Raw genomic sequence first — 282,131 nt, 5'->3', positions numbered from 1 at the left:
ACACGAGATCCACGCGCGACATAAAGACTTAGAAATTCTACGCTTCAACAAATTGTTAAAAGATATTTATTTTATTCTGTGCAGGAGTCTGAACTGTTGGATAAAAATACCGACTGGATCTACGAATGGAGTTCGCGTCCAGACCAAGTGCCGCCAAAGTACGCAAGATATTCTAATTTTAAATATTTAACCAGTCCTTCAGATTTCCAAGACTATCGTATCCTACGAGCTGTAACGTACGTTGTATGCTAGCTTCATTTTTGCATTTCAGAGATTGGAAATTCAAGCATCCTTTAGGAATGAACAAAAGGAAATCGTACAGCATTCGTACCACGAAAGTTGGCAAGATTGGATTGTTCTCCAAAGAGGTCCTCTACACTCTTTTCATTACAAACATTCTGTCCGTTTTGGTTGGAGCTGGCCTAGGGTAAGACTTTATTTAACGCATTATTTATCGCTCGTCTCCCAAATGAGAATCGTTTCTTAAACGTCCTATAACGAACGGTGCTCTTAAATCGTAAAAACGTATCCGGTTCACAGAGTCTGGCTAACCAGGCGGGGATCGATAACGTCCAGCGTAACCATTGAGTGAAGAAACACAGCCAGGAACGCGAATACGAGGATTGCTGGCCTTGAAATTGCAAAAAGGATGGAGTAAAGGATTGTTCCATATCGAGCTGCAAGAAAGACTGAAGAGCCAAGAGGGTCGATTGAGCCTAAAAAAAAAAGAAGGAAACACGCATCACATTATTTCGATTACCTTCGATTCTTAATATTAGCACTATTCGTCTTAACCTTTCCCTGCCCTCAAAACTTATCGGTGTACTTATCGAACGCCGTATTATCGTGTAAGTCGTATTCAATTATATGCTTAGGGAGAAATGCTAAAAAAGAAAAAACAAAGGAAAACACAAAAAAATATAATAAGAATAATATGATTTATTATTATAGTCTAGCGTTGTTGAGAAAACAAAACATGTCCAATTTTATACCGTTTCTAATGCGTTTCTATCTGCGATAGTTTATAGGTATATAGCTTGGATAGTATTTATCGATAATTAATTATTACTTGTTACTTGAAGCTGAAACAGAGTTGAGCAAAGATACAGAATGTTTATGTAGGAAGTGGATATATGAGAGAATTTGCATTGTTCGGACATGTATGGAATACTACAAAGAGAGTACACGGCATAATAACGAGAAAGAACGAATAATAAGGGGTCACGATAAGAAAGGAGTTGTATGAAAATTCTGCTGCATTGAAATTAAAGTTCAATGTTGATATGAATATGCAATCGTGTTCTAACACAATCAACATTCGATTAACGAAATTCGTGGTTTCCTCGTTTCGACAGAATAATAATTGAAATCTTTTCATAACGTACAGTGTATAACGTTGAACAAGAATAAATCGATCCGTAAGATTTTTTGTTCCGTTCTCGTGTTTTTGAGTTCGCAAAGTTTGCGACGGTCGAAAGTATACGCGTGCTAAAAGATCATACGTTTAGTCATTCATATTTCATTTCATAATAAATTAAACCGAGGACTGATAGTTGGAACACAAATATTTACTTTAAATTATTCGGCACATATCTATTCTTATGTATTTATTATGTAGATAATACCGAAAATGCACAATTCTACAAAATTGTGTTTCGATAACAGATAAAACACAAATAATCGTATGTAATCCTTGTTTAATCTTAAAAATTGACCGAATTATCAGTTTCGTGGAGTTAAAAGTCGTGTTTCTTTCGATAGCACAACGTGTGACTTTGATTAAATTATGTCGAAATAAACTACTTGATAGCGTTCACATTATTTTGTCAGCTTTTTAAGGTTCATCGTGTTCTTTCACAAATAATAAATATACATATATACCTGTACCGCGTATTCAGTGTAAGATGCTCTGTATATTATGAAATAGTGCGTACTCGATGTAAGTAGGAATTAGCCACGCAGGTTTTTTGTATTTTCAATATAATTCTGTATATTATATACCAACGTTTTATCTTCTTCTCGTTTAAAAGGACACGAACAACGTAACAAAACTAAAGTTTCACGTTTCAGCGTTTAACATGAAGTATCCGCAAACACGGATTCTTGATTATTTTCCGTTCGAATAGCATCTTGGTCGATAATCTCATTTCAACAAAAATGGCGCACAAACCGAAAAACCCGGAACTAATTTATCCAAAAAAACGAACGTTCAAGTAAGTCTCGTCAATCTCTCGTAACATTTCGCGTCATAAACTGGAAACTAACGTTACACGTTTCACGGACAAAAAAATAATTTTCATCAAACCGCGCTTTCTTCGAGCAATGACAAATTACGATGACGCGGATGGTTGCGAGAGAAACGTCAGAATCTTTGTCAGAATCCTTCCGCTCGAGAGTCCTTGCGCATCGTGCATAAGAATCGATACGGCACGCAAGGTAATTGAAATTTTGCGCTCGTGCCCGACACGGTACGTAACGTTTATAAAACATCCTTTCACCATTGCGTGTTTCATTCAGAAAATCTATGTACGATGTTTGCAAGAAATGCAACCGAACAGAATTGCTATATCGAGAGAGCCGTCTTACTGGTGCTTCCAAACGGACGGAATTTTCTTGGACTCGTCGCAGGAAGAGGTTTACCGTGTTTCGAGCGAGGACCTCGTGACTAAGTAAACGAGAGTCTGACATTTGTTGTTTCAGACAACTCGTGACTTAACTAAACGACAACGATTTAAGAATTTTAGATGGGGTGAGTTGTGTTTTAATCGGCCATGGACAAACGGGCTCCGGGAAGAGTTTCACGATCGGTGGACTTCGGAACAATTGGGAAGTATGCGACCCTTGGCATTGTTTCGCGTCATCTCGCAGACGTACACGTAGCGATTACGTTCTGTTTCGCAGCACAGAGGTCTGGTCGCGCGGCTCTTTTCCGACATGTTCGCGGAGAGGACAAATAGGAAGAAAATCAGCAAGATACGGTATCGCTTGAGCTTCATCGAGTTGCGCGGAAAAGAAGCAAGAGACTTGCTGCTTTCCGAAGCTGAGAATAGGGTCTGGATTAACGACCGAGATCCGTTCAAGGTGTTGCGTTCTACCTTTGCGATACAATGCTAGACAAATTTTTAACCGTATCCAATCTAGGATATCTCAATGGTTGGCATCGATACCGAGGAAGAGGCTCTGAAAATGATTTTCGAAGGGGAGGTCAGAAGATCGTTCGTAAAAGGATCGACGTATCTAGCGTCTCACTTGGCCACGGCAGTGATCACTATTCACGCGACCAACATTGGCCTAATTACATCATGGGGCGTCGTAACCACAGCCAAAGTAACATCTAGTATCAAAGTTTCGATTCCACTTTCCTAATCGATTATGAGTTTTTACGAAATTTTCATTCAGCGATCCATTCGATCGTTTCGCGTTCCCAGATTCACATCGTCGAGATGGCTGGTATAGGATCAGCGGGCAAAAATAATTGTTGGAAGACGCCGTTGGATATTGGTGCGGCGAATTTGACAAAGAGTCAACTGGAACAATTTTTCTCGTATTTCTCAGGCACGAAACCAGTCGCTCAGGGCGTGATACGATCCAATAATTTGTTGAAAATTTTGGGGGATGCTTTCTCAGTTTCATCCGTGATCCGGTAATTATAAGAAAAATTGGCATCGATCGGTGCCACGAATTTGCTCGTTTCGGTACATCGCGAGTTTCCTATCGATAGTTTCGTATCCCACATTCGAATCACGAAGGAGGATATCAATGTCACGTTATCAACTTTGCGATTCACCGCAAACATCGTCAGGCTAAAGCCGGTTAAGCTGAAGGAAGACGTTAGCCATCGATCGGATCGTATAACGCTGAGGCTTCGGGACGAGGTTGACTTTTTGAAGAAGAAGCTGATGTTAAATGATCTATTTCTACGGCATGAAGCTTCGACGAATGTCTCCAAGTCGCGAACAGAACAGATTAATCGGAGCATTCTGCTATTTCTCGATGGGACGATTTCCAATTTTACGTTGTTTGGTGTTTCTCAAGTCGAGGTGCTGCTGAAAAATATCAAGGATTTATACAACAGGTTATATCATTCTTGTTAGTTGTAACATAATTTTGAGGTCAATGTTCTGACGAATGGGTATACCAGATTAATCGCTAAAGAGGTCGAAGTTGAGAAGCTGAGAGAAACCTACGAGAATATCACGAAAAATATGGTGCGCTTGAATGCGTCGGCACGATCGTCGAAGGTACATAAGTCCCGTCGCGTTACTCATCGTATCAATGATCCATCGATCAGTTGGTTGATTGGTTCTTTTAAAGTAAAATTACACAAAATCGATGTAGGATGTTGTATCGTCGACCGATGTTCGGTCCGATAGTCGAAAAAGAAGGAGTTCGCTGGGAACCTTACTCGAGTTTACACAAATTTCGAACGAAACGAGCAGAGAGGAGGTTGGAAGTTTAGACAAAACGGGTAGCTCCATTTTTCTATCTCACGTTGATACTTTTAACGCTTTAAAGAAGAATTTACGAAATAAATAATTTGAAACATCGAGCAGCGTTAGGAGTAACTTTGGGACCGCATCAAGAGAAAGAAGGAAAAGAAGTATCGAAAAACGATCAACATCCAATAGTACCCAATCAAGTCGTTAAAATTGATAGTCAGAGTGCCTCGATGGTTTGGATTGTTATCTCTATTACGTATACGATATGTTTAATTAAGGCATGATCTCATCGATCGTCACGGTTTAATTAAACATACTATATTAGAATAAAGTATTTTGTTGGTCGCTAACTTGTCTGTATCAAAGGTTCGACGACTGTTCGAGCGTTTCCTAAAAGAAGAGAAAAAGTACGAGAGAATTAAAGAGAAATTGGATAGAATTGAAAAATCTCTCGTTATCGTTCGTCGCAGATTCTTGAACTCGATCGACAACTATTTCCAGGTAACGAGCATTCGCGTATACATTTTCGAACAGCACAACGCTGAATTATTCCCCAAATGCATAATTAAGAACGTAACATATACATATTATACATTAGGCGAAAAGAAATCTGGAGAATGCGCGCGATAAGCTTAGAAAACAGCGACAAATTCGATTCGCCAACGACGCAGAAATCAATGTCCCAGAAGTTGAAAGAGTCATTGGTCGCGACATCGCGTGTTACGAAAAAGTCCTAACAAACTTGGAGGAAGAGCTTACTCGAGCAGAAAATGAAATCCGTGATTCTTCGCAGGAACAACTCGAGCTGCGTTTCAAACTGAAATCCGGCTTCCGAGAGTATTGTATAAAAATGGATCTCTTACCGGTTTATAACGAGAACTCGATGGAAATGTTGTTAGAACCTGTCGATAAGGAATCGTTAAGAGTAATTAGACGTAGGTTTAATCAGTTTCAACGAACAATGGTGCGCAAGTTAGAGGTAAATATTTTAGACAAAACTATAATTTCGTATAATTTCGCGAATTTCGTTCGCTGCTAAAGCATTCCTAAAATATCGCTGCGTATCTAAATTTAAGCAGTGACATGTAAGCATACAAATTTTTAGTTGGTCAGCGCCTCTATCGGGAAAATGCCCAAATTTGTCCTCGAATAGTTTCTATTTTCAAAGCTAGATAGCGCCATTAGCCACATAGTGGTTTACCGACATTATGGTAATGTACCGGCAGGTGCCGATAAACAATGCAAATGGCGCCATCTAACGGCGAAGAAAAGAACTATTCGAGAGGACAAGCTTGGGCGTTTTCCCGGTGGTGCGCTGTACGGAGGTGGTTGGAATTTTAGTTCGACTCTCTCACCGCGAGATGCCGATACCGTCGGTCCACCATTAAATGGCGCGTGAGAATTTGAATTTAGTTGCGTAACCGATAGTATTTTTCTCTAGCATACTTGTATTATCGTTAATCTTTTGAGTGCTACGTAACGTGGTATGATTTCGCGTTGCTAAACGCTAAGCGTACTTTCTTATTTCATATTTCCGTACTATTTCATTCTATCGATGTTAGGAGAGAGAGAAAACGAAGAAAGTGCGACTCGATGATAAACGGGCATGCAGGGATATCAACTAAAAACGATAAAAAGTATATACTCGTAGATATTTGCTGTAGCGATGGGTGCTTTTTCATGTATCGCAATAAAAGTATTCGAATTCATATGAACGTAACGTTATTCGACGAATAATTATTACGATTGGACTAGAGTTTAAACGCACGGTCGACGATCAAAGTTCGTCACTGGTGAATCATTTCCAGCAGATCTCGCAAAAATCCCGGTAGATGTCTCCGACTAATTCTTTACGCGCGTTGTAGATCTTTCAGATCTCCGCCGATGTTCGACATTGGTGGATCGCGGAATTCGCGAAGCAACAATCTTGGTCTTTTCTCGATCTTTTACTCGAGTTGTCTTAACGTCGCGAGACTGTTGTTGAAAGTGAACCGAGTCGAATACAGAGAAAAATTTCGTCGTTGAAATATCTTGATCGATGGATCTCTCCTAACTGGAACCGAGAGGCAAGAATTCAGTCGTACATACAATGTCTGCGTTGGAAGAATACGTTTGTCTGCTCTCGGCGGAAGAGAAGGCGTACATGGCGGCAAATTTGAACGAAACCGACGATATAAGACCCGTTAAAATCACCGAACTCAGAGAATATATCATGGGAAACGATGATCTACACGCGCCTATCGGTATCTTTAATTTCAATAAGTTCAAAGGGGTAAACTCTCCTTTGATTTCTTTGTCTCTAACGCTAAACAAAGATGGATGGATATTGTTTTCGTAGACGATTTCTTCATTCTACGTTTTCTGCGAGCAAGTAAATTCAACGTAGAAAAAGCAAAGTGCAAACTGTTAAATTATTTAAAGCAAAGAGCGAATCTTCCGGAATGGTACAGCAACAGAGATCCTTTTCTGCCGGAGTTACAAGAACTCTTCGATCTTGGGTAATAACCGTACAAATATTTTGTTCAATTTATTTCGATACGAATATTTTCATTTACGGGGGTTTAACGATCGATACGACGACTTGACAACTGGGTCGAACGCTAACCGTGACATTCGGAATCGCTGTCACGTTTAAAAGTTTACGTTTTCGCAGTCGGAAGATCACGTCTATATCGATAGCGTATCAGCGTCCGATAAGTTGCGACTGATAACAAGTAAAACGGACATCCATTCTGCGTCAATTACAACGCGACACGGCGACGCGACGCCGCGACGTTTCAAATGTCACCGAATATCTTGGATATATCCGTACTCCAATTCTTAACTCTTCCGATACGGCGCCGGCCCGTTTCAACTCGAAACCATTGAATTACGCGGCGCGTATACGTATATGTGTCAGCGAGATGATAAAAAAAAAAGATTGATCATAGAACAGTTACGATGCCGATATAACGATGTATCAACGTATAAATCCTCTGATATTCGACCGTTTCTGTTTTTTGCGTACAATTTTTCAGGATGTTTCTACCTTTGAGGAAGTTGGATAACGAGGGAAGAATGGTCGTGATAATCCGCGCAACCGTGCACACGCCTGCGAGACATAAAATGTCGGATTTGCTCAAGGTGAGAAAACGATATATCACGTAACACGTAATCGATCGCGTTAATTCGAGGGGAGAAACTGACTGAATAATGCGACACGCATTTTTTGTTTCAGGCATCGTTGATGACTTTGGATTTGGCGTTGAGGGAGAACGAGTCGGTAACCATTCATGGTCTGATAGCAATCCTGGACATCGGTGGCGTAACGTACGAACACGCGTGTCAATTACCGCCGAGCGTGATTAAGAATTTAACTCACGCGTGGCAAGGCTGTTATCCTGTCAGAATTCACTCGTTAAACTTTATCAATACACCCAGATTCGTGAACGCCGTGTTGAATATCTTTAGAAGCTTCATGAATTCAAAGTTGAAGCAAAGGCTGCACACTTATGCTCGCGGTAAATTGAAATTGAACGAAACTTTGCCGATCGACATTTTGCCGCGAGATTATGGCGGTACGGATGGCACGGTGAAGGAACTCAGCGGTACGTTTTTCATATTTGTCGAGATCTCTTTGTAGTTCAACGGCAACGAAAGGCGATTCTCGATCTTTCGAACGGCGGTTTACGTAGGTAGACGACATAATTTATTCCGTAGATTTAATTGTCTTACAGAGTATTGGAAGCGTCTCGTGGAGGACAATAGAGAGTGGTTCGCCGAGGAGGAAAAGTACAAATTGACATTGATTAAGTAACTAGATTGATTCTAATTTGCTATAACAAGCACTTGCATACGCAATCGTTCGAGTTGTTATTGCGAACTGTACGCGATAGATATTCAAGCTTTTTATATCTTTTTCTGTGAAATCTTTTTATACACAAGTTTATAAGGAAAATAGAAATGTACAGTTTCCGTTTCTTGTCTCTCCTATATATACATATACATATACATATGTATGTATATCCTATCGATGTATCCTTTACGGTATTTCTTACTCAAACATTGAGAGATAAAATTCAACTAGAAAAAATCGAATAGAAATATCGTACAATTTCGAATCTTTCAAAAATATCGGTACTGTATAAAACGTAACGGCTATGATTATTTATATACTACAGTATGATACATTTCCGTCTCCTAGGTGCGTATCGCACATTTAGCATCCGTTAACGTTCGATCGGTAACTTTGCAATCGTGTTCCCAAACGAAATTTCTTTTCTCGCAAAACTCCCTACACGACTTCGTTGTACGGTATAACGTACAATTTTTTATGGAGATTCGTTTCTCGCTTTTTCCCGCTAATGGACGGGCGAAGGAAAGAATATCGCACCGCGAGTCGTTTACCCGTGTCTTGTTTGCGATTGTTAGAATTTAAATACGAGGTACATTTATGTTCATGGGCAAGTTAAACCGTCTTACTTCTAATAGAATAATTCGTTAACAACTTAACAACTCGCTACTCGCGATCCCGTTTACATTTCAGAGAAATTTACGAGTACGCGTCGTACCGACAAACTCGAGTACAAACGCGTAGCGTTCGCCTCTTTTCGATACTTGTGGGACACCCGAGATACGCTACGTATTTTGAGCGTCCGTTACGCGATATCGTTAAATAAAACTATACGCGAGACGTGCGAAAAGAACGCCTCGAGTTATTATTTACTCGCGCGAACGTGGTCGCCACCGAAACATTTCCTACAACCCGTGGGATAAAACATCTGAACGAGACGACGAGTACTTGTCTCGGAGAGTGGATATCCGGGATAAAACGTATCCCTGAAGATGTTCGTTGTATTACAGATTTAAAAAAAAGAAAGAGAAAGAAAAACAAGAAAAGAGAAGGAAAATAGATGAGACATACTATATCTCATACAATCATTCACACGCGCTCGCATTCGCATTCGCATTCGCATTCGCATTCGCATTCCTATTCGCATTCGTACACGCAAGAATCACGTTAAACGCACAAAGGATCATCACAAGTCTGGAGGTCCGCGTACGAGAAGATCGTCGAAGCGATCCTTCCACTCGCTTCGAGTTTTTCATCCCGACAGCCGACCGTGATCGAACTCGAACCGAGTCAACGTATTTCTAATTTCTTTTCGCGGATTCGCGCGGTAGCTACAACCGATGTGCAACGAGCAACACGGTCACGCGATTAATTTTCTATCCACGCTTGAACTTGAGCACCATTATACTTATCGTGAGAAACACGACTATCCAAATGATTGTCGAGATAAAGCCGTTGTAGACGTCTGGTTCCGAGATGGTCCAACCGCGGGTGAGCATCGAACGCAGCGACGTCGTAGCCATCGTCAACGGCAGACCCTGAGATATGTATCGCAGGACCGTCGGCATACCTTCGACCGGCCAGATCACGCCTGAAACCGAAACCATCGCGTTTTCTTTAATATAATTGCGATTCATAATCGCCAGACTATTAGCGTACGCAACAGTGGTCGACATTTCTTTTTTCTCCTTTTTCCAACACTTTCAGTTTTACAGTCCGATATTTTTTTACGTCGACGATCGATGTAAAGTTTTCGCGATTATCGATTCAACGAACGAGTATAAAACCGTCTCTTCGGCTTGTTTCTTGCTTTCCGATCGATTCCGTTGCTATTCTCTCGTTTTCCTAAATTCGTACTCTATCTACGTATACTTTATGTACGTACCACTCAACAGCAAAGTAGGATAGAAACTTCCTAGTGCCAGCTGGATCGCATTCCGTTCGAGTTCGCAGATCGCTGAAATCACGAACCCTGCAAGTAAAAAGGAACGCGTGTCGTAAAGCAATCCGTTGGCTCGATGGGCATCGTTGCTAACATTCTCGCGTATCTTCGAAGAAAGTTTGTCAATACGTTCGACGAAACGAGAAACGATAACGCTCTTTCGAATCGAAGGAAAAAATTCGTTTGTTGGGGGGCGAACTCACCGAAGCACATGCCGCAAAGACCTTGAAGAATCGTCAGCACGATCACCCAGCCGATTTCTCCCTTGCATTCGACGCTGAACACCAGGATCATAAAGATTAGTACCAGCGCGGTCTGACCGCACATCACGACGAATTGGGTAATGACGTGGGAGAAGAGAACCTCGCCCGGTGAGACTCCCGCGACCCAACTTCTATCCAAAAGACCCTCCATCCTCTCGATGATTAAAACGGACGAGGTGAGGGCCACCGCCAAAAAGAATACGATGCTGAACAAATCAAATATTTTACGTTGCTACGTGTCCGTGCTGTCAACGAACCAATCAGAGACATTGCTGTTTGCTTACGTCAAGATTACTCCTGGTGCCACAAAGTCGGTAAAACTAGGCTCATTGGTGCCGTAAACTGGATCCTTGAATTGAATCGGGACGTCGGCCAGTTTCGTATTTTGCTCGCAAGCCGATAAGAGGTCTTTGGCAAAATCTCTGTACGAATACTGAAGATTTCTAGCCAGCATCAGGCCAATCTGTTGATCTGTAGGAAACGATGAACGACGATTATGGCGTCGACGCGAATGAATAAATTGAAAAATGTCAGACTCACTGGACATGTCCAACCAGACCCTGATCTCGCTCTGATCCAAAGTCTCGTCGTCGGCCTCTCTTCCTAGGGCCATTCGAGCGACGAGGGCGTCCGTAAAGTTTTCGGTAAAGTACAGCGTTCCCCAGGCATCTCCTTTGCGCACGGCGTCCATTGCCGTTGCAGGATCTGGATAATACACCTGAGAAACGAACGTAGCTATAGACGACCGCGAACAGCAATCGTGACGCACCGCGCCGCGTCGTTTTCGGTCGTCGATCGAGCAATTTTTAGCGATAACGTTACCTTGATCATCGTATCGTTATCCAAGAATTTCAGGTAACGACAACTCAGATGGGAAAAATCGCAATCCTTCGAGACCGGACAAGACATGTTTTCATAGAACATTTCGTGATTTACTATCGCCAATTTCAGCCCCGTTGGATCCCTGCCGATCGCCAGGCAGAAGAGGATCACTTGCATTACCGGCAGGGCGAATATAAACAGCATTACTCTGCGCATACAATACGAGTTCTTACACGAGTTTATTCGAAACCAAGACTCGGAACGAGAACTTACCCCACGTTCCTCCACATGCGTAAAAAGTTCTTTTGCAGGAGTGCTTTCATCTTGCCCGTGCTGGTTATCTTGTAGCAATCCGAGAAAGTTCCGCAGTTGTTGCACTCCAACGTCGAGCTCTTGGTGCCTGGCAGAGGTTTCCCGTTCAGCTGTTTCGCAAAAACGTGCACGCGTTTCAGAGAGGCTCGAGAATTTTTTCGAGAAAAACCTCTCGTCTACCATATATCGCTTATAACTTTGCGAAACTATTGTACTTATACGAAAGACGAAACCCGTTAGTTTGTTTACGGTATAAGAAAAGCTTTACAGTGTCTTACGTCGTAATGACTTCCAATGCCATTCGTCGAGTCGTGAATGAGAACTTCTTTGCTTTGGTGGAAGTTGAGCCCCACGACGCCTGACTCCTCCGTCACGTAAACGGGTTCGTTCTTCTTACCCCAATTCAACGAAGCCTATTTCATAAATTTCAAATCAGAGTTTCGATTAGGATGTTTTCTCCCGACAGTCTTCCCGACTATTCCTTGCGACTAGGAACAACAAAATTATATCACTTTATCAGACTAACTCTTACCAGGCTAATGTTATTCGAGATGTTCAATTCGGTGGGTGGCTGAGCGTACTGACCCTGTTTTCTCGATAGCTTCAGGAAAACTTCTTCGAGAGACGCACAGTTGTATATCGTCAGGAGAGCTCTTGGAGATTCCTCGGCCAGCAAGCGTCCGCTTCTCATCAAACCAATCTGTCGACAGAAAATTTAGGCTATCGAGTTCTAGGTAAAATTCTGTAACTAGACCCTACTCTAATTTATAATCGTATCTTTGGTTGATCTATGGATCTGTAACGTTTCATCGTAGTCTGCGTCAGAAACTTGACGAATGATCCTTGTAACTAGAATTTTGTTTCATCTGTTTGGAATCTTAAGACGGAAGAGATTATCGCGAAAGACCTGCACGACTCTTTTGAAACGTTGCGTCGGCGTCGAGGTGAACGCGTCTCTCGTGGAAACGTATCGCGTTTGCGGTAACGAAACCGGCCGCACCGGTGTAACACACGGTGACAATTTCAACCGCACGGCTGATATGAAAAACGTAAGAACGGCAATCAAGGGACGTCGGAAAACAAACAGACTCGTAATTTGCGCGCAACGTAATGACAAAGCGAATCGGACAAATGGACACGGAATAGATTACGAACTGGAATCGACCAGTCATTCTAGCGACGCTCCGAAGAAAAGAAGCATGACGGGATGACAAAGATGTAGCACAAAACGACACGCTTCGAGTGCCAAAAATAATTTGCTGCTTTCGGTGATAACTGAAAATATTGATTTCGATAGAAATACTTAGTTATCGCTGAAATCAATTATTTTTAGCGCGCTACGTACGAATACTGGCCCACTGCGAACGTTGCGTTTGCTTTTGTATTCGGTTGCATAGCGTTCGATTTGTATGCAACGCGATATTCTGCCCCGAATATTCTTACATGCGTCCGATTTACGCAACGTTTATCCTACCGTGTGCGCCTGCCGAGCCTCTTCGATATAATGCGTGGTTATGATGACGGTTTTGTTGCCGTCTTTGGTGATTTGGACCAAGTGGTTCCAGATGCTGTAACATAAAAAGGAAACACGATCAAGTCGTCGGCCCTGAAATACGGCGAATCGTCGGATGGGTCCGTTTTCGTATCCGAAAATATAAAAATACACACCACATAGGAGAGACACCTAGCCACGGAAGCGATCAAGTTTCTTTATGGCTGTCGTTGGACTCGTCAATTTCATTTTCGAGAAACTGGCGTGAAACCGCTCGTAAATACCGGTGATGCGACGCCGACGATGAGAAGCCGCGTACACGCGCAATGACCCAACGAAGAGGCTCTACTCTCTTTGAAACGAGCATAATCGCATCGCGAACTTTCTCGCGACTAACGAGACCTTCTCTTTCCCCGTCTTTTGACTTTCCAGCAAAAATAAGAGACGGTTAGAGTCAGCCAGAGCTACTTTGACGACCCGTACGAAAGATTTCAAACTCCCGGAAAAGATACATGACTCGTTCGCGGATGTTTGAGTATCGGGGTACTTTCGACTCGCGACAGGTAGAGAATCGCTGTTCGTAACTCGATTGGAGATTTTTTCAATCGAAATCGGTGCCGTTAAGCTCATTATACGCTGGGACGTATCGCTTGCGAAATTTGTCGAGCCACGTCACACGATGGCCGAAGTAGGTTAAGACAACTACTAAGACGACGTTTTCCACGTTCCACCTTGGCTGATGATAACACAACGCCCCCCCCCCCCCCTTCTCTCTCTCTCTCTCTCTCTCTCTCTCTCTCTCTCTCTCTCTCTCGGAGCTAATTCGAAAGCGCGTCCATTGTAAATTACACGCATCCTTGCTGGAAGCAACGATCGTCGATGGCAATAGTGAAAAGGAAATTTATCGGGCGTCGTAAATGGCCGGTGCTCGATAAGTAGAAATGTAAAACGCGGACATCCTTGAAAGAGCTGGATATACGATAAAACGCTGCGACCGAGGTTTTCAACCTTCGAATCTGTACGACGCGAAAGAAATCTGATACGCGAATCGAAGGAAGTTTGGCTGTTAAAGGCCCCAATTGCGACGTTTCAACCACAAAATGAATTTCTACCAAGTCTGACGTCTGACGATTAAGATTTGTTTGGAATCCACGGTTGTTCGAATTTCGATTTTATTCTCTTGAAATATTTGCATAGTCTTCAATGAAACTCACCTCTGTCGCAGCAACGGATCTACACCCACGGTTGGCTCGTCGAGAATCAGGAGCTCGGGATCGTGCATCAGGGCAACAGCGAAGGACACGCGTCTCTGTTGGCCACCGCTGAAAAAAAAACGAAACAAGTATTCCGTCATTAGCGAACGCACAAGGTTTCGCAACAATTTCAGTATGGACGATTTCGAAATGAGACAACAATGAGTAAACTCTATTCGAACGTCGAGTGTCCTGAACGATAAAGCGACCAAAAAAGAATTTAAGAATCCGACAAAGTTTCGTTTACAGATCACAGCCCAAAGATTAGTTTTAAAAGGTATCTCGAGTCACGCGTGAGAAAATTCGCGATAGGATGTTGGCTACTTTAACGCGTGGTATTGTGTTTCGTTTCATCAGAAATCAATCTATTCGGCTCCCTACGTTACCTGAGATTCTTCACCAGTCGATTTTGCGAGGGTAAGTCCAAGAATTGCAACAGAAATCGCAGCCTATCCGTGATTTCGGTGGTGCACATGCCAAATATCCATCCAAAGTACATCATCGTCTCGCGAATAGTAAACTCGCCGTAGAGCGCTATCTCCTGCGGCATGTAGCCGACCCTCTTTCCTGGAACACCGGATCCTTTTGTGCCCGGTTTGCCACCGAGGACCCAAATCTCGCCCGAATTTAATCGTCTTCGACCGACGATGCAAGAGAGCAGGGTCGTTTTGCCGCAACCACTGGCGCCGAGCAGTCCGTATCTGTTCGAAACAACAGATGCCTACCTTAACTCCTATCATTTTATAGCGCATTTTTCTATATAGCGCGATAACGTAAGTAAAAGTCTTTCCAGGATAACGCGAGCGTAATAGTTATCTAACGAAAACAATCGAACGAGGTACTTTTATTCTGGAAACTCTCGACTCGAATAAAAACTTTGATTATTTTCATTTCAGTGGAAGCACAGGTATTCCAGTCGAATCGAATAATTTCTCGGTTTATCGCGCATCGTAACGTTGAATCGTTTTATAAATTGAAAGAGCAAAGAAGATTTACGGGAGATGGTCACGTTCCACTGGTTCCGTTCATCATAGCTTTCTAAGAAAGCAGCGTTTCGTTTCCTTTTACACGGTCAGTTGATCCTTCCAATTATTAAAAACCCCTTCGGGTTAAAGTTACGCTAAAACCAGTTTTTTAACCGTCGAAACGTTAGAAGAAATTTGTTTCGATAATTTGTTTCGCCGAGTCGAAAGCGTGTTCTCGCTTTTGTAATAGTTCGCATCTGTTACGCAACAAGTTTTGGAGTTACGCGAACAAGGAAAGTTCCAGCGTAATTTGCACATTCTCGTTCAGTTTAATAAGGCAACCGTTGTATGAACGCAATTTCATCACTCGCGAATCAGCATAGACGTAGCATAGTCTGACGAGATAGATGTCGCTATACTTACATGGAACCTTTCGCTACGGTCATGCTAAGATTCTGGATAACATGATTCGGATTTTTGCTGCTTCCGTAGGTTTTGAAGGCGTGCCTGACGCTGACCGCTTGCTGACGATTCCACGCAGGGTTGTTTAATCCCGGAGTGGCCAGAACCGTGCTCGGCGTCATCGTCACGTCCATCGTGCTGTCCGCGTTGTTTTGCATCGTTCCCAGAGTGTTCGCGTTCACCGGACCGCCACCGACTGCTGTCCCGTCACTGCAACGCCAAAACAAAACTTTGCGTAATCGCGATATTCGGCATCACGTCTATCCGCTTACGTCTATTCGCGCGTCTTGGCGCGCCAACAACAAACCGGAAGGTACGAAAACGCGCGGACGACCATCGAGGGACGTTACGTTCAAAGTATACAGTTTACGTGCACAGGCGCGAGTTCGAGTAATAAAATTGTCCCATAGGAACTCGCATGACGTAAAAGCATACTCGTTAAGCAAATTAAACATCGAATCGTTAGCTCGCGCTATAGCGTACGCGCGTGCAACTCGACTTCCTCGTACGGTAGAAAACAGCTTGGGTTTAAAGTTACTTTGAATTAATGTGTGACGTCGATCGAACATGCCGGATTACCAACTGCCGACGTCACGAAACAAGTCTCGGATTATCGGTGTATTTCGAAGCCACGGCCACGGTCCGTGACGCGTATACTCGTGGACTTTACGTCACTATCCAGCCACGAATGACGGCTTCACGGTATGCGATTAAATTAGGACGGATCAAATTTTGGTCGAGTCCGATTTACCCTGTAAATTATTGTCGCGCGTCGTCGAGTTTAGGGGGTCACACAAAAGTCACAATCGAATCACGTTTGAATCAGCGATGCGCTAAGAAGTCGCTGCGTGTATTTCCTGTTACGCGTGCGACACGCTGAAACCGTATCGTAGTCGTGCAAACCGCGCATCGAATCACGCGTTCCATTCGCTCGATGCTACCGATCGATTCGAGAACGGTATCGAGGGATCGTGAACCGTGACCAATGCGACTCACGATCGAGCCCTACGCGCGAACCCTTGGAGCCATACCTTACGAGCATCGCTACGGGCTCTGTATCGTACTTACGTACTACGTACGGTTTAGAAAGAGGGAGTCGTGCCGAGTTACGTAAGAAAACGGCTTTCTTTTCGTTCACGCTCGCCGGTTCATTGGGCAACCTATCGACGTACTCGTATGCCGGCACGCGGGTGATCATGCGCCATATACGTATACGTCGTTGAAATCTAACTCGTTGTTCCCGTGGACGCTGGGAATCGTATAGCTGCCAGCTGCTCAAGGCCGTGCAAACGTGTCCTCCGGATTCTTCATTTTTCTTCGACGTCTCGTAATACTCGATTGTTTTCCTTAGGAACGGGGTGAGATTATTTTGAACGGGGGATGTCTGGAACAGTTGTGGTGAAAGACGGGAATCGTATCGAGTGGAAAACCGATAGAAATCAGGCTGCAAAGGTCGAGATCTCGAGGCGATTCGATTTGGTCGATCGATGAAACCGAACGGCAACTTTCTCGACGTTCTCGTGAATCGAGCAGCGTTGATTCTCTCGCGGTTAAGTTGCAGTAGCGAGTGCGCGGAACGCGCGCGCCGCGAACGAGGAAAAGCCAACAAACCAACCGTTTCGTAACGTTCCTCGCCGAGCGGATATCGAAGCGCGGAAGAAAGCTACGACACCGAAGACGTTTCTACCGATTTCAGCGGAATCTCCCTATGTCGATGACCGCGACAATCGCGTCGGTGAGTCGAGCTATGGACAAGATCGACGAGTATCGTCTAACGTCGCCTCTACTATTACTCGTTGTACCATTATTAAAATGATGAATGTGTCGCAGTGTAAATCCAAGATAATATTTCACCGAGTGTATCAACTTGGACGGGTGGCTATAGTCTGTTGGTAGCGTAAGCGTTGCAAACTAATTCGTCTTTGATCGATGGCACGAGTACGCGGTACTCGATAGTCAGCCACGCAAGTAGATAATGGTCGCAGTAGTCAGACCGAGCCAGCCAGAACTAATTTACGGTTAGATTACTTAGTCTGCCATCGTTTCGAGGGAACGCGCGTTACGGATATTCTCTGTATCTTCGAATAAATGTAGGGAACCGTAACATGCGCGATCGAGGAATTTCAAAATTAAACAAATTTGGGAAAATGGATTTATCGTTAATCTCGTATCGAGTCGAGCTCTCGACTATGGTAACGTGAAAGTAATAAAGCATATATCGATAAAAGGGATTCCCAATGTCTCGATACTGATTTCGTTGCGTTTTGGATCACAGGATAAACCATCAGACCTGTCGTAACTCACTCTCGACGTATCCGTACCAGTTTTTCAAAGGCATCGTCGCAACGACAGATTTAAGAACGTCGATCAATCACGTCGTACGTAACAGTGTTTAGTATTCAAAAATCGACTCGAGCCCGAGAGATGTTCGCGTCGTGCAGCTCCATCGGAATTGCGCAACTCGACATTCCAGAGGACGACATACCACGAGGACGCGTGTAGAAAGACCCGGCCATGCGAGCCTGCGTTTTCTGGGCCATGGTCAACACTCGAATTCCCAATTCTGCGCTCCATCATTTTCCCAATCGACGTTTTCTCGGAAAAGGTCCAACTTTCCCATTCCTTCGTAGTCGATTCCACGAGTGGTATAACGCATAAATTTTCGTTTCAGGCATAAAATCGAGAGTAAGTTGCAATATCCGCGACACCGAGAAACAAACTTTTTTCGCAACATTTTCATACGCTACCTTCGTCGCGAAACACGCGAACCATTAATTACCGCTTATTTAATTTTGAGCGTATTTCGTAATCGTCGTTGTTATACGGACACCTCTAATAGCATTACCGCACACCCGGTCGTTTCATAATTATATTCCAAGCCGCGCATCGTCATGCAACGGTCGCTGCAACGATACCATCTAATCGGTTAGACAGTGCTAATAACGAAGAAAAAGCAGATTGTCAGGGTTTGTCCACGCGTTTCCCTCTTGTCTCTCTCTATTTCGTTTCAATGACCGTAGGATCATTCGTTTTGGAAGATTCTACCGCTTACTTGTTTCTACATAGTTTTTCAATTAACTACCGTTGCACACCCTCGTCTCTGTTAACGAAGATTAATTTACTAATGTCAGAGAAAAAATACGGAGCGTTATACTTAAACATCGTGAGTCGTTTCAATGAAATCTATCTTGCAGTTGAACTTTATATCCGTTTTTTCTTCTTTCTTTATATAATTCTTCGCCTAATAGTTGCGTGTTTACGATCCGTAAAATGACTTCTTTAAAAGTTTTAATATGACGCGTGGTTCGCTATATTACCGTGATATATCGATAGTCGCAAAATGATTATCAATGACAAATACTTTTTTTGCCATTTACATGGTACTTATGGCGAGTCATGTTGAACGAATGCGTTACGGTTGTATATCGAGCGCAGAAGAGGTCGCATAGTTATCCAAGACTCGTCAACGATACGACGATCATCCGTAAACGCGTACACGATGTGGTTGGAATACACGCGAGGATTCTCCATTAATCGGCCGATCATTTTCATCGATCGCGACAACATTTGCGTATAACCGTACTATATCGATTAACCTTGAAGCGACTATTACTTACCTGTGTTGGAAGGATCAACCTTTTTTTCGACTGTTGCGTACATATTTTTTCATCAATTTTAGTAGCCCTTTCGTTTCAATTTGCCAATAAAACGAACACAAAAATGAAACAGTTGGAGCTGAAATAGCTCGATGAAATGGACAAAATGGATAAAATAAGTGACGCGAAAGCTAAAAATCCTTTGCTAGAAGCCAAGGCTAACTTGGTCGGACGAGGCAAACGTGTTCGGACAAGGTCAAGCAAAATCGGAAAAGACTAAATTTCCTGGAGATCGGACTACTGCAGATACAAAGAAATTCTTGATAAGTACTCTATGCGAAAAATTAGAAAGTTCGAATCTCGAGAGTATTGCCGTTGAACCAAATTACACTTGTAATATAACATTTAACAAAAGGGGTGGAAAACGTTTACTCGACGAGTTACATAATTTGCTGATAAGGCGTGAGTCGAACCTTAACCTTGGTTTAATTTCGATTCACTGCGTGCAATCGACCAGAGCATGGATTTTGCGCGTGACTTACATTATAACTGCGAACGTCGGATCCTGCGACTCGGGCCTCGTTCGGTTCGACCTTGGTCGCTTCTTTCATCTTTTCGCAACCATGGTATCAAGCCACCTCATGATCTCGATTCTTGTATTATTATATACATGTATAATATTTTCGAGCTACGATGAATTTTAGCGTTATCGGAAAATAGCACAGAGAATAGTCGTTCGAGAGGAAGGATACTTGGATACGTTTGTGTCTTTAACAAGATTTTAAATATATTCTCGGTCTGGATGACCAGATGGGTTAAATATTGGGCGGGAATCGCTACGAACGTCAAATGTTATGCGACGATGATTTTCCATACTAGTTATACAACAATATTTTCCAGCTAACCTTCTTTACGATTGGTCTGTATTAGCAAACATGTTTTTACCTGAGTTTTTCTTGGCTCATGGATCAAAGTACAACGACGATGATCTCTTTGAGAAGGAAAAAACTCTCTCACTCGTCACGAGCAAACAGCGTGATATCGCAGACGGGACGAGACGGGAAGCTTCGACTTCCCCGATGCGATGCTCCCTTCTCAAGGATGATTAAAATATACTTTGATTCTGACCACTATCGATGCGAGACCTTCGACTGACTTAATGAAAAGCAGTAAACCAGAATTGACGTTCGGCTTGCGTCATCGCGAGACAACATTTCTTCGAGAACAAAAGTTTTCTTCAGCGGCAGCGTTCGGAAATAGCGACTTTGTCGATGAAGAGATTTGAGACGATTGAGAGAATTCCAACTGCCCTGTCGAATATTTTAAAGACAAAATAGTCGGACATCGAATTCTTTTACTAGACAAATTTGTCATACATGTTTCAGAGTAGAATGATCGAGACAAGACGAGAGGAAAATAAGAAAAGACACACCGCTTAGGTAAAAATATGTATATCCAGTATCCATGCTTTCTATAGGGATTTGTGTTGCTAATATACATATATTTACATTCAGTTGTCTCTCGACAGGTTTACATGTTGGAGAGAATTTGAATAATACACTAATATGTACTTCTTTGTTCAGACATACGAATTCATATGGACTCGCGTCGAGTAGCCATTAGCGCTTTTTCTGCGGTGATTATCTTGCGGACAAACAGGAAACGAGTATTGAAATCGATTGAATATTCTAACTGTCGCAAAATATTGTCTGGAATATTTTTCTTCCATCGAGAGTATTTATCGAATCGGTGAATTCTGACAGACGAAGCTATACCAGTAATTTATTCGTCGATGCTAACAACGCGACGTGACGCGATCGATGATCGTGATTATTAAATTTGCGACAGCGCAACAAATTGTATAAAATACAAACCGCTGTTGATCGAGGGAGTTCGATTATGGAAACAGTTGCACTTTAGAACGTGACGATTGCTGACGCTTGTCGACCACTTCGAAGATCGTGAATCACACTTATGTATGATTCGCGGGAAGTCAACTATAATACATGTAACCTCGTAGCAATCCGATGACCGCATCAGTGACTCCAATGATACTAAAATACGTCGAGAAGCAACTCTCACTGCCAACACCGATAATACTAATTTTATCGTCGTCTAACGCAGCTTTTAAAACTGGCGTCTCTTTGAAACTCGCTTCGTTGAATCGGAAAGATGGTACATGGTACATCGAAAGTAAAAATTGAAAAAAATCGTAGGAAGAAAAAGATATTTGCCAACTTCCAGATTACGTGATCCTATTGCGTCGGAGCTGCGCACGTTACGCGAGATGCGAAGAAACTCGGCATTCTTGTCATCGAGAAAATCGAGAGAAAGCATTTCGCTTCTCTGGAGCAAGTACAAGTTAATAATGTTGCAGAGCTGCTTGTAAGGGAAAATATCTCGAGTCTCGGTGTTCGTAATTTGTAACTTAACGCTATAGTTTGTTGGAGAATCTTAGCGGCACCGGCGCGGCGTGGCTGCATAATAGTGTCGCGATCACGTTTAGACTTACATACTTGTTCAGCAATTGGCTGACACACTTATTAAAACTGCTAGATTAAGCATTTCTTTTCACGGTCTCGCACGTCACAGCTGATTGTGACTGGTATTCTCGTTAAGGAAAGTCAACTCGACGGTACCGATTTACACTTTTACCGATCGTTTGTGTTGCGCATAATACCCCAGCTTTCGTTAGGTCTCGGCTGCTTTGCCCATAACGGATTGCTCTCTTTACGGTGTCTCGGTTTACTAGATCGATCATATTTTCTTGCTTTTATTGTCATCCTTATTGTTAGAAACATGGAAAATGTTCAATTCTATTAGGTTAAACGATAAAGTTTCTTAACGAGCCGTTGCTGCAACGAGTAAGAAAGAAGAAAAAAGAGAAGAAGAAGGTTCGTTGTTTGTAGCGACGTTTAATGGTATTATTCGAGAGCAATTTGTCGGCAACGACAACGAGTTATCGACGAATCGTTAAAATTCTCGGTAGGTCTCGGCGCGGCGGAGACTTGAACGCCCGCAAACGTCGGGTCGGAATAATAACGTTCGACGGAACGTGGTACTATTCCTTCAAGTGTAAGATTGGGATAAACATGAAATGGTATTAAATGCAACGTTATCGACGCATATCTAAACTAAAGATCGCAAAACACTTTTGGTTTCTTTAATAACTTTGTTGCGTTCGTGCTGTTCTTATTCACGGCTCCCTCCGTATGTGATCGAAGCGTCGATCGTCGGAAAATTAATTTCTCGATTCGCTGATCTTTTGGTGTTCGGTTACGCAATTTGCCGATTCGTCGTAAAATTATACGATTTCGCAAGCTGTAAAGTTTTCATCGCGCGCGAGACTCACGGATTACGTTTACGATAATACAAAATTACACAACGAACGCACGCGCGCGCGCACACAAGTATGCGATGGCGGGAACGTGTGCCGAAAAGTAACGAGGTCGGCCTTCCAATTGCCGTTTCGGTTCGGTATTTTCAGTAGACTGTCATTGACTTTTACCACCGTGCACACCGATCGTGTTGACCGCTGACTGGCTGACTGGTTGCGTTTTACTTTCTAGAATCGTTACGGATCGCGACTAATCGTTACATCGATCGCGCAAAATTCGTTCTTACCCGTAATTTGCCTCAACAGCCGACCGTGCCAGCAAAAAAAGTAACGCCTTTCGTTTTCGACAGGTTGACCGAGCTAGTAGTAATTTATCCGAAATTATCCGATACTTGATCAAAGTTGCGATATCGAGTAGTCGATGCTCAATTAGAATAAATGCAAATAAGCAATCGTATTTCCCGGCAAATGAGAACGATCAATCTTGTATTAAAGGCAACGTGATGTGACCTACGATTAATATATATGCTATCCCGAAGTAAAAAAAAAGTATGGTTATTATCATCGTTGAGATACAAAGTTCGATTACGGATAATCGAGTAATACGATAAAAACTGGTTTAATCGTGACATAATCAGGGCAATTCGAAACCAGTGTAAGACCATTCGCTGGTCGCCAGTTCTCGCACAATGGAAACACCTGTCGTTTGGTCTAATCGAATCAGGGGCAGGTATAGAAAGCGTGAAAACCGAGCGACAAAAGTGCCGAACGAATTTAGAAGAAAGGTTCGCGACGCCGACGGTGCAGTTTTACTATCGACCGAGGAAGAGTCTCACGGGATGCTGGAGAATAATTTAACAGCGTGCCGTGACGCGGATGCTCGCATTTTCCTTTGCGCTGCGCCGCGCGGTCGAGAAAGTATATTTCTCCGGGTCTTTCACATCGTACCAATCTAACGTCGCGTTTGCGATTTCTTGACGAGACTGAAACAATAATTAACCTTTCTTAGATTTTATCTGGTTGGCAACGAGATTCGCGTTCTGGCACCCTTACGGACCGCTTGCCGGGGCATTTCGAGATCGCGTGCACGCTAACCGCCGACTCTGTGAAAAGAAGAGGAACTAATTGCGAGAACACGTTCTACGATGATTTCCCTCTTCATCGGAGTATATTGTATTCTTGGAGAGAGTGTAACGTAACTTTCCGAACTAAGTGCCTCGCGGATGTGGCAAACTTGCGTTTCCGTTCGATCGCAATTGTAATCCATTACCGTAAACGATGAATTGACATTCCTACGAGTTGATCGATTCGATCGAAAACTTGTCTCGGTTATCTCGAAGCGTTCTTATGCCCGATCGTGCGAGATGCGCGACAGGGAAGATTCGCGCGAAATCAGTCGGAAAATATGTATGTGGAACGCAAAGTCCACTAACGCGTTCGATTTCACCGCGAGTTCGCGTTCAGAGGATTGTCAAAATGCTGCAAAACTCTTTCGCGTCGCTTTCTATTCTGCTCGTTGAAGGAGACAGCCGAGTCACGATGAACACGGACAAAAGTCTGCTTTTAATGTAGCTACGGTGCCGCTATCGTGTCGATTGGTTCAGCTACTGAAAATAATTAATCGGCACGATGCAACAGGTGTGATCGATCGCGATCTCATCTCGATCGCTTCGACGAGTATGCCGCTGGTTTACCGCGTCTTAACGCGGTTTAACGCGCAACGAGCATAAAGGAGCGAGTGAGCTTCGTTTCCCTCTTGTTTTCTTCGTAATTATAGAGAAAACGATCGACAAAGAATTTCTCAGAGACGAAAGGCAGAAACTAACGTTCTTCCAGGTGCTACGATAATTGCTACCGTGAGAAAGACGAAGCGATTGTCGTTAAAAATTTTACTTTACGATTTAGGCGATACTCGAGAATTGCCCTATTTAGATTTACGTGCAAATCGATCGAGTATCGCGTATCGCTCTTTGTTCTTTTGTAGGGGCAGCAATCGCGGGCGAATGATCATTTTGTATCGGAAAATCGAGCAACCGTACGATTCGCGATTCAAATCGATCGAACGGAAGGACGAGAATTCGCGCACTTGGAATTCGGAGCGAATTGCAGCCGCATCGACCGGGCCGATTAAGATCGCGATTTTGCCATCGACGCTTTCGAATTTCCTGCGGCGAGTCCGGCTTTGGTAACATCGCGCCGGTTTCTCACTTTTCAACGGAAGCGAAGGGAGCACCGGAGCGTTCGACTAATGGTCAGCTTACACTTACGCGATCGGACATGTTTTTTTTTTTTTCGCCGAACGATCCCGATCCCGATCTCGACGCCGCGCGGCGCGGCGCGCCGCGCGATATAGTCGACTCTCGTGAATTCTTGCTCCGTTGCTAGCAAGAAAACTTGCTTCGTATTTCTTTGATTCACTGACGATAACGAAACTAAAATTTCTCTTCGATTCGATGTCTCGTAGTTTTAGACACCGATACATCGAATCGCGTACCTACAACTTCGGTCTGGAGCCTGTTGGAATCCTGTCGGTTCGGAATCGGCTGCGTCCCTCTCGTTAGCTCGAAAACTAATCCTCTAGGTGTAATCCTGGCAGAGAACAGACGTCATCGAGAATCGACGATCGACCGGTTGAAGCATCGGTCCTCCGGGGTCAGCCTAGCATTCCTGTACTTCCGCTCACGAACGAGCAGAGGAGCAAAGTCGTCACAAATAAATGAACGCACAACACAACAGAATTGGTACGGAAGCGAGAAGCACACAGCACCACGGATTCGAGCCGAGCCGAACTGAGCCAATCCGATCCGATTCGTTCGTTTCGAGTCTCTGGTCTAGGACGTGTCGGCCGAGAAGAATGGCTCGTGACGAGTATCGTGTCGGGTTCTCCGCGACTTTCGAGTCCTGACGCGAGACTGAAGCGGTCAGAGGCAAAGGAGAATCGAGCCCGCGAGTCGACTCGAGGCTGCCATCATCTTTCTCTCTCCCTCTCCTGCTCCTTCTCCCTCCCCCTCTTATTCTCTTTATCTCGTTGTAATAGCTCTCCCTTCCACCTCTCTTTCAATCGAGTCGGTCTATCTGTGTTCGATGAACTGCTTTCTTCGTTCTGTCGCAAGTCCACCTTCCCTCCACCTGTCCTCCTCCTTCCAACCTCGGTTTTTCGTTCGCGTACGCGAGCGCGCTGGATCGCCGCTCTTTTCAGCGTCCGTGGATCTCGCCCCTTTCTTTGCCAGTCAGCTCGCTCGATTTTTAAGTCCTGCCGTTGATCGCGAACTTTAAGCTGCCTCGAGAAATTCCGACGGGTTTCTTGACTCTCGCGGGGAATTCCCGTCGACTTGTTAGCGAGGAAGAATGACGCGAGCAACCGCGAAGCCTCGAACAACGTGTACCTAGAAACGTTGCGAGTCGTACGGTACGCAACGAAATATTTTTTCATTTTTCAAAATCCTCTTCGAAACTATTTTCTTCAAGTTTTTAAACTCACAGGTACCACGCGCGCGGTAGCTCGCTTTCTTCGGATGTTTATCGCGATATCGAAGTTTCGAGCGTTTAACCATAATCCTTCGGGATGACTTTAGGCGCGATCATTTCCGGTAATTAATCGCGACAAACGCATTACCGCGTTACTATTCTATTGCCGTTGTCGATAATAAAACACGACTGGTGGATCTTCCAAAGATGGCGCGTCGACGGCGATCCACGATGATGGTCTGACCGTTCAGCGGAGAATAATCGATCGCGTCTCCTTTTACACCTTCCAACATCGTAAACAGTTGCAATTGCAACGATTTTTTTTATGGATCATTTATCAAATTTTCTATCGGTGCAAGAGAAAAGAGGAGAGCGACATCCCGCGACATTTGTTTCTAGATATATTGCGATCGAACCTTCTCGAAAATGTCATCTGAAAGAAAGCCAAGAAGGTTCGATTACATTTAAATTGCCAACAAAGACGAACGGCGGATTTAATATTTCCTCGATAGGATTGTCGGGTAGAGAATCGTGGCTGCGAGAGACGAGAGGGGAACGTAGCAATTTTTTATGCAAAGCGTCTGCTAACGTCGTTGCGTCCAGAAGTCAGCAGAGATACGGAAATGTCTGGACACGTAACGAAACGATTCATTCTAACGACACCGATTATTACAATTGCAAAATCTCCACGATCGTCTCTACTTCGTTCTTTCGCGTGTTCCTCGATTAACGTGCATATATTTCGTCCTAGCTCTCGAATGCGATCATGTTAATCTTAAAACAACTAGGTTATATAACTTTTCGTGAACTTAAACTATCTTTATTTAAAGCGTTAACGACCAGTATATAGTTTCAAGTTGGCTGTAATGGTATATGAATGGTATATTCATTTGATAACATACACTCGATGTCGAGCGTTCTTTGTCGAACGATCGACAGAATAGGGAAAAGCGTAGTTTGCTGCACAAAATACGAAATCTCCGTTAAGTAGTAGCTCGAGCGAATTGTTTTTGTTCCGATGTTCCCGCCACCGTCGAATCTCGCTAATTCTCAAAGCACATACCTCGCGACGTGTTTAACTTCGAATACCGCGTGCAAATGCAAAACAATCGAGTTCCCTACATCGATAGATGAGGCAAATATGTTTAAAAAAGCATCGTACAAGTTAACCGATGATGCAAAGGTAGACACATCCGTGCCGTCGTTGCAGTCGGTTTCCAGGAAAGCTGGCTACGAATCGATTCCATTCGGTCTAGTAACTTTCCTCTTTGTGAAACTAACGAAACCGTTAACGACGTCATAATTAGTCGTCGATATGGTCACCGTTGAAACGATCGTCGCCGTCGACAAACAATTTCATACCAGGTCGAGAAACAGCGATCATAACAGTGGTCAGGACGGTCTGCACTTTCCCCAGCATTGCGTAATCCGCGTATGTCCCTAACGTAATGAAAGCCTGATTAAATAACAGGAAATTATGCATTTATTTTCTCGAAAATTGCTGCACGTGATTCTACGAATTATCGCCAACTCCGAACACGGTAGGATTGTCTCTCGTTTGGATTTCTATCGCTCTGGTCGTTTCTTGCGCCAAGGTTTGCATAATTGATCGACGTTGTATAATTCCGTGAGCAAAACGTTCAACGATCGATGTTTTCACGGTTCCAAAAATTCATCGATATTCGCTCGCGCGATCGCCTTCTTCCGCTGGTTAAGAAAATTCATGTATCGCGCAACGATGTCGATTTTCGCGCGATCGCCAGCACATGGAAAATAGAACATCTACCGTATCGATGTTGTTTTTACCAAATATTACGTCAATATTATTCAGTTTGTTCCGACGTTCTTTGCTCTCGCGTCTGTTTCGCTGCTTTCGGTCAGTTTTATTTATGGAATTCGTTTTACTCGAGACTCAGTTTCGCGTATTTTTAGACCACCGCGAATCGAGCGAAACGATCGTTGAATATCGTCGCTACTTTTTCGGGTAATCGGGATTCGTGCTAGTTTTGCTACCTCGAAAAAGTGAAAGCGATTCGCCGTTTTTCGATCCTAAGGCCATCAGACGCGACACCGATGCGACGCCGCGAGCACGTTGGTTTCCTCTCGAAATGATTCTATCGAAAGCGTTTGTTCATCGACCAAACAAATACATTACATTATTTTAATACTTATACGTTAAAGTATTAGTTAATAATATCGTAGGTACGCTATAAATTTTGCATATTTATGCTAGCAAAACCCTGTTTATATGTATGTATGTATATTTGTTGCCTTTTCATAGTCCAGTCTTCTGTAGCAGAGTCATCGTTCGACGTCGCGCGCAAACTGGTCGAACGACTTGGCTTGTGGTTCGCTCAGTATGCATGGCCCGTCTAAAGTGGACAAATCTTATTCTTATTGTCAACGGGTTAACCCAAGATGGAGGGGAAGGTCTCTGCAAGGTCCCACGGAGATAGTGTCAGCCACCTTCGTGGACTTGTTCGGGTAAAAGCGAAAGTCTCGTTTGGTGCACGTACACTGGCCGTCTGTCGTCGCTGAGGCCGATTTTCATCGGACGCGTCGCCGCGACCTCTTTCCGATTTCTCGTCGGACGACACCTATTTCGTACGCCATCTTGCCTGTTACGGTAGCGTTCCGCGTAGTATTCGGAAATCGGGACGAATGGATTCGAGTTCGATCCAACTGTCGATCGTGCGAGTAAACGTTTAAAGTAAACGTAAACAGTAGTGAGAACGACGCTAAATTATTCTTTACAATGGTCGGTAGACCGGTTTGCAAATCTTGGGAAACAAAGATATCGAATAGTACACGAAGGAGAAAAGAAACATGGATTCATCGAATTGGCCTTTCATTCGAGACGAGCGATAGAACGTTCAAGACAAAAGTCCGGATCCTGGATATTGGGCAAACGGATCGGTCGATTTAACCCTGAAACGGGGCATCGTAGGTTACAAGGACGGGCAGAAGGTGAGAAATCACCACGGGGAGTATCGAAGCGGGTCGCTAAATGCGGCCGAATAGACGTGAAAGCGGTCAGTCCGGCTGCTGTGTTACGTAAATCCCAGGAAGAGCATTCGAACGTCGCGCGCGTCGCACCGTCTGTTCGTCGATAATCGCATCGGGAACAGAGGGTTTTCCCTTCGCGGGTCTCTTTGATCCGTAGACCTTGTGCTACTTACGAGACGACCATCCGAGCACGTCGATGCGTTGACGCGATCAAACTTTTACGTCCAGTTGATATCGTTGATTGGAAGATTATCGGGAAAATCGCAGCTACCGAATGACTACGAATCCGCGTAAACTACATATACCTGGAAGACTATAAATATTTCCTCGAGAATTAAAATAAACATTCCGTTTTTGTTCTGCTCGTATTATCGATCGTCGACTCACCTAATCACAGATCAATCAATTTGTATGATTTGTTCAACTGAAGAGGATGAAAAAAAAAAACTCGGAAACGTGACTTTCAGAGGTTAAGAATAAAAAAATCTCGAACGAGGTAAATATTTACACAACTTTTTCATTGTATCGACGAGGATGTTTTTTTCGAGTTTCGCGGGTAATCAGGGATATTTTTCTTTTAACAGCGCGAAAATGCTTACTCGCGCAATCCCTGTTACTTCTTAACGATCATAGCCGATGTTCATTGTTATGCTAACCAGAAGCTAATTTCTACGAGTTCGTCGCGTAACTAGAATCCGACGATGTTACTCGAAGCCTTGCGCTACCAATGCTACCATAACCGTACGTATTCGTTTCGGCCGCCAGAATAATAGCAAACGTGGTGCCATCTCTCGGCAAGTCCACGTACTTGGTTTCGTTTCGATTGTTTAGAGACTCGGTATGTCAGGAAACGACGGAAGAATAAGGGAGCCAATTTTCAGAGACGTATGAAATTTACGTGATGTTTAAAGAAAAAAATGCGAAAGCCGAACAAGTAAAATGTAAACATTGGTCACGGTAACGTGAAGGAGCGAGGTTCGAGGATCGTTACTTTACGATCTAGCCTTAAAATCGAAGAACATCCGAGCATCGATTCGAAAGAGGATAGATCAGAGTCGGGTACATCGGACGCGCAACCATTAATCAAGGATGGATCCGTGGCGATCCTTGGCGATCCTTGGCGCGTCGTTCAATTTACGTTTGCCCTTTCACTGTGCAGCGATAAAGCGACCGAGCCACGGACGAATCTACTCGCTGTGTTGCGACGCCGCGCGCCGCACATAGTCGTCAGCCACTTTCACGCGCGATTGCGAATTTCGACGCGAACTCTCGTACCAGCGCCAGCCCGCCCAACAACTCTTGCAAAATTTGTTATGCGCCTTACGTTGACCGACTTTTCCAATTTTCCATGACTTTTTCGCGGTAACTTACTTTACCGCATTCCCAGTTCCCAGCACAGATCGACGATTTCCAGTGGGCAGTCTCTGTTTTCCGTATTCGATTTCCCTCGCAATCTAGTTCTTCGAGGCGGAAATCTGACAGTTATAACTATATTTGTATCTGGCTCGGTACAAAGAATAAAGAAAAATTACGAAGACAACTTCGATCGCCGAGTCGAAAACGTTCGTCTGATGAAATGAAGCGCCCGGTTCGATCGTTTTGTCGACGTAATTTTAGGTTGCTTCGAGTACAAAGATTTTTCCGTTCGATAAGTAAAAGTAGATATGAATTTAATTTTGTGTATCTCGGCAGAAGTAGTTTGCTTCCGATTCGCGATTAGCGTACGTCTGGCTAAGGAAGCAAACCGGAAAATACCTAACGAGTATAAGTTCTACATCGAGGTAAAAAATATGTACACGGTGGATGGAATGGAATCGTGATTCGCGATAACGAATATCGACAACTCGGCGGTGGCGAGCCAACTGAAAACCGGAATGCAATTTACCATAAAACGACCATACGTATTCAAGAGGAATTCGTGGGTTTCATGCACCTGTCACGTTCTTGCAATAGATTACAAAACCGTTCCCGCGGATACGTCGCAAAACTCGAGCCTCTCTATCACTCTGTGACGCTAAAATCACAGTCTAGTCAATGTACACCCCTTATTTGCACGGTATTTCTCAAGTTATTTCCGCGCAATGTTCGAAACCGACTTCTTCGAAACTACCATTCCTGGAATGATTCGCTCATTTGTCTTTTAATGTCACGCGGAAAATGAAAATGTCAAAGGTACGCATGGTAAATGTTGCGTTAATATCGTATATAGGATTCGATGTAATTAGACGTACCGTTTAATATTTCAACTTTATCTACTATCGGGATGATTGATCGTAACGCGATAAGCCGTACGTCAGAAAAATGTTTTGTCGCTCACTTGACGGCGATGGCAAGTCCGTCGCTCCAGCTGAACATTTTTTTGATCTTCTCTTTTTGATTTGGATCGGCTTTGTTGTCCATCTCGGTCGGTATTCCCTCCCACGAGATGGTTCGATTCGAACAGGTCGAAGGTTATCGGGAATAATGGTCTCTCGCTGAGATTCGCAAGTCTCAACGACGACGCATCATATTTTTATGTTCTCTCCGGTGAGAATAAATCCCAGTGCTCCTCGCGTGACCGCAAACGCTGTAAAATCAAACGAGACGATAAGTAATACGTTTGGTACTGGTGGACGCGAAACATTGGAAATGAGAGAAGGATTTTTTTTTTTATCAAAGGGATCGTTAAAACAGAAGCGTGACCGTTCGCAACAGCGGTGGAAAGTGAAACTGATTTATAGTGGATAGTTATCCTTAAGCAAGTACGCGCGTACGCGTGTGCGTTTAAGGTCATTACGAAGAAAGCGTGGCGTATAACAATCTGTCGGCCAGTGGAATAGAAAATGCGTCCGCTTACGAATAACACACATTTTCCTTGGCACGCTATGGTACCCACTGAAATGCCTTCGTTCGCCACTGGAAATAATATAGGACAAAAGCATGACGACTCTAACGCTTTAAGGATCTATGGAAATTAGAATTTCTCTTTCGTACGATACTTCAGTTTTAGAAGAACGAGAGAAGATTCTCGATGACCGATGTATCGTTTATAATATTCCAAGGATTCATAGAAATCGGAATTTTCCTCGAGGAAAGAATTTCGTCACGGTTGCTGACGATTGAGATTGCCGTCGTTCGAGCGCGAAACGCCGCGCCGCGCCGTGTACGGAATCTCGAAACGAATACAAGAAGAAAATCAACTACCGCGACACCGGGCTGGTTACAGCATCGAATCCATACGTAGTTTCCAAAAAAATTCCACTGGATCCGAATTTACTCAAGGACAAACAAATTTTCAAACAAACAAAAATATCGCGAGCCAATTCGATCAGCGTTTTTTCCGTTTTATCTATATGTACATCTCCGAGTCGTACGAAAAGGAAGATCGTGTTTGTGGCTCGAATGTTAAAAATAGCATCGGTTTAGGTGAAAGTCGCGAGAAAAAGACTCTCCTCTTCTTCGTAACATTCCCGATGATCCTTCTTTCGAATCGGCCATTCGGTCTCCGATGTCCCGTTTGATACGGACAATGGAAACGTGGAAAATCGGTGACCTGTCTGTTAACGATTATCTGGTTACGTAATTTCGTATCATCGCAAATATAAACACGACGGTATCTAAACACTGGAGTAGTGGCGGTATAGTCGATCGTCGAGCGTGGGAGTTGGCGTTGGCGTACCGTCGGCGTCGCGTCGCGTCGTCCTTCCACTTGTCCTCGTAATCAGTGTTCCATCGTGTTCCCGGTTCGAAAGGATCGCGCGTCATTGACCGCGTAAGAAAGTAGAGCTTTCTTCGGCCTGACCGGAAGAAGCACGAAAATGCTTCCGAGAGGAGGTCGACACGCTCGGCTATTTAATATTCCCCAACATACTCACGGCCCTGATTTTAATTAACGTGTCTGGATTCATCGCGATTCCTCTGACGCGCGTCTGTATTAATTTTACGAATTTACACGCGCGCTTCTAAGGAAGCGATCCTAACCAACTAAATCCCGTTAACCAAAGAAACCGTCAAATTGATCGATCTTGGCATGATCAGAATCCATGATCCATGCGTTTGCATTATTAATTTTGCGTAATTCTTGAAACAGAGTGACTATCCGATATGCAAACCAACCATGTGTAATCGCAGACGCGATTATTAGTTTCATGCAGTTGTGGCGTAAAGATGTGGATCGTTTTTTTTATCTTTTTTTTTTTTTTTTTAATATGACATACATAATGAATAATGTCCACGTGTATCGATTTAATCGTTACGTTTACAGATCGGGAATAGTTTTTTAGACGGTAGAGGGCGAGAGATATCAAATCTGGAATGCTAAAGTTAAGCTAAGCAAAGGTTACGCGACACCGTTCATATATCTCCAGCGCGTTCTCCATTACGTTCTCAAGGCAAAAGAACGAAAGAAGAGACGAACAGACCGACCAAGATTGTCGCGATACAAAGAATCTCTCGAAGACAAAAGACACGAAATTCTCGAGACTTTCAACTTGAATAACTGAATAAATTTATTTCAATTTCTTGAGATCCCGAATGCCAAAACCGGTTACAGTTTTTACCATACGCGCGCATAATGTAAGCGGTAAAATTCTACCCAATCGAAAAGTTTCGCGAAACAAAGAACGTCACATCGAAGATGCGAACGCACTGAAAATCCAAAGAAGATGTCACGGTGAAACGTAACGAAAAGTTGAGCCGTTTGATCGCCGCGGCCGTACCGATTTATGCAATTCATGCGGTGTCAGTGTTATGTGAAAGTATTGCGCGTGCATCGCACGACGAGCTTTAATTGCTATTCAGTTCATTCGACAAATTCCCTTCCGTTCGTGTTACGTAAAGAGGTAAAAGTAGTTGGCCGTTCGACGAGATTTTGCTTTTTTTCGCGAGATGTGATCATCGACCGATGCGAACACTTGAAAAAGAATTTCAAGTACCGTTTAACCGACGCGATGCAATTCGTGGAATCTGCGTCGCGTTTTTCGATACGAGAGTCGGTGGAGAAGTAAGGTTGCCGTTGCCAATTTAATTCACCGATTATTCGACGATTCTTGTTAACGGTCCAAGGGGCGAAAGTGCAACTCGAGATTATATACCTTCTGGCACGCTGGAGAAATATGTTTGTAGGTCGCTCGAAACTTGCCGGTGACGCGAGAACACCGTAAATCACGCGAGCTCATCCAACGGATGACTTTCACGGTTTTGAAGAGAGCCACGTTTTTAGGCCAAGGAAGCAAAGTTCCGGTCAACTACTCCGATTCGTATTTGGCATAAATTTCGTTGAAACGAAGCTTTTGGTCGCATCGATAACGAAATCGTAATCGTTCTTGTATACGACTCACTGTTGCGGGTCACTCGAGTCCACCTATTTGATCGGTACTTTCTACCATGGTTCCCATCGGTCGATATCAAAGTCTAGCGTTCTAAGCTCTCATCTTCAAACTCGATATTCGTCGCTAGAAGCTTCCGAAAAGGAGCTTCCACTTCGAAGTGGATCGATCGAACGAGCCTGTTAAATATGCCGATAAGCGTAAAACAAGTTTCATTTATATTTTCGACGTGTCCGATTATAAATCAGCGTTGTCTAACGCGCGCGTCTCTTTATAAATTGACTTCCGTACGTTTTCACCGTTGCTTCCTCGACTTTGTTCGTCACCTCGTCGATTTCATAAGACTCGGGTGCGCATCGTAACGCGTGCGAAATCTGTTATGCGGACGTTACATGCGGCAGCATGTTAAGAAGAAAGCAGGACGCGCGCGACATCGATATTCAACTTTGCCAAGGAACAACAAACGAAAACACTGTAAACATCGTGATCCCATTATAAACGAACGATAAGTTGAAATTCTATGAGAATGTTTACGCGCAGTACCGCTAGAAAAAAAAAACACGCAGACACCCGAACGGTAACTTGCGAACAAATATCGCGTGTAATTTTCAAATGGAAATTTCCGGAATCTCGAATAACGCAGGTTTCCTTGACGCGTCATGCGCGCACCACCAATTAAATTAACCGATCTCACACGTAAATGTGGAAAAATACTTCTCGACTGGATGCTACGCACACTGTCACACGTACAACGGCAAGTTTTCTTCCACGTGAAAGTAAACCGTGACAAGGATCGGTTCTGGCATTTCGAAGAAGGATGGTTGGAGTTTTCGGAGCTGCGCCCCGGGTGTATCTTCGAACTAGCGGGTTGTCGAAAAACAAAAACGTATCAGATGTTTACCGGATGCACGTTGTACACAGAGATGGAAGGACGAGACCGGAGTGCACGGATCAGGACGCCCGAGCCGTCTGAAAGTCTTTCTTGCACTGAGAGACCATGGGAGGACGAAGCCTGTTAGTTGAGCAATAACGCGCGGACACTGCCAGTCCGCGCCTCCACGCATCGACGCATTCTAAGCCAGTGGTTCTCCGATCGACCATCACCGAGTCCCCAACGTTGGGATGGTTGTTACTTGTCACCTATCGTTAACGTTAAAGCTTTAGCTTCTCGAACGTTACTTTTCTTTGAAACACGATTACAATCCGTTGATTTCGATCGACTCGCTTTTCATATATTTTAAAATTTGCCACTTATCGTAATCGTACGAGTCTATCCGTACAAAACTACAGATTTATTCTATAAATCGATACGACACGAGTTTAAGCTTTCGATTCGAGCAGGTCGCGTCGCACGCGTGCCCGCACTTTTCCTCGTGACGCGCGATCATGTCGCAAATCGAAAGTACGCGCGGCCTGTAGTGCTGTCATCTTCCGCGACCGAGACTCCGTTGTGCACGGAGATTGCGCAAGCATTTGCAATTCAAAGTTGCAAAGTTGAGCAGCGATCTGCGAGCGCTACGCAGTCTCGGGCGACCGACCACTTCCGGTCCAGCGGACCAAACGGGACAAACTACATATTTGCCGGGAAGGAGTTCTCGACGACACGACTTCGAGACAGCTCTGCGTAACGCGAACACAGTTACGGGATAATTTCACCGGTTCTGAATCATCGAGTGATTGTTCTCTATTCTTCGCGACGCGACGGTACGGAATAGGCAATCTTCTCTCACGCATAATTTCTAGCACGTAACGCAGATTCCATCTACGTACACGTACCATGAAGCCATTGTAATTTGAACGCGAACGATAATGGTATCTACTGGATTCATTGGCATACCCCACAAGGATGAATTTGCATTCCGTGTATATTTATGATAATACGGCGGATATTCGAATCAGCAAATCGTATCTTGCGCAAACCTTTCGTTCGAACGGTATCAAAATATGTTAACCCTCTTAAGGCTGAATTACCGGAGATCCGCAGGCTTTGGAGCGTCGATAACGGCGCACTGTCGTATAACAGTTTATGTAGCGTGCAATCTCCTATTAATAATATCATCTATTAATAATATTGTATGTGTAGGAAAGTCGTCGTAGATTTCGTGTTATAATTAAGACTCTTTATTCTTGAAATATTGAAAAATACTAGCGTACGGATTTAAAATTGTCGTATCGCAAAAACATCGGAGGTGTTAAATAATTAACATCGTAAAGCTGGTAGCTGAGAAACAGGTTCGCGACTTCAAGGCGATCATCTCCCGGTTCAAACATAAGCGCGTGCGTGGCGTCTAGATCAGTTCGATACAATTTGAACCATTTCTCGGACTAGTGCGCTGTCCGTCACCATAATACAAGTCGTCTTACTGGAACCGATTTTAACCTTATTCGTTCCACCGGAAACCATCGTCTTTTTCTTGGCAGACGCGTGAAATTCCTTCGCTCCGGACACAGTCTTCACCTTCAGAATATTGTCCTTGGTGATTCCAGAACCTGGCATGACAACGATTCTTCTGCGAGCTTCTCGGACCAGGCTCCCAATCAACTCCAGGCCTTCTTCGGCCGTGTCCCTTTGACCGGAAGTTAGAATTCTTTCGAAACCGAGTTCTATCAAGGTCTCCAAAGATTTCAGAGGATTATCGACTTCGTCGAATGCTCGGTGGAAGGTAACCGGCAAAGGGTTAGCGGCTGAAAGAACGTCTTTACAGTATTCGACGTTGATTTCGCTGTTCGACGTCAACGCGCCAAACGCGAAACCATCCGCGCCATGATCCTTGAGGATTTTCAGATCTTGTAGCATCACGTCCATCTCCTCTTTAGCGTACACGAAGTCACCGGCGCGTAATCGAAGCATCGCGTAGACGGGTACGGGCGACAAGTTTTTAATCTTTTTCAGGAAACCCGGAGTGGGGGTCAAACCACCCTCTGACAGAGCAGCGCAAACTTCGAGCCTCGATGCACCACCCTCGATCGCGTTTCTCGCCGATTCCAGGCAGTCGATGCAGATTTCCATCTAGAATGTTGGCTGGTTGAGTGGAAAAGTATACTATAACTATGTATTCGAGGATACAACTTGTACACATAAACAATTCTTCGTACAATTTCAGGCGAGTACGTACCGTTTATTCGTCGACGAGTATATGGATAACTAATCGCAAACTCGCGAAAGCGTTGCCAATTTCCCGGCGCGGTGTAAATGGAAAAAAGTCACTAGCGATTTGTCACTAAGAACGAAGAAGAAGGACGCGATCAAGTACTTGATGAATTACGAACCAACTATCGCGACAGTTCTCGATAACGTAACTCGAGTAAATTTCCTAGCCGCGTTTTGTGATTGTGCTCGATAACAAAGCCAAGTAAACCGATAAGGATAAGTAAGACGAAAGAGCGAAAGATATCGTGCACGAGTACACGTAGACTGTCAGGGAAGCTTAGGCGCGATTGTTTCGCCATCTTTGGGTATACGACGAGGTAGTTACAAAAGTTACGCATGGTAACGAAAAGTTTGTGCCTGAAATAAATGTTATCGAATAAATGATTTTAAGTAAAAATAATGAGTACATATACCTTGAAGATGATTAGAGCCGGTTCAAGGGGAATGCGAACGTTCCTATTGAAAAATAGGGATCAATAATTGTGGCACACGTGGGATTTATAAAGCGCATTGAAATTCTGTATTATACAACACATATAATAAAATAATACCAAGAGTTATACAAGTAAAAAATAATAATAATAATTATAACAAATATTTAAGCAAAATTTATAATAGGGCATTGGCAATAGGGTCTAGAGGTTAGAAATAAAATACTTAAAATGACAGGACAGTAAGGAGTAGGACTTGAAACGAAGTCCTTTAGGTCGCGAGATTTTCTCGACGGTTATCGATGTCGATGCGATCCGTTATAATAGAGATGGTGCTAGAACGCTTCGCAATTTTGCCCGATCGATCGATTCGCAACGAGGCCCCGGGAGCGGTCGTCTTTGGAGAACTAGAAGTAATTTTTCGTGGATTTCTCGGATTCCCGGCCGAATTCCATTCTCGCTCGTGAATTTACATGCCGGCTCGACGCGCGTTTCCTCTTCTCCTAATCGCGACGCGGACTCGCGCAGAATCAGAGGTCGCCGTTCGTGACTGCGATCGGTGATTGACTCGTAGAGTTGCTCGTGCCCGTTGCCCACTTGTTCTTGTGCGGGTCCACGCCGAAACCTTCGTCGTAGTTGCCCCTCGTGATGAATAGCTGCTTGAAGTGTGGGATGCAATAGAGTTTACCATTATTTAAGGTGAACGTGTCCATCCTGTTCGAAGGAAGAAAAAAGTAATCGTTTTTATATGCTCATCTTTTAAGGAGACTATCTTGCTAACAATGTTACCTCAGCACGCAATTGCATTGTAGACACCGGAAGCACTGTTTGTGAAAGATTTTGTTATTCGTCTCGACCTTTTCGAGAGGATACACTTTCTTTTCGCAGCTCTCGCACACGTCCGTGCAGCTCGCCTGAATCTCCTGTTTCGTTGTTTTCGAATTTGGAAGAAATCAAAATAAATGGTAAACAGAAAGTTGCAGGGTGAAACGCAAGGGGCTGATAAGGAACAAATGACTACATGAAGGTGACGCGACGCGACGTCGATGATAGTTCGATGTTCTTTCTAAACGTAACGTGTAATTCACATTCGCCTTATTTTTCTTTTTCGTCAGGATGTGCCCTTTTATTTATCGTTTGTAATACGATCGTAATAAATCGTTACACGTGAAAGGTAAAAGGTAAAGAACAAGATTATCATAAGTCGCTAAGAATTATACAACCCAAGACGCAAACGAAAGTCTACGGTAAAATCATCTCGGCTCGAGTAGGCCGCGAATCTAAGCGATCGGTCTTACAAATTAACTGCTCGCAGATATATAAATACTCTTCTTGGCAATTAACAACAAACAATCGCGTTACGTTCACATCGTGTCGATAACAATGTTTCGTTAAAATTATTGCACTGAATTCCATCGATTAAGGAGAAGCTCTTTATCGATTTTTATTAATAAAATAGAAATGAACAAGTTAGATGAAATCGTGTAGAGAATATACGTATACAATCTTCTATACTTTTTGATCTCGTTTTCTCTATATAGTACTTAAGATTTTTATAGAAAAAAAAAAGAAAAAAAAAAATCAGTAATGCCTCTTAATCTTGCACCTTTTCGAGCTATCGATCGACTCGATAAACCCTGAAATTCTACCTTGAATCGTTTTCTATTCTCGCTTCTTCGATGCAATTCTCTTGGCGCTCGTGGACGAATTTTAAGCAGCTTCCAACCAACGATCGAAACCAATTTCAGGGGATGTTCTCGCGTAAATGGTTCAGGGGATCGATATACGTGTTGTTTTTCTATATCAATGATGTATATATGTATATGTGTATATATACTCTCTCTCTCTCTCTCACACACACGCGCGCGCGCGCGCCACACACACACATACACAGAGATTCACACACATACACATACATACACATACATACACGTATGTATTACGTTTATGTATGCGTATCGTGTGCGTTCGCGTTGGCAATAGCGAAGAAATTTAATACCAGTCCTCGCTATGGGGTGGCGATACCACCGCTGAAGACCCTAAACTCTACGAACTATAGCGAGGCTCCCTCGTATCGTCCATCCATCGAACATTATACAAAAATTATAAAAAGCTTATTATTCGGTATGTACTCGTCTCATAGATTCGAGGCAGGTTTTTTCTCCGTAGTACACAGAAGGAACGATCGTTTTTCCGAATTGTTCAATTCACTGGCTGGATCGTACGACAAGGAGCTCGAAAACTGACACTGGATTCTTTGGACCCCCTCGCGTACTCGCAAGTCTCGATTTCATGAAGCATTTTCACCGGTTCTGGTTGGAATGTACCGATGAAATCTAACGTGAATGTGTCCCGAGGAATATCGTATGGAACGCTCCTCGACTCCGCGCGTAGAAAAGAGAGATCGGTATTTCGAGCAGCCTACCACCGACAATCGTTCCAAGACCGTTCTCTTTAGCTAGCAACGGTAGCGCCACACGTACGCTTCGAATACGTTCGATCGTTCTGCTTACCGATCGTACTAATAGTTGGCGTGTTTCTTCGTAATATAAATATTCTCTTTGGTAGAAAAGACGTGCGTGTATTGGGAGTTTGTAGATCGCACCGGTGAAAAGGATCGTCGAATTCTACGTATGCGAAGAGTAGAAAAGTCTTGTTTCTTTCGTTTCGGTGACCGATTCTTTCCTATTCTTCTCGTTCCCTGGCTCTTCTACCGCCCTTACGCGTCCTACGTCTAACAAACGGTACAAACACTCGAAACTCTGTAACGTGCCCGAAAAGCTTGGTCGCGTTCATATTAACAAACTTTTCTCCCTCTGCGATGTTCGCTTTGTACTCGCAAAAATAAAAATGTTTGCCTAGAGACGATGTTCGTAGCGACGCGAGTAGATACCGGAGAATTTGTTACCTATTGGACGAATTTGGCACCTATGCATGATCGTTGATTACTTTGGGTTCGAGTCGCGATGATACAAATTCTTGCTTGCTGCGAAGAACTAATGCATTCGACGGTGGAGATTTAGTTTGGCACACTCGATCGAAATAACCAACGTCTTATCGCTGTCGTTTCGTCTGTCCGTGTCGCTGAAAGCATCGTCCGCCAGAATCTCGTCTTACAAACGTTCTCTGTATACGTATCGAAAAGTATTGTAAATGTTCACGTGTAAAAAGACTGATTCGAAAAATCGCATTTTGCGGCCAACTTTCGCGCGTCGACACATTCGAGTGATGCGAAGCGAGCGGGAAATACATCGAGTGCTCCGAGTAAAATTTAGGCACCGATTTCTATTAGACCGCGAGACCGTGCATTCGTGCGACCACAGAACACGGACAGAACCTTATTGTTACACGGAGAGTTTCAATTCCATCGCTATACCTGCTTAACGTATCTATTAAATCTACAGAGTTATAAGAAGAGGAGCGCTCGACGTATACCGTCTCGTTTGTTGCGTCGTTCGCGATGAAATGCGATATACGATCTATGCTAGATTCGATAAAAGAACGCTTGTCGGAAAAGATTTTTCAAAAAGAGGGGACAAAACTAGTAAAAATCGCACGACGATTCGGACAACAATGAACATCGACCGTTGTTCCTCCGAAGCGCAAGATTCCAACCGAATTCGTATCCTCGTTGCGTGCGTCGTTCGTCTGACTTTTCGCTTCCTTTGCATTGGCCCTTATATTCCGCATCCTCGGACCTCGGCAGCTCGACATCCCTTGTCCTTTACTGTTCGCGTTCAACAGAGAATATGATCACTGGATCGTTGTCGCGAGTCGAAGGAAAGCCGGCCAACATTTTGCAGGCGTCAATTTCAAGACAAAAATGCGAGGCAATCGTAACACAGGTCCCAGGAATGATCACGCTAACTAGTCATGCTGTGTATAATTCAAGTAAGTGCGGTTACTATACGCAGGCGGAATTATCACTCGTTCGGTCTACGTTTCTTGTCGTAGAGGCGAGGTCCAGTCGGTGTATCCTCTTTCGAATAGTTTGCCGATGGTTCGATTTAGTTTGTACAGAATTACCAAGGTAAATAAAACTGAAATTTGTGGCCTGCACGTTCAAAGACTCGTTTCGTTGTTGAAAGTTAACGATTCGGAGGTTTTCACCGTGTTTTCCTTCGTTTGGGGGGAAGCGAGCTGAGAATTCCAACGATTCTTCGAGCGTGCAGACCGAGACGCGGTCTAAACTCATAAATTTACGTGCATACAAATAGAAATAATATCGATCGTTAGAAAACGGACCGTTGTCATTGGTTAACGCTTAGATAAATCGTGCTTTTAAAAAAGAACACACTCACGCACGCTTTACGCACACTTATAAGAAAAAAACGACATTTACAAATTGAAAAGCGAAGAGGAAAACATGGATTTCATAACACACCATGCAAAAAATGAGCCACGCTTCGCAACAAAATACTACGAAGAATGCGGGAAAAAAAAAAAGAACAACTGTAAAATTGACATGAGCAGTGCTGGTCGAACTAATTGTAAATTGGAGAACACATCGAAACTGTAGGAGTCGAGTAATTCGATGGAAGGTGATTGAAAATGGACCAAGGCTCTATGAAAAAGTACTCACCACAAATCGATTGACCTTCACTTTCGGTGTGCGGTGCGACTCGGTCGGTTGCGAGCCGAGGGACTCGAAACGAGCTCTGAGACTACTCGCGGACTCTATGCTGAGCTGGTCGCCGGTATTCTGAGCGATTTCCATCTCTGCAATGTTTTGGTTACTCGCCATCGTTTTTCCGTCCGTCTCCTCCCAGCGCTCAAATTTCGCGCACAGGGTCTTCGCACGCGCAGCGTTTTGCGCTTGTTTCAGGAACTCATCCTCCACCTGAAACATACGTCTCGTTAATTTTTCATTCCTACGATCATCGAAAGACTTGCGAGCTAATATTTGCTCATATTCGCGGTTCGAGAATCTCGAGACACCGTACCCCTTGTCGCGATGTTAATAGATGCTACCATCTCTCGAGAACAATGGAAGTCGCACGGCAATCGACGTAAACGAACCTTATCCGAAGCTCGCACGTAGTTGGGATCCCTTTCCTCGTTGCTGTCCTCGCCTTCGGACTCGTCCCCTTCCTCTTCTTCCTCTTCCTCAGAGTCCGACGCCGTTGGTTTCGCGAATTTGTCTTCCGGCGGTGGCGTGAAGCGTTTCAAAGGTTTAGGACCGTTTGGCAACTCCTTCTTGGTCGCGTTCTCCTCCATTTGCCTAAAGATCGAGAGCATCTTTCTGGCGGTGTCCGTGTGCACTACTTCGTCCACTCTGTCGTCGGCTCTGACCACGTCTGGGTCGCGATAGATTTCACGTTCAGGGGATTCCATCTGCCGAAACGATCGGTATATTAGTCGCATACATCGGTTAGGTGTATGATGTATCCAAGTTCCAGAGCATCGTCACCTTCGGAAACAACGAAAAGGTTAAAAGTCGACAAGCTTTCGCACGGTTACGAGTCACGAATTGTTACCCAACGCGATTATTGGGAAGAGTTGGTTGTTACGGAGGCAAATCTAAGCGGGCAGTGAAAACATCAGGAGAGGCAGGAAATCAGAAGAATAAAGGTGTTCCTTTCCAAGAATCGTTGCTCGGCTGAGTCAGCTTTCGAGCGGTGTTAACGCACGTCCATCGTCTCTCAGGTGGATTTTTACCTGAACGACCGCGACGGGCAAGCCGAGGACCCGATGACGACGAGCAACCGTCCGTCTCGTTCCCGCGTCGCGCACGATTTCTGGAATGCGTTTTACGATAGTACCTGCGACACTTGGCGTGTTTTCGTCGAAAACGTCACCTACGAGAATCCGTTCCGATAACGTTGCCGCCTTAAACAGCTCGAGAAAATGGGAACCCACGCGTTTCGTTTCGCTTTGAAACGATCAGAGATTTATAGATTCGCGCCAAGAGAAAGCTAATTAGTTTGAGTTGCCAGCGCGAATCATTATTAACGATGTTTCGCCACTTTTTATTTAGACAGAGAGGCAACGCCAATCCGCTCGATAAGATTTATTCGGCTTCTCGTTTCGTTTTCGCATACTCGATATAAAGAGTACAATAGAAACGGTATGCTACCGTTTCTCTCTTTTTCAAAAAAAGAAAGTCTTTCTCGTAGCGGTCGATCGATGACTTTCATCGAAAGGAAAGCGTATACGCGTATGCGTACGCGTACGTCAAGTATATCCGCGACGGTGGCGTACTCCGTTACTCTGGAAAGGTGAATTCGAGAAAGCTGGCAATTCAGTTGAGCTGATTATACGTATATATACACTTTTCCGATATTTCGTCGAATTAATAACCAAAGCCTGACAAGTCGACCGTAAACGAACTGTAACGTAGTTGCAAAACTTGACGAGGTATGCAGCTTCAAACTCGACGCGACGCCGACGCCGACGTCTCCGTTTGAAGAGTAATCGATCGCTGTCTCGTTGACGCGCGTTCAGAAGCAAGATACGGTCGCAAATGTATATCAACTACTTTCAATAAAAACTTTCGCATTACGTATTATTTATTTTCTAAACGCTATTCGACGTGCCTTTAGATCGTGAGAACGCTGCTCCAAAAAAATTCTATGACAAAAACAAAGACCGTACTCGAAACACGAGTCTGAGAGATTCGGAGCGAGGAAACCTTGAACGATCGATATCTCGTGTTTTATATCGTAACGGGAAACAAATCAAACGATTACGAAATACGAGAATCCCGAGTTCATCCCGTGGACGGTGTCCCCGTCTGTTTCGATACTCTATCATAAATCGACTCGTTTACTCACTTTTTTGAACTTTGTTGGCCTTGGATCGCGGGATACTGCACAGCATAAAAATTGAGCGGAAAACAGAAAGAGAAGCCGAAATGCAAACGAAAATACACGGAGCCTTCGCGTGGGAGCCTTTTGTTCCGTTGCCCCGGCAAAATCCAAACTGGCAGCGTGTCGGCGGTTGCTATGCCGTTCACACGAAGAGGACGCACAGCTCTTACTGTTCCCCTTCGTGAGTTACTGGGAGGGCCACGATCCACGATGGTGTGCTCGGTCGCGCCGCGCCGCGTCGACCGGCCTGCTCTCTTCACGAATGGAAGGATGTAGGAATACTAACGGTAAAAGTATGGCTGCTGACCAGTCGAGGGGGTTCAAGGACAGTCTGCGGAATCGAGTGACTCTGCGCGACTCGCGACTCGCGGCTCGAATCGTCGAGCTTTCGCGAGCTCCCACGGGCACACCGATCTTTCTCTTCCCGATGAATCGATTATCAATTGGGATTAATCACGTTGTCTCTTCCGTCGATAATCGTTACGTATTCGCTATAAACACGTATCTCTTTTATTTTAAAATGTGTCGACGAAATTTCGATTTTGATACATTTTCGGATAAGAAAGGTACTTTGAGTACGCAAGTTTTGCATCGGTCCCCACCGATAGAAATTGCTGGGAAGTTTGGTGATAATAGGTCTGGGTCGGTTTAATCTTCTTGATTCCGGCGAATGGTACGAAGCTTATAATAGCGCTGACGAAACTCGAGGGAGGTACTTTGTCGGATGATTCGTCGAATCAATTTGATGTGGGTCACGTAGCGAACCATGCAATGAAACTTAAATAAAAAGTGTTCTCTTTGTAGAACATTCGAAGTGAATATGTTGACAGTAAACATACTCTCCAAGTCCACGCCAGCTAAGCTTTGTTATCGTTAAATATCAATCCATGCAACAAACAAACGTAAAAAATGACGACGACCGATAGAAAATGAAAGTACGTCGAAAGATGCTATCGTACGGCCAAGTTACCAGTCGATGTATGGAATCTTGGCGCGAAACCGATAAAACGAGTTAGACGATTACTCGGATATCGACAAGAAAAAAAGTACGATGATCTTGACGTTAGCAGAGCCAACAAAGATGTTGTTGTCAACCGATCGGCGTTGTTAAATTGTTAGAACGCACTCGAGAACGCTTTGCACTCGAAAAACAGTCAAACCTTTACTTGTCCGTCGCGCGGAGGAGTAATACGAAACTTCTTCCGCTCTTTTTGTGGTTCCTGGTAGGACTCGAAGAATTTAAATTTGTTCGAAATGTCCGAGGTCTCGACGTGAACCTCTTCGGCTGTGTCCGAGCTGCGCACCACATCCTCCGAGACTTGGCGTCCCATAAATGCCTTGTTCGTACAGGTTTCAAACGATTAACGACTCGATTCTTCGAAACGCGACCCCCGTCGACAAACGCAGAATCGAAAATCGAACTTTATAACCGGCTAGAAAAAGTCTGCGACTCGTTCCTTAACGGCTACATTGAAAAAAAAAGGTGAAACTTACGTCTCTCGCGCGACGTGGCGTTTCCGCAGGCGTCTTCGCGTTTACAGGTGTTACGGGTCGTCCGGTTTTCGCTGCCGAAGCATCCAGTTCCAGAAACAGCGACCTAGATTTTCTGCTAATTCCTACCACACAATCGATCGATTATACCTATTAATCGATTCTCGAGAAATAATTCTTGTACAATGTAACATATTTCGCGATTGACGAATAATCGCGCCTCGAGTTCAATTGTAGTTGATTCTACATTAAATAACACAACCGACGAACGCACCTGCCGCTATTACTTCCTCGTCAGCCTTCTCCGGTTTCGGTTTACCGTCCGTCTCGTCATCGGAGGCGGCAATGGGCTCGCCCCTTTCGAATCGCTCTTTGATAGAACGAGCGTGGGTGGAGGAGTGCTGGATCTCTTCGGCCGCGTTGATCTTTGTCACGCGCTCGCTTCCGGCCACCGCCTGTTGGTACATCTCCTTCATTTTACCCTGCTTGCCCTGTGACAGAAATCGATCTCCGGTAAGCGAAAACATCTATAGGTTCACGTATAGATGTCGATGCCAAAAATGTTACTTCGCATCGAAAAGAAAATTATTTGCAGGCACGAATCCACGAGTCGTTCCACAAATCGTTTCATCGTGCACGCGTTACCCGACGTTACGCGCGTTCTCGAGAGAATGCGTGCGCCACATTTTCTTCTCTCGAACTTTTTCCGCGTCTGCGTCTAATGGGCACGATGTCATTACCCCGGACTACTTCGCGAGCGATTTAGTCGTTCCTCGAATTAACCGGAACCGGTGATCGTTTCTTCTGGTAAACGCGGAGTATGTTATCGAGTTCTGTGCCGCCGCGCCGTGCCGCCGTGACGTTTCGGTCTAGTCGAACGGTGACGGTTCAACGAGCTCGAGAAGGAACGTAAAGTTACCATGAACAGCCGCGATCGAATCCCGGCGATCTCTTCTTTCCTGGCTTCTCGTTGCACTTCGCGTCTGCCTTGCTGACTGGTAGACTCCCAACGGTTCTTTATGTCGTCCATTTTGGTGAAGCTTATCGGACGCTCGCGAGTAGTGCGTTTCGCCTTCACGATTTCACTCTCCATTTCTGTAATGCACGTAACGCGAAATGGGTACGGTTAGAATTCGAGAAATTTTCTACGAGAAGCTTTTCGCTGGATCGATCAATGAAAATTAACTCTAAGTTGTAGATGTATCATTGGTAGATGTTTTATACGCTAGCAATATCGTGTTACAGGTACGAAATAATACTTCTTCTCACCGTTTCCTAGCAATTTGCGCAACGTTGAACTTTAACAACGCCATGCAGTGGAGGGTTAAGGTAAGGTAAATTTCACAACCTGTACACGTTTCATTCAAATACGTTAAATGTCTTTATTTATCGTCGTTTTATTCTATCGAATGAAATAAAAAAAAAAGAAAAAAAAATTAATGAAATTCGAATTCTTAGTTTACGCTCTCACTCTCTCTCTCTCCATATATATATATATATATATATATATATATATATATATATATATATATATCTTTTGTTAATGATAAATGTTTTCTTCAGTACTCTGATTCCATCGAGTAGGAGGTAGAAGATTGCAAAAAGAACTAGTTCTCTCGAGGAAGTAGACTCCAGCTTCAAACGGAATAAAAGGAAGACAAAAGGGAACAGGAGAATCCTCAAAACATCAACAGCGATGGATTTCGATTTGAATTAAATGTTTCTCTGGCCTCACCCTCCGACTCCTCGGCCTCTTCTTCTTCCTCGCTCTCGCTCGACTCCTCGTAAGGGATTCCATTCAGCGATTCGTCCGCCACTCCGATATCCATGCCTTTGGCCTGGAATCTGGACAAAAAGAGGTTCAAAGTAGTCGTAAACATTCGAACGGATTCTGATAACTTGGCAGTTGGTATACAGACATCGCGTCGCCAGTTTTCTCGCGTTACGATAGGAACACCGCGAAAGAAAATTGCTGACGAACCGAATGCCATGTCGGCGCGTCTCGTGCGATCGCGAGAACGATTCTAGCGTTGGTGAATTCATTTTTCACTCTACTGTTCTATTATATATTAGCGAGCCTTGCCTTGCACATTTTCGAGTGACACGGCAACTTTTGTCGGCAGCATTTGATCGCGTTACTTCGCCATCTCCTGCCTTTAATGCGCTTCGTTTGCCTTGCTGTTCAGGTTGGAATGCAATGTACGGTAGAAGAAACACGTATTGTTGCGATGTTACATTTACCGATGGGATCGAGCGTACCGCGAATAGCGATAAATTCACGCTTCGAAAAAATAAAAAAGATCTCTCGGTGCGTTCGAATCCGGTAAACGAATTTTCGTCACGGCTAAGAACCATCTCCTTGACCCGCGTCGGACCTGGTCCCGAACAACGAGGAGAGAATGAGGCGAGAACGGACGACGCGAAATCGTCGAAACGCGATTACTTACTTAGCGAGTTTGCTGAGGATACTCGGTGATCTCTTCACCGCGATCTGCGACGGTGACCTTTCGATCTCGTTCGCCTCCGTGCCAGCCTTTTCGAATACTTGGAACCGGGACTTGACGTTCAGGCTCGATAGTTCTTCGAGGCCCAGGTCCGGTTTGTCGGAGGCTGCAACAAACATCGGAGAATGTTTTCATCGGATATCGCGACGATTGGGACACCGAGTTCTCCCGGTTATTTTGTTTACGTCGATCTTACGATCAAGAAACTGACCAAGCGTCGATGCAATTGTCGTAATTTGAACCATGAAAGTTAGTCGTTCGGAATTGGAACGTTTGAATTTAGACGATTTTACGTCCGCTGGATTTTATCGAAGGACGGAGAACGCGATGTGTCTAGCTTGGATGGTAACACGTAAAACGATCGATGCCCGATGCAGAAAACTTTGGCCACTCGAGGTTGCTCTATTACCGCGAATCGTGCCAGGCGCGAGCTTCCAGTCTCACGCTACGGCAGTTTACCTGCTCGTTCGAGAGACCAGAAGCATAGAATCATCTATCTTTCGAATGCGACAGTCGGTTGAAACTTAAAGACAATTCCACTATAGAAACGGGTAAACTGCGGACGCGAAATTGTCCCACACGCGTGTATTAATATATGGCAAACCATGCATAGCTATGATTTTCTGAAATTACTACGATGTTACAACGTTTGTACGGTTGATCGAAAAAACAAATCAAACGAACAACGAAAAATGTCGAAAATAAAAAAAAAAAATGAGTACGTAAAGATAAAATCTAAAATCGGCGTCGCGTCGTTAGGAACTCCAATGGTCGATAGCGTTAAAGATGCACTCTGCAAACTGTTAGGCAAGGATTAGACGTCATTCTCAAACGACTTTTTCACCACATTCCTCAAACTTGTGTCAGTCTTTACCTCTGACCACGTCAGGCGGCAGCTCTTTCGGCTCGTTCTCCCTAATGATCAGCTCCGGCTTTCGAGGTCGCGCTACGAATTTTACAAGACATCTCGTTGTCCCATTAACGATTCCTCTGCTGATACGCGTGTAATATATATTTGGAGGGGAGGACAGACAGAGGATTTTCCGTATCTCGCGTAGAATGATTCATTCGCCAACTACCCGAAGGATTAAGACGCGTTCGCGAGCCTTCTCGCGCCGGTCGATCTCGAACGAAATCTGTTAAAGTTCTGTTAAGCGCGGCTGATTCAATGCGGAGAAGAAGAAAAAGCGAACGCGTTTCGGTGAAATCGCGAATCCGCGTTTCGAATCGCGAGTCCTGGGCGGCGGATATCAAAGCGACCAGAAAGATTCGCAGATTAGACCAAGAGGTTGGCTATTTTAAGGCGAGTTCCGCCTACGTAGACCGCGAGAGCGTAGTCGCGAACCGTGTGATCGACTTACCAGGCTGGTCGGACTCTTCAACCGGTTTCGGTTGGAAGAGCTCCTTGAAGTGTGGCTTACAATAAAGCGTGCTCTCGTGGCTCTCGTAATTGTCGACGTTAAGCTGTTTGCTACACTGGACGCACCGGAAGCAATTCTTGTGCCAGACCAGACCCTCGGCCTTTGTCTGTTCCATTTGGAAGACGACCTTGCCGCAACTGCGGCAGTTCGGATTCGTGTCGCCATTCTGACCCACCTGCTGTCAAATTCAATTATTCTTCCTGTAGCTGTTTCTTTCCTTTCGATACCACTCGTTTCATCATCGAATCAAACCAAATTTTATTTAACACCGAACAAGAGTCATTCGAAAGAAAGTAATCTCGTACGGTAGCGCGTTCACCGAGGGCTACTCTCCTTCAGCCACGTCGACGCGATGCTTTCGTCGGAAAAGCTGCTCCTCTCTTCCCATGTTTGTTACGAGAACGGGCAAACCAACCCATGGACGATCAATTCCGCGCCAAGAGCTCCGAACAAAGAGGCTATTTACACGCTCTCCGTGGCTGAAGGGTTAAGTACGTAGATCTTTAAGTATCTCGAGGAGTGCTTACGGCGTTCAGCTGCTGTTGAACTTTACCCGCGTCGATCGAGCGCACATGCAGCACCGTCTTCTTGCTCAGAGCGTCGAATTTATTGAAGCTCGATTTCTGTAAACACAAACGATAGAGGCGTCAAGCGAAAAGCGCTCAAGAAAATTCGGTCGGGTTCATAGTCGGAGGGAGAAAACACGAAGGATTCGCGTTGTTTCGATCTAGCCTCAAGCTCGTTCAGCGTGAGCGTAAAAGCGTGTCCTTTTGCATTGAAAATGAACGAGTTTGACACCGTACTTGTTCTTGGTTCAAATTGTACGGTACGCGGGAAATTGAATAGACGTCGACCGTCCGAACGCGGCTCGGTGAAATATAAGGATACCTCGTGCGAGAATTGGGTGCATTTTTCAGAGATTTCTCGAAAGAGGAGAAATAAAGGAAAGGATAGTAGTCCGAAATCGAGAGGTATCCAAACGAAAGGTCGGTCGCTCGTAAGGTAGCGGAAATCCAACACGAATCGAGAAGAAAAATGTCAACATGCTCCGCGTATACGTGTCGTCGGTACAAAGACAAAAACTAACGATATCGTGCGTTATCGAGCGGTCTTTGGAAAGAAATAGACGCAAAGGAAGCAAGGCAAAGGCGATAAAGTGAGAGAAGAAAACTGAGCAGAGATAAAAAGCTCCGTAGGAATCGACCGTATCGTGGTTATCTCATCCGGGGCTTACCTCGAACCTCGGCCGATCCGTGTCCTTACCCTCGTTCGTTAAGTTTGCCAAACTACAGTAGGAAGCCCTCTGTCCCGAGGAGGTCGATTTCGTAATTTTCGGTTAAGGTTTCATGCACGGCCAGGGAGGGCACACCGAACAAAAAAGAAAGAAACAGCACTGGCTGCGGGTTAGTGTCGCGGATAAATATATTCCGAAGCATTGCACCTTCAATCTCCAGTTGGAGGATGCAGCGGATGGCGTATTGCGAAATTTTCTTCGGTTCGTCGCCGTTTCTCTTTCACGAATTTCTAGCAAGCGTTCGAGCAGAAAATTACTTGGTCCGGACGTAAAAGTCTGGGTTTCGTTCGAGCTTGGAACAACGTACAAACTTAACGGTTAATGGGTTATTTTCTAACGATTCCGGTGGTACCGTCGGCCATTCCACGCGAAGCTGGCAACAATTCTTATTTACTTGGAAATTTCGAGTAACGTGGAAAAGATAAGCGACCGGATATTTTTCCAAGTTTCGACGTCTGTCTCGAATCTTTTGCCAAATAGGTCGCGACAGGCAACGGAATTTCAAGACGACGAAAGAATCGTTAATAAAAAGATCGAGATACCGTAAACGTTGGCAGTTGTCAATAATCCGATACGAATCTCGCCATCCGCTGCATCGCCAAAGAGAAGAAAAGAGGACGAAGGAGAAGAACGAGAGAGGAAAACATTCGGAGACAGCTGGAATTGTTTCTCGCGTCTGAGCTTTTCGCTCGAATCGCCATTTCTTTTGGCATCGTTTTAGTTCAAGATTTCTTCGCTTGTAATTCGAACACATTTGACGCTGAATCGATGTAAAACGAATTTTCAAGAAGAGAATTTTTATATTCTTGTCGATAAAAAATTTCGAATACCGTGTAAAAGGTAGATTCGGCGTTAGCTCGATCAAAATTACAGTCTCCGAAGCAAAGAGTGAATCGGAGTCGAGATATCTCTGCTCGGCCCGTTCGCCCGGAATCGCGATCGTTGAGCGACAATGTCGAGAAATTATGTCACATGTCGCGAAATCAGTAACCGGATAACTGATAAACGACGGATACGTAGCGAAAAAACTCGCAAGGCCTCGATTCTTGGTCATCACCGGCTATAAAGTGGGGCAAATGAGCAGTAGGTTATTATCAAAGCCGGCCCTCCCTTAAATGGAGAGACAGCATTCGTGGCGTGACGCCGCGACGCCGCGACGCGACCGACTCGAGAGTAAAACGTAGCTCTCGAAAGAGCGTACCCAAGCGGATCGCTCACGTGCACGCTCGGGATTCCCTTCGATCGATCGTTCGTTACCGAATTGTCTGGCTGGGCACAGTTATTCGAAAATCGGTTGATTTCGTTTGTTCCTTGAATTTTTGTCCGGGAACGTGCAACCAGCGTTCGGACTGGATAACTTACGATTAGAAAAGATGCTCGAGGGTGTAGTCCAAGAGCGGTGGGAATGAGACCGGGCGACCAGACGTAGTCGCGTTCCTATCGCGTGCCATTCGACACCGTTTGAAACAAGCCGTTCGCGATTTAACGTTTAATATTTCGATTATTATCTTTTCCAAGTTGTCGAGTTGTACGTTACAATGCAATAATATAAATAGGAGGTTATCCTAACCGTCTCCGATGTTATCCAAAAGGTTCACGAAAGGTACTTACGAGGGCCTTGACCGACACCCCGGCGAAGACGAGTGCGTCTTTGGTGAACTTGGAGTAACCCCTCTCGCATACTCGCAGATCACCCAGCGACCTTGCTTTCTACGATCGTCGGGAGCGTTAACGGGAACTCAGATTAGCGGCAAGTTGCAGACAGTTTCGCGGAGTGGCGAGCTTTGTGAAATTTTCATTCTGCCGATATATCTTTCCCTTTTCTGAAATTTTCGCTAACTCGAAGGAACCGTCGAAAACACGAACAAAGATTCCAAAGATACGACCTAGGCGATTCTACACGAAACCACAAAGCTCGTACTCGTCGCGCGATTAGTATGCTGTTACGATAATTAGGATATATTATTTGTCTCTCATCCGGTTAATCCTTGTCGCTAATACAACGCGAAGCGAATAACGGAAGCTCCGAGTAGAGCTCATGCAATAATAATAATAACTGTTAATAGGACTGTCGTTCTTGTCGTACAAGGCACATCGGATGCTGGGCAACATGCTTCGGATCCCGCTGTCCCGAATGAATTGGAACGATTCAATCGTTCCACTGTTTGGACTGTTTAAATCGAAACGAGTCGCTTTCGATATAATGAAAATGGAATGCACAGATTTCATCGGATAAGCGTGGTGATTGGTTTCCACGAATTCTGAATCATCTTTTCGTATCAGCAACACCGTTCGTCGGGAGATTCGATTGACTCTGCACGTCCCCGGTACGTACACAGAGAGTTGGACAGAGCGAACGAAACATCCAAACGATAGGCGATACCAATCGATTCCGTAAATTTCTTTGCTCGAAGGTAACGATCGAGAAACCGGAGAGTGCGAAATGAACGAGATGACGTGATATACAAACCTCCTCGGTTTCCATCGTGCGATTGGTTTTCCCGTACGTTGTCTGATCGCCGTCGCTCATGCTCGAGATGTCGCCAAAGCTACGACACTGTTAGTGACAACAAAATACAACTGACAAAAGTGTATCGACACCCATCGAAGCAGTTTTTCTCGCCAGCCGCGCGAACAAGCGTCTCTCGAAAAGAAAATGATCGAGTTAACGAAAACGTTTACGTCGTATCGTACCACGGGATACAAGCACGTATAGGTTGTACATAATCCAATTTAAAAAAAATATACGTCGAATCGAAGCGATGAATTTGATTCTTTTTGCGTTACTTACCAACTGCTTGATCGATACTCCGGTTGCGATTTTTTCCTTCATCGATCGATCCTGCTCGTGGCGACTCGCTTCCGATACATAAGTCTGTGTCTGCATGCACAAAATACAACGCACAAAGCTAATCACATGCGAATGGGATGTACGGTGATGTCGCAAATCTACTTGGGTTCTTCGATCGAACCTGGTCAACGTCTGCGATTAGCGTTGCTTATTTGGATTAATCCATACGTTTGGTCGAAACGATACATAATTTCACTTTTTCAAAGAGGTTTTATTTCCGTGTTTCCGATAGTTCTTGTATCGCTCGTACTTTCAAATGCTCGACATAATTTGGGTTAACTCGAAATCGTAGTATGCGAGTTAGAGCGTTAAGCGATTAATAAAAATGCTCGTTTCGACCAACTTGGTGCTAAACGTATGATTTATACGCGGTGACCCACTTTTATCTATATACGAATTTATTGCGAATGTCTGTGAAAATTTCCAACATCTCCTTTGTAACCTTGATCCTTGTAATGGGACACTTGGCGTATAAATACATCGATACTACGTGCAAGACGATTACGAACTGTTTGGGATTTAACATAGGTGCCCTTACGGAGAGGCAATTTGTGGTTAGCCTCTCTCGGCACTCGTAATGCTGTTAATAAACAAACTGATCTTGTAGTACGATCAATATTTACTACATTTGTTACTGTGACACACGAACAAAATAGAAGAAGGGATGGTTTGTAAATCGTCGAATGCGATCGCTATGAAAGTTCGTAGGTAGGTAAGGAATCGAGGTACCCTCGTAAGTTCGATTTCGTTGAATAGTCGACAAAATTGCGACTGTTTTGATCGGAACCGTGCTTTCTCGCCCCGGCAATTATACCAGTAACGTAAGAAAAGAAAATACAAACGAATTCCTCGCACGCGATTCGAATTTCTTTGGTCGAGCGATCGCGAACGGGACATGCGAGTCGCTCGCGGCGCGGCGCGGCGCGGTGGTTCCACGCGGAGAAACCGCGCTCTGGCTAACGAAGAACGACGCGAATCGAATTCGATCACGGACAATTTACTCCGTCGCGAGCGCGTAGTGCCGTTCGAACGAAATTGCAGCCACTTTGCGCATCGCGCGTGGAAATTCGTTTGCGTCGAGAACTTCCTTCTGCCTCGACCATCCTCGTTTCAAGCCCGATTCGCTCCTCTCAAAGCTCGAACTTACCAGAGATTTGACGTTCACGTTCGACAGATCGTCCTCGTTCGAAAAATCGAGCGTTTCCAGATGCATTTGCCGGGAACCGGTGTGCATGCTTGGCTCTCGTAAGTTACAGTTCTAGCAAAACAGAGAAACACGCGCAAACTGTACATGCAACCGATCACGACACATTCAACAGTTGTTAAAAGTAACGAGAAGGTCTTGGAAGAGAGAAAGTGAATATTTGAAAATTGTTGCGTTTTCCTTTTAGGCATCCCGTCGCGCGGCACCCCCGTATCTTTGCCTTTTCGCGAACTTGTAACGAAAAACAGCGAGAAACTTTACACCTCGATCTTGGAGATGTTCGACTTTCGAGTTTCTCGAGTCCGAGAAACTTGGATCGAACATTATTCCAGGCATCGCCGTGTTCTCATTCGCAACGAGTCAAAGTTTTTCGACGAAAACGAGAATTTTCCATCGGGAGGAGACATTCTCGCGGACGAACATCGAGGAGGTTGTATTACCTAGAAAACTGGTAGGAAGTAGCTGTTCGTGACAATGCTGTCGACAAGAAAAATTCCCAGACGCGCTGGAATGCCCAAAAGTGCCGACGATTCTTCTTCTTTGGCCGGAACAAAAGTCCTGATTTCTTTTTTCGAACGCACGGTCGATTCCCCGAGTTTCAAACGACGCGGGAGTAACGATTATGGTAAACTGCTCTCGGGACCGCGTAAAAGTCGTTAGAAATCCCGTTCATCTCTGTGTCGGAGCATCAATTAAAGTGAAAAGCTAGTAGAAACTATCGGCAGGAATCGACGCGGCATGCAAACAAGGATTAAAGACGAACTTCCGGTTTACGTCGTGCGACGGTCGTTCCTACCGGAACCACCGGTGGTGGATGCTTCGAGTGATAATTAAAACGACATAACGGTTCATGCACACCGTATTTATACCCACGCTGCATCTCTTGTCTCGTTGCAGGATTCTCGATCTCGATTCGATCGTCTCTGGCCCTCGATGTTCCCTGGCGACGCTTTTCCGTTCTCTCTTTTTCTTTCTTTCATTTTTTCTCTGTATCTCCTTTGCTCGCAGGAACAACGCGAGAGTCCCGTGTCCCCGTCGCGAGCGACGCGAACCCACCCTGTAGAAAATTAACGAACGCGACTTTGTTCTCGTACACTTACCACGGAGATGTTCTCCTTCTCGAGTTCGCTTTTCTTGCTCTTTTTGGTTTTCTTTGTTCGCGGAGTGAGATTTGGCGAGGCATCGTTACCAGCAACGCCCTCGATCTTCTTCTTCTTTGTCTTGGTTCCACCCTTCGCGCTCGACGAAGTGACCACGGATGTCGTCGTTGTGATCGTCTCCTCGCGGCTTTCACTCTGTATTAAACAAAATAATGAAAAAGGTTCGTTATTTTGCACGGTTTAAAGAAACTGATCTGTAGCATCATTTCGATGCACTCGCCACCGAAGAATCTCTTCTTTCGTAATCCTAAAATCATTGGCTTGAAGTAATCTTTCATGGTACGTTAAAAGTAATTTACGAAATAATCAGAGGTTAAACGGAAATACAGGCTGACGGGACGTTCTTTCGCGCGTGTTGCAAAAGCTAATTTCGACTGAAATTAACGAGTGCGATGCTTTGACAATTTTCTTAACGAGCTCTCTCATATTATCTGTGTACACGTTGGAGATGCGCGCATCCGGAGGGAGGAGTTCTCCTCGAAAGTTGCGAAAGATCGAAGGTAGAATCATCGATACCAACGATCGCGCGACGCCAAGCTTGAAACGGTGGACGATACGCACCGACCTCTTTCGATATGTTTTTCTCTTGTTCCAAACACATCGTCAATTGGCCGCAAAATGATACTCGTGTGTCGATTTGTTCTTATACGCGATGCAAACGGCGATAAGCGGATATAACTGCTAAACGAAGGTTGACGAGTGGCCTAGTATTTTGCGTATCGAGCAGATGACATTGGAGCGGCCGCGTAATTGCACGGATAGTTTCTATCGTAAATGGAAAAATGAATCTAGTCTTCCTCCATGTTTTGAAAGAGGATGCGTGATCTGAATCGTCGGTAAAACGAAGCGGAACTAAATATTTGATCGTATTCCACGAGAAACATGTTATCTCCCAGTCGCTGGATCGTATCGCGCGTTCTTCTATGCTCGATCTGTCGTCGAGAATACACCCATTTCGGTTTTTTTTTTTACCTCTGATGGTCGCGAAAGAGAAGATTCATCGCGCGACAGCTGTGAAAATTCTTTTCGATGTAAAGCTGGATTTAATCGTTTTTCAATATCCACGCTGAACACTTATCACGCGTAATTCTAATCACGCGATACCCACGATCCGTGTCCGTTAATAAGAAGCTTTCGTTCGGAATTCTCCAGCCACTTTCTTCGACTAATACGATACGCGCGGTATGCGCGTGTTGCATCGTCGCCAATAAGGATAAAGCGTCGAGAAAGAGAGCAAGTATCGCGCATTCCTTTTCTATGCATTAATAAAGTATTAAGTAACGACTGGATAGATTCGAATCGTGGCGTAATTACAGTAAGCTTCGAACGGTGTGGACGAATCCTATAAACGACGCCCGTCGTAGCTACGGATAAATAAACATCTTTTTACGAGCTTCCTAAATGCTACGGTGATTTTCTCACGATGATTTTTATCGTCGTTGTTATGCTTAATGAATTTCCGACGGAGGTTTCGTTCGTAAACGTCGATCGAGGACAAGAAGATCGTTCAACCAACAACCGTTCGAGCCAAGCGGACAGAAACTAATTCACTTTACGACGACGTTGTACGGTAAGCTTAACGTTTTCGCCTTAAACGATAGCGATTATTTGTAGTCTGTCCTTCGTTGGAGCGAGTCGCGGTCGAAAAAGTTTGCGAAACACTGATCCTTCCGATCCCGATCGACGATCGGTGCACCGAGCATTCGTATAGTCGCGAGCGAATCTTAATTACGCTGGCGGCGAAAGTTCGAAGAAGCGCCGCGATGCCATGGAATTTCTTTCGGTCCGATTATCTTTAGACTTAACGAACAGATCCCGGAGCAAATTAGTTACGAGGATCGCAGGTACCAGCGACGACTTTATCGCGATCTTGTTATTAGACGATAAGAGGAGTCCGGTGATCGGTACAATGCTTCGTTACCCGGCGTCGCTTCTTCGCGGGAGACCCGTAATTACGGGCCACGTAACTCGAGGAACCCGATTCGAAGCGACGATTACACCGCGTTCTTCACGAAAGACAATCGAGAGGGCCTTTCAAAATTCGCATAGCAGCCACGTTTCCCGAAATTGTGTAATCGCGCGTCGTAATTAAGATATTTTCCGCTCTTTGACGACTTTCCCGTGGCGGGAACGATCGAAGACGATCGTCGCGAAGAATTAGATGATCGCAGCGAACGGGAGCAGCCGAAGAACTTTCGTAACGCCTTAGACGAGACTTTCTAATTTACCGTGCGACGCTACCGATTCACTTTCACAATTTCGAATTAAACCGGCTCTTGCAAAACATTCGGGGCTCGAGTTGGCGAGAACGCGAGAACGCGATCGCGAACACGCTGTTAGAAGTATAGCGAGGTCGAACGACGAAGAATTTAAAGCAATCCTTTCCACACACCGCTAGAGCACGCCTCGAGTACCTCCTGCAGTATTCCTTTCACCGAATATGCAAGCGATACTGTTTCGGGATGACTCGATCGACAACTGCAAGGCACAACTCTGATAGATTTAACACGTCTTCGACCCTCTAACGACAAGCTAACGGCGCGCGGTACGGAAATCCTGAACGTCCGCATTCGTTCGGTCGAACGTAGCTCGCGCGTACCGTGGAAAATTGTTGGTTCCATGACGCGAACCACGCAGATCGTAACGGAGCACTTTTCAGCGCGTTGCGTTCACCAACGATTTCGGGCACACACAGTTCTGGATTTTCACGCCGGCTTGCCGACGAATCACCACGGACACTGTATCGACGATCAAAACTGTAAAATTCGACGATTTTGAACGATATTACCGACAAGAACATCGGCCACCCACTCGATGAGACGACAGAGCGCGTCTACCTTGGCAACGAGGTCGACGAAAGCTAACGAAAGAACAACAGAGAGCAGGCTAGATGGAAGGAGAGCAAAGGAGCGAATAAGAGAACTCGATGGGAAGGGGAATGCGTACTTCTCGAGCGCCCTGGGACCGGCTCTTTTGCCACTCGCTCGATCTCGATACCGATCGGAAGAATGCCGAGTATAACGCGTCGAGTAACGCGTGTACACTGTACGTACAAAATATTCAAAGACGGGAACGTTGTAACAAAGTGGCTTTTACGATGAGAGATAAATCGAAGATAGATTGGCAATTAAAGGTTCGAAAAGGAGAGATACAGCTATGATGCGGTTAGAGTCGGAAAGGGGGAAAGCGAATGAAGAAGAACAAGGTTTTTCACGACGCGACGCGTAGCTGTCCTACCTGGCCGATGATCATCCTCGACGAGCGGCAACAAACGATCGAAAGGTTTGGGAACCGGCGTATCCACGACTCGGAAGATGTCTGCGTCCGGAGAGACCAGGTTCAGGAAACTCCGGTGTTCTCTAAAGCGTGGACAGCGGGAGGAAATCGTGGGGATACGGTGGATTTCCGCGATTGGCCGTTTCCACCGGACACAGGGAGACGGTTGGCCGCGTACGTGTGGCCAGGTGAAACACGAGGGGAGCAGACGGTGTTCAGCTGGCAGAACGAAAGGTACCAGGCCGATCTAACAGCAAGCGGAGCTCTTGGATTGGACGCCTGCTACCGACGAAAGATCGACCTCGATATCTACGCCCGAGCGTGCTTCGAACGTGACGCTTCCAGACTTATTTTCTTTAGGAAAATTGATTTAGAAAGCTCGAGATCGAAGAAACCTGGTCTCGAGAGTTGCGTATACAAATGTACGTATCCAAGCTTTCAACCTTGAATATTCAAAGTCCGCGTAGATCAAAATCTCTGCGAAACGAGACCATTTTTTTTCCAGAGTCCATATGAACCGATGCGCACGAACCAGGTAGGTAATAATTTCCGATACACCCCGAACGCTGCTCGAAGCGCAACAAACAGAGACGAGACGTCTCGTCGACGTTGGCTTGTTTCTAGCACGACCTCGATTTTGGTTAAGTCTGTTCCGAGCGGAATAGGTTACTCGGTGTATACGATTATGGGCGGTGCGGTGGTCGTTGAACCGACCGGCTCTCTGATAACTCGATCGTCGTTCCGACACCCTGATAAACGAACGAAATGCTTCCGTTACGCGGTGATCTGCTCACGCGGGACATGCAAATTATCATCGTCGTTTCTCCTTGCCGCGTCGAGGTACGTTTACTATTGTCATTGAACCGCTCGCGCTCGAGCGATATTGTTGCGACTGACGCGCGCGTCGACCGATAACAAAACTTGTTACCGATGGTGTTACGACCGGATCACAAAGTTTCGCAAACGTTTGCCACCGACAATACTACGATACACTTATACAAAGTGGCAAGTGTCGGTATCACGCGAACTCGGCAATCCAATCCCTTGTTTGCGCTGACACAAATTATGTACCGTGCTCGCATCGACATTCGACGTTTGTTATTCGAAAATAACGTTAGCCAACCTCGAGTCTCTACGCTGCAATCGTGTTGTTTGCATTTTCATTTACTATCGCGAACGTTGTTACTTCAAGAATGACAGTTACGATAACCCTATCTCGAGTTCGTATTATCCTGAACGGGGCGTCGAGAAACAAGAATTACTCGAGACCCTACAGGAACGCGAATAACGCCTGGCTCTTTGTAACGCGAAGCGAGTGTATCGTCGATTCGAAACGAAAGTGCTTCGTCGGAAACTCCGGTAAGTCACCCAATGATGTACTTGGAAGCTATGGGTTTTGATTTCAAAGTCAAACTCGGAGAGTCTAGTAAAATTTCTAGTTAAATTTGAAAAGTATCCTTTAATGACAGATTTGAAGTTTGATATCGATAAGTTAATAAGTTACTGCGAGTTAATAATCGTTAAAAGTACTGCGACACATTGTCCAGTTACGTATTACGAAACACCAAACGGAAACAACAACAACAACAACAACAACAAATCATTCGCGTAAAACATCGGCAAGCGCAAACATCGTTTCGCCAGTCGAAGGATCGAGCGTCAACGTCTCGAGTATCAGCATTTCGGTGTACTTGGATCCTGCGCCGTAAAGGGGTGGTGATCGCATGGGCAGATTAGTCGGGAAAGGATATAAACTTACGTCACACGTGTTAGAAGAGTCGCTGGCTTCGTCGTCCGGGGTAGCAAGAGGTGCAACGGCGCGAGTCGGAGAGTCGAGGTTTTGGTCCTCCGCGTGGTCGTCAACCGTCAGTTCCGAGTCGTTTCCGGACTCGAGATACTTTGTCTCCGAGACAATTGTCACGCTACTCTCGGATATTACTACTTCGGTCTTCTCGATGAACGTGGGCTCGGAGACCGAGAGTTCACTGGACGATTCCGCAATCGCATTCTGTTCGTCCGCGTTATCGTTCGCTTCCTCTTTCATTTCCTCCTCCTTGGCACCGATTTCTTCGTCCTCGCCGAGCGAGTTTCTCATCCGCGGATCAGTTTTTCCCGGCGACAGGCTTTCGTACGACTGGAGGTCCTCTTGGAAGTGTCGATCGCTGCATTCCTCGCTCAAAACTCGGCGTTCCGTGTCTATGAATTCTTGAGTACTGGCCGCGTCGGTCGACGCTTCCGAATGACTTAAGGTACCGTCGTCGAAGCTTCTCGATTCCGCCATAGACGAACCCTGAGCTTCTCCTTCCGGTTCAGGTTCCGTTTCCGTTTCCTGTTCTGGTTCTGGTACTGGTTCTGGTTCTGGCTCTAGTTCCTCGCCAGGTTTCGCAAAAGTCGAACGCTCCTCTAAATCTTCGGGAATTTTCTCGTCGACCGAGCTGGATGATTTATCGTCGAACGATACTTTGGATTCTTCCCCCACTGGAAGCTCGTTACCGTCGATTTCCGCGTCTTGTTCCTTGCCGGATTCGGCCATTACGGATACGGAAGAGTCACCGGGATTGTTGACATCGGGCAACGAAGACTCCTCGACGAGTTGGTCGGTTGCGCACGTCTCGCTGTTAGTCTGGCATCGATCGAATTCACACAATAGCTGTTCAGCCTGTTCGCCATCTAGACACGTTACTCGTTCTGTCCAGTGGTCCAAAACGTTTGTCGATCGCGACTCGTCCTCCTCGATAGGCTCGGCGTCGGCCTGCACGATGTCCGACCCCGCGAACTCTATCAACTTGGTCTGGACCTCTTCTTCATCTTGGTACTTGTCGAGGCGCGCGATGGGATTTGAGGTTATCCGATCGACGATGGACTCGTGGGTCGACGCGATGGACTCGTCGGTTACGTTCGACATTTCCGGTGATTTCTCCGCGGGGTCCGCGATCCGAAGGACGGGATACGGCGAACACGGATCTTCGTTGTCCTCATTCCGTGGGAATGATCCGTCATCGTCCGCAGAGTCACGCGTGGACCGATCGATCTCGTCCGACGTTGTTTTCCGAATGACAATCGTGCTGCCAACTTCCGGTTGTTCGCTAAATACCTGCTCCTCCTCTTCGTCCCGAAAACCTACAGCAACCGGCTCCGGCTTGACGTTCTCATCGTAGGAGGAACCCGAGATCTTGGTATCGGGTGACACGTGACCGTTCTGATAACTGTACGGTTCCTCGATCAACGAACAATGTTCGCTCTCCGCGACGATGAACTCCGTGTTTGCGTCGACGGACTCCTGTCGCCTGTCGAGCACGATTCTTTTTACAGTTTCCGGTTCGTTCGTCGATGCCTGTCGGTCGTTGGCGTCGACGATCGTCTCCTCCTCGGTGCTGGAGCAGATCCTCAATGCCAACTCGCTCTCGATCAGCTCCTGTAGACTCTTGTCGTCGCTGTTTAGCTCGTTACGCGTATTGTTAGTCATGATTAAGTCGTCTTCGTCATCGTTGGTGTCGCACAACGTGATTAATTGATTGTTACTCGCGGTTATGTCATCCAAATCTAGCAAACCGTTGTTAGATTGCACACCGCACACTTCGTTCTTCTTGCTACTTACGACGTTGATTGATTTCTTCGTCGCCACCTCCGCCATTATGGCGCGCCTGGATCCTCGGGTAGTCGCACCGTGGATACCTGAAACGAAACGACCATATATAATAGTATCAACGAAAACCGGTTAAGCGTAGACAATTTGTCGTTAGAATACGCTTCGCGGATCTATTTGCTCACTTATTTGTTTATTTTATCGGAGTGCTCCGGACGATTTCGAAAGCACGCGCACCGAGATTCTTTCCCGAAGCAGCGGGTGGTTCTATTCTTGGATCGGTCCGCATTCGGTAAGCAACGAGATTCGCTGTTCCTCTCAAGGATCATCGCGTAATTCGCAGCAATCGCAACGACAGGGATACAAATCGTGTACCGCGTTAATCGCCGCCGTCGACGCCGACGCTAAGTTCTCCGCTCATCGAAATTAACGGAAGATTCGGACGTGTGGAACTCGGGAAGCGGTACAGGCCAGCGACGATGGTTGGCAACGTAAACCCTCCTATTATTAGCTATTCGCGCGTCCGTATATTTATGCCGCTGCGACGGAACGTATTTCGAAAATGAAACCTGAAACTCCTCAAGGATATCCGACTGCCCCTTTCTGGACTCCAAAAACGCGAGCGCGTTCAATTTTCGGTACGGGCTCTCCGGGAGTAAAGCTAGTAAAAAAGGTTACGCTGATGTTGGATATTTACCCTTTATTTTTCCAGTTACCGAGAGAGTCGAAATCGCGCGAGTGCGCGACCGCGGTATTTCGCTATGCGAGTTAATTCTATATGTACCGACGTTACGACATCTTCGTCGTTGACGAGGAAACGTAATACCCTCGCCAGGTTCGCTAGACCAGTCGGTATGTGATTCGTGAGATGCTCGAGCAAGGATCTATAATCGCGGAGATAGCAATTGCTTCGTTTTCGCAAGGTTGTAGCAAGGTTTCGGATCGGGTTTGTCCACCGAATACGCGTAAACTACCGAGTGCAAATTGCTCCAACGGATAGAAGCCGAAGGCTCTTGGACGTCTCTTTAATGGCTACAGTTATGATTCCGTTACTCGACTGTGTCGCGTGGATGTTTTTAGCGGTTCATGCGGCAAAACGACGCGGAACTATATATTCGCTTAAATTGGTCGTTAAGGAATACCTAACTGTCTCGTCAGCGTCGATGTATCGTAGCGTTACGCGAGTTATCACGCGAGGCTCGCAGCGAACGGCTTGTGATTTCGGATGCGATTGTCGTTTAGAGAGTTATCGATTATTATTTCGAGTTTCCTAAATTGCGCCCAGGAACGGTGATCCGGATCAATCGTTATCGATGACCCGATAAATTCCAGGGTGTCGTGATTCGTCCGCCACAGTTTATAAACATAGAAGGAGAACGGTCGCGTCAGTTCTGTCCCACCATAAACTAATGCGCCGCGGTAAAATTAGAAAGTGCTCGCAGCGGAGTAGCGCGCTTGCGCCAAGCACGAGCGCATGCGCCCTCATCAGGTTTTCCCATGCTCTGCAGCACTGCGTGATATTTAAAATTGCGCGAAGAAGACTTTCAGGCCTGTCGTGTCGTAGTCGTCGTCATCGTCATCGTCGTCGAGGCTCTTAAAAATCTTTTGCGCGTTGCCTGTTTAATTTAATCTGCCTTCCTTTCTCTCGTTCGTTGCATCTCATTTTGTCTCTGTCCGCGTTACGGGTACTCTCTCTCTATCTCTCTCTCTCTCTCTCTCTCTGCTTTTTCTCCTTCTTTCCCTCTTCCCTCTCTTTGGTCGACGTTTCTCCGAGGTCGTTCTTCGGGTTCACGACCGGGACTATAGGAGCTGAGATCCCGTCTCTCTTTCTCCCGGATCGCGGCTACTCTCTCGTTTCAACCTCTCTCTATTTTTAGAATGACACACTACCGGCGATTCAATGATGCGCGAGAGCCTCTCCTCTCTGTACCGCGGTTGGGAAATCCTCTGCCCAAAAGTGGTGGCGGACGAGACTACTTTTTACTCCGATCGCCGCGGCCGGGGTAACGTTCCCACGCGTCGATTCCGTTTCCGAAGTTTGATCGGTTTTTGAAAACGTTTGCAGTTCCATCTATCGAGATATGTCAGATTTTTAGCGATTGTGTCGCGACAAGTCTTGCGGTCGAAAATTTTCTGGCAATCGAAGGAGAAGGTGTCCGCGAACGAAAGCGCAAGGTTCAAACGTAAATTGCTGTATCACGTACAGTTTGCGCAATCATTCCGGATGCTGGAGCCAGCGGCGGGTGAACGCACGCGAGGGTGTTCGTGCTTTTGTCTCGTTTCTGCGCCCGCTTCAAGTGTTGCAACCGCATTATAATTGCGCAGTTCGACGAGTGCGCCAATTTGTATGGCGCGCGCGTACCCTAACGATAACGTTCGTCTAGCGAAATCTTCCGTTAACGGAAGCATAGGAATATCGAATCGAGAAAATAAAAGACAAAGAACGTAAATTACGTATCCCGAGACTAACAGTTCCCGACGTACTCAACTTTAGAGGCAGCGTTGAACGTTACTCGCTGTTTGTTTACATTCGAAGCGATCAGATGTGTCGCAGGGAAAAAAATAGGTAAGTTACAGATTAAGGGAAACGGTGGTATCGCGAGTAAGTAGAATGCGAACGGTGTCGAGTAACTTTTGTTTACAATTAGTTACAGGCCTTGCAATGGTTGTCTAAACTCTGAATGTTTGATCGAGCGAAAAAGAAGAGACGGTAACGAGTTCAGATTAATAAGGCGCGCGTTAATCGACGAATTTATGTAACCCGCGGATCGATGCGGCGCGAGTGAAAGGGATCGATTACCAGCGTCGTCGACTCACCCGTGCGTCGCGTCGCGCCATGGATTTACAACCGCACGCGAACCGCACCTGAGTACAACGAGGACGTAATCGATAATGGAAACTTTACTTCCTCGATTCGCGTTCACGCCCGTCTCATTAGGGACTGCAGTCCTTCCTTTTTGGCGTCAACGAAGGAACCTCTCTCGAAATAGTATCTTCTTGTACGCTTTGGGTCGAGAACCGCGTAGAATCCATTTCCGGCGACTATTCATCGAAAACCGACTAGCATTCGGACGGTCGTGAAATTTTCCGCGAATTAGATAATCGTTCAACTACCGGTTGACCGACCTCAAACGATGACTTGGAGTTTTCGCGACGATTGTCGACCGAAATTTCTACCGCTTTTTTCAGATACGGATGAACCGTTATTCGGCAAGTGAGAACATCAAAGGAATAGATTAGCGACTAAATCGTAATCCCGCCGGAGACGAACGTTCAGGCGCGTTCGGACTGCTTTTCCTCGGCAAAGTAATTGCCTGGCAAAAAGTGTAACGAGTCTGGATTACCAGAGAACCAGTACCGTGCAACTATTTCTGGATCGTCCTTATGTTCGCGCGGTTAAAACATCCGATCGAATGTCCGGAGCTCGGTCCTTGAGCTTCTTACGGCGAATACCTACACGCTTTTTATGCGAGATAAACTTTGTAAAAATTTGCTGCTGTCTGCCGACTCCCACGTAATCTCAGAAGTACGGTCATCGAACGAGGAATTGCTTATAAAGTGGATCGATTTCAAATGAGCTACGGAAGAAAACAAACATTAATCGTAACGTTGTTTTTCGCTTGAATTTTCATTCTATTTCGCGTTATTCTCTGAAAATCGCGTTCATGCACGTGACCAAAAATGGAAGACGAGAAACGATGCGAGATTGAGTGAAAAATAAGATTTATCCGGATACCGCGGCACCGCGGTGCACGACGCACGCGAGCAAGGAATCTTCCGCGTGCGTGGACGCGGGTGCGTGTACGAACGCGCGCGAGCGAGCGTGCACGGTGCGTTTTCACTGCAACCCGAGTGTGCATAAGGCGCGGCCCCGGTCTCTCGCCGGTGTCCTCTTACAGATTTCTATGCAACTATAATTAGGTAACCGACACCGGTCTCCGTAGGAATCCCTGTTAGCCGTGAAGCTATGCCGGCGCGGAAAGTGGCGCGAATATTTTCGGCGCGAGGAAAGCCGAAATTAAACGCGCTACCGCACTTTTACCAGCCTCCACCAGGCCTATACCGTCGCGCGCGTATACTTAACTGGCTTCCTCTTTGCTCTTTTTGCCTTCTCATTTTGTTTGTCTCTTTTTTTTCGGTGCAGTGCCGGGACAATCTTTCTTCGTTTTGCGCGGCCGGGTTTCTACCAGCGATGGCCTCGACCGTACCTTCGTTCGCTTCGAATCGTCTCCTCTGCAGAGGCCATCTGTTGCGCAAACACCCTCTATAGGTCACCAGACTGTTTCGTAATTCCCATTTGCTCCAGTCCAGTCCCTAAATCTCTGATTTAGTAACGCACGATCGCCTATTAATTTTATTCGAGGGTTCGAGTTTGACTCGATTTCGATCGGATACGTTAGCCGTTCATATATCTTGCGACTAATTAACTTGGTCGTTTATTTCGGATCCCTTTTAACCCTTTCCGACAAAATTGTTTGAAAACTTGCGACAGAGAAAACCGAATATGCCCGTCGCTAGTATCGAGAGCGACTGGTTGCGAAGACAGAGAGGGTGGGGATTTACATCTTCCCTTTCGTTCTCTACTCGTAGCGAGTCCCCGATACAATGGACACCGGAGAAACGCTTCGGTACCGAACGTGGCCCGTTTCCAATGATTTCTGCCATTTCAAACAATTGCAACGGATTTTTCGATCGTAAAAGCGCGAATTATATCAGCAACGAATGCAACGAGGGTTCGGATTTATATAAAACCGAAGAAAAGTCAACTCGGCATTAAAAGGCGGATCGCGGAGTAAGAAAAATTGCCTGGCGTTGGTTCAAATATTCGAGGAACGAAGAAACGTTTAGGGATCCGGTAAAAATGGAGTAAGAATGTAGACGGAGATCAACTCATTTACATTTATCGTCCACGGATGGCTTTCGTTTCACCGGAAGTGCGAAATTCAGAGAAACGCAATGTCGGTAAACGGTAAAAAGTTGAACGAGCCGCTCCATCGAAATCCAGAGACAGTTGGAGTCAAAGTTGCAACAGAAGGAAAGGAACAGGACGGACTTAACGAAGACGAAACGTTGTTTCGCAGAAGCGTGACAAATTTACCCAGAGGCCACCGCGGAGTTCGTTATCGTGATTAATAATCGCGCAACAACAACGCCGCAGGCCGGTGATCGCGTGAGCCGTCATACGAGCTACCAAGAAACACTTGCATCCAGACGGACGTCGTTCGACAATTGGCCTGGCAGACGCCCGATGTCGGTATGCGTTCTCTGATATTCCACCGTGTGCGCTGCCAGCGCGGCAAGTTGCACTTAACGAGAACGAAATGGAAAAGATTCCTGAATGCTCGCGCGAAGCTGGCATACATCGATTCTCCGAGAATCTCCGTTTTCGGAGCAACGCCACGGCCGCGCGCCACAGCCGCGTGCCGGCAGGACCGAGATGATTCGCGATTTTTGCTCGAACCTGAGTGGTGTTTCAGAACCGCTGAAAAAGCGATTTTTATCGCAGCAAAAGTTGTCTACCTTCTTCTCCATTTCTTTTTTTTCTAATAACATTAGACGTAATAAGAATCTGGCATCGAGCGCGTTTCGATGACGGAAATTTGCAAATCTCGAGCGGATAAGGAAATCATGAATGTTTGAAAACGTTTCGCAGCGATGAAGCAGCGCTGGATTTCGGTTGGTTGGTTTTCGCTTTCAAGGTATCTGGATGCTTCGAACGCGCTTTTATCCCTTGGCGTTTGATACGTAAATTCGACGACCCACCACCCGCTCGTATTGCTTTATTTGCATTTAATGAAGTTTCGTACTTTTTTTTAGACATTCGGTTCAAAAATAGGTTCTATAACAAGGTTCACAGATTGCGTCTACGTTTATTAGACTAGGGAGGAGAGCTTTTCGGAAAGATGCTCGGTCGCGGAACGAGTTCTCGGTTTTCCGCGGGGCCAAGTGGAATCGCGAAGCGAGAGGAGACGAGCGGAGACGAGCGGAGACGAGCGGAGACGAGCGTAGCCGAGCCGAGGAGAGCGGGTGAACGACCTGCGGGGAATTGGTATTCGCGGCATTCCGTCGAGAACGATGAGGATGACCGACTCTGCGCGCTCCCCCAATTATCCTCGTGCATCCCCGGACAATGAATGAGAGAGTCTCGCTCGGTTTCGTTTCTGCCTACGACCGGTGGAGCGGTGTCCAAGGTCACCGGAAGCCGCGGGAGAAAATTAACCTGCTTCTCCCGGCTTCGACGAACCTCGGGAACACGTGATTCTTGGATTCTTTCCGCTCCTCTTTTGCCCACCTTTTCCCCTTCGTCCTTGACTGCTCCGTCAATCTGGTTCTCCTTATCCGTGTCAGTCGTTGCGAAAAACATCGTTTGATTACCATTGGAATAGGTGTATTACGTCGCTACAAGGATGCCTTTATTATGGTTATTAGGGTCACGATGAAGTTTCATTCCATGGTGCTGACTCATCCAAAAAGTGGACTCCTTTGATCGCTGTGTCGAACATTTTTCGTACAACAAATGCAGCTTAAATAGAGAGATCGAGTTTTCGCGTTGCATCGTCGCGTTTTAATTTCGTTGCCGAGGGCTGGAGTACAGACTCGGAAAGAGTAGATATTTATTTTCACCGAGTACGAGATCCGTATGGGGATCAACCAGCGACCACGTGTTCCGTTTTGCAGCTGCAGTTCACATGGTCGGCGAGAAAGTCAGCGTTGCGTTACGTTTACGTGTAACGCTCGATTATTCCGCTCCTACGACTCGCGCGGTACACTGCCCGAGAAATGAACTTTTTATTTCTCGAATCGGACGAAAGCACGCGCTTTAAATATTTTCCTGTCTGGAAACGTCTAATTCCACGGTAACGCGCAAACCTCTCGTTCGAACAAGAACGTCGAGTCAAGTTCGCGCGACACGCTCGGTGGTTGAACGAGTCGCACGTAATAATGCAAACGAATGCAAACGACTCTACGCGTTACGTCATAAATCGTGTTCGTTACTTTCTTTTCGATCCGACCTCCGACAGAGCAAACGCCGCCGTATAAACGGATGGTGTTTACAGAAATGGGAAACCTCGAGTTGGAATACATTTCCCTGAAACAGGGGAAAAGATTGGGCTCGACCGTGGCAACGTCCACCGATGCAAGACGCCATCGTTCCGTCGTCGGGGAATTAATGAACCGATGTATTCGGGGTAACGCTGCGTTTAAAATATTGCGGTAGAATGCTCTGCGTGGACCTAGCGATAAATAAGCACTAAGCGGACGACGAGTATTAGCACGAAGGCGGACGTGGTTTGACGCGCGCGCGCCCCAAGTCGCTACAAAAGTCCGAAAGCTTTGTATGGAAAGCGAAACGACTCTGAGAATTTTCCCGCGGGGTCCTCGGTGACCGCGAAGCGAAGCCATCGTCAGGACGAGACTGAATTTAGTCCTCGGTTAAAGAACCGCGGAGTTCGTATAAATAGCTCCCTGTCCTCGATTTCTCGATGAGTAAATGAACCGGATTCCGAGACGCTCGACGAGCAACAGATGCCTAACACAACAGTTCGATTCAGTATCGGCGATATCTACCACGTGAAAAACCCCGCGGTCATGCGCCACGCCACTTGTACAGCTCTCTTGTCTCTCTCATCGGAGGTCTGACAAGTTTGACGATCGTACATGACACCTATCTCGATTCCGACCGGCGAATCATGCAAAACGAAATACGAGACGAGAAAAGAAACAAGTCGTGGACCCTGTTCCAGACAACAGGCGTGTTGTTGCGAAGGGAGTCGAGGAAGTTCTGGATGTGCAAAGAACGCTCGAAATGTGCGTCGAGTAAATTAGTGATACGTTCATTTTTAGCGTATGTCATTGGAAGGATCGTTTCCCGACGAGTAACGTACGCGATTCCGCGAGGGACGCGAAAATAAACCGGGCGCGTGGGACGAAGAGACCGGAAACGCGTTCCGTTCGCCTCCTTCTACTTCCTATCGTTCCGATGAATCTGCAGATTCTCGAGGGTCACCGTGTACCAATGGCATTCGCGTAACAGGTCTGCATCATTCCAATCGCCTACGTGCGATTCGTTGCGACAACAACGCAACGCATCCTTTGATGTAACTGGTAGCGTGATACGCGCGCGTTGCTTAGTAATTTTCGTCGGCGTGTTTCTCTTCGGCGGAAAGAATCGCGGTTGTCGCGCTAAGAGCTACAGAAGACACGCTATTGTGTAATAGCGGATGCTAAATTGCGACGCGTCCGCTAGAAGAGAAAATGCGGTTCGGAAAACTCACTCGACGATCATTCAAGCCGTCCGTCGCGTTGGCTTCGGCGCCGCGGCGTCGCGTAGCCGCGTCCGCGGGTGATTGAATCGTATTCGTCACGAAGTCACGTGGTCCAAGTCGATAACACCGTAAGATCAGGAGTATCGCAAAGTGGTCGGTTAATTACGGATCGTCTAATAATAAATCGACGAGCATTCAGCATCGAGCCAATGATGTATTTTTGCAAGGTGCTTGGAACCGATGCAAAACAAGCTGACAACTCTTTTGAATGCGTCATTGCGTAGTCCCCGAAGAGCAACAGCCAGCCAGAGATTGAAACGCGACTGGCGTTCTTTGTGAATCAATTGCGATCGACGCGGCGATTATAACAGTAAAAGGATGAATTGCGAGCGAGCTGACTCAACCGTCGTGAAATGAGGATGTATCGAGCGTACGAATCAAAATGATCTGAAACGCGCGGCAGACCCAATTTACGATCGACGCTGCGATTAAACGATTAAAGCGAGTCTTTCTCGCCTCTTCGTTTTCCTTTGTAGAATATCGCTTACCAACATAATTCTTAATTGGTTAGAGAAAATTCTTTTTGTTATTCTTTTACGTAAACGGGCGTTGACTCGGGCGGGTTTTGTCGCGACGCGAAACAAAAGGAAATTAATCAATTTTCTAAGCTCTCTCGATTAGAATTTCGCAATTGATTCGCGGAACAGAGGATCGCGAGACCCTCGCTCGATCGCGAATTATCGCTGCTTGGGTCAACGCGCGCATTGTCGTCGGCGAACGATAACCTCTTGAACGAAACGAACGTCAACCACCAACGTGAGTTTTCACTTCCTGTAGAGGAGGTTCTCTCAATAAATGCGGTAACCACGTGGCCGTAAACGCATGCACGCGTATAAAATCGCTGGGTCGGTGCTCTTTAATGCTTTTGTTCCCGGTGATGCACGCCAAAGATTGGTCGATCTCTTCGTTTTCCGAATTGTTCCCGCAATTCCGCTACTCTTGTTCTCGTTGACCAAACAAATTCAATAATCGATCGTTTCGTAAGATGCACGATGGATACGCGTAGTCATGGCTATAGTTTTCCAATACAACAATATTTTAAACGATGATATAATTTGTACGGTGTACCGTGACCTTTTGCTACGAAATATCCATCGTCGGTCCGGTTGGAAGAACAAAGACTACGAGCTCGTGTAAAACGACGGGAGTTGGTTGCTTTTGCTCCTCGGCTTGTTTAACTTGGAGGGCTCCGTTTTCGCGATAGAACAGCGTGCTGGGCGTGTCGCATCATTCGGACACGCTCGTAAATGCATCATCCGAGTTTCGAGTCGCCGATGAACGCTAAATGCGTTAGAATAAACGCCGTTTAAACGACCGGTGTCCATTTCTCTTCCGACAACTTCCGCGAACCAAGATGTTAAACGACGAATTAATTTCAATCGTGTAGGTAGTTAGAAAGTTTCGTTTTTAAAATCCAATTAACGTTCCTTCAGTCGTGCGTCTAATTTGTTCCAACTTTCGGTTTTCTTTCGGCGCAGTGTCGCTCGAGGCTTTATCCGTGGTTTCGTAATCATTCGATGGAACACGCGTGCATACGTATGCGCAACGGATTCTTCGGCAGCCACGTACTCGGTCCGTCGAACGAGCTCGAGGAATCGAGCGGCCGTGAACGAGGCAACGATCTCCAGAGCTAGTGAATCGAACCAAGGAATGCGAGCTCGTTGATTCAAGAGTGTCGTTTGAAAAAAATTTCTGTCCCTTCCCGCGTGGCGAGCAATTGGGAAGCTGAAAAGCGGCTTTGTCGTCGATCTCTCGACGGTTCTCGACATCTTTTTCACTCAAATCACTCGAGATCGAAAGAGACGGATTTCTAGTTTTTCCGTTTGCCTCTCTTCCAAACTTTTCCTTCGTTCTTCTCCTTCCTCCTCCCGTAGTAGTTAACTAAATCGATTCGGCTATCGAGGTATCTCTATCGTTTCTGGCCGTTCGTTAAGCATCGTTTACCTTTATCGCTCCGTGCGCTTAACATTCTTGTAGCTCAAAGCGATTCTTAAAAACCGAATGGAACGTATCGCTAATTACCCAATGCACGCGCTATTAAGCCTGCGCAAGAGTTTCGGAAGCACATTACCGATGCACTTTCCGAACGTTGTAAATCGATGCGATCATCGTTTTTGACCGAGGAAACAGTTTCGAAAGAATACGCAATTGAAACGTAGACGTCGCGATAATTAACGGTTCAGCGAGGGTTGAGAAATTCTCGGGTTTAAGCGTTTAATAGGTTTTAAAGCGAGACGAGGCGAGGCGAGGCGATGCGATGCGAGGCCAGTCGAGGCGAAGCTCACGATTCCGTGCCTAAATTTACGCACGACAGATGTAATAAAGCGTGTGCTCGCCGTTTTACGGTATCCTCTATCCGGGATTCCGAATAAGCAGCGACGCAACCGTCCGCTCGCGTCGCTTTGAATCGTTGCCAGCCACCTTTCCGTGATTCTTCGAAGGCGCCAAGGTGCGACCGGCGTCGTGGAGGAACGTTCCCGCGGAAGGTGAGGTAAAAATCTTTCGAACTGAGGAATTCGAATCGAAGCGCCTCGGAATTCTCGACATTTTTTCCAAACGAGAGAAACGTCTAAGATAAACAAATTGCAACCGCGACAATGTTGGAACAGCTACTTTGGGATTCCAGCACGATTCTTCGTTGTTAGCTCGTTCTTTTTCGATAGTACATCGTCGAGTTGGTCGCGTTCGTCTCGTCTCGTCTCGTCTCAACGCGACGCGACGCGGATATCAACGCCTCGATCGAGCATACGCGTCCGAGAGAATTCTCGATACGGCGCAGTCTCTTTTCTCGTTCGACTTTCACCGAGCATCTTCGTTTCGAACGTCCAAGATTGTAACCTGAGCAAATTACTTGCAAGTCGAATGGAAATTTAGCCAACGTTATAGGTGCCCTCTATTCGATTCGGTAACTCGGCTGCGATAGAATTCACGTCGACTACAGAGTAGCGTAATCGCAAGCGTGGAGATGACAAGACAAATTCTTTTTCTTAATTTCGATCTACTTCAGAATAATTCTCGGTAGAATCTAATTTGCCGAGAAAGCGACGATCGTAGCCCAGTAATACTTGCTAGGATGAACGCGTCGCTTTCCCGGCTCATCGAACCTCGTTCGAGACCTCTAAGTTCGCGTGTTTACCAACGTCAGGACGAAGCGTCTTCGCAAGTAGGTTGCGTATGGATTGGTGAAATTCGAGAAGAGATCGCGAACAAACGAACGGTTATCCTCGATGAGTGATTGCGCACCCAAACGACTTCGCGCCGGTCCACTCTTCGATTCGACGAGCCTCGAATCGACGCGCATTACCAACGAAACCATATCGAAGAATCCGATAGCGTAAGCGGCTGTGTATTTAAAATTGAGATTTACGGTTATTTTGTTCGAAGAAGAGATGAAGGATGGTGCGAAACGACGCGACGAGGTTTGAACACGGGTGTAAAACGCCAAGTTTCCATAATAAACGTCAGCTCAAAGAAATTTGTCGTGACTCGTGGGTGCTTCGCGTCACGTTTCCGACCGATCCGATCGGTTCAAGGGATTCCGCGGAATGCTCGCGTGACTCACGGCAAACAACTAAATGGTCAGGCTTTCGATAGTCTGATTCAGGGCTCGGCCTTTACACCGTGTCTAGCGTAGAAGCATTTGTTCGTTTTCGACATCCTACGATTCGAAGGTTGACTTTCATCTTTGTATCCGAAACCATGGATCGATGGTTCGAATTTTGAACTCGTTTAGAAAACTTTAAATTCGGCTATCCGCATTTTCAATCCACGGAGCACAAGTTATTCATGTTTTAGACGTAACGAATTAGCGGATTCTGGGGTTCGAGGTAAAAATCAACAGACAAGTGTCTTCCCTTATGAATAATGCATCGTTCACGAGTCTCCGCGCGGCTAATAGGTGATCTTCCGAACAGGCTCCTTTCTACTCATCGAGCCCAGGTAGCATCGGCATCGTGACGAGAAACTGTATCTTCCTACGATATTATCTGGAGGTTGAATCTTTCCGCGCGAACAGTCGCTTTCGATCCATACGGGCATGCAAAACTGCTCCGCTCTACGAGAGTCTACGAATCCGCGAGCGATTGCTCGTGGCTAACAAATGTTTAAAATAACCCTGGCCAAGAAGTGCTATGCCGCCTGCAGCTCTTAAATCGTTTCCACGCGAGAAAAACAGAAAAGAAAATACGAGCGTGTGTGTACATAAGCGTATTTTTAACTCCTGTTAGCCGTTTCTCGAAGCGATACCTCGACAACTGGAACGATAGACCCGCACGATTTTATACTCTTAGCCCTCTGTACTCCAATAATCGCATCTCGAACGGAATCGTTGTCGACGGTGTACGGTTCTAGCCAGGGAAGTCTGTTTTGAAACGGAAAAGTAGCCATATAGATAAAAAATCGAATCCACTCTTATATCCGAGTTGTCCAGCCACGTGAGTTTCGGAGCCAAGAATGTTTGTAGGAACGCGTGCAAGAATTCCTAAAATTTTACGAGCGATCCGTAAACTAACCAAAGGCGCAACGACGTCGATGAACGACGAAAAGCGTATTCGAGGGTGCGCTAAAAGTATACTTAATCGGCAACGAATCGCGAGCTTGGAACGCGGGTTCTTGTTGATGAAAACGTCGACCGGCTCCGAATCTCTGCAGGAACGCGCGCAATGCTTCTCGAAGTTTTACGACCGGTCTATAAAGTAGCTCGAGGTACGGTAGCGTCGTCGAGCGATGACAGAAATCGGTCCTGTCCCTGTTTTGGAACGCTCCTGGCCGAGAATAGAACGTCCCAGAACGAGCTTTCCGCCTCTGAGTCTACCGGTAGTAAACCAAAGATTACGCGGTATGTTTTCCTATTATTATCGTTGCTTTATCGCAGCGTATTCGATGTTTAAAACAGTGTGAGATTTTATTTTCGAACAATCGAAACTCCTTCGTTTATAAATACGGTAGATGGACGAGTTATAGACATTATCGGTGATATCTTTAGTCGCGAAGAAGGAGGGGTCCGTTACGAAAGACACCCGGTGCATGCAGTTTCGGGATTTCGTAGTTGACTCAGCGCGAAACACTTCCTTTTGACGAGAACCACTCGACCTGCCGAAATATATACGGGCTGACTCACCCCATGCACGCACAGGTACCCTCTCCTTTGCGCTACGAATAAATATACCGAGTGCACGATTGCTGTAACTCTATGCAACCAGAGAAAATAGAGCAACCGCCGCGCCGCGCCGTCCGGAAAACACTGGACGTAAGATGACGTTATTCGCGCTTTTAAAATAAAAGTGACGACTCTCGTTAGGGATTTCGAGTGTGGCCAAAATGGGAAATTCTCTCGAAACGATACGACGAATTTCTCTTTAAGAATATCGTATCGTAATCGCGTTTCGTTCGAATAGTTTGCCTTTTTCGCGATTTACCTGATCGAGACTTTGTCGAGAAACGGAGAACCAGTTCAGCAGTTTTAAAGAGTTTAAGGTATCCAGCTGGTATTTGGGCGGCTCCGAAGCCATAGGACGCCTCTAACGACGTTAACCGAACTCGTCGATAATCCCTCGCTTCACCACCTACCGATATCGGACTCGTTCAACCCTTCCCAAGAACAAAGAATGTATCGCGAATCCGTATAAACTCGTCAGATTGATATTCGAATGAAAATTCAAACACCAAGTACGCGACGAGAAATCGGAATTGTAAACGACCTTATGTCGATTGACCGCTATCCCTGCAACATCGACACGCTGTCAAACCTGTCGCGTTTATCTTATCGGGTTACTCCAAGTTTGGCGATTGCCTTTGCTCAGTTTTATCAGGCTTTTCGATACTGCGAAGAGATATCGGCCGAATCAGCTATTTTATATACTTTTTTCGGAAACGGAAAGGTATCGAAGATGATCGAGTCGCGGTTTGGATAATTAGACAGCGCGCGACGCGCTTCCAACTGCGGCGTATGCTTCGATAAGCTTTCAAAAAAGGCTCACGCTGCTCGACCAGCTGCGTGAGTAATCACGATGCTATTTCAGCGAGAGTATTTCACGTATTACGCGTGTATGCAGCAGGGCGAGAGGCCTGACGTCAAACAACTTTATAGATATATGGCGTAACGTTTTCCAACTTGGCGGAAAGTCAAATTCGAACGTCACGCTAACGATTTTGGTAACACCGAAGAGGACAAAGTGACAAAAAAAAATAATACGTCGTGCCATTTTCGCTTTCAAACGATTCGAGGAATATTCAGCCTCCCGCGGAATCCAACGAAAACGTACTTGTTAGTACTTACTGTTAGTACGTTTACGGCTCCTCGACCATCGCATGTGGATAAGCAAATGAAGTCTATTAATAGTTCGTGGCATGTTCTTTGGCCGTTACATCGTTTCGTTGACAGAAGACTCGATTGGTTAAAAGAGAAAATTCGAGAATTGATCTAAAAAGAAGAAAGAGCTTCGCCAGTCGGCGATCGATCAGATTTTGCGACATTTTCCGACCAAACCCAAGGGGTGCAGTTCGTGATAATCCGCAGACGCGCGTGCGCGTGCAACATGTTCTCGGATCGGCTATCACTTTAATGGAGAATTTCATCCGATATAGAAACCGGAAGACATTACTCAGGACTCTCGCACGAGCATGCATTCCGTGCCGCAATCTGCGAGCTTGCGGTTCATCGATGCCGATCGTCCTTATTCAAGGATCGATTGTTTCTGGACGAAACGAAATTCGACGGTCCCAGAAGCGAGTATTTCTGTCGATTGTTCGACGCAACACCACGCTTGATCTAATGACGGACATACGCAGATAAGTGAACGCCGAGCACTTGGCCGCGTCGCGTTGGTGACTCTAACCAAACCACAAATTCCTGTTAACGTCCGTTTTCGTCGACCGTAACACGGAACGAGCGCATATTTCTGCGACTACCGGATAAACAGCTCCGCGCGATCCTCCATCCCGGAATACAGACTTTTATAAATCATCGCGGTCTCGTCTCTTTGTTCGCTGTTCGTAACCGTTCGTTTCCTGAATTCCGGCGACGCGACGCGCTGATTAATCCGGTTGCGCTCCAACACGCCGCGTCGTCGACGTTTACTAGATAAGATGTCGATTCAAACTTTTCAAACATAAAGATCCTTGCATCGGTTTTTGTGTTCGGTGACTAGGCGTTCCATGGATGCAGCTGCGAGTACCATAAATCTTGGACGAGGTAATTTGCATAAATCTTTGATATCGGGACCACGGATCACTGGCCGCGCTAGAGAAGCCGCGGAAGAATACCGTGTCACCCAATCACTTTCTCCGCTCGGAGCATCTATTTCTGCGTACAACTCCGTTTCCCCATGACCCGTCTGTATACCGTTGATTACAATGGCAAACAATCGTGAACGATTAAAAAGATAACAGCGGACGTGTTCCGAGATACAAGCGTTCGCGCCGATGCATCGATAGTTGGGCCTAGATTTATCTCCTTCCACGAACGAACGATTGTTTAAGACCGAACCGCTGCGCCGTACGTATAGCAGTTTCACCGCGGACAATGCCGATCGGTAAACTGGTACGCGTATGCGCGACGTTTCATTATTTTCGTGATCGTTTCTAAAGTAGAGAAACCGAATGGCCGAATGTATATACAGAGCTATAACATTAGGGTGTAACGAACCGTTGACGAAACGTTTAGGTCCGCGGAGACGTTAAAAACCGACGGAACCACTCGACGATCACGGTTCGAGAATAATTACGGGCGAGTACGTGGCAGACTCGGAGCCATTTTGTCAGTCATAATTTAAATAGTCTCTCGCTCGCTCGTGGGCGGTGCATTAACGCTTCCGTGGCAAATTGCGGAGAAGAAAAAAAAAAGCGGTCGCGAGAGGAAACAGCAAGACAAGCATAATTTATTAGGTATCAACGCGACCTAATCCAGGCGTCTTTCTTCCTTTGCGAAACAACGAGATGTACTCGTCGAATCATCGATTCTCGGTCTGAATCGTTCGTAGCGTCGGCGTCGATTCGTGTAGTAATCCCCGGTCGACTAATTGGATGCACGGATCGCAGATTTGGAATAAATCGCCGCGATATCTTCTCTCGATTCTTTCCCAATCGGTACTCTCTCGCGGTACACGAGCTACTTTCACGAACGTAACCAGCGACTCGACGATGCCAATAATCAGCCATTGTTGCCGAACAAATCACTTTTTTATCACCCGCGCTTATGCGGGTTCCTCGGGAGTGTATTTTCGTGCGGATGATTCACAGCGCGTGTTCGTCTCGTACGATACGTTGCATTTTTATTTTTATATTTTTATTTTCATAATCTCGGTGGAAACCATGGCCGAGGTGCGCGTCCGTTACGGAGATTTTGCTACGCGCCATATGCATACGTGCAGCTATCCGTAATTGGCTAACCGTGAATTAATAGTCGGTATTTACTTATCGAAGTGCGGCCGTGACTCGCTTGAAAATTCGAAGAGATCCCCTTCTCGGCATCGAAAGACAAAGGCGCCACTGTTTTGGCTCCTTTTCTTCGACCTCGGTGCCGAGCGTACCGACTCTTTGACATTTCACTTCTTCCACGAGTCCCCACGTGCAACGTCCTAGAAACCGAAAGTTAAAAAATGTTCTCCCGTGGTAAACGCCCACGCGTTTCTCCTCTTTCTTCGCCGTGCGATAATTTCTTTATGAACGGTTTCGTAAACGAAACGATCTCTTGGCTAATCCGCTTTAGGCGAGATCGACTACTTGAAACGAGCGCTTCGGTTGCGAGCGTTCAATAATTCATATTCAATCCATCGATAGCAACTGTCGCGGCGGGGGATCCGATAATTCAACTTTTATATCTCGTCCCTCGCGTACTTTCGTTACATCCGTCTTGACTACCCTCGAGGAAATTTGCGACTGTCTGAACTATAGCTGACGGCGAAATCCTCCAGCGTTTCAACGAGTCACGAACTTACAGAGGATCGGAAGGAGTACGAACGCTTACGGAAAGAAGGTTCGCGAATGCGCTAGGCCAGGATCCGACTCGAGGACTACACCCTACGAACCACCTATCGCATCGAAGCTACGTTTTCAGCACGCGCAGTATCAAACCCGAGTTCAGAATTCGACTGGATCGCAAACGATGGAAACGCGCACGGTACTTATCGCGTAGAGCGCCGTTTCCCAAATTCGTGTAATCCTATGAGTGTATATCATCAACTTTTCGATGATAGAAGTAAACACGCACACGCGAAAAGTTGGCGCAAGTCAAGTTTCGACATTTGCTCGATTAGATACGATTCCAGAGACCGTATCGATCCGATCGTTTCTGCCTTTTAATACCTTACAAGGTTGAATAGCAGCGAAGCCCTGTTTATCAACATTTCTAGGAGTAAAACGAGAAACGTATCCCATATATAGAAAAAGGATAGAACAATCTTAGGATTCGAACGATGTTTCCTATTGCGGAGAGCGTTGGGTAATTCAGCTAATAAACAAAGAGGCAGGGACTCGCTATCTCGGTACGATTATTCTACGTACCAAAACAGAGTGTTTGTACTTTGGTGAGCGTATTTGTAACGCAAATACGTCTAATAATTATCGACTGGTAGTTACCGAATAAGTCTCGCGATAAAAAGGATTGCGAGGAGGAAAAATTCATCGGTTCATCCACCAAGAATGCGCTTCGCGCTCGCGAGTAACACGCTTCGAGGGCATAAGAAATCGGATTTTTTTGCGATACCCGTGACAAGGCGTCGCGTGTGTCGACGACGCCGCTAAGTACCAACAGAAGCCGCACTAAAGCAACTGGGACAATGGTTAGAGGTGACTCGGGCCGAGTGGTCGACGCCTAGCGAGATTATTCGCGGTGAAGCAGGAAAAGTACTCGCGAGGCTGACACGGAAAGACGCGAGCGAAATTCATGCGGGTCGATGTTTCATCGCGAAACGCATATTATTCGTCGAGCGTATCGGTAAATGAAACGTTTGGTAGCGAAACCGAACCACGGAATGTTTGTACAGGGTACGGCGCGCGCATTTGTAACGTTGAAATATTCATCGGTCGACGCGTACGTGTGACTAATACCGTGTCGAAGCGTGGCCGTTCGAGGTCGACGATTCGCGTACCTCGATATTGCTCGACTGACTCAAACGCGATAATACCGGCCGCGAATTACCTAAACGCGGAACGAGTCGCGGAAAATGCACGGAACGGATTACTCAAATTTTTGCATACAAGGATTCGAACGTCGACGCGTTCGAGATCTCCGTCGTTCTCGAACTTTGCGCGATAAAAGTAAATCATTTAGCTTCCACGGTATCGTAAACAATCGTTCGTGCGAGAGAAGACGGCACCACCGACGTATGCCAACGATCAAACAAACCGGAAAGTTATTTACAAATAGAGATATCTTGAACGGCCCACGCGTTGCTGGCAATCCTACGTCGATACCACGCTCGACTTTGTCGACGGCGATGTTTCTTTCTTGGCTCGATGGATTTCAACTTTCAACGTTTCGAGGCGAGAAACGAACGGGTCTTCGCGACTCGTGACCGCGCTCTTCAAATTTTCAACGCGTTCTTGGAGGATTCTTGGAGGACAGCCGAGACCAACTTCGAACGTTCCAGCGCGCTGAGCCGTTCAAGGTCGCGATCATTTCGCGCGAAATTATGCCGTTTCACCATTCCTCCGGGACCGATGGTACGCTTTTCGTCTCGAAATTTCCACGAACGTGGTGGAAGCTCGAATCGGAGGACGTTTCTCGAGAAGAACAAACAAACACACTCCGTTCACCCCTGGAGAACCACGTACCAAAATATACGTACACGAACGCGCGCGTATCGGGATCGGGACGTTTCTAGCCAAATATTTGAGGAGAGAAGCGAACCTCCGACCAGCCATCTTTCCAAACGAACGTTTCACCCTCGGTTGACTCTGCTCGCGACTCGCGATACCGTCGATTTCTTCTCGCAACGGGTCGTCGATCGTCTCGATTGTTCCTCCTCGTCGATAACCGCCATGCAACTAACGATTTTTCCCCAACTCGAACTAGTTGAACTCGAACAACGAAAACACGCCGGTGTAATTTTTAGCTGGATGCAACCGACGAGAAGACGAAGAACGGTCCCAGGTCGAAATTACGAGAATCGTGCGTGCGTACGTCGCGCGTGGGAGAGAAGGGCGCGAGCGACCGGCGCGCGAGACGGAGAGGACGAGGGGAGGAAATCAATGCCACCGTCTGCCGCGAGAGAAGAGAAGAGAAGAGAAGAGAAAGAGTAGAGAAGAGAAGAGAAGAGAAGAGTAGAGAAGAGAAACTCGTCGCGTATCCGTGAGTTTTCGCCGGTGTCTGTTGCGCGCCGGGCGGCGAGAGAGAGATACACCGCGCTGTGCCGGGCCGAGTCGAGCAGAAAAATCCTGACGCGGAGGACCGACCGCAAGAGGAACAGGGAGAAACAACGAAGAGGGGAAGCGAGAAAAATAATCACCGGAGAAGAGAGGGCAGAGTCAAGGCTTCGCGAGGTACTCACTTGGCTCTTAACGTAGCGTAGCCTCCACTGTCTTCTTTGGAGTTCGGTCTTCCAAAGGGATTTGCTCCCTGTGAAAACTCGCCGGAACCTCTCCGCCTCCTCCTCCTAAACTCCTTCGTATGCCGTGCTCCTGCGTCGCCCTCTTCGGCTCGTTGGAAACGGCACAAATCGAAACACGAGGGTTGTCGACGAAAACTCCGAATGTCGAGGAACCGAACGGACAGACCAATACTCCCCGTACGACACTGTACGCGACACTGCCTCGAGTGAGAGAGACTCTTGCTAGGCGGGCAGGGGTTGATGGAGAGGGCGCATCGAATGTACGTACCGAACTCGAGGGAAGCAACCACCCAACGTTCCGTTCTCGCGGGTATCTCGAGCCTAACTGACGCACCGGCCGAGCCTGCGAGCCACACGAACCCCGAGTGCTTTCCGTCTTTCTCCCTCCAATACGATTCGTTGCTGGCTTTCTCGCTCTTCGTTCGCGGCGAGACCGAGTCGTTCGAGTCTCGGTTTTCCGGTCTCGCTCGCTCTTTCTTCGATCTTCTGCTCCATTCCGCTTCGGCCATTCTGTCGGTCCGCCACTCCGCTCCGATTCACGTTCTCTTCTTCCTTCCTTCGTTCATTTTTGCTCTTCCATTTTCTTCGTCGATCCCCTTTTTCTTACCTCTCTCTCTAATTTTATCATCTCGCTGTCTCTCTCCGCGAGTGCTTTCCATCTCTCTCCGTTCGTCGGGGCTCGGTACTAGCTCGATCTCTCTTTTTCCTAGAGGTTTTCGTGCCTCCTCTCCACCGCCGCCCTTCATCGGCCGCTCCTTCGACACCCATCGCGCGCACACGTAGCATGTACATATGTACATAGGGTGGCATCGCCGAGACGGTGCTGCCCTTCGCAGGATCACGCTTCGTTTCTTTCCATTTGTCGCGGGGGAGATATACCTGGGACCTTCCTGCGAATATAAGGACCGTGTACCCGTTTGTTTAACCGAACTTTCCATGCGCCACCTCTGTTCTCCCCGACCGTCTAGCTCCTCCACCCACCCGTTCATTGGCTGGACGTTCGTCGAAATTGCAGATAATTCTTACGGTGTCCGGATCGATCGCCGCGGCGTTTCGAGACGTGAAACACGCCTGGTGGCATTACTTTTCTAGGCCACGACCCAGTCGGGGATGTTACGTCATCGAAATTGCGCGACCTTGTCCTCGAGGGAGGCAAACATTTTCGCGAAATGCGCGACGTATAAATTTTATCTCGCAATCGATACGTTCTTTTCGACGTTTCTCGCGTAGCACGAGCGGTCGCTCGGACATCCAGTATACGGAGCACCAAAGAAACGCTATGCGTAAACGTCGAGTCAGGATTTCAACAGCGCGATATTAATTTTTCGTCCGACGCAACGCGCGATACTTGCTGGGCGTGTTTGTTTTCACGGTCGAGAAGGCTCGGAGGATTTCAGGAAATGGGAAGATTAATTCGAATGAGACGAGTCGTCGCGCAATTTGTTGACGCACGAGGAAACGCGTTTGGTTTTCCGAGTGTTATCGGTTCAACGCCGATGATTAATCGCAATCGCGAGATATCGACGAGGGACGCTCTTTTCGTTAACAACGTCGCGTTCCGTTTGACTACGTCTCACGGAAGATTGGAGCGTAACTTACTCCGTTTCGAAATGAGGAAAAAGAAAAGGCGGGCGAACGTCAACGATGTCGATTGATCTCGTTTAGATATCGATTAATTAGAAACGTCGAGGTAGTATTCGTGCCGTGTACGATCCTTCCGAGGCGTTCTGCTCCATGCGTTCTAACAAAGTAAATACTTAAGGTAAATAATAAAGATGAATAAGGACGGGAGAAGAAAAAACTGATGCGTTTAACAGCGCGTACATAGATTTAATTCGGCCGATACACCATATTTTATTCATGCTATAGAAGTATACAATTACAGAACGCTAGTACGATATACATATAAGCGACAGCTACGGATGCGTTTCAGATGCATTGGACGAGACTTGCTTTCACCTAGTTTCCAGCAGCAATCGATACCGTTAAATTTCTCGGATCTCTAGAAGGAGACGTTTCGGATACGGAGTATCCTAAGGTAGCATTCTATAAATAACTTTTATTTGTTATCTACAATAGTATCGAAATAAAATGTCGCCCGTCTCGGCCGCAGAGTGTTGGATCTCTCGTCTTACCAATAGCGTTGTAATCGATGCGAGGCGACGTAGAATTTTGCAAGCGATCGTACGCGCAGATCTATACGAAAACTATGACACGTACCGTTTGATTCGTAGCAGGCGACTAGCGTCGCTCTTGGTAGAGAAAGGGTTGTTAACGTGATACCTACGCGGAGCTGGGGATGCCGGGTTACCTGTCCAGAATATTACACCCATGCCACGGTGTGTGTTTTCAATCGTGCGACACGAGTTCCCAGATATTGAAATTGAACGCGAGCCAACCTCCGGGTGTAGCTCGCGGTCACGTGCACCGAACCCTATCCGCTTAGCTGCTGGCCTGCTTCGCCTTCTCGTCCGCGATGTCCTCCACTTCTATGTTGTCCGCGCTCACCTCTTTGATCCGATCCACTGGCTTCGGTCGCATCAGGATGAACGGCAGCTCCGCCGACAGCTCTCCCCCCAGTGCTCCCAGATATAGTTTGACCTTGACGGCGTAAGACACCACGATGCCGAAGGAGTCGCGAACGTCCGGCGAGATGAGCAACGTGCTGGAGGCCAGCTCGCTTTCCTCCCTCTTTAATCGTCCGTCTAGAGCGATGCCCCTGCGGTGCTTATTTTTTTCTAGCTCTGGCTTCAGATACAGGACCTTTTGCAGATTCGAGCCTGGATTTATCGGGCAGCCGTCCTGCGTCTCTACCGCGTCGATCACTGTCCTGAACTGGCCGTTCTGGAAGATCACCACGTCGATACCTTGCTGAATCAGAGCCTTGATCTTCTTCACGACCTTGTTACTGGTGTTCTTTACGCACACGTTTACGGCTATTCTCTCTCCGTAATGGTACAGCTGTTTGTCCAAGGTAACCTCGAGCTCCAAATCGCCTGGACTCAGTAAGAAGTCTTTTCGTACGACGGTACACGGTTGGCGACCCTGTTTCGTCGGCGTGTATTGAATCTTCCTGATGCCCATCGTTACCGTGCTCCTCTTGTGTGTAATGTCGGTCTCGGTGTCGCCGGAGTATATCTTCACGTAATAGCTCACGCCGCAAGGTTCACCGGTCTCTTCCTCGCCTGGCTGCAGAGTTACGCTCGACGGAGCACTTTGGGGGAACTTGAACACGAATGGAATCGCGTTTGGTCCCAATTTCGTCAACAGACGTTCTTGCAACCTGGTCAAGTTATCCTCCATTTTTCGAGTAGCCGGGTAGAGTTGTTCCGAGGTCAAGTACAGGTCCTTTTGAAAGTTCAGACCCATCACCTCGTCCTCCTCTCTGCCGTAGCGGAAACTGCACACTAGTTGTCCCCATACCTTTCGCCCGGTATCGATGTAGTTCTGATCCAACAGAACCACCCCGTCCACCGGCTCGATTCCCGATAAGTAGTCGATGTAGTCTCTCTTACCAAGATACAGGGAAATCTTGCCGTTTGGTGAGCATTTCTTGAACACCTTGAAGTTCACCACCATAGTTGAGTCCGTCGCTGTGTTCTTCGATTGTGATTCACAATGGACGACTGAATCGCGAGGGTGCACAGCGTCTTATATACGGACACGGTACCAGTGACGTCAACCACTTTAGGGGTTTCCAAATCCATTCAGCGTCGCGGATAAACGAGCGTCTTTGCACGCGTCGTTGCTAACCTTTTCGTGTTTTTACCGATACCTTTACCCGCCGATCATAACAATACCAACCTATGTTTTCACCTTTGCCCGGATCGATGATCTTCCCGGGCTTCGTTTTGCTGTTCATAATCTTTGGTATAGTAATGCTCGTCTTGAGGCGACAAATGTTGCGACGCGAATCGCTCGCGTTAATACGATGAATATCGCACGCTTGCATTGTACATTTACTCGTCTAATCTTCGTTAAAAAACTGTTCCTAATATTAAAACGGGACGTGTTTGCTCGTAAACGAGCCGTAGAATGAATCAATTTAGGGAACCGCGTAATACTTGTCTTGAGGGACATACAATTTTTTAAGAATCCTACTAAATTTAATAACTTGCATACTCCTACGGTCCAAGCATATTCATAAGTGATTTAGTGTAAAAAAATAATTGTCCCTCGCTCTTGCAATTATAATAGTTTTGAATTCTTAATTTATAGCATATCACTAGTGGCGCCATCGATGAGAGAACGTCCAAGTTTGTAGTGAAAATAGTTTCTACTGTTGATGCTAGATGACACTACTAAACATGTTACATCCGAGTCAGAGTGCCAACCATCTAGTATGGAATTGTCCAGTATATTATAAGCAGAAAGAAAACATGTTGAAGAAATTAAAAGAATTTTAGTGGGTTCTCCCTTCAAGTATCGATAACTTTCTCAAAAGTCTCGATATAAAAACAATTGGTATTAATGGCGCCATCGGTGGGAAAACGTCCAAGTTTGTACTGAAAATAGTAGTTCGCACCATTTCTGTAAGGTGGTGCCACCGTTACCTTTAACCAATTATTCTTTATTCTTCATAATAAATATGATTCTTTGTTTCATAACACAACAATATACTAGTGATTATGCAAAATTTATAATTTTTTACAAATAGTTGTTTAATTTAGCAACAAATTATCGACTTTTATTTAATGACGGTATCTAGCCGCTACAGTGGGAATTTTTTACACTACAAACTTGGACGTTTTCCCATTGATGGCGCCACTGGTATACACCACTACTAACAAACACCAATGATCTGTGTGTGAACGAACGTCAAAGATTTCGACGAGAGTTTCGCTTCTGTAAATCTACTCTATGTCTATACATTCTGGTTCCTTCTAGAAATGTTGAAACATACATAGATTTTGATGATGTTGGATTTTGAGAGATGCGAGTGACACTATTCGAAATTGAAAATGTCAGAGGACTCGGATACTAAAATGAATGTGGTGAGTAATGTCTCGTTCGATTAGTAACGTTGCGTCAAGTGGAATAAGACTATTACTTTATTTAAAATTTTATCTTTTTTATGTTAGAAAAACTAAAACACTTTGTCTTACCAGTATTCGTAAACAACATACATCCATAGCATTGATTATTTCATTTACGAGACATTTTTCATAATGTAGATGTAATATATTTTGAGTGTCACGGATTTGTGTTATTATTTCAATTTCAGGTGAAGCCTATGACTTTGACTATAGCACCTAATTCACCTAGGAAACCAGTGAAATCTACGGCAGTTGTTAAGTATTCAGTAGTCCAGACACCTGCAACTTATGCTCAATTACAATGTAATACAGATTTAAATTTACCACCGAGCAATTGGCTTAGCAGTTCCGCAGAAAGTTATGGCCTTCAAAGCGTATGGTCACAAACCTCTGGGTTTTCCAGTTTCCGTATGGCGCATATGTTTCCAGACTGTGTCGGAGAAGTCGACGTTGTATCAGATGCAGAAAATATAAAGAAACTGTTAAAGTTGCCTTACAATCATGGAGTGATATCCATGATGGTTCACAGAGTCGAAAATACGTTGTTATTGGATGATTTCGATATTCACAAATATTTGCTTAGGCAAGCAGAAAACGATTGGGAATGGCTGAAAAAATTTTTTTACGAACATATTTTCCACAATCTCGGAGACAAAGAGAAACGTCTCTTTCACAAAACGAATAATAGGAATACTTTACAGCAGAGAAACTTGGTATCCAAGTTCTTGTATCATTCGATAGTAGTGGCCGATAATAAAGAGCAGCACACAAAACCACAGTTACCTGTGAAGACATTGGAACCATGTTTACCGGAACCCTCTCAAGAGGAGAAAGTACCAGATCCAAATTATAATCACAATTTTACTAGAAACATTGTATGGACTTTTGAGAACATACAAATGCTTATCGGTACAGACATGCCGATATTTGGAGGGCAAACGCATCCATGTATAAGTTTAAGATTAAGAGACATGACAAAGCCTATCAATGTTTTAACCGGTATAGATTATTGGTTGGATAACTTAATGTGTAATGTTCCAGAAGTTGTCATGTGTTATCATTTGGATGGCATAGTGCAAAAGTATGAGTTAATAAAAACGGAAGATCTTCCTAATTTAGATCATTCTAAATTCAGTCCCAAAGTCATCAGGGATGTTGCACAAAATATTTTAAGTTTCTTAAAAAATAATGCAACGAAAGCTGGACACACTTATTGGCTATTTAAAGGCAAAGACGACGATGTTGTAAAGTTATACGATTTAACATCTTTATGTCACGAGGTATCGGATGAAAAAGGTCAGAATCCGTTCACCGTGCCTGTTGCTATGTTATTGTATAGAGTGGCTCGTAATATGAAGTACTCCTCCGATTACCACCGTCAACAGGGTACTATCAGAATGCTACTGAAGAACTGTGTACAATTATTAGCTAAAGAAAAATATCCTCAAATTGTTACATCGGCGCATTTTATGTTATCCGATCTTTATATACCATCGGATACCGACCCTGCTAGTCCAGGGCTATCGGATCAAAGCGACGAAGAAGACGTGCAAAGCGAATCGAGTACGAATCACGAGAATGACGAAAATGAAGAAGAGAAAGCTGAAGAAGCTGCGATAAAGTCGTTAACATTAGCTCACATTAAGGAACAAGCGGATTGCGATGAACCCAAATACAAGCCACCACCTATTTCGGGTACAGTCGAAGAAAGATGTTTGGCCGCCTTGGAGCACGTGTGTCATGGACTCCAATGTCTACAGTATTTTCCAACTGAAGATATTCCGAACGAAGAACAAACGAGAGCAGACGAGAAGGCGAAGGAGGAGAAAGAATACGAAGAGACTCATTTGAATATGGCAAAACCTTTCCAAGCAATACCTATGCCTTACACTTCTTTGAGAGATAAGAAAAAGGATACCGAATCCGTGGGAAATTCTGTAAATAGTAGTCCCAATCATAAAAAAAAACTAAAATCGAGAAAAAACAAAAAGTCGGAAGACCTTATCTCTAAAGAAAAACCTAGCCATAACGAGGCAAAAGCGTTACTGTGTAAAGTTAAAGCTGAAACGCTACCTACGTGGCAAGCTCCGAAAAAAAGTGACAACGTTAGTTGGAATGCCCACTTAAAGATACTGTTATACGAGAAAGCATCGTTAATATTTGCTGTACTTGTTGAAAACGAGTACGCTAATAGAAATTATGGAGCTTCGTTGAGATATATATTGGCAGTTTTACGGTGTCAAAAAATATTAGAAATCTTTTGTGGGGTAAGAAATGCTAAGTCGATCAGTTATCTATTAGGACGCGCGGGAGATTGCTGTTTTATGGTGGTACAAGACTGGCCTAACGTAGAAAGACATAGGAAAGAGTACGAAATGAAGAACGAAATTGAAGAAAAGATAGTCGAAGAAATCTGTAAAATGGAAGACTTAGATATGAGTAAGTTATCGCGTAAGAAGTATGTGGAAATGTGGTCGCAATGCTAAAAATAATTACATCATTTTTTAATTCAGATGGTGCCGAATTACTGCCACAGCATTTAGAAAGTATAGAATCTACTCTAGTAGCATCTTATATGTGTTACGAGAAAGCCTTATCGTTGGAACCATTGGACGCTAATAAATATAACCTCTTTAAACGATTAGGAAACATTCACAATGAACTAGGTGTTCTTTATATGAATCAAGCTGAAAGTTGGTAATTTTTTTCCACGATTATTTTAAATATCTGATACTGAAATTTAAAGAACGCGTTACTGTTTTAACAGAATATTATCAGCAAGAAAGTTCAGGGGACACGTCAGCATCATCGTCTACCGTAATAACACTGCTTACGCGTTCCAAGACTCATTTAGAAGCGGGTGTGAAAGCATTCGAAACTGTTCACGATGAAGCGAACTTGGCTCTTTTACACTCGAATACCGGAAGAGTTATGCGACTCTGTGCACATATGCACGTGAAACAAAACACTCAAGAGCGTTATTTTTACAATAAAGCGTTAGCGAGTTATCAAAAAGCTTTGCAAGTCTTGGGTTCTCGAAAAACAAATCCTGTAATTTGGGATACTGTTACGTGGGATTTGTCTACCACATTGTTTACCATGGCTACATTACTGCAAGATTATTCTACTACTAGTAGTTGCAAGGTGTGTTTTATTCTACGTTTTCCTTCTCCAACATTAAACTTAAATTCGGTTCGATCGACGTTACTTTTCTTTTCTTTTGGTCATCATCTTAGACGAAGGAAGAACTGGAACGAGAAGTTGTCGATATTCTACAAAAAGCTCTCAAGCACTGCGATACCGAAACACCAGGTCCACGCCAGCCTGTGTATCAGTTCCGTGCTGCGACTATTCAACATCGACTCGCTTCTTTTTATCATCGTATATACAGAGAGCACCAACCAGACACGGATAGTATTAAAAGGAAAACAAGTTTGCAACTGTGTAAGCTGTATTATGAAAAAGCTGCAAAGCTCTTACTATCTTTGGAGCAGACTACAGAGTTTTTAACAGTACAAATGGAGAGAGTCGCCTTAGCGGAACACCAAGCTCGTTGTACGTTCTTTTTTGAATCTAGGTTATGTTCGTTTTTTCATAGATTATGTTTTTATATATCGCATTATATTTCAGGTGCTACAACGTTTAACGGCAAATTGAAAGCATATCAAAATAGTCTCGATTTGATACTACAGTGCAGACCTATCATGGATATATTATGCGATAGAAATAATTCTCAGAAACAAGCGGGAAAAAGTTTAAGTACACTCGATGACAAAGCAGGGAAAGAAAACTCGGAGAGAAAAGGAATCGATGAACAAAAGTTTATAGAAGACGAGGAAACTTTAGTAACGTTACTTGAACAGAGATTACAGTTCAATTTGAGATCCCTAACCAAATTAGTCGTTACCAAGAATAGCAGTAGCAGTGAAAAAGAGTATGCATTTCTAAACCATGCGTTCTTATATTCTCATCGTAACGAATTGAATAAAATATAATATAATGTATTTTAATATTTCAGTTGCGAAGCTCTTGTTAATCTGTATAAACAGTGTTACAGTCGACTGTTGCGACCCGTTACAATAACAGGTTTCACGTTAATAGAACACGTTGCGCAACTTTTACGAGACTTGGAAAAGGTGTTACCGTCTACGGAATCTTGAATGCGTACGCATAGATGTATATGTCGTATCTGTGCCAGTTCAAAGACTTAACGCACAGAGTCTCGATCAACTTATTCCTTCCTTGGATTGATTCTCTCAATATTTTTAAAGGTTTTCTGTCGCTGTTAACGCTGGTCGTTAACACTTGAGAGACGAGACCTTGTCAAAGGAAATGTTCTTTAATTCGCTATTGTATCTTAAGATCTTGAGGACATTTTTCTATTCTAATGTGTATATAGTGAGATCGAAGCTTTTATTTATATAAACATACATGATTTATAAGGGAAAATAAATAGCTTCCTATGAATAATATTTTTCACATGTTCCATCGACTCCCATGTAATCCATGAGATATAAAAGGTTCCGGAATACCCAACTTTCCGTACTCGTATTACTTAGTATGGTTAAAAAATTCAACTATGGAATTCTTGCTCGTGATACGTGTACATACATTTGCATTTCTATTAGCAACTCAAAGGTAATCTAACTTTAGCAACTTCGTTGCGGTAACTATTTTTATTAATTCATTAAAAAGTTTGCTTTTAATCTTAGCACCAACGGTTAAATTGTTCGGAAGACTTGCCGTGGAACAGTCTATCGGGCCAAAACAGGTTTCCCGTGCAATATCACGTTCTATACGAGCATGGTTTTCATTTAATTCGTATGCAAATTTCTAAGTAAATAGAGTTGCATGGCTATAGAAGATGAATTTATCATACCAAATGTAACGATCCTCGAAGTCCTCGGTTGAATTTACCACGGAGCAAGAAGGTAAATCGTTGGTCGTTATTGTTATCAGAAAGTGCATCCTTCGCGACGTTTATACAAACACCTGTACGTATTGATTGGTAGATCCACGCGGAAAGATATTTGTCCCACAAAAGTCCGGAAAAGATACGACATGAAATCTATCGATGGATGAGCGTCGCGGCGCGGTTGCACAGAAGTCGAGGAAAAAAGAAGATCATCGCGGTAAGCAAATAAGGATATGGAAGTTTGGACGAAATTAACGAATTTCATCCCCGATCTTCGAGATGATATTACCTGTCACGTTCGATGAGATTCCGTATTATTTTCATCTTGTCGGTGAGTTTATTCGCAAACTTTTATTCATTACGTTTTCGTGTCTCGATAAGAAAATCGCTGCAATCGTTCGGTTACAACGAAAATAAAACTCTTGGGTAAACATTGATAAATTACAAACGGCGTTCGAGCATCGGGATACAATAGTTTCAGCTGTCAGTCGTACTCGTAGCTCCTAGCACTCGAATGGATACGTAATATGTACCCTCGCCCTCGGGGTGGTAAGTTGCGTCAAAGATGAAACAAAAGAGCGCAAAGAAAGGTCGGCTTCGAATCGCGATGTCTTTATTCGGCGTTCAACCATTTCGATCTATCCATCTCTTTCTCGGTCCCCAATCTCGTTCGATTCTCTCCGGACATCCGTGCCCTGACCTTTCGACTATTTCACCCCTCCGGCCATCAGTTTTGGCCTGGACCATTCTTCCGTCGCCACTTCCTCTTTTAGCGTCTCGACGAGAATGTCATCCGAGAAAATACGTCGACCGTTTTCCGATTGTTTTCTCCTTTTTCGATCGAGAGAAAATTCGTTCGTTCGTTTAACCCCCCCAGGGAACTTTTGGCTCTGCGCGAACGCCAAGCGTGTCTTTAGGTTATCGACAAGTCATTTTGCCGAAACCTGGTTATCGATTTTTTGCTAGCTTCTAATTTATTACGCTTGCTCTCGGACAGGATCGAATTTCGTCTATACGTAATCGGATAAAATGCTCTTACCGATACGTATAGGTGAATCTCCTGCTCGAAATACAATTATGTGACGATGAAGTTTTATTTTGTATGTTTACGTCGTTAAAACTGTTCCTCGGTTAAGTCTACGTTTCTTTCAGACAAATTCGATATCCAACCGTACTTGGCTCATATTTCCAAGCATCACACTGGATGGCTACGTACCCGTGAAACCTGCGGAAACGTTTTTTTTTTTCAACAGGCTACACCAAAGGTTTTTAGGGGGTGCTGTGTTCCTTGAGTTAGTCCAAGGGTAGATCCACCCCATTTGTCTCCGACCACGTTCGTTATTTGTTCTGTTCCACCCTCCGCTACACTTTGTCCCCCGTCGTATATTCCACGTCTTCTATAGCGATGTCGTTCACAACCAGTGCAAATATTAATCCGCAAAGAAATTCGCACCACGAAGAATCGCGCGATCCACCCTCGTCTTCTTTCCATCGTTCCTTCGAGCTCGAGTCCTTATCTGTCTACGATCGGCCGTGTACAATTTAAAACACGCGTGGTTATCGTCGGACCGAGTAGGTATAGGGATCCTCTAGAACCTTGTAGTTTTTTTCCGCTGAGGACTGGTTTTCGAGTAAGTAGAGTCTAGGTTTGATAGGGTCGGTGTATTCAAGTACAGCGATACACGCCGTTCGCAAGCTGCGCAATAAACGAAATTGCAAAGTCGAGTAGCCGTGTTGAAAGCTCGCGGAGTCGGTATTATTTTCTCTTAATTGGCGTTCGTAGGTCGCTTTCGCACTCAGCGTCTTTTGCACCAGTTTGAACTGTAGGTAACGGAAGACGCACGAACACATGGAAAATCAAGGGAAACGCTCCCGAGGAGGGGTTTTCGTTCTTTGTCTTCCTTTTCTCCCTTCTCTCTGTACCTGGTCCCAGGGTTTCCACGACTTCGAAACAATTGAATTCCAAGATGTCTCGAGCGGGTCTCGGTAGGGACCCATTACGCGAATTACATAATGAATCCGTCAGACGCGAAAGAAAAGGAAAAATAATGCGCCGTTTGACAGTCTAGGCTCGTCCACGAGCGGTTCGTCTTTTCTTTGTGGCTGCCGATGGAATTTCGGCACGAACAAAGGGGGAATTCCGCGAGAATGCATCTCTCCCTTCTCCGTTCTCCATCTCGGTGTTTCCGTCTCTTTTTCGATGCCGTCGAGGGCTTCGAATTCAAGCCGCGTTCCTGTCTCTCTTCGAGTTCCTCAGGGTCTTATCTGGTTATATCAATTAAAGTCGGTGCCTTTCTGCCCCCTCGCGTTTGCATTCTTTTCGTCGTGTTCATGGGACACGTTCTCGTCGAGAGGAGAGCAAACTCGCGACGATCTAGATCCTCGACATCGACACTTCCGGTCGCGTATACTAGCGGGGGGTGGCGATCCGCGAGATGAAAGCGGTATTTCGTTCGAGTTCGTTAAGCTATGCTTGTACGAGATATTTTTATCATTTTATCACAAGTGCGATACATCGTCGAATCGTATAATGTCGAGAATGGGTGAAAACACTCGATCGAACTCCTTTTCCGTTTTTAAAGAGAGACAGCATTTCGTGTTCCCATTTCGTCCACTCTACGGATCGTTAATTCGCCGAGTCTTAATCGTGTTTCGGATGCATTGCACGTTAAGTTTCCTGAAATTCTCGAGGCGAGGAGTGTGTTCCTTCGAGTTACCGAAGCGAATGTGTGCCGCATGTTTCGGAAGGCATCGCGAGTGTCATAAATAATAACGCACGAGCACACCGTTGCGAATGCTCGGCGTGTTTCACCGATAATAAATTACGGGAAATGCAAACACGGACATGAATTATATTTGCCGCGTGGAGTTATTCCGTGACTGTCGATAATCAGCTCTGCGACCAAGCGACTGGGACTGCCAGAATTTATTCCGCCAAGCGGTCGCAACGATTTCTGTGAATGGGATTTACTGTCTCGGTGTTTTTCATCGAGCGTTTATTAACGTTTTCTTGGGAGAAGAAGAAAGCGGTACTACCGAGGGAATAATTAAATTGCGAACGACTCGCGTCGAATGATTCGCGACTTGGACGTGCTTTCGTAGCTACGGGCCGTGTACGCTTGTAATTCCGGAACACGTCGGTGCAACGGCCCGTGTCGTGAAATATCGAATCGATTGCTAGGCGAGTGTCGCGGGCTGGTGAAAATCGAGTAGTATGCCGCGGCAAAAGTTCCATACGCGTTGGAAATTCGAACGGACGGGGGTTACGTGGTCGGTTTCGAAGCGATTCCATTTTCCAGGAGACAGCCACCGACCGATCCAAAGTCATTGCCTAATCTCTTTAATGTCCGTGCAGAAGTTACGGCTCATCGAGCGAGCCCGTGTATCGGTAATCCAAGATGTATTTGCAATTCAATTTCGTTGGTCACCGTGAAACCGCGCGAGCTGCTCGTCGAGTGTTTGCGGTTAAGCTAAAACGGCGTCGAATCGCGGTTAGTCGAATACGGGACATTTCAGAACGAAACTTTACGCAAAAAAGAAAAATGTATTCTGCTTGATTTTTTGTCGCTTTGAAAACTTATCGCTTCCGGAAATCGAATATCTCGTTCGTTTGTACCGATGATAATATTTATTCGTAGTCCTCTCGATGCAGAGTTGGTCGCGTGGCTTTTTAATAAACCTAAAAGCACCGTCATCTGGAAGAACGCTCGAGAAGTTTCCTCGCGAGTTCGTCGCTCGTTTGAAGTCGTCTCGAGGCTAATTACAGCCGTAATTTCGTAGTTGCGCTCGCGTCTTGAACATGTGTTCTGCTTTGGAAGTTTTGTCGTTTCCGCGCGCGTGTTCCCTCAAGATTTACGCATTGCGGGCGCGAAGAACGGGACCGTAAGTTCTTCCGCTACGGTTCCGCTGTTCCCGTGTTCCAAACGCGAGGGTAACAAATGACACCGTAGAAAATCCTGTCGGCCAGAGATATTCCACGGAGAATCGATCTATGTACTCATTCGTCGGTTCGTCGAAAGAAGATCTTCGACGTTGTCTTCGTCGTTGGTTCCCTCTAAGGTCGACGAAAAATTCATGACTCTTCGTTTTCTGGCTTCTCCTCGGTCCATCCAACCAGATAAATCCCAATTTATGTCCAGGATCGTAAAGGTCCGTGTACTTAACATGCCGTCGATATGTTTTATCGTGATAAAACGTGGTTCGAAGGAGACGAGGAGGATCAAAGATCGGAGGTTGAAGACTGCGGGATATTATGTCGCGGATCATACGTCTCTTATCGCGTCGTATGCCACCGACGTAATAACATCTTCTTTTATGGCGAGATTCGTGGCGAAGAGTGAAGTGATATTGTTGCGCGATAACATTGGCCTCGTTCGCTGGACATTGGAACCAACTCACCGAGTTATGGAATCGAAACAACTCCGAAGGGTGGCAAAAGCGACGCGAAAAGGAACGAAAATCCGAGGAATTAATTAATATAAATCGATCGCCGTCACAAGTTACCTCGTCGATGAGAAAATACGAGGAAACCCGGGTCTCGGTAGAGGCTTCCTCGGGTTCAAGCTATTTTACCGAACTCGCCAGGGCAGCAACACATTCTAATTTTTGTTCTGCCTCGTAGAAATTCGAATTAATTGAACTGGGGCGAGGACGTACCGCAGCTTTTTCGTTACTCGTGTTTACGTTGTTGCCCACCCATTTCTCTGTACGGTTCGTCTCGGAAAGAATTTTTTGCAACGGGCAACGATCGATCGACGCGAATAGAGGTACCTTGGCAGACATCCGACATACAGCGATCGTAGAAAGCAACGATCGCGGAACCTTTGATAACGACAACGTATGTTTTAGTCCCGCGAATATCGGCTCAAAACCAATAGACGGATCGCGAGTATTGGTACGCGCGCTTTGGCTATTAATTTGAATTTGCCGACATTGATTTAAGAGCTTAGTCGCTACGCGTTCTTCGTCGCGTCGTTTCCCTCGGATCGAGTGGATGTTTCTGCTTCGATGTTTGTGTTTATAGCGTGAGTTCTTTCTCCGCAGTACCGTGCAATTTTTCACGAGAACCACGAGTTTCTCCGTGTCGATCTTTCATCTCGCGGAGCAAACGAGTCGAGCCGTAGTCTCCGAGAAAAATAAATCTCGCGGGTCTCGCCTGCGGTTTCATCGCGTACCTACTCCCTGTTCTCGTACGAACGATTCTGCTTGCTCTTCCTAATTTCGTTTCGCGAATTGAATTCGTTGCCTTTGGTTATGCGAAATTCGTTTTGATTCGACCGGTCCTGTCTCTCAGCGATGCATTCCGCGTTTTACCGGGGTGGTCGGCTCCGTTTGAAATATCTCACCTCGCGAGTCAAACCGGAATGCAAAGAGATCCGCTTCTTGTTAATATTTCAATTAGCGATTAAATCGTTGCGGTACTTTCCCGTAGTAGAAAAGTCGAGAATCGATTTTTTAATATTTAACGGAGATTTCGGGCTGTCCAATTATCGAGTTATACTACTCGACACGGTATTATCTAACCTGAAATCAAGATCCAGTTCAACGTTTCGTTTAAATGAAGTATGCAATTTTTAAATCGTGACCACTTCGAGAACTGGCTATTGGAATTTATACGTTTCGCGACACCTTTGGAAAGATCGCTGCGAGCACGAGTCTCGTAGCGGTTTTTTCTCCTCGGAGGCACGTATTTCTCGTTTAACGCGTTGCCGTATATCAGATTGACGAACCCGAACAACTGGACACAGACGGTCACGTAGTCGCGTGCTCCGGCAATATCGTCGGCAGGATCTTTATTCTTTCTTATTACTTAATATCCCCGGTAACGAGAATAAATGCGGTACTCCGATCCCTGTTAATTGCCACGGTACCGCACGCTCTCCTCTCATCGATCTATCGCTTGGCCAGTCTCGGAACGCCACGTGGAAGTTCCTCGCGATAACAGTCTGCGAGGTACATTCTTCTTCCGTGTCCTCTTGTTTCATCTTTTTGGTGATCAAGTTTCTGGTTCGAGTAAAAGTCCGTGCGAGGACAATTGCCGAGAATCGAGTTCATTTTAGATAGTAAAGGGAAAATATTACGGTATAGACAATTCGACTGGTTGGCTGCGGTTCGGAGCCATTCGTACGATGTCCCGAACGAGAGACCCCCGCCTAACTAAATTATTCCGCGAGGCTGACATTCAAACACATTTACATTCACCCGACCGTGAAACTCCCTCCACCGCCACTAATTGATTTATAATTATTCAACTTATGGAGCGGTAAATAGGAGTCGACGAGACAGACCGAGGCAAGTTTACTACGCCGAACGTAGTAATCCGGTGCGCTATTCCTGTATTTTACCACTGAAAATTGAGTGTATTGGCTCCAAGTAACCTCTCTTAAGCTGGTAGGACTAAATCAGCAGAATCATATCGGACTCGATGGAATATTTAGTACTTATTTTATACTAATTTGCACCACAAACAGTAATATCGTGTCTGTTATCGTTATCAAGGAAATCGGGACGATCAAAGTCCCACGAAAGACGATGCCGACCCACAGAAACGGCGAGGATTTCTGCCTCTCTTTTCCCTTTCCGGTTGTCTTCCTGCCGCTCTATCATTCAGTAGTAAACATACGCGCGTGGTCGGCCACGAGCCACGTAATAAATTCCAGCCCCCTGGTGGCTCAGAATTCTGCTCGCGCCCGTGTCCCGGTTCCGTTCTCGTTTCCCAGCCGGACGTATCTGGTTTTCTAGACCGACGATAATCAGCCACGTGAAATCTCGTCTCGTTTATTCTTGTCGAAAATATGCCCATGCCCGAGGCGTTATGTTTCGTTTTCCTTGTCTACAACCACCGTATTCGCATAAATTAGCTTGTCAACGGTGTCCCGTTGAGACTCGATTTAACCAAGTTTCCTTTGCTCTTTGTCTTGTTTTTTTTTCCATCGACTCGATGCTAGACGAGGCGACTCTTCCGCTGGAAAGATGCACGCGATTACTCACCGATGTTGTTGTTTTTTTTTTTGAGTAACGCAACTTTTAACGTCGAGCTTCGACGAAGCGTTTGCGCTATCCTCAATGTACGCTCCATTCTTTTGCTTTTCTTTCTCGCTGGTTTCTCGTACACGGTGCTAGCAATCTCGTAAAATTTTTTAATTAAATTTTCATACGCAACTGCTTTAGTCAAGTATGAAATCGGAAAGCGATCGGTTGGATTTTCTAAGTTTCTCGTTGTTATCGCGGACATTCTCTTGTCTTCATAGATCTGTGGTAAAAGTCAGCGACGGTCAAGAATTATTCGAAGCACGTTCGCTCTTTGATCTTCGAATTCGCTACTAGGAAGATTTTATTTCGAAAATGACGCGGCAACCTGCGGTTTCTAACGAGGGCTCTTCCAGTTCCAGCAATCCGCGGGCTCGCCGACAGTTTTTCTTCCGAAATTCGTGCTCTGATAATTTCCGCAGGCTTTTCACGGCCCAGTTATCGCGGCCTCGGCGAGATGCTCCAAATCGTTATCTTTTGCGGATCTGGCCACCACAAAAGGATCACGCGTCTCTCGACTTTTTAATTATGAAACACCCGGCAAATCGGTCTTCGTATTTCTCTCTTTATGGCACATGCACATGTACCTCGTCGTACCTCTATCGAAGAACGAAATTTTCGAGAGGGGCTCCTGCGGGTTTCGTGTCCTTGCCTCCACACTTTTCGTCTCTTTTTTCTCGTGGAACTTTTCCCTAGAAAAGTCCGTGGCCGTCTGTTTAATGTTTAATCGGACTCGACCACTCGCGAGAAAAGTGCTCGGTGGCGGACGACGAACAGAGGTTTCGAGGAAGGGCGTGCATCAAAGAAATTGCGAAGTAAAGCGGAATGGATCAAAGATTCGCGGTTCGCGAAAACATTTGAGAAATCTTGCGATTTCTAGGATTGCACAGCGTTTGTTTTCTTGTGTTCGATTTAAATTCGAATGCGAGACAAATCGTTGCTTCGCGCGATATCAAACGATCTTTTTCTCTGGTTGCCTACACGATGCACACTTTATTTCGCGCACACTCCGGCTGAGCCACCCTCGGGTCTCTCTCGGTATTCCTGGAATGTCAAGTATCCCGCTTTTCATCTCAGCATCTTTACGCCCTCGCGTCTGTTCAGCGGCGAATAGCCTTTCGATCGGTCTCGCTTCTTTCGCTACGAACGACGAGGGAACTTTCACAGGCGTTCGATCGAATACGAACGTTACGTTCATGATTTCAATCTGGTTAATAATAATTAATCTCCGGCAAGGTTGGATTCAAATTAATTTAGACGACTAATTCGTTAGTCGTCGGCCGTGTCTGAGTTGCGTTTAATTCGACCGCTTCTGGGGATAGGCATACACTCGTACCTCGATAAATCAATCCCTCCGTTTCTCTCGCTCGCCTCGCCGTCCTTGCTATCTTCTTCCGTCGTCGCGTTGTACCAAAGACATTATAATCAGACTACCGCCGCAAGCTTCTCTCCACGCTTCCCCAAGCGAATCCGCTTCGAACCAGTTTCTTGGGGCTCCGTCGACGTCTGATGACATCCTGAAATATGTAAGCCCTCACCACCGAGCGGTTAGTTACCCTCCGACGAGCCGCGCGATATCGACTCGCGCGTATCATCTTCTTTCTTGCCTTTCGTTGGGATCTCGTTTCTTCTTTATTTCCCTTTCCCAAAAATCTATCGCATTTCTTGATCGTTTTAGAAGACACCTCTCAAGTCGCGTCTCTTTTGTCTTTGACTGAGACAAACTGTCAAACGATAGAGATCGGTCTTAACCAGGAGGTTTTATCTCCGTTCAGTTACAACCTTCTACGCGGGTATTCACCGGTACAAGCGGGCATCGATTTTTCTAGATTTCTTTACGGTATTCAATCTTGAACGTTAGGATTCCAATGATGCGCTTGCTCTCTTTACGCTTTTTCCTTTCGGAAATCCCCTAGTTCCGAGCGGTAGCGAATTTTCAGCAATCGAAGGCAGAAGTAACCGTCGACGTCGTTAAAATTCGTTCATTCGGAGCGGGTTGATTACGAATGCCGTGCGCGCGTGTCTCCTCGTTAAGCGAAAAACGATTACTCGAGGGGGTCCGTAAACCCACGCACTTGTTTCGCGGCGCTTCGATGAGATTTAAAGAGGGAAATAACAAGAGAAGAATGGTCCGCATTACGCGAGAGTTATCCTTTCGATGTCGCGCAAAAATTGAGTTCCTTTTAATTGGTTGCCGCCTTGAAAGATGCTCGGAGGCTCGACGATTCGTCATATTTCGCTCGACGATTTTCTCGAAGAAAAAAACTGGACAAACCGCATTTTTCCAGGCAACCGTGGAAACGAATTTTCGTGACAACGGTAACCAATTTCGTCCCCGAACTTTATTCGGGTCAGAAACGGTAACTTCGTAATCTCAATTTAATTACTAAACTGTTCTCAATTACGATCCACTTTAACGTCCTCTGAAATCGTGAGGAAGTTCAATCCAAAACAGCGCGGCACCCTTTCGGCATTTCCTTCTCTAAAGCGATTCAATTATCTTCCCTGCTTAATCGCTTATATTCTGGAGTTACACTGTCTTCGGACTGTCTCTCTCGTTTGATCTCTTCAGGGTCGCGAACTCGAATCAGGAAAAACCAAGAGGTTCAAGACGGCTTGGCCAGGGTTGAGTTTTTCCTTGGACGAGACAAAGAGGATCGATAATTCTTCGAATCTTCGGATTTCGTTCGTTGAGGGAAGCGTTGGCGTCTGGCGTGGTCGGGCAACCGCGAAACATCACGAAGGACACACACGGATCTATCCCCGTAGCTGAAAGATCCTTTGGTCTCTTCCCGTCTTTTCCTTCGCCTTCTTCTTCTTCTTCTTCTTCTTCTTCTTCTAGCTCATCTTCTGTTTCTGAGTTTCCTCGGGCTCGTCGCAACAACTCGTAAGGTTTCTCGTGCCAGCACTCACGAGAATTATAATTTTCCCGATTCGACGAAAGTTTCGTGACGAAGCACCAAAGGAGAGACATTCCCTTTTTCGTCTTTTCGGAACTGATCCAGTTCGTCTCGAATCCACTTGGTTTACCTTATTAAGGATGGCACGCTCCCTTTAGAAATCGCTGTTTGATGAGGATGAGTTGGCAGAAACGGACAGGGGACGACAGGCTCCTAGCAATTTTTAAATTACTTCGTCGTGGAATGCAACTTTTAACGTTTCTCTGAGATTGATTGGATGGATTCCTTCTAGATGGATTCTCGAAACTTTGTAATTGCTGAACGTATGTCATCGCTGGTCCGATATACCGTCATGTAACTAGCAGATAGAGTAGAGAGTAATTTTAGGCTCGTAATCTAATTTGATTTATTAGGTAAACGTAAGATTATCCGTTACAAGACAGTTTCAGCCCGGTAAAAACGCTCCTTTTCGTTTAAGATTCTATCTCCTTCGAGCCGAACAAAGTATTTCCGGCGCCCTTTGTCTTCTTTTTAAGGAGGAGGCGTGTATCTAAACGAAAAAACGGTTGTTTCAACGCCGCTCGGTAGACTCTGTTAATAAAGGGGTTGTAAATTCTTGGCGCAGAGGGGGTATCGCGGCAAGTAGAAGCGGACGTTTGGGTCCAGACATGGCTAAATTGTCTTTGGCTTCTTAAACGATTTCAAACAACGAGCAAGTCTATTCTCTACTCAAATTTGTTCTCTTTTCTTCTTTGTTGTACAAAGTAGAGTCTACCGGGGTGTCTAAAGTTTTTTCAAAGTAATGCACGAACTTAGCAACGCATATTGGGTAAACATTTCTCGTTGTTGGTTTCGCTGGAATAGTTTCCCTGCGCGGGATTTTTTCCGTTGATAGCTGAAAGCATTATTGTGGTTGCATATACACCCGGAGACTACACACATTTCCTGTGAATTGGTGTGCGTTCAGGATGGTCACAGTGTCTCCGTAGATATACGACTGCGATGCTGGCTGGCCTGAAGTACCTGTCTCCCATAAAAGCTTTAAAAGCAGTCCCATGCCCACCAAAGGAATATTTATACGATACCTGAGAAATGTTTCATTGTTCCGCAAACATTAAAAACGAAAAAAAAGTGATAGTCTGGTATCGCTGACTCTGTTATGTTTCACGGGTTGTTTTTTCGTTTAAATTCTTTGTTAACGGATCGAATAGACACGTATCCATTTTCGTAAACTTATCCTCGTCGATATTATCTTCGATTCGACCCATGCTGGTACGAAGTACCAATTAATATACGGTACGATTTTTTAATAAATTTTTACAAGTCTGCGCGCGTTTGTAGTGTTCGCTTGTACTTACGAATGCTGCTTGCTCCCGGCAGGCGTTCGCTAGAAGTCACGAACACACGAAATTGGCATTCTCCTAATTTACATATCCCCATTTCGGGATCCGCGTCGACGCAAACACGCGAAGCGAGCTCATGTATGTCAGCAACGCCGTCGCGGATACGTTTACCGTTCCGTTGTCGAACGAGCGTCGTTAAGAGTGCGGTGGAGACGATTGCAACGAAAATCCGTCTCGCGAATTTTTGCGACATACGTCGAGGTCGAATGTCTACGTCTTACGTCTTCGAATAATCATCGAAACCGCCCAAAAGAATTAGGTGGAAAACGACGAAAGGACAAAGAAGCTAAACTCGACGGGTTCAAGTCCATCGATAAAAGAGGAAGCGAAAAGAAAAGGGAGGAGGTAAAAAAGCCGCGACCCTTTCGATCGAGGGTAGATCGCGTAGACGATCGTAGAGGGTCTGAAAGGAGTTTACCTCGACGAATTCAATCTCGCTGCGAGAAAAGAACGCGATCGGCGAGCTCGATCGTCTATGCACGCACGCGACGCGATCAGGAGAGCTATAGCCGGAAAATGCGGAGAATCGCTTCTCGCTACGAGAAGGAAATCGGTCGGGCTCGAGGTGGCTATCAGCGATTTTAGAGGATACTGATTTTACCCGATAGCAGCCCGGGAACGGTTTTTGGGCTCCGAGAAATTTTTCAGAACCCGGAAAAGCTTTTCCGCAAAATCTCCTCGTATCCGATTGGTTCGATACTCTCGAATTCAATTTAGGCGAAGAAATCAAAGGACGAAATAAGTTTCGCGATCCAGCCAAGAAGATTTACGGGTGCATCCTCATTTTTCAAATTGAACGTGCGAGGTTACGATACCGAAGGAGTAATATTCTTTTTTTTTTTTGATTTTGTGGCGGGAAAGAATGGTACAAAAGGCATCGACATCTTCTATCTCGGGTTTACTCGAACATCGGTGGTTTAATAGATAAGAGCACGAGCCATTGTCCTCTTCTCGTCGAGCCAAACGACGATAGCGACGATAGAAGGGTGAACAATGTAACCCGGACTAAAGGGTTGTCGAGAAACAATACGAGCGTGAGATTACGTTTCGTCAAACGCAAAAACGATGTAATTAAATACTAGGATGGTAAGAGGAAGGCAAGAGAAAGGGTAATGGAGGAAAGTATAGCCTTATCTCTCGGAATGTGTGACACGTTTTCTGCATTTTGCGTCTGTTGTTGGTCTCGTTTACCCGAGACAGGCAGAGACGGTATCTTGCACTCTTCCCCGCTACGTGAATTTTGTTCGATATTTGCTCGATCAGTTTCAAACGACGCATGACTGATTGTGAGCAGGTATGCTCGGTACTCTCGAACATTGCTTTTTCTGCAATTGTTCCATTGAAAATGATCCTACTTGGGCAGGGCATCGATTACTTCTCGATAGCAGTACTCGTTGGCGTAATAAATTGTTTTCTCGTTGTACGGCAAGCGAGATAATTAAATGGTAAAAGTTTGCTCGACAAAGGGATTCCTTGCGTCGGTCGTTCGGTTGCAAGTTTGCCGGGCGACGTCGATCAATCGTTACCGATTAATCATCGACGTCGCCAACGATGGATGATCAAGAATTGTGTAATTGTTCAGTGGAGCCAAGCCGCCGGGGCGGCGGAATCGTTAGCGCGACGGCTAACAAAGGAGCGCGTTGACGCGATCGAAGCCACTAGCGCGTTAAGAAGGGTTAAGCGCTATTAAAAGCTGGTCTGCGTTAAAAACCGTGTGCAAGATATGGTGCAAGTCTGGGTTAATTTTTCGATCGCGAGAGCTCGAGTACGTCAAGCTAAGAAAGGGGAAACTTTTCTGGACGTCTTTTGGTTTTATCGTAAATCTAAATTAAAATCTAGATGAAAATCCGAATAAAAACGGAGAGGGAATCGACGCGCAACGATTAAAATCCCAGTCCAGCTGTTGCGTATTCCGCTCGCGTACAACTTGGTCTCTCTCCCCGCGCTAAAAACGATCTCCGACGGTAGTCGTGCGAAGGAGATTTCGCCCCTCTAGGCGGAAAAACGCGTTCGCCGACCGTCTGGAAAATGCGAAATATCGCTACGACGTAAACCGTCTGCACTTTCGTCAGATTTTCTTCATAATCCCTGAAAGCTTGTGGAAGATAGCGAAACGGCCGAACACGCCGGGAGAAAGCATCGAGTAGAGGAGTTGGAGAGACGAGAGAAGGCGCCATTGACATTGACTTTCCCTTGTGGTGGATAGGAAAGGGAGGAAGACGAGGAAAAAGGGAAGAAGGTTGTTGGAAGAAGGGATTCGCCAGGTGGGTGTGGAAAGGACGGATGACTGGCTCGTGGACGGAAACAGGGACGTAATGCGAACCGACCAATTGCGCGGAAGAGACTTATGGGTGCGTAGAAAGGCGGTTGCGTAATTTCACGACAGGTGAAATAGTTGCGAAACCGAAGCTACTTTTCAATCAGCGTTTTAATAATATTACCATCTCCACGTTCTACCGCAATCGATTGTAAATGGCCTAATATTCTACGCGCGCTTCTAGGGTTCCCCGAATTCGTGTTACACTGCCGGCTGTCTCGATTGCTAGATCGCAAACCGTCCAAGGATATCGTTCGCGGTACAGGCCCATCTATTACTCGCGAGCGTTGCAACGGCCTGCGAGATCCGATCGAGCGTGTCTCGAAGTGTATCGATAATTCATCGCGTGCCGCGAGATACGCTCAAGATGAATTCGGTGTTTCGCGACCGACGATCCATCATTCCAACTGAATTCGATGAAGCGCCTATCATCCGACGAGGTGATAAAGTTTGGCCTAGAGTGATCTGTCTCCGAGCGATCCTTCATAGTTCATTTCACCAAAGAAACGCGAAAATGGAACGCGATAATTTGAAGATACGGGACACGACCAGATGCTAGGAAAGCAACGAACGAGTTCGTTCGTTAGGTCCTAATGGAGACGTAGATCCAAAAATGATTCGTTTTCATTTGCTTTCATGGTGGATAACGAATCTTTGCTCTATTCCAGCGAGGAAATTCTCTCGAAAATCGTTGACTCGCGTTCAGCTCGACGATTAACGTATTTAATCCATCGCTATTCTCGCGGCGATAAATTGTGTTGAGAAACAACGCGGCAGTGTTCGTTCGTTCTTCAATTAAATCAGCCCCCACCCATACCCCAATGTCACGAGTGAGTTTACATTCGACGTCATTGCGTTTAATTACACGCGCGGATCGCAACGAACGAGACACGTTTGTAAATAATTAGGACGGAAGTGTATCCGTGCGTGGCTTCGATAGAGAAAGCGTCTCGGGTTGCTTAAATAATTATATTTGCCAGGATCTCATTAGTACTTATGCTCCAAGAGTATTTGCGTGGTATCGCGCACGGAATTACGAAGCTCGCGTTGTTTTCGGATATCCAATATGGCTACCTCTGAGATCTTAACGCTGGAAGATGCTTCTAAACTGAATTATAGGTCCTCCTTTCCATTTTAAACGCGTCATCATTTTCGGCTGAAGGAAGCACGCAACGAAACCTATCCAAATCGTAGCCGATAACGCTCATTTCGGTAAGTTTGCGCCGACGGATAAAGCGTCTCGCGCGTTCGGACCGGCTACGGACACGGATCCGAGACCAACGACATGCACTCATGGCATCCGCATGAAATATTTCAGTGGCCCTGCAACACAACGCTCGCAGACGCACGGAATATTCCATTGTATCTTTGTCTACGGGTGACACGGCTAAAGTGCACTCTTCTCCGAGAGACGAATGAAAAATGAGAGGACCGGCGAGTGGGACAACAGAGAAGAAACAAGGAAACATGCGAATCGCAATTGCAAGCTTCTTTTCCCGAACGAGAAAAAAGAATTAACGAGGCCAGGCCGAATGGCTGATTCCTGCTGCAAAAGAAAGAAACCGAGAGGTAGAAGAAGGTATGGTATCGCGCGGACGAAAAAGTTTTCCTTTCCAGTCGGCCGAGTGCATCCACACGGTCCAAAGTCACGTGAATTGTCGACCGCCCCTTGTTTCCGCCCTTTTCCTCTTTCTTCCTGGACGAAGAGGGATGACGAAACGTTATCCGACGCTAACTTTGTAATCTAAATTTTCTTTCGGAGACGTTGAAATGGACGGAACCAAGGAAAAGGGAAACAACAACGTTGCGATTCGACCGTACAGGCTTTTCGTTGGATTACTTTGACGATGAATTTCGCTTTTCGAGAAAATCTACTGGATCGTCATCGTCATCGTCATCGTCATCGGATTTAATATTCAATCTTTGATATCGTTAAGCGGAACCTACCATATTTACGATTGACTACGAAACGGTAAATTGGTTCTCTTTGGAGGTTTCCTCGATCATCGTTAGGACGCCTTATCATCGATTGCTATCACGAAACACTCGCAAATCAAGATTACGTGCTCCGCGTCGTTCTCGCTTTGCCCCTCGTTTCTCTTTGCTTCTTGCCACTCGTCTATGTCGGATCGGGTAATTTCGGCTAAGTGGCTCTTTCTCTCCCTCTCTCCGTCGAAACAATCCGGACAAGATGGTGTTCCGTTAAATAACGTTACGCCTTATCCGAATCCTGCGTCGAGTAGCATCGAGTCCGCCATTTGCCTGGAAACGAGCGTAAGGATGAACGCGAAACAGCAACGTTATCAAGGATTCGTGACTTCTGTGCGCAACTCGGCATCCTTCCTCCCTTGTCTTTTGGAAAATGATTCTCGTAGACGATGTCAGTCGGAGGTCGAGAGAGAAATCGTTGGAAACTCGATTACGCTTCTTACATTGTTGTATCGCGAGATATCGCTAATTAAATGGCAGAGAAAGAAGCAGGACCACGGGTGTTTGTACGATCCATAAGGGAGAGCGAACGGCACGGTGTAATTTTATTTGAGTTAAATCCGAGCGCATCGGGGGCTCAGGATTTATATTTTACAACGGACGCTACAATTGAGTAGAGAAGCGCATTGCGGTACTAAACATAAAGCTATGGGAAGGGGCAACTAGTGTTATAATTGCGTCGGGAAAATTACACTTTCAAATGGTCTGGCGCGTTGCGATGGGAACGTTTACTACTGCCGCGAACAGTTGTAATTTCATTCCGTACTCGGTCTGCTTGATTCATGTTACCTAGTAGAAAGAAAGGAAAGAAAAGCGTGCATCCGCCGTCGATCTCGCAATTGTACCAGATTTAAAAAAGTCGAGCAAAAACGACATTTCGACGATCGTTGAAAGATATCGATAAGGCTGTTTGGCCGGAGTGCCGATTCCAGCCTGATATCTGGAAGACTGTAAGACTGTGGGACTCGATGGTTGCTCCGCGATTATGAATTATATTCGAAACGAGTTTTGTTGGTCCAAGTGTGGCGAGCAGGCAGGGCGCAAACGTCGTTTCGAATGATCCAATGGAGCGATGGGGCGCGAAGGCGGTAGCCAATGATACGCGGAATAGCAGGGCAAGTTGACTAGGAAAGCGGCGGGGGTACGGTCGGCCGCGACGCATCGCGGTCCTCGCAGTATCGCGACAACCCTCGAACTAAAAGCTTCGCGTGCGGTGTTGGCAGTGACTCGTGCGTGAGACGTGTCGTGAAACGTGAGAACCTCCTTCCCCCTTTTCGTTCTCGTTCGCTCGCAACCAAATTCGTGCGCGTGCCGTGTCTGTGCGTCATCTCTCTCTTTCAATCGCGCGGCGAAAATTCGTGAATTCGTGGCCGAACATTCGCGTTCACGAAACGATTTTGCTTCGGTCGCGGTTTCTCGGTTTCCGTGCGAAAACGATTTCCTCCGCGGGCCTTTCTCGACTCTCGCGCGATGTCTGTGTGTGATATGTGAGGTGTTTTTGCGACTCGGCGTTCATCTCGACTGCCGCTGTCCACTCTGTTCAAGGAAAAACAAAGCGACAGACCGAGACGGGAACAACGAGCAGCGTGATCGTCGAGCATCGGGAATAAGGTAACTCGATCTACCATCGTTAATCGTTTATTTACTCAACGGAGTGTATTACCTATTCGAAAAGGTAAGAGAACAAATTTACCCGAAACGCAAAGTTTGTTTCGCGTCGCGGATCACAATTTCCGTAGGCTATCATTTTTACGCGTTTATAACGGTTTCCGATATCGACTTCTTGGAAACCATGTTAATCGTCCGAACAGGATATCGGTATTCGTCTCGTAGTACCGTTGCACCGTCTATGTTCGTTGTTTGTTTATTCGATACCAGTTGAAAGTTGGAACGAATGTTTTCCACCGCGGATTTTTGGTCCTGTCGCGTAAATAGACTCCAAGTGTTGTATCGTTGCGCTAACTAGGCCCTACTCCAACTACTAAACAAAGTTTACGGAAGATGGAGAGGAGTGCGGTCGACCGTAAGGCTCGTATCGTATTTCCTCTGCGTCGAACTCGCGACTATTTCTTCTTTTTCGCGGTAAATCTGGATGTTTTTGCGGGGTAATCGACCCGCGACTCTCGCTCGTTGCGTAATGTCTAGAAGAGTTGAAGCGATTGGCGGAATCGAGGTTATATAGTGACGGCAATAAAAGCAAACGAAAAGCTCTCAACCGCGGTGGTGCATGTTTTTTAATTTCCGCGTCGTACGAACGAGTTGTATTACGTATAGCGTTACGGTAATTTTCTTACGAGAAGCTGTGTACGCTATAATCTGGGATATTTTAAATGCGCCGATCGACCGCTAAAATTATCCCGATCCTGAAAGGAATATCGTTGGCAAAATACTAGCGAATGACGGAAGAGCATGATTATGCTTGACGTTCTGCGGTGCATTTGGGCATTCGCTACCGGAGGCTTGTAACCCGAAACAATTACGGCTCGATTGGACCGTCCTGCGTACACACCTCTGTCAATATACTATATGGTTAGAGATAGTTTACCGCGTTTATTATCTCGCAGAAACAGCGCTTATTACGATTCGAGAATCGACGAAAGAAACGCATTAGCGCGAACAATGTACTATTCGCGATGCAACTGGTCGTTCTCATTTCAACTTTCAACCATCTCGCAGCCTCGATTCGAAACATTTATTTTTCTTCTTGTCCCGCGAAAGCTAGTTTTCCTAATCGTTTCGTAAAATCGCAAGCGTCTCGGTTTTCTCCTCTTTTTATCTTTTAACGCGTGCGAATTGTCAAGGCTCGCACAATAGTCCAACATTCGAGGCGAAATACGCCGATAGGAAACTCGATAGTTCATCCAGAAGCGAAATTGATTACCGGTTGTGTTCGCTTTACATGATGAACGAGTTTTCATGCTTTGCGACAGAAGGGTGCAAGTTAGAGTTGCAACTGCATCGATACGCGTTCGGTTAAACGAGAACATTGACGAGAGAAAGGTTCATTAATTGGGCACAGTGGTCTCCAAACTGAATTGTGCTTTTTCGCTAACGATATCGGTGTTTGCATTCGCGTTAGTGTTTCACGTAGTAACGATGTACTCGATCTTCTAGTTTTCATCAACGGTTACGCTAAAAACAATTAGCGAACTACTCGATCGGTTGTAGTTCCCCGCATTATCCCAACAATCGCGTTATTCGTCAGCTTTCAACAGGAGTTACAGATCTGCAATATAACAAGAGCCCGTTCGTTAACTAAACGTATAATCTTTAAACTTTTCCGCGTATAATACGTTATATTTTCAATACAGCGTTAACATCGTTATTAATGCATTTTGATTCTCAACAAATTGTTATTCGGTGGAAATTACAGTCGACGCTTTCGGCACGATTATCTCGTTTAATTATCGAAAATGTATTATCTAATTGTTGCGTTCGTTAACTCGTCCCTTGTTATTCGTGCTCGTTCATTTATCGACTTTGATATCGCAGTGGAACGTTAGGCATAATGATGTATAAAATAGAAAATTCTTTTAATAGTATTTGTAATGTATATTTATTACATATGGCTGTTTAATTTTTTCATTGATACGGCTTATCGAAGTACATACGTTCGCTTTGGAAGATTGCACGCGTGTCTCGTTAGAATTGGTAAATAAATTGGAGGAACGGTGGTTCGATAATTTGCCGGTAGTCTCGGGTGAGAGCACAAACTTCACCGCAACATCCTAAACACTCCGAAACACGTGTTCTTCGACAAACAGCGAACGACGAGTCGAAAACCAGGGGCTAAGGACGAGAACGGAATTACGCTTTCGAGCGAAGTTAACGACTCGCTGGGGAAGAAGTTGCGGCCCCTCGTATACTTTTAAAACACGCTCGCCCTCGTCCGCCCCCGGAAGCGGTCGAAATCGGTCTGGTTCCTCGGTCTGCGTCGCGACCGAACTTTTGTAACGGATTCTGGGGATGAAGCTCTCGAGGAATCCGATTGAAATTGAATATCCAGAGAGACGGGAGCGCGGCAACTTCGTCTTCTCCGGCTATTCCTCTCGCCTCTCGCCTCTCGCCTCTAGCTTCCGGTCTCCCCCTTCTCAGCCCTTCCACTGTCGTTTCACTTTATTATTGCCTCGACTACACAGAGGTGGGAGGGCGAGTGGTTGGTTATTCTCCCCTCGTTGTAAATCCTGCTTCGAGCACGGTCTAACCGAAAAACTTTTTCGGTCTTTTTATTCAAACATTATTTAAAGCCCGAGCGCCGTACAGCGGAGAAGTATCTCTGTGCCCTTTCGTGGCTTCCGTGGAATCGCGAAACGTATTGAAACGGTCCTTTCGCCGGAGTTATATTCGTGCCCCATCCCATTGCTTCCGACCGTGGCGACGAGAAAGGTCGGAATCGATGGAAACTGCATCGGGAAAGTTTCGTTTTGGGGACCGGTGCGAGTTGGAGAAATTTTCGTACGGCTTAGCAATCATTATCAACCCTTTTGCTGCTACGCAATTAACGTAACGCTTTAGGAATACAAGCGTCGCGATTCGCTCTGTACGAATGATTTTCAGCTGTTTCATCGACACAGTCCGTTATCCTTTGAGGAAGCGTAAATCATTTCTGACGAAGTCGCGAAAGCTTGCGGAGAAGAGCTCGGTGAAATACTGTCCTCGCGAACGCGTACGGATACACGTTTCGTCGATCGTTTTATGGTCGACAGAACGATGCCAGAATTTTTCGTTTTATTCCGCTCTCTCTTTCGGAAGTCCACGGGCATGTAGAGCCGCGTGCAGCCGGGGAATAGAACTACCGTTTAAATTCATGTAAAATCTCTGCGAGTGCAAGAGAGACGGAAACAGTGGGCTGACTCGTTGGTTTTCATTATTTACGTGCCAACAAGTAATCGCGTTCGCGACAACTTGTTGCTTACTAGAAAATTCTGAAGTTCGCGGCTGCGAGACTCGGAAGAATTCCGTCCGCCAGATAATTGCGCGGTATATCGCGTGCACGTGAGCTTTCTTGTCCATTCGGTCGATTAACCGTAGGATTAGCTTTCAACTACTGGAACGTAAACGATGTTTTACGGTCAGGAAAAAATGATCGAAACGAAACAACCATGGTTTTATAACACGGATTTTTCTCGATAAGAATTTGTTCGTCGAGGACGAACTAGGGTCGCACAGCAAACGACCGAATTCGAAAGCGTTGAAAACTCGCGACGAATCCTTGTGGCGTTCGTCGGTTTGTCGTCAACGTGCACAAGTTAAGGGGAGAAATGGGGTCACAGGCGACAACGGACAAACGATTCGTCGCGTAAGCGAAATCCACCTCGTTTAACGGTATTACGCGTTCGTGAGATATTTTGGTGAGAGGATAATGAAACGAAATGAAATGCATATAAAAAAACAGGTGGTAAATGTAACGGAAAGAGAGACCGAGAGAAAGAGTAGTTTTCAGTTAGGTGGCTCACTGCCGCAAGTTCGTAGCCGCGGAAACCTCTCCAAGGGGTGACGGTAAACGAGATACGACTTTACCGGTGAAATAACGTCCCTGTCCTAGTCTATTTTCGTGCGAAAATGTTTCCTAGTCTACGAATAACGTAGCGACTCGTGGTGTGCATTTGGGGACTCATGACGAAAAACGTGAGCCGGGTTTTATTAAACGCTAAAATCTATTTATCCATACAAATTTCTTCGACACTTTTCGTTAGTTTCGTCAATTTTTTAATACTAGTTCCGCAGAATTAGTTGTAGAAAACTTGATACGTAATTCGACCGCGTTTTAGTCGAATATGATGGTTTCTTTGAACGGGACCAGTGTAATCATGATTTTATGCATAAAGAATATATGCATTTTTCATACGATATGTCGATGGCGGACTTTGTTCCGTACGAAGAGCACAAGATAAATTAATGTATGGCGCCGTTAAAAAGAACCGCCCCTGTATAGCGTACTGAGAATTTTATTTTAGTTTCTTGACGGAAAAGTACTTACATACTTTCGTCTGATTTGGCAAGCCTTGCCAGGGGAACGCAAAACTTTCGGTATGTATGCTGTTCGTTAACGAGTTGTGTTAATACGCCGGTCGCTCGGTGTATTTGTATCTGTGAAGCGGATTAACAAGCCAGCTAACTCGTTCCGAAGTTCGGATGCTAGTTGGGCGGCTGATTAAAAGATTTCGCGGTTTTTAACGCGCCGCGTTGCGCTTTGGTTGTACGGTTTGCGAATCGTTTCAGTGTCCTGGGATTTTTGCATACATCAGCGCAGGCCAGGCACGTCAAATTTATTTTTGCTCTTAGGCCAGTTTGCATTTGTTACCATTTCGCGAGTCGCGAGTTTGCGATTATTTTCGTACGACTTCGAGACAACATCTCGATCCCGATCGATGTTCGGGATCGAAGAGAGATTAAGTTTGGAACGATTTGGAAAATGGACGAGTTTTCATGGCGAAATCTAACACGATTGGCGCGGCGGCGGCGCAGCGTGGCGGAAAATCGCGCGGAGGCGACACCGCTGTGAAATTTCGACGAGTGGCGGCAGCGCCGACCGATTGGAAACGATTCGAATGCGATTTGAATGTTGAGTACACTCGCGAATCTGCATATGTAAACAGAGCGCGCCGGTGCATGCCGAGCTGATACGATCGTGCACATCTCCCTGTGTACGCGCAACCGTGCCATCTGTACAATGCACTTCGTTCAACGACAGAGACGTTTCAAAATCTTTATTATCGAGTCAACGTACAATTTTCTATAATCTCTGCTTACCAACGTCTAACGGAGAATTTATGTTTTTATACGTTTTAGTGGATTACACAAATTCTCGTACAGTCGTGTTACATCGTTTGTCGAAACAAATCGTTATCGAGTCGTGTTAAAGATTCGATCGTACCGTTTAAAAACACGTTTAGCAATGGCAAGGGAAACGATGTGCGCCAACCGCCTTCTTACACGGATCCCTGTGCGAAATTATATTTCGTAACCCAATTCGAGTTTGGCTAGTCGAAACGGAACGTCCTATAAATCCACCGCGAGCTTTGTTGTACGTCGGTAGCAGTCAAAGCCACAGGGATAACACAACAAGTTCCACAGACTCGCGATTCACTCGGTTCGGCACCAGACGAGTGTAATTTCGATTCGTATTCAAACCACCGGATTGATCGAGCCTTCGATCGAAAGATTACCGGGCTTTAAAAACACCGTGAAATTTATGCATCTCATCGGAGCTCGCGCACGTGCAAACGCATACCCGTACGTGCACAGGTTTCGCGGCGGATCGATCAACTGGCGCGCGTCTTCTTATTCTAAAAATGTTGTTGCACGCTTGTCTGCTAGCACGGAAACAGAGGTAGCGAGAAAAAAACGACGGCTAATGGATCGACTTTGAAAATTGTATGCGATTTGCTCTCGGTGTCTCGTCCGGGGAGATGGATGACGATGCCCGAAAAATTATCCTCTTTGCTCGTAAACGATTTATAAAGGCCAGTTTTCCTCGAGATTCGTTACTTTAACGCGACTCGTTGATACTCTTTCAGATGTTTCGCGGGACCTGGCTGCGGTGGTCGACGCTGCTGTTGACGCTACTAGGGACGCGGCTGGTATTCGTGGTCGCCCAATGCGGATCGTTCACACAGGACAGACAGGAAAAAGAGGACAAACAGGATAAGCTGGCGCTGTATAAAGTCACTTTAAGGACTTACTGGTCGAGAGCGCGATTTCCACGACATTATCCGGAATGGAAGCCACCGGCGCAGTTCGGCAAGCTAATCGGTGAGTCAAGAATGAATTTTCGATTAAACTTGTTCGCGTTCCCTTGAGCAAATAATTCGCGAACATCAAAAAGGCGCGCAACGATCGAGTTCCTTCGAGATTTTGGATGGGGAGTAGTCCGACAAGTTGCTCAACGTTTAGCGTTCCAGCGTGAAATCCCTACCGGTGCGATTTCGTTGATCAGCGTGCGCTTATTTCTGAGCCACGGTACGCTTCGAGCAACGTCAGCTTACCGGAACATGCCATTTCCTTGGTTTGCGCTCTACGACCTGCTTTCTCAGTCGGAGCGAGAAACGATAATTGGAGAAGTCGGAAATTATCGGACGTCGACGTCGACGTCGGCGCGAACTCTGTCGTTCCAACGCGTGTCACGCTCACCGATGACAGGAGGTCTCTTCCGGAGAACACGCCTCTGCGAATTGTCCACGGTGTTCCGTGATTCATCGCTGCGACGCGTACAATTGTTTCAAAGACTTTCCCGAGGAAGGAAAAATTCCTCGATCTTGACAAGTCTTTCGTCCACGCATTTGGGGAAAGCACTACTCGGTCGGTTCATAAACAAGAGAAATATTTCAAATGGTAATGACCGTGCACGGGGGAACAGGTGTCGCATGTCCCTGGCGGTCGATAAATTTCCCTCGTGCCTCGTAACTCTCTACGGTTTTCACGCTTTCGATTCGTGGCTGTGGCCAGGTCGATGGCGCGAGTCGAAAGTCGAATAAATCCGTGACCCGAGGTTCGCTCGGGGGTTGGGTTTGCTCTCTGCCACGTTTTCACGGGGACGCGTTCCTGCGCGCCCGGAAACGTCAAATTCGAATTAGGAAGGCACGCGTTCGTCGAAATTCAATTTCGGTTTAAAGACCGTCCTCGCATTCCCCGACTCCCTGGGAAAATCGAGGGGAGGCTGGCAAGTCGTTGGGAACGATACGGTGGGAGGAGGGGATCGCGAGGCGAAGGAAACGGAAAAGGCGGATGAATGCGGAGAATGCGAATGCGCGGCATTTCCAGCGTGTGACGGCATTTTGTTTTACGCTCCACGGAGAATTCCTGAATCGTTAGCGCGCTCGCGCGACCTCGCTATGCTGGCCTTCGAAGGATTTCCTGGTCCCGAGAAAAGCTAATTCGCCGAATTTCCCGTTGGTCTTCTTGAAACGGATCGCGAGAAACGTAATTTTTATTCTACCGTCAGATTCCTTCCATGCATCGTTACATGCCAAGGAGGATACCCATTCCATTGATTACAATTGTAATACATTTCTCCGCGATGCTCTCTTACACTCGAGACTCGATATAAACTCGAACGTCTTCCAGTAAAACGGGGATCGTTTGCAAACTGTATCTTGCCTTGAATTCGGAAACCTTGAATGAACCAGACGCAATTAGGGAGAAACAGCCGTCCGCCTTGAAAGGAACTGGAAAGAGGTCGCATCTTCTACATTCGTTTGGGAGAAACGAAATAGAGGTTGTCAAAGTACGTGGCTGGCGATAAACATTGAATGCCAGAGCGGAATACGAAAGAAAGACAAACTCGAAACCAAAGCGAATGAAGCGCAGCAACAAAAAGTAATCGAAAATCCTTTACGGCACGACGATTCGTCGTACGACGGGAAACCCCCAGCTATCGAGGCGACGGATTCTCCTGTCTCTCCCTCTTTCTCTTTGCATTCCGTTGGATCTCCACTGGAGAAGCCCTTTCCAGAATATATCCGCGTATACAGACAAAAGAGCACATTTGATCGTTAACGGCCGACTAATGGATTGAAATTTGCATCCGGATCGTCGATTCTATCTCTCGACCTTCGTCTTTGCTTTTTCCATCGCGTTAATTCTTCCTTTTCCGACTCACGAGAAATCGTAATTCGGCACCGATGTCCAACGTTTGCGCTTGTTTTCCTTGCGCGGTTCTCGAAGCCCCGCGCCAAACTCGATTCGACTCTTTTTTCCTTCCGTCGCGGATCGGTCGGCTGACTCTTCTCTTCTTCTCCTCTCTATTTGTTCCTGTTTGCGTTAGACGGTGGCTCAGCGTCTCCGTGGTGTTTTCACGGGGATAAGAACGTTGGCGCGTGTCTCTAACGCCATCGAAGCGAAAATATCGACGGTCTCCTGAACTATTTCCGTATACTATTTCCCTCGATATTGTCCCGGAGAGATAGAGGCCACATTTACGTTACCGAGATTTTGCCTTCGTCGTCGGTTCGGGGAATTCGGATGGACGGTGCCAGAAATACGGACCGCAAACGCACGCACGGGAATTAATGAAACATCGTCTGCCGCGGATAACAACGTTCGTTTCGCTGGAGATCGATACACTCGTATTTCGCGAACGATGTCTAATCGATGAAAATGTAAAGCAAACTAGCGAGGTGTTACGCAACGAAAATAGCGTTTTACGTTTTCTACATTGCTTCGTTTCGTAAATTCTCTAATTTATGAGATTTCGTAGATTTTCTATTGATATATTATTGAGACGAGCGTGCGTAGCGTGGAACGGGAAAATCTTTGGTCGTACGAGAAACTAGAGGTGAAGCACGCCGAAAGCGGCGGACGACGGAAGAAAAGCGCGAGAGGGAGACGCGGCAAGAAGAACGCTTCGCACCAGAGAGTTTTCTCTTCTGCGGACGCTCCGAGAGCCGCTTCTAATTATTCTTCTCTTGAGACACCCGCAGCGTGCACGGTGTTCTCGTTATTTTTTTTTATTTATAGCCTTAAAGCGACGGTTTGGAGCAGCGAGAAGCGGAAAGGCAGAGACAGAGGGACGGAGAAGAGTCGAGCGCGTCTAGCATGGGGAACAGGGTCGAAGCGGAAAGAGAAGACGCGACGAAGGAACGAAAGAGAGAGGTTCGGGGTGTGCTCGAGAGCGAAGGGGGCGTAGGTAAAGAGGAGAGGTATTTTTAGCTTGAACCGAGAGAACCGAGCTTCTCGTTTTGCTCCCGTTTCTCTCTCCTTTCTCGTATATAGCAGCTGCGCTCGAATCAACGCTGAAAAGCAACAGAATCGGAGGAAAAAGTGATGTACGCTGCACCGCGAGCTCGACGATGTAAGCGTATCCTCGCCTCGTGTAGGAACCGAAAATTTTAATTTTCGAAGGACCATGTATCTTTCTCATTGACGAACGATCGATTATCATGGCGGACTACGTACGCGAGCAAAGCTGACTTGAGTTTCTCAACGGTCTGACCACGTGCCGTCCGAGCCGTCTACTAGCTCCTGATATTCGTTCCGCGGTGGAAAGTAGTTACGGACTGTCGTCGTCCGGCCTCGAACTCTCGAAGGAACGTGTCGCCCGAAAACCGGAAGTACTAAGCGCGTGACAAGTTGCGTGGGTGGATGAAAGAACGGTGGGCAATATTTAGTTCAGAAAATTATAATTGGCACGATTGGAAATATTACGGCGCACTTTTCTCTAACTAAATTATTTCTGCGTCACGAATTTTCCGGTACGATGCGAAATTTTTCAGCTTTTCTCTACCCATAACGCAGAAATGAAAAGGGACGCCATAGCCAACACTCTTACGTCTCGGCGTATTGTTCGTTGTTCGTTCCTCGCCAGTTCTTGTCCTCGCGTATCCTTATTTCGACGCGTTCTCCGGGTGTGCGTCGACTCGCGGATAAAAAGCCGCGGCTTTGGTTGCTCTTTCGGTCCAACCGACCATGGATGCGTTTATTAGGCCTCGTGGTTAATTAAAGCAAGACGCTGAAGGTCCTCGGAATTGAAATTCCAGGTAATATGAATAGCAGCTGGGAATATGAGGCGCGTTCCTCGCACGTCGGCTTGCTTCAAAGCGACTCATCTTTGCGGAGCATCTCGCTGTTTCGTAATTACGCGCTACTCGTTCTTCGCTTCTTCTGCTGCTGCTTCTCGGTTAACAAGACCGGCTAATTTCTTTAATCGAGTGGTCGGCCAAGCGTCGATGTTTTACGTCGAATGCTGGTCGAGTTGATATCGAATACATAGCAAAGCGAAACGAAGACGTTGCATTGCGTTGCGTTCTAGATTTACAGAGTGGTCGAATTAATTGGCAAATTAAGTGGACGTAAAAGCGAATCGTCCGTGATACGAAGCGTAGCGCACGAGAGATTCCTTTTGCATTTTTCTGCTCATCTTTTATGCCCCGTATCGTCTCGTTCTTGACGGATTTTAAATCGTCGCGGACCATAGCACGGGTAAGCCAAAGGCTTCGGCAAAACGTTTCAATATTTTTAACCGACAATAAGGACCCCATCTGGTTTCTTCCATCCGTCATTACGAGACTCTGCGAACGTCGGACGCATTAAGCCCCACTTTTCTTGCAATCGACTCTCTATGCGCGCGATTCATCTTTTCAGAGCATCTCGATCTCGCTATTTGCGTCGCGCTCGATTTTCTGATTGCGACGTCCTACTTTTGGACATCGTGTTTGAAAATAATAACGTGAGTTAATTTAAAATGCACCGACGCGAGATAGTCGATTGAAATAACCAAAGAACTCATTTTTTCGTAGACGAAAATATTCAGATTTCCAAGGATATCGATGAAAATCGACATTGAAAAATGTTTACCTGTCGAAATGCGAAGCAACGGAGCTAGAAGCATCGATTCGTTGCGATGTAACGGTATAAACACGTCGGTTATACCGAGGATGATTAAATTTAAAGCACGATCCGCTTGGTTTGCTGTAAAATTAGCTGCATTTTTCCAACGACAACTCCTGATTTTAATCTAACAGTCTCTGTTATCCCGACGAATATTTAATTATTTTTTCCCCTGTCATTATCGCGAACACGCACTGGGATGATCCGTAAAATGTAAACGAGAAACGGGTTAGGGGAGGCAGAGGCAAGCAGATGAGACTAGAAAGGGCAGACAAATAAGTAGAGAGAAGAACACAGAGAGCGTCGGAGAAGGGAGGACGACGACGGAAAGCTTTCTGTAGCAGATGTACTGCTCGCGTCTGAAAACCCATCCTCCCGTGGGCCTTGTGTTGATTTAATAAACGCGAGCCCTCAAGCTTACCGCTTCGACTATACGCATTGTCGTGCTCGACTCGTTTCATCCCTTTCTTTCCGTTTCTTTCTTTTTCTCCTCTCCACTCTTGTTTACCCTCTTTCTTTATGCGCGCATCTCGCTTTCCTTTTCCGTCCAATTTATTTACACCGCTGCGCCCTTTCGTTCTTATTGGTTTTTTTTTTGTCGTCGTTTCTATTTACGCGCGGTTAGATCCGCCTCTTCGCGAGGGCGTACACGCTCGCTCGCGTCTTTTTCTTCTGGGATTCCGCTGAATCGTTTTTCGTGGATGCCTGCGTCGATTCATCTATCGGTTTAATTGTCCGCGAATACAGAGATAGATGAAAGAGTCCAATACGCCGACTTTCAGCTTGGAACTGCGAATCGAAAATGAGAGATCGAGGAAAACTCTGACAAGGTTCGTTTATTTCGTAGGTACACCGTGATGTTTTTATCGAGCTACTTTTATATTGTCGCGCGGGACGAAAGACTTTCATTTGAAAATACGCGATATACACGAATGGTATGTAGAACATATAGTTTTCACTCCCGTCGATGTTGTTTTCAGAAACTCGTGATTTCATCGACACTCGGCGATATTTCACCAATGCTTGGTATTCTGTTGGAAAATGTGAACTCGTTTGCGAATTTCCGTATGCTCCGTTCAAAGTTCAAAGGTAGACGAGTAACCGGTGTCAAGCGCGCTAATTTCCTGTCAAATTATTCAAATACCTTTCTCCGGACGACCATTTGACGGTTCTCTCGCTCCACTTGGCGCATCGAGTCTCCGCCGCTGTTTGCGTTACGAGCTTCGTATCAAAGTTTCCTTTTCGTCGTCGGATCAAACGGAGCGATTCAGTGTCGCTTCCGCGCAAAGTTATACCTTCGCGCGCGCGGTCTGTTTTTTCTGCTCATGAAAGTTGAACGATTCGCGTAAGCGAAAGACGGCGTTGAATTGAAGGCGATTCAACGAGACGCGGATAGAATTTCGTATCATCGAGTAGGTGCGTTTCTCATCGTTTGCCGATCGCTATTGGTTTGATTCGCTCGTGTCGATGGATTCCGATACCATTAACAATTTTCCCTCTGTTTTTTTGGCCTCTCCGCAGAACGCGGACACTCCAGGAGAAAGTAATTCGCGAGAGAGGAATAAAAATTACGTTTAAATGTTCCCCGTAACGTCGCCAATTATTGCAATCTCTACAAATTGGAAAGCTATTTATCAAACGACACGGTGCTGTGCATCGGCCGAATACGGTCATTGTTTAAATAAAATAGTATCGTTAGTACATTGGAGTATCGTTGCGTTACCTCTTCGTTGCTCGTTATACTTGTACGACTACGACTGTTCGTTTATACGCGATTCCAGGCAAAAGTCTTGGATGAACTGCTTCGACAAAACAGAAGGAAAAACGTTTTCTTCGCTTTTCGCAGATCCACTCGTATCGGATTTCCTCTAATCCTTGAAGCTCCCCTTACCGTGGCGCTTCTTGCTTTCCTTCGTCGAAACGGTATCATTAAAGCGTATTGTAAAAAGACACACACGCGACACGTTCTCTGCAAGTTTGGTACCGCGAAAGCTCTAGCTAGGTCACGGGAACAAACGACCGTACCGAGACGCCTGGCGGGAATCCTCGGGATCTTTGTCGCCACCACTAACAAGGATAGGTAGACTTGGCCCATTTGTGCGAGAATTGTTTTCGTAGTACGGACCGAACTACGTTCGCTAAATTCCAGAATTTACACGCAAAGTTGAACACCTTGGCTTACGAATAATCGATACAAGCGCGGCACCATGCTATCGCAACGCTAGCTGGCGCATCGACGCCGACGCCGACGCCGACGTCGACGCTGCGTCGATTGTTTATTTTGTACCTTTGAATCGTAAACGTCGGCGTCGGTCGCCCTTTAGGTGTCCAGCAGTCGTGTTTTATTTGTCGCTTTGGGCAAGACGCATCGGCTTGTTTGGTCGTCGCGTTACGAAAGCTCGTTTCGAAGGAGTTTCGTGATTTTTCAAGCGTCGCGGACGATTAACGAATTTCCTCGCTCGGCTGGGAGTTTATTTAACCGAGGAAGCGAAAACTCCTAGACGGATCACTGTTTTCTTTTCAAATTATTCTCGAGTTTCTTACCATTGCCACGCGTCTCGAAATATAAAGTTCAACAAAGAGTTTTAATTAGACTTCTTCGGGAGTCCCGACGAACGGACGCGGCTCGCTCAACAAAATTCTTAATGAAATTGTTCTTTTTGTATCGTATAAATCTGTAAAGGGATGAAATCAGGCATCGTCGAGGTCGTTAACATTCTTCGAAAGTCCCGCTGGGATCTCTGCTCGTAGAAAACTAGCCTGTGCGTATGTGTACGTGTGCACGTTTCCCCTGGTACGCGATCAAAAACCGTTACTCCCTCGTTGCTCCGTAAATGCTTTACGAACGAAGGTGTGAAAGCCCGTCTGGTCGTCGACGAAGGTTGAAAATGCCACCCCCTGGGGACGCGCGGGATCCAACTTGCTATTTTTTCGTTGCCTCATTGACGGACGTTCATCCGCCTTGATCGCCGACCTCCGTGATCTTCGCTCCTTTCGCGGACGTGCCTGTTACATCGACAATTTTCCTGCTCGTTTTCTTCGAAAGCGAAGCATTCGCCTCGACGCGCGACGTCGTCGTGTCGAGGATTTACGTCGAAGCCAAATTGCGAGGCGAAATTGCTAAGATGGAATTTTCAAGAATTTTCTTTACGAGAGAATACTCTCTGGGGGGATAATTTCCGTAGGTTTGAAGGTCCTCGTAGAAGGATTAAATTGCCGCGAGTAAGAAAGTTTGCGCGAATCGCAAAATGCAAACAGTTTGCGAAAACGACTACTATTATGTACATATATCGGTGAGAACGTTCGCAAACGTTCTCAAAATACGCTGACTTTCGCGGGTCCCTGGCGTGTTTCACGGTTGCCCGTTGCTTTCCTTCCCGATTTCATGAATAAATTGCGACGAGTTGCCGCGGAACGGTGAAGCCAGGCGCGAGCAAACAAACCGGCAACATCAGAAAACAATCTTTAGGCCGGCAGAGCGCGTTTCCTTGTTAACCAATAACGCCTTGGAAATCTAGAAACCGCGATACGAGTAGCGGCGCGGAGGGCTCACAAAGGTTGGTTGAAAGTGGAATTGGAACGGGAGTGCAGAGGATGGGGTTAAATTATGCAAAGTGCCTCGATAACTCAACTTCCTTTTCTTCGACTTCGGGCCAGCGCAGACTTCGCTTAATATTTCTTTTAAAACTAGTAAAGCCAGTTCCCTCCACCCGCGTCTGTCTCTTTATCTCTCCGTTTCTCCGACTTCCTTTCTCCAGCCACTTTCACCGGTGAACTGCAGAGTTGCTGCACCCTCGTTTGTTTCGAAAACTGTCTCGAAATGCCTCGCGCCGCGCCGCGCCGTCTCGAGACGGATTGCAGGGAGTAATAAGAAACGGAAGAAAGCGGAGGACGAATGTGACAAAAGCTAGAGGAACATACGGTACTTTCTTAGCGTCGTTACAGCGAAGCTTAAATGACGCCGCCTTAAGTACAAACGAACCAAGTACGCTGGAAATTGGGAAAATTAGAGAACGCTTTTCCCTCTTTAACGTTCGGTAATTGTCATTTTTCAAGCGAACATTTTAAAACTCCTTTCGCGGAATTTCCATATTCTCGAAGCAATTTCTACCAAAGCTTTACTTCCGACAAAGTTACAATTAGACAAAGTTACATTTTTCGAATGAAATTGGAGATTCGGATAACTTTGGCGAAATAATTGGATTTTAAGCTGTATAAAAAGCATGCGATATTAGGCAGCAACGAGAAAATCGAAAGATCTGAACGCTCAGGTGTGCGTCTTCGTTCGAGGATCGAGAACGAGTTTTCAAAAGCATCGGGCATGACGCTCGATAAAGTCTCGTACCTTGGCCGTATCCTCGCTCTCTTTTTCTTCGATTGACGCGGGAGCAATTAAAAGTTTTATCGGCGTACACCCCGTCGCGTCGTTTCGCTGGCAAGAACGAATGTCGTTCCCTGGTGTAGCAGACGAGAATATTATCAGTTAATGTAGCGTTATAAAATGTCACGATCTTCGAGGCTCGTGGACCAATTCCTTCAACCCCTTATTCCGCCCTTGTCATCCTCTTTCGCGTTCCTTTCACCGGAGAGCTGATCCTCGACTTTCCGAACGAAGCGTGATCCGCGTAGCTGACATGTTTAGGTGAGGGATATGATCTCGTTTAAAAAATTACAGATCTCGCAATCCAATTCGATCGTATTTTTCGCATAAATTTTTACGCGTTAGCGTTTAATTATGAAACGTCCCCGGGAGGTAGAGTTTTCGTGAATAAACCAGGAGTTTCTTAAATATACAAATACTTTCCATGCGAACAGTCTCACGTTTCCATGAAAATATCGTTGCAGTAAGTAACGTACCACATAAATTATAGCGCATCTGCTTTAGGTCGACTTGACCGCGCAAAACGAAGGGACATCCAGTGAAGTCTTTTAACCGAGGTCAGGTCAGCCAGCGTTGGAACCGTTATCCGGAGCACAGCCCATTAGTCGATATCGTTTCTCGTCCCATTCCCGTAAATAACTACGACCATTCGGAGCGGCTATTTCGATATTCTCGCGTTAATTGTCGCCTCGGTTGTCCTCCTTCTCCGAGTAAACTGTTGCTATTCCTTTCTCGACTACTTCACTTATTTAACGGTCAATAATGCGGTATGGGCAAAATTACGAACTCGGCGTACCAATTTATGTTCGCGTAATCGCTAGCCGTGTAACCCGTGTTCCCGATATTTCGATATACTCGACTCTTATACGCCAAGGATCTGCACTTTTTTCGCATAATAGCTTCGACACGGGCAAAAGAAAGAGCAACGATAAAATTTCTAGCCTGAAAATTTATTCAGGAAACTGTCTGCCAACATCCGCGCGTGGAATTATCGGAAGCTTCGAACCGTGAAATGTCCAAGTTCGCGGCGTTCTCTTTTTTCCTCCTGGTTGAATGGATTTTCGACGGTGCCGCGATTTAATCGATTCGATTTCGAAAACATTCGCCTTTCCGACCGCTCTGCTCGAGCACCCGTAAATAAATTACAACTTCCATCCAATTCGCAAACATTTTCTGCCACGTTCCACCCGTCGATGAATCTTTATTCGCGTTTCCGTTACTTGTTTTCGCATCGACTTATCTCGGCACCTCTCGAACGATCGTTAGGTTGACGAATGGCGCGGAGAAAAAAGCGATCGAACCACCATCGGTAGATTTAGCATCGGTTTCGAGTGGCAGAAGATCGGACAGCGGCGCGTCGCATTTTATCGCAAACATTTTCCAATTGTTCTTTTTTCTTTCGATCTCACATTTTCCTGCCTGATCGGCGACGAACCGATTTCATCCGTGAAGCCCGTTAATTATACGCGGTAATCAAACGATTGCCCCCACAAACATTATTTTATTACCGGCAATATTTTGAATTGTTAACGATTTACGGATAAACCGAGTCGCGTATTTATTCGACGCAGCGAATGCACGAGTTCGAATCGCGATGATACCTTTAATCTTACTTTATGAAGCGCGCTCGATGGAATCGATGTAAATAATTAAACTTGGAAGCTTTGGAGCGGTGATACATTTTGAGCGAGTATAAAAGCGCTCCCTACGTTGAATCATTTGATCGCGACAACGTATGTATTTGTATGTAATTGCCAATAGTGTAAATTACAATTTCGATTGAAACAAATTTTGCCGTGTATTTCGTTATCGACAAACCTAAATTGTGCTTTTCTTTTAGGGAAACGCGTGTAAACTCTCCGATCGTAGTAGGAAAAAGAAAGTAATCGGTTTCTTTCTGCTGTTGCGACTGCAACGACCCTGTTAATAATTGCAGGTTCCTTAGGCCCCCAAAAACTATTAGCAGATACTGTACGCAAACTTTGAAGAGGCAAACTGAGTTGTTAAGGATGTAGATTAGAGACCGAGTGAGTCGAGTAGGTCGTTTCTCGAGGGTGGCAGCTGTGACATCCTCCCTTGTCCTCGCAAGTCCCGAGGATCTCCACGCTCTCTTGGCTGCAGAGAGTACCGTTAGGGTGGCTGTAATAATAGCGATGAATTGTTGATGGCATCGCGCTACTCTGTATTTATGTACAGAGGCAACTCGACATCCCTCGAGTCACTCGTACCGTGCGTCCCTCTGTCGTAGAGATCACGCGCGCGCGTATCACCCTTTCTCGTAGCGCACCGACGCTTTCCCGCTTCTAAAATATGCAAGAAACGATGCTCTCGTTACGATGAATTCATCCTCGAAATTTGTATATCGGCACACCGTTACGCTGAGCGAAAGGGTTCGCGAGGAGGGTGCATTTTTAATATCGGGCTGACGATGGCGCCTGAAGGCTGATCGAGTTACGCGGCGATCTAGGAACGATCGCGACTTCGTTAGACATTAATAAATGTTGGATATATTCGACTCGTGGTACTAAGTAAAGATGAAGCAAAGTCGCGTCTTGTTATTCGGAAGTTAAAAAGAATCGCGACATTATTCTACCGAAGATGATACTAAATATGCGAAACATGTTTCATATCAGAATTCCTATGGGAATTCTAGCATCCTAGCAGGCTGGTCTTCGCTGTGTATGCACGGTGAGTCGGGAGGAAGGCAAATAGAGAAGAGCAAACATACACCGGCATTCGATGTAATAATCTCGATAACAACTCTCCGACGGCATTCGTTCCATTCTCTCTTGAACGAAAGAATGAGTACAAGACTTTTGATTCGGCAGGGATCTCAACAGAGATCGAATTCAAGTTGGCTCGTAGACTTGAAAAAAGCTGTATTTTGCTCTCAAATTGGCGGTTTGTTTCTCCAAAGTTTAGGAACGAAGCGTACTGAAACATTTACGCTCGAGTTTCAGCGACGTCTAAGTAGCTCAAATTGCAAAGCTCTGCGAATCAGTGTTTCCGCTCTATTACGAGTTGTCGCCTCTTCTTGACACTCTCCACTCTGAGCGCTACGGGACGTCACAAAAAATGAAAAGTTCGGCAAAACAGGTCTTTGTTTTGCTTTCGTCGAATTCTGCGATAATTCCTAGCTCCGTATGGTTCGAAATTATACGTTAAAGTTTTTTTTCACGCTTCTGAATTTTAACTGACCGCGAACCTGTTGCTTCCCGTCGAACTTTTGTCTGGAGAGCAAAGTGTTTTAATTACCATAGTTGGACCACCTATAAACCTTTGGCTTTCTTTCTTAGTTTTCGCGTTATTATAGATGCGATTAAACGATCGCATCTAATCGCTGTGACTCGCGTGAGGAATACGCGTTCGACCGGAAGACGAGTATTGCAAAGATTTATGTTGAATATTCCCGATACGCTGTGGAACTTGTAAAACCAGGAAAGTTCGTCAAAAGTTACGCGCTTCGAAGGGTCCAAGATTTTCATGTTAAAGAGCACTGTGCACTTTGGGCTGTTAATCGGTTTAAATTGACTTCTTGTTCCTTTTACAGGACAAGAATTTTCAATAACATTTTGAAATATTTGAATAACGATTCTTTTTACAGGAAAGATTTCCCAGTTTTAACAGACCTCGTAGAAAATCATCGGACGAACAAGACCGAGGTATTATTTTTGAATCTAGTTTCAACTTTGAGAGTCAAAAGGAAATGGAACTAGTCTAAGTATCGTCTATGATTTACGCTAGAGCAAATCAGCTTACGCGCCAATCATACTCATTCTCGTTCTCATCCTCTCCCTGAACGTCGTCGTCATTGCGATGGATAACTCGAACGGTACACAACGTCGCGACGCCGACGTTGAGATAAGTTCCAAAGGTAGTTAATGCACCGGTAACCCTTTAAAGGTGCTCTTTTCCGCGATACCTCGACGTTCGTCTTTGATGATCTTGCTTCAGTTTGCCAATTAAACGCTGCACCGGTAAAGCTGCCTGCTTCTACTCTTGCCTCCTTTTGTATTTTTAACGTAGACGCCTAGCTACCGTCTGTATTCTCTCTGGAATTTCTATGATCGAACGGAGTAGCGCAATATTTTCGAAGCGTTAAAAATTGGCGGAATTAATTAAATGTTGGCAAGTTTCGAGATTCGTCGGGAATCTAGGCCGATCCTCTGGAAGAAGATCGCTGGTTCGTTTCGTTTTCGGGTTGCGATTTCTTGAGTTTCACTGACCGAATTTTGAAATTTTTTTACGCCTCTTCAAATCAAAGCCGGTCTTCTGGGAAATATTATTTAACGCGAATTTCGATATTTTGTGCGTTACTCGAAGCAAATAAGACGTTTCGTAGGGTGATTTTTCTATAAGCGAGTTACGTACGTCGGACGTTACTTTAAATTAACGAGAGAGAATATTCGTTGTAAAATGAAAGATGAAAACATGAGTCGGGTCTGCAGGTTTCGAGCTCGCGAGCTCTCGTGCGTCGCGCGCTCTGTTGCATTCTGGAGCGGCACTAGTGCACGCTGCCTAGAGGATAGCTGCGGAATCATAATAAATATCCAGTCGAAAACGACGACGACTCGTCGTTTATAAGGGAACTTATCTAATAAAAGGTAGAACGACGCAAAGAGCGAGACCGCAAACGCTAGGTGAGTACGTCGTAGCACGAACAACTTGCTCGCAATTTCGGTCACGTTTGCGAGCGAAAAGTGCGCTGCGAATTTATAGCGACGGTTTCATATAATTTTTCGACGATTCGCGTCGATCGACCCGTTACGCGGGAATCGTCGATCGAATTCTCCGCGAGATTGCTTCGGTCGTATCGGGAATCCGACTTTCCGAAACGATTCGCTGGTGATTTCGCGAAACAGCGAAGGGTGGTTAGGTATCGATTAGTTGCCTAAGGTGGCCGCGTAAAATGGAATACTCGGTTAGATGTAAATCTTTGTGAAAGGAAGTGGTTGTTTTCTCGAAGAAAACGTTTTATTACCGGGGCGTTGGATCGTCGTAGATCGAAGGGCGTTGGATGACTCGTTGGAACAACGGTATTCGTTGTACCTTGGGTCGAATCGGTTAATCGGTGCAGACAATCCGTGGGGTACCCCGTTCCTTAATCGTGGGCTAATTCAAAGTTATCTCGCCGTAAGTCGTCTAGTTAACATACAGAGTTGGCTATCCGCGGGATACAGTCTCGTCGTCAAACTATCGTGGAGTCAGGGAGTAGAAGAAGCACGCGTGAGACGGCGCGGCCGATTCCGCGGAGGGCCATTAAGAAAGTCGTTGAAGCGGTGGAGCTGGCAAGCAGAATCTGTGAAATTTAAATTCGACTAGTCGAGAGGACGAGTGAAACGACAGGAGCTTGAAAGAGAAGAGAAAAGACTCTGTAAGAAGAAATGAAAAGTAATCAAAAATATAAGCAGATACGGAAACAGGAATCCGGCAAACAAAAGTTTATTCGATACGGAGACAATTTTGCGAGAGGAATGCAGTCTACGCGGAACGAGACGAAAATACAGACAACCGGTAGCTTCGACTCCGCAGGAATTATAAACCAATGGTTTCGCTCGCAGCGGTGTTCCACTTTCCGTTATACCCTCGACCACCTTCCGCAACCTTCCCTGCCGTGCGAACGACACGTTATTCGCACGGTTACGAGCTACTTCCAAAGTTGGTGTATCCAAGACCCACAGCATTTAGGAACCATAGCCGGCGGTGTCCGCGGCGTCGTTCTTCCCCTAATCCTTCGTGTCTTGTACCAACACCGATATTCCGCTGGTGGTGTACCAGGGTCGAGAAGGAGGAGGTGAAACACATTTCTCTCGTAGATTTGTCCATTTCCCGTATTCTTCTTTCATTTCCTCGTATCCACCCTCGAATGTATATAGGTCATCGATGCAACGAATATCTCCTGCGTCCTATTCGCGACTACGGTTAGCAACACGTCTCGTCGAATGCGGAGAAGATTAAAACGTGTTCTCCGTGTTTGCCAGAGGGCAAAAGCGTTGAACGTTCGAAGATTCGAGATCGAGACACTAGCGCATTCGCGCGCTCGCGTACTCAACCGAAAACAACAAGTTCCCGTAGGTTCGCGATAGATTAACGTAAACCAACATTCGCGGCGATTCTCCAACCGAGTAAGATGAACGGAACGCGGGTTAGCCGGGGCCGCAAAATCGCGGGAAAGACTGTGCGTGTAGCTCGTAACGTAAACCGTGTGCAGGGAGCCGCAACGATGTGCGCTTGTTGATGTAAAGTTACGACGCGCCCAGGAACTGGATCGGAGGTTGGAGGGCGAAGAGACGACACAGACCACCTCGAGGATTAATACATAGACGCGATGCACGGGTTGTACCATAGTTGGCTGCGTACAGATACGGTTATGGCGCGTGCGGTTTGAAATTGGTTACATGCATCAGAGGATGCAACACACCGCCGCGCCGTCTTCCATTCTCTCGGGTTCTCTGTCTGCCGCGCGAGTCCGCCGACGATAATGCCGCCCCGCGTTTCCAGTATCGATTAAGCATTATCTCTTAACTAGAACGCCGTCGGAAACCCACGTTTCTCGTTACCCGAGACTATGGTCCAACGTCCCCTTTGCCGGAAACCTAGACGTCCCTCGAGACGCTCGGACCAGATTCTAACGCGAGAGAGAACAGTCAATCCTTACTACCGACAACGGTTCGCTATCACCGGATGGATCCTTTCAATAGCTGAGAACCCAGCCTTCGAGGCCGACGTCGATCGGACCGTCTTGGGATTCCTTTAATTTCGATGTAATCGGTGCGAGAAGAGCAATTACTTTCTCGTCGACGTCTCTTCTTCTCTTTAGTTGCTGGTCCCTCGAGAGAAAAGGAATCGGTACCGCTTGTATCGTGGCTCGAGGATTTGCTGCGGGACTACGCTTCGTGATTTTCCGTGAACGGACGCTTCGACCGATGTGGCTTATCTCGGCGCGTGATAAAATAATTAACATAATTTTCTCGTAAAAGAGAAGCGTGCGAGAGAGACTTTGAGACGACAAGGGATAATAATATTTGAACCGGTGAACGCGTATCGCGAAGGATATTTTTGCCTTCGATTCCGATTTCGTTTCACCGAACGATCTATTCTTGGGAAAGCTTCGTTGTTCTCCGTGACGCGTTCCTCTCCGTTTCCGGACCTTATCGTCGTCGTCGTCGTCGCCGCCGCTCAGTGGGTCGAGTACACGGTTAAGAGGGTCTCGTTTATGTATAATAAGTTCAGGTTAGGTATCCGCGTCTCTTCTAGACTCCACTTAAGTACGACTCGTCCACTCTCCTCTTCTTTTCCTCTCTCTTTGAACGACGACGACCTCGTGGAAGAGGTCCTACAGCGACCAGACCATAAGCGCGAGCTTTCGGAAGGAACAATTTTAGCTTCGAGTAACGTTCGAGTAACTTGTGCAACGACACGTGTAACCACACCTGTTAAGACGTATCTATAGCGGTACAGTTTCGATACACGAAAGGCTACTTGGTCCTATAATCCGCGCGTTCGAGCCTTTTACCCTCCCTTGCCAGGGAATTTGAATTCCGTTTGGAAACGTCGATAGCGGTCGAACAAGAACGCATGACTTTCGAGGGGATTCGAATGCCGCGTTTATCGCTCCCCGAAAGAATACGGAGCATTTGAATTCTGCTCGATGGCGGTGTTAGCGGTGGTCCTCGAAAAAAACGAGAGCCATTCGAAGGATTAGAAAACTACGCGACTGTGTCAGAGGTGACTGAAAAAAAAACGAACCGTTTCGAAGGATTCGAATACCGCTGGGTTTCGTGATGGTGCACGTGGAAAAACATGGACCAACCACCGAATAGAAATTGTGACGTTTTGTATTTAATATTATCGAAAAATAATTCGCCGATGGAACAACAGACGCGTTACGAATCGTAACGGGTAATATCGCGGAAAAGGGAAGGAAAATAAAACGGATCGAATAGAAAGCGAAGCACGCTAAAGGCGAAAGGAACGCTGAACGATATCGGTACGCACGACAGGGGTGAAATATCCTACGGGGCAACGTTGTTATGAATTTTATGCTTATCGATCCCTGCGATATTGCTGATAAAAGCACCGTAGCTACTCTCGGCCCTACTTGTTCGGGTTTCCATCTGGTTTCCGACTGTTGTTCGCACCCCGAGCTATCCGCGTGTACCGCGGTGTGTTTCGCAATGTCGACCAACCTCTCTTCCTCCTCCGATCGATCTTCGATGTAACGAGTTCAGTTGGTGATCCGGAAAATTGACGCTTCCGGGTGGAACCTCGGTTGACATTATTTTGATCGATGTCGAACAGGGAGTGGTCAACCCCGGCAATGGGATTTTCGGTGCGAACGTGGAAGAGTGCAAAGGGTACGCGAACATTTGCAAACCGATTTGAAAATGAGGGTTAATTCGCGGAGAAATACAAATTACTATTTTACGAAATGAAATATTTCGAGCGAAAGGTAATGTCAAAGTTTGCGTACACCGTGCTACGTGGCAGATTCGAGGCGGTAAACGCGACTCGTCGCTCAACTACTTTGAAAACAAGGTAAGAGCAAAGGAACAATTTCCGAGGCGACAAAACTCGACGGTTAGACGCGAACATCGCTCCTGCAAGGGGATACGTAACAAGACATCCTCGAATGGCGTTCTCTATCGCGAGAATGTACGTCCTGTTCCAGTTCTCTGTACACTCATTCCTTTTTTCTCTCGCGACTTTTTCCGCTCCGCCTTGTTCTCCTCGACCTAGTAGTAATGGAAGTTCCAATTGGAACAGCCGAGAGCGAGCTTCCCCCGATGGAAAAAATACGAGATTTCGTCCTCCGTACCACGGGAAAAAGAGCTGGTCTCGCGTAAAGAGAAAGGTATGCGCGCGCCAACATTTTCGGGCGCGCTCGCGTGTTTACTTTTACAGGTCGAACCGCGATGGTTGTATTATCCTAGTTTATCGACCTCGCGATATATCGAAAAACGAGATTTAGACGGTAAATGAATCGATGCCTTGCGATCGCCGCGAATAAAGAAGAATAGCGGTAAAGATCGCAGCAATCGCAAAATTGAACGCGTCCTCCTTGTTTGCTCTCAAATTCGGATCCTTTGTAAGGGGTTTCGCGTTGACGAAAGGGGGGCGTGGGTTACGCGAACCTCGTCCCAAGAGCTTCGACGAGAACTCGGCTCCAAAGAGTGTCTTTTTTCGTCCCTTCGTGCAAACTCCGCGACAAGACGAAAGATTGGGAACGGGAGCGAACAGCAACAAGGGCGGAAGGGAACAAAGAACCGAGCAAACATCGAGCGAATAGAATGTCCTATGCCGTGTTTCGATTATTCTCCGGGTAGCTTCTTTCTTCCGTCAAGCACGGCACGAGGGTGCGCCCTTTCAATCTCAGCCCTACGCATCCTCCGTTGATCTGATCTCCGCTTTTCGCTATTCAGCCGTAATCAAGCTGTACGAGTCCACCGTGGTAATTATTTCACGTTACAACTAAATATTCCGAGCCTCTGGATCGATTTGCGATGGTGTAGCAAATTAAACACTCTTCAACGGTGAATGGTCTATTTAACGACAAATAGAACTACGTCCCATCAAACTTGTACCTGCGTACGGCATCGAAACCTCTTTCCTCCGCCGTTTCCGAACGTCCATCGTGCCGAGGGTCGAACGGTCGAATGGTCGCGACACCGCGTTGTTAACGAACCATTCGGTGGCCGCAGAAAGAGCTCGCAGTCGAGGAAAAAAAATTACTGGATTTTCCCGTTGTTCCGGCACAGATGTCCGGGCAATTTCGTTGAAATGCAAACGAGCGACGACTAACGCAATTTTCGTCGTTACGTAAGGTGTCCCAGGAAATGCAGCCACGCCGCTAGAATTCAACGAAAATAATCCTCGGAACGCTATATAAATAGACTCAGCCGTTCCATAACGAAATTTTCAATTACGCGTTTGAAGAACCCCACCAGTTCTGATTTTCTTCTATTTCGCGCGACGACCTCTGCTCTCGCTCTCTTTCACCCTCGTCTCCTTCGTCTCTGTTCTCGTTCTCGCGGTTCCACGTCTTTCGCATTTTCTCCGACTCTTTTCAAACTCCGTTCTCTCTTCGTACCCGGTTTGCCCCGCATTTTTACCCACCAACCTCTCCGCCTCTTTCTTTCCCAGACGTTTGCGAACTGCATACAAAATGCTCACGGTGCCCAGCCGCCAGCCGCCAGTCGCCAGCCACTAGCCTGCCAAATTGGATTTCCCCAAAAAATGGCCGCGGACTGTTTCGCAAGTCCTTTCCACCGCCTTAACTTCTTTCTCCTGGTTGCCACGTTGTTCCACGGACACGAGCTTGTTAGTCGAATCGTTCTGCACGCTTTGGCACGGTACTTTCCTTTGCTCGAGGACCGCTCGTGTCAAGTCTCCGTACGGAGAAATTGATGCTCGGAAATTGGGAGATCTACGGACGCTACGAATGTTTCGATGTTCGACGCGTTTCTTCCGAGATGAATTTACGGTTATAAAATTCCGTTATCATCGCCAAGTCGAAACAAATCGTTTTTCGTTATTCTTTTGCAACACGAGCGGATGAAAAGCTCTGACGACGAACGAGTGAATGATGAAAACGAACTGGTTAATTAAGCAAGAGAGATTCGCGCGGAAGGTTGAACGATTTCGTAACAACTTTTCAAAGTTAACCGCGAAGCACCCACTTTCCAAATAACGAACAGCTCTTAATTCCACGGTACTCTAAAAGCTCTAGCGAGAATCGCAAGTTTTTCTAAGGACGAACAGAGTTCCTAAATGAGCTAATATCTTCGCGAAGATCAGAAAATTCTTTCGTACAAAGACGTCGCGCATTACCCAACGTTGCATTTGCATTTCAAATGTTCGGCCGTCCAAGCACTGCGCCAAGTTTTTAACAGGATCAGCGTAATGCGGCGAGAAAAACTCGAGCCGAGGCGTCCACTCTCGAAAGAGATTGCCCAAAAGCGTCCCGTGGACTGTTTTTAATCCGTTTTCATCGCGTGACGCCCCGTTTCACCGTTTTCCGTCCGTCGAACCGCCAGTGTGAACTTACGTTTCATCCGCAGTACAAACGGAATATTTTTGCCGGCGAAATGAAATTTTTAAAAATAAGATAAGCCGTCTCGCAAACGGCGCCCTTTTATGCTCGTGCTCGATGTTTCACGAGCAGTCAGTCCTTCTAACTAACCACCGACGCGATCGGATTGAAATGGAAAATCACAGGAATTTTTAGTTGATGTGATCGGGCGTGTAACGATTTCGTCCAATTTCCAACTGTATCGTAACGTTTAGATCCCACTCGTTCCTCGATCTTGAGAGTCGGTCAGAATTCGGTGTCCCGAGCTGGAACAAAAAAAAATGTGGCGATTCATCGGAGGAAAGTCGGACGACGAGAGAATAAATTTGAATGCGGTGTTCGCGGCTCCGGCGCGCGGCGCGCGGCGCGGTGCTACCGTAATCGAATGATATTCAAATTTAAATGCCCGGCGCAATAAAGTGTTTAAGAATTTAAAACTTTATTTGACTTTCAGAGTGACTTTTCTCCGTCACCTCTCCCTCATGATCCACCCCTCTGCGTTCCTCGACGACCGTCCGGCTGCAATTCCGACTCTTACTTCCACCTTACGACCCGACAAAAACGAAGAGTTCGCAGTTAATTTCGCATTTCGTCGCTTTTACCGTCTTCCTGTCCCTCTGTTCGCGACCTTCCTCCCCGAGGGGTGTTAATGGGCCCGTCAACCGGAAATAGCGTACTCGTTCTCGCGAGTGCCGCATTATTTTCTCAACCCCTTCGCTTCTCGTTCGAGTTCTACTGTCGTTATGTATCCTCCTGCGTAATTTTGCCGTTCCCATTTCAAAAATGAACCCTCTGTACTCGATAAAGGACGCAATCGATGCACCGTCGAGGAGCAAAATTTTGTTGCGTGAAATAAATTTAGACGCGTCTGTGTATGCCGGTATTCGAGCGTAACGATATATAGACGCAAATAAAATTATTCCTTATTATGTTATTTCTACCGTCGTTCTCTTCTCGTCGTTTCCAGCGACGCGCCGGCTGGCCGGAAAGGTTCGAGCGGACACTGATTGGCTCAGACTGCAGCCTTTCTCCCTTTTACTTTTCACTCCGTCGAGTTCTCTCCTTCCCTCTCTTCGACGCCATCCACGAAAATATTTGCCCGTGCGCACCGTCGAGAGGAACGTACCCTCGGAATTTTCCCTTCGTTTCTTTTTCCCTCCGGTTGCCTCTCCTCCGTCCTTTCCGATTTCTTCGCTTTCTCTTCTGGCCTCGGACGCCTAGCGAACCTTGGAATCGCGCTGGAGTCCATTCTCGTCCTTATCGGAACGGATAACTTAATTCTACCGCGTTCGGCAAATCAGGGGAATTTGATTTCGCGAGCCCGATCGGATACCGATTAAAAACGAAACGCTATTTTTGTGACCGCAAACCTTTCGACGCTAGTCGCTAAACTGAGAGGAGGGGACGCCTTTCCATGTACGAGTGCACGGAGTAGTTTCGGAAGCTGGGAATTTAAGTAAAAATTTCTAGCTCGGTATTTCGCTAAGATTTTCAAGTCGATTCGTGTCCTCGTTAGTTGTTCGCAACCTAGATTCGCCGCGATATATTCAAACGTCAGGAGCGGGCCACGTAACTGCCGTGAACCGAAAGTCTCGATAACCACGAGACGGGGTTCTGTTCGTTTTGCAGCTAGCTTTCCTCGTTCCAGGAGCAATTTCGAGCGGCGTCACGGCAGGCAGCTGGGAGAAGTTAAAATAAGAAAGCGGCAAGAAAAGGCAAACGAGCCGGTAGCGCCTTATTACCAACTCGAGACAACTTCCACGGAGTCAAGAGACTGCCGGGAAACGGGGATTCGCGGAGACGGTGGAAAGAAATTGGGAAGAGAAGAGCGGATATAGCACGGGGGGCGAAACGAGTTCAGGCGAAGGCCCCGCGGTGCATCTCGAAATCCCGTAGGAAGTAGACACAGCGTCTGCCGTTTAATTTCACTTCCTTATCTCGGACTCCGTATAATCCAGCGGGCTGCAATTTCCCGAAGATCCTCGAGATTTCTCGCGCACAACGTTCCGCGTAGCCCTTCGAACTGGAATTTCACGAATCATCGTAGAACAACGTCTAAGGACGACTATGAACTCGGTTAACGACGTTAACAGGTTTTTTGGGTCTGAGTTGAGGCAATTGTTATCACAGTTTTACATTCGATAGGATCGTCTCGGAAGTAGTAGCTTGTCGGAATTTTATTAAAACGATTACTCGAATGAATTTTGTTCCAAACGCGTTAAATACTCGAATTACATCCTCTGTTCTTTTCGTAGCAGCGCGCCACGGCGAATCGATACCGCGTCGCCCATAAAATTCCGAATTCACGAGTCCACGGTACGCGAACGCAACCAGCAGCGCGCGAGGCGTGACTTAAAAACCAAGAGATAAATTGAAATTCTCCGATACGCGGCATGCTTTCCGAGGTGGCATTTCTATTTGCAACGTAGAAACGAAATGCGAGGAAAAGAAAAACAAGTGCCGCGTCTGGGAACGATGAAAACGAAGGACGAGAAACGCTAAAGGTATGGCGAACAGCATGCAAAGCTGCTGCTCGAAAGATGCTCGAAGGAAGGAGAACGGTGAAATCGAAAAGCATAATAATGCGAAATTGAACGATGAGGTTCAATTTTCGAAGTGGATCCAGACTTGAATGTATGGCGATTCGAGGGTTCTGGGAGAAACGGAGGTTGGCGAGTGTGCGGACAAAATACGAGAATGAAAATAGAATCACTCCATCGGAGAGTTTGTAAAATAATTTATATCTATTTATATGTTTATATATATTATTATATGTTTCGCGATTTCCAAAGTTTGAGACACACTGTTCCAAACGACAACCTGGACATGGCGCGACACGCGCAGCAGCTTAGAAATTTTCCAGTGTTCTCCACGAGAGGGTAGCGGACCGATCGCGATACGATCGAATAAAAGTTAATTCGAGGATTCGAAACCGCCGCGGAGCGGAGTCGAACGGAGGTGAGATAAATACAGCGTTGGAGAATGCGAGCGCTCTCGTCGAACCAATTTCGCATCGTCAACCAAATTGCGCGCTTGTTGACGTCAAGTCCGCTTCCGTTGCACCCGATTGTTATTGCTTTTCAATGATACACCCCTTTCCAGCCTCAACGGCAGACAGGAAATACCGAGCTTCCTGCCTCGTTTTTTTTTCATCCGCTTACTTTGCGGTACACCCTCTGTCCGTCTTCCTGCGTCATTGTTCGATGGTAGCTGTTTATTCGCTTCGAAACGTGTAACGTTGCGTTGTGTATCTGTTGGTAGATATCTGTTGGATCAATCTCATTTACAACCAACGAAAAACTAGTGACGTCGAATGAAACGTACGTCATCCTCGAAAGTTGTTCGAGAACAGAAACGAGCGACTTTTAAGATTCGTACTTGACCTGAAATACTTGGTGTAGCAAGTACCGAGATAACGATACGAAGGGAACTCGTAATAACTTATTTTGCTACCTTCGAGATTGGTAATGTTCGAGTACCGTACCACTACGTAACCAAGTTAAAACTTGTGCTTTCCGGTGTTTTCTTTCTCCAGTAAAACTTGGTCCCTTTCTCTGTTTCCGTCCAAATTGTTTCTTCCGTTCCAAGGATTACCAAGGATTACCGAGCTTTGCAAGCAGAATTCTTATTGTAACGTAACTGTAATTGACTCGAAGAACGTTTCACCGGATGAAGCGCGGATTAGTTTCTCCTGGAATCGATCCGTTGTTCGTGAAACGGAGTCGCGGCAAAGGGTTCCCTCGCGGTTGCATCGCTCCGATTGACCTCGAATCGCGAAGATTCCGCGTGTCGGCATCGCAGACGCGCATAATTAACGGGTGTCAAGTGTTGCAGAACATTGACCGCCTCGAGTTTGCCGAACAGACATGCCAGCATGCCCCACGTCCCGAACCTAATCCCCTCTAATGAATTTACGATCGATCCGAGTGACTAATCACGAAGGGGACAGGGACGAGGAAATGGGGATGCTCGGTGCCTGCTCCACCGTGAAAGTTTAATTTTACTCGCGCGATAATTTACTCGTTCGCTTGACGAGCGGTTTCGTTAGCGAAACAATATTTCCTTGCTCGTTTTGGTAGAAAAATCGGAGAAGGATTCGTAACGTATAATTGTATAAAATTATGATCGCGGAGCGAACTTTTTCCTAGGAGCTTTGGAACGTTCCGAACTAACTGCTAGCTTCTTCCTGGCGCGGGCGAATGGAGAATGCATTTTCGTAGATAAGAGAAAATCCGACGAGTTCCTAGGCTTGTCGCGCGCCCGAAGAAAGATAATTTCAATCCCGAGACACTGATTCCCCTCCGCTGACGAGGGTTTACGAGATTTGCAATTCACTTTCTCGCAGAGTTCTCCGGCGCGAGCCAATTTAATCTACACGCAGATCTCGGTCAATTAATGAAACCTTGGAATATTCACCCATTGGCTGGAACGTAGGGATCGTTGAGTACCTCCTACCGAGGTATCAGACGTTACTTTCGAGATTCAATTAATCACAGAGCTTGGCGAATTTACCGTTCCATCGCATCGGTTGTGCGACCAAGAAATGGAATGGAAGCGAAGATGTTGGAAAGAGTGCGATATTTTAGGGCTACACGAATATTCGTCTCGATCGTAAACGTTGGAGTATAGGTAGCACGTAACATTGGATCAATCCGAAAAGTGGGAAAGGTATAACGAGACCACGTACGATCTTACATGAAAACTTAGAACCAGCTATCGATGTAATAAACGTCTGCCAAATTGGAATTGTAACGGATGATGGACGTTGCGATTCGGGCTGTAGCGACGTTTGCCTCGTCTGCTACGAAGAGAAACGTTCGACGGCAAGAGAACGTCGATTCCATGATATTTTCGCAGGGTGAACGGGATTGGTGTAGGTAAGCCAATCGACGCGTTCCCGCGGTAATTGGTCCGTTTTGGTGCCTTTAACTGACAAATAAATTTACCCTGGCCGGGGCCAGCGAGGGCTGGACTCTCGGGCTTCTTTAATCGAAGATCGTACAATAAAGAGAAGGCCGAACTCGGCCGACCCTTCGCATTTCTTTTATTTACGAGCCTTTGCCGTTGCCAGCAGGAGTCTTGAAAATTGAAACAAAGTCAACAGTAGAACGATAATAGCAGGGACGAATAAATCCGATTGTTCGTTTTCGCTCGATTCCGAGATTAACGATAAGAAAGAACGCCTGATGGTCCATGAATAACTCACGGAAAACATGCTATAATCAGCTTGTAAATGCTCCTGATTAAGTTATTTATTGTCACAAATATCCTTTGTTTACACGGACATGCGATGAAAAATAATCGACATTGATACGTGGCAAGAATCAACGCGTTACGCTCTTATGCGAACGTGTTAGATGAAATCACCCTTCCACGGTATCGTTCTTATCGCTGATTCGCGTCCCCTTTCAACCGGCTCCAAGTTTTCGCCGAACAGCGTGAGAATTCGTGTCTAGAATACGGAATCTTCGACAGCTCGACGAACGCCGCGAGTTTACGCGAAAATAATAGTCCATCGGGGGAAGTTGGACAGCCGCCGTCTGTTCTCGACCGTTCAACACCCCATGTTTCTGCATTTTTTTTTCCTTTCCGTTCACCGTGGTCGTTTCCGGTCGATCTTTCGTTCGTTAGATCGCGTATCACGAACTCCGCCTTGGTGGTCGAATTACAAAGTTCCGTTGTTTATCGCTCGCCGGGAAACAACTGGGACCACCTGGTGCGCGTCGGCCGGGAGTTTGGCTTGTCGAACGCACGCGAAATGAAACTGACCGCGAGAAACGGGGATCGTTACTTTGCTGCGGTTTCTGCTCATTCGACGTAAAGGAATGGTCAGGTTATTGTTGTCGTGGTCGATTTTATCGCGCTCGATAACGAAAACAAAGCAGGGGAATAATTGTATTCAAGACTCGTCGATGGTCGATCATTGGCAAACGATGTATTCGGGAGACGATATCCGGAGACTTGCGATGGGAATTTCATTTCCTGTTTCATATATTTCATCTCGCCGCTCTGAATAATTCCGCGTTTCGTTCATTTGATCGTTAGCCTCGATGTACTCGTATGTATTCGAATTGGCTTAATGAAAATTGTTTCGACGTTCGTATTAATAAGTTTACAAACGTTATAGGCTCTTCCCGGTCGGCTGTGTTTGAATTTCCCATTTTAAATCATCGCTCGATCCCCATCCGGCCTCTGTGTTCGCCATCATCCACCCCAACCCTCTGTCGAGATAATTACAGCGATCGAAATAAAGCAAAAACGAGCGAACAAAGGGGAATGGAGACCGTAAAAATAGCCGAAGAACAAATATATTCGACTGGAAAAGAGCGTGTATCGAACTCGGGCGTTTGCGGTGCGGTCGTTTTTACAGTCTACTGTTCCCTTCGTTTTCCTCATTTATTTATCGTCGAGTGCTCGTTGAAGGAGGAATCCGACACCTTTGAATCGAACCGTTGGGAAGATACGAAGATCACAAGTCGTTTTACCTCGTTAAACTGTTACGTACTTTGTTATCCCGAAAAAGAGAATCCTAAACTACTACTCGGATCGATGCACCCGAAATGAAGGAACAACGATCCCAGCGAGACGAGCATCGAAAAAGGCATCATTTTTTATGATATAATTGTCAGGCAACGCGTTCAACGGCGGCTCGCGTTACTCTAGTTGTTGACGGCGAGTCGCGTAAAGATCGATCAACGTTTGAAACCCTTGACGGCCGAGGGAAAAATAATCCGCCTCTTGGGTATTCTCTTGGTGTATTTTTTGGGAAACGATGAGGGAACAAAGGGCTCCCTGGGAAGTGGATCCTCGAGTTTTGCGACGATTTCTTTGAAGCGGTTCGAGACGAGGCTCGGATCAATATTTCGGATGAGACTGGTCGGAATCAGAGTTAGCCGTTGCTCGAATAAATTTCTCTCGAATTTACGAGCAGAGTATTGTATACATAGATCATACTTGGCTGCTATTTAAATTCTGTTCGGTGAATTTTCAATGTACGCAAACTTGTAATTTATATAGATAGAAATTTTGTCGCGTACAGGCGACGAGGCCGCGCGATCTGATACGACTCTAAGTGGAAAAGGTAAATTATGGTCGGACGGATTAACCAAATCGGATCGATGAAAAACTTTCGATAGACACGAAACGATCCGCATTCATCCCGCTCGATTACAGCCTGTTTTCCGGCGGAATGCTTGACGCTCGCCAATTTCTTCCTGGCAATCAATACCCATTGTTCAGAATTCGTGTACAATTTGCCGCGTGCCAACCTGTCCCGTGCTCGCGAGGGGACTATTGATTTCTGCACTTTCCCGAAGAGCCTCTCGAACCAATTCGTTGGAGCTGCTCGCGCGCGAGCTCTCCCTCTTTCGTCTTTTCTCTCTCGGAACGAGAGGCGTGACTTTAATGGCGCGAAAAAGTGGCTTTCGAGACGCGTGAGGTTCTCCGATTTCCTTGTATGATTCGTGGGCTGCATCCCTGGGTCCTGTACTTGCCGTTGCGAAGAGCACGCGGAAGGTTTAAGGAAAACGATCAATATAAACCTTGGAAAACAAATCGTATACGCGATCGGAAAGCGATTATTCCAAGTTTGGATTGCGGTTTCATTGTTACCATTTGGCGTTGCAGAATTTCCACGGTTACGCGACCCGATCCTCCGATGTGTTCGTACAGTAGCGAAAATTCGTAGAATTCTGGGCGAGGACGTGGCAATTAAAAGCGTATTCGTGACACGTGGCTCGGTCACCATCCACGCTGTCGGCCCCGACACGCCGCAGCACTGCCGCGTAATCCCGGAGAATGAAATGAATTATTCATTCGTTCGAGACGCTAAACTCGATACTCGCATCCAGCGAGAAGGCGAGAAGGCGAGAAAGGAGAAAAAGCGGAAAGCCATTTGTTTCACCGAAAGCTGGAAATTGGAGGTACCACCCCTTCGCCGACTACGCTCGTCGTTGTTGATCGACCTACCTTTCGACTCGAATCCAGAAGACGAATCCAACGTTAGCTCGATTCGCTTTCGAACCATATTTTATCCGAAAAATCGCACGTTGGATATCGTTAAGGTAGCCGCATGCTTTTACACGATATTCAGTACGCCAGTCTTTCCGTAAAAAATGCGTAAAAATTCATGGCTATTAAGGGGTCGTAATTTTAGTAATTTCTCTGCTCTACTCTTTATTTCTTCTGACCACGACTCGCGAATAAGACGAAGCGCAGTTCGATGTTAGATCACGAGGTCTTACATCGAGCAAAACGAAAATCCAACTAGGGAAGATCCTTCTCTCAGGGCCAATTGGACAGTCCATCGGTTCACCGACAAGAACGCTTCTTTGGCAATTAGAGGAACTTTTTTCGATAAAAAGGCTGCCGTTCCGATGCGTATGTCGAAGGGTTTAGGCGTTGGATGGTCTTTCCGTGACGATCCAGTCTTGGATGCAGGTTTCTCGTTCTTCTCGAAACGTGCAACAAGGAGAATACAATCGGTGAGTATTTCGATTAATGCTCGGACTTAGCGCCGTCGACGCGCACGATTCTCGGTAACGTTTAAAAAGGTGGACGTAAAAATATGAGTCCGAATTTTTCCAAGGTTCTAGCGTCCGTAATTACGGATCCCGGAGGGAGCCGGTAATTGGACTAGATGAAAAAAGATGCTGCGCAAAGAGAGTCTCCTTCGCGATTAAATGGCGGCCGTTTGCGAGAACGTTGGTCAGGGCGATCCTGGTCGGAGAAAAACTGCGTCGTCTCGACGTTCATCTGCAGTTTCGCGTAGCTCTGCAAGACCCGTGACCTTTGAGATCGGGCGGAGCTCCCGCGTTAGTGATCGACGAGGATCGATTACCACTTTTGGTAATTGGACACGTTTCTAGAATCGCTCGGGAGGCGGTTTTCGAAGCAGATTGGTTCTTCGGCACGGAACAATGGAGCAGGAGAATTTCGTAACGACGAAAGCGATACAGGGGACAATTGATTAACGTCCCAGTTTCCTTTGTCGCCGTGTTCCGCGACAACAGCGAATTTGTCGGAGAAAACCGTCATGAGACGCACGGATAGAACGACCAAGCGCGAGGGGGTGTTCCTATTTTATCTGGCTTAAAGCCTGCCAGGGATCTGAAGCGGCCTTTTCTTCTATCCGGTTACTCGTACAGCCCCGAGCGACAGACTCGAGCTCTGAGCGACGTCGTTTGCCCGCAAACAACGTACTTTACGCAATCCCTGGCCCCTTTTAACGATATCAATTGCAAGTTGAGAGAAAAGAAAGGCCAGAGTCTCGCGCGTTAGATATCGAAACTTGTCCGATACGTTAACGCGACGTTTTCGTATCGATACGCATCGGTATAGAAAAGTCTGTCGTTCAATTGATTTCTGTCGAGACAGACGCGATCGCGTACTCGTATTTTTCCAACAAAACGTCGCGCTCGCTTGACTTTCTAGAAAGATTCCTCCACGGCGGTCGTGGCCAAAGAGGATATAAATGCCATGGAGGAAAAGGGTAGAAAAAAATTTCACCAGGGGGCAATTGAATTATTCCGGTCATGGACGGCCGCGAAGCTGTCAGTAGAGGCAGCCTGTTCGTGTCAGACGCGGCGGCGTAGCTCCTACGTCTGACTTTGTCAGCAGTTCCGATCGGAAGCGGAGCTTTTCCCCTGACATTTATCCGCGTCCGTGCACATAATTTTCCATTTGGTCGGTGGACGTCGAATATCGTGCGTGTGCTAAGCCAGAATTCGTGACATCGTACACGTCGAGAGGAATCGGAGCGGAAATAGATGCGAATCGGAAATAAAAATAGATTTAACGCGTAATCTTCTGACGTCGTGAATTACGTTACGCGAGTTACGTTATTATTCGGGTTGGAGCGGTTCGGGATGAAACAGCATTATAAATCTCGTCGAAACATGGAGCCTGTGACGCGATCACCGATTAGATGACAATGTATAAATCTAGAATTTTTTAAAACTACGCGATATTAATTTTCGTTGTTACACTCCATCTACTGAACCGAAACAAATTCGTCAAAGGCGGAGTGATTTCGTGTGAACAGTTTTCAACAGATCGCGTAAATAATTCGCTTTCCGCCATGACGCGCTCTGGAAACATTTATATAATTAGGCGTTATTGTCCGTTAATAGCTCGCCATCGGAAACAGAACTCGCAGAGGAAAGGCTTCGGGGGAGGGGGGATACGCGTGTTGATCATTTGGTGAATCGGTGCAACGAAATGGGGCTTTGGAGCCGGCGGCGGACGATGGTCGACCCTTCGATTGTTAATTCTATCGCGTCGAACGCGAAAAGTCTCCCCTTCGCGCTACAAAACCGAATCGGCCGAAAGGGTGGCCGAGTCGAGAACGTCGATATCGAAGTCGTTATCGCGTGGCCGGGCAACGAGCACGAACATTGACACCGGTCTCCGTCTCGCTTCGAGTAATTTAGCTAAATTAGCCAAACAGCCGCGCCAATTTTCTCGCGGCCCCAACGGCGAATCTAAACTTATCGGAGATCGAAATTAATTATTCGGAGGAATCCTTTTCCTTTCTGAAACGGAACGCATATTTTCATGGCATCTTTTGAAATTAAAAAAATGTTTTCCTTTATGCTTCGTGAGTAACAGGTACTTAAATTAGAAAATCAACATATTTGTAAAGTGCTCTTGGTTGCGCAAACCGAAGCTTCGTAAACTTCACGGTAGACCCTACCCCTAACCATTCTCGCTTCCATGTGTGACACGTGTTTGTCACGGTGCTATGTGAAAGTAAATAGCCTTCGTTACACGATATTGCAAAACTAATAATTTTTGAAAAGCCAACGATTGTCAGTTGACTGATTGTGAGAGGAATGGTTGCAAAGACAAGCCGAGGTTGCGAGTAGCGTTTTTCCTTGACAAATTGCAGAGCAATTGACAGAGGTAATCGACGTACGATGAAACGTAATTCAACGAACACTATTTTATCGTAGAATATTAAACTGAATCAGGAAACGCGGGTGCCCGATTATCTCGAATCAAGGGAGACGGATCGCGGCAAAGATCGTTAACTATTGCCCTCGCGCTTCCAACTAAGTGGATTAACGCAATTCTGAGCTATTAAAATCCTCGTAATCTTGCCAGGTGGCTATTATCCGCAGGCTCGACGCGCGGCGCGACCATGAGATTATGTTTCTTGATAATTGCGATCGATCGGACGGGGAATTGGCGGCAAATTACGAGGAGAACGTGGGTCGCCAATTGGAATTCGTCCCCTGTGACTTTCCGCGAAATACGAGTTTAAACATACGTTCTCATATATATTTGTTTAACTCGTTCTCGACTTTCCAGGGCCGATCGAACAAATTACTCCCTCCGATGTCTCGTTGGCGTAAGTTTGACTAAAGTCGACGCGCTAGGTGATGGAAAACGTACACGAGTCCAGGCTGCTGATCGCGCTACAGCCTCCATATCTCTCTTACACTCGAACGCGACCGGATCCCCACAAATTTATACGAACGGTTAGTTCCGGGGTAGTTTGAATGGCGCCACCTCCGCTGGAATCAGAGTTTCCATCCCTTCCATCCCCGTGATTCGACCAGCCAGTTTCGCGTACCTCTCTTGCTCTTATCCACGATTGCGGCTCGAATCAGGCGAGTCGCAGGTCTCGAAAGGTTGAGCTAGGTCGGTCGTAGGTTAAGCCGGGATAAATACAGCCTCATAACTTGCTCTCTCCTTTCCTGTTTCTGGCTCACCTTTGCCTTCGTCTTCTCGCGTGCTACTCGTCCTTCCCGTGATAGTTCCGTTGAATCGTCCCTCTTTAACTCCGGACTGTTCTCCATCCTGTGATTTCGATCGTTCTTCTTGGCTTCTCGAATCCGACGCGAAGTCTCCGTCCCTTGGATGCTCCGGCAACTTCTCGAGCCTGGAGCACCGCGTGTTCCGAGATTCTTCGACGCGATTCCTCTGATTCCTCTTCCATCTTTTCAGGTTCTCCCGACTTTTTAAGATCGTTATTCCGGTTTTCTTCGCGATTTTATCGTTTGGATGTTATCGCCTATTTTCTGAGTTTCTCGAGTCTCGCGCAGCTCCCTCCTTCCGTCTTCTATCAAAGTTTTTCAAGTCAAACGCGACCTTTTCTTCGAGCTGTTCAACTACGACACGATTGCCTTTCTATTTTTGCAAGTTGGCCAAATTTCTCGAGCAAGATCGGATCTTTTTCCCATTGTCGTTCGATTCTTCGTCTTTAACGAGAGATCGTTCCGTTGGTTTCGCCTCTTCGTCGACAATCCTTTTCGAGAGTTGTTTAGGTTCGCTGCGATCTCTTCTCCTCTCTACCGGCGTGTTTTCGTCGCGGTTAAGGTTAAAATCGTGTTCACGTTTTTACAAAATCTCTCGACTTTGTCTCCGTCGCTCTCGAGGAGCAGATATTCTTCTCGAGATTCTCCGTTGGACGGGTTAGGGTCTCCTTGGCACACCGTTCGGAGCGAGCCGCTCGAGCGGAAAAGTGGCGTTTGAGGCTCGCAACGTGCTCTGCAAGACAAATTAAGGCCGGTCCGAGGGCTGCCCGGGAAACGAGAGGGGATTTAGCGACGTCAAAGAGGCGGCTGGCCACTCGACCGTGAATTATGCAGGATTTTCTTAAGATTGCTCTTTAACGACTTCGTCATCGCGCCTCTGCTCGTGCATTCGATTAATTTCTTTGGGATTACGGGTCGGTGATTAAAGAATGCCTCAATTTTCGCAGCAGGAAATTTTATTTGATTATTTGTTTTTACGGTAGTCGGTAGCCCTTTCCACTGAAATAAGACTAGCAAGATGTAACGTTTTCCAACCTCGTAATATTTACGAATATTTGTACGCGTACCGTTTTAAACTCGAGACTGCGATCGTTGCGTTCCGATGAAAAAAATTAAGGATTACGTTTATCTCGTATTATACGTAATATATACATAAACTACAACTTGTTCGCCCTCGGCGGTGAGAAAGGCGGGAAACGTTGATGGAAACCCGGACCTGGAAACAAGGCTAGTTCCTTTGGCTGGTGGAGGGCAGCTGCCGTAAAACCGGTATAAAGCTCGCGTTTAAAATTAACGATTCGTTCCTCATTTTTTTCAGCACTCTTTTTTCCTTTCGTTCCGGAGCCACTCGGTACGAAATAAAATAAGAGATTTACCATGCGCCGAGAAACGCATCAAAATTTCGCCAGCTTCAAACTTCAGCACAGGCTGACCTATAAACAAAAGGCGTGTTACGGCCAAGGACCGCAGGGAAACGAGCCATTAAATTATTTAACTCCTGGTAAATTAGATCTTACCGCCGCTGGGCCACGGCAACGTTCTCTGGAACAAGGGTCCGTCGGGAAGCCAAGGGAAACGTGCGTTTGCAACGCCAGCGTCGACGTCGGTATTTCTCTACCTTTTCGAGCAGACGAGAAAAATTCCTGTCGCTTTTTACTCGGCCTACCTGCAAGCGAAGCGAATCCAATTATTCCCAACCCATGCGCAGACGCAATTACGGATACCAATTTCAGTAATGTCCCCCAAGTGAACCGCAACTGCCCCGGGAAGCCTACAGCGAAACTATTTTCAGTCGAGGGATTCGTAATCGGGGTGGTCCTCGGCGATGGTACCCGCGTCGAGCGAGCTGGGAATGATTCGACAACAGAAACTGCTAAGCGAATGGAAGCGAATATTTTTGTCCCTCGAAAGTAACGCGTTGCAAGCGCAATCGCTAAGCCAGCGTTTAGCGATACCCTAAGAACAAGGAAGGATGATAAACAGAGGAAACGAGGAAATTGAAATTCTATTCTCGTTTCCCGGTGATAGCGCGTAAAGCCGATGCTGTTATCCTCGAACGCGAGAAACGAGCATCGAGAAGAGCCCAGGGTGGTGGGAAAAGACGGAGCAAATTCTCGTAGTTCTCGTTCTCGTTCTCGTCCTCTCGAGCTTTTCGCAAGAAGAAACTTTCCGCGTTCGCGAAGACGAGTCGCGACCCTAGGTGCAGTTACATCTGGATAGAAACAATCCGAAGGATCGCGTCGCTGAAATGATGACGTGCGAAAACCGGTAGGACGGTGCGACGACAGAGGGTAATTCCGACCTCGTTGGAATTTCGTGCGGCAATTAAATTAAACGTCCCCTTGCATACCGAAATGTTCCTTCCTTCCCCTTGATGTGCGCCTACGTGTGCACGGAATGCAACAAGGTGCTCGTTGAACAGCTACGACGCGCGGGATGGTGCGACCGGATGCCATTCGCTTGCGAGATTTCTTGACAATTACAGCACAAAATTCGCTGTAACGTTACGTTACGACCAGGTCGCGGTACGAGACGCTCTAATAAGGTCCTAGTAGAAGACTGTAGTAGAACCGACGACGCTTCGATGCGAACGACTCTCGGCCAATTGAAATTTTCGTTATTAAATCAAGCTGGAACTTGTAACAGCTTTCCGATGACTCTTTCGTCGTCTATTAACTCTAAACCACCGCCCTAGCTCGAGGATCGATCGGTCTTAATCGATCTTGGAATATTCAGCCGATAGTCGGCAAATATTTGCCACGTCGCGAACAGCGTTGTCGGCCTTAAGTGAAATTAGAATTGCTTTCGTTTCTTCGAAATCGATCGACGGAAAAGTGTAGTCTCCGAGCGTCCAGGCGAGCTAGATGTAATTATGTAAATGGCGTGAGTGCATTGCAAGACGTTCCAGTCGCGAGACCAGGTTGACTGTATCGATCAACCCGGCGTTAACGTCGAACCGAGGCAACGCTAATTACAACCCGGCAAGAAGGATGTGTTTCGCGTTTAGGCTATCGCGACGTGACATGCTTTTATTAGCGCTCGTCGCTCTTGGTTAATCCCACCGGTTTAAAAGCTGCTGGCAACCGTCAAATTAACCCTCTAGCGAGGCAGAGCTCGATGCGTCCCGATCGAATCTCGTTTCGGGAAGGAACGAGAAAAGATTCGAGAAAGGACAAAGATTAACGACGACTTTCGTCGGATTACGCGAATTACGCGAGCGGACAGACCAGCCAAGTTTCGGGCCAGAGATCGTTCCGTAGAAAAAGTGTTCGATCCCCGACTAACCGCGGTCAGAGATTATTTCGTGTCCCTTAAAACGACACTTCGGAGAAAGCAGAGCTGGCCGAAGTCCAGATAAACGTCTCATTTACCGTCGGACGGGTTTCTTTTTTTATCTTCTTCTCACTACCATGGCGACAAGGAGAAAATTTTTCGCGATTCCTTGGCGCTTTGTAATTCAAGGTAGTCGCTGGTGACAGGCGACGGCGTTGAACCCGATCGCGAGATACTTGTATTACTTTCGAACAAATCGTTTCCGAGTTATTCGTTTAGTAATGTAGAACGATTAATCGAATTACGCGTTACATTGTAACGAGATGCGGTCAATTGGTCAAGAATGGTCGATTCGTAACGATACATTGTAGATGCGGAAATCGATATATGCTTTGGCACTTCGCTAACGCGACGATAATTAACGCTAGCCAGATATTACACGTTCGCGACAATGGAGTCTCGTGTCCTTGATGTCGGAGTGTCTTTGTGCCGATTAACAATAAGCATCCTGGTAATTAGCGGTGGAACGTGACTCGCATCGACGATGCCCTCTAGGCTTAAGACAATTCAACCGCTGATCGCATTGCGGCAAGTTTGTTTGCAAAATTTGAATAGCTAACTAATTAGAGCAAATTCCATGATAACGATCGTTTCGGAATAATTGATATTAGGTTGAGCAACCGCGATTACGATAATTTCTCGTTAAAAGTTTTTTTCGAATCGAATCGACGGGTTCGGTCGACGTTCCAACATCGATCGTAGCTCTGATCAGCTCAATCGGTATTATCTAGCCCGGGACTGGGAGGGTGGGGGTTGCTCGCAGAGCAGGAAACGACATTATTTACGGGTCGGCTCGAATCAGGCGACTTCATCCAGCTAAGTATCGCTGAAATTGCAACGGTAACTGCCGGCTAGTGTTACTTCAATCTGCATAACAATTGGCCGAGCATCGGGCTGGCTGGACAGCCGGATGGATCTCGAGGGTGGCGAGGGAATAAATTATTTGGCCTTGACACTCGCGTGCGCGCGGAACGCCGATGAAAATTTATGACGACAGCTCTCAGATAGAACGGTCCGAAAAGGGAGGTACGGGGGGGGGGGGGGGCGGTGGTCGAAACACCGTGACGCGTACACACGAGCGAAATTTATAGGAAAAGAGAATCTTCTGGAGAAAGAGAGAACGAGATTACGAACGAGAGTATTCGAATATAGTGGACTTTTTTACACAGACTTCTGTTAGGGTAGACTTGTATATAAAACTCATTTAGTCTTCGCAAAGAAAAAAAATAAAAATTCAAGGACAAACCTTTCGCGTTCTTTGATCCGAAACAGCAACGAAGCGCGAGAGAACAGTCATCGACAAACGGATGTATGTGTAGACAGAACAAATTGGAGAGACACCGTTGGAATCAACGAAGGGATATCGAACGCTGCGGGATTTCGAATCCCTGGTCCCGTCGCATCTCCTCAACCGATCCCCGAGACTCTTCCGTGGTTTCTTTGATTTCTCGTTTCTCGATCTTTTCTACAACGTAGAATTCTTCACCGGTCTTTAGCCGTTCGTCTGAGTTTTCGACGATCATCTTCAACCGACCGATTCCGGTCCCGAAATTCCTCCTTTTTTCTTCGGTCATCCTCTGATCTCTTCCGAATCCAAGCATCTCTCCTTGGTCGTTCTTTCAGCATCCGCTTCAACGTTGATCACTGTTTCCGTCCGTCCGATCGATAGCACCCGTACAGCTCGACCGTTTTTCTCCAGTCTTTCGTCTTGGAATCCTCTCAAAAGAGTTCAAAATTCTTCGAGCTCCCGATCGTTCTTCATCCACTCGTGTCTGCGTTCGTTCGTGATCCGGCCTGTCTAGTTGGAGCTCCGTGGGTTTCTATCGGGAGATCTTCTCGTTGCACGTCGAACGCGCAGAGCCGTTGATCCAAGAGGGCGCAGGTGGATAGCATGCGTTCTGTCTGAGCTGCGGATCCACCGACAGGCTTTGTAACCGAATCATTAACGGGAAGCGAGTGTACACAGACCGTGGCGTTTAGTTTCTAATCGGGATGTTCATGGGGGAATTAACGGGGCTCTTGATCTTCGAGGACTGGAATTGTTCCCTTGAAAACGCTTTACCGTATCCGCGCTGCCGTAGGTAATGCAAACGATGATAACTCGTACATCGTGTAACGCCGCGATCGTCTACGAGCGTCTGTATCTACTTTGACGCGTTCAACCGAAGAAGAACATTTGCGAAACGTTCGACGCCGAGATCATTTTTACTTTTCGATTTTTTTTACTTTTTGGTATATTCGAGCAAAAATCGTAATATTTATCGTTCACCGATTTACTCCATACGTACCGACAATTAACGATTAAACTTGGTCGAATTTCACGTAGAACGCCTCGGCAATTCTGAGCCACTATACTATGAATGCCCGCATCTACTTTGACGTACCAAACTCTGCCACCGTACCTGCGAATCCTGCGATGCTTTGGGAACCGACGTCTGACCAACCACGGCGTAATCTACTTAAACATTTCACTGCAACCGTGGGCATGGCCGAACACGTCCGTTTCAGGAATAGACGTAAAATCGCGTTTACAAGAACGAACATATCTTACGAAAGGGATCACGCGCGTAATATTATTTCGAGAATTTTATTTCGTTGCTTTTTCTTGTATTGGCGTATACGAAAGGTTTGCGTCTCTCAAACCTGATATTAACGACGCGCAATCGAAGCAAGTAAGACATCAGGCGAAGATTTACAAGCAAGGGAGAGGTACCTTGACCGAGGATAGGCAAAAAGGAGCAGATTTTATCGTTCACCCGTGGCTACGATTTCTCGATCGTATTTTGGGTCTGAGAAGAAGGAAGAGAGTGTCCGACCTTTTTTTCGGGATATCCTGTTCGCCCTCGAATCGACGTTCCCCTTACACCCTAGTGGCGGCCTATATGTATGGAAAGGGGTGGATACGGCCGCTGTGCGTTCGGAAGCTCGTTGTTTCGTCTGCGCCTGATGGTTATTTTAAAATTGTCTACCCAGAGGAAGATTGATGATATTTTGATAGACTCCGGAAAGCTGGATACATCTGGTGCAACTTTCTTGGCGATCGGCGAAGTATACGATGGGTCTGTCGCTTCAGCGCGGGTCGATCTCGTCTTGGATCGTCACGAATAAAAAAAAAAAAAATTGGCAACGCTGTTGCGGAATACTCCTAGTTGAAAAGTTTCGTTGCGTTCCTTCGCGGAATCGATCAGCCGTAATTCGATCGAGGACTCGACCGGAGAAGCGACGGTAGAAAGTTAAACGAAAGAAATCGCGGCTTTGTGCTCAGGGAGTTTCGCGACGGCTCCGCACTTAATACCTTTAATATCGGCTTTTATTAAAATCTTGCGGCTGGGGGAGGGGGGAGGGTGGGGTGAATCGACAGAGACGGCGAAACAGCACGAGTTTAATAAAAGCGAAACAAGCGAGCGAGCTGGCCAACCGACGACGACGACAGAGAGAATATTTATCGAAGAAATAATTACAGGCCGGCCCTAGCTGCATCTTATGACCATAGAGTTGTTCGCGAATTCTGTATACATACTCCGATTCCGGTACCCGGTGCAACAGGGATGCGCAACACGCTAAACGAACAGAGTGTCTGTGATTGTTGCAAGCTATCTTAAACGAAGCGAATATCATGCATCGATTTCATTTTTCCTTGGAAAAATCAACGTTTTTGACGAAAGCCCGCTCAATTACGACTACGATTGATTCGGTTTGCGAGAACATTTAAGTTGCGCACCCCTGAAGCAAAGGAACGTTACGCGAAAGCAAATCTAACCACACGTTACGGTCGATGGGTGTCGAATGGGAACCCGCCACCCAGCGGGATTTAATCTACGCGAGTATTTACGGCGACTGATTCCGAACTGGTTTTCGAGAAGGAAACGCTTGTGAGTATCTGCCGTTCGTAGCGAGACTCTGGATCGTCGGTCGAGCGTAGCACCTCTCGAATCTCTCGTAGAAAGAACTTGGTTCTCCTTGATGGAACGAGGTGTTGCAATCAAGAAAGAAACTCGAAAAAATTAGAAGCATGCCAATCTGGAAGAATCTTGGCGTTTTCTTTTCTTTTTCTTCTGTCGTTTCTTCTTTAAATGCTTCGATCTCGCGTTAAGATTCTCTTGGGTGAATAGTTGTTTTAAACGTAACATACACCGAAGGCGGAAGGTTCAAGGTAATATCCGAGCAAGGTAAATAATTCTTCCGAAGGGCATATACGGTATACATTTCTCGAGATTTGTATTCGAGGTGCGGTGGTAGGCAGCAGAAGAGGCAAGAAGGTCGATGGACGATCGTAAATCAGAACTTACCGCGGAGTTTGAGAAACGTCTGAAAGGGTGTGCAGGTCGGCGCGGTCTGAGATTCCCTTTGAGTTTTCGAAATACCCGACCGACTCGTCGTTGCGGTACACCGTAAAAAGACCAGGAAAATCGAGAGGCTCGAAAGTACGCCCGTACTTCTTTCTTCCCTTCTTTCGGTCGTCTTCCACCCTCGTCGCCGGGGTGTCTTGCGTCGCTTCGGAGTACGCAACGTGACTGATTTATTTCCAAACTGCCGGCGAAGTGGCTGCGCCTCAGAGAGAACCGCGATCGATGACTGGAAGACCCCGTACTTTCCATTTCTTGACTCGTATTCGTTGTCATCGATCGAAAAATATTTGTCGTTCTTTCGTTCGATCGATCTAAAAATCGCAATCACGAGTCGTAATTAACGACGTCGAAATCGGTGAACTTCGGGGTCCAGCGTGGCGCGGCGGGAGCGAAGTGACCAATTACAAGGCGCGACGGAGACGTTGCCCTCTAGCTGTTTGCTCTCGAGGGTTGCCATTTTGATGGAGCACTTAATCGAAATTGAGGGGGATGTAGTTCGATGTGTATCCGTTAAGAGAGACCGAGCGAGCAACAGCAGCGGCGGTCTCCGTCCACTCCAGCATCCGTCACCGGGGAATTATGTACATCCAATAATTCAAAATCATGGCCGCCACATTAAGGTTTAGTTCGTCGCGTTGACGTTAGCCTGCGCCCGGCAAACTCGACAAAACTAATTTAAACTTCCGATCCGTGCCGTTGCGCGCGCCGCCACAACCCACGTGATTTTGATAATTCGGTTAATCGAAAATTCGGGAGAAGTTTGCTTTCTATCGGCAAATCTAATAGCATTCGGTGGACGGTGTTTTTCTAAAAACGAGTGCCCGGAATACCAAAGGCATCGTTTGTTCTCGTGGAAACGGCTGCGACGTTAAACCAGTCTCACTCTAGGCTATTCTAAACAAAAACTTGGAACTAACCGTGGCTTGTATTCGCGCGAGGAAACAACTTAATTATCCTGATCTAAGAATGCGTTGCGATGTGTAATCGCGCTACGAACTTAATGGAATTAATTTAAAGTTATAATCGAAGATGTGTTCCCCGCGCGCGCGCGGCGGCGGTCTTCTCTCCTCGTGATTTCGGTGGTCCGTTTAATCGAAATTCAAACGGATGCACTTTGGTATGGATATCCATTGGGAGAGTCTATTTGGTGGAGAGATCTGCGGAATCTATACCTAACAGTCTTAACTTACGATACTGATACCGAATTCACGAGCCTCGAGATCGATGCGTTATCGTTCATCGTAGAATCGTCGCCGCGATACTGTATCAGAATCCAATTAACCATCGGATCCCGTTCCAAAGGAAGGATATTTCCGGTTTCGGACTGCAGCGGATGAAGGGTCCCTTTGACGAATCCACGCGACTATAAGAATTTTGGAATTCATTTTTCTCTGGATCATTTCACGTCGAATCCATCACTTTTCGTAATCTACACGCGGTTGTCTTGTTCGTAGCGGTAGGAATTGTTAAATCGAAAAGTCAGAAAACGTGAACGTTCCACCGAATTCGCAAAATCCTATAAATCCACATATCGACATGAGGGCAGGGTCGCTTCAGACACGACGTTCGTATTTACCCAATAATCATGCTTGAAAATGTTGAATCTCGGCAAACGTCGTTCAACGGCGGACGGCAACTTGGTGGAACGGAGAACGATTGCCACTATCGATTTGCGAGGCGCCAGCGAAATTAACTCAACGTCCGTCAACGCGGTGTCGAACGCGAAGGTCGACGGAAGTAACGGATGAGGCCCGTTCCTTCGACGTACGGTAACGTCGAATCCCGGGCTGGAAGCGGCAAGAACTATACTATACGTCCGATCGACGCATCGTCAGTCATCGTAGCGAACAGACGAGTAAAGATTTTCACGGCAGAGGGATTGGCCGAACTCTCGAATTACGCCGTACGACGTCGACGACGTCTCACTTGCCGCCTGAAGGTTTCACCGTCTTCGAGCAACTCTGACGACGCGACGCCGAACTCGAGCTGCTCGAGGCATCGCGGACGCCCACCTCCTGGCTGATAAATTACGTAGAAAATGTCACCGGTCGTAATTTCTGCCGAGCTGTCGAGCCTCGGGGTTCAATTTGGCCTCGGGATATCGCTAGCAATTCTAACTCTCGTTACTCGACTCGAGACATTCGCTGAACGACACATTAGATGGATTTACTTACTCGTTACCTCTCAAAGAAGAAGAAGAAGAAGAAGAAGAAGAAGAATCGATCGCGCCGTTCCAAAATTCAAAATTCAAATTTAATATAATTTTCATCCAAGGTGCGAATAGTAGTCGATGTCTGACCACGCGTCGTCCTATACCACTTCTCGCGCTTACCATGCCCGCGGGTTATACGGAAAAATCCCAGACAACGCTCGCCGAACCACGCGAGCCTTTTACCGTCGTCCGGTCCTTTGTAACGTACAACTTTCAAACAACCAGCCAATTCCCACGGATGTAGGACACAGTTCCGTCATCGAGACCACGAACTAGCGAAACAAATCTACCAGAAACGAACGAACACGAGCTGGCCGATGGAATCGTTTCGAAACAACGCCAACGATCAGTTTCGTCGCAATCGAATCGTTTAACACAAATCCAACTTGCGATTCTTTATCCGTACATTTTAAAAAGGAAAGAAATGTTTGCTTTCGCGTTTACAGATAATAAATTTATCTTTTTTAGTAACGCGTTACGGAGTATTATTGGACGATCCGGCGATGTGTGGCAAAGTTTCCCGTTTGCCTATGGGTTTGATGTCCTCGGGGAGCCCTCCTTTCGGGCGGTCGTAGTGTATCCTGCGGTTTTCGGTTGAATACAGTCTCTTTGATGAAGTACCGCGGAGTACCGACGGTCGTTTGCCAGGATTACGATAATCGTGAACAAAGTCCAAACTTACGCGTTACTTGGCACGAGTATCCTCGCCGCTACGTCAATATTTTACCAGTGAGATTTAATATCGAACGATGGAGAGTCACCTGCTGGCTGCTGGTAACATTCATCGAAACTGATTCGAATTCAAATTTATTCGATTATTTAGCCAACGGGTAAAATCCCATTATTATTCACGAACAGTCTATACAAATTATACGAGTATAAAAACATCAGATGGGAGTTCCTTGGCGCGGACGTAAAAATGACGGCTCAACGGATCGGAGAGGTCGGTGTTCGCATGATAGCACGGGTCTGAGGCGGATCCGTGTCCCAGAGCCGCCTAAGGCGCGTCGGGGATTAGGCCCATGTATAATTTAAGCTCCGCGTATCAATCGCCGAAGGGCGAGTACGGCTGGAGGAGCAATTCGCGTATCTTCAGGGAGGGTTGGGTGGCTGGCTCGAGTCGAAGGCCTAAGGGATGATTTCCCAATGGGTTGAAGCCGATGAGACGACGCTGCTGCTCCTAGGCTTACGGTATACAGAGAGTTTCGGGAGCTAGCGTTTATACCTACGGAGTCTGCGGGTAAATTTTAACGAAACAACGCCCTCTTACCAATGAAAGTAAGTCGAAAAACGTTCTTGCTGGAATTATTTTGAATTGTATTAAATCGAATAGTTTTCGAGAGAGCGTCTGGTAATTTTAACAGTATTTACGAGTATCGCTATTTACGAGCTCGAAAGTCGCTGGAACGCAAACCGCGTAGTCGCAAAGTCCTGATTACCCGATATCCAAACAGAACATCCCTAAACTTACTCTTACCCAGTGGTCCCTCTGACCAAGTTCAAAGAAACCGAACCCCATGAACGCGACTCAACATCAAACAGGAGCTCGCAGTCCCCTCGACGGAACTAATCACCGCTCGTATACCTAGCTGTTACGCAAAAAAGATCAAAACTCGATTACGCGTGGACCGCTAATTACCGAGAATCAGGGTAAACGCCACCGAACCTCTCTGTGTCGACGAGCTCTCCCACTTTTCTCCTCGACCCGGACGAACTTGGAGGGGTTGTGTTTGTACGCAGGTGTTGGCAGAGGATCGAGGGAGTCCCTTCCAAGCCGTAGTTCTCCGTGGCAATTTACCAATCGGCTTTATTAAGTTTTGCTGCCTCCAATATGGCGGAGCCAGGAGCAGAGTAACTCGATCGAGCGATCCTACCGCGTTCGCTTCCCTGCGACTCTATGGCTCCCGATCCTTACCAGGCCGACACAGTTGTGGTATCTTCGAGGAAAACTTATTATAGGTCGATCAACTTCCTCATGAATAACATTAGGTGGGATCATTATACGCGGATATAACGCGAATCTTGTGAATTTGGGGAAATGGAGTTTTTCTGGCCGGGGGATTACTTTGAATTGCCGTGGATCGTGGCGAGTCACGAGTCGCGAGTGATTGTTGCCAGCGAAAGAAAAAATTGTTTATCGCCGTTGCTTTCGGACTAAATTGCTCGAGCATTCGAGGATTCTTACGACCGTGCTTCTCTATGCAGATTGGAATTCCACGTTCGCAGAGATTCAGCGCCATAGATGTTATTATTATCGTTTGCGAACGTTTAGTTCTCGTTGATAAATATTTGCTTAATTTTGTCTCCTAATTCGAATAGAATGTCGTAAATCCACAGCCACGACTCACAGAATTTTCCGATAAGGAAAAACTGCAGGCGTGCAGGTACGGCGCGACGCTTGTTGAAATCAGGCGGTTTCCGTTGTTCCTTGCTGCTTATCTTGGCGGGCCGTTAGCCGGTCGAGCAGCCCGAACGATAACCTAGCGACGAGCACGAGAAAGGACAATGCAGGTTCGGTGCATTTTTTATGTTCACGTGGTGTAACTAACGCAGGCCGGTTTTACGGACGGCCCTAAAGGGCCGAGGTGTTCGCTCACGGACGGCGCTGCGCGCGCGCGTTTATCGAGCCCAAGCCCGTAAACCCTGGCCGACGTTTCGCCCGGGAAATGTTTCATGAGGCGGCTGTGTTCTAGCTGGTGAACAGAGCTCTGGTAACGAAGACAAAATCGGCTGAATAGAAACGCCGCGAGAGCGCTTAGAAAAGGAACGACTCGCCGCTCAGGAATATTTTATTCGGCCTAACCGCCGCGGAACCTCGAGACTTCTCGAGAACGGTTATCGTTTCGTTTTAAACGTTTTCGAACGGCTACGTTGAGGGTTTCGTAGTTTCAGTTACGTTATAGCTGCGCGACGCCTATTTTATTTATTTCTCAAGGCATACCCACGGTTTCGCTCAACGATACTTTTAAAACTTAAGATACTCGGGACCTATTACTTATTTTTACTGTGCCGAACACGTGTACAACGAAAGGACAAAAGTAACGCGAGTCCATTGGGAACAACGCAGCGTTTAGTTGTAAGCGCAGTAGAAGAGGTCGAGTTAAGGTTAGCTAGGAGAGAAATCGTCTTTCTGTAAAATTGGCTGCGATTCTGTGACCACACCCGAAAGTTTACTGTCGACCCCCTTGACGTTTCTCCTTCCTCGTGAACGTATTTCCTTTCTCTCGCTAATTAAACCTAGCTCGGAACTATCGCATGTCGCTGCCAACGGAAAATTATTGTCGCGTACCTGTGTAACCTGTTAACGCGCACATTTTTCTCTTTTAAATAGAATTTCGGAGACTCGATTTCAGACGAATCAACGGCTATTTCCAAAAAAAAGTTCTCGCCTCAGGTATTCATCGTAATTATTGTTTACGTTTCGTGCTTCGAGTCTCGGCGTTTCCATACATTCTTTCATCGAATCGAATGACTCGTATAAACGATTTTTAGAAAACGGATATGGCTGTACGCGATACAGATTACTCTAAAAGCGATTGGTTAATTATTTATTCAAACTGCAGACTCGATGTTCCTTTTTGCCTTCAGTGATCCAAACCGATTCGATACCTTTCCCAGCTGGTCCGCTGGCAGTGTAGCCGAATTAAACCATTAATCGATATCGGAAAGTGCTTCCAGCAATATTGCCTCGGAGAATATAGCGCGAACGGTCGTTACTCTGTCAAACGTACCGAGCAGAAATCGCGGTCGTCTCAGCCGCCGAACTTTCCAAGAAATTCTCGGGGTTTCCTGCGGAGAATCGTGTTGCGTTATCGAGAAGCCGGTGATCTGGCCCACATCGTACAATTTAATTCGTGATTTCTCCTTAACCTCTTTCTGTACCTCTAAGCATCGTAGAAACGACTTTCGTGCCCATTGGAAATTGAAAGCTTCGGGGAGTCGATGTTTAAACGTCGAACAATTTCTTCGAAAATTGATCGGAGAACTTTTAAACTTGGACTGCCGAATAAGTACATGGATCGATCATTAGTTATTTCAAGGCCCGGACGAAGGTTCGAAATCGGGAGGTGTTCTCGACGAACGATCGTAGGCGTATATCTCGAACAATTTTCTAGAACAATTCGTAGAAAATTAAAACGTTCCCTTAGGAAAGTTAAAGTTTGCGATACCCCGGGGCGTGTCTCGAAGATTACGTTTCGATCTGTGCCGTTACAGCGAATCGGACGGTTCTCGTTCGATAGCCGGCATCGTTTTCGGGCAAATGCAAAATTCGATGACTGGTTGGACGAGTAATTGCAAGTGGAACGATGCTTTCTTCGCATCTCGACGAAAAAAGAAGGCGATGAAGGAGAGGGGAGCCAATAAAGCCGAAGAGATCAGCCTCGTAGCTAACAGCGGAGCTCGACGGTCGAGCAGCCAAGCGTGAGACTCCATTTCGGCTCGGAATCGTATCCAGGCAGCCAGCTAATACGAGATCTCCCGATTTCGGCGCGAGGAATTGCAAGGAAAATCGTCGATCTGGCCGCGTTACTATGACCCACTTGCGAAACTGCTGGCCCCGATGATTTCTCGACCGGTTTTCGAACAAACAGCGACCGCCTAGACGACGCAGTCAAGCAAACTCCCTCCGGATTAATATTGGCACGGCTCTTGTTTTCGCGCATCCCACGATAAATCAAACAATCCATCGGCCAAACCGCGTTTCCCGCCTAAATTCCCTTCGATTCTGCGAACGGAAGTCCTCTCCTCGAGTCCAGTAAACATTCGCGGCGGATTCTGGACGCCGCGCCGCGCCGCGCCGTACTGTCTGTCGTTTATTCGAAATCTTTTCGTTCGCGTTTCTTCGCGACAAACGTTTGATATTTTACACGGAATTAAAAAGCAACTTGCGTTGCGGTTGAAGTGTAGTCGAGCTAATTTTTAAACGAGAAAGCGCGTAACGGAGACTAACGAATTCAACGAAACGAGAAACGTTTAAAAAGCATCGTCTCGAAGATCCTCCCGTTAGAGGTCTATCGGATTACATATACAATTCTGCCACGGCATTTTTCCTTCGGCGACGTAACTCCTCGGGGCTTTCAATTACAATTTATCACTCGAGTTGCTCGACTCGGCTCGGCACCGAGCTGATCCTCCGTCAGCTTTAAAAGACAGAACGGAAAGGGGTGCCGAGAGGAAGGCAGGTAGAAAGGCGAAGGCATGTAAATGTTCGCGACACCGATGCTTAAGGCGAACCGGGGACACTGGAGAGCTCATACGGGGGTGACAGGCGACCCTAATATTTTCTTTGGATGGTGCTTTAAGCCCACGCCTCGGCACGGCTGAAGAGCTGAAGTGGCAGCACTCGTGCGACGGAACGATACAGCCTGTAGATAGTTGGACTACGGAACGGTTCAAAGGGATCTTCGACTAGATATAGAGCCATCATAATTATCCGAATAACCATTCCGTGATAAAACCGTTCTTCCTTCGAGGCGAACGATACTTTTGAACAAAACTATATCTAACGCTTAAAAGACTCGAGAGCACCGAATGGAAAAACCGCGACAGCGATCCGTTTGGTAGCTTCGATCCTTTGAAGTGGACTATTCCGGTCTTGGCTTTCGTTGGTCTTCTTTCGACGCAAAAAATTCTTCGCAATCATCGTTTGTAACACAGTCAAGTCTGTGCCATCTGCAGTTGACCGGGTGGAATTCTTTTTGCTTCGGTACTTTAGGTTTCCAACATTCGGAAGACTCACCGGAGACTTAACACAGATAGGAGAACCGATGGCAACGACCTATTTCCGTCCGTTCATTTTGAGAGCGACTATTACAAATGTAATCGCAAAGAAATCTCTGCACAACTCTGTCACGTAAACGATTCGTAACGCGTCCGATAATTTTCTATCGCTCCTTCCTGTCGAAAAATCGGATCGACATCGAGCCGTTCGCAGTTTCTCTCGTCTATCCGTCGATAGTCCTTTGGATTTTGCCAGGAACACGAGCGTAGGGGACGTCGAGAGCGCGATTGGTCGTCAACGACCGCAACGCGACCGCCATCACCGCGATCATCGGCATCCTCTCCGAGTTCCAGCGCGTTAATGGGTATTGCGATTGGTTCGGAAGATTCGATTCTGATTTAGCAGGGCCTACCACCAAGGCGAATTGTTCGTCGGCGATAATAACGCGGACATGCGGCTTTAAAGCCGTTCCGTTCGTCGAATCACTGCTCTCGATTATAACGCGGATTACTTTTTCCTTTCTTACGCTTTATCGGTGTAGTTTCGGTCCATCGATCGTTATACAATTCATTTTACACGAACTTTCCTTCCATCGGGTACGATCGATCCGGTGACTGCGATCCCTGCGAGCCGTACAGGCGAAATCTGTATTTGATTCCACTTACGATTCCTGTTTCCAGCTTTCCGCGAGTGTCGCTTATTCATCGTACCGGAAAGTCAGAAATCAAATCCCGATAAGCACGGGAAGTAGATTCGTTCGAGAATCGATGAAACCGGGGAAAGTCGAATCAATCTCGGTCCATTAATCGGCACAGAATTCGCATCGAGCGTGACGCTGGCCTCGGTATCGATTTATTTGACGCTCGGCGTAAGCCTTGCCAGCACATTTTCCAGATTTTCTCGGCGATTCTTCGACATTTCAAACGCAATGACGTTCACCTCGATGTCGACGCCGACGCTCCGAACGAGAGTATAAACTGTGTCAGCGTGGTTTTAACCGATTTGCGGTTTTAACTCGTCTCGCGCGCGCGAATACCTGCAATACCTTCCTTCGGAAGTTGGCAGCGATGGGCCATTCATTGGCTGCGGAAGCTGTATCGTCGAATGCCTATGGGATTCCGTAAATTCTTTGCCACCAGTTCGTTGCACGCGTGGCGGTTTAAACTTCACCGTGAGACTCGGCGTTCGACGGTTCCGTTCGCCCCGTTCCATTCCGATAAGCGTCTTCCACGTCTACCGCATAGTTTACCTGTTATAAAGGCATCGATGATAGAAATGGATTTTTTTAGACTCGCCGAGTAACGAAAATTATGCGATGCTTCTAATAGTTTGATCGGCGACTAGAGAATAGGGTTCGTCGTGAGGATTTTTTTCGCTGTGTCGACGATTCGGTCCATTTCTTCCGAGCGTCCAGTCGACGAAGATCCCCCTCGTCGAACGGAATTCCCTTGACGCAGCGGGAACGGCAGCGGAACGGCAGCGGAACGGCAGCGTCGAAAAATATGACAAAGCGAGCGACGCGGAAAAGAGGACCAAGGGTCGATGAAAACCGAAAGTTTGGAGCGTCGAGGAAGGGACAGCTAGTCTTCTCCGTGATCGATTCCGATGCGTTTCCGGTCAGCTGATCGAACAACGAGACGCGAGATGAAATCCCTCGGAACGTTGGAGCCGACCGAGCGAAAATTGAGGCTTCCCTTCGCGTCCCTTTTAGTTTTAGCGTTCGGTGAAAGCCCTTTTACTCGCAGTGGGCTTTGACTTTTCGGGGCGAACCTTCAGCGAGAACCGAAGCTTTAAAGAACACACTCTGTCCTTGTGACGCTCAAACGCAACCCTCCGACCCGTTCTTCCGGCTGCTGGAAAATTAACCCGCGCCCCTTTTCTGGTATGCTTAGGTCGGCGAAAGGGTTCCCCGTCGGAGCATTCCAGCTTCTTCGCGAACGCGAAACAAACGAACTCGATCTAATTCTTCCTCAAACGCAACGTGTAATTAACGCGTTACACCATCTTGGAAATGTGACAACCGTGATTCTATAGAGATTAATGACGGTAGAATTACATGCCTGAAAAGTTTGGGTATGCAGCGCGTAAATACATTTATAAAAAAGAAAGCAACTTCTCGTTTCATCTAAAACGTAGTCGTTCGATCTTTGTCGCGTCCTCTGCCTCGGAGAAGCCTCTAACTTTTACCGCCGAGGAGAAGCGAAACAGGCTGCGAAATCGTTAATCGACGGGAGCCTCGCGTGAGATTATTGAAATTTCCCGGCGCGTCGGCGTTGTTCGCTCGTCCTTCCTTTTTTCCTGTTGTGTAAGGCAGGAAGTACCGGAGTAGGAGTCGATTGCCGAGTTACGAAGTAAATTGAAACTGCAACGACAAAGCCACCGTGCTTTTCACGTTTGTTTTTCTCCGCGAGTCGAGCAATTTTCCGGTGCGCGGTCGAACGCATAACGAGGCCGAACTCGATTGTCGCTAAATTTTTCCAAATTTTTTTTCATTCGCTCACGTATGATCAAACTTGACAGTTTATCCGTAGGTCGATTATGCTCCTTTGAGCTTAATTTTCTCTGGTACTGTCCGTTTCTCGTCGGCGTGCGGAATTCTTCGTCGAACGGGTCGACGACCAGCTTCGATACGTCGATTCGGCTCGAAAACAGAGTGGATTTCTGGTCACGAAATACCCGACAGCTTCGTTTTACGTTCTTGTCAGAATTCTATCATTCGTTTCTCGTCTACAACGAGGGAGTCGCCTCGCGATACATCATTTTCCCGACATTCTGCTCGCACGTATACAAGCGCGAGCACTTTCTCCCAACCCGTGTGTCCAAGTTAATATATGTAGATAGCCCAGCCCAGGTAGATGCGAATATTGCAAACATTGATGTAAAGTACAAACATCCTATTCCTCGGCATTGTTCGTCGTCCACGTGTTGATGCCGAAGGATAACGCGCGCTTCATCGAAACCCAGCAAATTGAAAGGGAACGTCGTTTCGTCGATACCTTTGACGCATATGGCATGGATACGCCGTTTCCTTGACGACTCTTCTTCTTCGAATTAATTCCGCTTTGGATACAACGTGGGGGTGAAACGAGGGATTCACCGCTGGATTTTTCAAGGAAAGTTCGATCGAAGAGTAAGAACGAAAATGCGCTGGTCGCCGTTAATCTAGTATTCTATATTATTTTCTTTACGATATTTATATCTACGGCGGAAATAAAATTTACATAATTCGCGATCGATCGGCCAGAAGAAACGACCCAACTACGATTGCTCGTCGGAAGCGAGAGCCGGTAATTGGAACGTTCGGTGGAATATAAACAGCCCAAGTTGGCTCGCTGTTTCAATAATTGATATCGCTTAATTGCGTGAGGCCGTCGGAGAGCATGATTTTTCACGTCGACGTTGCGCCCGAAAACGTTCGAGTGTTTGATTTGCAGATTACACGTGAAACGTCCTCGGACTGCCGCACCGCGAGAACCGGGACAGTTTACCGTGTCACGGATCTTCCATCAAGGCGAACAAACTGTGGCCTGGTTACGATCGACCACCACCGACGGAGGCTGCTTCGTTCATGTAGAAGGTTATACAATTTGGAGGTATCGAAGGAAAGGAAAAAACGACATTAATCCCGAGGCAAAGGAAAGATACAACAATCGCGATTCGACTGCAAGTGAGATCGACGAAAATTAATTGTTTATCTTCAAATTCCTCAATACTTAAAAAATGTTTTCCGTCGGTGTCCGTCACAGCCGAAAAGTAAGTAAAACAACGAGTTAGGAGCAATCGTTGTTGAAAATATCGTGATACCAGTGTCGAGCTGCAATTTTTAGTGAAACATCTGCCGAACGCAGCGGTTTAATTCTGACGCGAACGGATCGATTGGCTCAGCCGATCGCCACGAATTAGCAAACTTCGAATCGAAGCGTTTTGGACGCGAGCCTAAAGCCGACAGATTTTTGCGCGCTTCAAAAACACCGAGGCCATTCGTTTCTCCCGCGGGAGGTTCCCAGTGCCTGGCCACCGCCGAAAAGAATTTCGATGAAAAGCCTGGCATTTTTTCTGAATATTACCTCACCGCCGGGATCGCGTTTTTCCTCTGCGTTATTTCGTCAGGAATCTCTGCCAAGAATTTGGTTGGATTATAAAAGTTTGCTGGGGATTATTTGGGGAATCTGCACCAACGCGGTTTCCCAGTTCCTTTTGTTGCGTTTCCCTCGACACGGCTGCACCACGAATTGCCGTGTAGGATTTTTGGAAACAAGAAGCTTCGCTTTAGTGATTCGATGGAAAGTTTCTTGCCGCGAATAGTCGTTTGCTGTAATCGATCGATCACGTAATCAGCAAATTTGACCGACCTCGAGATAACAACAGTCAATTCGTCGATCGTAAATTTCACATCGCTAAACGAATAATGCAACGTTGATGGACAACAAGGTAGACCCGGGGATTGGCTCAAAGGGGATGTAAGATTATCGTATTCACCGCACCCTTCCGTGAAGATCACGAGTTACAAGGGTGAAGCCGATTGAGAGATTTTTCAGAACCCCTTCGATGAGTCCGAAGGGAGGGTTTTTGGTCGTGTGAAGTAGGGTATTTACTGGTTACTAGCAGGGAAGGGGGGCTATCAACGTTTCTTTGTATCGTTTGTCGACTCGAAAAAAACGCCTGGAAGTGTTTAGTATTTCCTCGTCTCGCGTCTAGAACTCACTCCTCGTTGCGATCCAAGATGAGCAGTAGATTCTGGCGATACCCGATCAGACACCTCGGCAGATTCAGTCGTGCCGCCGCATCGCTCGAATGCCAAGTAGATTCGGTCAGCCGTTGGTCAGACATCGCGTATCCATTCGCGACGCAAAGATCGTCGAATCGTACGGCTACCCGTCAAGATAGATTTAATTTCACGGTCTCCAATTTAAACATGTAGGACGCAGCTCTCTCTCTCTCTCTCTCTTGACATTGATTTATTTTGATAGTAACCTCTCCCGTGATACGGACATCTTCAACCGCTATATGTCATCGTGTATGGTCGTTGGATTGGTGATTGGTTTTTCGTCGAGCAAGGCAAAGACCATTCAAAGAATTTCGTTTCTCGGAACTTTGGTACCGACATCGAATGGAGGTCTTTGACATCGAATTCACGATAGGCTTGTCGCGTATACAACTTTTTTACCAGCGTTTGCGGGTTGGAATTTACATAAACGTTTCTTCGATGCCAAAACGTGCTCCCGTGTTTGTGGTGGAAATTAAGCCGAATAGTTTCATACGTTACCGCGTGTTTGAGGAAAGTTGGTAATTATTCCGAATACTCGACGTACATTTGCTCGATGGTATGTAACGAAGGAAATATTTGCTCTCGTACGTTGTTTTCGGTTCTCATTGTTCAGCTGGAAGAGTCTACGTTTCCGTCCACGTACTTTTGGATAGGTTATGGAAAAGTGGTCACAATTTGCACGTACGCAAACGGAGAAATTATAGCGACGATCGGTTGCTTTTTGAAAGCTAAGTTTCAGCCCACTCGGCGGTAGCACGATTTCTAGAGCAAAAAGTAGTTGACACCGGAAAATAAGATTTGCTCTTGGCCGATATTTCGAATGTTTCGATGTTGGAAATCGATATCGAGTGCTCGGAACAGCTTGTTTCGCCTTCGCTTTGACGTCGTAAATTCTCTAAAAGTGGTACAAGCTGTGAATTGAAATTACCACTCGTTCGATACATTCAGATTTTTCTGCAAGCAGCAGGCAGCGGTTCGCGAAACAGCGACGAGTTGCTCAAAATGCAGATCGCGGAAAGCACGCGGTACGCGGCCACGTGTAATGCAATATTGTACAAGTTTGCGGAAGTTTCGGTAAGGGAAGGCTTCCGTTGACACGTGAGACCAGACAGTTGAATATTACATGCGGTGCTCGCAATGTTCTCTAATGCCGGAACGCCGCTGGATGTTTCGCGGAGAGAACAAGGCGCGTCGTTTCTTCTCAAAACGAGAACATCGATCCTCGTGAAAATAGGCGGTCGCTTTGGTCCGTGTAGTATTCCAAAAGCAACCGTGCTCGAGGTGGTAGACCGGTGCTTTCGATCGAAATAAAAGTTAGCAGACGTATACGTGCAACTCTTTTACTATTACTATTTACTCTTTTACTATTTATGAAATCGTTGGTTCTTCGTTTTTCGACCTTGATTTTTCCCCGTTTAATTTCGTTCGCGAAGCGCAAACTTTTCGACAAACGATCCCTGTAGCAGATTGCATCGCGAAAATTCTTGCAAGTCGCTGTTCGTTTTACCCCTCCTATCCTTCGCTTTTTCGCAGGGTTTAATAACGCGTCTCGCGGAGGAATTCAATTTTCGCGATCCTTCCAAGACTGACCGAGTCTAGAGATGCTAACAAGTTAACAGTGCTTTTCGCAAAAGATTTGCGAAAAATTTCTTGCTTCTACGTTCACGCGTTGCCATGGCCAAAGCCGGACTCGCGGATCCCGCTTAAATATTTCCGGCCACACGTGGCACGTGGACTATAAAAAAGCGAACGAAGTAATTGAAAACTTCGGACCGCAGGTTTATAGTTTATAGCCATCCCTTCTGTATATTTCAGAGAACCGCGCATGGCATTTTCTAGTATCCGCGATCCTTTCTCCAGACACGAAGTATGTATATCCAGCGAGAAGCGGACACGCGTACGCGTTTCGATATACGAATTCATATGAAAATGCGAGAGGAGGATCGGCGAGCACCCTTTGCGCGTTTACAGTTTTTTTCTCTCCACCCTTCTTAACCTTTATCAGCTTTTCATCCAGGCACACGAGGAGCCAAGCTTTCCCGCGGGATAACTTTCGGCTGACGCGATGTCGCAGATCAATCATGCTCGATGGAATTACGTAACGAGTTGGTAACGATAATTTCGCTCCCAGCTGCACAGGATGCACCGGATTGCTCGCACCGTTGCAGCCGACACATCGAACGCGCACACGGCTGAATAGAGTTGGAAGGAAGGGTGTTTTCCAAAAGAAAAATAGCGGGGATGTAGCTGAAATATTTGGACAAGAGCGACTTTTTCTGCAATCCTTCGCGCTTCGATTCGCCGATTAATTTAATTACGCAGTTTACGAAAACGGGCCAATTTGTTTCGAACGAAGATGAAAAAGGTGAAAAAAGATGAGAGAGAGAGAGAGAGAGAGAGAGAGAGAGAGAAAGAGAGAGAGAGAGAGAGAGAGAGAGAGAGAGAACTGTGGGCAGGCGTGTGATGAAAAGTTCGCGCTGGCTCCGAGGCCGCGTCTCTTTCTGTCTTGTTCGAGGGAATTTCGAGGCACCGGCGCCGAAGGAACGAATAGAAGTTTTTTAAAGAACTCAGTGCACCCCTCGGTACAAAGTTTACCGTGAAACGCGAGCAGAGCGAAGAGATATCGTCGAGAAAACGACGGAAAAAGAAAAGAAAATTCGAGGACGCACTCCAAAAGCCTCGATTAGAAGACGTAACGAGAAAGCGTGGGACCCTTGCCCTTAGGGACTCGCGAAGAAAATTCCGCAAAGGTTTCGTCGTTGGAATACTTTCTGAAATATGTGTCGCCCCATCCCTGTCATCGTCAACCAGTTGATTTTTCTCTCTCTTGCACTCTATATCCTCCCAAAACGTTCTACCGATTCTCGTCCTTCAGAGATGAATTAAAGGGAAATCTCGTGCCCGTGCACCCAACTTACTTACATCTCCACGGAATTGTTTGCTTGTACAAATTGGTTTATTCGAGCGGTGAGTTTCTGACGTTCAATTCCATTTGCTAGGGTAGAAATGGGAGCGAGAGCATGGAAATTTCTTCCTTTCGATCGGCGACGAGACTCCGTTCGTCTAAATGGCTAATCACGATGGCATACGGAATATCTTCAGCTGCTACGTATTCGATTACCTAGGCTTTTTAGTTATTCCGGTGGATTGTAAACCGACTCTCGTTTGCAAACTGTTTATGCAGTGGATAAACGGACGGACAGCTGGACGTTCCGTTCACCCTGAACTCGACGTCACCCCCGCATAAACCACCCTCGGGCAACAGCCCTTAACGCTAATGGCTTTCCGTGCGAGGTCGACTCGTGTTTCGCGTAGCCCTCGAGAAACTTGGCCCGCGAAATGTCTCTCGTAACCGGCCGATTATTAACGGGTCGAACTCAATTTTGCGCGCAGTTTAATAGCAACGGATAAAAATTTTAATTGCGCGGAACCGAAAAGGTTCTTGGTTGGGATTTCATGCTACGGAGCAACTTGGAAAGTTAGAAGAATAACGACAGGACTCGTCGTAAAACAGCACGCCCACGCATTCTAGCTGCAGAGCATTCGAATAAATTCTCCAGTCGATTCCCGACGCGCGTCGAACACTCGGACAAACTACCGAAACGAACCGTGGTCCGGAAGGCCGAACAGGGCTGGTCGGGTTGATCAGCGCGCGAAAGTCGGCCCGTTCGTCCCGCGGGGCCCATCGGAACGTCCCTCGTTGCTCGATTCCTCTTCTCATCCCTCTCCGTTGCTCGCGATTCTGTTCGAGTGGTTCGTGCCGAGTGTCGATCCTTGTTGCAGCGATTTCAAAACGCTTCGCCCTCCGAGCAACGAGAGCCAGTCAACGCCAACGAGGTAACCGTGACTCGCGCCGGGATTTTCCTTCCGCTTTTCTTCCCGTCCTCTGTCGGTTCTCCTGTTCCCCTCAAAGGATTAACTACCACCATTCGACGCGAAGACACGCCACTTATCGGCGAACGCGAGTTCAATGCTCAGCTTCCTCAGTGTCTCGAGATTCGTGGAGCAGGACTGAGCAACACAGCGAAAAGATCTGTAGCGTGTATCGACGTTGATTAGTCTCGAAGCGGATGGAATGAAAATTCAACGATTACTCGCTTAGAACGGAAAAAGACGTTAATTTAATCGATCGACCTACTCTCCGTCTTTGGTGCCGTAAAGATAACTAGGTCGTCGACTTTTATTAATTTCAGAACTCGAAACCAACTCGGTTGGATCGAGTGCTTTGCAATTGGACCGAACGTAATAACAATTTTAACGAGCGGTACTCGAACATGCCGAAAGGGAACACGGGTACTGTGCAATTGACTCACATTTGCAAGCATACGTTCAATTATTTTTTTGCACTGTAAATACGTTCGAAAGGGCACGTGTAATAAAAGACATATCGGTTACTTTGAACCGTGTAAATAGTAAAAACAAAAAAAAAAATTAAAATTGACCGCTAAAGTCCACAAGCCGTAAAACTTAACAGTTACGGAAATTGGATATTTCCTGGAAACCGTCGCGTACATTCGATGGCGAGCAGACGAGGCGAAGGGAATGCGGAGGATGCGCATTCGATCGCAACTTTCTGATCCTCGCCCCGATGGTATTCCGATCGCAGTATGTCGGTCTTTTCTCAAACAGGAAAGGGTGAAGTTCCGCAGCTCGAACGATAGAAAATTCCCGAAACCGATATTCCTTTCGAGTTTCGAAGTCGAGAGGCGAAAGCTCGTCCGGGGAACAACTGATCCGGAAGTCCTCGATGTTTCCATCACAAATATACCGCGTTCGTTCGAGATTCGCGGAAACTGAAACGGAAAATGAAAATGTGAAACGGTTCGCGAGAGTTCGGTTACCTACGAACGCGGAGTTTCGTAGTATATCGATTCGATTACGGTTCGATCGATGTGTTTCGGAGCGTTAATTATTTCTACATGAATTTTAGAGTCAAACGAGCGCGATAGTTAATGGGCAACTCCGATTTTCCGCGTTATTTTATTTCTGATTCTACAAATTGCGTCACCTTAAATGCCGGCACTTGTGCATCCTCGACTCACGAATCATACACCGTTCATCGTTCCCCGCCGTTACGATCCCGACAAAATCTCATCGCGCTACGAACGGCGATCAACGAAAACCTTGTTCCAACTTTTCTTTTCTCCTTGGTAGTTTTTTCGTTTTGCAGCAACCACGGACGACTCGGTTACCCTCCGGTTCCGGTTTTGTCGTCCGCGGATTCCTCCAGTTTCCTGGCGCGACGGATTTACGACGGAAGGCTGGACTGGTTTCGCGTCGTTAGCCGACGACCGAAGAATCCCAGACGAATGGAAAAAGTATCCTTCTCCTCCCCTGGCCTTGAGCCGTTTCGCTAGACGACTTACAATTTGTAGACGCAGGGAAAGAGGGAAGAAACATCCGTGAATTTTGCATTGTTCACTTGATATCGTGGAATATACGGCAACGCGATTCGCTGCAGCGACTTCTCCAAAGTTGCGTTACAGTTACATGACCTCTCGTTGTTCGGTCGAATCGACGTGACTGGTAGTTTCACAAATTAAAATTCCTTCGAATCGAATACGTCGACGCGTATACCTGTACTTTCGAAATATAAATTCAACGAATATGTACCTCCTTTGGTTATGGTTGGTAATACGTTATCGGATGAGTATTTGTTCGACCATACGAAGCAGCTTAATTTAAAATTAGCTTTATTAATTGTCTCTGGATTTCGACCTCAATTTTGGGATACTCTTCGGGAGCCATAATCTAAACGAGGAATAACGCGTTCGAATGGAACTAATATCGACGTTTTTCGGAAACCTTATTTGTCCGGAGATTTTGGAATCGCGCATTTCTCTCCACGCTTGGTTAACGCACGAACAAAAGGCTGATTAGCTCGATTGTGTATCGCAGTAGTTGCGCATGCACTCGACGATGCTCGACGCTGGCCGTTCCGCCGAGAGGTCGACCGTATCGCGTCGCAACCACCAAATTTACACTCGACCACTCACCCGATCCCACTTTTACTCCATTAATAATTAATTTGTTGTTTTCCCCCCGTGAAACGGCCGAGTATCCATAAACCGAGCAACACTCGCTACCGTAACGCTGACACAATTTTCGAATAGTGCCTCATCTTTTTAATTAGTCGCGCAACAACTGGTGCGGAAACTGTACAAAACAATGTCGAGTACGGGGCATTGTCGCGTTAAAAATCGACGAGTAATTCACACGAGAAACGTTTGGCCCGACCTCCTCGTTATTAATTCGGTGAACACTCGTTGCTTTGAAACTACTGCTACGACTTGGCTGACACACACACACACACACATACGCGCGCGCGCGGGTCTCTTTCTGGGCTTCGATGAAGTTTTTTTCCACTCAGACGCGTTCGTCGACTACGTAGATCTGTATTATCGATGTTAACGGGGCTCGCCTCGACTCGTGGTCTCATTAATTTGAAGAAGGCGCGCGCACAATGCACGTGACGCGTTTGTGAAGTTCGTATAAAGTCGCGATGAGTTATCAACCCGAACGACGATAAACCGGAGACGGCTGATTCGCTGTTCGAAAAACAGGTTCGAAGAAGGAGAATGTTTAGAATCGATCAATTTGTTCCGTATCGAGTGGTGGATTTGTTAATTTTCGAAATTGAATTTTTTTTGCATTCATATTTTGATACTACTTCACCGATGCACTCGCAAACTAGCACATGTTTATCGAGAACCAGGAAAAATTCGAGGTAGCCGTAAACGAATGGGAGGTCGGTTATCGAGCGGCGAGCGCGATGAACTGTTTAATTGAAAAGCGCTCGTGTTGCAGCCCCCAAAACGCATACCGCAATATCAATTGCCCCTGTCCGGGTCGGATCTCGTATCGAAGTATCAGAATAACCATACCGTGGCTCGATAATGAAATTCGCAAAAAAAATCGGCACTCGATTCGGTCGATCGCGATCAAAGCTTGCTCGTATTGTTTCCATCGGCGGTTCTCAAACTCCGTTTGTCGTAATAAAAAAAGAGAAAACGCTCGAAAGCTAGGCTCAATCGAGTTTGAGATATCCATCGAATTATAACTTTGTTCGCGTCGATGTCATCAGTTGAAACAAATTTCTACGAATTCGTCGATTTCACGCGACCTTTTACACCTGATAAAGTTTGCTCCCTTAACTACTGTGACAGAAGCGTAATTCGATCGTCTACCGAACATGGTTTCAACGCGACTGGCGCGAAATGTCCAATTGAAACAAAAATGAACGAGGCAATTGCCGACGTTCCCCTCTCTCGTTTGCCTCGAATAGGAAAGCGAAAAAAGCGAGAACGCTCGCAGCCACTAATTTCGAGCGACGAAACGAGAGCCACGCGTTTCCGAGGATCGCATCGATGCGTTAAATATCCTTGCTAAACGATCGAGGTTCGCTCGGCAATCATCGCCTGTCGATTGCGATCGACAAATTGAGATTGTCGCGTCGCACCGTTTCGGCTGTTTGGTTCGAACGATGATTAACGCTTAGCGAGAACGTACATTTCTTAATTAATTAAACTATGCAAGCCTGCAACTCCGTCATCTCTTTTGAGACAATTTATCGTTATCAGCGAATTACCATTTATTAGGTTTTCGAACTGAGAGCTGTTGAACAAAATAATTTGATAAATTTCGATTTATTTTTACGCAAGAAAGTATCCCGTATATGCTCGTACCATGGTTACCGCCGCAGTCTGTATATTGACATTTCGTTTGACTGCAGTAAACGAGCAAAATGGATAACGCGGTTGCGTACTACACGGAGGGTCGACATTCGATTCCCGCGGGTCCACGACGTTTCTCCTCGTATTTTTCATTATCCCGACCTCTGAACGCGCGCGCATTGTCGTTCTTAATCTCCATATTAGGGTTCTCCGATAGCTGGATGTTGATCCATGGCAGAATCCTTTGAATAATACATCAAAGGGTAACGAGCTGACCGGTAAAAACCGAACGGTACGACCAAGAACGCCAAGAGAAGAAAAGGGAAAGGAAAACAAAGAAGCCAAGGAAAGGGAAACAGGGAACGCTAGGGGAGGAAAAAGAAACACACCGAGGATCGGACAAGCAAAGAGAAAAGGGTTCCAAAAAGAAAGAGCAGAGAAAGGACGTACTCGCGTGGTCGAGGGAACAGGAAACAAGACTTGGTCGAGTAGAAAAAAAAATGTCGTGAAAAATTAAGGGATAGAAGGATCCTAACACCGATCACCGATCACCGAAGCTGTGACCTTGGTCGAAATTTGTGTTTCGATCGTCACATGGCGTCGGTGGATAGAAAGAGAAAAAGATACCTACGAAAGGAAACCCGTTAACATTCTCCGAAGATATCGGCCTTTGAATGGGGCGAATCTCTGAAAAGTACAGAGACATCCTGCCCTTGCAAATTCAATTTTTCCCCGAAGAGCGGAAGAACGGGCCGACCTAAGGTCGCTCGATCCTTCGGTTCCGTTCGATCGATACCGCCATTACGTTCTCTTCTCTCTGACATTCTCCTCGCTATCGACAGCTTCGCGAGAGAATTGGGTCGTACGAGAGCAGAGGGTTGGTCTCGTTATCCCGAAAGCCTCCTGACAAATACACAGAGACACCCCGCTTTGTCCCTGTTTGATATTTCTAGGTCATGCCGAAATCATTTCGATCCCGCGGACGCCTTTGATGGCGGTGGACAGGCCTGGGAAGGTGTCGCAGGTGTCTCCCGAGCCACGAAAAATATTGAACGTGTACACGATTCGGATCAAGCTTTTAGTTCTATCCCCGACTCGGATAGAGAAACCAACAAATTCTGGCAGACAAAGTTAAGAAACAAATTTCGGTGGAAACGCATCGCTCAAGTTTACGTAAAAGCCGCGACGCGTATTAATTCTTTAACGCGAGAGAGTGGACGAGAAAGTGGCAGAAAACGAGACAAAATCAACCAGCTGTCTCGAAGAAAACCGTGTCGCTGGAAACGAAGGGAACGATATGCCGGTTCATTTGTCGGATTTCAAAGGCAAACGAAAGGGGTTGAACTAGCCACTCTCATCCAGCTGGACGCGGCCGACGCGGCCTCGCAAAAACCAACATATTACACCCGTTGTACAAACGCGGCCATGATAACGCTTGCTCTCGGGGTTGATCACGTAACACGCGGGCATGGACGGACAGACGAACGGCGATACAGCGAAATCATTTCGCAAATGGCCTCGAGTAGGAGAGGGAAGAGGGGCTTTCAGATGAATCAGATGGAGCCAGTCTTTTGAGACGGACGTGTATAGCCGAGCTCGTAGCAACGCCAATGGATAAACCCGGCTCTGTCTTTGTTCAGATGTCTGTCCAAGAGCTGCAGAGGAAACATGAAATTCCCCGCGGCATTAGTTCCGACGAATGCACGCGTCGATATATACCCAACCTGACAATTGTCCGACGAGGCATTGCGGGTCCAGAAACAGCACGGAGAGGGACCTCGATCGCATACATCTCGCCGCTGCGATGCTCTGCTACCACCTAACGATGACCCGGGGCCTGCAAATTCTATAGGCTCGCGGTGAGAGTTTCTGTAATTGCGAACACGGACGCCTAGGACCACCGTTTAACGGCTTTCCAGCGGCAGTCGTGTTTTCGACCGAGCTGTTTGGAATAATCGCACGATGCGATACCGTCCGCTCGATTGAGGTATCCTGGTCCCAAAGTTTGCGATCCTGGATAACGAGACTTTTCGTCGAACCGATCGTCCGATTCCGCGCGATACAGAGGACAGTGAAACGGGGGTAAACGGGATATTTCCGACGCGAGCAAATAATAGAAGCGTAGTTAGTCGGCCAGTTAATCGAACGACAGCTTCGGCGTGTAGTCGAAGGATTTCTTTCCGTAGGTACCAAGGTAGAGGTCGAAAAAGAGATCGCTCGTCGCTGGAAAGTGGCTGTCGTTCCGGACGATCGTTAAACTCCGGCAACCTTAAAGTCTCCCCGGAGATAAGACGGTATCACATTGGTCGAAACGAGCCGTGGCTGTTTACGTTTCCTCGACCGAACGAGACACGGTTCGTGATTTCCTCCATTTCTCGCCGATGTCGAGGCCGTTGAGCTCGATAAACCGCAGCTGGCTTCTGCACGCTCGCGCCTGACACTCGTAATTTTTCTTCATTGTTATGGTGAATCCACCCCTTGTTTCGATGAATTATTTCGTTTCGCTTGTCCGAGTTTATCTCTTTGACCGTTAGCAGCAGTCTCGCGTAACTATCGATATTTCCTTAAACATATAGATAGACGGATATCGATGAAAACACGACAGTTGGTTGGAAGCGAATCACGGTCTTAATTTCGAATCCGAGCCAAGTACACAAACGCAACGGTTACTCACCTCTTCGCGTTAATTTGGTCGCTCTCGGACACAGCATCGCAGAAACGAATGCCAGAAGCGTGACGACGTTCGCGTAAAGACCTCGCGTCTTTGCTCCCCTCCATTCGCTGGGTGTTTTACGATTTCGACGTGAGATTGGGTCAAACTATAAATACAAGGCGCCAACCTGACCGAGCCGCCACGAAAGTAACCGTCAGACGGACCAACGGTGGTTGCCGGTGTTGCATAATTACGAGAATTTAGAAACGAACGTGGAGCGGGGCGCTAAACGAATATCGCGATCGAGATGCGATTTATAAAATTTAATCCAAGGCCAGCTTTGACAATATCATTTTATTTTAATTCATTTTACGTACTCGTTGGTCTCGCGTTCGCCTCGCTGCAGCGTCCATTGATTGATTGCATTCGTTGTTGCGTGCACGTATCGCGCGATATTCTCCGCTCGCCTCGTCATCGACCATTGTCGCCTGCGAACCAATCGAAAATTTACTCGATGCACAGACCGTTTCTTTGAAATTTGATTATTTTCCGTTCCCGTTTCCCTGAACTCGTCGAATCCTTGTCGACTTGGAAGTTTCGGAGACCGTTGAATCGATCGTGTCATGTGTTCCCTGAGCGTATCGGTCGCTCGTACAAAAACGAAAATGCTTCGAAAACTTTCCCAATGAAACGACATAATATATTAGCGGAATATGCATACGCGGACATGTGATGCTGTCGGGGCAAACCGCGAAGATAGGGAAAATGACGTCGCGATGAGCTATTAACGGTCGTTTGGCCGTGCTCGTGCGAACCGCAAACATCAGCAGACAAATCTAGGAAATGTTCTGGGTCAGCGTTAACGTTTCAAAGCATCAACGAAATGTAGCTCAACGCGCGTGGATCAGTTCCACGTCGAATACGTTCCGAGATTCAAATCGACTCGAGTTTTCGAGTACTCGCGAGATTTTCCTATCGTCGATTTCACGGTGGATGACGTAAAACTCGGCGACGAGGCCGATGGACGGGGTGGTCGGTCATTCGGGCCGCAGCTGGGAAACGAGTGTTTCGAAGCCGTGCAAACAAACGGCGCTCTAACGAACCGGCGGTGTTCGCGCCAAGTACCGTGTTCCGGCACAATGTCCCGTGAAACGTTTAAATGGCACGCATTAGCCGCGGCAACGCTTCCTCTCGACCATTTCGCAGGATTTCGAAGCTGAAACGTACGCCTGTAATGCCAGCGGATGGTCGCCTCTGCCTAGCCACTTTTACCCTAATTCCCACAACCTCTACCCTTCCTGGCTTGTTTCGTTGTAACCCAGCGAATTAGGAACCGAGAGTCAAACATTCGCGGTCGACACACGCAAGTCTCTCACCGGAATTCGTTACAGAGAACTTTGGTCATCCGACAGCGACGCGACTGCCGTTAAGGTGCGCTTTCGCGTAACGCTAACGGGCTCTTTCCCTCCGAAATCCTGAAAACTCGGACGATTTCGCCCGAATCTTTCGCTTAATCTAAAATAAATTCTTTAAAGGCCATCGAAGTAATTGATTTCCTTTCGAACACGAACATTTTAACTTTTTATTTTTGAAAGAGAGAAGAATGGACAACGTTTCAAATTTTTTTTCGCAATTTACCCAATCGTTTGAAATTAAACTTGAACACTTGAACTCGAGGGTTAATAAACGCCTCGTTGACTCGACACGAGCGGCGCGTTACGCGGATCGAAATCACGAGGATCGTAAAAAGTGGCTGAGAGTGCTTCTCGTAGTTTTAGAGTAGCTATTGCGGAAGGGTCGTTTCGTCCGATGTCGATAATCCACTTATAATCGTCGTCTATCGTTACGCGGCTCCGTTCGATTAATATTCGCGCGATTCGAATGCAGGGGTTGTTCGAAGATTACTAGACCAAACGGGGTACGTTCGTTTGACGCGTTTACTCGTGCGGTTTCGACGCCGGTGTTCCTTGAAGCTTCGACCGAAGGGCCAAACAAGTCGCGAGAACTTCGTTAGCGCGGCTTTTCAAGCTGAAAGTCAAACAGTGTCGTGGAAGGATTACGACGCTTCGTTACTCTGTCTGGGCGTGTCGAAAGACCAACTTCTCGGGGCAAAAAACGAACCGTCTCGTATCGCAAAAAGCCGCCTCGGATCCGAGTGGCAAAATCGGAACGAATGTCAGTTACGAATGATACCGAAACGGTGAAATAATTCCTTTCTTACGTAATATTTTGCTGTGGTAACAAGATCAATCCTGTAAGTGCACAATTTAATAACTATTTGATAAGTGTTTACAATCGGGATGTTTGCGAAAAAATGAAAATCGTGACCAAAGTTTTTACATTGAAAATTGCGTTTAAAAAATACCTATACCGTTTCGTATCCGTCGAGTCTTTTTTTATTATTCGTTGATACCAGAATCATTTTTTTTCTTCCAATGTGAAAATTCTAGAAAATGACATTCGAAAATAATTGCGTCAGTTACCGCACGTTCTTTGTCAAGACTCCGTGGCTAATAAAATGCAAATTCAACCTCGATATTGCGCGAGCTTTTTCGCCCGGGACGTCGGGAAGCTTCGTTAACGGGTCAGGACGCGAAATTGCGTTCGCGCCGAGGCGTGTTTCATTCCGTGAACGTTTGGGCGAATTTTTCCTCGCGAAAACGCTGCCACGATTCGTCAAGATTTCCTTCTGACTCGCGAGATAACGGAGATGAGCTTTTTTGGGTCGAGTGTGCTTTCACGACGACGCGACGAAGGGAATGGAAGAAGTTCTGGCGAGCTGTGTTGGGTTACTTGAAGGCGCGACAGTGGAGATGAAAGACGCCAACTCCTCTCCACGTTCTTATTAATTGTTATTTTTAATTAGATCATCCTGCCAAGTCGGCCACTCGTGCCACGAACTCGTATAGTTTTGGGTAAATGTCACGCTACGCTCAAATTATTTCGTTCGTCCGACTCTTAAAAACAATTTTCGTCGATTAATTGGTCAGTCCTCCGATGAGATGAAATATTTAAACGAAAGGCAGCTCGAGATACTCGCTCAACATCCAATTAAAGAACCGAGGTGTCGCTGAAACCGACACCTGCGACGAGAGAGATATTTCAAACGATAAACATGGAAATTAAACCGTTTCCACCAACGCCGCCCATTTTACAACGCCCGACAATAAATGGTAAATTTCTTTGCCGCTTTAAAGGACAGCATCGACGTTCTCAAAGACTATTCGTTCAATGGATTATATCATTTTCCGTTTAAGTTTCACGCAAAAACGTAGCAGTCTGTCGCTGATTGATATTCGGCTTTCAACCACAACAAGGAACCTGCGAGAAAGTCGACATTCCCTTGAATCTGCTTTTAAGTTTGCGTACAAAGATGGCGAAAGAGAATTCGAGGGCTAGCGAGGGATCCCTCGGCACCCACTTTCCGCTAATTAACTATTAACCAAGCCACCGGCAGACTTTCCTCGCGAGGGTGAATCATGTTAAATCCGCGGTAAGTTCTCGTTGAATGAAAGCCCCTCGGACCGTTTGTAATTCATGGACGTGCGGAAATTCCGAGAAAGTTTTTCGTCGAATATCAATCTAAAGAAAAAAAGCTAGACGAAAAGATCTCTTTTTGTATATTCATCGCGAATACGTCTAGATACATCGCACACCCGACAACCGATACTCCGTAGAAAAGGTGCCAGAAACGTCAAAACTCCGAGACACGGTGTTTTCCATTTCATTCAAACGTATCCTATATCGAAATGTTACATGAAACAATCACCGCTAATGAATAGATGCCTTTTCAACGCAACTATCGTCGAGCAATAGAGCGTACAGAAACGGTAACTTGAGCGAACACCGACCGATAACTCGACGGAAATGAAAAAATCGCGAAAAATCCATCGTACCAAGCGTCATAATGGCTGCCGATGCGTTTCAACAGGTTAAAAATGGGCCCTCTTCTCTCCTCGCGGCCGGATTTTCACGGTGAAACACAAACGGCTGGTTTATTTATTATGGTTAACGCAGTCTGCGCCAGTGTATCCGGGACCGACAGCTTTTGTTTGCTTCGCTCCTAGCGTATCGTGGATGTTACACACCAATGAAACTTCATCTTTTTTCCCCTCGACTCGATGAAAGGAAAACTCGCGTTGAAAGCAGCGCGTAGCTAATTCGCTATGACGAATGAAAGGGAGACGTTATTGTATTGAATCCATGTCGAGCGAGTTAAGTCGAGAAGCAGGAAAAACACGGTATCTTCGTTGGCAGTATTGAAACGAACACGCCGAAACCGACATCTTCTCCTATTCAAGCATGACCTATCAAAGTTACTACATTTGTAAATAAGTTGTCGCTTGGCACCGATTATTCGAGCAACACCGCTAACTAAACCATCCGATTTCGCGATCAAACGCTAAATTCACTCTCGACGACGGATTGCAAATTTTCGTGATTAACGGTCCCTGCACGTGCTGGAATTTCTTTCTCCCTCGCGAACGATATCGATCGGCCGGTTCGATGCAAATTAATTGCCGCTTCCGATAAATTCATTAGTAAACCAATTATATCTCGTGCGTCCCCCGTCAGCTTCAGGAAATCCAACGGTCCTCTCCTCGCAATGACGCGACGCGACGCACCGTTCGGTTACTTGTCCAATAATCGCTCGTTTCCCGTGGAATCTGGCCAAGTGAATTTTCATTTCCTCCCTCGACGATGCTCTCTAATTCCTTCGTCGTGTTCGATCAAGTACGGTCTGGATCATCTTGTTTTTCTCGACCAAAAACCTCGTGTCTCCGAAGCTTTCCGTAAACGATTATCGACGCGAATGCCGACGCGTAGGAACGTTGAAATCCATGGTGAAAAGAAGAAAAGGTCAGGGACCGGAGGTCCTGACACTCGGTACGCGCGAAGCGGTACCGTCATCGACGACATGCTACACACACGGCACTGGGAACCCACACGAAAATTGGGTTATCCACTTTCTGAGAACACGTCTCGTCTACTTGCGTTTCAGGCGGCTGCTGCCACGGGCTGAAACGCGGCAAGATGCGCATGGAAGTGCAGTTGCACGTGGTACACGGGTGGCTCGCGGTTTCACCGAGTTAAGACCGACTTGTTAGGAAAGTTCTATCAAGTTTGAATCACCCAGCTACGGAGACTCCCTGCTCCAGCTGGTTGGGATTTGCCCATACGCGTCTTTGAACTTTCCTTTGCCCTGCTGAAACTTCATCTACGGGTGATTCCGAGCTATATACGATCTTACTATCCGTTTAATCGAGCTTCGTTTTCTCTGATCCTGAACAATTCGGTGAGCGAATTCGAGGGGCATCTTGGACGATCGATTTCCAATCATTTCCCCTGTACAAAATGAAGGGTATCGGTTAGCTAGTCACGCGCCTCCGCTCTGAAACTCGTTGATTATTTAACAGGTTAACGTTTCGCAAGAGACAAGGAAATTTCGTTAACAACCTCCTGGAGAGGCTCGGGGATCAACGATCGAACGCGTGGCTGAAAGTGCGAGCGGATTTGTCGGTGTTACTCGATAGTTTGGCATCGGTGCCGGAACAGAGAGTCCCGCGGAGGTCCATTAAGTTCCTCGAAGACGTCTAAACCTGAAGCTTGGTTGTAGTAGGGGCTGGATAAGGCAGAGTTTCCTTCCGCGTACGGGATATCGCGGGGTCGAAGTTAGTTCCAGGACTTTCTCGAGCGAACCTCTAACGGATGCGACTTCGCTGAGCTATTCGTAAAACCTGAGCGGAATTTGTCGAATCGCCGGGGGAGGAGACGCGTCCCAGTTTTCAACGACTTCGTTGCCCGGGCTGTTCGAACGTTTATTTTTTCCTCCGTTTCCCGCTACGATGTTTGCCGCTTGGAAATTTTTCATTCCCGACTCGGTCGATTGGAAAATCGTACTTCCATCGATGATAGCTCCCGCTCCCCAGCTCGTGCTAACTGCCAATTAATTTGTTTACGAAAAAAGTTGGTCGAATTATCGTTTCCGTTTCCGATTGTAAATGATCGTTACGAATAGTCAGTCAGTCATCGCCATCCATGCTTTAAACGTTTCTTTCCGTTCCATATTTTCCAGACTTTTAAAAATATTATAGTAATTTATGCCACGTTGAACTCTCGCTAGTTAGAAAATATTACAAACCGTGGAAACGTGAAACTCGAACCCTTTTTCGGTGACCTGAAAGTAGGTTTCCTTGCTTCGCTGCTTACACGATAAAAAAAATACTCTCGTGACGTACGGTCCAGGTACCGGGTAAATCGCATGAAAACGTAATGAACCCTGGACATGGCGGAAACCGCTAATTTCGCGTCGGAGATATAAATTTTTTTGCGCGTGCGGCCAGAATGCATAATCGTCGAACCAGGCATTGGCAGACGGCCGATTCGGTCCAAGACAAATGGTTCTGGACTCGAAAGTCCTCCCCCGGACAATTTGTCAGGGCAAATTCCGTTGTTCCGAGCTCTCGATATCCGAGCCAGTGAAAGCGAAAAGCCGCGAACCGATTCTCTGGCACACACTGGGAGCACGGTTGCTAATTAAAAAGGTCCCGTATTGTCGCGAAGGCGCATTGTTCGGGCCAGATCGAGGCTAGTGGAATTTCTGCGGGCCAATGGTGTGAAAGCAGCTTTGTTCTTGGCACGCTTGGTCTCCGGCCTGATGGATTTAGAACGAAAAACCGGATGGCGCGGACTAGCTCGAATCCGCCGAATATACATAGCGACTCCTTTTCAATACCGACGCTCGAACGAAGCTTAATCAAATCTTCTATTTACTTCTCGGAGCGCGCCACCCTTTTCCAACTCTCCTTCGTGAATTATGCGCGACGCGACGATACGATCGCGATCAACGATTTGCTCCGCGATCCATTGAAAACGCTATGGATCGATCGAATGCGAAATCGATTTTAGGGTAAAAATTAGAGCTCTCGTCTAAAACACGTACAATGCGATATACAGGTACGCGCGTCACGTATATCCGGTTTAAACGTTTACAAGGCACGGATATCAGAAAACACGTGAATTATTAGACGATCTTACGCGTTACACGTGAAACCCGCGTACACGCGTACACGCGTAAATTGGAACTCTAGGAAAAATAACAAAAATGAAATGAAACGAACAGGGTAATCGTTTCATCGAGCGACGAGAGCGGAGGGGGTGAATCGCAAACAATGAAGAGGCGAGGAATGGGAATAGGAAATACTCTGAAATTTATGAACCATGGTATAAACAGGTTATCTATTTTTTTTCTAATAAAATTGAATAGAATTGAATAAAATTCAGTGACACGCACGGAAACGGATACGTTGCTAACGAACAAATATAGAACAAAATATAGATCCCTCGGAATTTAAATAGCAGGCTGGCTGAGCAATCGATTTATTCGGTATGCATACATTGTCGCTGAAACAAACAACTGGATCGATGAATATTCAAACAAGAATTTACGTGCTCTTAATAAAGTCCATTAACCAATTTCTCTATCGCAGTTGTAGAACATTTTTATCCGGACTGCGAAAATACACGACTTCGAATAGTCGTAAAATAACTAAACTATCTAGTCGTGCTTGTTACCGAGGTACGCAAACATTCGTTGTAAAGCGTATTATCAAGATATCAAATTGCCTCGTTTCCGTGCTTTCGTTCGAACAACCCCGTGAATTCTGTGATCCAATGGTTTCCCTTTCGAACCCTTTTCACTCGTCCACGGAGAGTTCTCGCGTCCGAGTCATTTCCCTCGTGGTTTTCCCTAATTTTACAACTAATTAAGTTGCTCCCTGGAACTGGATAGGATTACGGGCGGCAGCACTCGCTGTAGACCGTGGGGGAAGGGAGCAGGAAACCCCGGTTCTCTCGTTTGAAAAGCGAATTTCAGGCCGTTCGAGCCGACCAGACTCGACGGAGAAACCGCAGCCGGTGACGTTTCGTCGGGTAGCTGGACAAATTGAAAACGCGACCGAAGTTTCGCCGCGATCTCCGCGCGAACCAACCCCGATAACTCCCGCGAGAAAGCTAGCTCTCGTTCGAAGGAGATGCTCGAATCCGAGGTCTTGCTAGCTCAGAGGTCGTATCGATGCGTACGAGCGAATAAAAACGAAATTACATGGGCGGCGCTCATGAATTTTAATGGCGGCCGTGTGATCCTGAATCGCAATGCTCGCCGGTGTACAACGGGCCCATTTGAATAACGTTTACGTCGTCGATTATACGTGTCTGTACGAGCTTTAATAGGTTCGAGCTAGCGCCTCTCAAACTAGAGCACGGTGTTCGGTACTCGCGGACCTCTTTTTGGGGTTAATTTGCTAAAAGAGCCGACTCTCCGCTTCGGGGAACACCCGTGTCTTCCGAACGCTAGGAAATCGTATATATTCCGAAAGTGTGGAAAATATTCAAAGCTTCGTTAAATACCAACGGTTAAACTACCGCGAAATTGGAAAAAAAAAAATTATAATAGTACATTTTACACTTTTACACTTTACACTTTTGCACTTTACGCTTTTGCACTTTACAATTTTTTTCACTTTACTCCCTTTAACTCTAACCCGTATAGAATATTAAATACAAATAGAATCCATGCACGACATCATTCGATAGTCGATATTACCGTGAGTAACGAGTTGGAAGTTAATCCATCACCGAGTCGCATAAGCAAACATGAAAACAGCTCCCCCGGAGACAAACGACGTCCTGTTACCCTTTATTTCCGCCACGTTACGCGGAACATTTGTTCAGACCAACGTCTCGAATATGGTCCAAGGGAATACTCGTTCGCCTCGTGTTCGCGGAAGACGTTTACCGATCGTTGCTGAGCACTCCGACCGGGAAGCGTGACGCTAAATTCTACCAAAAAACGTTCAACTCGTCTCTTTCCCACGAGAAGAGACGGAAAATACGTCCTTCGAAAATCCTGAAAATGTCATCGCTTATTCTTGCGTCGTCGAATCCTTGGTAATACGCAAACTTTTACCTATCCATGACCCGAGGCCCCGCCTAGAGATGAGAAACGTCTTCCTGTTTTCGTGCACGAGTTCCGCGGCAAAGCTACGTGCCAGGAATACCGAGCACACGCTTTATATTTTATTATGCTTTACAATATATTCTTATCTTATCTTATAACGGCAATGTTTCGAGTAACGAATTTGCGCGGTATGATCGAAAATCTCGGATCGTCGGTGACCTTTAAACCTCTCGTTTTCGAGGATGCTGGAACTACGAGGAAGCCTAATCGTTTACCATTAATGGTATCCGTTAAGAAAAATGGAAACCGCTGTTACATTCTGCTTCGGTCTCCACTTCCAAAAACGTTGAATGCGCCAGATACAAGTATATCAGATAATTTCAGAAATGCCAACCTCTCTCCCCGGTTGCATTCATTGACTACAAATTCCCTGTCTCCAGTAAATTCCACTATCTCGCCAAAGGGTTGGCTGCTAACGATCTCTATAACAGTTTAACCTGATCCTCGATGTCGGCCGTGGTCTGTCGTATTTCAAAAAAATGCTCATCGTCGCTAGGTTAACGCGACCGCGTATCGCGTCCAATTTAACGGTATCAGTGAATGGACGACGCGAATAACTCCAAAATACGGCGGATCGTTCATTAATTGTTTTCGCGCGGATCCAGCCGTGCTCTTAACTAAACACAACGTGCTTTTCTATAGAGATTATGCGTTACGATAAACATCTCTGAAATAACGTGAAATTAGCAAAAACGGTTATCGAATCAAATGTCGCGTATTTCTGTCGCGAAACATGCGTAAAACTGAAAGACTAACTCGATGTTCGTTGCGTGTATTTTTACAGGCCGAACCCACGATTCCACCTACACTCTGTACAGATTGGGCGAGAGGCTGTCCAGTGGTACGAGGCTGTACGTGGAGACCGGAAGGACCGACGGACTAGACGCCGACGGTGATTCTCCCAACAGCCTTCACTCGTTCGCGGGACCGCCCGTCCCGCAAGGAGAAGGAACCAGTATCGCGAGAGCTTTCTTGGATGGCAATCACACTCTAATCAGCATCATGGCGCGCATCAACCCCAGCCCCGACTGGTTCGTGGGAGTGGATTCCTTCCAGCTCTGCGTCGAGGGCAACTGGGTCGATACGGTGACAGTCGAGGTAATCGCTTCTTCGAATCGATAACTTCAAACAAATTTCTATTCTTAACCGTTGTCTTTCACCTTTGTAAAATATATCCGTTTTTTTTTTTTTTTTTGTTTTGCTGCACACTATATCTTCCTATAAAGTTTGTTTATGGAATAAAAACGAAATTGATGTCGATGTCAAGAAACGAAACGTCGAACGTACCGTCCACATTTTTGCTTAACTTTTCCAGGCAAGTCTGCGTAACTCTTCGAAATACCTTTTAAATTCGCCAACAGACGGTAACAGTTCTATTCGTCGAAGTTAGAGTATCGAGCCCTGCGCTGAAAGAGCTGACCTCGTAACAGAAAAAAAATTTCCCGTTGAGAAAGAGGACGCGGTACCGCGGCGGTAATCCCTCGTTCGTTCGAGCAGCCAGCAGTTTCGTTTGCAAAAGGGCTAGGGAAAAAACGGACAGGTTTGAAGACCCTCGATCGAGAAGTATATAGGTCGTGGCCCATTTACGAGGGAGGATCCGTACGATTCGAATGCAGTCTTTTCCCATCTCATTAAAATCCGCTCGGCCATTGAAATACTCACCGTGCGCTTTCTGTTCGTCTCTTTCCGCAGTTGGACCCGCTGGATGGAGGAACGGATAACGGGTTCACATTCACGGCTGCCAACTGGCCAACGCAGCCCCAAGGAATCGCCTACAGGATCACGTCACGATACCCGGCGCATCCCGCGGGGAGCTTCTATTATCCGAATCTACCCCGTCTGCCGCCGATAGCCACCCTCACCTTCACCAAGGTAATTCAGCTTTCTTTCGTGACCGAATTGTAGTAAATTATCTATCCGAGATATTAGATTTTCGCAAAACACGCGAAATCAAAGCGATCGAATCATCGTCGCATTCCTTGGTCGAATCAACGCGTTCGGCACCGACGTTCATCGTATCGATTCACTCGAACCATCCTTCGTTGAAATCCCTCTACTTCGAGGACATCGATACCGTCATCTGCGACGTCGAACACACTTCCCGCAAGCGAGAAGGTCGTCGCCGAGCTGCGTCAATATTTATTTACTGTAACCACTCTGGAATCCTCGGTAATTCCCCCGTCGTAGCTCCTTACACAAATTTCAACCTTCGATTCCCTTCTTCCGCTTTCGCGAGGAATCTTTTTCTTCCTCCGTGACCCGGTCCCGACAACGGATGCCTTCTCCGCTCGCGCGATATTCAAACGAAAAACGACAGCGCCGGTAACGAGATTCGAGAGCCGACGACCGCTGTTAAACTTGCTAATTATGTCTGCCCGCCTACCTGTCCTCCTTCTTCTCTAAGAAACTTACTTTCTGCTTCGGTGTCTTCGTCGTCGTATTTCTCGGCCCTTTCAGGGACCTTCGTCTCCTCGGTGACAAGTCGCTTTTGCCACCGCGACAGTCAACGTCTCCTGTTCCTCGACCGCGCGATTCTTCTTCCACGTTTCAGCCCTGGCACCGCTTACCGCGTAATTATCAAACTTTCCTCGCTAATCCGATAGACCTCTCGCCGCCCGGCCACCGTCATTTTTCCTCCCTTCCAACCAATTTCCTTGCCGCTACGTTTACGTAATCCAGCCTGACTCGCCTCCTCGACGCCGCCTCGTCAGCAGTTTCGACAAGCTGCTCGAGCATCTCGGCTAGTTGAACGATGCGAAGAAAATGTGTACCGGATTCGTCGGATCGTTGTCTTATTCTCCCTCGATATAAACATCATGCAACGACGGGAAAAAATTCATTATTTTCACGGCTCTTGTCGAATATAACGAAAGAGTAGCATCGCTATCGATCGAGATTCCAAAAGTCTCGGTTCTCGAAGCGACGATATCGTGGGACGTATCGAGTCAGGAGTTACTAAAAACATCGACGCGATTCACAGCCGATTAAACTTGGCGCGCTCGACCCGTTTCTCTCACTCCGTCGAAATCGTTCTCGCGTTTATCGAGTCCGTGGAAGCCGACGAACCGTGAAACGTTAATTCACCGCTCTTTTTTCTGTAATTCACGTCTGCTGGTACAGCTGGCAACGAGTAATACTAACGCGTTCACGAGTCCCTGTGGCGACGATGAGAAAAAGAGTTACAAAACAACCGCGCGAACGCTTCCATTAAGCTCGAGCATCTTAGGCACTCTCCGTTAAGCTCGAAATTGGAACGCGCGAACGTAATGCTTGGTTCGCGCCGCGATGAGTTCTATCGGTATTGCAGCGATTCCGAGAATCGATAGTGTTTATGTCCTCGGATGGGATGAAAACGGATGCAAATTGTCGGTTACATGCATGGACGATTGTCTGAATCGATTGGAACGAGAAGGAAAGTGGGACAGCGTAACTTTTTCTCGTCGAAAAGTCTGTTTATCTAATTCGTTTATTCATAATTTTCCAATCGAATTCGAACCTTTCAATAAAAGTATCGAATAGTGAATTTTCCGAGCGTCTAGTTGAGTTTATCTTTCGTCGTCGTTCGAACGACGACGAGAACTTGGCGAAACGACCGCTATATAGTAACTGAAACTACGACTCTTTGGAACTCGACGCGGTTACTCGTGATCCGTGACAATGAAACGCGAGAACTCTTTCACCCTTGAAGTTTAGCGTGTCGCAAAGGTTGGCTTCGGACAAAGTCGCTATTGAATTTCATAAAGATAAATTCCTTTGATCGGTTCGAGAGCGATCGAGTACTGGCAGAATATTTATCGTCGTTAATTAATTTCAGAGAATCCTTAGCGATTCTTGAATTGTTTTTGAATTACTGTGAATTACTGATTTACTGTGAATTGTAATTCACCTCTTAAGCGTCGTCGATTCGTGTGTCGAGAAAAATGCTCGAGATCGATATACACGACACGTTGCGAGTAATGTTTTCGCGAATCTCGCTGTATGTAAAATGCACTTTCAGTCTCGCTTCACCTGGCAACAAGATAGATATATGTATGTCCCGATTTCTCGACCAAGTCGGAAAGCGTAAAGAGCTAGAGAGCGATGGGGAGAAAAAGCTACCACGGAAAATAAATCCTTACGGTCGGGAAAGCCTATAACGTGTCACCAGTTATAAATTCTTACGTTTCCGTCGGAGTTTGAAATACTGCTAGCAACCGGAAGGAGAGCTAGCGGTCCTCTGTCACTGCACCCTCTATCGACTTCTTGCGTACGAGCAGTTCTCTCTACCCACGAAAATTGAGATTTCACCGAGCTCCGAATCTAACTTTTTCGTTCCTACTCTTTTTTTTTCCGCCAGAAATTTCCTCATCGAACCAACTGCCGATTGAGATTATTCCTGACATTATTACACGCATTTCCCTTCTCAGAAACGTTGAGATCCGAAAGGCACCACACGTTAACGTTAAAAACATTTTCGAATAACGTAAATCCACAGGTATACCTATTCTGTCACGAACAAACCATCAAATATTTCTCATTCCGCCGTAGGGCACAGACGGACTAACATAGTCCATCGATTCTCGAACATCAGAATTCTTCCGAAATTGGCTTCGAAAACACGATTCGCCCTCGCAATGACGGACGCCCATGTTTTCTATGGGAAGCACACTCTTTCCCAGCAATTCAGCCTTCAAAATCTAATATACCCGCTTATTTACGTGCGTTACGAGATGACGAAAATAATAACGAGGTCTTTCACACCCCTCGAAAGGGAAAATGCGAGAGACGCTTTCAACGGTCACGGCGCTGTTTACTCCAGGACTGCGTGCTCGGAATTCCTTTCTGCCTCGTGCACGCACACGCGCGCACATTTTCCTTTCTGGAATCGAGTTTTCACCGGCACCAGAGAGAAACGCTTTGCACGAACAATAGATCTGCCCTGTATATATCGCGACAGGGAAAAATATTTTCAGATCGCTTTATTTTCTGACTGTGCGGATCCCTTTGGTCGGACCAATCGGAAATTTGTCGATCGGAAGGCTGTTCGATGTTTCAGGGATTCTTTGTTAGCGAAATAAAATCGTTCGGAATAGACGGATGGATTGCGTTTGGAAAAAAATTGACTACCCTTGCAAAATTTGTGCAAAACAGAACATTTTTCAAGTCGAGTTGTCCAAGATCGTTTGGAGTATAGCAAACACGGGATTTCGATGAACGTCTTGGTTGATTCGAATCCCATCGAAGGTGGAAATATGGTGGTCAACTTATCACCGTGAGACAGTCTTGGAAGGTATCCCGCTATACGCGACAAAGAGTGCGCTCGTCGATAAGCAGCGAGATTGTGATTCGAGGGTGAGAACGGAGTCACGGGTCTCTCGCATTCATCTTGGAAACAGGGTCGCTTATCTTGACACCGTAGCGTTGACACGGGAATACGGGGGTTGAATTGGTCACGAGGGTCGCGAACGATCATCCCAATTGCACGTAGCTTAATCTGAATAATCCTCCCTCGTATATTTCCCTCGGCGACATGATTCTTCTTTAATTCGACGCGGTCCGCGTAGCATTTCGGACAGGCTGTTGAACCTTTTGTAACAACGTTGATGAAAAAGAAGCGAGATAAAAAAATTGTCGAGCGCGATCGGCCAAGTATCCTGAAGTTTTGCCAGATTTTCAAACAAATTACTCTTTTATCGAAATTTGTATAAAGCTCACAGAAAACGCGTTACCTACGACCCGATTCGGATTAATTTCCGGACCCAACCTCTCCATGAATCCCGTACGAGGAAGAGACAAATTACTCTGCAGGAGGAGAAGCGTAATCGAGAACAGTCGAGATAATCAAGCGTCTATGAATTGTTGGTAATTACGCAAAGTACGCGCGAACATCGAAATATGCCGTTGCATACGGCCGTGTCACGGTTAACCAAGCCCTATTGCTTTCAGCCAAGTTGGGATAATCCGGTCGGTGTGGCGCCGCTTTGCCAACTAACGCGTCTACCCCCTTTATCTACGCGCGGCGATACTAACTCACAGCTTACGAGCGTTAACGAGCCTCACGGGATGCAACCCATTCCCCGGAGAACAATTATAATAGGGGATGATCGGTGTAATCGATGCGACCCTAGAAAAACCTCTTGGAAATTCCTGACTACACTCCGTCGCGCCGCTGGAGAAAGCTGCGCCTCGTTTGAAAGTTTGCATACTTGAACTTTACCAACAAATTAACTATCCTCGCCTGATATTCGCCGCTTTAACCTAAAAGAGGAGTCGATTAGCGTTAAATATACATTTCGATTCTTTTACTATCGCACAATTTCTCTGAAATTTATTCAACGCCATCGCGTAAAATCTTCTATCAACTAGTCCCACTGGAAGCCGTAACAAATGAAATTATATGGGTAGTAAATAGATAATGGAGTATACGATGAGCGTGCATACGACAATCCCCTAATTCTGCTGTGCCTTAACTGCGTTTCTGATGTTCTCCGGCATCGCGAGTAGTGCCTTAATATTCCAGGCGAGGCATTAAACGGTACAGCGGAAAACAAACGCGCGAGCAAGCGCCTCGCGCCCATTTTGTTAGGGTAATATCGTCGCATTAAGCGAAACAAACTTAATTGGCATAAACGATAACGGAGGTTCCCGCCCAAATTCGCGATCCTCGGACGCGTATAGAGGGTGATTTCCAATCTCTACTGTCCTCCGAATTATCAAATTAATCGAACATTATCGTGGTATTAACGTTAGCCGAGGTGTCCCGCCCGATATATTCGTCGTGGTCGACTAGAATCCCGGAATCGGAGTCGTAGGCCATCGTGTGTCCGCGAGAGCTTTTTATCGTTCGATTGCAGCTGCGGCGCTCGCAACTGCGGTAAACCTAGCCGCGAGGACGGATTGTTAAAAGTTCGCCTCGCCTAGAAAAACGTGCACGTGCTGTGTAGCCTGTTCTACGTCCTCGTTATCCAGTATCCGCGTCCGCATTGATCAATTCAACAATTCCCAGTGAATAATTTGAAAAACTGGAACGGGCCACAAGTCGGATTATCTTTGAAAAAGAAATGGTATTATATTATAGAAACATGGTTCGGCTATTTCCGTGTCGATCTATTCGTTCTCGTCGAGCTCGGAACACTTTGCGCCGTAGAACGATTACCGATAACTCGAGTCGAATGCTTCGAGAAGGAAAGTCTCGTCAAAATTTAAATACTTTTATTCGAGGGAATCCGAATGCGCGACTTTCCTTACGCAACCACAACAGCGCGAACCAACTTCTAACAATTCGAACCTAACTTTCAAGTAGTTAAATTTTCCGACGCGCAACCTGTTCCGTCGATCGATCAGAGAACTCTCTTGCCTAAACTACATTCGTTTCCAATTAAACCACGTGCCATTCCACCTTCTCCCCGTTCACGTTGCTGATTTCATCCCCTTTTCTATTCCGCCATTTTAGTTGCAACCGGCACCTAACCGTTTTTCCTCTCAGTGTCACGGTTTGCTCGTCGTCCGTGTCGGTCCACTACTCCTTCCCTCTTTCGCTCTCCGGAAATTTCACCCTCGGCGTTGCGTTGGTTTGTCACGCTTGTCCGATTATCGACGGATTAACCACCGGGTCGGGCTGCCCGGTGGTGATGCAAGCTACGCGGTCGGCCACGTATTTTCGACGCGGTTCGTCCCGACGCCGAACGACCGGTCGCATAATTATATCGAGTCATCCCGTAAACGCTACGAATTTTACGGAGAAACATCGAAAACACGAGCGAATTTCGCGACTTCCCTCCACGTTGAAGGTATCCTACGCGATAACGCATATTTGTCTGCGAAGAACGAGTGTTTCGGAGAAAGATCGAATCGTCCAAAGAATAGAAACTGATTTCTTTAGATTACGATCGTCTCGAAGCTCGATCGACGACCATTTCGCTTAACGGTAATCCTTTAGATTGGAATTTCATTTGAAATGGATTCGATCGCGATGTGCGGCGGTATAACACACGAATTCGATTATTTCGTTATTGATATCGATACACCGTTCATAAAACAGACAGACGGCTAAATTCGTTTTCCGTTGGCCGAGCGAGCAGCCCGTGTAACGCGGTCCCGCCTTGAGACTTTTTTCTCTCTAGCAGCAGATCGGCAGGAATACGCTGGTAGCATCGAGATCCGATGGAAAGTCAATCGCGTGATTTAATCAACGTTCCCGATTGCCGAATGAAATTTTCAACGATCCTTTCCCGACCGCCGTGAACGTTACGAGCAGAGCTTGGACGCGATAAATCGAAGACGGAGTCGCAAACACAGGGTAGAATGATTGCCGATAATTAAAGCGGTAGGTATTCGACCTAATCGCTGATCGTCGTAATTTATCAGGCCAGGCTAACCGGTTGTCGATATAAATTTTCTTCTCATAATCTAAAAAGAAACCTCGATACTCCGATACCAGTACACGGAACGCAGTCCTAACGAATTCCGACGTACACAGGAACGGGATAAAATGAAGCCCGAACGGGGCATATTTAACGCAGGCCACGACTTCTAATTACAAGCTGAACGGAAAAGTTTCGACATAAAATTAAGTCCGAAGTTTACGAGGGTAACGCGGAAACTATTCGACGTAACGACTAATAAAGATGAACATTCAGGAAAAATGATGTCTGGCAAAGTTTTAACGTTCGAGGTCTGTATCGATTTTGAACGCGTCACGAAAAACACGTGGCGAAAGCGAAACGCTATGCGACGAACGCTAAACGAGAAACAATGGAACAAGATTCCACGGAATTTCGCGAAATATTTGCGAGGGAAACTCGGAGGACCGCGGCAATTCTCGTTACCGTTCTTGTTCCATTCATTTAGAATCATTTCGTAACAATTTTTAAATGGATTTTTTCCCTGGTGCGTATATTTTGTCCTATTCTGTCAACACCCGCAACGATATTTTTAAACATTACCTTATACGCCCGATAGACTTCTCACTGCTATTTAGAGCGATGAAACTTTATGGGTTAATAGCAACAGATAAATACAGCACGTTTTATTTCGTTTGGATATTTTGAGGTCTCGATTTCGAAAAATTCGTCGATCGTTTCGAACCGACTCGGCCGTCGTTGCAATTTGTCACGATTCCCTGTCCGACGGGTCGATCGTACGGTCACCGGTCGGTGTTCGGGATTCGTCGGGTGGAAGTAAACGACGGAAAATTACCAGCAATTATTAAATTACAGCGACAACTGCGGCTGTAATTATCGCCGCTGTTGAGATTATAGATTTTACGCTGGCAAAATCCGTTTAATGTCGGACGCCGGGTACGCGCGAACCCGCGATTCTGTATATCCTACCATCGCGAAAAACCGTTCTATCGATTCGCGACTCTCGTTACGCGTAGCAAAAACGAAGAATATTTCTTTTTCGTTGGCGACGAGCGTTGCTCGGCACCCGTCGAACGTCAAACAGAACTTCCTGCACGCTTCGACGACGTCAACGTCGCTAGAAATAATAATCAAATCGCAATCGTAAAAGTAGCAAAGTAAGCATTAAAAAAACGTATTAATTGCAAACATCGTTGTTTAATATCGATTACATCGTACAGGGACTCGCATCATCCTCGGGGAGGATTAATATGGATAAACTCGACGGTGGCGAGCACGGGGTACCTTCGCATTCATTTCCATTCATCCATCCCCCGTCTTCGTTCGATCGCGTAAACGAACGTCGACGTGTATAATCGAAACAGTTAATTTAAAAGTTCATCAGAACGAGGTCCAAAAACGAGCACAGTGAGTTCGCGGCCTCTGAATAAAAAGCTCACGCTCGCCACCACCGCGGAGAGCAATTACTTTTGCAATTATTTTTAATAAACTCTCAAGAATTAATTGCGCTAACCCCGACGCAAACGAAGAACGGGCACAAAGCTTTCTCGCGCGGTCGAATGCGAGGAATCCCGTCAGCCTGGCAGACGCGTTTTTCGACCATGAAAAAGTTGTATTCGTGCAGACGGAAAATGCATTTTTGCGGAACACTATGCGCTACGAATTACGAACGAGGAAAAGAAAGTCGACGGTAAAGTCGGCCGTTGTTCCAGTATTAAACCTTCGATAACGAAATAGGCGTACGACGCGACGCAATTTTCGTTACAATTGGAAATGGAACTACTCTTCGCGACAAAAGAAGCGAGAATAAAATACGAAACGAAACATTAGTAGAGAGTTTTTCTTTTTTTTTTTTTTTTTCGAAAAATGATCAGGAGAGCGACGCGAAGCGAAAGCCGCGAGACAACTCTGGCTTTTAAACGTCACGTTTTCCTCCGCGAGTCATCTCGGGACACGTTCGGTGCACATGCACGTGAATGCACTCGAAAAGAGCTTCGCGCGGTACAGCGTGCGAGTTATTGGTTTCGGGCAAATACAATAGGCGAACACGATTGACGTTACGATACTTGCTCCGCTGCTTTTTCCTCGTAGCAATGATTTAAAAGGCTCTCCGTTGGACCCTTTTTTTCTCTTTCTCGTTTTACTCGAATACAAGATATTTCTGCGTTGTTTAAAAGAAAGAAAGTTACTCGAGCTTGCGTTGAATCATCGAAGCTCTAGTCTAACCGATGATCTTGTTTAACGAACGAAACGTTTAAATAGAAAAAGCGCCCCATATACGTTTCAACGGCGCGGCGTAAAAATCCCAACGACGAACGATAAGCGAACGAAACGGTCGAAAGGTACAGTTTCAATCTCGAGCGGGCCAATCAGCGAATGGTGTATGGGGTGGTGTGCGTCATGTGTGCATAAAACATTAAATACAAACGTCACGCATGCGAACAAAAAGCCCGTGATCCAGAGAGTTTGCATGCATTAATAATAATAAATTGTGTCGGCCACGGTGGAACTCGAAGGGGGAACCTGGTGTTTCGCGGACGCGTTAATAATACGCGTGCTATTGTCACGACGCTAATTCCGCGTTGTCATTCTAATCGATCCGACCGTTCAATAATTCCACCTACATCAATGTAATTGTACGCGGCCGGCCTCGATCGTTCGCAACGATTCCTCTTCCAGTTCCGCTTTCATTATTTCGCCAGCGATTCTGCTGTTCTCGGCCGCGATAACATCTCGCACCGAAACGGCCGAGCCGCTTCGCGAAATTGACGTCTGCGTGAAACCGCAACCGACAAAATTCCAACTGCACCAAAATTCTCCGATACTTTGGAAAAATAAGCTTTTATGGAAAGCTATGGAACAGTGGTTTCCAAACATTTTAAAGGGTACTTTGCTTCGTAGAATGTAGAAATGGTGACTCGAACCCTTGGAAAGCCCGAAAATCGAAGATCGAGACGAGAGAAAATTGACTCGACGAGCTCCCGAGGTCGGTAGTTCGTTTAGACGAATGGATGTTCTTGCAGCGAGGCTGGCCGTTCGATTAGCTGAACCATCGGCCGAAAGTAACTCGGCCAGGGGAAGTTGATCGTCGAAAAGGAATAACGAGTAACGCGTGCGAATTTGTGTATCGCTTGCGGCCAGGTTTTACAAGGAAGAGCATATACGACCCGCAGACGGACTGCAGTGTCGCGGGGGATCGTCCGAAGAGGAATGGCGGTCGCAGGACACTCGGTGGACCTCGGCGACCACAGATTTATGAGAGCCCAGCTACGCTACTGCAACGAGAATTTCGAATGTTTTGCGGCGTTACCGGTGGAAAATAATGTGGTGTAGTATTTCACCGGCTTAATTACGTTTTGCGGATAATTGATTAGAATGCAAGATCCTGTCGCTGCCGTAAGTCACTCGAGACCGACGATGAACATTGAAGCGAAACGAAAGCATCTCGGCCCCGTAACTATGCATCCGCTTTAAACTTTACGACACGTACGAAAGCCTGCAACGAATAGAAATCGGTAACGTGAAATGATCGACGATCGTATCCAAAAACCGAAAAGGCGAAATTTATGCGAGTTATTCGAGTTCCTCGCAAACTAAATTTTCCACCACCTGTCCCGCTGTCGAGGGCCGTTCCCTCCCGCGGTCGTGGTTGGACTTTCCGATCGCGGTAGCAGTCACTGTAACCGAATCAAAGCCTTTTTTCCGTCGGTAAAAAGCTACGTGACAGCCGCGGAAAATGGTTTTCGTACCAGCCTGTCGAGAACAGCGAGAATTCCGATCGGTTGTTCGCTGTCTTTCGAATTAATTGGTACAGAAGCGCTAAAACCCCGCGCAATATGATCGAAATCGACTTTTTCGCTGTTTACTCTTCCCTGGCAAGACAAAACTTTCGCCAGTTTCCTTTGGGAGAAAATTCATTTTCAAAGAAGAAATCAATCGCGAAAAGCGTAGAGGAATTACGCAAATGAACAGAACCAAAGTTGATTCTGCTAATGCAACGTCCTTTTCCAAATGAAGCGAAGACGGGGATGCTATAACAATCTTTTACGACGCGCCGTTTCTCGATGGATTTATGCTCCAGAAGCAGTGGTATCTTTGTTTCGATGGTTTTCCGATAACTCGATTTCGCGATCGCGTCTCGAATCGCCATAGAAAGGATTAAAAAGTATTCGATAACGATCGAGCGTCTCTTATTCCGAAATGGATGTCTATCGTTCATCTGTTGGTTATAGTTATAAATATTGATTGCGTTTAAGTATTTATCGATAATAACGAGTTATTGTTTGGCAAGAGGAAAGTGTCGCTCGTGACGCTGCGCCGGATGAAAGCGTTAATGGGCGACAGGGTGGAAATTAATTTACATGAAAAGCTAATTTCGGAACAATGGTCATCGTAGAATATGCTATGGCGGGTCATCCGTTTGCGAATGATTTAAATTTTAATTGCAAAATTTATCATCGCGAACATTGACGACTCGATGGAAAAAACATTCTGATTTTAAGGGGGGACTCCAGTGTAACAGGTTCAAAAAGTAGAATTTTTTTTTTTTTTTTTTGCATAAATCAAAAGTACAATATTTCAAGAATCTGTTCCAAAAGTGGCATCGCAATTAAGATTGAAGTAACGTAATTACCTTGATTCGAGTAATTAAACCGTACCCGTGAACCGTACTCGAACTCGTAGCGTATTATAGATCCAAGGTTGGGTGAAAATTTAGTTAACGGGTTACATTTTACTTTTGCAGACTGAAAATAGTTTCGTTTCACGTACAGCCCAATTACTCCCATGAAAAACATTCCAAGTTTGTAAGTCAATCAGCGAACTATTCGGAAGCCAAAGTTGAAGGAATCGCGCGCGGCTTGCGGACATACATAGTTTTCGCGTTAAATCGTGGCTCGAACATGCCGATATCATCAGGAGGAAGGCTAACCATACTCTATTACTGGTTAAATTAAGTCAACAGACGGTCGCTGATTCGAGAACTCCACCCTGCTACTCCTACGAATTGTTCCAGTTTACCAGTCGAAACGGTCGCGGAGACCCGTGTACCTGGCCAAGTTTCCTTTGTATTCCAACGATTCGCACAAATAGAGTATTATGCAATTACCCTTTGGAGTCAGGGGCCGCGAAAACGTATCCGACGTGTTCCAAACTTCTCCCCGCTAAAATATCTCGCGATTCAATTCCCATACAACTAACCAGTGCGAGTCGATCGATGTAGGATTAGAAGTTCGACGAGTATCGCCGATCATAGAACGCGGAACTTTCATACTGGCGCGTTTTACTTTCCCAACTGTTGAATACGACGACTTTTAGCATCTTTCGATGCCCCGATGTCGTAAAATTCCTGAAAAAAATAAACGGCACGAAATTTTGTTTTTAGCGTTGAAACTTTCAGTTAGGAAATTTGATAAGTTCGAAGATAACACCAGGAAAGTTCTGCAACAACGTCGACAACTTTTATTTAAATATCGGGTAAACTCGTCGTCGGGTGAGAAGTTGGTCGAGGGCAGAATGAAAACGTTGGAGGTTCATTTCGACGCGCATCTCGTCGCGTCGAAACTACCGGGAAGTGGATGAAAGCCGAAGGATGCTTCTTCTCGGTTACACGTACGCGTCACCGTCTAATTTCAAATTCTCGAAGCGTGCAAGAGATGACGTGATCCGCCAACGTATAACTTTGTACGGCCACCTTCGAGAAACGCGAACCGGCCGCAACATTACAGCCCTGTCCCGGAAGTAATAACACTCCGAAACTCTCCGTGTTTCTGCGAGCACGGTACGGCTGATTCCACGCACACCCTCGGAAACATGCGAGCCTCCGAAACGCTGGAGCGTTTAGCCAGACGAAAACTCGTGTGAACGGACGACCAACATCGTTTCCAAAAGGAGAAATGGAAAATTTATGGGGTTATATCGGTAAAATGAATCTTATTTTGATATCCGATTTCGTAGTAACGATACCTTATTTTCCCAAAACGCAAACGCACTCCGAGCGAAGAGAGCACGCATTAGCAACGATATTATCGCATAAAGCGTGCTCCCAATTCCACACACATCGGAAATACATCGAACGAAGGTATCGCGTGTCGCGCGTGTGTTTATTACAAATTTCCGCCGCGGTACCACCGAACGTTCGGAACACGGTGCAAAACAAACGGACATTTCACCCGCAAAATCACGTCCGTGCAAATACGGAGCAGCCTCGAGAATCACCGAGGGAAACTATGTGTATGATGTGTATGTGTGTATGTTTGTATATGTAGGTATCGCGCGCGGCCACGTTGGAAGTGCATTCACTTGGACGAACCTCGGAGAGAGAATTTCAGCGTTCGTCGTGGGCTTCGCAAACACAGACACCGAATTCGCCTACACTTGAAGGAGATCCCTCGATCGAAAACGGCGATCGTAGAACTTTACGGAAGCATTCGAGTGGTAAAACCTAAAGTGCTGCGCGCTGCATTCGGTGATGCAAGAGCCAAGGGCAGCCAAGGTGCTTTCATAGAAATCGATGAAGGAATGGACCCCGTAAAGCGACTCGAAACTCCTTTAGAATGACTCGTTCGAGATAGTGCAAAGATGTAATGAAGCTACCATTCGCGGTAAGAGGACTCTCGATTCGACGAACTCGAAGACTGGCCGCTGCTCGGAGTAATTAAGAAGAACGCTTCTCTGGAACTGCACGGTAAAGATGACAAACGAACGAAGAGAAGGCCGCCCTGTTCGGTTTACTGGTCGCGGTAACGTTTCGATCATCGATGAAGCCTGAAAAAGCAGCAACAACGGGAAGAGGTTACTCGGAGAGGTGAATTCGTTGTCGCGGCACGCCCCGCCGCCCCAAAAACTGATCGCCGAAATTTATGCGAGTTGTTCTAGTTGGCGAGAGTAAATACACGGACCTCCATCTCTTCGCAGCCAGTGGCCCCGAGCCACCTGCACGATCCATTGGTTTTGTGCGCGAGTTTCCGGTGCGCGCCGGTGTATATTCTCGCGTAGATTAGGTTTCGTGCGACACGGGCCGCTAATGAACGAGGAGGTATCGTTTGCACGGAAACTGGACGGGGAGAAAATTTTCAAATTTGTGTTTACGCCCCGAGGCCAACCAACCCTTTTGCCCTCCACCCTTTCACCCTCGATGTTCCTCCCGTTTGCTCGCCAACGTTCGCTGCTGCTACGTGCAAACGAACGCGTAAATGCACCGCTCGTAAATACGAGTCGACTGTTTTCATTCGAAGGGTAGATACGGTGCCGGGTTTTATTTACAATCGCATCGTTTTCATCTCCATAAATACGCGTAACAGACACTAAAATCAAAATTTTTTATTAAAAGAACCCGGAGGAACACCTATGCCCTTGTTTCGCGAGTGTCCCCCGGGAAGGACGAGAAATCGCAAGTGCCTGCAGAGAAAGAAAAACAAAGGCGGTGGATGGGAAATAAGTAGAAGCAAAAAGGCGCGTCGATGTCTGGAAGGAAATGTAGGAGGCACAAAGCGAAAACTCGCCCACAGCGGGCTCCGGTATGGCTGGAACGCGCCCGAGGTAATTTTCTCAGTCACGTACAGGTAGGTATGTTTTCGTTGGTAATATCAACCCTCCGTGCCATCGGCTACAGCCCCCATTCACGATTCCGTTTTCTCCGTAGCCAGCCAGACTTTTTGTCTATTCGGACGTTCGCGATCTCATAGGATAAGAAAGAAAAGTGGCGCGAGAGAATTCGGACTTGTAACGAGAAAACGTATTCGATTTTCTAAATCCTCGCTTCCTCGTGTCTGGGAATCACGTGTATACTGGGTGAATCGACAATGACGACGACAAACGGGTTAAACGGACGAGATGTAGCAGATTGGAAAGCAACTCGATCGGCTGTATCGTCGACGAGACATCGTAGAAGCGAATAGTTGTAATTCGAAATCCCCCTGCATCGTTTTAGTAGATATTCTCTCCCGATCTCCCTGTGTCCAAGTGTCCAACCTATTCGAGCATCGTTGCCAATTAGTCAAAAAACCGTCGTTCTCCAAACAACGTCAATTAGAGATTATTACCAATCGAGAACCACGAACCGATCGCAAGAAACACTCTGAAAAGCGAAGATACGAGGTTTATTAACCTTTTTCTCGCGATCTTTTTTCTTCGTAGTCGCATCCCGGACTATACGAACCCGTACTTCTGCCGCAGACCCTGATAATCGATTGGAAACCATAATTGGAAGCTGCCACCGTACGTGAAACAATTAATTAGACCTTAATTAGCACTCGGCCCAGTTTCAAAGTCCCGACGACGCGACGCGGGCGGCTCGGTTCCAGAGCAAGCTGGGACTTCGTCATCGTATTACCCTCGAAAACTCGGTGGAAGAGATAAAGGGACGGGTTTCGTACGTCCTATTTAATCCCTTCGCTCGACGCTGACGAGACCTTATCGCCGTGTAATTATCTTCGCGCCCTGTAAAATACGATACAGCTAATTCTCCCCGATAAAGTTAATTACTCCTCGTCTATCTAAAATACCCGGACATCAAAAAATGTTCAAGCTGGGGAAAAATTCGTCCGTTTATACGAGAGTCCTTGATTGACTTTGCAGGATTCCAAGTTCGATGAAGAAGACCTTTTGTTAATTTGTGTAGGTGCTAGACGAGGGACTACAACGATGATGGGAACACGGTCGATAAAATAAAAAGGAGTACTCACAATTATCGCGAACCAGGTCATCGACTTTTATCGCGCCAACGACTCAAAATCAGCTACGAAAGAGACCCTCGTCGTGTGTTCGCCTCGATAATCGTGGCGAACTTTTCTCCTCTTTGGATCCCGTTGCTGACGAAACCAACCTGCTGTCCTTCTGTATGATCGTAGAGCGAAAAAAAGGTTCCTTGTCGGATCAAAGGCACACATAGGAACATCGCCTGTAATTCGGTTGAACCGATCAACCCGACCCGATGAATTGCGACTATGAATCGATACCTCGTCGCGAAGCATGTCCCTTGGGACCCTCCGTACGAGAACTAATCACGGAGTGGAAAGCCGAACGTGTGGGTTCCCGACACGGTTGGATTACCACTTTTGAAAATTTCGTTCGACAACGTTGGCCGAATTTTTCGAGTCTGCCGATGGGCTCGAAATTTCACACGTGTCTGTGCGATCGCGTGGATAGCATTTGTAACGGATAGAATCTTGTTACACGTTAACTCGATATCCTTGACGATACTGTATTTCGTTCCACCATACTTTGCATTTGCATTCGTCGTTCGAACACCTAACGAAGAGAACCAACCAGATAGCTGGATCGCGTAGCCACAGAATTCGAGTTTCCTGTTCGAGAATACCAGCGCCTGGTAAACTATTTCGCGATTATTCGGTTCGTCACGACTGGTTATTATCCAACGGCATTGCTGGATAATTTAGGTGCGCTTTGTTCTCGCGAGAATGCACAAAGTTCAACGCTGAGCTCACCTTGAAGCCAGGCGACTATTGGACTCGGTTCCGTCGATACAAATTTCGAAAGTGATGATGAAGCAACGTTCCGCAGGAGCTCGAGCAGTTTAAAATGACTGCTTCCTCGGCGCTTCGTAGCCAAGCTGCAAGCCGTGCACCCGGATACGATATAAATTTATATTATAAACTTTGAAAGAAACAGAAACAGATGCTTGGCCAAGTTTCGCGTGAAAGAATTACAGGAAATAGTAAATTATCGTTTTACAAGGACTTGGTCGGCAACAAAATCGCTTAAACTGGACGTTTTAAAAGTGCGCTAAAACATGCGAAATACATTATTTTTCATCGTACTTTAAAACAAAGCGACTACGTAATGAGGCAAAATGAACGGGAATTCGAGCTACAGAGCGGGAATTCCGCTAATATCGAGTGCATCCAGGGAATATTTCTCATACAGATCACGTTTTTCGTGTGTTACAGCTACGAGAGTACACGTTAACCGAAACGTATCACGAAGACGATGTCGAGGTGGAATTCGTCAGCAACGACAATCTACTAGCGAACAATCCGACCCCCAGGGGAATCGATCCGAACAGAGACCTGAACGAGGCCATCGCCGAGGAACGAAAGGAAATGGACACTCAGAGATACAGGTACGTTCCCTGTCCCCTTTATTTTCGTCGAATTTCTTCCCTCGAATTGAACGCATCCAATATATTAAATTAAATACAATATTTCGGAAACGGTATTTCCTAAACGTATGAACGATAGACATCGATCAAACTCCGAAACCACGAAAATTACCCTACACGTTGGCGAATAGTATCGATAGATTCGTCAAAGGCTGAGAAGAATTAATAAAATTTCACCACTGCGTCTAAGAAGTTATACTTCTAACGCGCGACATTCCACGCACCCACTTTTTTTTCTCTTCTTCATTTTCTTTTACATATTATTTATCCATCGTAAACCATCGATTCCATGCAAATGCAATAACCGCGTCCGCGAATCGTATATGTTTCCTTCGATCCCTTGAGTCACCAATAAATGTACATATACGTTTGACATCCGATGCCACGGTAACGATATTACTTTCCGCGGACTTGTCGATTCTCGGTAGCAATTTCTACGATACGTCTGGACAAAATGGAGTGTCCTTATCGTTGTAATATTCCTTCGCTCTATACTTTCCTCTCCATCTTCGCCTCGTCGACCCTTTTCGGAAACAGCAATTTTTATTTAATCGGAACACTCGCTGTAAAGTAAAGAGTCGAGTTCGTTGCGCGGTATCAACACGACGAACCAATATAACGTTAAGACGATTGAGGTGAGACGGGAGAGTAGCAGTCAAGTTATCGGAAGAGACGATTAAAGCTGTCTGAAGGACCGACGAAAATGCTGGAATTTGAATTCGATAGATTCGTTGAAGAAGCAGACTAATTCTCTAAAATTGAAGCAAATAATTTGGAATTCATTCGTCAACGAGTATACGTTGCTTATGTTAATCGTTTAATTGCTGCACTCGAATATAACGTAACGCGTATAAACGATACTATTCGAGATGCTCCTAAATTAACTGTTTATAATTATAATTCTTACATCGCAAATTATTGAATTAATTCCGCATAGAGGCTTTTTCTACTACCGTTTAATTCACCAGTGAAAATGTTTAAGGATTATTTAACAAATTTCAAATTTCAACACTTGATGTAAAAGTTACAAGAAACTTTCTGCCCTCGTAACGACGCACGATCAAATCGACAAGCCAGGGAATAGCGCCGCAGTATTTTTAAAAAAAAGACCCCCTTAGCGATCGATCGATCGAACGAATGTTTTTTGTCCCGACAATGGGAAATTGTTTTGCGAAACACCGTGATACCCGACGCTGGTACAGCAACGACAAGCGTAAAATACGTTGCTCCGGGCCGCGAAACTTTTAACCAAATTGGAGCGCCGTCGAACAGTGAATTTATTTTTTATTTCGCAGCTTATACAAAATGTTTTTTCTCTTCGCGGACGGTACCTCGAAAGCGCAACGCCTCGATCAAACGTACAGTTTTTCCTGTTAGCTCGACGCAAATTTTTCAACCTACGTTTTCGCAACAAATAATCGTAACTCAGCAACCCGTTTCTCTCCGTAAAATTGATTCGAATATTAACGACAAGTTCCATAGAAGCCGTAGCGTTTCATAACAATTGAAAGAAGTACGCGACTCACGCGAATAGATATAATAATCCATTGAAAGGAAGACTTTAGAAACGTTTCCGCGGATGACGGCTGCCCGAACAATGTTGCTTCACGGTAAAAAGAAGTCTGTTATTGGACAATGAGGCTGCTTCGAACAATACTTGGTACAGTATCCTAGTCGCTTATTCACAAAAGTGGCCCACTTTTTCCTCTAAATAGAATAACGGTAAAAGGAAACTCTATTCTTGTCGGCTTTCGACGCTACCTGGCCAGCCAACAGTGGCGACTCACAGTGTCTTCGATTTCACCGAGGATGAACTGACAGGTACCCCAAACAAGGGTAAAAATGGGACAGGGAAAATCGATCAAGATGCCAGTTGCGCTGCCTGTTGGAATCGACGTATAGTTGGAATTTCGCCAGCTCCGCTAGCACGAAAACCATTATCAGAAACGACAATTGGTTGTCGCAGCTATTTAGAGATATTTAGGAGCAAGAGTACGTGTAGATTTTGGAGTTGATCTTCGAGAACCGCTGAAATACAACAAATAAAAGGATGCTATTATTCGCGGCACAGATCTCGACGCACGTCGTCGCGAAACGGTGCGGCGGTATGCATACCGATTAATCCGAAGAAAAAACATTGCAGATACCGTAAGACGTTGGTGAATTTTTCAAACGAAACTTCTCCGTACCCTTGAGGAACGTGTTCCGCGCGCGTCGCCAACTGTTTTTGCATTTTTTACGGAGCAACGCGACACAACGCGGACCGGAAGCGCCCACCAGCACGGAATTTACGTCAGCTGTCGGACGCGAATTTATGCCCGTGCGCGCATTTGCATTTTAAAATTGTTGGTCGGACGACACAACGCGGTAATGAGTAATCTGAATTGCAAATCCTATATAATAACCGTATTTTCGTAAATATATTTTCAATTACACCTGCGAAGGTGACGTTTCGCTTAATTGATTTTCGTTTATACGGTAAACGCGCGTTGCAAATTTATTTGCTCGCAGGTTAACGGAAACATCCATGTATCAAGGAAATCGCGGTTGTTTGTTAAAAGCTTGCGCACGGATCGGCACGACCAATCTCGCCACGAGTTAATCTTGTTCGTCGATCACTTATGAAAAGCTCGCTTTGTTTCGCCGTTTCCGATCTTGCTTTGCGATGAAAACAAACGCGAGTAAGCGCAAACACAGAGCTGTTGATCCACGGCTGCCTTCGCCAATTCAAACGTTCCGAGCGATCTTCCGCGCCAAAGGAAACGACCACCGCACCGTTTCTGTCAAACGATTAATGGCCTACGCTAGATTAAATTAAACTCTAGCGCTTCTGTTTTCGTCTAGGCTCCGATTACAAGTCTATATAACCTACTTGTCCATCGTTGAAACACTCATTCGACGTAACATATTCGAGTAAAAAACTGTAGAGGTGACTCGATTTCGATCGTTTAAACGATATCGAAATATAAACTACGAAGCTAGCGGAATCGAGATGAACGTCAAAGACCGTTTCGTGAATAAAACCGTTTGTTTTCGTGACGATACGTTAACGGCGGACTCCGCAAAAATGTGAAGCATTCTCCTCTTGATTCGGTTGTGCCGTTTTCACTTGGGGAAAAAAGTAATTAAATTCCAGAGGGTGGAACCGTACTTTATTTCGCTGTTTTACGCAAAGTTTAAAGCTCCAAGTGGGAGGAGAAGGGAGGGTGTAGGTAAAAAGAAAGTGAAAAATAGTTCTGCCGGATCCGCGTAAATGTAAATAACCGTGCAAGGTAAATAAACGACGTCCACAATTTTTAATATTAACGAGACCATTAATAATAAGGGACGACGTAAATGAGCTCCGCGAAGGAAGGTTCGCGCTCGGTTCCTCGCGATGCCGTTCGCTCGTGATACAAGTCCTGGCGTGCCGTCTGAAAAATTCATTTTCACATTTGTCGACACGAGTTGCCCCTCGTTGTGCGACAAAAAAAATCACGTTCCGATCGATTCTCGCAGATGCGCGTTTCCCCGTCAATCGAAAGACAGAAAATAAAACGTAAAACAAATTTTTGGAGCGTCTGGTTCTCCTTGATAAAGCTCTAAATAATTTTCGGTACGCGAGATTCGTGTTCCTCGTCGGAAATTTGATCCCACGCGAAGACCAGCGACGTCCAATACCGAGAAACACGAGAAGATCGAACATTCCTACGAACCGAGCGGAAGGATGGAAGACTGCAGCGAAGGGATGAATAAGTTTCGGTAGTGAAACGCGAATCGCTCTTCTTTCTTCTTTCTTCTTTCTTTCCCTTGTTTCCCTCTTGTCTGAGCCTGCTCGTTTCACCTTTTCGGTTTCCCTCGCAGTTGATGCCACGACTCTCGTTACGTACGCGCGTAGACATAGCAACCGTAAATCAACTCTCGAAATTGTTTTCGAAGCCCATCCCGGATTCAGCAAATCGATACGCAGAAATTCGAGCAACAACTCGTGACATCGTACACCGGAAAATATCTCGAATAACGTGGTCAAAAGTTTAGCGTAAAATGTGGTAGGAAAGGTAGGATATATATGTATAAACAATACCTTGTTTACCACAAGTATTCCCTATCATTACCAAATAGTATATCAAAGTTTATGATCGTTCTGTTAATGTAGTCTGCGAGGCTCTAAGTTTGCAGCTCAACATTTCGGGACGAACGCGTATTATTTATTATGTATGCGACCTCGCGACAACAAGCGCAACGACAACGCATCGTTGCCTCGCGATTCCGATAATTTTCTACCTGGAAAAATAACCAAGAGCGGAATAGACGATCGTATCGAACCCCGTCTGATGTATGCTAAAGCGTTCCTGAGCGTCGAGGACATTTGAATCGATTTTACGAGAGAAAGTAGGAGAAGGAATTTTCATGAATCCTTGTCTACCAACGATGTTTTCGTTAAGATATCGTCTGCCTTTGGAAAAAGCATAAAAGTATACGCTTCGATTTAACAATAAGACTCGAAAAACTTCTCACCTATATTGATTCGAACGGTATCTTTAAGCGATCGATCTCTGTCGAAGGTACTGGACAACTACTGGAAACGGGCAAGCGGTGACGGACGTTCCACGGGACAATAAAGCAGCAATCATGGATAGCATCGCGTCATCGTACGGATTGCAAAGGCCAAGACTCGCCGCAACACCCGCCCCTAAATTCTCCAAATACAATGGGAAGACGGGTTGGTCGTATTATCAGAAGTACAAGCAGACAGCGGAGGCGCAGAAGGCTCAAATCTTCGAGGACATCCAGAGGAAGATCGCGAACGCGACCAACGGAAACGGTCTCGGTCATTCGTGGAATTCTACCGACATTACCCCCCAACGTCAGCACAGGCTCAGAATGAAGCATCACAGACTGACGTCGAAAGGGAAACGCTTAAGAACGCGTGAGTATCACATAAAAAAAAATGTAATTTTCAAACGAGACAGGTTACGGTTCGAGTTCGTCATATATTTTTCGATCGACGGACTGAACGTACGTTTGTACGCCAAAACCCTTACTCGTCCTCTTCTCGAATCATCCGACCGGCATCCGAGATTTCGTTCGACAGGCGCGCGGTCGATCGAACGTTGATCGGAGCTCGATTAAGATTCGCCTTTAAATCCGAATCTTAAGTTGAACCGGAGTTTGTTCGGCAGACCGAGTAAGAATGGTGCTCGATTGTTCCAGGTCCTCCGAGAGACTGTAAGGTCGGAGAATGGGGTCCGTGGAGTGCCTGTAGTCGTAGCTGCGGGGTTGGGGAAACCCAAAGGACGCGGAAGATAACGATAAAACCCCGCCGCGGCGGATCGTCGTGTCCTCCATTGAAGGAGACCAAGTGGTGCGGTAGCGCGAGCCCCTGCTCCGACGGTAAATCCATCGTGGACGGCTATCAATGGTAGTCGCCGTTGTCGTCGTCGTCGTCGTCGTCGTCGGTGAATCGATCCCGTGAACGCGATCCATCGAATCGAGACGATTTACCCTGAGCGATCGGGTATGGCTGGAATTCGACAGCCTTGAGATGGATTTCGCGCGTGAAAATACCTAGACGAGCGCGGTGGATCGTCATTAGTGATCTACTAAAATGCGTCAATAACGTTATCGTAGTCGTAGCATCAAGGATTTCGTGCGGCAGAAAACGTGATGACGCGGCGTCGCGTCGGGATGCTTGATCGGCGATCGGCGTGCCGGCTTGTACCTCGAAAGTTATCTCAATGTTTTCCAGATTCTGCGGAGCTGTCGTGGTATTAATAACGTTAGGTTCATAAAAGTACTAATCGATTCGAGCAACTCTATCGATCTGACATATATGAATCCAATTTTATTCGCAAGCAAAAATTACTCAGGTTATCGAAAAGACTCGAAAGACTTTCGAACAGCGACCATAAAAAGCGAGGATATCGCGAAATAAAATATTTTTAATATTCTTGGTAAATATGGATCGCTATTATCGATATAGTCGATACGTACATCTTCGAATGTTGAGTGAATTGTTCATAGATCGCGGATCGAGCTAACGAAAATGGACTCCGATACATCAATTTTAATTAACTGGAGCGGATGATCTTGCGCACTCCTTGGCCTATAATTCGAGTCCTTAACGAAAGAGGAGCGGTACGACGACTCTCGAGGACGCAGACTTTCCAACGTGCTCTCAACCGATCGCCAATCATCCTTGCATTTCTCGCGCGATATTTCCTGTACGACCGAACGAACACAGAAAATTCGGACGTTCCTGATTGTATCTTGTCGGTCCGATCGAGCTTATTTCCCACATAACTTTCTCGGTTACATCGGAGTATATTACAATCGACGTTCTCCGGTCTTTAAAACTTTTCGATATCGATAAAACCGTCGATGACTTCGAAAAGGATTAATTAAATCGAACAAAAATAAACACGAAACAAGTAAAAAATAAGAAAGATCGGTAACCCGAAATTTATGGACCGCAATTTACGGTTCCGTGTTCGCATCCCTTTGTCGGTGCCCGTGATTCTTGGTTCTCGATTCTATTAACCCTTTAACCGCTTGCTCTCGTCTCTCGAGTAGAGTTTGCGCTTTCGTTCGAGTGTTATTTCCAGAGGATTATCGATACAGGTCTCTTTGGAATTCTCCCCTCGTTAAAAGCGTATCGAAGACGGATCCGTTGAACGGAAAATGCTGAATTGGTTTATCCGCAGTGGTAAGAATGCCGAATACTTTCGTTTGAAAGGAATTACGCGATTGATTAAATCTATCGACCGAAAACATTAAATTAATTCGATTTTCCGACGTCGATTGTTCGCCTCATATTCGAGTTCGGCTGAAAGGAAAGATCGATCGTCCGAAACACGGCGGTGAAAGTTTTGCGAGAAAATATCGGCGCGAGAAGGTAATTTCGCGACGCCTGTTTTCGTCTCGTCGAGTTCGCACGAGATCCCCGAACGGAGAAGAGAATACCATTTAAGAGAAGAACGTTCGTTTCGCGAAAAATCTTTCCCTCGCCGGTGCTACGATGCGTCTGTGCTCGTGGCGTGATAGGGAAATTTTTACAAAAGATATCATCAGGTACGTCTTAGGTGAGTGTATTATATCTTAGGCGTAAATTTAACGATAATAATTAACAACTAACGTTTTAATCGTAACACAATAATTTAAATAGACACGTATTAAGGCGCCCGTGAAGGGTTGTGCGCGTCGGCTTGCCCTTCTCGCCTTGTATCGTAACATTGAACGATCAAAAATCACTCGATAGAAAACTAGTCGTAATCGACGATAACCAAAAATTATCGGACTCACGTATAGCGATTCGAATCTTTGCGAAATTTCTTTGGAAAAAAATTTAAATCGATAAATTTGATCGGAAGTCGATGGTACCTAAGCTAATCCCGGAAGTTTTCCTCGAAATGAAGCAAAAGGGTTTTGCGTGGGTCAGAGGGAGGAGCGAACGCTCGTGATTTCGCTTCAGCCATGGAAGGATGGAATTTCTCGGAGCACAGAGTCGACGACAGTCGGCGAAAAGGAAAGGCGCTTTAATTTCTACAGGGAAGAAGGACCAAGCCGTCGCAGTTTTAGCAGCATTAAGGATTAACGTTTTATAAACTAAACGCCCGAGGGGACGCTTTCGCGACGAAAGTTTCGACGACGGAGAGAGAAAAGGAGTAGTAGCCGGACTTTCTTTAAGAAATAAATGCGCGAGATAACAAGGAGGAGACGTTACCAAAGAAACACTCGTGTAAATGTATATTTTTTCCCTCCTTGCCGTTCCTTTTCGGCTCTCTTTCTCGTTTTCGTTCCCTCTGACACGTTTGCGTTCGACCCAGTTCGTTCGTTCCCTTCTCCGTTACTTTCGTTCGCTGGTATACACTTCGTCCTCTGTTTCTCTCTTCACTCGCGCGCGAATGGTTCTCCAGGACATACGACAAATCAATGACAGAGCGACGAAGGGAAGGAAGGAGGATGATTCTGTACAAGTCACTGTGCATTCTAGCCTCTAAGGACTTAGCGGATAGGATCTAGCCGTTAAGCAAGAACATGTAGCAATGTATAACACATAAGTTTATATTACATAATAAAATCTGTCGATAAAAATCCGTTCGAACGATATTTTTCACTTGTGACGTATGAATGATGTTCGTGTAATAATAAAGTAGCCACTATTTCAGGATGCGGTCGTGTACGATTTCGTGCCCCACATGTCCTTCTTCTTTTAGACCACTTGAAAAGTCAATGAGCGAAATCTCGAGGTTAGCACTCTTTCTGTTAGCGATCCGATCTCTCCTCGCGATCCAGTCGACGATATTAATAATCGTCCCAGCGGAGCAATTTCAACCGAAGGGTAGGTAGGCAGGCAGCGTTGGTTGTTATCACGCAACATTACCCGAAAATAAAGGACACCGTATTCGCTGGAAGAGAGGCGAGTACAAGGACAGATACTCGGAACACAATACCTGGAAGGCGCACGGATCTTGGAGCCCCTTCTGCGCCAGATAAGAGGGTGGAAACCGCCCTGTGCTCGACCCTCGACTCTCGAAAACGAGCGACGCGCAATGACGCTGCACGAACGCTGGTCGGTTTCCCCGCTACTCGCGAATGGCTTTTATCCGCTCGCCTACAGTTAATTGTATTAATGACGGTAGTTTCTTCCGTTTCTAACTTTTTGCCGACGGTGGCTGGATGGCTATTCGTTCTTTGGGAAATAAAATGAACCGCAAGCGGTGGAGAAAGTTGATCGAGAATTCGAAATAATGTTCGTTCGACAAAGTATCGAGCCGCGACAAAACCGATTGGCTAGATGGACCCGTAACTGTGAACCTGAAATAAGCCGCATCTTTGACTTCCACTCGTTAAAATCCATTGAATCACTGGGCCATTGTTCGGGAATGCCGATGGAAAGCTCGGAACCCAACAATGCAAATGTTTAACTAGAGAAATCAAAGGACCAGGGAGTGTCTTCTGACTTGTTAGACCAGCCCTCGGCGCGTAAACGTTTCCAGGCGAACGGTCCTTGTCCGGAGTCTCCCTCTCTTTCTCTTTTCCTGTCCGGAAGGCGTTCCGTGGATTAATTATATTAACGTTTTAATTAATCAAGCCTAAAGTTCGGAAAGGGAAACGAGGATAACTTCACGGAGACGAGGGCTGCCCCTCTTTTTGGGACGAGGCTTTTCTCGTTAGCGTGTTTATCTTGCTTTCGTCTATCTTTCACGTAGAGATAAACGTAGCTTTATTAAACGAACTTAAAGAAAATAGACGCGAGCGGAAACTTGGTTGCTTCTTGTTGCTTTATTATCGGGAGATCCGAGGTTCTGGTCTGGATTTCGTTTCGTCTCGTTCAAAGATTAATTAAACGAAGAAACTCGGTAATAGAAACGATGGAGATATTTTTTATTTATCGTAGCGGAAGCATCGATGACAAATCTACGGTAAGGGGAAACACGAAGAACGAGCTCGACGGTGCAATGGGAGGAACCGTGTAAGGCGAGTTTGGTCGTGCGGAAGATTCGGCCACGATCCGCCGTAATTGAGATATCGTCGGTGAAACACGTGCGCCCGCTTAGAAGGTAAGGTAGTGTCCGGTGTTCATAAAATTAATAACCCATAAATCCGGGGGAATATCGTCGGGAAAATTACCCAGACATATATTACTCGCCGCTGGACCGACTTGCCAGCGCTTTGGCCCTGCTCGCAGTCGATACTCGAGTGGAAGACGTTCATTTTGGAGACTAAAGTATTGCGAGGAACAACCCTTTACCTTGGCCTTACGCGAAAACCACCTTCCCAAGCTTTCACAGTTCTATTATTTAAAATTGATCAAGGGGGAAGGCAAAGTATCTCAAGACGGAATCGTCAATTTTTCAGAACGTTCCCCGTTCTTGTAGAAGCTTCGCCGTTTATATTCCCCAATACAGAGTTGACACAAAGAAAATTTATAGAGAGGATGTGTCCTCTGTAGAAGCACACCAATCAGATATCCATCGCTGCTTCTGCTCGGCAAATGGTGCAGATATATCGGCTCGTTCTACTTGGACGGAAGGCACGATGAGAATCAAAGTTTAATCTGCAAACACAACTGCACATGGTTCGTCCGTTACGATCACATTGTTCTAAACAATTCTCTCTGGACCAGGAGATGCGTGACTACCAGGCTTGATTCCCGTACCGTTCGTCCCTTTTCTCTAAGGACGATGTCACGAAGTAAACGGGAGTCGCTATTTTATTTACCAACAACGCCAGCCTTTTTTTCTAAAATTCCTCGTCTCGATGCTGCTTCGAGTACTCCTTACTCCACGACAAACTCATCTTACAATCCAAAGAGGATTCGTACTTATGTATCCAGTTATCGTGAATAAAAGCAGGCTCTCGCGTTATTTAAGATGAAGATACGACCAACTATTCGCGGTATATTATTCAAGCCGCTCGATCGAGATCTCGAGGCTCCCAAGTAAATCCTCGCCCACGTATACCATAGCCAATCACTTAGTAGATCCTTTGGATCCCGGTCACGAACGACCGAGGTCGTCGATACTCGGTAACGGCGAGATAGAAGCCGTATATAAGACGAAGGGAAAAAACTGGATATGCGAGGGAGGATGATTTGGGAAGCCAGGATTAATAAAGCTGCTACGTAACATGGTTTCCGCTAAAACGTTTTAAAGTATCAACGCTGAAAATCATCCCCGCCATTGGATACTCGTTGGATCGAGATTGCTCGTGCAAACAACGCGCGGTTCGTTGGTGTTTCCCGATGCGCTTCTTGGCGTTGTTTCATTACGCAGAAGTCAGCCAACAGAAGTAAACAACTAACGATAAGTCAAATATTCTGGTTCCAGTTCCCCACGCCTCGACTTCGTGTTCCGTTGGTCTATTCACAGAAAGTTTCGTAAACTCGAACGAATACGGGGTCGAATCGAGATATATCGAGCGGACGCAAAGATTTTAATCGAATTTATTGGGAACTCGAACGTTTCGGAAATATCGCAAGACAAAAATAAGATACTGTCCGTTTACTCGAAACGCGAATCGAGTCGCTGCCCGTTTTTTTTTTTTTTTTTAGACTTTCGCGAACCTTGGTCGTATAACTTTGCAATCGATGTTACCGTCGCCGAATACTCTCAACGAACAAATATTTCAATATACTTTGTCTCTGCGTTCGCATGCACGCGTGTGTCCGTGTTTCGGTCGTACGGAATATCGAACTTTCCTATAATATGCCTCCCCATAGGAAATTCATAAGATACTCGACGAACGTAAACAGTTCAAAAGCATTCTCCTACCGTGCAATATAACAAAGTAACATCGGTCTGCATGAATAATAGGGCTGAAAATGCGGTCGCGCGGACGCGAGCAAATATACACTCGATTTAACTTTTAATTAATGGATTCGTTAAGGTAATAGGGTCTCCCCCTTGCCGAGACGAAGCTTTGGCCGCGCGCTAGTCCGAGATCGGGTGTAACTTTATCGCGTTAGTTTATCGCACGGAGATATCGTTCGCTTTGAATTGTTTGAGAATCGAGAATAAAATTGTTCACGCTGGGAAGCGATTTTGGACATCGAAGTTTAAGCAACCTCGAATTTAAATAATCACGCGTCGCGAACGAAGAACGAAACGCACCGTTGACGGTTCTCGCAGCCGCGAAATGATCAATACGTCACAGAGGAGGATCGACGAGAATTCGTTGAATCGAGAGGTACCGCGGTTGAGTAAGCGACAAAGGATGGCTTTGTCCTGTTCCGTACTGCGCACCCCGGAAGAGGAAATCGAAAGTGTGATAGGACCTCTGGGATGCAGCGGAGCTTGACTGCAGCTGACTACAACCTGTCTAACGCAGCCGATGTATTAACGCGGCCCGATCAGCGAGATACTGAACATCGCGCGCTTTCTTTCGTCGTCGTTCTTTTCCCCAGCTGTCTTTTGCACGTACGATCGATATCGAATTCGAAAGCTATCGTTAATTTCTAATAGCGATAATAATATTTTAGCAACCGAAAAGATTTTTCAGACTACCGATGGCGATACGATAGCTGCGTTTCGCTAAGACGGATCTCTCCCCGGAACACCATCCAGACACACCCCCTGTGTCTCGATAACCCTTCGCCACCCTTTTAATCAACGCGATCCGAGTTACAGGGGGTGGAAGGTCGAAAAAAGGAAACAAGAACGAAAGTGAACAATACCGGACAGTATAGGAAACGAGGGAAGGAAAACGTGGACGGAAATGAAATCGAAATTATTTTTTCCTTTTTGTCGGTTTGTTCCCAATTTCTCCGTACGCAACAACGAAGGACGGGATAAAAAGAAATACCATCGTGCTGAAACGCCGATCCAACCTCGAGCTTCGTTTTTTTAACGCGAGAAACAAACGCATTACGCAACGGGCGATCTCGCGAATCAAGTTACTAGTTTATTTCGCATCGGTCGGTTACGTTTCCATCGGCATCGCCTAACCTGCGAATAACCTTCGCCAAACTTCAACCATTGATTGATGACACGGCTTAGCGTTGTTACCTCGATCGATGTAACGTTTCCTATGATTGCGATGTCAGTTTCAAGTGTTGTCTCGTAATGTACCGATAACACGCTCGTTCGACGCCATAGTCCTATTTTTCTTCGTTATTTCGTGGTCGATACTTTGTTAACAACAAACTCTCGAAGGGATATCCAACTATATCGTCCGCTCGCAATTACGAGAATGAAAGTTTGTTTACTCGACCTGGATACGGAGGGGAGGACGCTGCGCGGCGCAGACCGGATCACCATCCGTGATCGTAATGGAAATGGAATTCGGTTAATCGAGTCCGCCCAAGCAGGACTTTTTCTCGCGTTAATTACGGCGGCAATTAGCAGCCGACTCGCATCGTTATCAGCATTCTCAGGCAAGTTTTTTCTAAAACGTATTTCCGCGCCTCGGCGTCGCGAAATCGCGATAGCACTCGCGTCCGAACGAAGAAGCGAGAAATGAAGCGAGGGACAACGAAATGGCGTGCTAGGGGAAGTCCTCTCCGATGGCCTTGAGCAGACAGTTTATTGTCCGACGACTGCCGTTGACAGGCACATACGATTTACAGGCGGTTCAAGAATTCTAATTTATATGGTCTGCCAAGTACAGCGCTGTCTCGCTTGTTGGATAAATCCGCGTTGGGAAGCGTCGGTTCCCTGTTTATTAAAAAAAAAAACTGTAACTAGGTGATGCCACTGAATGAATTGTAATTTCGTTATTTCAATCTTAACTGCGATACTACGTCAGGAACACATTCTTGAAACATTGTTCTTTTGATTTATGCAAAAAAAAATTCGATTTTTTGAACCTGTTACACTGGAATCCCTCCTTAAATATTCCCAGCGCGGACACTTTCATTTCCGAGCGCTTCCGGTCCCGAAGAAATATCATCGTAGGAAATTGTAGGCGGGATGCAACCGGCTAAGAATAAGCACGAAGCGTGGCCGAGTTTCGTATCGCGAACTTCCCTACCGCATAAACTTTTCGGCTCGGTTTGCAACGAGAATGAAAAGCAGGGTGGTCGATAGTTGGAAATTCCCATTCCAGTCGGGAAGACGTATCGCAACGAGATTAACGCACGTTTTAATAATCGTGCTACCTTGGAAACTCGCTGTCGGGAAGGGGGTGAAACTTGGGGGTGCTTGTTCGGTTCATAAGAAACAAAATTACAACGCGACTGTTTTCGTCGATATTTATGGAGCAGATTTTTTTCGTCGTTGTATTCAGAGCAAATAATTCATCGATTACGGTTTTCACGGGGATGTTCTTGGCCTTTCACCCTGCCTCTCTTCTATCCTTGAAATGGGCACGACATAATCCGCAGCCCTTGGAAACCGTCCCTCCCTTATTCTTGGTCGCATTGGCAGTCCATTTAAATAAGAGAGACATCTTTGACGAGATAGAGATAACGTGGAAGACCACCAAGAACCTCCTTCTCGATTCTGTGCGATGATAATCCTCTTACTTGGGAGTTCTCTCGGTGTCTTTCGATTATCCTGTAAAACATTGCATCGTCCCTGCAACAAGTACGTAAACCCTTGACGCGTCACTTCTGATCACTCGTTCATCGTTCATCGGTATCTCGAGAGATCGATCTACTGGTTTCGGTTGGCGGGCAGTCGACGCGGTTAAGGACCAGCTGGTGCGTCCGTATAAACAGCCTCGGTTTACTAACTAAATTACAGCGGCTGGTGACAACGAGGATACCTTGTGTATCTCTCCTCGGCCAGAGATTTGGTTTACGTAAGGACTAAGTTGGGAAGGGGAACGAAGAGGAAATATCCTGGTAGCTCATCGAGGGAAAGAGAAGGCGGCCAAGCCTGGGGAAGAGTGTCTTGCGGAAATTCGATGCTAATGAAGGAAATTGCGTAGATGCCAAACCAGTATTTCCCCTATCCCTCGTCCTTCTCGACGCTAGGGCCCTCCTACCAAGCGGCAGTAACGAATTTCTCTCCTGCTTTGCGTCTACGAGCCGTATCTAGAGGCTCGCTAATTTTCTATTTACTGACTCGCTATGTACTAACGGTTACTTCCTTATATAACTGTCTGCTTGTTCATATATTTTCTTGCGTGGTCGTGACGTCTATATGACAACGTTATATTCGAGTAGCCGTTTCAAAGGAGGAGAAGGAACGCTGTTTGGAAAAGCTGTATATTTTTTAGTTACTTGCGAAGAATTTGTTCGCTTCGTTTTTCAAAGATCCAGATGTTTCGTTTGTTTTTTTTTTTTTGTTTTCAGCAACAAAGACTCGAAGAAAACTCGATAAGTTTGTCGATTTCTACGCGAATAAATGACGATGTTGCTGTCTCGTATGCAGAGCGCGAAGCACGTTTCCGTCCACGCGCTCCTCGTCCCTTGACTTCCGCCTACGCAATCAAATTTCATTTAGCTTGATTCCCAGCGAGCCGAAATGCAATTTCAACGCAAACACCGGCAACGTAAACTTTCAACGTTGACTGCAGTTTGCGTCAACCAGAGCTGGTTTCAGCATCTTCGACGTCTTATCACGTTAATCCTTCCTCGTTCATTCTTTAACAAGGGTAGATAAGAAAATGATTGCAGTGAAATATGAATTAAACATCGCTCATCAATTTAATCCACGATTTATAATACAATTCGTAATTTTATCCTGACATTCGACCAATATATTGGCGCCCTCATTTTACGGGGTATGCGATGGTATCGCCATCTCGCGGCGAGAGGGTCGAACTAAAATTCCGACCTCCGATCAGCGCACCACCGGGAAAACGCCCAAGCTCGTCCTCGAATAATTTTGTTTGTCACCGTTAGATGGCGCCATTTACTTTGTGTTTACCGGCACCTGTCGGTACATTACCATAACGTCGGTAAACCATAGTGAAAATGGCGCCATCTACCTTTAAAAATAGTAACTATTCAAGGACAAACTTGGACATTTTCCCCATAGAGGCGCTGAGCAATCCAGATAATTACCGAGGTCCTAAATGGAAATAAACAGCTTACAGATATAACAAGAAACTCGTTGTTTGAAACACCGATTTCGTAAAAAAATCGTTGGTTTTGCCACTACTCGTCAGTTGTTAAAGCGTCTTTAGAATAGATGGTATATCTAGTCCGACCAAGTCCGTCCGGCGCCAACTGAAATTACGAATCTATATATCATATCGACCAGGGGTGACGGTTTCCCATGACGTCATCCGTCGGGACAACATTCCCCGTTCCAAGGATGGCAGTTGGACCAGAACAAAGTGTCGTTCATTGTTTGACGTCCTGTTCAAACAGTTTTGAAAATGATTTTTAGAAAAGTGTTACGATACGACAACTAAATGATATATCGTGATTGTTCGTGTATGCGAAAGAACATTGATCAAGGGATAGAAAGCATCTCGTGGATACGCAACAAGCGTCAATGCACGAGACACACATCGATTTCACCGGGAAAACATGAGTGACGGAAACAGCGGACGAATCGACGAGAGTCTCACGAGTGGTACTGGTAGTTCTCTTCGAATCCAATGCGAATATTTTGTTGGAACCGGTGAGTGATCTAAAAAACCGTCGTTTACAGTTAAACAAATTTTATTCGAACATCAACGTAATTTGATCTCTCTTGATCTCATGAGACCGCTCAAAAATGAACTCTCTTTTAATAATTATATTTTAAACAATTTTTTTTATCATTTAAATGTAAGTAATTAAAATATTAATTTCTATTTTACTATTTAGCATTTCGAATATTCTTACAGTGCTATTCGTAGCTATACAAACAGTCAATGATATTCTTGTATATATGTATGACAAAGTTCATGTAACACCTGAAGCTCATCACCTGTTAACCATTCTGTAACATAATTTCCTATGCAACGTGTAATATAATTTTATTAGATTCGAAATAAACAAATGCAATTTTAATTTACATATACGGTGCTTTGTATAATAAATCCTTGCTGAATTAGTAGCTTTAAAACAGTTATTTACTAGGCCATGTCCTTTTTCGCTATTTGTCTAAAATAGGCATGTACTACTCGATAGAAGTATTCATTGTTTCCCTAGTAGACTAACAAATTTTGATATTTTGTATGCAAAATGTAAAACAATTTAAAATATTCTGAAATTATAATACAAAATGTATACAAATTTTCAACATTTTCCAACCATTTCCTATTATTCTTGCTAGTTATGTATCCCTTAATTCTATTATTGTCTATAGTTAGAATATATGTGCTCTTCCATATAAATGATATATTATCGTTATAAAGATGTACGTCGGAAAGCAAAGGACATGGCACACCAGTAGATACAAAATGTTGGACTAGTGGAAGTTGAAGAGTAGAAAGTAAAAAACAGAGAGCAATAGCGCAGAAGATAGAAAAAGAATTGATCGGTACGTAGTGACAGCATCGTACAAGAGCAAATAAGGAGAATGAGTCACGCTCAGCAGCATGTACTTGCAAGCGCAATAGTTCTCGCTCTGATAGTGGTCTTTGGCATCCATGTCTTCCTGTTTCCTATGTACACATCCAACCCACCAGCTCGTCACATTAAAATATCGACGTACGAGCAAGCTCTTTGTCGTACCACCTTAAAGAATGTCAGAATACCACCAGAGTGGAGAAATCCTTGTCCCAAATATGGAATAGTTTCGGCAGTACAAGGTGGCAGACTTGGAAATCAAATATGGGAATATGTCTCTGTGTGGGCAACTGCTAGAAGAACTGGTTTAGAACCATTCATGCCACGTTGCATACTGAAAACCCTCGAGGAATACTTCGAAAATCTCAGTATTCCGCCGCTCAGTTACATCGGACGATGCAGTCTAGATGTTAGTCAGATTGTCAATTCTCTTGGACAATGGAACAGTACAGAACAAAACATCATCATACCAAGGTAGCGACTTTATAGTTGACGATAACTATTTATCGTGTTAGTCGTTCAACGTTTTTATTGTCAGATACGCAGCTTACTGGTCTCTCATCTTGGTGTGGTTGGACGATATACGAAGAGAATTTACGTTTAAGCCAAATTTAAGAACTTACGCGGAAAGGGTACTGAAAGAAGTAGCGGAAGAATTTAACTTGCTCGAACCAACGTTTGTAAGCATTCATGTACGAAGAACAGATTACATAGATTATCTATGGCAGAAATTGAAAATTAGACCTGCCCCTGTCAGCTACTACTTTGCGGCAATGGATTACTTTATTGGCAAGTATAATAATGTAGTATTTGTAGTAACTAGCGATAATATAGTGTGGTGCAAGTATAATTTGCATAGTAAACGACATAGAATCAAATTTGTGTCCGATATCGACGCAAAAGGTCCTGGCAAAGACCTTGCAGTTTTATCAGCATGTAATCACAGTATTATAGATTATGGTACATACGGTTCATTTGGCGCAATTTTAGCCGCTGGTGAGACTGTAGTGTACAATGTAACGACATACTTTTCTACCTTAATTGCCGAAGTTTTGCCAAACTGGAAGATAATGAGTTGAATTAAAATCAAAAGAGCACTTTTTATGGATCTCAAATTAAAAATAACGCGTGTACAAACACTTTATTAAAAAATACTTTTTATACGGATTCAAACGATAATTTCGTTCGATTTTAGAACGTGAAGGTAACATTCTATGATGTTTATTTCAAAATTAGAAATGCTCAATGATGAAATTTTTTCACATAACATTATTTTATATTGGGCACGAATATCCGTTTATTGTTTATCATTTTTACAAAAAAATAATATTTTTTTTTAGATATAATATTCACCGTTTTTAATTGATAAATAATGAATTACATCATTCCGATATATTGTTTCAACAATTTAAAAAAAAAAATAAATGAAAGTGTATTATTATATTTCACTAAATTTTTATCAAAATGATACAAGTACAATGCTGATAAATTGCTTAAGAACAAACAATCTGCATAATTTTTCACTTGATTATGGCACTATTAGATAAATCTTAGAAATCAGTGCACCTTGAATAGTAGTAAGAAAATTTACATATTTTAAAGAATTTGTAAAGATCTAACATAGAAGAGGGATACAACGGAACAATGGACCACAAATGTCTAAAATTAAAACAGATGCTTATTTTTTTTACTACTGTGATTCAAACACACACGGCCCTGAAAAATTGAATAGATCCAATATTCTTTTGACATAACGAACCAACCAGCTGAGAATAATTTAAAAATCTACAAAGGAAAATATTACTATCCTTCACAGTGGTCAGATTTAAGCAGTGATTTTTGGATGTTCATATTATTGTTTTCAAAATTATAAGTACTTGACTAGTTTAGACATTTTTCGTGATATAATGTAACAATCTGAAAAAGAGCATAGTTAAATGTACTTGCATTATGCATCTAATACGTCTTTCACGCAAAGACAAATTTGCAGATGTAGAAAGAAAAAGTATTAATGATCTATGACTCTTATGATGTACAATGATTTCAACTGTGATTCTATTTCTTATTGTGCCAAAATTCTTAATATACATTCACATACAAAAAATATATATATAAATATGTGTGTGTGTGTGTGTGTGCAGAAAATATATACATTTACTAGTGTACATATGTACACATCCACACACATATACAATGAAGTTATATCTATACAAGGTATTATATAATGTTTACAAGTATGCAAAAAAGGATGGATTATTTCTTCACTTAACAATTAAATATTTCTGAAACTGAAAAAATCAATAGATCGAAGGAAAACGTATTTTACAATAAGCCCAGTGTATAAGTGTTTCAAGTTTATTAACCACGTGACCTGATATATTCGATTTATAATATTTTATAAATTAGTTTAGTCGATGTGTTTATGTCTATATGTTAACATCTATATATATATATAAAGCATCTTCATTGTATTTGATGCCTGTTAGTTGTTAATTATAAGAAAAAGTACGATCAAAGAGGCGATATGAAACTGTATCACAATTCAGAATTTATGAAAGTGTTGAGATATAAATTGAATAGGGATAATTATAAATGTATACAACTTTCAGGCACTGATATGACCTACTCTGTACATTCTCTGTGATAATTTTATGTAATTTGTATAAAAATAATACAGATGTGCTGAAATTTATCTGTTTTACAAAATAAATATAGTCTAAAATCATCTATACTACTCTTACTTATTTATTAAAATAATATATACTAGCGATTTGTAGTAACAAGACCAGCTGGTCCCAGTCCTAACTTTGAACTTACTGCCTTTACACGTAGCGGCTGAAAACCAAGTTCACTAATCGGAATCCCGTATTCCTGTAACTTAGCTTCGTATGTTCTAAGTAAATCCTCGTGCGCTTTACAAACTTTCGCCAATTCATATTGGAGATCTTGTATAGCACTATTCTTTCTATTCAGTATATTCTGTATAAGAAAATGTGAGTTACACGAATGTAGAAACAGAAAGGATTCAAATTATTGAAAAGTTGCAAACCTCCAATTTTTTATTAGCATTGACAACAGCCATTGGATCCAACTGAGCAGCAGCAAGTACCTCACTGATTTGTGCTTCACGTTGTTCTAATAAATCTGATAATTTTTCGAGTTTCTTTTCCAAGAGGACATTCTTCAATCCTGTCTTTTGTTGAAGTTCGAGTATAGCTGAGACAAATCTTGAGTGTAATTCATCTCTTTCAGATTGACACTAACGAATAAGACGTAGTTCGAGTAAAATAAAAAATGGACTTTTTTTAAACAAAAAAAGCATATACTTATTGTTGGTATACTTTTTCAAAACGTAATTCCAATACTTCGTTTTCCCATTTCAAATTTTCGAAATCTTTCTGAACAATATTTAATCTTTTTTTTGTATTCTGAAATGATAAAAAATGAAGCTTTCAAAATATCATACAATCGCCTTAGACAAGTAAAAATACTAACGGTTAAAGATAGTTTATCTTTTTCATAACTTGCAAGTTGACGACTAAGATACGCTACAGACTCTTCGTGAGACTTCAAATCCACAGAATATTTTTTATTCTCAATCGTCAATTCCCGTACTTGTTTTTTCATCCGCTCCTCGTTACCTCTCATTATTTCCATTTGTTCCTACGACATCATATTACAATAGCATTGTAATACTAATAAATTTTGTATTTTATATGGATTGTACCTTCATACTCTTAATCAAGGATAGATTGTTCAAAGTAATATCGTTATAGTAATTTTTCATTTCCGAGAATGCTGTCTCGTGATTTTTTATTAAATTAGCAATTTGTGTATTTTTTCTCTCTTCCACTTCAGTAATTTCCATACGATGTTTTAGCATAAGAGATTCGTACTGGGTTGTTAACTTTTGTTCATATTTTTGTTCCATTTCCGCAGCTTCAGTTTCAAACTGTTTTGTCATTTTATCTATTTCCTCGGCATTTTGCTAGATAATAAAGTTTAATTTGCAAAAATTTGTATAACATTAAAAAATTTTTTACATTTCTTTCATACCAATTTTAATGCACGTATTTCATTAATATGGGCTAGCTCTTGTTCCTTCTGTATATTTTTTAGATCCTTTTTATCTTTATACAATTCGTTCGCTTGAACCATATGATCATCTTGTGCCAGTTTAAGTGCAACTATGTGATCAGCTTTAGTTTCTGATAGATTAGTCTGATGTTCATACATTAAGTGTTTAACTTTCTGCTTGTATAATTTGAGTTCTGCTTCATGTTTTTCTGCTAGTTCCTCTTTTTCACGTTCTTTATTTCTTCATGAATAACAGATAATAAATTAGTTGAACGCACGATTAAATATTCTGATTAAAATACACATTGCAATAACACCTGACAATTGTACGTGCTTCGTCTAGTTGATGTTTTGTGATTTCCCAAAAAGTTCTGAGCTTGTCTCTTTCAAGTTGGAAAAAATTTCTCTCTTCTCTTTCACGTTCCAATTCTTCAAGTATCTTGTGCGAATAAATTTCTAACTGTTCTCTACTCATTTTGGTTGTATCAACTCCATCTACTGTATCAGTTGCCTTTATTTTTTTCGGTGCCTACAAAATTTTGATAAAAGAAAAATTAATACAATTTATATCAATAATATAATTAGGATTTCGTTCATTAGTAATTACATTTGTGATCGAAACTTTAAAACTTACCATTTTTACAAACAAGTAGGATAAAAGAAAGTGATATTAGTCACAACTTCAAGAGATACAAATAACTATTTAACGAATTAAGTTCTAAAAACAGTGATTAGAGTAATTGTAATTATAAAATATTTAATTTTTCTGACAGATATGATAAAGAGTAGCACATCACTACTTGACTCCAAAGTACTGTTACACTCACTTACACTATTTTGATAGAACAGTTGCTAAGTGACCAAAACTCATGATTTACGGAAGGGGAGGAGGGGATATATAGAACACACAATATAATATACGTATTAATGTATTTTTTAGAATTGTATCATTTTATTACAAGTTACGCGTACCAAAAATGTAATAAAAGCCTAATAAATATATGAAAATCTAATAATATAATTTAAACCGCATTTTCAATTTTGTAATAATAGTTTAAGCCGTATAACATCTCATGCCAAATATGGAATCATTTATTAATATAAGAAAATTACATTTGTTCCTACCCCATAAAAATAAATATATAAACAAATTTCTTATCCTTTTATCTTTAAATTCATACACATGTTAACTATAACGTCAAACATATAGTAAAATACGTATAGCAAAAACATCTTTTATAGTGCTACAAAACAAATATCCTCGTGATATTTTACGTTCTATTGTTCGTCACCTTGTAAAATTAATCTATAAAAAAAATGTCTAACAATGATCATCTGATTTCTTACGTGTTCTTGTGGCACGCTATACATTTGTTAAAATTCAATAATAATAACTATCTGATACAGTACTCCTCACATTTTTCAAACAGCTAAAAAAATGCATGTAAATAACACTTAAATGTGGCCACCGACCGTTACATGTAATTTGTATAATTTTTAATAATTATTGTAACATAACATTAATCAATTGTTATATTTCATAACTTCTACTAATTAAAGTAAAAAAAAATATTCATAGCAAAATGAATAATAATAATTTAATACGTACTTAATATTTATTACTGACTTTTGTGTTAATAGCAGTTCCGAACGATTAAAACGATTCTGAATATATATCTATTAAAATGTTTAAAAAGCATAATATGAGGTAGACCCTTGTTACCCGTGTGAAGAATATTCGGGTAAGTTGTATGCGTTTGGGTTTTGGTCCGTTGTAGTTTCTTTCGTTAAACTCGCACAAGGTTTGTGCCCACATTAGGTCTTTATGCAATAATCATGTAACGTATTTCGAAATAATAACTTATTATAGTGTGCTTATTCAAAATTGTAATAAATACGGTTACATTTAAAGACATAACCTTACCACAGGTTGGTGCCATAGATCAATTTCACGCAACATTATAACTTCATACATAACATATACACATGATAATTCCTGAGAAATTAAATATTGCATAACAAAAATAAATAATTATGTTAAATAATTGCATAACCATCCTTATGAAAAAGATTCATTTGAGTTGCAGTATCAAATGGAATGCTAAATATTATGCAATTTTCTATGATTTTAGCATGTTTCGCCATTGAATTGTAGCAAACATCCTACTGCACCAAAGTAACCCTGTAATTGAAAGAAAAATGAAGACTAAGATCATTTTATGTTTTCAGAATCAGTTAAAGGTGTATTTCAAATGTACTTCACCTCATGTTCTAAGAACAAAGCTTTCATTGTTCCTTTAGACCAATAATCCATAGCATAGGCCAAAAGTTTCATTGATATAGGATTCACTCTAAGGAAGTTTCCTACAAACACTACCTAAAAGTACCAGCACACATCATCATCGTTTTTATTGTTGTTGTTGTTGTTGTTGTTGTTAAATACTGTGTGTGTAAAATTACTCATGAGTAATATTTCCTTTACCCTTTCAATTTTTTCATTGACGGCACACATACGTGCAATAGAACCAATATTATTTGTAATAGTGACAAGTGTTGCACGTGCAAGGTCTTCTTTACGAACTGTATTTCGACGATCTTTGGAATTCATTTGTCCAAAACTGCATACATATTGAAAACATGCAAGTAAATCACTTAAATAAAAAGTAAATCATAAAAATGAAACATAAAGTCCAGTATGTTTGTTTCTATAATTATTAAGTTTTATCAGACCTGCTTGCAACAAGATCTCCAGGAAGACCAAAAGGTCCATAACCGCCACCATAAATGTCCTTAACCAATTTGTCAACTCTAGTATTATCACCTCCTGTTGCTAATTCTATTGCTTCTTCGAATGTATTGCATCCAGTTAGTAAGCAACATAATCCTAAAAATGTACCACCACCTAGGCTAAATTTAAAATAAATTCATCAATATTAAGCTTCTTTATACGATTTATGTATTATTGTTATTGCAAAAATAACATACCTGGTTCCAGATATTCTTTTATAGTTGTCTGGCCCATAAACAGCTAGTATGCTTACTCCTGATCCTATATTTACAAGCTGTAAAAAATAGTTGTAAAATGAAATGTTCATTCTTTGGCATATGACTGAATATATGAAGATTGTACATACCAAAAAAGGATAAGGTTCAGAAAAGTCATAAGGAACCTTCTGACATTTACTATCATCCGTAGGATGAGACCAATAATAACATTCATGTGGATTAGTTGTCTCTATATAAAGTATACCACGTATTAAACTATCTAATTCATCAAATTTTGCTAAATTCATGTTTACTTCCTGTTAAAAGAATATTTATGTCGAATTTAATAACAATAAGATGAATATATTTATATTTGTACTCACTTGTTTAAAATTTTTTTCAAATTTATATGCTCCACCACCGGTAGCACAAACTGTTGTTACAAGATTAGCCATTCCCTTAGACCTGGCTAAGGCTAAAAAATTTCCCATTTCACTTGTGGGAAATCTAATAAAATGTAATGTACCACGTCTACCTCTGATACAGACATTATCCATCTTCAATATAAATAATATTATATGCATGGTGTAGCTTTCTTTGTAAATATTTAAAAGGTTAAATCAATAGAAAAACATACCTGTAAATGCGTATCTCTGTGACCTGTTTTCCCGTAAGCTGAATTTTTAACTAAATATCGCCGAATATTTTTTAATATTTCTATCTCTGCATCTGCTTCATCTCTTGTAATGTCTTTCGGTTCAAAATATACTAATTTGGATAATGTACCTCCTATATCCATACCAAACCATGGCATTGCTAAATGAAAAAGTAGAAAACATAATATGATTACATCAATTAGTAATAATACAGTAAAATAATATTTAAATGTTTGAATCACTTAGGGGACTTGTCAAATAAAATGCATTCGTTGCAGGTGTTTAATGTAAATAACTTAGCATACATGAAAAACACAACTTTCTGGCGAACAATAACAAGCAGCAAAATTAATTGGAAACAAATACGCATTTGCACTACATACACTTACAATATAAATAAGTGTAAAGAAATATGAAAAAGAAAGTAAAATAAGTGTTTCCTTTTTAAATGATTTTAACAAAGCTATAATTAAAGCAATAATCACGTTTAGGAAATGATTATCATAAAGAAATAAAAGTGGCTACTCTAAGCACACACAATTTAATGGCTCACAAGGTGATGAATGATTTTTGGATTCCTTGGCTGATTCTTCAGCACCATTGTAACCATTGGATGCCATAACTTTTGTAATAATATGATTTTTATAACTCTGAGGACTCATTGTTAAACTTTGAGTTATTTATAATTCTCTCCAATGCAATGTAAAATTCTTTGTCTAAAAATTAAAGAAAATAACAATTATATTCACGCCATGATTAAATACTCATTGATATATCAATGTTTTAAATTACTAATTATTAGACTACTGATATAAAAAATATATACGTAAAATAAAATGGCAATATCACATTTGCATATGAAATGTATTCTGTATGTAATTTGCATAAATTCTCGATACTAACATACACAATAAATACATAAGATCAATGCTATGCTAATGTATTGTACATTTAATTTAAATTACGAAAGATAAATAAATAACTTCCATAAAGTATTGCATTGTATCTGGAAGTTCAAGATACAATCTATTTTGTATAGTATTCCTTTTCTAAACATGTAATGGTATACAGAATAGTAGCAGATAGCAAAGGTTACTTTTTAATTAGACATCAGGACTATATTATATGTTATTCAGGTCATTATAAAAAGTATAGTGATACTTTACAGAAAGCTGAGTAAACATTTAGTACATTTGTATTGTAAGTAAATGATAAAGGAAGTATATGAATTAGTTCATTATAATTAAATAAACAGTTATTTATATATAAGTTTTTCTCTGATTGTTAGATTAGTATAATAATTTATGCGACATTTTCGGCATTAAAAACATACTTCGCTCAACGGTTTATAATTAAACTAAAATGTTTTAGAAACGTTTTAGCTTAAACTTAAGTGAGTGCATGACACGGCGTTCATGGTAATAAAAAGTAAATTATTACTTTGCAATTTAATTACTGACTGGGCCGATCAACGAAAAACTGTATTTGAAAATTTCTAATTAAAATCGCGACTGTGTTGAAAACGGTGAAACGATGTATGTAACGTTAACGTCGTTACATAGATATTTACAATAAACGTTAAAGAATTTTACAAAATTGTTGGGCTTTAAAATCGTTGATAATTACTTGCAAAGTAACGCCATCGATACTTGTGACGATCTTAAACGAGTCGTACGAGCGTCAGCAGATACGCGTAAACGTAATCACTCGGAACTATCGTGAGATATCACGCGATTGACAAGTTTTTTTTTTATCAGAATTTCAGTCAGCAAAAAAGGAAAAAAAAAGAAACGATATCGACAGTATATTAGATATGTACGTGGCTACTATTGGCTAACCACAGACACGCGAGAGGACAAAATACAACTACCACTTTGTGCACGCCAGCCAACGATGGAGAAACGAATCGAATGGAACCGAATGAAAGCGTAATAACCATATCATATACGGTATATAAAGCGTGAAGTGTAAAAGAAAGAAGAAGTGATATACTCTTACCTGGTAACGTCATTTCAAAGGAAATATTAGATTCTTACGAGTTATGATATTGTTCTAGGAACTCGTTGTGGAACAGTTATCAAAATTAACACTAAGAAGACTAACTGGTCATAATTTGTCGAATCATAATTTCATTTCATCGACGGTTCAGCACTTACGCGTAAACAATATATATATAGCTAGCTACTCGCGATTTCAAATATGGATTTTCGTTTCGTTAAATTCTTTAGTCGAATTTAGAGAAATTGTTAAAACTTTCATCAAACTCACTAAACTAGTCTATGTAGATATAGAGACGTCTCGTCCCCGTAATAGCAAACAGCTCAGTACTGCTCAGTACCACTCAGTACAATAATGTCGTTCAGTACTATCTTGCGAACATGTGAAGATCAACCGACGCGATACTCCTTCCTCTTTTAACCCTTATTTGCTTTTTAAATTTTTGTGACTACGTTGTACAGCGGTCGCGAAGCCATGTAACCGTCGATTTTTTAATTTTTTCCTGTACCCACGTGTAACATCAAACTACTGACGTCATCGATCCGTCCTACTAAGTTTTTATTGAAAATGTCAAACGGCTGTATAAAAACGACCACGTGATGTCGTCGATAAACTTAAATATTTTCGAACACAGAACTGAGAAATAATTCCTTTCAGAAACGTGGATTACAAAGTTCAGAATAAGATAGACTCTGTTCGCTGTCGTCTATATATACAGTTTATATACTTACTATTTTGCAATCTCTCGATCACGTGTGTTCGACAGATTTAGAATATAAACAAAATCATGGCTATATTATTCTTATTTTACGTAATTAAAACCTAATGTCAAATCAAGATTTTAACATTTCCTATTACGACACCAAATGAACAAATCTTAATAGTTATTCGGCGGACTCAATAATCGGATATAGAATCGAAATGATATTTAAAATTATGCAAACTGTATGAAATTGTAATGAGACATTACTTATTTCATTTTGAATACCGATTAATAAGTTTAGCCCTTGAGAAAGAGTAATGCTGTTTATAGAGTTGGTAAATAAAATAGCAACATGAAATGTTACACAATTTTATTAAGATCCGATACTACTGATTTTTGCATCACTTATTTTGTGTCTAATATTTAACTGCATTGGGCACGTGCCATCATTGAAATCTTCTGTGCCTTTTGTACTATCTCTGGACAATGCCTACGACGTACAAGTTTACAATCTTGAAAGAAACCCTCATTTCTAGGAAATCCATGAGATCCATCGGAATAAGTGACCAATCCTTGATTGAAATAAAATTATAAACAGTTTACAAGTGCTGTGTAAGACTATATATACGCTAATACTTTACATACCTAAACCCCATACACGGCCACCACGAAATTCTCCTTCAAATTTCATACCATCAGATCTCCAAAATACACCATGGCCATGAAACCACCCTTGCATAAATTCACCTTCGTATCTGATTCATGAACAACATTAAAAATTTGATAATTATTAAAACCGAAAAGACCTATCTGATAATAACATTTACTTTGCTCCATCTGGAAACACTATGACTCCTAAACCAGAACACAATCCATTTTGAAAACTGCCGTCATAACGTGTTCCGTCAGGAAGAAGCAAAGAACCAGCACCATGTTTTAATCCTTTCCCATTCCAGTCTCCGATATATTTTGTGCCATCTTCGTATTTATACGCACCATTTTTTACCACACCTACAAATAAATTCTCTTGTACAAATTTGTAATTTTTTAACTATGGCACAGTTTTTGCACAATCTGTAAACTAATACAGTCTTACCATCACCCATGCTTCTGGTATACTAAAAGCATTTCAGGTTTCAATCCTATTACAGAAATCAATTCTTTATTCAATTATGTACATTATGTACAATATAGCATGGATACAATATAATGAATCTTACTTTCTATACTGCTACATGCAAATCTAGTTTAGCAAAGAAGATCATGGTTTTTTATATTTATAAACGGGCACGTATAGTTCGCGTTTTGTATAAACGTTAAAAAATAAAAATAAATGTCTGTATTTGTAAATTATATAATATTTTATTTGTAACTAATTTAATTTCGTTTAAAATAAACAGATCATTGTTCTGCGATTCCTCCTGGTGCGCCAACTAAGAACCATTGTGTTCTTGCTTTTGTTGCAGCTTTTCGAACCAAACGTTTTCGATCGTCAATTGAAACTGCTAATTTTTCTAATACATCTTGCTTGTATGTATTAATTAAAACCGTCGGATAATTGCAATAATTTGTTAAACATTCTAAAGCTGCAATTCGGACTCTCTGAAAAATGTTACGGTATAAAAAGCGTAAAAGAATGCGGTAAATAGTACAAAGAAATTTTGTAAAATATTACCATTGTTCTATAGCTGGACAACTGAAAAAATCTTGGGATAAAACATTGTGCTTTATCACAGAAAATAGGGTGTTTAGCCTCTAATAAAACTTGCAATGTTATTAACGTTGAAAAAACTAATTGTTCGTTATCGAGTGTCAAAGTTTCTATCAAAAGAGGAACCAACTGGAAAAGTATTTATCGTTAAAACAAACTGTAATAGTTAAATTAATATTTAATAAGTACCTTTGTTAAGTGCATAAATAGAAGGTCCATAGGTACTTCCTCTAATAGATGTACTAATGCAGTCAAATAGTTTTGCCTGGATAAATTCTCAAATTCGTAATTTTTTTTTATTAAGTGTTCAAATACTCTTTGTTTATAAAAGATTTTGATATTACAAAAATTTTCTTCCACCAAAACATCCTCATGTTTATTCGTTAGTAGTTTATATTCCTGCGCGATATGTTGTCCTACTTGATCGTGTTTGAAAATATTTGAAAGCTATAAAGACAATATATTTAAGAAATATTAATTATTAGACGCATATTGTGTTAACAAAATTTGGCAGTAAATTATTACATACCTCGTTCAGAAAGTTTTCAACATTTCCCGAACCTTTCGTAATTATGGCCTTTGTTAACCAAATTTGCAAAGAAGCTGATGCTTTCTTTATTTCAATGCTAATGTTTGACTCCAGATTATTATTTATTTTTTCTTTAAAATATAACAAAACATGTTGAAAGCATTCATTATCGTCATTCATTTTGTTTAGTATAACAGCAATGAATTTACTCGTTATACATCTTATATTCGAATAATTGTTGTTTAGTGCTAAATTATACAAATTTTCTAACAAACTCAAATTTATTGTTAGATCAACATTTGGTCGTAAGGGAATGAAGATATTCATTATTAACGCAGCATTAGTTTCCGAAATCTTTTCACTTAATACTGGAGCGTATTTGTTGATAATCTTTTGCTGTTCTTCAACTGTTAGATTTCTTACAATTAAACGGCAAATACATAAAATTAGATGTAATCTCTGATCCGTAGGATCAATATTAAATGCAACCAATTTCTCAATAATATTACATTCATTATGCAGATAATGTTGAACATCATAGTCAATGCTTTTTGTAGCAACTAGCCTGTGAAGACACGTTAAAGCGGTAAAGCTTATTTCAAAATTTACTGCATTTGTCTGTGATACAACGCGTGGAAGAACTTCAATACCTAATTCATATGTTTTAGCAACAGCTGCTAGTACTTCCAGTTTACGAACTTGTACTTCTACCTTTCCTTTGTCTGAAACATTCAAAATATCATACATATATATTTTAAAGTCAGACACGTTCAAATATATTACAAAATCTAACTCTATCAATTTACCAGTATCTAATTGAAATCTTTCTTGTACCAAAGCTGATATGTCACGCGGATATAAGGTGGCAAAAGTTAAAATAGATGTATGGCAAATTGTCCTTATTTCATTACAGCCCATTTCAATAAGATTACAAATTCTATCGTAAAGTGATTTTCGATGTACTTCATTCAAATACATTTTTTGTATTGTTAACCCAACTAACAATCTTGATTGTAATTCTGTATGCTGTATCGAGAGGTCATTTAAATATAATTGTGGTACATCTGTCCATGATAGTTCTGGAACACCTATACCAAATATTGTTTTATATTTTAGATATTTTTCACGAATGAATATCTTGAAATGTATAAAATATATATTTACTCTTGATATTAAATTCATGATCGCAACTAATTTTAATAAAATTGTTTAATGTTTCTATTAAAATAACTTTATCAATTACTGAAGTTTTGGTGGAATATTGGCCAAGACATAGTGGTATTATTATTTTCAACACCTGTACACATGATGCTTTGTTAACTGTTGCTACGCATTCTAGCAATTTCACAGCTGGCCTGAATAAACTAAGTTGTAAATCGTACAAGGAAGACTTTGTGTCGGTGATTATGTTATCAATAAAATTTTCACAAAGCTTGGAATCATTTGATATAACTTCAATTATAGATATGATTGCTTTCAAACTTGCATTTTTCAATTCTATGTCTCTGCCAGACATAATTTCTTTTCTCAAAACAGACCATATCTCGGTTAAATGTGGTTGAAGGCCTTTTATGCCAAATGTTTGTACACTATTGGACAAAAGTTTCAAAGAATCGAATTTGGCAACTTTAAGATTGGAGACCAATTTATCAAGTACAAGAGGTATACAAAACTCAGCAAATTGTGGTATAGCATAAAGACAAGGCGCTAGTTTTTCTGCCAAATCATCGCGCGTTATTCCTACTCCTTCTGATCCAGACTGAAAAATGTCAAGTCAAATTACAATTTATATTCATAAAATGGCAAACAGTTAAAATCTTGATTGATTGATGTAATTACAGGATTGAAGTCAACTGGAAAGTAACATGCAATGACTTCAAACATTTCTTCGGTTAAGTGACCTAATGAAAATTCTTTCATAAAATGTGGAAGTATGCTAAATAACAGCATAAGATTTCTAGGATCCCGTTCTCCATCGATAGAACTAATAACTCCGTAAACAAAGTCTGGCCCCATGACTTTCAAGTCCTCTACTCTATTTTGTAACAACGTTGTAAATATTAAATATATATTACAACGATCAGGCAATAATTGTGATTGGCATTGCACATTTTCAAAGAAAACTCTAAACAAACGTTCGGGCGAATCTTGAGGCAAGTACTTCATCTGAACCTAAAACAACAGTATAGCATTATGTAATTATTATTTGCACAAATATGCAGAGAATCCTTAGAAATCGCAACTTATTTAACAAGAACAAGAATTGTAACCACAAAATGTAGCAAAACACTTACAATTGCCAAAATTCCTCTTAATACTGCTGGTATGATGCTGTGGTGATCCTTGAGTCTATCACAATAAAATGTTATTATAAAGTGCAATTCAGCCTCGTTCAAATAATCTTTAGGCAATTGTGACAAAATAGAAGACAATGCATCAATGCCCTTCTCCCGTGTTCTGGCATCTTTGTCAGTTACAAAAGGTCCAAGTTCTTCTACAACTGTTGAAAGCTTCACATGTCCAGATTGTATTTCTAAATAAATAAAAATGTTTCAATTTTCTACTTTAATTCAAATAAATTGTAATCAGTTCTGATACATTACAAACAAGCTTTATCTCAGTGTATGGTCAGTTTTTATTCTTTTTAAGCATCAAGGCCAATCATCTGCATGCATAGACAGTACAATTATGGTAATTAATACACACCTGTGGCGATCTCTTGGCATGTCGCATTCAGTGTTTCGTTCTCTTTGAAAGCAGTAAGAAATCTTTCTTTAGAAACTGTACTTGCAAGAGAAGCCATCGCAAATCATGCCTTCTTGCTGGGTTACTTAACCTCAGCGTGACAATAAAATATACCTTTATCGAATTTTTACTATTATTGATTTCACTGTGAATTATTAGATACAATTCAAGCAGAGTGTCTGAATGTAATTGTTGCGTCACATGTAACATGTATCAGTGAAATATTTATTACCGAACTGTTTGTGTGTGTATATAGTTTGTTTTATCCATTTACGTGCGCGTGAATGTTTCAGGTTAAGTCACTGAAGATTCGATTAGAGCGCCTCTTATGGTACCGATTCGTAATTTAGTGGATAAGATGGACGAAAATGGCATGCGAGGTGTTGTTAAATTTCAGTGAAATGTTTGGTCACTCCAGCCGCCTAGGATGGGAGGCTGCATAGGTATAACGAGGGCAAGAAACGCCTCTGTCGACGACACTACAGGAAATTCGACGAGGGTAAATTCAGGTAAAAATTTGATCAAGTTTAAATGCGTAGAAATGCGATCAACAGCAGGCTAACCTTGAAGACACTTCAGCTTTTCCCTTACCTTCGTACCTAGCATTTACTACGTGTTATGACTCGATATTTACACATTATTTCTTACATGGTAGGTCAAGTAATTAATCGTCTCCGTATTTACGATGATTATTCATTAGCAATATCGAACGTAATATTCTTCATGTAATTCATTTATTGCTTCGATTTCTTCTCAGTAAATATTTGCATTTCAGGATTGTTTATCATTTTGCTGAAACTTAAAATTAAAAATAGTACACTGTAATAGGACAAAATAAATTTGTGTTTTGACACGACTATTCCAAATTTTGTCAATTTTTGATGCACTTTTGTTACTGTAAAGATATGTTTTATTTATACAGGAAATTCCAGAAAAAATCATCCGCTATGTCACGAAGTCATTAGGTGGAAGTCAGATGTACCTTTGACAGAGGGTCAACTCAGAAGTAAAAGGGATGAATTTTGGGATACAGCACCTGCATTTGATGGCCGTAAAGAGATATGGGATGCATTAAGAGCTGGTGCAACTGCAGCAGAAGCTCAAGATTATCAACTAGCACAAGCTATATTAGATGGGGCTAATATATCTGTGCCTAATGGCTTTTTAACAGAATGTTATGACGAGTTAGGAACCAGATATCAAGTCCCTATTTACTGCTTATCGTATCCTATTAATATTGTAAAAGAAGACAGTGGAAGAGATTCTCCCGCTGATTGTTCAGGTAATATAATAAAGATTGTTAGAGAAAATTTTAATTTTTAAGATAGTAACAGAAATTATATCAATTATTTACAGAACCTGTTGATAGTGGTGTCGAACAGACATTAAAACTCAGATTATCAACTACATTAGGTGAAGTTAAATTACCTGTTTACAGCAAAGACACTATTGCTACTGCTAAAAAGAAATTGCAGGTTTGTATGGGATTCTTTATATTAATAGAATATATAGTAACAAAGCTTCGTAATTTAATTCTTTTTTCTTTCTATAACTGTATTAATAGAGTCAGGAGGGTTTGGAGCCATCTCGTCAAAGGTGGTTTTTTGGTGGCAAATTATTAGGTGATAAAATGCATATAGAAGAAGCAAAAATACAACCAGGTTATGTTATACAAGTAATTGTGAATCCAGAAAAAGTGGATGACAGTCCAATGAAAACAAGCTGAACTAATGTATACGTAAGATACGAGTCATACTGAACCAACCTTTCTAATAAGCACTATCTTACACATGTTCAAGTAAGAATACATTTTTTTTTAATTTTATATCATGTCATTGTTAAGGATAGAGCAGCAATTCTTGAAGTAATTTTTTACAATAAACTGCACTTACAACGTATTTTTCGTAATATACGTAAATGTTATAAGAACTGAATACTATTGCGTTTAAATTGTAGGTTGTGATTATTTAATTTTCGTTAATTTATACTAGATCAAAAGAAAAATACTTCAGAGTGATAACCTCGTATGAGAATACGCTATTAGGGAATTTTGATTCAAATTTATGATTGGTTTAAAATTTAACATATATAAAGAGAAAAAAAGAAGAAAATTGGTTTGGAAATAACATTTAATTCATATTTTGAAAAAGGTTATACTCTAATCCTGATATTGTCAAACTTATTTGTTACTACCAACGAAGGTGCTGGTGCTGTAACACTCGGAAAACCAAGTATACATATAGAAAATTATTCTATGCTGCTTATTGAACCATGTTGCATAATTATATAATGTAAGAAATAAGTCGTACACTTAAAGAAGATTGTAATAATAAATAAGAGAATTACATAAATATTGAATATAAAAAAACATCAATGGACAATAGCGAGAAAGGAACAAGATATATGCTGCTTGTTATGACGCATTTTTTCTCATTTTTTTAGATTCCACTTTGAAAGTTTTTAAAATGCAAGGTAAATATTTATGATTTTTATTCAGATCAAATTAATAGGAGCGGTTACTAATATTTTATGTCACTTTTGCATAATATATAGGAGATAAAATTCTTTTGATACTTTGTTTTTGACTTGGTTCTTTAAATTTTTGTAAACAAACAGCGAGTGTTTATAGGTCGTAAGTTTGCATTATTTGATTAGAGTATATGTTCTTTTTAGGCCTATCGATGGCCTAAAAGCTACGATTCCTTCCTGTAAGTACTAATAGGATATCAAATAAGGTCTTCACAGCCGAATAATGCACAGAGAAGAAAACATAAGACTAATATTGAATTGCATGTGGTGCAGAATGTATAATTTTTACACAATTTTATCTGCACAATCGTCTTCACGTCTGTGTTATTTGTGCTTATGATAAAAGTGTTGACACAATAAAAACAGTACTACTAGTTCAATTTTAAATGGCACTTAATTCTTACTTCTGCTCCACATGTTGCACGAAAAAAATTGTCTAAAGTATAACTATACAAAAATGGCATATTGTGTGTGTGAATTTATTGACTGTACTAACACGACGGTGATAAAGGTTTGTTTCTTATATGCATTGATCATAAAATTATAATATATAGTATTGCGTGTGGGTGTATGTATAATACATAATATATAGAGTATATATGTATACAGATACATATATCAGTTCCACTATTCTCAATTCGAGTGACAAAACAAAAATATTTAATCTTATAAATAACTTATTTATAAATCGGGTAATCACGTGCAAAATGACTGGAAGCAGTCGTTAAAAATATGAACATAAAAGTGTATAAAACCCTGTTCATATAAAAAACGAAATTTAAATTAATTACGATGCATTTCTTTATATATATACATATATATGTATATATTATAAATAATGGTGCAAATAAAATAGCACTTGTCAGTCTAAAAATTTAAGAGTTCCACATACATATACCATTCTTCTATCTCTCTGCTAGATCGTTGTGTTCAAGAGCTGTAACTTTATACAAAGGAACAAACTTTTTTGTACAATAATCTGTAATGATGCATCAGTGGTATGCAATTAAAAGATACTTTTGGTTTGATCAAGCATGTGATTTCTTTAGTAAAACAGTAAAGCTGTTTAAAGTATTATTTTACGTGTTCTTTAAGTTCATAAATATCGAAATAGTAATTTCGCATTTATGGAAAAGACATTCGTTACCGAATGGTTCAGTAATGTCAGTCATCGATTTTCATAAAATTGATATAGAACGATAGGTCTAGACCTTGTGATACTTTAATACATTCGATTTTCGTAGGAACAGACTTATCAGCCAATACTGATTTTATTGAAGTCGACGACAGTTATTACTAACCTTTCCCTTGTAAGACATAAGATTCTCAATGGAATAACAAATTCTATCAGACTGATATTAGTTTTGCGATATAGGATTTGGGTTATTTGCAATATAGAAAAGAGACTGCATTAAGTTCTTTTTGATTGATATTCAGACAGTACAGAAACATTACATATTTTGTGCATAGTACCAAGTAAATTATAAATCCCTCATACGAATCTATACGAACCTTTCTATATAAATGTTGTGTTTCTTTTTTTAAGTGGTGTAATTTCTATTTGTATGAATGATAAAAAATATTTTCCTTTAATACTCATATCCATGTAATGTTGAATAAAAATGTGATTAGGCACAATTGCCATACAAGAAAATGAAAATAAGTGTAAATAAAGAGCATTACAATAACGGAAGTGCAATTCAAAACGCCTAATAAATATTGCTGCTGCTTAATATTAATGTTGCTATGTTGGACCAATGCATACAAGGCGTTTTAGAAAAAAAGAAATCAAAGAATGACTGATTGGAGATTAGGTAGAACAACTGCCAATAAAATAAAGCGGAATTCACTGTGTTGCTAATCAGAGGTTATTAGGAGATATGATATTATAAAAAAAAACCTTTTAGAATGTTAACAAAAATATTATTGTAATTAGGTAGCAATTATCAATTAAGCAGGGTTTACACATTTTTTAAACTAATTGAATATTACTATTGAACTGTTTAATATTACTTACCAAAGCTGATTTTTGAAATTAGATGCCGATACTAACATCATTTAATATTTGATATATGCCTAAGCACAAAAAAACCAAATGATGTTAGCAGTCAGTTTATTTCAATTCTCAGATTGGATATATAATCCAGTCAAGTTCATAAAATGTAATCCTAATGAATTATAAAAAGAGTGAAAATGCTACACACATTACATGATTTGTTTACTATTATTTTAGGATAGGTATTTATTTGTTCTTTATAAATATGAAATTAAATATACTTACAAAACAATGTGAAATTACTTAAACTTTGATATTCTGGTTGTAGCTATATTACTTTAAAGTACACACGTGTAAATTAATTTCTATGAATATTGATTATTATAACTTAATGCATTGTCAAATAAAGCATAATGTTGTGGAAGTGTTATAATATTCACCTATCAGTTCCTAATTTGTACCAAATAACAAAGTTTTATACAACACATTATATATTTTTGTAATGAATGAAACATGTTTACTACATTTATTTGTAACTTCATTTAACAATGTATTTTAAATACTTTAGTTCATGACACAGCCAAATCATTGTACTTAAAACAAGAAGACTACCAGACTGATGAGTTGCAGCTAATGCCAGAGGTACATGGTGCAATAATGTTGAAATTCCTAATAATACTTGTAAATAGCCGGCACAAAGGACGGCTGCTATTGCTTTTTTTGCATTGCCAGGAAGTCTATGATTACGAGATGCTATCCCAATAAAAGTTATCAACGATAAAGTGACAATGCCCTATAAAAAAAAAGGTAAATTATAATATTGGTGATGCATCATTCAGTTCTAATTTTATTTTAAGAACATACCAAAAGTCTATGATCAAATTGTACAGCAGTTGGATTTTCAGTAAAATTTTTCCACGTTGGTGATATCGCAAGTAGGTCATCCGGTAACCATTTATCTGCCATTTTTGGAAATGTATTATAAATAAGACCCGCATCCATTCCTGCTACGAAAGCTCCAGACATAGCAGTAAGAAAGACTATTCCTTTTGTTGAATGAACTAACATTCTAAATCTTTTTAACTTCTGTTTTACAACATTAATTTCAATACTTGAAGTATTCAGGCTTAATGATTGAGCGGGAATTAAATGATCCAAAGCATTATACAGAAATCCTGTATATATAATGAATGCCATTCCCAAATGCGCCGCTAAGCGATATTGCGAGACACGAGGAACGTCTGATGGCTCCGTGAAACGATTTTCCAAACCAGATTTAACCATGTACCAACCCATAAGTCCTTGTAAACCAATTAACAATCCCAGAATGGATACTCTAGTTTTCATTCCTGGCTTCAGCATACCTTTTGCCCAAAAGTAGGCTGCTGGAACTATGAATACAGCACCTATCAAACGTCCCCACATTCTGTGTAAATATTCCATCCACCAGATGCGTTTAAATTCTTCCAGTGTCATGTTTCGATTGGTTCTACAATAGAAATTTATGAACAAATAATAATTTTATAATATTTGTATTCGCTGTGTTGTTAACCCATACATTTTGTATTCAGGAAACTGTTTGTATCGTTCAAATTCTGCATGCCATTGTCTATCAGAGGTAGGTAGTTTTTCACCAAGTAGTTTCCAAGTAACCATGGATAAGCCAGATTCTGTAAGCCTTGTCACACCTCCTAAGTACATAGGAAAGGAGAAATAATTTATTGAGCATTCTTTGAATACATTTTATTCATATGCTATTTTATAAGAACTTAAATATTTATTGTATATAATAGCTTAAAAAGAGGTAAAGATAAAGATAATTATTTTCCATAAGTTTTATCTACAACCATTTTTACAATAGTACAAATAGAGTAATAGAATAAAAAGTAACCAGTTATACCTAAAACTACAGCTACAAATACCATGCCGCCGCAAGTTAACATCCATTTTCCTACAATTTTATCTGATTTTTTACTTGACTTTGTTGCGAAACTTAAAGCTATATTTCCTTGTTTAAACAAATCCTAAAACCAATGTTAAATAGTTCAAACTTATTTTAACTTATACATTTTACCATACGTTAATTTAAATTTATAAATTATTTGCATGATACCTTGTGTAAATAAATGGAACCTCTTTTCATTAACAGAAATGCTTTATTTGTAATTCCAGGTTTGAGAATACATGTATGTAAACTTTGCCGAATTGGTAAAAATCTTGCTGTATTGTTTCTTCCAATTATCGAGGCACAATATTTCGTCAAATTAAACATGCTAAAACAATTTTTAATTTTTAAACAATTATCTCAATTATACATTCACTTTAGAACACAATCGTATATGTACTTATTTATGTTATATTTTTACTTTCAGTGATAATATTTTTACGTTCTTCTCAATAATACACTATAAACAAACAGTGATATCCACTTCATATCACATATTTTCACTAACTTAATACCTAAACGTAGATAAAATAAGAACTTATTGCAAAGTTAAACAATACGCTCTATCATTTCTTTTAATCCCTCAATTACATATTATCTCAATCAACACTAATTACAAACATATAATTGCATACACGTGTTTGTTAATTTTGACCGTATAAGGAAAGGCCAGTGCTCACTAAGCCGCTCAGTGAGCAGATTTTAATATCAGTGACGCCATCGGTGAGAAAACGCTCAAGTTTATAGGGAAAATAGTTCCCACTTTCTCTGATAGATGGCGAAACTAACTAAAGGGTCGATATTTATTGTTGCATTAAATAATTATTCATATAAATTATAAATTTGGCATATTAACTAATATATTGTAGTGTTATAAAACAAAGAAGCGTAGTAATTATGCATTTAATGAGAAATAAAAAAAAAGATATTGGTGGCGCTATCTTACAGAAACGGTGAAAACTATTTTCACTATAAACTTGAGCCTTCTCCCACCGATGGCGCCACTGGTATTAAAATCTGCTCACTGAGCGGCTTAGTGAGCAATGACTTTTTTGGATACACAATGCAACCAATTTATACGCAAAGTTCCTATGAAATGTGGTTTCGTTTTGAAATACACACTGACAATAATTAATATTACCTATTTTTAGCAAATTATGAATACAAGTTATTCATTCATAAATGCAATTTATTTCAATATATTTACATATATTTTCAGTTTGCTAAATATTGGGAAAAAAATGTCATCTTAACCCCAAGTAAGATTATTGTCGCATTGTCGGTATCTAAAACGTGGTTCATTCGATTTTCAAATCTAATTATCGTAGTAAATGGAAACTCAATAGTTGTAATAAACGGAAGAATGTTTAGTTGTTCGATGTTTTCTTAGTATATCTGATAAGATTATCTTATTATGATAAGGTGTACAATGTTACAATCGTAAGTACTTGAGACAAAGAGGTTGACATTTTACGTGTGACAATTTTTATTCTTAATTGAACTGAAATAATTTAGAAGAACTGCTCAGGTAAATACTAACACTGCTCGTTATATAGAAATAAAGGAATATTGCTAGGATATTATTAAGAAATTTGTTATATCAGGAACACCAATATGGCACAAAAGAGTAATGCAATTAAATTAACTAAGCTTCGCCAGTTAATGGAAGCTGTTCAAGTAGGTGGTATTAAAGGGAAAGGTATTCAGGCTTTGATCATAAATTCAAATGATGCTCATCAATCTGAATATTTGAGGGAACGAGACAAAAGAGTTCAATTTATTAGTGGTTTTAGCGGTTCTTTTGGAACTGCAATTATTACACCAAATAAAGCTTTGCTTTGGACAGATGGAAGATATTATGTGCAAGCTTTGGCAGAGTTTGATCCACAAGGGGCGTGGACACTTATGAGAGAAGGTTTATTAGACACTCCAACAAGAGCTGCATGGTTGGTTTCTAATTTACCACCTAAATCCACTGTTGGTGCAGATTCTAATTTAATGAGTTATACAGAATGGGCTGTCTTGCACACTAGTTTAAATGCTGCTGGCCACTGTTTGATGCCGCTTGAAGAAAATTTAATCGATAAAGTTTGGGGCACAGAACAACCTCTTGCTACGGGTAATATTATTTTACCACACCCATTGCAGTTTTCAGGATGTACTGTAAAAGAAAAAGTAAGGCTTTGCAGAAAAGAAATGAACAAGAATAAAGCAAAAGCACTTGTGGTCACAGCTTTGGATGAAGTAGCATACATTTTGAATTTAAGGGGATCCGATATACCTTATAATCCTGTTTTCTTTGCTTATGTCATTCTTACATTAGATGATTTACATTTGTTTATCGATAAGAGCAGATTAAGCGAGGAAGCACAACAGCAGTTAACAGGGGAAGGGGTAAATATAGTTTATCACTCGTACGAAGATGTACACACATTTTTGAAGCAAACTGCAAGTTCATGTACTAATAATGAAAAAATATGGATAAGCAATGGTTCCAGCTATGCTTTACATACTGATTGTGGGGAAGCAAAAAAACACACTGCTATCACATTGATAAACGTTATGAAAGCTATAAAAAATAATGTTGAAATAGAAGGGATGAAGGCAGCACATATACGAGATGCAGTGGCACTTGTAAAATATTTTGCTTGGTTGGAAAATCAAATCAAGAGTAACAAAGAAATTGTTACGGAAGTGTCGGGAGCGACGCAACTTGAAAAATTTAGGCAGTAAGAAAATTTGCATGTAAACATATAAAAATTGGATACAACAAACATTAGTTATAATATATAATATTCAAAAGGGAACAGGAACATTTCGTCGGTCTCAGTTTTCCAACGATATCTTCTGTTGGGCCTCATGGAGCAATAATTCATTACCTACCAACATCAAAGACAGATGTACCAATTACAAGCAAAGAACTTTATCTTTGCGATTCTGGTGCTCAATACAAAGATGGAACTACCGACGTTACTAGGACATTGCATTTTGGTAATCCAACAGATTTTGAGCGTGAATGTTTCACAAGGGTATTCAAGGGCCAGTGTCATCTTTCATCTGCTATTTTTCCTTTAATGATACAAGGAAATTATCTTGATACGCTTGCTCGTGAAAATTTATGGAGCATTGGGTAGATATATTTTTTTCCTTATAAAATGGAAAATACTATTTATTTATATTTCAATGTACAATTACAGCCTTAATTATCTTCATGGTACTGGACACGGAGTAGGTTCGTACCTAAATGTTCACGAAGATCCTATTGGTATTTCTTGGAGACCATATCCAGATGATCCAGGTTTACAGCCTGGGATGTTTCTTTCAAATGGTATAAAATATAAAAAGTATCGATGTTTACATTATACATATACACTATTAATATAATTAATCTTATAATTAGAACCGGGATACTACGAAGACGAAAAATTTGGCATTAGACTCGAAAACATAGAATTGGTAGTAAAGGCAAATACTCGTTATAATCACAAGAATCGTGGTTTTCTTACTTTTGAAACTGTTACACTGGTCCCTATACAGACCAAATTACTTGATGTTTCTTTATTAACAGAGAACGAGGTATGTATTCGACTTGTTTTCTATATTTTGATTATTTTTAAATAATAAATCGTAATTTGTTTCAGATCGAATATTTGAATAATTACCATGCAAGGTGTTTAAATGTTTTGAGTCCGTTGTTACAGGGTTCAGAAAATGCAGAAGCACTCCACTGGTTGGAAAAAGAAACTCGACCAATTTCAAAATAACAATTAATTTGAAAACCTAAATCCTCCAAAAACACTAAATTTTTATTTTTTACAATAACAATACGTAATAAACTGTTTATACAATTACTTTCTTCCCAATTAACTTTGCTGTACTTGAAACTTGTATATACTACGTACTCGTCGATAACCTAACTTGTATTCGACAAGACTAATCTCTATCGATTCCACAACAAATTTTAAAACGAATTAAAACGAGCTCGCAAAAGGAACCGAAAAATCTCATTCCTGTACTCGCATGATAGTCTTTACATCGTTACTAATGATAATACCACCAATACTATATCGAACTTAACCTCGCTGACATAACCACTTGTTTTCGTGCGTCACTCGCAATTCTCAATGCATTCGTTATATATATATATATATATATATATATATATATATATATATATATATATATATATTTATACTACATATAATGGTACAAGTTGTACATTCAAGAAATCAAGTATCCCTGAAACTATTAATTTTCGAACATATATTTATAAAAGCTAATGTGTTTTTCTTTTTTTAACGAGTTCGAAACTAATTTAATTTGTACGTATAACTCTGAAGCACTCTGTACAGTTGATGTTTGTCGAAAACTTATGCATCAAAGGATTCTGTTTGTTTTAATTTAGTCACAACGAAGTATGTAAACACATTTCATTCAGTTTAGAAACACGTAAATAGGTAAGTAAATATCGGTTGCCGCATCAATTGAATTCTTCCCACGCGAAGAAAGCGCATACGTTAAGAAGTAAGAACTTGTGCTATCTATTGGCGCGTTATCGAACTCTTTAGTGGAGATTAATCGGAAAGAGCAAAGAGTTTTCGCGGGCGAACTACGTTTGCGCATCGATATATGCATATGTTTATGTGTATGCACACGTACACGTACATTGGTACTTATTTTTTTAAATCGTTTGAAGCACCGAGGGTTCGCGTGGGTAAATCGGTGAAAGGTGTTCGATTCTGAAATGGTTGGAACTGGCCAGTCATCGGTAAAGCATAAAATTGCGACAGAAGACAGAAGAAAGCCGACGCGAGCGCACATGCGCGCTACGTTACTGCATTTTATGAATGGATGAGCGAAGTGAATGAACGAACGTCAGCTGGGTAGGTTCGGTACACACACGTATACGCCCACACACGTAGAAGAAACCTGACACGTTATGAATGTCCGCAAAATAGGGAGGGCATGCATTCACAAATCAAAGATTCTGCATTTTACGAATCCTCTTTGAAGAATATCATTTTCCGGGTACAGGGAACGTGTTAGAAATATAAATATAACCGAGACATACGATTAAAACCATTAATCGGTATAACGTTACATTGTCTATTCATAAATTTTTGTGTAAAGTAAACGTCATAGTTCTGTACGCAAACATATCCTAAACAGGTTCACGGTATGCAGTCCGATACCAATGCTATTGGCAAACGCAAACTAGCGAGATATAGTCTGTAACAAGATTTCCTACACTAAATCTCGGTCAAGTGCACGCGTACCTAATGGATCTTCGATGTTATTCTTGAAAACGAAGGTTTACCCGCGAAGGCTTTATTCTGCGCTTGGAGTTACCTCTTCGCGAATCACTATCTTCATTATTGGTATTTAACTTAACACTTGGTATTTTCGATAAAAAATAGATTGTACTAAAGATCGGTAGAGATTTCTAGATAAGTGTTCGCGTATTTGGTAGAACCTACATAAAGGTGTGTACTTTGCGAAATGATTTTTGTCGAATACCGAACCAAACAGATCGACTGATTTACCCTAGGATAGTGTGATCGAAACAATATATGCTTTACCATCAACAACCAGCCGACGTTTATCCAACCTATATCCGTACACACGGTTAATCTCATTATCGTATCTTTCTCTGACCCCGGTCGCCTCGGGCGCGAATCAAACGTTGCAAGCACGATAAAAATAACGTCGGTCGATCAGCGTGGAATTCCAAAAATAATCCGCAACGAAACGAACTCTATTTTCGTAGCGCCTTTAGCATCCCCCTGTTACAAAGTGGTGGAAACGCTGGCGAACATGCGACGCACGTACGTACAGGGTGCAGGTGTTTGCTCGGTTCCATGGATAACTTCACCCCTCCCGGTGGATTACGGCGTCGTCAGAGCCATCAGGAAGAAGCGGGGATGGTGGCGTTGACGGCGGCGGGAGAAGAGGGTCGTCAGGACGCTCTCCCCGGTCTCGAGCGGTCAAGGGCAGTGGCGTCGCGTGACGTCATACGGCGCTGCAATGACGCAATCAGTCGCTATGGGCAACCTGACGGCTGACGGTAGCCAGGCAACCCTGTTGTTACCCCTCCGAGCCCGCTACTCCCTGCGGTGCTCTCGTTTCATCCACCTCGCGATATCGCGCTCTATCCGCACGTGCCGTTCCTCAATGAACCTCCTTCGCTCCTCTACCTTTTCGCCTCTTCCCCGCCGACAGCCACCGCTGTGCATATACGGCAACGCTTTCACGGTCTACCTTGCTTTTACGTGACGTGACCCTAACCCCTAACGAGGACTCTGCTAGCCGGATGCTGTCCGCACACGCGACCCACTCCAACCATTCTTTTCGGACGATCCTCGTTGTTTTTCACAAACAGTATTTTCATCGATATTTAATCCAACTAATAGTTACCAATGATAGTTATAATTATTCACGAATCATTTAGCATATTGTAAATGTTTACAGTCGTGTCGGCTCGCATGCCCTCGAATAGTCGAATCAAGTTCCCTAATATCTGCCCCATTTAGCGCAACTCCATTCAAAACCACTTCACCCCCTCGCGGCTTACCGAATTGCGTCACAGCGTTACAGGAGATATGAAATACGAGAGCTCCGGTGGCTCGTTATATGCTGCTCTTGCATCGATCTTGCCGGATAACGCGAGAGTAGCAAAAACCGTGAATCAGAGGTAAGACGGAGGGGTTCGCCGGAGGGGTGGTGATGCTGAACGCACGCGATGCAAAGCAAAAAGAGGGTTGCTTTTCATGCTTTTTATACGCGTGTTCGCGTATACGCGCCTTGTTTGTTCACCGCTATCCATCCAACAATTTACATCCTACAAAATCGTAATAGCATCTTGTATCGTTACGTTTGAAAGCTGAGAAGCAAAGAATTGATGAATTCGGACGTTGTTTCAGGACTTGGAATAACGCGGCGCGATCGATCCTCGAGAAAGAAAATTGTTCGATTACGATTGTAGGACGCGTTTCGCAGAGCATCTCTGACTGTTTGTGCGTTGGGCGAGATCCAACCCCGGATCGTTTCGATCGGAGTAGCTTCGCTCGAAGCGCAGGGAGCTTGGCGACGGGTCTGGCTGCATCTCGCGTCTGAAAACTTTTAGAGTGATCCCTGCATATATGCGTAGTCGGACACCTACGTGTACGTGTCTATGGAGTCGAGCCACGAGCGAAGCAGCAACAGGTTTAATCGCGTCGGGGTGTGGCTCGCTAGCTGGCTGGCTCAGGCTCGGCTCGGCTCGGTTCGGCTCATTCGGCTGCTCTCCGTCTGATGCTGGTTTATAAGATCGACACTGGGTATCGTTGCGCGGCGCGAATGAAAGCGGAATGCTCGTTTTGCAGCGTCGATGCGCCACTCGTCCGGTGGAACCAGAGGACGAGAACCTGAACACCGGGCTGGAAATTAGAAGAAAAAAAATAATAAAACGGATGCAGTAGCTTTCTCGTTAATCGCGTTTTATCGGTCTTACGCTTCGCGGAAAAAGAGTAGGAATCAAGATTTCCGGTGAAACTTTTTATTTGAAAGAACGCATCGCATACTCGTCACGTTGTTTAATATTCCATTATATCATGATTATCAGGAGCTTTGTAAATAGATTCGAACAACAAATTGATCCGTCTTATCCATCTTCCTCTTTTCGGCATGCAAACGAGTAAGGTTTTAGGAATCGGAAGCAATTGCTTAGGGGTGTTCGAGGCGCGCGTCGAGGCGGGTGCGTGCGCACGATCGGAAGTCGCGTCGTTGCAGCGTAGCCCAGCGGGGAATCAAATTTCACAAACACCTACGATCCACGGCTCGCGAGCGGACATTACTTGAGTCATCCCATCGTTCGATCTCGAAGACCGTAGCGGCCGGTCGCGCGACACACAACACGCATTTTTCTTCTTCGAGGGGCCCGGGTCGAACCTCGCACATCCACGGAGGAACTATATTTTACGACATTTTTTTGTTCGATTCCACGCGCGCGACCGTATGCGCGCGATCCTTATGCGTCGCGCGAGAAGCGCGTCGTCGTCGTCGCGGTCGTCGGTCGTTAGAGTGAGAGGAACGTCTGAAAGGAAGAAAGATGAAAGAGGTGAGGAACGAAAAGCGGGAGGAGGACAGATACGAGAAAGCGAGGGAGTTAACCGACGACGGGTCGAGAGACAGAGATGGACGAGACGAAAAAAAGGGACGAAGACATAGCGAGAAGTGTGGAGAGACGAGGACGAAGAAGGGTAAGAAAAAGAACGCGGGGAAGTGGTAGAGTAGAACAGAAGGAGATGCGGATAGCGAGGCGAGAAGGACGGAAGGCATCACGAAGTGCAGAGGAGGCCTCATCTCGATCTTGGTCCTATTTATAGACATGCTCTCACAGCCTCACTCCTGCCCACTTCTTGCACTGTCTCTTCTATATAGGTGTGCATACACCTATGCAGTGGCCATTGCACGTTCTCCGCACGCGAGAGCCAGCGAGCTGGCCAAAACTGTTGGTCCGTTCGAGTGCGAAGAATCGATGACGTGGACCCTCGTTGAGGGTCGAGACGTTGCCTCGGTAGTCCTGGGAAATCGCGATCAACGTTTTCCGTTAATTGGACCAACCACGGAAGCGATCGCTTCGTTCGACGTCGGTAGCAAGATCGGGGTACGGTTTCCACGCGTTTCTACCGAATCATGCGCGTTACCTTTTTTGGAGAAGGCTGTCGACCAACGAACGCACCGGATTGTCTCGCAACCGACGATCTCGAAATTATTTTCTCCGTTTCGCCGAGTTTTTACCTCGGTTGCTGCCTCGACCGAACCTAGTCGAGAGAATTGCATCGTTATGGTGCACACAACGCGTTCCGTTTGTCTGCTTTACTTTCTCGTTACGTGACGGCGATTAATTTCACTTTCAACGACATCGACTCGGAAAAACAACGAGTCCGTCCTTTCTTCATTTACTCTCGGCGACTCGACGAAATCCAGCGGCGAATCGAATAAAGGTAAATTGGTTTAGATCGATAGCAACGCGTAACGTTCTAAAATTTCGATTCGTCGCGGCTCGAGGAAGAAAAGGCCGGCACGCGCCTACTACGCGATTCTAATTGGTTGTTCGCGATTTGTATCGCGAGAATGGTAAAATTGACGATCTCAGGCGTCAAATGCGTATTTATGGTGAAAGGTTGCATATATGTAGAAAACGCGATACGACCACACTGTTGCATCGAGAGTGGCGACTCTCTTGCCGTGGACCGGTCCTCGTTAATCTTCGTGGTTGCCTTTTAAACGAATGCTTTGGACGAACAATAGTCCGGTCGCGTAGGACGCGGTTCGATGTATCGACATCCTTGATCGTCGATGTCCTGTTCGGTAATCGTCGATGATCGATAAAGATGTCCACAGTCGACGAATGCATCCGAGGCTAGAGCGAAAAGAAAAAAAATTAGCGATGGGATCGAGTTCGTAAATATCAAATTTCAGAGGATACACATATATCATAAATCTCGTTCCAGCCATCCTAAGCAAAACAGAGAATAAAATATTAAACGGATTCGAGTATACCAACGCTATAAGAAGGTAGATGGAAGAACAAGATTTTGCTGTTCAATGTTAACTTTGTATTTTTGTTAATAATCGTCGTAGGGAACGAGCCAGATTAAACGGCAACGATGATTACAACATAAATATACAGATAGTCGAAAGATTCTTTTCTCTGTGCATTGCACTCGGAGCACCATATGGCGTAGTAGTTACACATAATTTACCCAACTATAGCGTAATATCATCCGTAAAAAAAAGTTCTGTATCTTCCTTTTCTCACTATTTTTTTGACTTTCTCGTTCTCTCCTACACACGCATACACATACGTTATATATACACTCACGCGTAATCTTTTTCTCTCCCTGTTTTTATTCATCAAGAACGCGCGTGCGCGTACCCGTTCCACTGCCAACATATTTTCCGACCTATCTAGAACAATAGCGGATAATATCGCACACGCGTCGATGTAAACATCGTGATAGAGAACGTTTCATGATAATCGTAATCGTTATTAATATAATTTTAATATAATAATCATAATAAAAATAATCCTTTAATTTTAACAATATATATATATATATATGTATATATATATATATCTTTCTTCAATATATATATAGAGGTTTTGTTAATAAATAGAGCAACATATACATAATATTAATCGTGGCTAAACTCATACTTATATTACACGTAAATGATCGCGACGTAGCGGGAGGGAGGGAACGATTGGGAAGGAGAGCCGATAGGAAAGGAGGGGAAAGTAGGGCGGCAAGATTAAAAGGAGGAAAGTGAAAGATTTTAACGGGTTCCCTTTCTCTCCCTCTGTCACTCTCTGTCTCTGCTCGTACGATTAGACACGTAACCCATGTATACATATCTATAACATGTTATATATATATACATATTTACAAAGGAAAACTCCCGGTTCAACAACGATGATCACGATTAATAACGATTTACATACTTGTGGGGTTTGTTGGCGGTGAAAGAATTGTTAACGAGGGATCGCGACGGGGTTGTCTTTTCGAAAATCTAGGAAAAGATAGCTGTTTGTTCGGTTGGATCGTGAAAAGGAAATAGGAAGAGAGAGAGAGAAAGAGAGAGAGAGAGAGAGAGAGAGAGAGAGAGAAAAAGAAAAAGAAAAAGAAATGAGGGTTTACTGGAAAATACGTGAGAAAAGTGCGAGATTTTAGCGTGTCTGGAACACGAAGGGCGTTTTGAAGTAGGAACGAGACACGTGGACGCGTTCGAGAGGTAGAGGACGATACGAAGCGATTGTTCGATTGTATGATTGAAAGACACGAGGTTCGAGGACGCAAAAGAGTATGTGGACCGATTCTTGCAACGAGATCAGGGTGTGCGTCCTCGTTAGCCCGCTAAACCGACCGTGCAATTTCAAACGTCCTCCTTTTGGACGCAGACCCTGATTTTGAGCATCGTCCAGTGCTAATGCCTTCCCCGTAGGATCTCGAACGAACATTCAACGAATAAATTCGTTCGAGCGCTTATAAAAATACATAGAAAATACTTTTCGATATTCCCTGATTGAAAAGCGCGTACTTTTTGAATCGTTTCGATCGATGCTATTAGAATTTCGCGCTGTCGCGGAAGGGAGAGACATGGGGCCGGATCGAGGGGTGGGCTTTAGGGACTAACGACTCGCTCGGGGAACACGAGAGGGCGAACCTCCTCGCGATACTGACACGAAAGGCATAAGCTGGGTCCGCACGCATTCTGGAAGGAGTTTTTACGTCGGATTTGTACGTTCCATTTGTATCGTTACATTTTCAAACTATGTCATCGACCAAATGATCTTCCATGTTGTGTTTAAAATGTGTGTAATGCGATCGTAGCTTTATTTTTGTTCGACTTGTTTCTCAGGGATTACGAAAATCTTAGTCCGGCACTGGACGGACGCTCGCACGACAAAGATCGGGAATCGTCTATCCGTTATCGATCGCGAGGAAGTCGACGGGATCGATACACGCTCGATCTCCGATCGATTCAAGAAGGGCGCGCGCGCAGCATTTTTCCTTTTCCGCGCTCGTTTGCATGCGATCGAATGCGCGCCGTCTCTCTCTATCTCCTTCGATGAATTCCTCCCAGATTCCCGGAAGCTGCGGGCGGTATCGATTCTACGCCATCCGTACGAGAACGTGGTTGCAGTATCTCGTGACACCGGAATATTTCGCGCACGTATTCAACGCGAGATTTTTCGCATCCGCTTCTCTCTGGATCGTTCCCGATCGCAAACAAGTGCATAAAACGCGAGCCCGTAAATAACGATCCCCGACGTGTTGTTCGTTTCGAACGTTCGCATTCGAGAACCGATACCGACCGTAGTCGAGCGAAACAACTTAACAGCGTACCCGGTAGAGCTAGGAATCGTTCGTCCGTTCAAACTCGTTCCACCGCGAAAGCTAAATGCAACTACAGCGACAGTCTCGTAACGATGCGATGCGCGGGTACAGACCGCGGGCGTAAGGAACCCAACGAGGACAACAAAAGACGGAAAAGAAGAACTCGTAAGAGAAGAAGGCGAGAACGCGACTTTGCCCGGAGATGCTCGACAGATTGCAATTTCGCGTTCTCTCGATCATTCTCGACGAGAAGCACAGCTCGCGAGAGAGTCGATGAATCGATCCGATTGCACATGCAAGCGACGGACACGCGGTTCCGTTCGACGTTGAAAAATAAAAATGTCCACGTACGGATATTTACAAAAGGATTCGACGATAAATCCTCCTGGGATTTCTTACATACTAATGTCCGAAAATTCGGTATCACGCGTGGTTACAGCATCGAAAATGCAGCGTCGAGAGTCCATCGGGGCCGATGGGGGCCGATGGAGGCCGATCGCTGGCAAACCGACGACGATCGATGACGGATCAGTCGGTGACGGCAGTCTGTGCGTTCCGCCTAAAGGTCTCCGTCGTTTCCTCGTCGCCTGGCAAGGAGAGAAGCTGCATCGCGAGTGAGCACGATTGGCAAAAAGATCGAAGGAATGCGCGTGGAGATCGACGTTGATCGTCAACCGATCGAAGGATGCCTTCTACTGATTGCAAGGCGGCGAAGCGTGGCTCTGAGGATGATTTCTGGCCGAGGCATGGGTAGCCTCGCGCTTCAGCCTCTGTTTTAGGTGCACCTTGGCGTGTCGTTTCTTCTCGTCGCTCCTCGCAAACTTCCTACCGCATTGATCGCAACAGAAAGGCTTCTCGCCGGTGTGAGTTCTGACGTGAGTGGTCAGATGATCGCTCCTGGAGAAGGAGCGCATACAGATGCGACATTGAAACGGTTTTTGACCGGTATGAATACGAATGTGTCGGGTGAGCTCGTCGCTGCGAGAAAACCTACGATCGCAACCATCCACCGGGCAAGCGTATGGTCGTTCGTGCACCGGAGTTTTGCTCGGTCGATTCGGGTACTTTCGCGGCTTCACCGGGACCAGCCTGAGTGGCAGAGCGCTCTGTTGGTAAACCTGCGAGAGAATCTCGTGCCCCTTGGACGTGCTAGGGTTGTATTCGGCGAGCTGAACGCCCGTACCGGCGGATGGTGGAGGTTGCTGTTGCTGTTGTTGACTCGACTGAGGTTGCTGTTGCTGTTGCTGCTGTTGAACGGCTGGACCGTATCCGCCCGTTCCTGTCGGCTCCTGCTTCAGCGTCGTCTCTTGATGATGGTGATGAGGATGGTGGTGGGACAGGAGATTCGGGTCGTAAGCCTCTTCGTGCGCCGTTAACCAGCCAGCCGGGGTGGAGGTAGGCGTATCGTGGTAACCTGGCGGCGGGGGTGGTTTCGATTCGACCTGGAGAAGTTCGACGGTCTCACCGCCGTACGGGGACGAGTGCAGAGTGGGGTGAAGGAACGGTTGACCCGTCAAGGTCAGGGTCGGCGAGGGTAACGGACCCCAGAGCTCCTGACTTGCCGGCTGTTGCTGTTGGGGTTGCTGTTGTTGTTGTTGTTGTTGTTGTTGTTGTTGCTGCTGCTGCTGCTGTTGATTTTGCAGGGTATTAAGAGGCGAGGATTGGGCGCAGGTGGTGGTAAAGACACCGCGGTAGGTCAGCGTCGGCACGTTGCAAATGTTGACGCTGGTCGCGGGCGCCGATGACACCGACGACGTGGAATGCGGGGAAGAGTAGAGGATCACACCGCCTTGCAGTACGTTGCAACGATCCGCGTCGTCTTGAGCTTGATGATGACGCGGCGGACTGTTCGACGAAGGCGCCCCAGGCGTTCCGTTGTCCTGAGACTCTTGGTGATGATGATGTCGGTGATCCCTGCTGGCTGATGTTGTCGTCTCATCGTCCTCCGCTGTCGCCTCTTCCAGGGAAAGATCTTCGCCCGCCAGGCTGCCTGAAAATCATCCATCGAGTTCCTCGTCAGTCTCGAATCGATAAATCGATAATGGTTGCGTTAAGATTACATGGGTACGCGATTGTACGCGTACGAAACTCGCACGGGTTCACGCGTGCATCGCGACCTAAGCGAATCGACAGGAAGGACCGTGCGATACGGGGGTGACTTTATCTCCGGGCCGCGAGTATATCGGCTGGCTCTATCTGTCGTCTGCATCCTGCCGTCTCGTTACTTCCTTCCTATGTACGTATGCTGTATCGTTGCTTCCTACCGAAAAGCAACTCGGCGGACTCGAACTCCCAGAAACAAGTAAAGCTCGACGTCATTCGACGTTACAGCGAAAATAGATTTCTTCGCTTTCATCGAGTTTACCGATTATCCGGGAAAAGGTTTCACCTCAACGCTCGAATGCGAACGCGAAAAGAATGACGAAGAAAGATGAGAAAAAGAAAGTATTATAGCGTGACCAGCTCGTTTGGCAAGAACGTCGCAGAAGATACGACTACCGGCGCGACGGAGGGTGGTTGCGTTGCTCCGGATGAACGAGGTGGGGGCACTTGGGAGCATGAATGAACTGGCAAGGGGTGGTGGGAGGCAAAGGTTGGGAGGCGGGGGCGATGGAGTTGCAGGGACGCGGAGGAGGGTCTCTGAATGTCGGGGTCGCCGAGTATTGATCCGCGACAGGCGGGCAGGTTCGATATTAGCAGTTTTCGCAAGCCAAAACGTTATACATACGTCACGGATAGCTCGTGCACTCGGTCGCGACACGTTCCCCGCGACGACACCGAAATCGGATTGCGGGAAAGCCGCGTTTTCGGAGGGGTGCATGGCACGGCTACGAGGGTAGCAGCAGCAGCAAGAGTTGGCGGATATGCGGAAAGCGAAAGTTGGAACGTTCGTGAAACGCAGAGAGCAAGTGCAAGGTCGGCAGAGTTCGAACCAGCCGATACTCTGATTTGCGCGTCGTGTCGCGACGCTACGCGGCGCGGGCACGGGCGCGGGCGGCTCGTTCGGAAAACATGTATTTCGATGGGGACGCCGTCGAAGAAATCTCGTCGCTCGAGGCAAACTCGGAATACAATTCTACCAACCTAATATAATCGTAAAAGCCACGTTCGAAAGGTATGCAAAGGGCGATCTCGTTCGAAAAAACGATCCGATCAACTGGTCTGGGAAACGAGAAGATGTTATCGTCAGCTGATTGAACAACGAATTATAGGACTGCTGATGGTAGATACCTGAAATAGGAGGTGGCTCGACGAGCGCGGAGGGGCCGAAGAAGGACGGTAAATCGCTGCTGGTGGTAACCGGCGTGTTTAGGTCACCTGGCTTATCCTTCTCGATAGGATCCTGAAGATCGTCCCTGCAGTCCCTCGAGCAGTCCTTCTCGTCGTTGCCGGACTGCAACCGTCGTTTACCGTCGGTGGAGTCGTTGGACGGCGAGGAGGCATCGACGTGTCGATGATGCTGATGGTCACCGAGCCGTTGATGATGGTGATGATGATGGTGATGGTGTTGCGGGCCATGGTGTTCCGTGGTATCGGTATTGTTTTGATGTTGCGGGTGCAAAGAGAGGGTGGGTATCGTTTTGTTGCAATTCGTCGAAGAGGTGCAAGTGGTGGGAACTGGCGACGACGTGGCGCCGACACCGCAAACAATCGAGTTCGAGGACGTCGCCGCGTTGTACGGTAGACACGCGTCGAAGCTGAGCTGCACCGTTTGGAGATTGAAGGTGGGGTGATGATGATGATGATGATGATGGCCAAGGGGCGGCGACGAGAGCAGAAACGGGCTGGTGGCTGCGTGGGGCTGCGTGCCCACCACTTCCATGCCGTCCATCGTCATCCTCTGGAGCGGGTCGCCTCCCTGGCCAACGACGACAGCTTCCTCGGTACCGCACTGCGTGTCCTCGCCTGCGGTTGTATCGTTCAACGCTATTATTATGGTTAAAATGTTGTCCTTCCTCGATTGTCCCGACACAGTTAAGCCTTTTTCTCTCTCCCACCGGGTCAAGCTTTGCGCTGGTTAGCTTTTTCTATCGTCTTTCGGTCTCTGTCTTTACCGTATCCTTTCGTTCTCCGTGCAACGAGAGCGTTGTTCGGCGGCCGGAAGAGATACTTTGCGCGAGCACGAGATCGAAACGTCAAGTCCGTAGAGATCGGTCGTATCAGTCCTTCCCTCCTTCTCTCAAGCTCGAGTCACTGGGTTAGTAGTCAAGCGGACGTAGCACGCGCTCCCCCTTTTTTATCCGTTGCGCGGCACGCGCCGAGTCTCTCTTTCAGCGAGGTACACACGAGGGAGCGGACGCCGGGCGGCAAAAACCGTGTCTCGATCGCTCGCCTCTCCGTCCTTCCTTTTCTTTCCCTCTCTCTTTCGCGACCAAGCACGGCCGCGCGCGCGCACTTGTGCGATTTGTCGCGCTCGGATAATAGACACCACCGTGCGTACAACCACCACCAACCGCAAACCACTACCACCTCCACCACCACCACCACCACCCAAGTGTACAGAACAGAGAAAATCCAATCTCACCGAATCGCGACCGATCGTCGTTTCGATCCGGATCTCATTCGCCTGGTCCGACTAAAACGGACCAACGAGAACGCGTGACAACGCGAACCGAAGGGGTGAAAGCGTCGAGACCGCGACTCCTCTTCCAAACGGTGGTTACGGTTACGGTTGTCGCCTCCTCTCTTCTTTTTCGAGTCGGCCGTTGATCGAGCTTACGCGTTCGAAATTCATAAGATTCTTTCCTCGCTCACGGATCCACTCGTGTTGCGTCGCGTAGGTGTAGGCGCGCGCGACCGCGCGCCTATTTGTCGTTCCGTTGTCCTCCGTCCTTTTCCGTCTCCTTTCCCTCCTCTCTCGCACCCTGTTCCTACCTCTTCTGTCAGATTTACCGTGCGACGTAGGTTGGTATGTATCTCTCCGCGGTTAGGTGTGCGTGGTCGAGAGGAATCGAATCGTCGGAGGACGCGCGATGCGTGGGGGTCGCGCACGAACTGAGCCGAGCGGCGGCGCGCCCCGTAGTTTTATGAATGGACCGCGGAGACTGTCCCATATTTGGAAGCGGCGAGTCGACCGCCAGCCAATCCCCGCTCTGCGGTTCCCTATCAATCCGCGTCTGTGTGCGAGCGCGTATATAGCTGACCGCGTGTGTGTAAACGTACACACGCGCCTCTACTCCCACTCCGCGACGCCCGCCGTCGTCACTGCGAGCCACCGCTCGCAGGCATCTTTACCCCCACCGAGCCACCCTAACTCCCCTAGCCCCTCTGCGTGCTTCGCACTCCCGCGCCACTTCTCCCTCTTCAACGACGCCGCTCGTTCTCCAGTGACGTAGAGCACCGTGACGTAGAGACGTGGCGCGAGCGCGCGCGCTCATCAAACTATTCTCCCTCGCTAATAAACGTTTCAAACTTTGCGACCAATTTTTTTTTTTATATGTATATCGTTTCAACGCACTTCATCGCAATTTTGAAATGCTGGCATGTTGTTTCGTTTCGGGAACATACGTTGAAAATAAATATTTTCTACCTATGCAGAGCGAGATTACGGAACGATTGATAGTTTGTAGCTGATACTTTGTGTGTTCCAGGAAGAAAGAAATGTACAACGAGTAAAATGCCATTGAAGCAAGGCGTTAAAAGTCATATCGAATAATCTTTTTAAATTAAAGTGTTCATATAATGTGCAACGGTTAAAACGATTCGGAACGATACATATATTCTTTGGTGAGATGCGAAACGTTGCCAAGTTTGCGCGGTCTATTCTTCCTCCCCTTCTTGTTCTTGTGTTTCTCCGTAGATCTTTCGCTCCTCTCATTTGAAAATAGATACAATCGTGCAAAGCGAGAAAAGTTTCCCTCGTGATCGTCTTTTCGTTACGTTGCCGCTCCTCTGTCCGCGTAAGCTCGCATCTGCTAACGCGAACGGCGCACGCGTATCGACGCTTCGTCCCTGTCGATGACAGGCGTCGGTTTAACGTTCGAATTAAACGTATCGATTAAACGCTGCTTGTTCGGAGATGAAGCTCGCTCATTGGTCCCTCTCGAGAAACTGTGTATTATTTTGTTTTCGAATCGTTACAAGATGGTTGAAATTTCCATTAACGATACTTGTTTTACGACTCGTTTCATATAGGTAGAGATTTTACTCGGTTAGACGTCTGACTAATCGTAGGACGACACTACTTGCTTTTAATTTAGCCATCTCTGACACACACCGATCAAAGTCGTTCTTTTAAAGCTCGCGTTATCGTCTCGCTATCGTTAAAGCCAGGGGGAAAACGAGGACGTTTGGGAAAGATGAAAAGCAACAGGTGAGATTATTCTCGGATAGTCGCGGGCGCGCGTATCGATTCTGTTTGAATGCGGTTCGATCGGATAATCGACGGATAATCCGGGTGAACGGCGGCCCGCAAAGTTCCGTCCTGGGCCGAGTTTGCACGGCAAAGGAGCAATTTCCTGTGTACAGCCAGTTGCCACCACCTGTAAGAGTGCGCGCGTGCCGCTCTGGTACTCGCGTACATGCGTGCGCGCGCCCGGTTACGAGAGGCACACGCGCCTCTGCGCACGCGCGAAAGATCTTTTTCTCTCGCGGGCGTCGCGCAACCACCTGATGCCCTATTTGGGACCACGCACGGCCACGCGACCGTTCTCCGTCTTTTTTTCTTTCCCTCTACCCCCTCCCCCTTTCACTCTATCTCCGTCGCGATTTGCTCCTTCTATTTTCTTTCTTTTCTCGCTGCGCTTTTCTTCCCTTGACTTTCCGATCGTTTTCCTTCGGTCTTTGCTTCGTTTCTACGGTTCTTCTACTCTCCATTGCTCGCGGTGTTCTTAGATATAACGATTAAAAATCACCGTATTAGAAAAAGTTTGAAAGGTTTCGCTTTAAAATCAGTCTTCCACGGAGTATTTCGAGAGTCGAATAAAAACATGGGGTAACTAAAAAAGGTTGGCCGATTTACCGCTGTCATCCCTGGTAATAAGGACACGCCATAGGAGGCAACCGATCGATGTAAAACGAGCGTGTCCGCGTGTTTCTCGATTTGGCTATCACTTTGGCGTCTCAACTTCATTCCCTGCTCCTTCCCTTGCCGTTTCCTTCCCGGTCTCTCCCCAACGTCAATTTTCTCTTCCTTTTACACCGCGCCTCTCCACTCGTCCTGTTCGTATAATTCCTCTCTTTAATCCGAGCCTTTTACGAACACGTTTGCGAGACGCGTAAACGGAAGCGATTTGATAAGACGGAAGAGCGTTTATCGGACGACGTGCGTTCACTCGCGATGGATGCGCCGAGGTTGTTTGCGACTCGGCCTCGTCTAACAAGTGAACGAGATAAAACGACACGACGATTTACGAACAGAAACGAGGCTTAATTGATGGCATTGCCGTAACTTTGCCAGACTGAATTTTCAAGAAATAAATTCTAAAAAATGCTCCGTTTGCCTAGTAGAGCGAAGGACGCAAATAAAATGATCACAGCGTTGAGGTAGAACGATGTTACTGCGAATAGTCACAGGGACAGGTTGCGCGATATTATAATGAGTCAGTGCCATATATAACTTTATCAAAAGCCGCTCGCGTGGCTCGAACGCGTTACGTTAGAGACACACGGTCGATTCGACTCGAAGCGTTTCACTCTTTTCAGACACTCCGAAAGCCAAGTCGTTAATTCAACCTCGCGGAAATTCGAGCCAAGGGACCGATTTCGTACAATGTAGCGCAACACGGATTTGGGACAATTATACGGCCAACTGCGACACGTTCGTTTCGTAACGAGATTCAATTTTCAAATTTAAATGCCACACTTGTAATTTTGTACAATGCGTACACCTTACCTCCGAATGCAAACGGCTAAGAGTGCTCGACGACTGAATATTCTTAGGTCTATTGTGAGCAACACACTTCCAATATCCACTAGTTTCCAATATCCAACTTTCACTTGCATCGATTAAAAAAGCTGAATTCTTTCAGACAAACACGATCGAGGCCTCTTATTCAAAGATCGTCATTGATCGAAGGAACTCGACTGCAACCGGAAACAGCAGAGCCCTGAATTGTTCTATTCGTTAAGTAAACACCCCACCGAACTGTTACAGTCTGTTCGAATAGGCGTCCGTGAACGCGTGGGTGAGGCGCGTACATCGATCTCAACGTTGAACGTAATCTCGACTCGAGACTCGCGAAGAGGAAGCAACGGCACGCGGTTCGCGACGCGTGTACGTGCGACTCGCGACTCCGCGCACGCCGTCGCGGCATCCTGGCACGAAAACAAAACGTTCTAAAATTACCGTCGGCTCTCGAGAAGGCGGTGGGCGCGCACTATTCGCGGCGCGACTCGACGTGATTTTGCGCGGGCGATCGTCTCTATTTCGGGCCGCCACGCAACCACCTGAGCCACCCAGCATCCCCAAATACCCGGGATGACGAGCAAAGCGCGCACGTCGCCGTCGGGTACTCTCGCGCGCGTACGGTCACGATGAGTCAGTCAACCGATCTAGACACGTTTTGGCATCGATCGATTCTCACCGACAGCCTGCGACAGATATGGACACAATTCTCGTCCAGTTACAACATTTCGAATGGGTCGTTCTTTATTTCTCTGGTATACAACAATATAAAGTCACGTAATCGATCGAATTATTCCTCGATCGATGTACCGTCGAGTCTCGTTAAACCAGAACGCAAACCGTGGAAAACCGATTGCGTGAAGGCCGACGCCTCGGGAAAATCGATTATCCTCGATGAAGTCGTTCCCCGTTTAAACCACGATCTCTGGGAAGGTCACGACTGCTTTCGACGAAGGATGCTCGGTGAATTAGAGAAAGGACGCTTAATCCTGGCATTAACGAGGTTGCTTCGAACCTTATTTCTCTCTTTGTCTCTCCCCCTATCTATCGCTATTCGAGACTCTCGTATTGATTACTCAATGCTCCAACCAGCGTAATCGCGAGGACTAAGAACAAGAAGTCGTAGCTTGTCTGTAACCCACATCCGAACGCAATTAGGGACGAGCATGTTTTCGTTGTAGCCCGTCGTGCGTGATGCACGTATGCGAGATAGTGTACGTGTACGTACATTCACGGTTTCAGGGGCGCATTAATCGCAGGAATAAAACGATAGCGTTCGCGGAGAGTGTCTCGAAAACCAGAGATCGCCACGTTTCTCGATATACAAAAATATACGAAATATAAAGAATCTTTGCGTCTATATTTTCCGATGCTTTTTCTTAGACGTTTACGTAGTTGTCTAACAAATCGAGTTGTCTGGATCTTTAGTCGCTCGCGCTAATGGTACCGTTGACGAGCGTCCTTTTAAGTCCGCTCCTGTGCCGGCTCCGGCTGTCTGTATTACTTGGCCTGGAGGTGAGTCACGACGCGCGAGTCTTTCGCACGTTTTTGCGCGGCACGATGCCGGTCTCGTCGATTAACGATCGTTTCCGGCCGACTCGAGCATTTATTCAGGATTCCATAGCGATAGCTTCCGGAACGTTGCGCACTCGTGTCCTGATTGCGACGTTATTGCGTATTAACGATTCTTTTTTTCATCGTCCCATCCGTTTCGAAGCATCTCGAGTCGAAGGTAGTCGATAATTCGTTGAAACATCTTCGTAGCTTTGAGCGAGACAACGATGACTTCATCTTTGATGGGAAAAGAGAGCTAATCATACCTCGAGGAAGAAACAAACCTCGACAAAAGGATGAAATATCGCCACTTTCATTGCAAGACGAACAAAAAATGTAATCGGACCGTGCATCTACCGATCGATTCGCCAAAGTTCCGCCGCTTCCTCGATGATTACGATGACGTAACTGTGGTTGCAAGGTCGAATCCCAGAGGAAGGAGAAGACGAAGAAGGAACGAACGTCTTTAGACGATCAAACAAAACGCACGCGATTCGAGAGCCCTCGTAAAATCGTTGCCCGCGGCTGACTGCCTCCGTTATCCATCAGCGTCGCTCTACACTTTGCCGAGCCGTTACACAGGATCAACATTTTTTCTCTAAATCGACTCTGGTGCATCAAAGAAATTAGGTGGACCGCACGCGACCAGGAACCGACGCTGAATCCACCAAAACATCCAAGATTAGGTTTTTTTTTTCTCGGATCTCAAGCTGGATCGCGCGACGAAGCGTTCGGTGCGTGTCTATTTACAGGAAATAGGTCACCAGCAAAGATCTCGCGGAAGATCCGTGGAAACAACTCTCGAAATCTTGGTTTTCCTTTTCGAATTGTTGCCTACAAACCGAAAATATCGTTGGATCGTAATCGTCCGGTATGGAATAATCGTGTAAAACCAAGGAGTGTTTACGAACGATACTCGCGTTGCAGGACAACATGGTTGCGTTCTTAAAACGGCGACACTCGACGTTTACCAAGGAGCCTGTAAATTCCTTCGTCGCGTGGAGGCGTAGAGGAGAATTTACTATCGAGAGAAGGGCCGTAACTTGCATCGTACTTCCTAGTTTTCCGACCTTTTAATGCGTAATCTCGTTACGATGAGCGTCCCGACGCGACGTGGGACACGTGCTCGAAAGAACCGCGACGGAGAACCGACGCGCTCGTTACCGCGGTTTCTCCCGTTTTTACCCTTTCGAATTGCCCTTCGATCCGTTGCTAGAAAAGTGAACACATTTTTTTTGGTGTGACTGACAAGTGGAAATCGTTGTCGCGCAAGTACTTCTCGACCGAGTATACCCTTTACAAATTGGTACGTCGCGTCGTTAGAGAGCGGGCACGTGTCGAACGAAACCGTCGCCATCGTTCGCTATTTTGTTTTCACACGCTTTTACTATAAATAAGCAATCGCGACAAAGTGAGAAAGTCAAAGCACAAAGCGAAGCAGGTATTAATAAATCTGCTGATAACGTCAACGTTGGTGTAAAGAAAAGAAAAAGGGAGAAGTGTGATCTCGCTAAAAATACAATTGCTCTACGATACACGGATGAAAATACTTTATGTAAAATACGGTTTAAAAATAAGCCGTTCAAAATAGTCGGGTTGCGTGGAACGTGAGAACGGAGGGAAAGTTGGACCGGCCGGCGCGACGTCGGCGTCGGGGGAACAAAAGGGTGCGGCACAAAATATTTGCTATAGCTTTTTGTGCAACGAAAAATATAGTTGTCAGCCCACTTCTATCGCTGACCGTATTATAAATAACTCGTATCGATGACACCGAGGCGATTAAACTAACCGTACCATCCAGAATCAAAATACAGTCTAAGAATAAAAGATACGAAAGGCCAGAGAATGTAATCATCTTCGAATTATTCATCTTTTCCCTCTAACATTTCGTCGTAACCGCTATCGGAGAGGAGACACGACTCGTTTCAATTCCATGGAAATCGAAACTGTCGTTACCAACGATCGAAGGAGGAACATTAAACGTTACCTGGGAATCGATCTTCGGTCGTTTCTAAAACCGATCGAGCTACGCGTACAACTCCCTACGATTCACCCCATGTATCGGCCAATCGAGAATATCCCGTGAATTTCACCGAATCGCGAAACGATCGAGGCGACCGCGGCGCGGCGAACTCGCGTTTAAATAGCCGCTCGGGCTCGCGTTTTCGAAGGCTCGGCATCAATCGACGAGTCGTATACCGTCGGCGTCGGTGAAATTCGACTGACGATCCAACGGCGCACACAATCGTCTCGGGACTATTTCTGACCCGTGTCCTATCGATCTCACTTCCTCTCTCTCGCACGCTGTTTCTCTCGCAGCTTCGCGTGAGAACGATTCGTCTACTCCCCAGCGAATGGCAATGAAATAAAACAGGGAAAAGGTGTCGTTTACGGGTTCACCTCGACATTGCGGCCTGTTTTCGCCACGAATAGATCGCGAGCCCTGAAAAATCGACTCCGAGACTTCAGAAGTAAACTCCAACGGTTCTTATCCGTCGAAGAAGTCAGCTGTTCGTTGTGTCTTTACGCGAAACAGAATTCATGCTCGCGCCAAGCATCGTTTTATCGAGTAGGTGGCCTACGGTTGTCTCGAAAGTGCTATTAATACAATCAACTTTTACGTTAGGATGCGATACGAGAAAGTGAACGAGTGCCGTGGAAAGCGCACTGTATGACATTCAACCGCATACGTCAGCCTAGAAACTATTTTCAAGCGATTCCTATTGATTCCCGGCCGTGTGAACACGTTACACTCATCGTGCTGTGGCTCGTAATACCCCTCACGCCCCCGTACAATTTAATCATTTCGATATTACTAAAATAACTCCGGTGCAGGCTGTCGGAGGCATCGACTAGATCGAATAATCAATCACGTAGCTTCGACGAAACCTACTATCGAAACGATTGGTCTCTTCGACGATGCGTAAGCGTTCTCCTTCTTCCATATCAATTGTTGTCCATCTTGCTACCGATACAAATAAACAAGCATCAAATTTGAAGAGTACCGTCATTTTTACGGCCATTTTGCAATGGCTTTTACGAATAATAATAGGCATTTCGGAATCGGTTGATAAACTAGGGACAGTTGCAGACGATTAAACGTAGATTCCTTTGAACAAACGACATCGTTGAGAAAGACAAACGGGTGCGCGTGTCAGAACTCGGTTTGCGAGTACAGAGGAATGAAAAGGAAGGCGTTTGTCGACATTGATACATTATTCCTCGTTATTTTTAGTTGCTTAAGATTCCGAAGTAACTGTGCAACTTGGTTCCTCTTATCCTAGGCTGCATGCGAGTCTATACGCTTTATGCTCTCGGCTGTTTGTATGATTCTCATTTTCATCTTTATCCATCTCACTCTCTTTTTCAATTCATTACACGAAACTACCCTCTTAACGTTCTTAGAGTGTACTGCCCCAGAGCATACAACGAACCATTTCAAGTTTGATCATCCGTCGTCATTTTCGACGATCCCTCGGACGAGAAGTCGCTCTCCATAAACATGCTGAAAGTCTAGATTTAACCTGAAGGGTTTGGCGTGACCGTAAGTTGTAGCGATCTCGGATCGATGGGGTGCATCCGGACACCCTCGCGTATAAGGGGTCTATTTCTGTCACGCTATCGATTCGTCCCTTTCTCCCTTTCTCAGCGTGGGCACGTCTCGCCTGTGCACTTGGACGTCAACGACGATGTGTGAAACGCGTTGCTCTCTTATCGGTCGATGCTGACGTAGAACCAGCTTGCACCTCTATAAACCATTCATAGACGATAACATCGAACTTACATTGTGCGAGCTTATTTTTACGTCGTGCGTATACATAGAGTGCAACCTCTCCTATTCATCCTCTCTCTCTCTCTCTCTCTCTGTCTCGACACACTCGTGATCGATTTTTTGCTTAATTTTACGCTATGTAGACCGATATTAACGCTATCCAAGCTTTTTCCTTTTACCTTGCGCAATAATTTCACCTCAACGATATCAGAAAATCGATGAGAAACGAAAAACTATCCGAATCTGAATTGCGTCCGGAGATACGCGAAAAAATTATTTCTATTCTAGTCGGAACGACAAAATGCGTTTACACGAGAATAACCTCGGGGATGGTTCCCTGGCGATCGACGCTGTTTTACATAAAAATGTGTTTCGTATAGGAGTATGCGGGACCGATGTTCGATCCCGTGAATCCCGTTCTACCTGCAGCCAGTAGCGACGCGAGTCGGAATGGTCGTGCATCTCTCGATCGACGATTACCATGGGGTCGGTTTTATTCTGTGCGAAAGGTTCACGGATTCGCGAGCGTCCGACGGCGTCGAGCTCGTGTCCGTGTCATTGACCGACGACAGACCGGTGAACGAGCGAAGATTTTCGCGCGCTCAACGGAGAAATACGCGCGGACGATGAAGTCAGTGCAAATACCGCGGCCTCACGCATTCTACAAGTAGATTTATGCGATCCGACGGCTAGCCTTCGATCACCCGGTACCGCTACCGTAACCCTCGAAATTCACCTGCGTCAACAACTGAACAATTTTTCGCTGTCAGGACTTTGAGCCCTGAAATTTTACAAGAAGACATTTTGCGCGCTCGATCGCGATAAACAGCGAACGGAGTCACGAATAAATCCTTGATTTTTTTCGTCGGGCGTGTCAACTGGCTTGGTCTAATTAACGGGAGCACGAAGTCGCCCGTTCCTCGTTCAAGTAAGCGGATAAAAACGAGCAACGCCTGCCGGGAGTTGACGTTCGTGGAAATTGGTTTTACCCGCGATGAAACTGGGAATAACGCGACCCTGCTCGAATACCCACGGGTCATTAGGTTGCACGCGTAAGCGGCTCGACTTTCACGATTCGTCGCGACGCTCGACGCTGACGCGTGTACCTCGCGGAGCCTCGTCTCACTCGATAATCGACTTGATCCGTGATTCTTGACCGCTCTCCTGCGAATGTTTAGCAAGAGATCAAACGAATATTTATGGCATCCGGTGATGAAATTCTTGTCTCTATTGGTGTACGACATCGATCGGAACGGTTGCAAGCGTGAATAATAATTTTCTCGATTAAAGTTCAGGCTATTGTTTGAGACCATTGCAGACTTTTGCAAACATTAACGGTGATCGTGATAATGCACGCGTCGTTGAGCGAGAATTCGTCAGCTTTGTTTATTAAGACATCCGGTGACGAGTTCTCCTCGAGGGAAAGACTTCTCTCCCTCGCTTCCCGATGAAACAGCCACTTTAAAGTTTTCAAGATCTATCTTTGAAAAAGAAAACAAAAACCGCCATCAGACGTCTAGGTTGCGCAAGGCAGAAATTTGCATTCCGAGCGACGAAAGTTGCACCGTTGGAAAGATCACGGTTCAGGATCGTGAAATTTCCGTGGCGCGATGAGGCGGTCGCGTCATCGGTATGGCATCCGATATTTTCCGTAGCGATATTTCTAGCTCGGAGAAATTAAAATTTGACCACGGATAGTCCCGACTAGATCGCGAAGGAATTGCGAACGTTATTCCTGCGGAATGATTCAGCGACGCTCGGCGACACGAGCGAACGATTCGTACCCAAGTTGGCGTCGTGACGCCATCGAGCATCATCGATGACGACGACAATGATTTTTGGCGAAATGGACGGACTGGCTCATAAATGGACCGCGAGCCAAGTATGACGAATGCGTGTTTACCAGTAGATGTTCACGCTTCGCTGCGGCTCGTTGAATTCCTCGATGAACAGCTCGTGCGTTCGAGTGTATCAGCGTTACTTATGATTTATTATGCTCAGTGAAAGAAACTCTTTGGCATTAATTCGTGTATTAGATTGTACAATTGACAAGAGCAGTGTTCAAAATTGTACGTCGAGTACATTATCTTTGACAGATTTACACGGTCCGTGCATAGAATCGCGCACGTCGAAGATAGACGGTATTATGCAGCAAATGGTTCGTTGTTGGTGGTACGATATCGAAAAACAGGTGAATTTTTCTACGAAGGAACGAGTTGAAAGCAGGAAATAAAGATTCTACGAACGCGATATCACGCGGTGACCGTGACCTATGATTTATCTTTTATTTGTTATTTGAAATTTTTATCTAGTCGAATATTTTTCCCATCTCCAAAGCCGATACGAGGACTTTCACAATGTCGAGATTGCATATAATCTTTGACGCGACCAATGACGTTGGCGAACATGATATTTCGCTTATCAAACCTTGTATTGTCGTCACATGCATCGAGTGCATCCACGAGCACAGAAATAACGGCACCGCGAGAATAATCCCAAAATATCATTGCGCGTTCCTTGTAGCCCATTCAAAACCATCGAGACACGCGTGCAAATGCTGGCCAGTTGCGTAACATCGACGAGATTTTGCACGCGGAACGTTCGAGTTTTGCAAAATAGTCGAACCAGTTACTTTGTCGGATCCGAGAACTTTGCGGCAGAGATGAACGAAATTCATGTCCAGATGCAAATTTTGAATAACTAATAGAAGGTAAACAACCGTCTATCTGTAACAATATACATTTCCTCCGTTTTTGGTTTACGGCAGACGAATCATCGTTACGTAAATAATTTTCTGAAATGAAGACGAATCGAGTGACGAATTCTGACGCGCCTTATATATTTTTTGACGATATTGCGAGAACGTAGGCGTCGGGCATGGAAGTCTCGCAGTCTTACGTAAAAATGACGCGAGATCTAGGATCCCGGGAAATTTGGCAAACGCGCACAGAGGTTGGACGGGCCAAAACTCACAAATCGAGCGTTTTAATTCATCGCGAACCGGATACAGAACAACACGTTCCCGATTCTTCCAACTGGTTTTAATGTTTTGAAAAATACAGAACCTTTTCAAAAGTATCATCGACGAATTTACAGTTTTCCGACTATATAAACGGGTCGACGCGGCGGAGGGAAAGACGGAGGGCGTATAAAACACTTAACATCACGCGGAACGCCAATGAGCCCGAGAGAAGAAGGTGACTCGTTCCCTTTTACCCGCCCACCGTAGGTTCGTGCATGATGTACGATTTCCTGTCTTACGGCTCGTACAATAATAACGAAATGTCAGGAGTGTACATACGATTTACTCCGCGTTACCATACAAAGACACGACACTTTAAACAATGATCTATGAAAGCTCCTGCCTCCTCTCTCCCTTCTGGAGTGCCGAGAAAAATTCTTCTATCTTATTGGCTACTTGCGACCTCTGGGAAACACCAGGATAGAATATTCCTGCGAGCATTCGGAAACTCGGAAGACACGATTATGCGAGCAAATTTTTGCTTCTCGATTGCTACTTATTCTTATCCCAATGAAAACAATATTTTTGATTCGCTCGTATCCAATGTTCCGAACAGGGACGAATAATTCCGTTTATGTTGGAAGATAGCTTAGGCGTGGTCCGACTACAACGATCCTCCGCTCTTCTAATCGTTTCTTCTCGGAGGGGGATCGCTCGGTCTTCCAATCTTTCTTTTCGTACGAATTCAGACCAACGGCGTCGAGCCCTGTGCGTTCCAGGGGCCACCGAGACTACGTAATCTCAGTTGAATGCCAAAAGCATCGAAATCTCAGTTGAATGCCAAAAGCATCGAAATCTCACGTGACGTATCGTTAAAGATTTCCTTTAGGATTTAAGCGAAAAGGTGCTATGTACTCGTCTTCCTATCACGGCGTGCTTCATTGTTCGACCGTGACGCGGGCGACTCGTTTTGCCGGCTTTTTACGCCACTGACGATCGAGCCTCTTTCATTAATCGTCACGGTCGGGATCCTTAATGACATTACAGCGCGTCGGAAGATCGAAGACCGCGTTGCCTGACCTCTTTTCTCTTATCTTTCGCATCGACCCCTGGCGCGTGCACGCGTACTTGGTCCCGAGTCTCGACTGGCCCACGCGAACGCTTGTAAAAAGTATAACATTCGTCCGACTGTTGCACGGTAACAGCTGGGTATCGGTCAGTGGCGCACCCAGAAATTTAACGAGGAGGGTGCAACGAAAACTTAACAGGAACGAAGACGTCGTAATTCGCGTTACACTTTAAGGTCTGAAATTGTTCGCGTCGCCTCGACCAACGGCTGCGATCTCGATCTCTGGATCGCAACAGAGCCGATCGTTTCTTCGATTCGCAAACGATAAAACCTACGCAATTGTTACTGCACGTGGCACAGTTCTCGGCAACTATCAAATTAGAACATGTATATTCGCGCCTCGCATACAATGGAGCTTCGCTGACGAAGGGTTAATCGCGCAATTAATCACAAGTTAACGTTATCGTTAGTGCTATGTAGTACGATCTAATCGTAAAGTAATCACAGCCCAACTCTGCTCTTAATGCCTCTACCATAAAATTCCAGCTGTGTAAGAGGGTAAGAAAAATTTGTACGGTCGTGTTATCGACGAACATATGAGTCGGTAAGAGCCAACGTCGGATGCTTCTCGATGGTGATGAAAGCATCGCAGTCGAATGGGCTACCACGGGTTAGCGCATGGATCTCGGACTTTGCCGCGGTCCGACGGCGAGATCGCGTCGATCGCTTGCTGGATCCGCGCGTTCTCGAGTCGCTCTATCGTTCGTATCGACTAACAACAGCGAGATAGTTTTAGTCGTTGTTGAATACTTTTCGTAGATGAGAATTTTATCCATCTCTGGCTAAATAACGCGTTCATAGTAATCGAAGGCGTCCGTCACCAGCAAGGATCGCGCGAAGCAGAGCATTTTGTGTCGATAAGCAAAGCAGGCGAGAAGGTACGGGCAAGCAATTAACCAAGTACGAGGAACTCGTATAGCAAGGAAGTCGTCGATTCGTTTAGAACCTTAATTCTATTGCTTCGCAAAAACATTGTTCGCGTGGAAGGCTCGAATTTGTCGTTGAGCTCGCGAGAAACGAAGATCAGATCGCGACAGGGATCTGTCGAGCCTCGCGGTTAGACGATTCGCGGCCAACTCCGTCGTGGTTGACACCGACGTGGTCTAGCGAGCCGTGTTCAAGCGGTGACAAGAAATTTAATAGCCGGTCTTGAAATACAGGTTTCGACGTGGCGGTCGTAAAGATCGATTATCACCGAGTGTTTAGATTGGCGCAAATACCGGTAGCCGCGTAACTTCGACGAACCTCGGTGCTCGATCGCTATGAAAAAGTCTAGCACGCGTATGCGTCTTCTGGGCGTTGGATCCGCGAAAGGAATATTCTGGATAATGTGATCACGCCGTCGCGCGTCGGCATCGTATCGGGTGCGACTCGAGAACAACGACAAACGACCGAATGTCGGCTATCGACGGACAGCTTTCGGAACCGACCACGCGAACCAAGGAGAACGAGATCGTATCGCGACGGTGTTCCGTACGGATAACGTTACCTGAAGGTGGTGGCTGCGGGTGGTGATGGTGATGGTGGTGATGATGATATCCCAGCGCAGGCGGCGGCGGAGGATAAACCGCTCCCCAGATGCAAGACGCGGCCGCGGCCGCCGCCACCTGTTGCTGATGATGATGGTGGTGATGCTGCGGCTGTTGTTGTTGCTGTTGTTGCTGTTGCTGTTGCTGCAAAAGTTGCTGAACCTGGGCGATGTCTACGAACTCTTGCAGTTCGCCGTCGGGCTCCGGGCCGGGTTCGCGCAGCCGGGCCTCCGACGACGCGGGAACAACCGCGAACGGATTGCCGCCGCTGTTGTGCTGCAAGTGCTCGAAACCCGCGAGCGGATTCGCGGGCTCGTAATTACTGCGGCCGGTCGTGTGTTCGCGGCGCATCGCCAGTGCCAGCATCTTTTCAACCTGTCGCGCCGCCGGCCCTCGTCGCGGTGCCTGTCGTCCACGTGCTCCTGCCTCTGGCTGTTTCCCGCCAGCCGACAACTACCGCCGGCGATCCCTTTCTTCCCGTCGACGATGACCACCACGACGACGATAACGGGCTATCGCACATGTCACGACGTCACCGAGACGCACGCGTCACCACCGCAGTCTTATCCGTGTTAGCGACGGTTGGACGACCGAATCGAAATGAAACGACGGGAAACGGGAATTCTTTGACAACGCTGACGAGCACTGCGATCGCGATCGATCGACGGATATCCTTTGCGCGAGAATACGGCGGAATATTATTCGAATAAAAATTTGGAACGTTTACACCATCGTTTCGGCTTCCGTTGGTTCCACGAAAAGTCGAAACAAAAGTTACTTATCCAGAGAATTTCGTCCGTCGCTGTGATCGCGCGACGAGTAGGACACTCGCGGAACCGGCGCGGTGGACAAGTTAGCTGGAGATGTTTGCGTTTTCACTGGAGTACGACCGAATCGAAAGAGTATTTTGCGAGATCCGTTTGAAATGGCCGAAAGATGGGTAGAAAGCGCGACACCGGTGGATCGAATTTCACTCGGCGAGTGGATGGTACGCGGAAGAAAGTCTTCGGAGAAATATTTCCGCGATGTCAGTTGTCCAAAATTGATCCGAGGAACCAGTCGCAGTCACTCCAACAGTCGATTCCTAAGCGATCGACCAGTGATTCGTGTAGATAATCCTATGAATCGATTCACTGAGCATAAGTAAACAACTGTGGTATCCCGTAGGTTCGAAATCGCGCGCTTCGGGCGGAGTTGAACGAACAAGTTCGTTTCCAGTTCGCGCGCGATAAAGCCGACGAGCCGGCGCGCGTGCTGCCCGGTGTCGTATCACTGGAGGATCCTGCTCTTTCTCGCTCTTCGTCGTCGTGGTCCTCCTCCTCCTCCTTCTCCTGGTGCGCCGCTACGAGCGAGTCGGTACTCCCTTCCTCTCCCACGACCGGCCTCTGCTCCTCCGTCTTCGTCTCCGTTTCCGTCTCCGTTGCTCTTGCAGTATTTTCCGGTCCCGGATCAAGCCGAACGGGCTCCAGATCGCGTTTTTCCTTTTCCCTCGCGGCGGATCCGTCCGTTGAAGCGATTCGCCGAGGATGCTGGATCCGAAGGGGTTCGCGATGGTCCGCGGTAGACTAATAAAGAGCGGCTCGCGCGGGAAGTGGTCGCTTGCCTCGAGAGAGCGCTCGCGCGCGCGGAGAGAGCGCTCGCGCGAGGAGGCTGCCGGTGTTCCTGCCGATGATGTTGCCGCGGGTGGCGGTGGCGGTGGCGGTGGCGATGACGCTCGGCACTGGTGGTGATTCCCGCGACCGGTGAGATGAGATTCGCTGGCGTCACGTGTCGTCGACATCACCCCGTACCATGCATCCTCCCGATAGCGTCGCGCTCTTAGTCTGTTGGTCCTCTTCACCCTCTCCGATACGAAGACGGACACGCGTACTGATCACTTTCTATTTTCAGCCCAATTTTTCTATGCCGTATAAAAAGTCTATAGAACGATTCGAACGAATACTGGATACGGTTGGTTCTCCTTTTCTGATTACTCGAAATTTTGCGGCTGGGCGAAACTTTTGCGCGCCTCTGTCCTCCGCGGGAACCTCCGTCTCCGTCGCCACCACTCCGCGAGAATCATCCGTCTCTCCCGCGTGTCTCTCCGCGATTTCCATTCATTCCTTTCCCCCGCCGAGGATTCATCCCTCCTTCGTCCCCGACGGCACGCCGCTCTCTGGTTCACCGTTTCCGTTCTTCTTCTTCCACTCGCGATCCTCTTGCTCGTCTTCTCGCATGCTCCATCCCTCTCGTGTTCACGATTCTCTCGCCACCACTTCTCTTCGCGTCTCCTCCTTCTCCACCTTGCGTCCGATGATTCCCTTCCTCCACGCGCCGGTTATGACGCCTCTCTTTTTCCCTCGGGGTCTCGTCTCGTTTCTTCGTTTCACTAGAGAGGGCTCGAACACCAACGCGTCGATCGTCGGTAACACTGCCAACGTTCGCCGGGTGACGTCACCGGCGTGGGCGCACCCCCACGCCAGAGAGGGAGAGAGAGGGAAGCGAGAGAACGCGCATCTACTCCTTCGTTCTTCGTTCCTTTTTCCTTCTCTCCTTCAGCTTCTTCTTCATCCGTCGCCGCTGTCTTCTCTTTTCGTGTTTCTCTTCGGCTTCGCGTTCTCGGCCCGCTAACTCCGCTTCGAGTTATCTCCTTTTCTTACCGGCTCGCTCCAAACGCTTAGACGAGTAGACGAGACCCCGATTTCGACGCCGGAAGTTCGGGAACTTGGAAGGAAATTTTCGACCGGATTGCCACGCGTCGCGACCATGAAATCCAAGTACCCGCGGAGAGGGACCGGTCGAACCTCGGAAGGTCGAGGTCGATACTCTCCCGGGTTGGATGACTTTTATCGTAAACACGCTGTCCCCGTGTCGTTCCAACTTCGCTACAGATCCCCGTCGATCTCACTTTTTCGTACTACAGGGTGAAAGAAAGAATAGTCTTGGATTAACGGTAATGTAGTACGTACTGCGCGTAATTTTCCTTACGAAAAGTGACTATAACGTACCTGTAACTCGGAACGCCTGAATCCCGAATGTTTTTTTTTTTCTTCTTAAACGCGCGTGGAAAAGGATTACTCGCGCGAATGATCTAATATTTACGCGCAGAGGATAAATATTCAGTTTCTCGGCACGTAAAATTAGGGACACAAGTGGTTCGTTAAGTGCGGATTTCGACGCGTGCCAGAAGCGCGTCACGCGTATACGGTCTGAAAGGCAACGCGATAGTCTGTCTTCGGGGCCAACAAAGGGGAGAAGAAACCACAAAAAGGATGCTCGCACAAAAAGCGACGCTCGCACGAAACGTGACAGACTCGGAAGCTGGAAACGCGTTCTTCTTCGTGCCGCTAACAGACCGTTCGGAGACCGGTGATCAAGGAGGCTCTCGATCTGCCCCGTTCCCTTTAAGATCCTAAACGAGGTGCCACTTTGTGTCAGCGATAACTGAATTACCGTGGTTCAAACGCGCGAAGATAAACTTGAACGGTGTAAATTAAAATCATAAAAGATGGGGATATATCTCTCGATATTGTTCGTCGTAAACGACACAGCCGTTAAAGTAAAATTTCCTCCGATCTCGGTAGTTTTTCAACGTCGTTTTCTGTTCGATTCGCTAACCGTTTAACCGTTTATCGCTCTCGATGCATATGTCTTATTTTGTTTAGGAAGAGCCTATTCTTTAATTGGTCTCATTAAATCCGTAAAATTTTGTATCCACGGTGAACGAAAGTTACGACGTTGTTTTACGAGCGAAGTAGCTGAAATAGCAAAAGCCAATGGCGTGTTTTCGTTACCTGAAACAACGATACGTTTCGATCTTAATCTCCCTGCTCCCTTCTCACCATACCGCGACAATTTTATCATTACGCGGAGCAGAATTGCGCGCGATGTTCGAAAGATAAGACCGGGCAGATGTCCTCCAGCGAGCATAGAGGTATATCGAAACAGGTCAGTCCAGTTTTCGCAATTACGTTAAAACGACTATTCCGACGTGAATACCCTCTAGCTAAAAAGGGTTGCAACTTTCCCTTGGCGAGTCTACGACGACGTCGGGCGTCGGCGTCGGCGTCGACCGCGATCTCCGCTCGAACGAGCGAGAACGTATGCGTAGCCTCCTGGCGCTCTGGTTCGCCGCATGACCGAATAAAGATACGAGGTCGCGAGCGACCGCAACTGAAACGAAAGAAAGAAAGACTCGCGAAAGGGAAGGAGGCGCGTGCAAGGTGGGGCAGAAGCAGCTCAAGAATCGTGCCAGAGATGAGACAAATTTATTTAGTATATGTTTATTTAAACGTGTAGCGAATATGTCTTGTTTTTATTTGTCATTCGAATGAAATTCTACCTAAGTATTCCCGAATCAACGGAACGATCGCGTGTATCGTTGAAAACGGCCAACGAAACGCTGGCGTCGTTGCGGAGACGGTGCGCCGCGCCGCGTCTCGCCCGATCTGCCCGTTTAAAGAATCATAAATTTAACGATAATGATTTCCACGAGTGGCGAGCAACGCGGGATATCCGACACTATAATCTCTCGGTCTTCGATTACTCGAGGAACCTTTCCCCCCAACCCCGAGTTCTCCATTAACCGGTATACCCTCGGGCATTTGTATAATTTTCAAAGGAACAAAAGACTGACAGCGTTACGTTTCTTTTTTAACGATACCTGCTTTTACTTTTTACAGAAGATACTACGGATACGGTATCGCGCATAATTGCGGTAGATCGCGTCAAATGTTGTGTCAACTTTCCTACGACAGGATTGTACGACTAGATGGATGTTTAATATTTATATGCGCAATTTACATTTGCAATAACGTGTACCTACATATTGGGTGAATAAGTCAGGCTGCTTCCGGTAGAATCGCAAAGAGGCATATTGTACACGAGCAATCGGCGAATCGGAGTAAAAGAATTCGATTCGGAAATGATTCGTTCGCCTAGCTAGCTTAACCGTTTCCTTTGAGCCACTGGAAGGAATCGTGTCGGGTGGAGCACGGAGAACAACGACGAAGAGGACGATGACGGTGACGGCGATGGTGCCGACGACGATAACCGTGGTAGTGGCTACGGCGGCACAGGCACACGCCATATCTGGCCAGACTATCCTACGTGGGCTCGATCCTCGGCTCGGCTCGCCTCTCCTCCTCCTTCTAACCGAGCAAACACACCTTTTTAGCGGCATTACATTAATATCGTAATGGCACGGGGATCGAGCGAGCGAGTCGGTCTGCCCGAAGGCTCGCTCGCACGCGCGCCAGTGCTCTCGGTGCTGATTTCCAAATGATGGACAGAGAGACGAGTCTCTTCTTCTTCCTCTTCGCCATGGACCACGTTGAGGCCTCCCCGCGGGTACGCTAACTGTCTCGCGTCCGAGTGGATCATTTGTCTTCCTCAGGGAAGAACAACTGCGCATATTGCAGACTCCAGGGATTCTCTATCGGCTGACACGAGCCACCTTCTTTCTTCGACCTGCTCTTTAGGTGCTCGGGTCTCGAATATTTCGCCCGACAGGCTATCCTCGGGTTTTACAGCCGGTGGACTTGTCGCGATTCTGGAAATTCGATTTCCGATTACGATCTTACGAAGAATATCTGCAAGGCGTCCCTCCTACAATTTTGGAGCAACTTTGCAGGTTCGTAGAACGATCTTCAGCCCGAGAAGAATCTACGAACCGAAGCCGTCCCTGACGGGAGTATATCCGCTCTCTCGGAGAGACATAATTCGAAATTGTCGGTTGGGTCAAAGGGCAGGGCCCGGCTACTTGAGCGAGTTGACTCTGCCGGTCTCGGGGGTCACGTGCCACGGCTTCTTTACTTCTTCTGACGTTACCACTCCTCGCGTCGTCTTCCTTCGAGCGTTCCACC

At 45.0% G+C, this 282,131-nt stretch overlaps 19 protein-coding genes and 1 long non-coding RNA gene across 68 annotated transcripts in view; 9 read left to right on the top strand and 11 right to left on the bottom strand.

Moving 5' to 3' along the window:
* The window catches only part of LOC128888022 (BCL2/adenovirus E1B 19 kDa protein-interacting protein 3), an 11,906-nt gene extending 9,908 nt beyond the window's left edge, over positions 1-1,998 (top strand). The window contains exons 4-6 of the mRNA XM_054144648.1: positions 85-158; positions 272-427; positions 541-1,998. Of these exons, the coding sequence (XP_054000623.1) occupies positions 85-158; positions 272-427; positions 541-592 (282 nt within the window). The 3' untranslated portion in view covers positions 593-1,998. The remainder of the gene's footprint in view (positions 1-84; positions 159-271; positions 428-540) is intronic.
* A 136-nt stretch (positions 1,999-2,134) lies between these two features.
* Positions 2,135-4,251, top strand: LOC128894145 (kinesin-like protein KIF9). The gene is made up of 5 exons (XM_054155641.1): positions 2,135-2,669; positions 2,737-2,983; positions 3,142-3,327; positions 3,429-3,643; positions 3,722-4,251. The coding sequence occupies exons 1-5, from the start codon at positions 2,323-2,325 to the stop codon at positions 4,092-4,094; spliced, it is 1,368 nt and encodes a 455-aa protein (XP_054011616.1). The 5' UTR covers positions 2,135-2,322; the 3' UTR covers positions 4,095-4,251.
* Positions 4,252-4,422: 171 nt separating this feature from the next.
* Positions 4,423-6,403, top strand: LOC128888363 (uncharacterized). The gene is made up of 5 exons (XM_054145187.1): positions 4,423-4,468; positions 4,554-4,672; positions 4,806-4,940; positions 5,038-5,418; positions 6,305-6,403. The coding sequence occupies exons 2-5, from the start codon at positions 4,670-4,672 to the stop codon at positions 6,401-6,403; spliced, it is 618 nt and encodes a 205-aa protein (XP_054001162.1). The 5' UTR covers positions 4,423-4,468; positions 4,554-4,669.
* On the top strand, positions 6,321-9,299 carry LOC128887575 (retinol-binding protein pinta-like). The gene is made up of 5 exons (XM_054143653.1): positions 6,321-6,682; positions 6,778-6,937; positions 7,457-7,562; positions 7,657-8,026; positions 8,156-9,299. The coding sequence occupies exons 1-5, from the start codon at positions 6,529-6,531 to the stop codon at positions 8,233-8,235; spliced, it is 870 nt and encodes a 289-aa protein (XP_053999628.1). The 5' UTR covers positions 6,321-6,528; the 3' UTR covers positions 8,236-9,299.
* Positions 8,105-35,551, bottom strand: LOC128885401 (ABC transporter G family member 20). 5 transcript variants are annotated; one of them, XM_054139474.1, is made up of 15 exons: positions 35,397-35,551; positions 31,507-31,755; positions 15,744-15,992; positions 14,742-15,056; positions 14,317-14,424; positions 13,085-13,178; positions 12,143-12,310; positions 11,889-12,023; positions 11,572-11,720; positions 11,299-11,506; positions 11,017-11,194; positions 10,761-10,947; positions 10,417-10,682; positions 10,157-10,243; positions 8,105-9,862 (listed from the first exon to the last, which is right to left on the bottom strand). In XM_054139474.1, the coding sequence occupies exons 2-15, from the start codon at positions 31,587-31,589 to the stop codon at positions 9,648-9,650; spliced, it is 2,442 nt and encodes an 813-aa protein (XP_053995449.1). In that variant the 5' UTR covers positions 31,590-31,755; positions 35,397-35,551; the 3' UTR covers positions 8,105-9,647. The 5 variants fall into 5 exon arrangements, with proteins under 5 accessions (XP_053995449.1, XP_053995523.1, XP_053995604.1 ...); XM_054139548.1 differs by lacking the exon at positions 35,397-35,551 and adding an exon at positions 35,232-35,376; XM_054139629.1 differs by lacking the exons at positions 31,507-31,755; positions 35,397-35,551 and adding an exon at positions 29,363-29,388.
* A 1,048-nt stretch (positions 35,552-36,599) lies between these two features.
* Positions 36,600-38,000, bottom strand: LOC128887753 (copper homeostasis protein cutC homolog). Of its 3 annotated transcripts, none has more exons than XM_054144128.1 (2): positions 37,574-38,000; positions 36,600-37,538 (listed from the first exon to the last, which is right to left on the bottom strand). In XM_054144128.1, the coding sequence occupies exon 2, from the start codon at positions 37,503-37,505 to the stop codon at positions 36,789-36,791; it is 717 nt and encodes a 238-aa protein (XP_054000103.1). In that variant the 5' UTR covers positions 37,506-37,538; positions 37,574-38,000; the 3' UTR covers positions 36,600-36,788. The 3 variants fall into 3 exon arrangements, with proteins under 3 accessions (XP_054000103.1, XP_054000190.1, XP_054000012.1); XM_054144215.1 differs by having other exon boundaries at positions 36,600-37,517; positions 37,612-38,000; XM_054144037.1 differs by having other exon boundaries at positions 36,600-37,505; positions 37,612-38,000.
* Positions 38,001-38,143: 143 nt separating this feature from the next.
* On the bottom strand, positions 38,144-77,173 carry LOC128892244 (LIM domain and actin-binding protein 1). 20 transcript variants are annotated; one of them, XM_054160139.1, is made up of 21 exons: positions 77,120-77,173; positions 63,686-63,762; positions 56,752-56,946; positions 55,595-55,705; positions 54,388-54,477; positions 54,067-54,153; positions 53,208-53,306; positions 51,537-51,605; positions 50,830-50,925; positions 50,243-50,480; positions 49,756-49,827; positions 48,825-48,987; positions 48,113-48,222; positions 47,297-47,472; positions 46,652-46,868; positions 46,381-46,502; positions 46,047-46,223; positions 43,097-43,411; positions 42,660-42,917; positions 38,867-39,000; positions 38,144-38,791 (listed from the first exon to the last, which is right to left on the bottom strand). In XM_054160139.1, exons 2-21 carry the CDS (start codon positions 63,719-63,721, stop codon positions 38,608-38,610), a joined length of 2,949 nt encoding a protein of 982 aa, XP_054016114.1. In that variant the 5' UTR covers positions 63,722-63,762; positions 77,120-77,173; the 3' UTR covers positions 38,144-38,607. The 20 variants fall into 20 exon arrangements, with proteins under 20 accessions (XP_054016114.1, XP_054008893.1, XP_054009645.1 ...); XM_054152918.1 differs by lacking the exons at positions 63,686-63,762; positions 77,120-77,173 and adding an exon at positions 61,847-63,679; XM_054153670.1 differs by lacking the exons at positions 63,686-63,762; positions 77,120-77,173 and adding an exon at positions 61,847-63,679 and having other exon boundaries at positions 46,053-46,223.
* Positions 77,174-85,358: 8,185 nt separating this feature from the next.
* On the bottom strand, positions 85,359-87,175 carry LOC128887205 (arrestin homolog). The gene has a single exon (XM_054142889.1). It carries the CDS (start codon positions 87,126-87,128, stop codon positions 85,992-85,994), a length of 1,137 nt encoding a protein of 378 aa, XP_053998864.1. The 5' UTR covers positions 87,129-87,175; the 3' UTR covers positions 85,359-85,991.
* A 1,225-nt stretch (positions 87,176-88,400) lies between these two features.
* Positions 88,401-93,055, top strand: LOC128896920 (erythroid differentiation-related factor 1). Its single transcript, XM_054160532.1, has 7 exons — positions 88,401-88,543; positions 88,774-91,024; positions 91,099-91,278; positions 91,353-91,729; positions 91,822-92,140; positions 92,216-92,519; positions 92,604-93,055. Exons 1-7 carry the CDS (start codon positions 88,511-88,513, stop codon positions 92,743-92,745), a joined length of 3,606 nt encoding a protein of 1,201 aa, XP_054016507.1. The 5' UTR covers positions 88,401-88,510; the 3' UTR covers positions 92,746-93,055.
* Positions 93,056-93,096: 41 nt separating this feature from the next.
* LOC128886276 (uncharacterized) lies at positions 93,097-213,220 on the top strand. 3 transcript variants are annotated; one of them, XM_054141011.1, is made up of 9 exons: positions 93,097-93,223; positions 93,298-93,516; positions 93,598-93,717; positions 116,659-116,893; positions 189,190-189,503; positions 190,098-190,277; positions 206,656-206,828; positions 211,412-211,776; positions 212,061-213,220. In XM_054141011.1, exons 3-9 carry the CDS (start codon positions 93,664-93,666, stop codon positions 212,270-212,272), a joined length of 1,533 nt encoding a protein of 510 aa, XP_053996986.1. In that variant the 5' UTR covers positions 93,097-93,223; positions 93,298-93,516; positions 93,598-93,663; the 3' UTR covers positions 212,273-213,220. The 3 variants fall into 3 exon arrangements, with proteins under 3 accessions (XP_053996986.1, XP_053997075.1, XP_053997167.1); XM_054141100.1 differs by lacking the exon at positions 93,097-93,223 and having other exon boundaries at positions 93,281-93,516; XM_054141192.1 differs by lacking the exons at positions 93,097-93,223; positions 93,298-93,516; positions 93,598-93,717 and adding an exon at positions 110,326-110,749.
* On the bottom strand, positions 149,659-154,114 carry LOC128888424 (uncharacterized). The gene is made up of 3 exons (XR_008460260.1): positions 153,256-154,114; positions 150,194-150,342; positions 149,659-150,109 (listed from the first exon to the last, which is right to left on the bottom strand). It is a non-coding gene; the product is annotated as an uncharacterized LOC128888424 (long non-coding RNA).
* Positions 213,221-222,307: 9,087 nt separating the features above from the next.
* Positions 222,308-231,989, top strand: LOC128887265 (galactoside alpha-(1,2)-fucosyltransferase 1-like). 7 transcript variants are annotated; one of them, XM_054143269.1, is made up of 4 exons: positions 222,308-222,865; positions 223,587-224,214; positions 224,279-224,529; positions 228,591-229,224. In XM_054143269.1, exons 2-4 carry the CDS (start codon positions 223,751-223,753, stop codon positions 228,656-228,658), a joined length of 783 nt encoding a protein of 260 aa, XP_053999244.1. In that variant the 5' UTR covers positions 222,308-222,865; positions 223,587-223,750; the 3' UTR covers positions 228,659-229,224. The 7 variants fall into 7 exon arrangements, with proteins under 7 accessions (XP_053999244.1, XP_053999503.1, XP_053999417.1 ...); XM_054143528.1 differs by lacking the exon at positions 228,591-229,224 and adding an exon at positions 231,737-231,989 and having other exon boundaries at positions 222,310-222,865; XM_054143442.1 differs by lacking the exon at positions 228,591-229,224 and adding an exon at positions 225,343-226,465 and having other exon boundaries at positions 222,310-222,865.
* LOC128886475 (dynein regulatory complex subunit 4) lies at positions 226,080-228,469 on the bottom strand. The gene is made up of 8 exons (XM_054141439.1): positions 228,452-228,469; positions 228,135-228,346; positions 227,797-228,058; positions 227,468-227,728; positions 227,236-227,403; positions 227,082-227,168; positions 226,790-226,999; positions 226,080-226,719 (listed from the first exon to the last, which is right to left on the bottom strand). Exons 1-8 carry the CDS (start codon positions 228,452-228,454, stop codon positions 226,504-226,506), a joined length of 1,419 nt encoding a protein of 472 aa, XP_053997414.1. The 5' UTR covers positions 228,455-228,469; the 3' UTR covers positions 226,080-226,503.
* Positions 228,889-234,400, bottom strand: LOC128886741 (pantothenate kinase 3). 6 transcript variants are annotated; one of them, XR_008459930.1, is made up of 11 exons: positions 233,457-234,399; positions 231,997-232,174; positions 231,440-231,618; positions 231,186-231,359; positions 230,952-231,119; positions 230,803-230,879; positions 230,548-230,724; positions 230,300-230,468; positions 230,081-230,194; positions 229,742-229,999; positions 228,889-229,638 (listed from the first exon to the last, which is right to left on the bottom strand). XR_008459930.1 is itself a non-coding variant. In XM_054142136.1 (10 exons), the coding sequence occupies exons 2-10, from the start codon at positions 232,118-232,120 to the stop codon at positions 229,946-229,948; spliced, it is 1,221 nt and encodes a 406-aa protein (XP_053998111.1). In that variant the 5' UTR covers positions 232,121-232,174; positions 233,457-234,400; the 3' UTR covers positions 228,889-229,945. The 6 variants fall into 6 exon arrangements, 5 of the variants coding, with proteins under 5 accessions (XP_053998111.1, XP_053997908.1, XP_053998197.1 ...); XM_054142136.1 differs by having other exon boundaries at positions 228,889-229,999; positions 232,012-232,174; positions 233,457-234,400; XM_054141933.1 differs by having other exon boundaries at positions 228,889-229,999.
* Positions 234,401-234,514: 114 nt separating this feature from the next.
* LOC128888214 (MORN repeat-containing protein 4 homolog) lies at positions 234,515-235,317 on the bottom strand. The gene is made up of 4 exons (XM_054144954.1): positions 235,256-235,317; positions 234,987-235,170; positions 234,805-234,914; positions 234,515-234,731 (listed from the first exon to the last, which is right to left on the bottom strand). Exons 1-4 carry the CDS (start codon positions 235,263-235,265, stop codon positions 234,583-234,585), a joined length of 453 nt encoding a protein of 150 aa, XP_054000929.1. The 5' UTR covers positions 235,266-235,317; the 3' UTR covers positions 234,515-234,582.
* Positions 235,318-235,463: 146 nt separating this feature from the next.
* On the bottom strand, positions 235,464-239,431 carry LOC128897125 (MMS19 nucleotide excision repair protein homolog). Its single transcript, XM_054160856.1, has 9 exons — positions 239,106-239,431; positions 238,694-238,932; positions 238,239-238,571; positions 237,564-238,158; positions 237,206-237,487; positions 236,400-237,121; positions 236,060-236,317; positions 235,835-235,999; positions 235,464-235,761 (listed from the first exon to the last, which is right to left on the bottom strand). The coding sequence occupies exons 1-9, from the start codon at positions 239,200-239,202 to the stop codon at positions 235,561-235,563; spliced, it is 2,892 nt and encodes a 963-aa protein (XP_054016831.1). The 5' UTR covers positions 239,203-239,431; the 3' UTR covers positions 235,464-235,560.
* LOC128887633 (ubiquitin domain-containing protein 1) lies at positions 239,208-244,093 on the top strand. Of its 4 annotated transcripts, none has more exons than XR_008460090.1 (6): positions 239,208-239,329; positions 239,438-239,653; positions 240,067-240,426; positions 240,501-240,619; positions 240,709-240,942; positions 241,587-244,093. XR_008460090.1 is itself a non-coding variant. In XM_054143781.1 (5 exons), the coding sequence occupies exons 2-5, from the start codon at positions 239,572-239,574 to the stop codon at positions 240,868-240,870; spliced, it is 723 nt and encodes a 240-aa protein (XP_053999756.1). In that variant the 5' UTR covers positions 239,209-239,329; positions 239,438-239,571; the 3' UTR covers positions 240,871-244,093. The 4 variants fall into 4 exon arrangements, 1 of the variants encoding a protein (XP_053999756.1); XR_008460089.1 differs by having other exon boundaries at positions 241,136-244,093; XR_008460087.1 differs by having other exon boundaries at positions 239,209-239,329; positions 241,101-244,093.
* Positions 242,470-246,305, bottom strand: LOC128886547 (cytochrome c oxidase assembly protein COX15 homolog). Of its 4 annotated transcripts, XM_054141806.1 has the most exons (7): positions 246,015-246,305; positions 245,783-245,942; positions 245,570-245,693; positions 245,228-245,360; positions 245,034-245,158; positions 244,534-244,628; positions 242,470-244,462 (listed from the first exon to the last, which is right to left on the bottom strand). In XM_054141806.1, exons 2-7 carry the CDS (start codon positions 245,939-245,941, stop codon positions 244,208-244,210), a joined length of 891 nt encoding a protein of 296 aa, XP_053997781.1. In that variant the 5' UTR covers position 245,942; positions 246,015-246,305; the 3' UTR covers positions 242,470-244,207. The 4 variants fall into 4 exon arrangements, with proteins under 4 accessions (XP_053997781.1, XP_053997532.1, XP_053997615.1 ...); XM_054141557.1 differs by having other exon boundaries at positions 244,534-245,158; positions 246,015-246,301; XM_054141640.1 differs by having other exon boundaries at positions 244,534-245,158; positions 246,036-246,301.
* A 384-nt stretch (positions 246,306-246,689) lies between these two features.
* On the top strand, positions 246,690-249,465 carry LOC128885984 (xaa-Pro aminopeptidase ApepP). Its single transcript, XM_054140498.1, has 6 exons — positions 246,690-247,142; positions 247,219-248,343; positions 248,418-248,744; positions 248,812-248,942; positions 249,015-249,190; positions 249,256-249,465. Exons 2-6 carry the CDS (start codon positions 247,229-247,231, stop codon positions 249,376-249,378), a joined length of 1,872 nt encoding a protein of 623 aa, XP_053996473.1. The 5' UTR covers positions 246,690-247,142; positions 247,219-247,228; the 3' UTR covers positions 249,379-249,465.
* A 6,775-nt stretch (positions 249,466-256,240) lies between these two features.
* LOC128885684 (pair-rule protein odd-paired-like) lies at positions 256,241-278,354 on the bottom strand. 5 transcript variants are annotated; one of them, XM_054140155.1, is made up of 4 exons: positions 265,331-266,000; positions 262,022-264,655; positions 260,728-261,402; positions 256,241-259,486 (listed from the first exon to the last, which is right to left on the bottom strand). In XM_054140155.1, exons 3-4 carry the CDS (start codon positions 261,332-261,334, stop codon positions 258,189-258,191), a joined length of 1,905 nt encoding a protein of 634 aa, XP_053996130.1. In that variant the 5' UTR covers positions 261,335-261,402; positions 262,022-264,655; positions 265,331-266,000; the 3' UTR covers positions 256,241-258,188. The 5 variants fall into 5 exon arrangements, with proteins under 5 accessions (XP_053996130.1, XP_053996059.1, XP_053995882.1 ...); XM_054140084.1 differs by having other exon boundaries at positions 260,728-264,325; positions 264,458-264,655; positions 265,331-265,999; XM_054139907.1 differs by lacking the exons at positions 262,022-264,655; positions 265,331-266,000 and adding an exon at positions 276,249-278,354.
* Positions 278,355-282,131: the final 3,777 nt, after the last annotated feature.

Source organism: Hylaeus anthracinus, unplaced genomic scaffold, assembly GCF_026225885.1.
Source record: "Hylaeus anthracinus isolate JK02 unplaced genomic scaffold, UHH_iyHylAnth1.0_haploid 0, whole genome shotgun sequence".
Classification (NCBI taxonomy): Eukaryota; Metazoa; Arthropoda; class Insecta; order Hymenoptera; family Colletidae; genus Hylaeus; species Hylaeus anthracinus.
The sequence above is the reverse complement of the archived record's forward strand: the minus strand, read 5'-3'. Positions and strand labels throughout refer to the sequence as shown.

What these genes read in the sequence shown, in the direction of transcription:
- LOC128894145 (XM_054155641.1), top strand. Translation starts at nt 2,323, where the DNA reads ATGACAAATTACGATGACGCGGATGGTTGCGAGAGAAACGTCAGAATC. An exon ending in AGCGAGGACCTCGTGACTAA is followed by an intron (nt 2,670 to 2,736) that starts GTAAACGAGAGT and finishes CAACGATTTAAG; the next exon opens with AATTTTAGATGGGGTGAGTT. An exon ending in TCAGTTTCATCCGTGATCCG is followed by an intron (nt 3,644 to 3,721) that starts GTAATTATAAGA and finishes TCCTATCGATAG; the next exon opens with TTTCGTATCCCACATTCGAA.
- LOC128888363 (XM_054145187.1), top strand. An exon ending in CGATCGACAACTATTTCCAG is followed by an intron (nt 4,941 to 5,037) that starts GTAACGAGCATT and finishes ATTATACATTAG; the next exon opens with GCGAAAAGAAATCTGGAGAA. An exon ending in CAATGGTGCGCAAGTTAGAG is followed by an intron (nt 5,419 to 6,304) that starts GTAAATATTTTA and finishes CGCGCGTTGTAG; the next exon opens with ATCTTTCAGATCTCCGCCGA.
- LOC128887575 (XM_054143653.1), top strand. Translation starts at nt 6,529, where the DNA reads ATGTCTGCGTTGGAAGAATACGTTTGTCTGCTCTCGGCGGAAGAGAAG. An exon ending in CAAGAACTCTTCGATCTTGG is followed by an intron (nt 6,938 to 7,456) that starts GTAATAACCGTA and finishes ACAATTTTTCAG; the next exon opens with GATGTTTCTACCTTTGAGGA. An exon ending in AAATGTCGGATTTGCTCAAG is followed by an intron (nt 7,563 to 7,656) that starts GTGAGAAAACGA and finishes TTTTTGTTTCAG; the next exon opens with GCATCGTTGATGACTTTGGA.
- LOC128885401 (XM_054139474.1), bottom strand. Translation starts at nt 31,589, where the DNA reads ATGGACAACAAAGCCGATCCAAATCAAAAAGAGAAGATCAAAAAAATG. An exon ending in ATAACGATACGATGATCAAG is followed by an intron (nt 11,195 to 11,298) that starts GTAACGTTATCG and finishes TTCGTTTCTCAG; the next exon opens with GTGTATTATCCAGATCCTGC. An exon ending in GGTCTGGTTGGACATGTCCA is followed by an intron (nt 10,948 to 11,016) that starts GTGAGTCTGACA and finishes CGTTTCCTACAG; the next exon opens with ATCAACAGATTGGCCTGATG.
- LOC128887753 (XM_054144128.1), bottom strand. Translation starts at nt 37,505, where the DNA reads ATGGAAATCTGCATCGACTGCCTGGAATCGGCGAGAAACGCGATCGAG.
- LOC128892244 (XM_054152918.1), bottom strand. Translation starts at nt 63,553, where the DNA reads ATGACTAACAATACGCGTAACGAGCTAAACAGCGACGACAAGAGTCTA. An exon ending in TGAAGGTCAATCGATTTGTG is followed by an intron (nt 39,001 to 42,659) that starts GTGAGTACTTTT and finishes ACAACGAAACAG; the next exon opens with GAGATTCAGGCGAGCTGCAC. An exon ending in CAATGCAATTGCGTGCTGAG is followed by an intron (nt 38,792 to 38,866) that starts GTAACATTGTTA and finishes TCCTTCGAACAG; the next exon opens with GATGGACACGTTCACCTTAA.
- LOC128887205 (XM_054142889.1), bottom strand. Translation starts at nt 87,128, where the DNA reads ATGGTGGTGAACTTCAAGGTGTTCAAGAAATGCTCACCAAACGGCAAG.
- LOC128896920 (XM_054160532.1), top strand. Translation starts at nt 88,511, where the DNA reads ATGTCAGAGGACTCGGATACTAAAATGAATGTG. An exon ending in CGGATACTAAAATGAATGTG is followed by an intron (nt 88,544 to 88,773) that starts GTGAGTAATGTC and finishes TTTCAATTTCAG; the next exon opens with GTGAAGCCTATGACTTTGAC. An exon ending in AGCGGAACACCAAGCTCGTT is followed by an intron (nt 92,141 to 92,215) that starts GTACGTTCTTTT and finishes ATTATATTTCAG; the next exon opens with GTGCTACAACGTTTAACGGC.
- LOC128886276 (XM_054141011.1), top strand. Translation starts at nt 93,664, where the DNA reads ATGAGCGTCGCGGCGCGGTTGCACAGAAGTCGAGGAAAAAAGAAGATC. An exon ending in CCACCCTCACCTTCACCAAG is followed by an intron (nt 190,278 to 206,655) that starts GTAATTCAGCTT and finishes CGTGTGTTACAG; the next exon opens with CTACGAGAGTACACGTTAAC. An exon ending in ATGGACACTCAGAGATACAG is followed by an intron (nt 206,829 to 211,411) that starts GTACGTTCCCTG and finishes TCTCTGTCGAAG; the next exon opens with GTACTGGACAACTACTGGAA.
- LOC128887265 (XM_054143010.1), top strand. Translation starts at nt 223,751, where the DNA reads ATGAGTCACGCTCAGCAGCATGTACTTGCAAGCGCAATAGTTCTCGCT. An exon ending in CAAAACATCATCATACCAAG is followed by an intron (nt 224,215 to 224,278) that starts GTAGCGACTTTA and finishes TTTTATTGTCAG; the next exon opens with ATACGCAGCTTACTGGTCTC.
- LOC128886475 (XM_054141439.1), bottom strand. An exon ending in AAATACGTGCATTAAAATTG is followed by an intron (nt 227,729 to 227,796) that starts GTATGAAAGAAA and finishes TTTATTATCTAG; the next exon opens with CAAAATGCCGAGGAAATAGA. An exon ending in CCTTGATTAAGAGTATGAAG is followed by an intron (nt 227,404 to 227,467) that starts GTACAATCCATA and finishes ATGATGTCGTAG; the next exon opens with GAACAAATGGAAATAATGAG.
- LOC128886741 (XM_054141933.1), bottom strand. Translation starts at nt 232,120, where the DNA reads ATGAGTCCTCAGAGTTATAAAAATCATATTATTACAAAAGTTATGGCA. An exon ending in AAAAGAATATCTGGAACCAG is followed by an intron (nt 230,725 to 230,802) that starts GTATGTTATTTT and finishes TTTTAAATTTAG; the next exon opens with CCTAGGTGGTGGTACATTTT. An exon ending in TCAATGAAAAAATTGAAAGG is followed by an intron (nt 230,195 to 230,299) that starts GTAAAGGAAATA and finishes TGGTACTTTTAG; the next exon opens with GTAGTGTTTGTAGGAAACTT.
- LOC128888214 (XM_054144954.1), bottom strand. An exon ending in GTGTTTCCAGATGGAGCAAA is followed by an intron (nt 234,915 to 234,986) that starts GTAAATGTTATT and finishes TTCATGAATCAG; the next exon opens with ATACGAAGGTGAATTTATGC. An exon ending in TGGCCGTGTATGGGGTTTAG is followed by an intron (nt 234,732 to 234,804) that starts GTATGTAAAGTA and finishes ATTTCAATCAAG; the next exon opens with GATTGGTCACTTATTCCGAT.
- LOC128897125 (XM_054160856.1), bottom strand. Translation starts at nt 239,202, where the DNA reads ATGGCTTCTCTTGCAAGTACAGTTTCTAAAGAAAGATTTCTTACTGCT. An exon ending in TCATGAATTTAATATCAAGA is followed by an intron (nt 237,488 to 237,563) that starts GTAAATATATAT and finishes TATTTGGTATAG; the next exon opens with GTGTTCCAGAACTATCATGG. An exon ending in AAGATTTCAATTAGATACTG is followed by an intron (nt 237,122 to 237,205) that starts GTAAATTGATAG and finishes TGAATGTTTCAG; the next exon opens with ACAAAGGAAAGGTAGAAGTA.
- LOC128887633 (XM_054143781.1), top strand. Translation starts at nt 239,572, where the DNA reads ATGGGAGGCTGCATAGGTATAACGAGGGCAAGAAACGCCTCTGTCGAC. An exon ending in TTCTCCCGCTGATTGTTCAG is followed by an intron (nt 240,427 to 240,500) that starts GTAATATAATAA and finishes AATTATTTACAG; the next exon opens with AACCTGTTGATAGTGGTGTC. An exon ending in CTGCTAAAAAGAAATTGCAG is followed by an intron (nt 240,620 to 240,708) that starts GTTTGTATGGGA and finishes CTGTATTAATAG; the next exon opens with AGTCAGGAGGGTTTGGAGCC.
- LOC128886547 (XM_054141557.1), bottom strand. Translation starts at nt 245,941, where the DNA reads ATGTTTAATTTGACGAAATATTGTGCCTCGATAATTGGAAGAAACAAT. An exon ending in ATTTGTAGCTGTAGTTTTAG is followed by an intron (nt 245,361 to 245,569) that starts GTATAACTGGTT and finishes CTATGTACTTAG; the next exon opens with GAGGTGTGACAAGGCTTACA. An exon ending in CAGTTTCCTGAATACAAAAT is followed by an intron (nt 245,159 to 245,227) that starts GTATGGGTTAAC and finishes TTTCTATTGTAG; the next exon opens with AACCAATCGAAACATGACAC.
- LOC128885984 (XM_054140498.1), top strand. Translation starts at nt 247,229, where the DNA reads ATGGCACAAAAGAGTAATGCAATTAAATTAACTAAGCTTCGCCAGTTA. An exon ending in GAAAATTTATGGAGCATTGG is followed by an intron (nt 248,745 to 248,811) that starts GTAGATATATTT and finishes GTACAATTACAG; the next exon opens with CCTTAATTATCTTCATGGTA. An exon ending in TGGGATGTTTCTTTCAAATG is followed by an intron (nt 248,943 to 249,014) that starts GTATAAAATATA and finishes TCTTATAATTAG; the next exon opens with AACCGGGATACTACGAAGAC.
- LOC128885684 (XM_054139907.1), bottom strand. Translation starts at nt 276,654, where the DNA reads ATGCTGGCACTGGCGATGCGCCGCGAACACACGACCGGCCGCAGTAAT. An exon ending in CCCGCAGCCACCACCTTCAG is followed by an intron (nt 261,403 to 276,248) that starts GTAACGTTATCC and finishes ATACAACCGCAG; the next exon opens with GCGAGGACACGCAGTGCGGT. An exon ending in CGAGCCACCTCCTATTTCAG is followed by an intron (nt 259,487 to 260,727) that starts GTATCTACCATC and finishes GATGATTTTCAG; the next exon opens with GCAGCCTGGCGGGCGAAGAT.